At 44.2% G+C, this 288,358-nt stretch overlaps 4 protein-coding genes across 12 annotated transcripts in view; 3 read left to right on the forward strand and 1 right to left on the reverse strand.

Moving 5' to 3' along the window:
- The first annotated feature begins 36,602 nt into the window (after positions 1 to 36,602).
- LOC132380998 (G1/S-specific cyclin-D2-like) lies at positions 36,603 to 170,429 on the forward strand. 2 transcript variants are annotated; one of them, XM_059950055.1, is made up of 5 exons: positions 36,603 to 36,667; positions 126,893 to 127,108; positions 140,915 to 141,074; positions 144,055 to 144,197; positions 162,900 to 170,428. In XM_059950055.1, exons 1-5 carry the CDS (start codon positions 36,611 to 36,613, stop codon positions 163,050 to 163,052), a joined length of 729 nt encoding a protein of 242 aa, XP_059806038.1. In that variant the 5' UTR covers positions 36,603 to 36,610; the 3' UTR covers positions 163,053 to 170,428. The 2 variants fall into 2 exon arrangements, with proteins under 2 accessions (XP_059806038.1, XP_059806037.1); XM_059950054.1 differs by lacking the exon at positions 36,603 to 36,667 and adding an exon at positions 125,620 to 125,845 and having other exon boundaries at positions 162,900 to 170,429.
- Positions 170,430 to 188,028: 17,599 nt separating this feature from the next.
- bysl (bystin-like) lies at positions 188,029 to 200,935 on the reverse strand. The gene is made up of 7 exons (XM_059950056.1): positions 200,590 to 200,935; positions 197,952 to 198,117; positions 197,074 to 197,212; positions 196,356 to 196,489; positions 195,915 to 196,075; positions 191,505 to 191,607; positions 188,029 to 188,444 (listed from the first exon to the last, which is right to left on the reverse strand). The coding sequence occupies exons 1-7, from the start codon at positions 200,864 to 200,866 to the stop codon at positions 188,102 to 188,104; spliced, it is 1,323 nt and encodes a 440-aa protein (XP_059806039.1). The 5' UTR covers positions 200,867 to 200,935; the 3' UTR covers positions 188,029 to 188,101.
- A 3,877-nt stretch (positions 200,936 to 204,812) lies between these two features.
- med20 (mediator complex subunit 20) lies at positions 204,813 to 229,710 on the forward strand. Its single transcript, XM_059950057.1, has 6 exons — positions 204,813 to 204,948; positions 207,959 to 208,110; positions 213,959 to 214,212; positions 216,728 to 225,360; positions 227,744 to 227,833; positions 228,489 to 229,710. Exons 1-4 carry the CDS (start codon positions 204,935 to 204,937, stop codon positions 216,941 to 216,943), a joined length of 636 nt encoding a protein of 211 aa, XP_059806040.1. The 5' UTR covers positions 204,813 to 204,934; the 3' UTR covers positions 216,944 to 225,360; positions 227,744 to 227,833; positions 228,489 to 229,710.
- Positions 229,711 to 230,714: 1,004 nt separating this feature from the next.
- Positions 230,715 to 288,358, forward strand: part of LOC132381001 (ubiquitin carboxyl-terminal hydrolase 49-like) — a 105,815-nt gene continuing 48,171 nt past the window's right edge. For 4 of the 8 annotated variants that reach the window (XM_059950058.1, XM_059950064.1, XM_059950065.1 and 1 more), the window contains exons 1-2: positions 230,715 to 230,849; positions 286,095 to 286,244. The gene's annotated coding sequence lies outside the window, so the exon portion shown is untranslated. Of the gene's footprint in view, positions 230,850 to 231,728; positions 232,131 to 233,500; positions 233,614 to 286,094; positions 286,245 to 288,358 lie in introns of those variants that run through there. The other 4 variants (XM_059950060.1, XM_059950061.1, XM_059950063.1 and 1 more) reach the window with 4 other exon arrangements.

Raw genomic sequence — 288,358 nt, forward strand, 5'->3', positions numbered from 1 at the left:
GCTTAATAGTTAGTACGTCGCTATTACAGTTTGGGGGATCAGAGTTCAGAGTTCAATTCCAACGTCATCTGCAAGGAGTCTGTAGAATGCATGTGTTTCCTCTGGGTGCACCGGTTTCCTCCCAGAGTCCAAAAACCTACCAGTTGGTAGGTTAATTGGTCATTGTAAATTGTCCCATGAGTAAGCTAGGGTTAAGTCAGGAGCTGCTGAGTGGTATGGCTCAAAGAGCCAGACAGGCCTATCCCACGCTGTATCTCAATAAAATAAAAAATCTGCAGTATCATCTGAGTGAATCACTTCTGCTCTTCTATACTCGCAGTGAAGCCTTCACAAATATTCCAAAGTGTGGTCCCCAGATCTAGGTACAATCTCACTGATGTTCTCACTAATGTTCCGTAAAGTCTCATCAGAACTTCATCCATCTGTCTCAACTTACCAAGGATCAACAATTAATTTTATTCACCATATACATTTACATATATCAGGAATTTGCTGTGGTGCGCTGGTGCAACATGCAACAAAAAACAATGAGTTCAAAGTAAACTTAATATCAAAGTATGTATATGTCACCATGTACATTCCCGAGACTTGTTTGCATGCAGGCATTCACAGTAGATTCAAAGAAATACAATGGTATCGATGAAAGATCCCACAAAACAAAATTTTAAAATTGTGTACAAAAGGCAGCAAGCTGTACAAATACAGGAAAAGTTAATAATTATAATAATAAATAAATAGATGAATGAATAAATAAATAAGCAAGCAAGCAATAAATATTGAAAGCACGAGGGGAAGAGTCCTTGAAAGTGTGTCCATAGGTTGTTGGAATAGTTCGCTGATGGAGCAAGTGGAGTAGATGAAGTAGTGAAGTTATCCACTCTAGTTCAAGATCCTAATGGTTGTAGGGTAATAACTTTTACCGAACTTGGCAGTGTGAGTCCCGAGGCTCCTGTACCTTCTGCCTGATGGCAACAGTGAGAAGAGAGCATGGCCTGGATGCTGGGTGCCCTTGAGGATGCTTGTCCTTGATGACAAGCAGCCATTGTCATAGGTGCTGCTTTCCTATGACACCACTCGGTTGTAGATGTGCTCCATGCTGGGATGGGCTTTACCTATAGTGGACTGCACTGTATCCATTACTGTTTGTAGGATTTTCCATTCAATGGCTTTGGTGTTTCCATACCAGGCTGTGATGTAGCCAGTAAATATACTCTCCACTGCATATCTATAGAAGTTTGTCAAAGTTTTAGAAACGTTTCAAACTTCTCAGGAAGTAGAGGCACTGCCATGCTTTCTTCATAATTGCACTCGCATGCTGGTCCCTGGACAGGTCCTCTGAAATAGTAACACAGAGGAATTTAATGTTGCTGACACTCTCCACCTCCACCTGATGAGGACTGGTTCGTGAACCTCTATGCTCCTCCTCCTGAAGTCAATAATCAGCTCCTTGGTCTCGCTGTCATTGAGTGAGAGGTTGTTGTTATGGGACCACTCAGCCAGATTTTCAGTCTCCCTGCTTTGTGCTGACAGTCACACCACTAATTCAGCCAATAACAGTGGTGTTATCTGCAAATGCAAATATGGCATTGGACCTGTGCTTGAGGCTATGTCCACACTACGCCAGATAAATCCGTAACTGAAGCTTTTTCTCTTCGTTTTTACCCTCTGTCTACACTAACACGGCGTTTTCGTCCCCCGAAACCGGAGCTTTTCAGAAACGCTTTCCAGGGTAGGTATTTTTGAAAACTCTGCTCGGGCAGATCAATGTGGACTGGGTAACCAGAGACTTTTGAAAACGCTGTCAGACGGCAGCACGCTATTTCATTGTTTTCTTGAACACAACCTAACAATTTTAGAACAGACGGCAATGAGACTGAAGCCAGAAACGTATTCACCAAATACTTTGACCCATAACTTACTGAATAAATAAGTATACTGTACTCACTTTGCCCTGTTTTCTGTCCTTGCTCGTATGAAGGTGGTTTACCTATTTATGCAAGTACTTCTCTGACAATAGATGTGTAACAGCCTAATGTAGCATTGTATGGAAATACAAGATAATACTGATGCAGACATGTTTTACACATTTAACAAGGTGCTTTATTAATGCAACAGAGTTAGTCAGTTTTTCAATGTGCGTCATCAACAGGGCCATAATGTCCGTGGACTCCCTGTCAGTTGCCTCCATACGCTTCAGTATTTGTTATTTTTACTTTTAAATCTTCCTGCGCGAGTGTCAACAGCTGCCCTTCGTTTAAGTTTTTCTAGTCTGTAACGGAACAAGTGCTCACCGTCTCTCTCTGCAAGATTCAACACCAAACATGTCACTTGTTTTTGGTAGATGTGTCCTGCGCACGTGCAGTAGGAGGAGATTCGACGAGATCTCTGTTTCAATGTGGACAGAGATATTTTTAAAAACGCATAGTGTGAACGCCTATCGTTTTTACGTGAAACCGGCATTTTCAAAATTATCCGGTCTAGTGTGGATGTAGCCTTAGCCTCACAGTCAGATGTGTAAAGTGAGTACAGCGGGGGCTAAGCACATAGCCTTGTGGTGCACCTGTGCTGATGGAGATTGTGAGGTACCAGTGCCAATCCGAACTGACTTGGGTCTACAAGTGAGGAAGCTCGGAATCCAATTGCACAAGGGGGTATTGAGGCCAAGGTCTTGTGCTTATTGATTAGTTTTGAGGGGATGATAATATTGAATGCAGAGTTGTAGTCAATGAAGAGCATCCTGATATATTTTCAGTGTCCAGATGTTCCACGGTTGAGTGAGGAGCCAATAGAATGGCATTTGCTGTGGTCCTGTTGCACCAGTATGCCAAATGGAACAGATCCAAGTCCCTCCTCAGGCAGGAGTTGATATGTTTCATCACCAACCTCTCAAAGAACCTCATCACAGTGGACATAAGTGCTACTGGATGATAGTCATTCAACAGAAATAACATTGTAAGTACAAAAATGTTGTAACATTCAACAAGTATAAGAATAAAGAGTTTTATAAAGAAGTATGGATAAAGCCCCAGGACTCAGGATTGAGAGTCAGAGATTCATTGAGTTATGCAGAGAGACAAACCCTTCAGACTTCCAAATGCACACCAATCATCAAACACTCATTTGCACTAACCCTATATATTCTCTTCAACCTGAAAAACTGCCTTTCATCAGCTCCATCCTCTCCTTTCAGATCCCATCTTCTTCTGTTCTTTGTCACCTCCTCCTGTCACCACCCAGCTTCGTGCATCATTCCCACTCTCCTCCCCTCCCCCTACCTGCCTATCATCACCCCTCCCCATACCTGGATCCACCTATTACCTGCAAGCTCTTACTCCACTTCTTTATCGTGGCTATCTTCCCTCTTCGAGCAGTGTCTTTGCAAGACGGGTGACCTCAGACATTATCAGCACTCTTCAGAGGTTGCCCGTCTGGCATCAGTGGTCACTTCACCAGGACTCATCACGTGCCCCAACTGCTCATATGACCGTCCACCACCTGCTCAGACACTGGCCAGAAGAAGGCAATGGCAAGCCACTCCTGAAGAGAAATTTGCCAGGAACAGTCATGGTCATGGAAAGGCCACAATCACTTACGTCATATGACACAAACGATCATCCCTCTTGCTTCCCAGTCCTGATGAAGGTTCTTGAACCATTAGATTCATCTTGCAGAAGTTTAAAGGGTCAGCAGGACATCATTGTGCGGTACTGCCTATAAAACGCTGACTTACCCTTTGAAACCCCCCCCAGATTTTTTTTGTGATCAGCTCCAGCTTTTCACCATCTGCAATCTCCTGTATCTCTCATCACTAGTCTCTGCTTTCCATCACTTGGCCAATTTTCTATCAATAGTAACACATGCTGAAGGAAATTGCTCTTATCCTGGCTTCTTCCCCCTTCGTTTCCTCTCCTGATAAAAGGTCTCAGCCTGAAATGTCAACTGTTTATTCCTCTCCACAGTTGCTGCCTGGCCTGCTAAGTTCCTCCAGCGTTTTGTGTGTGTGCTCTGGATTTCCAGCATCTGCAGAACCTCTTGTGTTACTATCAATAGTGCTATATCTCCTATCATTCCATCAAATTCAATCTTGACATACTTTATAAAAGCCTTTTATGTCAGATAGGCTATATCAACCACACTTCCCTCACTGACCATCTCCAATGCCAAAAACACACCCTCAACTTCATTAAGCATTTGTCTTTGATAAATTTGTGTTGTTAAACCAGCCCTACAGGGATTACTCATCTCTGAGCTGAACTGAGGATGTGGCACACAACTAGCAGGCTCCTGAATCAGCTGCAGTGATGCCTGAATTCATATCTGTGGACTCAATTTCGTGAGCTGCAGTTTTGAATGCTATTTGCTTACTTTTATTGTTTGCACGATTTGTTATTTTTTCTGCACAATGGGTTCTATTGGGTTTCATTGCTTTGTGGCTGCCTGTAAGGAGACGAATCTCAAGATTGTATAAAGTATACAGTCTTTGATAATAAATGTGCTTTCTACTTTCTTTTCTTTTTCTCTAATTAATCTGACAGACTGCTAATTCTGTCCCTGAGTATCTTTATAAATATTTCCCTACTACCAGGATTAAACTGGCTGATCAATGGTTGCTGAATTTATCCTTGTACCCCTTTCGGAATTCAGCTGTAGCTTTTTAGATTTGTCACTCCCCAGATACTGTGCTTGTACCAATAGACGCTCTTGGAATTTTACAGTAAATTCGCTGCATTTTCCACCCTTACATCCATCATCAACCTTGAACATATCATGTTTAAAAACATATGTACACATAGACACACACTCACACACTTGCAGTTATAAACACACTCACGTATGCAGTCACACGAACATGCATGAACACATTTATACCAACACACATAAACTTGCACACACACTCACAAAAATACACCCCCCAAAGAAACACACATGGAGGCAATTGCACAAACACACACTTACACACACAAATACAACAGCATGCATGTACACGCACACAGAGGCATTCACAAAGGTTTACATCTGCACCACCAAGCAGGCATACAGTATTTTGTCAAAGTCTTAGGCACTTTCATATATCTAGGGTGCCTAGACTTTGCACAGTACTGTATTTGTCGACATGGAGCAGAAGTGAGTTTGTAAATCCGGTGGGAGCAAAGGATGTTGAGAATGGCAAGGGTCGTGCGCTGTGAGAGGGTGTGGGACAGGTGGCAGAGAAGGAGTGCCAGGGGCAGGGGATTGTGCTGGTGCAGACACACACAGCCCTGAGACACCAGGCAAGATCAATTGATTCCGAACAATTGATGTACTGATAATTACAGAATCTCCCTCTGGTGCTTTCGGCTCTTTCCCTGTCTATTCCCCTCTCCTTTCCCCTTTTCCAAACCATGATTCCCCTCTCCCTGCCCCCTTCCCACTCTCCGTCCACAATAGGGACCCATATCAGAATCAGGTTTATCATCATGAAATTTGTTTATTTTTGTGGCAGCAGTACAGTGCAATACCTAAAATTACTACGGTACTGTGCAAAAGTCCTAGGCTCCTTAACTATATATGTGCCTAAGACCTTTGCACAGTACTGTACATAAACATATAGTCGTACCTGTGGTGAACTACATATACCTGTCTGGACACGCCCCCCCCTCCCCCCCCACCCACCGCTGACTGCTCCTGTGGCTCCTCCCACAGACCCCGGTATAAAGATGATTGAGGCCTGCGCCCTGCTCTCAGTCTCCAGGATATAGTATGGTGGTCAATTGCTGATATCTGACCTCATGTCTCAGAGAGTTATCAGTACCAAGATCTATACACATGCACACAAACACAACAGCATGCATGTACACACATACAGGTGCATTCACAGAGGGTCACATCTGCACCAGCATGCAGACATGCATGTACTCACACCGATATCTACAGTATACATACACACACACACACACAGACTCACATACACACACTCTCTCACACACACACACACACACACACACTCACGCACACACTTTCACACACACTCACATGTGTGCACTCACTCACACACATACATACATACATTCAGAGACACACACACACGTGCACACCACACACACGTGCACACCACACACACGCACACCCACACAGTCTCTCACACACACACAGGAACACACACACATGCACACACTCACACACCCACTCACACACTCACTCACACACACACTTTCACACATTCAAACACACCACACACACGCACACCCACACAGTCTCTCACACACACATGCATGCACACACTCACACACCTACTCACACTCACACACCCACTCACACAAACGCTCACTCACACACAGACATACACAGAGGCACGTGCACACTCTCATGCATGCACAATCGGAGACATGTTAGATTTTCGCTTCTTCCTCTCAGTTCTCTGTATTCGGAGCATCAGCTTGCCAGGAGAGCTGACAACGTCAGTGCATAATATCTCAGCACATGAAGAGAGACCAACCACGAATCCAGTTCTCCTAGGCTACAGCGCATCAAACTCAGACGCCGCTGGCCTCCTGAATCTATTCATAGTTTACAAGAGGCCATGCGCAAAAATTGATTTCATTCACAAGAACACAAAGGGAACCCTTTTGCTCACTTCCCTCCCGCGCAACAGTGATCTGTAGCAAAACTAAAATTGGGCTATCACCCTTCACAAAAATTACTTCATTTAAATGAGATTAATAATACCTCTTTTTAAAGAAATTTGCCACTTGAAGATATATTGAGTCATAGAATTGAAACAACCAAAAACTATTATAAATAGCTGACAATATTATGTGACATCTACTGCTGTCTTCCAGTTTAGCAGAATGCATGCTGTACAGTTTAATACAGGATAATCAACTGGGGAATGTGAAAAAGAGCCTTTTAGTAGAGACATGAGAGACTGCAGATGCTGGATTCTGCAGGAACACACAAGATGCTGGAGGAACTCAGGAGATCAGGGAGAAATGGACAGTTGAAATTTTGGGTTGAGACCCTTCATCTGGTCTGAAGGAGAGGAGATAGCTGGCATAAAGAGGTGAGGAGAAGGTGTGGAGCAGGAGCTGGCTGGTAATTGGTGGATCCAGGTGACGAGGGGCAATAGTCGGGTGGAGGAGGGGAGGCTGGGAATGGTGACAGGCTGAGAGATGAGAGGAGGAGGTAGCAAAGGGCTGCAGAACATTGGGTCTAATAATACAGCAAGGAACCAAATAGAAAGGTGGGGAGGGCAGAAGGGAAAACTGGGGGGAGGGGACCCAGTGGGAGCAGTGTGTGGGTGATGGACAGATGGGAACAGTGGGGGGAGGGGACCCAGTGGGAGCAGTGTGTGGGTGATGGACAGGTGGGAACAGTGGGAGGAGTGTGTGGGTGATGGACAGATGGGAACAGTGGGGGGGGGGGAAGGGGACCTTGTAGGAGGGCTGTGTGGGTGACGGACAGATGGGAACAGTGGGGGAGGGGACCCTGTAGGAGGGGTGTGTGGGTGACGGACAGATGGGAACAGTGGGGGAGGGGACCCAGTGGGAGGAGTGTGTGGGTGATGGACAGATGGGAACAGTGGGGGGAGGGGACCCAGTGGGAGGAGTGTGTGGGTGATGGACAGATGGGAACAGTGGGGGGGAGGGGACCCAGTGGGAGGAGTGTGTGGGTGATGGACAGATGGGAACAGTGGGGGAGGGGACCCAGTGGGAGGAGTGTGTGGGTGATGGACAGATGGAAACAGTGGGGTGGAGGGGACCTTGTGGGAGGAGTGTGTGGGTGATGGACAGATGGGAACACTGGGGGGGGAGGGGACCCAGTGGGAGGAGTGTGTGGGTGATGGACAGATGGGAACACTGGGGGGGAGGGGACCCAGTGGGAGGAGTGTGTGGGTGATGGACAGATGGGAACAGTGGGGGGGACCCAGTGGGAGGAGTGTGTGGGTGATGGACAGATGGGAACAGTGGGGGAGGAGACCCAGTGGGAGGAGTGTGTGGGTGATGGACAGATGGGAACAGTGGGGGGGGGGACCCAGTGGGAGGAGTGTGTGGGTGATGGACAGATGGGAACAGTGGGGGGAGGGGACCCAGTGGGAGGAGTGTGTGGGTGATGGACAGATGGGAACAGTGGGAGGAGGGGACCCAGTGGGAGGAGTGTGTGGGTGATGGACAGATGGGAACAGTGGGGGGAGGTGACCCAGTGGGAGGAGTGTGTGGGTGATGGACAGATGGGAACAGTGGGGGGGACCCAGTGGGAGGAGTGTGTGGGTGATGGACAGATGGGAACAGTGGGGGAGGGGACCCAGTGGGAGGAGTGTGTGGGTGATGGACAGATGGGAACAGTGGGAGGGGGGGACCCAGTGGGAGGAGTGTGTGGGTGATGGACAGATGGGAACAGTGGGGGGAGGGGACCCAGTGGGAGGAGTGTGTGGGTGATGGACAGATGGGAACAGTGGGAGGAGGGGACCCAGTGGGAGGAGTGTGTGGGTGATGGACAGATGGGAACAGTGGGGGGAGGTGACCCAGTGGGAGGAGTGTGTGGGTGATGGACAGATGGGAACTGTGGGGGGAGGGGACCCAGTGGGAGGAGTGTGTGGGTGATGGACAGACGGGAACAGTGGGGGGAGGGGACCCAGTGGGAGGAGTGAGTGGGTGATGGACAGACGGGAACAGTGGGGGGAGGGGTCCCAGTGGGAGGAGTGTGTGAGTGATCGACAGATGGGAACAGTGGGGCGGAGGAGACCCAGTGGGAGGAGAGTGTGGGTGATGGACAGATGGGAACAGTGGGGGGAGGGGACCCAGTGGGAGGAGTGTGTGGGTGATGGACAGATGGGAACAGTGGGGGGAGGGGACCCAGTGGGAGGAGTGTGTGGGTGATGGACAGATGGGAACAGTGGGGGGAGGGGACCCAGTGGGAGGAGTGTGTGGGTGATGGACAGATGGAAACAGTGGGGGGAGGGGACCCATTGGGAGGAGTGTGTGGGTGATGGACAGATGGGAACAGTGGGGGAGGGGACCCAGTGGGAGGAGTGTGTGGGTGATGGACAGATGGGAACAGTGGGGTGGAGGGGACCCAGTGGGAGGAGTGTGTGGGTGATGGACAGATGGGAACAGTGGTGGGGGGCCCAGTGGGAGGAGTGTGTGGGTGATGGACAGATGGGAACAGTGGGGGAGGGGACCCAGTGGGAGGAGTGTGTGGGTGATGGACAGATGGGAACAGTGGGGGGAGGGGACCCAGTGGGAGGAGTGTGTGGGTGATGGAAGTGGTGGAAGTGGTATGATGGCTCAGATATAGGAGGAACTGGATGATCTGGAGGAGACAGAAAAGGGACAGGAGATGGAGAACTCAATGTTCATGCAATCGGGCTGTACATAACCCAGGGGGAATCAGCGGTGCTGTTATCCCAGTAACCTATCCTGCACTAACAGTCCCAAGAAAAAACTTAGGCTATTGGGGAAGGTCAGATTTGACCCAAAAATAAATAATTTAATCAGAATTAAAATGAGAATTGATTTTGTTGATACATTGCACGATGTTTCAGTTGAAGAAAAGGATTTGTATTTATTTGATAATTACCATCCAATTACATCAATGTTTTGTCCTGCTAAACCTTGGGTCAGTTCTGCCTCTGGTTTCCTTATCTAACATAATTTCCATAGGAAAGTTCATGGAATTTCATATTCTGCACTGATTGACAGAATCTAAGTCGAGTTTTTTATCTGACAGACTGGGGCTGAGAGGGAAATGGATCGGCCATGATGAAACAGCGGAGCAGACTCAATGGGCCAAATGGCCCAAGTTTGCTCTGTTATCTTCTGGTCTTGTGGTCATCTGAACAGGTACAGAGCAGCTCAGGCACAAAGGATTCGGCAGCTGCTGGAAATCCAGAGCAATGCACGCAAGGAAATCAGCAGATCTGGCAGCATCTGTGGCGAGGAGTAAACTGTCGACATCCTGATGAAGGGTCTCAGCCCGAAACGCCAACTGTTTATCCCTCTCCATACATGCTTAGTTACTCCAGCACTTCGTGTGTGTTACTCTTGCATCAGATCAGCAGCATTCACACCAAAAAAAACTTAAATTACCTATAAATGTTACAAGAAAGAACATAATTAAGACAAATTCCGTTTTAGTGAAAGGTGATCACAGTGTTGCTAAATTGTAGAGATTGGGGTTTTGTCAGAGGGTTCAGGACCTGAGTGGCCGAAGGGAAGTAACTGTTCTTGAATGTGGTGGTGTGGGGCTTCAGGCTTCTGTACCTCCTGCTAGAAGGTTGTCTCAGTTAGATGGAAAAGATTCCAGTGAGCTCTTTTTCATTCTATACAACTCTATAAAACCCTAGTTAAATCACGCCTAGAATGTTGTGTTCATTCCCAGTCTCCTCATTATAGGAGGATGTGGAAGTTATAGAGAGGGCACAGAGGAGATTCGCCAAGATGTTGCCTGGATTAGAGAGCATGTCTTATGAAGATAGTCTGAGTGAGCTATAGTGCTTTTCTCTTTGGAGCGAAGGAAGGTGAGAGGTGACTTGATAGAGAAGTACAAGATGAAAAGAGGCATAGATAGAGTGGACAGCTTTTCCCAGGGTGGAAATGGATAATACAAGGGGTTGTAATTTTAAGGTGACTGGATGTCAGAAGTAAGTCACAGATCTTCCTGCAAAGGGTGGTGGCAAAGGCAGATACATTAGGAGCATTTAAGGCAGGCATGTTGATAATTGAAAACTGTAGGGCTATACAGGAGGGAAGGGTTAGATTAATCTTAGAGTAGGTTAAAAGTCCAGCAGAACATCATGAGCCAAAGAGCCTGAACTGTGCTGGATTGTTCTATGGTCTGTGTTAATTTGGATGGGAACAATTTAGTTCTTGTCTCCTGGACAATATGAATCCTTCAGGTAACATCTCTGACTGTTATTGTGTCGCTGTTTGAGTTCAGTGTTTGCTTTCTAAAAGCTCCATAGTACTCTGGGATGTGCTGAAATCCGTGATCTTCTTCCATGTAATTAATTAATACTTGGTAGCATCCGTTAGCCTCGTGAGACCATGGGTCTGTGCCTGGAGTGTCCTCTCCAGGACGCAGGCCTGAGCAAGATTGTATGGAAGACCGGCAGTTGCCATGCTGCAAGTTTCCCCTCTCAACGACACCGATGTTGTCCAAGGGAAGGGCAGGGGCTGATACAGCTTGGCACCGGTGATGTCGCAGGAGTTACCAGAGCGAGGTTGAAGGAAACGTCAGACTGCCTTAGGGATTCCAGCTCCGGATTTGTCCTCAGGGTTTACTCCCGAAGCCTTTCCCATGAGTGGGTATGGCCGCGAGGCAGCGGAGGTTTGAAATCAGAGTTTTCCCTCTCTTAGATGGACTGCCTTCCCAGGCTGACGAGCTCCATCTACCCGATTAATGCTGGTGTTTCATTGAATGCCCCTCCTTCACAGGAGAAGAGGTGGGCTCCTGTCAGCAGAGAACAATGAATCAAGGAATCAGGATGCACAGCTGGTTTTAAATGTTCTGTCTCTGAACATGTGGCATTTGAGTGAGATCTCTGTTACCACAAGTTTGACTGTTAAAATTGAACTGGGTGGAGACAGGAAGGGAGTTTCCTCTTGACCAGAAATTCATCTGGACCAGCCCCATGCATAACATGGGTATGAGAGAAAATCAGAGGTTGCGTTTCTTGTAGAGAAACCTCCAGACACCTCATAGGATTTCCCCTGCTGATAAGTCACAAACCCAGCTCATGGGACAAGCTCAGACAGGCAACTCGGTCACCATCGACAAATTTGGAGAAGGGCCTGTTTTCCCGCTGGATCGTTCCATCGCTCCGTGTCAGAAAATGATGCACTTGGATGAGGACAATCTGGGTGCTCAGATTTCCACAGGCATCTAGGAGCTGGAAGTAATGGGTTAAGGATGAAAGGTGAAAGTGGAATGAGAGCTTGTTTCACCCTTTGTCATTCAGAGAGTGAAACAAGCTGCCAGTGGATTACAACATTTAAGAGAAGTTTGGATAGGTGCATGAATGAGAGGGCTATGGAGGTCCAGCTGCAGGTCAATGGGATGAGGTTGAATAATAGTTTGGCCTGGACTAGATGGGCCAGAAGGCTTTGTTCTATATTATACTGCTCTGTGATTCTATCCCAAAAGATATGTGAATTGGTAAGTTAGTTGACCATTGTAAGTTGCCCCTGCCGTGTGTTGGAGAGGTAGGATCTGTGGGGGCTGAGGGGATTCATGAGAAAACACAGTACATAGAGCAAGCCCTTCGACCCACAATATTATGCACCTACATAAACATACTCCACTATTACGTTTTGTAACTCCCAAGCATTAAACTAGTTCAAAGGAAAGCAAGAGAGCTGGGAGATAAGTGGTGTACTTCATTTTTACTTCAAGCGAGGCACGTGCATATCACATGGTAAAGTCATGACGTATGCAATTCACTTATTTTTCAAATAACCCGTAATTAATTATTTAAATGAACAAGAATGCTTAATCAAACAATATATTTACAATATTACTCAAATATTACTGAAATATTAAATACTCAACACTTCAACCTGCTTGGCTATAAACTGCAACTCAATATAAAATGGATCTCAACTACAGTATATACACAGTACACTATATAGTAGAGTGCTATGCAGACAGCCACAGCATAGTAAATTTTAAATTGTCCCATCCAGGCCTAAAGATTTAATCACTGTGGAGGATTACTTACTCTTGTGGGATAATGTCAGGTGAGATTTGTGACTGTGAAACAATCTTGGGTTCTGGGCCTTGTCTGTGCAGGTGTCAGAGTTGTCTCTGAGACTGCTAGAAGTGGTTCTGACAGCTCTGGACCCCCTTCTTCTCCTTTTCTCGGACTTTCTCTCTGGATCTACTTCCATCCTCCTCTTTCTTTTGTCTTCTAGTTTGTGCAACTTGATCTTGGAAAGGTGGGTTTAGTTCACAGGAGTATTCTCTTATTAATCCCTTTATGATCTGATCTCTCCTTTTGATTTCTTCATCAACAACATCATCTGACAAATCCTCTGTTTTTGTATCTCCATTGACTCCTTTCTTTTTGGCCTTCCATTCATCCAGCTGGCCTGGGGTCTATGCATCTACTTTCACAAGCAGTTTTTTGCCTCCCTCTTGAAGTTCATGGAATAACCTTAATGTACGTAGAGTGGATTCCGGTCCTTTATAATCACAAAAGCCAAATGCTTGCAATTTTCTTAAAGCTCCTTGAACTCAGTTCCAGCTTAACACCCACATTTTGCAAATAGCTGCCGTACTAACAGATCAGAAGCTTTCTCAGATATGTCACCTACAAAAACTGCTGTAATCAGACCACTCGTTTCATCACTTTCACAGTTCCTCTGAACAGCATGGTCCTTCCTTGGTCTGATACGCTTCCCAGCCAGAGGCACCAACACCCCTCTGTTCATGGAATACAGCGTAGATACAGTTGTGGCATCATCCAGTGCCTTTTATAATTTGCTTTCAGGAGGCTTCATTTCAGGGAGTGCAACATGCAAATGGAGACTAGATCTCGTATCAAGTTGTAGTTGTCTCAGCTATTCATGCCCTCACATATATGTTTTTACCACATATAATCCCAAAGTGGCTTGTTACTTGTTGTCTTTCACTGTTACAAATGTTAATCCTACAGGAGTTATCTTTTCTCCTGTATAAATTCTTAGCTGGATATCTGCAGGCTTCAGTTCAGTATCTTTGAAATGCCATTCAAACTCATTTTGAGGAATCACTGAACTAGCCAAGCCAGTGTCCAATTCCATTGTAGTTAATTGGCTGTTCGCTTCCGGCCTGAGCCATATTGCTTGTTTATTGTCCTGTGTCACTTGCACCATTATCAGATTTTTCATTAACAGCATACAGATTAGTGCTCTTTTTGAAACCGTAACTTGACTTTTTATCTTTTTCTCTTCCCTGTGCAGTCCATTTATTTTTGTCTGCCCGACATGTTCTTTGAACGTGTCCCACATTGATGCATTATCTGCATGTTTTGCCTTTCAATCTGCATTGATCTGGTGTATGTGAGCCCCTGCCACAACAGTAACACAATTTGTTCAGCCAGGATGGTTTCTGTTTAGACATTGCAATTTTGTTCACACTTATTTTAATTTCTGACTGTAACACAACTGTGTCTCCGTCTACGGTTTCCATTTAAAAAACAATTTCAACTGCTCTTATAAATGTAAGCCGTGCTTCAGTTAGGAGCTATTTTTGAATGATTTCTCATAAGAATCTACAAACTAAATGATTTTTCAGTGCATCATTAAGCCCATTACTGAATTGACAATGCTCAGACATCTTCTTCAATTCAGCCACATGCACTGAAGTATACTCCCTTTTTGATTCCACTTATGAAACCTAAAGTGTTCTGCAATCAACGATGGTTTGGTTCTAAATATCCCTGCATTATTTTCGTGATCCAGCTGAGCTCATTCCGGCTGGTTTAGTTGGAGCAGTCAAACTTTGAAGCAAACCAATGCACTCAGCAAACTTGGTATTCGATTATCATTGGCTGTTTCATTTGCTTTAAAATATTGTTCAATTTGTTCCATATACATGAGCCAGTTATCTGTTGTGTAATCATACGGGTCTGTCTTTCCAAAGTAGCCGGCCATTTCTGCTTTAATTTTTTTATGAAACCAAGAATTTGCCCATTTTCTGCCTTTTTTAAAACTTAGCCTTTTCTCTCATGTGAAGAACATGTGCTGCGCTGTTTTTTCATTGAATCATTTCTTGCTGCACTTCAACAAGCTGATAGTCGTCTCAGGTTCATTTTAAAAATGCCTCGTCACAACTCTTATGTTTTGTATTTTCAAATCACAAAAATTAATTGAAAGGAAAACAAGAGAATCAGGAGATAAGTTGGGTACTTCATTTTTACTTTAAATGAGGCGCGCACCTATCATGCAGTAGCGTGATGATGTATGCAATTCACTTATTTTTACTTGTAACCCATAATGAATTATTTAAATGAACAAGAATACTTAATCAAACAATATATTTACAATAATACTGAAATATTCAATACACAAAATCCACAAACAATCTAACCCTTCCCTCCTACATTACCCATAATATGGGGGAGAATAAAAATGGGATCAATGTAGAATTGGTGTAAACTGTCAGCATGGAACAGAAGGGCTGAATGGCCTGTTTCTCTCTGTTAATTTAATCTTAAAGCCAATATTTAAATGTGTAGTGTTCTTACTTGTTGGGTTAGTAAAGAAGTATTACTCGATCACAAATTGCATTTATTAATATTTTGATAACTGTATTTCAATATAATTGGTTTCTTTTGTAATCCTTGGTATTTTATTTTACACGTTTAAATACATTATTCTGAAAAGGGGCCCAAAGGACTGACAAAGGGGGCCTATAGTTTTCACCAGACTGACAAAGGGGCCCATAGGCTTCACTGGACTGACAAAGGGGGCCATAGCATAAGAAGATTAGGAACCCCTGTTGTAGCTCAATGCACTGTGTCATGATTCGATCTGTATAAACAGATTGCAAGAGAAGCTTTTCTCTGTAACTCGGTACTTGGGACAATAATAAGCCAATTCCAATCCCAAACTACAGTAAAGGATCGGGAAAGATTCCATTGCGTGAAGAATCAGTAACTTGGTGTGGGCAGCTGTCCCAATGAAGGGCCTTGACCCAAAATATCAACTGTCAATTTCATTTTTTAAAATTTATTTGGTGATACAGCGCTGAACATGGCCCAGCAACCCACCTATTTAATCCTAGCCTAATCACAGGACAATTAACCTACTAGCTGATAAGTCTTTGGATTGTGAGCGGAAGCCGGAGCATCTGGACAAAACCCATGTAGGCACAGGAAGAGCATACAAGCTTCCTTGCGGAGCACGCCGGAATTGAACTCTGAGCTCCGATGACCCAAGCTATAACGACGTTGTGCTAACCACATCACTACCATGGCATCCCACGTGGAGGTGCCAGGATTGAACCCTGGACCTCTCACATGCAAAGCATGCACGACCTTGAGGTTCATCTGGTTACAGGCAACTACAAGGCAAGAAACCCAAAAGAACCCAATTTTCAAAAAAAAAGAACAACACCCAATGCGCGGAGAGAGAAAAAAAAGACGCAAACCGTGCGCACAATAAAACCAGGCGCCAGCATTCCGACCCAGATTCAGTCCATAGACTCAGAGCCGGGGAAGCCGGAGTAGGCCCAGAGCCTGGGTCTCAGTTCATCACACAGTGGGGCAAATCGCCACGGTCTGGAGCAGCCGGAGCACAGTCTCAGCCTCAACGCCATGGAGAGTGAGCGGAACCAGCCTGATCCTTGCCTCTAGTCCCAACGCTCGGCCTCTCCGGTCGATCTGAGGCAGCGTTTAAATTGGCCAAACTCCAGGTCGTGCCCCACCCTCCAGTAGGACACGGGCCCCACTGCAGCGATACACTCTGGGCCAGGAGCCCCTCCACAGATGCTGCCTGACTTGCTGAATTCCTCCAGTGTTTTGTGTGTATGTGTCACCCGTGATTCAAATGCTCTTTATTTTCATTCTAATACTCCACTTATCGGTGAGGTAAGTCCCCAATACCACAAAGCAGACTGAACACAGTGCTGGGAAATGAATGAGCAGACATTGTGGGTGTTTATCGTCATTTGATATCACCAAGCACAACTGAAATAGCTCCATCCACGTGAGTTCACCCACTGATAAAAACACCCACATATCCCGTTCACCAGTGCTTTCTAATGACAACCCGGAGATGGAAGCACCAGAAAACCACAGTCTAAAAGGATTAGAATTGGCTGACGTCTCTGCTGAAAGCAAAAGTAAAAATCTTGGGGCTGTGAAAACAATAGAACGTGCAGAAAATAGCCAAATAGCCAGCAGGTCAGGCAGCATACTGAGAGAGGGTGGCAGAGAGAGAGGGGAAGTGAGGGAGAGAGGGGAGTTGAGGAAGAGGGAGAGAGAGAGAAAGGGTGGGGGAGACAGAGAGGAGGTTAGGGGGGAGAAAGAGAAAGAGATAGAGGGGGGAGAAAGAGAGAGAAGAAGAGAGGGGGGAGGGAAAGTGAGAGAGTTTGGGAAGAAAGAGCGAGGAAGAGGGGGAAGGGAGAGAGAGAGCGAGAGAGAAAGAGAGAAGGAGAAATGTTGTGAAAGGAAGGGGGAGAGAATAAGAGTCAGAGGGAGGGAAAAAAGGAGAAACTAAGAGCGTAAAAGAGGGAGAGCGGGTGGGGGAGAGAGAGACAAATGTTGAGTGGGGAGAAAGGGGGCAGAAAGACAGATGGTGAGAGAGAGAAAGACAAAGATGCAGTGAAAGGGAGAAGGGGAGAAATAATGAGAGAGAAAGGGCAAGAAGGAGGGATAGGAAGGAAGAGAGAGAGAGAGAAAGGGAGAGAGAGTGGCAAGAGAGTTAGGGAGATGCAGTGAATGGAAGAAGGAGAGAGTAAGTGAGTCAGAGAGAGAGGGAGATTTTGACAGTAAGAGGGAGAGAGTAGGTCAGAGGAAAAAGTGGGGGAAGAGAGAGAAAGGGGGAGGGAGAGTGATGAAGGGAGAGAGATAAAGAGAGAACAGGCGAGAGAGAGTGAGGGTGAGACAGAGAGGGTGGGAGAGAGAATTGGGATGAGATAGAGAAAAAGAGAGATGTGGAGAGCGAGAATAGGCAGGGCAAAGAGTGCTGGGAGAGAGAGGGGAAAAGAAAGGAAGAGAGGGGGAGAATGAGAGAGAGATGGGGAGGGAGAAGGGAAAGAGAGAGAGTGGAAAAGGGTTTGAGAGAGAGGGGAAGAGCAAGAGAGAGAGAGAGAGAGAGAGAGAGCAAGCTGGAGAGAGAGAGATAAGGAGAGTGAGAAAGGGCTAGAGAAAGTGTGTGGGGAAAGAGGGAATGGGAAAGAAAGGAGAGTGGGGGAGAAAGAAAAAGAGAGAGGATGGGGAGCTGGAGGGTGAGGGAGCGAGACAGAGGGATATGGAGAGCAAGAATGGGTAGGAGAAAGTGCGGGGAGAGAGAGAGAATGAAAGAAGGATTGAGACAGGAGTGAGAGAAAGAGAGATGGAGGAGAGAGATGGAGAGAGAGAGGGGAGAGAGAAAGAGCAACAGAAAGGGCAGGAGATTCAGTGAAGGTGGGGAAGAGAGGGTGAGAGAGGGAAAGAGGGAGAAAGGAGAGAGAAAGAGGAGAGAAAGTGCAGGAGTGAAAGAAAGAGAGGGGTAGAATGAGTAAGAGGGAGCGAGGGAGAGAGAAAGGGTGAGAGAGAGTGAGGGTGAGACAGAGAGGGAGGGAGTGAGAGTTTGGGAAGAGCCAGAGAGAGATGGAGAGTGTGAATAAGCAGGAGAAAGAGTGTTGGGAGAGGGGGAAGAAGTTATTGAGAGGGGAGTGAGAGATGGAGAGAAAGAGAAGGGAGAGCGAAGGTGTCAGAAAGCTTGAGAGAGAGAGAAAGAGATGGGGAGAGTGAGAGGGAGAGGGGAAGAGAGGCAGAGAAGGAGAGGGGGTGGGAGAGAAAGTTGAGGAAAAGAGAGAGACGGGAGGAGAAGGAGAGAGGTAGGGGATTGAAGAGAGGGAGTGAGATAGAGAGTCGGGGAGAGAGAGAGAAAGGGTGTGAGAGGAAAAGAGGGAGGGAAGAGAGAGGGAGATGGAGAGAGAGTGAGAAAGGGCAGGAGAAAAAGTGAGGGAAGGGAGGGAGAAAAAAAGGAAGCAAGAAATTGTGAGAGAGAGAGAGAGAGAGACGGACAGACAGAAAGAGCAAGGTAGAGTGAGATGAAGAGGGGGAGGGAAGAGAGGGAGACATGGAGAGCGAGAAGGGGTGGGAGAGAAAGTTGGGGAGGGGGAGGGAGAGGAAGGGAGAGCGAGTGAGAGGGGGGACTGAGAGAGAGGGAAGGTGGGAGAGAGAGGAAGGGGAGATAGAGAGAGAAGGGAGGGAGAGAAAGAAAGGGAGAGAATGAAAGGAGAGGGGGAGTGAGAGAGATGCAGAGGGCGGAGGGAAAGAGGGGGATAGAGAGAGAGAAAGTGGTTGAAAGAGGGTGAGAGAAAGAGAGAGGGAGACTGCCAGTGAAAGGAAGAGAGTGAGAGGGATATAGTAAGAGAGATAGAGGGAGAGAGAGAAAATGTTACAGAGGAAGAGAGAGAGAGATGGAGAGGGAGTTAGGGAAGGGGGAGATAGATATGGAGAGTGAGAAAGGGCAGGAGAAAGAGTGGGGGAGAGAGAGAAGGGGAGGGAGAGAAAGAGAAAGGGGGAGAGAGAAAGTGAGCGAGAGGGGGAGGGGGAAGGGAGGGAGAGAGTAAGAGAGTCGAGTGAGAGAGGGAGAGTGGTAGTGAGTGGGAAAGAGAGAAAATGTTAGAGAGGAAGAGAGAGAAAGATAGAGAGATGGAGAGGGAGTTAGGGAAGAGGGAGATAGATGTGGAGAGTGAGAAAAGGCAGGAGAAAGAGTTGGGGAGAGAGAAGGGGAGGGAGAGTGGCAGTGAGGGGGAGAGAGAGCAATATTTCAGACTGATGACCTTTCATAGGACATACAGCACAGGATCACTCCCTTTGGCCCACAAGGTCTGTGCTGATCCTGTTGGTAATTAGTTTGGTAAAGGTTAGGGTCTGATTGGGTAAAGTGGTTCACCCGATGTGTCTCCCTGGTATAGGTGAGACTACACTGTGAACGGGGAACATACAAGAGTGGCTGTATCATCTGAGAAAAAGGAGGGAAGTGAAGCGTGATAGACCAACTTCAGTGCTTACCTTGAAAGGTGTCATAAAAATGAATAAATGAATTGTTAAATTTGTCTATTTTTGTCACAGGTATCAGGATACAATGAAAAACTCTTATTCTGCATGCCATCCTTATGGATCATTCCATTCATGGGCATGCCAAGGTCGTACGGAAGGACAATAACTAGAACACGGAATGAAAATGCAGATTTGCAGGTGCTGAACTCCAGAGTGACCCTGCCATGGGGAAGCAGGTCGACGGGTTTGGTAAGTGAGACTAAAACACTGACTACGAATAAACACATTAACCATTTATTTACAAACAGCCTTCTTTCCCGACGGTTCCTCAGCACTGGTCATGACCTCGGTGTGGTGATGAGCCCCTGGAGACAAAGGAAAGACAGCCAGTCCCTAGCATGTGCAATTCTTATACCCCAGAGGTGCCATAGCACACAAGACAACTAGTGGGAAAAGGCTGCCGCATCCTTCGAATGGCACGCAGGAGCACCTTTTGACTGGATAAGCAAACTAATCCCTTCACATTACATGCTGGAGGAACTCAACAGGCCAGGCTTAATGCAGAATATAGTGTTACAAAGAAAGTGCAGTGCAGGTAGACAATAAGGTGCAAGGGTCATGACAAAATAGATTGAGAAATCAAGAGTTCATCTTTATCGTATAAGAGGTCCATGCCAAATTGAACCAAATGGATCTGCCAGTGTGTGACCCTTCTCCCTCCCTTTCCTGTGTAGTAATCTGCTTCAGCTAAATATTTCTTGCATGTTGACTTGCACCATCACTCTCTTGGTAAAACCTTACCCCATACATCTCCTTTAAGCTTTCCTATCTCACCCTGACCCCCACCCGTGTCGCTTATGTAATAGAGGCCCTAGCGTTGATCTCCGATGAACAGTGGCCATGAACAGGATTCATGTTCATGTTGATTCATGTTGAACAGAACCCATTCCTCTGCTATGCTCTTGAGAGAACAGTGGAATTCAGTAATGATTAAATATCAAAATGTGGTGTAAAATCTGAGCATGTGTACACCTACGTCCACAACATAGAACCAGAGTATAAAACAGTACAGCATAGTATAGGTCCTTAGGCCACGATGTAGTTCAAAACTAATTAACTTTGTAATCAAATGGCCAACTAAACTAATCCTTTCTGTCCACACAATGTCCATATCCTTCCACTTCCTACATATTCATGTGTCTATCTAAGTCCCTTGAACCCCTTTATCCTTTGGCCCAGGATCCATATAAACCCACAGAACTCTCCAAAACCTTTAGGCACATATACTTTATATACGGTCACTAGTGTGTCCAGGACTTTTGCACAGTACTGTAGTATCTTTATGTCTTGTACTGTACTGCTGACACAAAGCAAAAGCAAATTACGTGACATACATGATTGATGTTAAACCTGATTCTGATAGGGGTCTCTATTGTGGACTGAGAATGGGAAGGGGGCAGGGAGATGGGAATCATGATTGGGAGAAGGTGAAGGGAGAGGGGAGGGAGCAGGAAAAACCAAGGTTACATTCTGTTTGGAATAAAATTACCTTGTCTGGTGTCTCAGGGCTGGGTGTATCTGTACCCACGCCATTCCCCCAGCCATTCCCCCTCCCCACCCCGGCACCCCTTCTCTATCACCTGTCTCACATGCCTCCCGCGGCATTCACAACATCCTTTGCTCCTGCCAGATTTACAAAATTGCTCTCTGCTCCATGTTGACAAATATAGTACAAGTACAGTACTGTGCAAACCCTAACTATATATACTGTGTGTGCCTAAGACATTTACACAGTACTGTACTCCACAATGTTTATACTGTGTTGCTTCAGATATATATTGTGATATAACAACTGCTTCAAGTTGAGCTGTCTTCTCCAGGTCAGAGTCGTTCACATGTCTTTTTTATCAGCCATCTCCATCATGGGCACTAGCCTCCCCCTCATCAGGGACATCTTCCAAAGAAGGCATTGTCCATCATGAAGGACCCTCACCATCCAGGACATGCCCTCTTCTCATTTATACCACCATGGAGGAGGCACAGGAGCCTGAAGACCCACATTTTAGAAACAGCTTCTTCCCCTCCACCATCAGATTTCTGAACGGCCCATGAAGCCATAAACAACGAGATCAGAGTTCAATTCTGGCATCTTGTACAAGGAGATTTTCTCTCTGTGAGCACATAGGGTTTCCTCCGGGTGCTTCAGTTTCCACCCACAGACCAAAGATGTACCGGTTAGTAGCTTAACTGGTCATTGTAAATATCCTGTGATTAATCTAGAGTTAAATCAGGGGTTTCTGAGTGGCACGACTCATTGGGCTAGAAGGGCCTGTTCCATGTTGTAAAACTAAATACACAAATAAATAAATTCCTGGACTCTCCATGAACACTAGTTTGTGCTTTTGCACTAATTATTTTATATATATCTCAGTTTAACTTAGTGTAATTTATAATATAGTAAATTAACTTATAGTATATGGTACAAGCTGAGTACCCATTATTCAAAATTCTTTAGGCTGTAAGTATTTTGGATTTCGGAATATTTTGCATTTTGGAATATATAATAAGATAGCTTGGAATTGCCGTCATCTCTGACTCTGAATTTATGTGCTACCAGTAAGCAGTCTTTGTCTTACACTTGTTCTTTACATGTATGTACTTAACAGTAAAACCATCGGGAGGATACCTGAATCAGCTGTTGAACAACAACAAACAACAGCAGGCTTTAAGTCCCCACCGACAATGCTGCGTTTTGATTACAAGGTTACTGGACATTATTTATATTTTATTTCTCTGAGGTTTTATGTAAGGAATAAAAAACAATCAGCATTGTAGACTCGCTCTGGTGGTAGATTTTCATCAGAGACAATCTTGACAAACTTATGAAGGAATTTCTCTGCTGCTTTGTGATCAGCAGACACTTTGTCACCACAAATATTTTAAAAATTAATACCATACCTTTTTCTTACAAATTCTGCAACCAACCTATTGAATATTCACAATTACATTCAATCTTAAGTTCACCGTGATAGATCTTTGCTTGTTTCACGATGAGGATTCCGTCAAGCAGCATATGTTCACTCCGACGCTTACAAATCCACTCTTTCAATACATGCTTGAGATCTTCATTTTCCACTTTATGCAGTGTCTTTTCTCTTTTTCGTTAACTGCTGTTCATTACCTATGTGGGGTCACTTCTCCGAACTGCCTGTGCTGCACAGAAACCTGTGCATCAGCTGGGAACCTTCCCAGTGCCTTCTGGAACATTCTAGTTGCAACATCATTTCAGCACTCAAAAATTTTGGATTTTGGTGATATTCGGATTTTGGATTTTCTGATAAGGGGTACTCAACCTGTACTATAACTTAAAGTATAGTAACTTATAGCACAATAATTAACTTCATTTCTCGTGCCCTCTTGGTTAGGGTCGGCCATCGATGCTGAGTCCTAGTTGTCTTTGTGATACGCAAGCCTGAGCAGCACAATATGGAGAGCAATCTCTTGCTCATGTAGCAAGCACCCCTCCCCCCCCCCCCCACTTCACGGGGCTGATGAATCCAAAGGAACGGCAGAGACTGATACAGTTTGGCACCAGCGGCATCTCAGGAGTTGCCGGTCAGTGTTGAACTCAATGTAGGATTGCCTTAAGGACTCCAGCTCTGGATTTTGTTTCTTGGGATTTACCCCCAAAGCCTTCCCCATGAGTGGGTATAGCCACAAGGCAGCAGAGGCCTGAGATCAAAGTTTTCTCCTTCTCCTAGATGAGCTGCCAACCACGGCTGACGAGCCCCATCTGCCCAAAGTGAAGGTGCCGCGAACACACCCTTTCCCTTGTCAGTAGAAACAGTTCTTTCAGGCTTGGTAGCTGAGTCATACATGTAGATCAATTCCAAGAACATGGCTGGCAGAGGCTATTTGAGATGCACACTTTTGGGTGCATTTAATAGGTAGTGGGAGCTTATCCCCACTACCACCATCAGTTGTGATACTAAGGAACCATTACATTAATTTAACTTACATGCAGTATGTCAATGATAATGAACTTGGTTCTGTGTCTATTTGTTTCTTGTAACTGCTGGCAAGGACAAGCCTTTGCTCTGCAGTCCCCTATTTCTCTTCTGACATTAACGATGACTCATCTTCCTGAGCCACCACAGTCCTTCTAGTGAAGAGTCAGTCTTCTCTGTATACCAGTTATTGCTTCCTGTGGCCTTCAGTGTTGACCAATAGCAGTGACAGTAGATCAGAGCAAAGATTGCATCCTGCCCCTCTGCAAATGTCATTAGGTCGGGTTAGGTCAGGCTGAGAGATTATTAACACAAGAGATTCTGTGGATGCTAGAAGTCCAGAGAAACACACACAAGGAGGAACTGAGCAGGTCAGGCAGCATTTAATGAGGGGGAAGAAACAGTTGATGTTTCAGACTGAGATCCTTTATAGGTACTTTGTCAGGAGACCTGATGAAGGTTCTTGGCTCAAAACATCGACTGTTTATTCCCCTCCATAGATGCTCCTCAACATCGTTATCATTATGTGCCATGTTGTAGGACCTGGGCGATCATGGTCTTTGACCGGGAGAGTTCTTGGCAAATTTTTCTACAGAAGTGGTTTGCCATTGCCTTCTTCTGGGCAGTGGCTTTACAAGACGGGTGACCCCAGCCATTATCAGTACTCGTCAGAGATTGTCTGCCTGGTGTCAATGGTTGCACAACCAGGACTATAACCAGGACTTGTGATGTGCACCAGCTGCTCAAGCGACCATCCACCACCTACTCCCGTGGTTTCACACGACCCTGATCTGGGTGCTAAGCAAGTGATGCACCTTGCCCAAGGGTGACTTGCAGGCTAGCAGAATCAAGGAGTGCCTTACACTATATAACAATTACAGCGCGGAAACAGACCATCTCGACCCTTCTAGTCCATTCCGAACGCTTACCCTCACCTAGTCCCACCGACCTGTACTCAGCTCATAATCCTCCGTTCCTTTCCTGTCCATATACCTATCCAATTTTTTTTAAATAACAATATCAAACCTGCCTCTACCACTTCTACTGGAAGCTCGTTCCACACAGCTACCACTCTCTGAGTAAAGAAGTTCCCTCTCGTGTTACCTTTAAACTTTTGCCAATTAACTCTCAACTCATGTCCTCTTGTTTGAATCTCCCCTACTCTCAATGGAAAAAGCCTATCCATGTCAACTCTATCTATCCCCCTCATAATTTTAAATACCTCTATCAAGTCCCCCCTCAACCTTCTACGCTCCAAAGAATAAAGACCTAACTTGTTCAACCTTTCTCTGTAACTTAGGTACTGAAACCCAGGTAACATTCTAGTAAATCTACTCTGTACTCTCTCTATTTTGTTGACACACAGAAAAAGCTGGAGAAACTCAGCAGGTCAGGCAACATCTATGAAGGGAAGTAGAAAATTGATATTTCAGGCCAAGACCCTTCAGACTGTTTCAGACTGGAGCTGTTGCTGGTCCTGCATTTTGCGTTGTTTTTCTCACAGAAGAGTCTTAGACTCTTTATTCATTTCCACAGAGGCTGCCTGACTCGCTGAGTTCCTCCATCATTTTCTGTGTGCACGATCGATAACGGTCAATTACTTTTTGTCAGAAAAGAGGGATGGTTCAGAATCGTAATGGGACTGATAGAGAAGCAAAAATCGATCTGTAAGTGGAAGTAACGGATTTTCATATCTGCAGGCCCCAAACTCAGCATTGAGCCTGGAAGCCTCTCACGAACTAGTTAGAAGATGAAGCAACAAACACAAAATGCTGGAGGGACTCAGCGAGCCAGGCAGTGTCAATGGAGTGGAATAAATGGTCAATATTTTGGGCCGAGCCTCGGCGCCAGACTGTGTTGGTCACTGACACAAACGATGCGGTTCACCGTATGCTTCAATGTACACATGATAAACAAATCAAAAATATCTTCCACCGTGGTTCTAGGCCATCAGTGTTCTTGTGGTTCACTGTAACCATTTATCAGACATGTGAGCCAAGTGTCCTGGTATGACCCACCAGAGAACACTACAGCACAGAAACAGGTCCTTCGGCCCGTGATGTTCGGCCAAACAAAGTTAAGTAATGATACCTGATTATTTCTGACTGCCCAAGGTCCCTATCCCTCTACTCTCTACATATTCATGTGCCTGCCCAGGAGCCTCTGAGTCCATAAGACACAGAAGCAAAGTTAGGCCACTCAGTCCATCGAGTCTGCTCTGCCATTCCACCATGGCTGATTTATTATCTCACTCAACCCCATCCTCCTACCTTCTCCCCATAAGCTTTGACACCCTGACTAATCGGTAACCCCTCAACTCCACTCTAAATATACCAATGACTTGGCCTCCAAAGCCATCTATGGCAATGAATTCCACTGATTAACCACCCTCTGACTAAAGAAATTCCTCCTCACCTCCATCCTAAATGGACGACCTTCTATTCTGAGGCTGTACCGCATGGTCCAAGATAGTTCTACTATAGGAAACGTCCCCTCCACATCCACTCTATCTAAGCTTTTCAATATTCAGAATCAGAATCAAATTTAATATCACTGGCATATTGTCATGAAATATGTTGTTTCGATAGGTACATTTAATGTCAGAGAAATGTATACAATATACATCCTGAATCAACACGTACAGACAAGCTAGAGGAACTCAGCAGGTTGGGCAGCATCCGTGGAAACGAGCAGTTAACATTTCGGGCCGGGGCCCTTCAAGACAAAGGGTCTTAGCCCAAAACGTTGACTGCTCATTTCAACGGATGCTGCTCGACCTGCTGAGTTCCTCCAGCTTGTTTGTACGTGTTGATTTGACAACAGCATCTGCAGTGTACTTTGTGTTTACATCCTGAAATTCTTTTTCTTCACCACTGTTTTGAGGCAGCAGCGCTGTGCAATAGGTAACAAGACTATAAATCACAATATGAAATATACATAAAATATTAAATTAAATAGCAATGCAAAAAGAGAGCAATATTCAAAAGATTTCAATGAGATCCTCCCTCATTCTTCCAAATTCCAGAGAGTACAGAGCCAGAGCCATCAAATAGTCCCCATTCATTAACCCTTTCATTCCCGGGGTCATTCTTGTGAACCTCCTCTGGACCCTCCCAAACTCCAGCACATCCTTTCTAAGATAAGGAGCCCAAAATCTGCTAGCAATACTCCAAGTGCAGTTTGACCAATGCCTTATAAAGTCTCTGCATTCTTAAGTGCGTCAAGTCCACAGCTCCCTGAAAGTGACCAAGCAAATCAATAGGGTGGTAAAGATTGACTTCAAGGCATTGAATTCAAGTGTCAGGAGGTTATGGTGCAACTTTATAAATCTCTAGTTAGGCCTAGATAGAATCACTTTCTAGGCCTCTACAACCCATGATCTCAGTATTCATTTACCTAGTTATTTACTATTATAACATGCTTCTGTTTGTATTTGCACAATTTGTCAGTCTTTGTTTATGTGTAGTTTTTCACTGATTCTATTGTATTTGCTTGTGATATAATAGAACACAGAACAGTACAACACAGGAACAGGCCATTCAGTCCACAATGCTGTGCCAAACCAAATGAAAAACTCCCAAACACAAAACGGCATCAAAAAATGTTGCGTAGTTTATATTTATCTTTTTTCTTGTGAATGCTGCTTATCTGATGTTATGCAATGGTGATGCCAGTAAGTTTCTCATTGCATCTTGCACACATGTATCTAGAACCTAGAACAGTACAGCAAAGAACAGGCCCTTTGGCCCACAATGTGCCAAAACAGCTAAAAAGCAAATTTTATAAAACCTGCACTATGTCCACATCCCTGCATCTCCCTTACATCCATGCGCCTATCCAGATGTCTTTTAAAAGCCGCTAATGTATTTGTCTCGACCACCATACCAGACAGTGCATTCCAGGCATCCACTGCCCTCTGAGTAAAAAAACTTACCCCTCACATCCCCCTTGAACCTACCCCCTCTCATCTTCAATGCATCCCCTCTGATATTAGATATTTCAACTCTGAGAAAAAGATACTGTCTGTCTACTGCAAGTATGCCTCTCATAATCTTGTAAACCCCTATCAGATCTTGCCTCAGCATCCGGTGCTCCAGAGAAAACAGCCCAAGTTTATCCAGCCTCTCATAACTGCACGTGCCCTCTAAACCAGGCAGCATCCTGACAAATCTCTTCTGCACTCTCTCCACAGCCTCAACATCCTCCCTATAGTGGGGCAACCAGAACTGTATGCAACACTCCAGATGTGGCCTACCCAGAGTTTTATAAAGTTGCAAGTTGTAAATGCCTGCAGGAAAATGAATCTCAGTGTAGTATCGGGTGATGTATTCATACTCAATAATAACTCTACCTGGATAAATATACTTTAACTTTGAAGTTATGCCGCATCTGAAGAAATGCATTCAGTTCTGGTCACCTCAATTATAGGAACAAATTGGAGACTATGGAGAGGGTTCAGGAGAGGTTTATCAGATTGATCAGAAGGCATGAGATCAGGAGAGGTTGGACAAACTGGGATTGCTTTTTCTGGAGCGGCAGAGGCTGAGGAGAGAGCTAAGAGAATGAGAATCAGAATCAAGTTTAATATCACCAGCATATGTTGTGAAATATGTTTACTTTCTGGCAGCAGTACAATATGAATTACAGTAAGTTTATATATAAATAGTTAAATAAGTTGTGCAACAAGTAGGAAATTTAAAAAAGTAGTGAAGTAGTTCAATATCCTTTCAGAGATCGGATGGCAGTGGGGAAGAAGTTGCTTCTGAATCGCTGATGTGTGCCTTCAGGCTTCTGTACCTCCTCCCTGGTGGTAGCAATAAAAAAGGTGGGGGTCCTTAACGAGGGGCGCCGCTTCTTTCAGGCACCGCTCCTCAAAGGTGTCCTAGGTACTGCAGAGGCTGGTGCCCATGATGGAGCTAAGTTTACAACTCTCTGCAATTTACTTTGACCCTGTACGATAGGCTCCCCTTCATACCAGACAGTGATGCTCTCCACTGTACATCTGTAGAAATCTGTGAGTGTTTTTTGGTGACATTCCAAATCTCCCTAAACTCCTAAGGAAATATAGCCATGCCGTGCCTTCTTTACAGCTGCAACAGTATGTTGGGTCCAAGTTAGGTCCTCTGAGATATTGACACCCAGGAACCTGAAGTTGCCCATGCTCTCTATTTCTGATTATGAGAGGCAGAGATAGTGTAGACAGTCTTTTTCCCAGGATGGAAAGGTTAAATGTGAGAGGGCATATTTTTAAGGAAAGAAGGTGAAAGTTCAAAAATATGCAGGGCATGTAGGTTTATGCAGAGAGTTGAGGATGCCAAGACAACACCACTTCCATCATATCATCCCTCTCAATCTCAGACCTTTACACACCTCTTCCTCCTCTTCTTTTCCAGCTTCCCTTTCACTGAATGAGAAGATAATTATAAATGCTTCTTGTTTTGGTGAAAGGTCACTGACTTGAAATATTGACTCAGTTTCTCCCTCCCAGGATGCTGCCCAAACTGCTGAGGGTTCCCATCAATTTTTTCACCCGAGTTCTGTAGTTTAGCTTTTGTTTAATTCCAGTGCAAATTGTTTTAAATTTTACTGAGCCAGCTTCTGTGGCTAGAACCACATAAACTTTGTGCTTTTGTCTCTGAGCTTACTTCCTGAAAGCCAATAACTACCTTGAATGCAACCATTTGTGACATTTACTAACATCTCTGCTGCTCACTGACCTTCAGCTGGATTTTTGTATGATATCTGTAAATGCGTGTGCTCAATAATTTCCTTTCTCGCGTACCAGCTGTGACTCTGCAGGTCTTTGACTCAGAGATCTGTGAGTTCAAGTCCCAGCTCAGAGACCTGAGTGCAGAACTCTTAAGCTGATACTCACCACGATACTTGAGAAGGGTGCACTGCACTATCAGAGATATCCCCTTTTGCGTGGGACCTCAAATGGAAACACTGTCACCTGTCCCTGTACCTCATTAGAGAAGAATAGGAGGGTTGACCCTGCTTGCCCAGATTTCCTGCTTTACTATCATGACAACAATTCAAATGTGTTCATAGAATCATAGAGCACAACGATACTGAAACGGGCCCTTTGGCCCATCTAATATGTAGACCTGGCCCTCAGCCTAGTTCTGCCTGCCTGCACTCCACACCCCTCCCATCCATGTGCCTATCCAAACTTTTCTTAAGTGCTGCAATTGAATCCTCATCCACCACTTCCGCTGGCAGCTCGTTCCACACTCTCACCACCGTCTGAGTGAAGAAGCTTCCCCCTCAGATTCCCCTTAAATATTTTACCTTTCACCCTAAACCTATAACTTCTAGCTCTCTCTATGGGGAAAAAAGTCTTCATGCACTCATCCTATCATTTGTTCATTCTGTGCCGTGTCGTATGACGTGGGCGATCACAGTCTTTCTGTGACCATGGTTGTTCCTGGCTAATTTTTCTGCAGAAGTGGTTTGCCATTGCCTTCTCCTGGGCAGTGTCTTTACAAGACGGGTGACCCCAGCCATTATCAATACTCTTCAGAGATTGCCTGCCTGGTGTCAGTGGTCACCTAACCAGGACTTGTGATATGAACCAGTTGCTCATACGATCGTCCACCACTTGCATCCATGGTTTCACATGACCCTGATCGGGGGCTGAGCAGGGGCTACACCCTGCCCAAGGGCGACCTTCAGACTAGAAGAGGGAAGAAGTGTCCTACAATCCCTTTGGTAGAGACGTATCTCCACCCTACCACCCTAACCCTATCTACACCCCTCATAATTTTGTACACCTCTATAAGATTTCCCCTCATTTTCCTGCACTCCAGGGAATGACGTCCTAACTTATTCAACATTTTCCTATAATTCTAGTACAATATTCCTATATCCCATGTTCCCCTAAATAAATTTCGTACCACCCCACCCCACCCCCCGCAGAAATTAACCGACCTTAATCTAAAATCATATTAATTTGAAGGATCTTATGAGAATATTTACAATGCAATGCATAATAAAGTAAAGTTAAAAGGGCATTTCAGTAAAATCTGCTTTAGTTTAACCTTATTGTTTGCTCACTGAGTTATACAATCAAAGTTCAAAGTACATTTATTATCAAGTATGTATAGTACATACAGTACTGTGCAAAAGTCTTAGGCAAACTAAATCTTTTATATGGTTTTAGATGGTTTGGCCTCCACTGATCTCAACATCATTGAGGCTCTCTGAGAGACAGAAGCAAGGCAGACAGCCAAAATCTTTCAGAAGAACTGTGGCAAGTTCTCCAAGATGCATGGAACAATCTACTCGCCAATTTTCTTATAAAACTGCATGACTGTGTATCTAAGAGAACTGATGCAGTTTTAAAGACAAAAGTTAGTCACCCCAAATATTGATTACAGTAATTATTTTGATCTTAAGAAACTTTTCATTTCATTCATTTTGAAAGCATCTTCGCTTTACAGAAGCTTTTTACTTGTGCACAGTGCTGTACAAGCTTGAGATTCATCTCCTTACAGGCAGCCACAAAACAAAGAAACCCCTAACAAAGAGGACCATCAAACACCCAATGAGCAGTGAAAACAAAACAAACAAATCAAAACCAAACTTGGTGGCCACTTCATTAGATATACCTGCTTGCCTGCTCGTTAATGCAAATGTCTAATCAGACAATCATGAGGCAGCAACTCAATATGCATAAAAGCATGCAGACATGGCCAAGAAGTTCAGTTGCTGTTCAGTGGAAACTTCAGAATGGGGAAGAAATGAGATCTAAGTGGAAACAACAATGGAATGATCGGTTTTGCCAGACAGAGTGGTTTGAGTATCTCAGAAACCGCTGATCTCCCGGGATTCAGTCCCTAATTTTACAGAGAATGGTGTGAAAAACTAAAAGCATCCAGTGAGCAGCAGTTCTGTGGGTGAAAATGCCTCGTTAATGAGAGAGGTCGGAGGAGAATGGCCAGACTGGTTCAAGCTGACAGGAAGGTGACAGTAATTCAGATAACCAGGTGTTACAACAGTGATGTGCAGAGGAGCATCTTTGAATATACAACATGTCAAACTTTGAAGTGAATGAACCACTTCAGCAGAAGATCATGAAAATACACTCAGTGGCCACTTTATTAGGTACACTCATTAATGTAAATATCTAATCAGCCAATCATGTGGCAGCAACTCAATGCATAAAAGCATGCAGACATGGTCAAGAGGTTCAGTTGTTCAGACCAAACATCAGAACAGGGAAGAACTGTGATCAATGTGACTTTGACCGTAGAATGATTGTTGGTGTCAGATGGGGTGGTATGAGTATCTTAAAAACTGCTGTTTTCCTGGCATTCAGTCTCTCGTAAGGTATGAAAAATAAAAGGCAGCCAGTGAGTGGTGTTTCTGTGGGCAAAAACACCTTGTTGATGAGAGAGGTCAGAGGAGAATGGCTTGACAAGAAGGCGACAGTAACTCAAATGACCACGCGTTACAACAGTGGTGTGCAGAAGAGCATCTCTGAACGCACAATATGTTGAACCTTGAAGTGGATGGACTGCAGCAGCAGAAGACCACAAACATACACTCAGTGGCCACTTTACGAGCTGCAAGAGGTACCTAATAAAGTGGCCTCTGAGTGTGCCTTTCTTTTATTGCTTGCTAACCAAGTTACATTGCTGCTCGAAGTACCAAGAACAATAAATTAACGGTGGTAATAAATGATCAATCTCCACTTTCAGTTTTCTTGCAAGTTTTTGATCTTATCATTTTCTTCTGCAGATGTTAACAGGGTTCGGGCAGAGGAAGATTAGTTCAAGTTCGTTCTGCATTGACAAACCTTTCCTATTGAACAGTAAACAAAATGTTGATTGAACCGCATTTATTTCTGAATACTCTGCCCTGCCGGTGGAACGGCAGAGATTTCCTGGCGTTACACACGAACCAGATCTCTGCTTCCTCCCACCCACACACCCAAGCATTTCACCCCACCCACACAGACAAACACACCTCCACGCTATAAGCATTCAACCCACCTATGTGGTTTGAGAATATGCCTGAACAGTAGAAGCACTAACGACCCCGTTCAGTTGCTCCAGCAGATCAAGGCTGGCCGCCAAACTGCAATCCACGCGAGGGTCAGGCTTTGTGGACTCTCCAAGGGAGCACCCGTTCCAAACGTGTGACTTGGTGCAACGGGCGAAGGCGTTCGCTGCAAACGAGCATGGGGAAAGCTTGAGAGTGATTCTAACGAGTCAGAGTTGCACTTACAGTGATGAAGTTTGGTCCAGTTTGTTCTTGTGTGCACAAACACGGGGGAGTACAGCTACAATGAAAATGCCTGAAAGAGGCAGCAATGCATCATACAGGACTTTGCTACCCTTGGAGAGGAGAGACGGGAGCCTAAAGATATACACTCTACAGTTTAGGAACAGCTTCTTCCCTCTCTGCCACCAGATTTCTGAACGGACAATGAATCCATGAACAGTGCCTCAGTATTTTTGCCCTCTTCACGTCCATACCTAAAGCTGTTGCACTGGGTCAGTTCCACCCTCTCGACCCCAGTGATACAAACAAGCTGGAATTCTTCCTTGGTTGCAGAGGATGACTTCTGCGCCTTGGCGTCCCCTTCGCTCTCCGCGGAGCGTTGCAGAACCGCCGTCCTGGCCGGCAGATCCCACTGTAGATCTTGTCTGCCCAGTCTGCTGCAGCAAACTTCGCATGCCAGGACAGGTATGTCTCTATTTTACCGGGGTATGAGGCCACTGGCTGCCCTCACTGGGTTTAGCCCATCTGTTGAGGAAGTGCTGCGTGCTACTCATCTCTGAACACCCCATACTCTTCTATATATATCATTATAAGCTATTTTATATATAAATACATATATATTTGTACATAGGTACAGACAACACCAAGAATATAAATTATGTATTAAATTGGACCATGCAGTGAAAAATTTTAAAATAAATACAGTGCAAACACAATATTTTCATGCAACTGAAAACAAAAGAACACAAAGACAATCAAAGGTGAGACCTTGGCAATGCAGGAGGTGGTTCCATTGCTCAGGTAGGGTTTGGGTTGTGCAGATTGGCTCAAGAAACCAGCTTTTGTGTCCAGAAGAAGGGCCTTGGCCCAAAACGTCGACGGTTTACTCATGTCCGTAGATGCTGCCTGGCCTGCTCAGTCCCTCCAGCATTTTGTGTGCGTTACTCAAGAGTGGTTGTAGGGAAGTCATAAACGCAAGAGATTCCGCAGATGCTGGTAATCTGGAGGCTCGCGCACAAAAATGCACGAGAAATTCAGCGGGTCGGGCAGCATTTGTGGAGAGAAATAAACAGAATCTGAATCAGGTTTGAGATCACTGGCATATGCCATGAAATCTGGCTTTTTTGTGGCAGCAGGGCTGTACAATACATAAAAATACAGTATACTATAAATTATAATAAATACACATATATATAAATTAAATTAGCAGTGAAAAAATTGTGAGGTAATGTTCATAGATTCAATGTCCAATCAGCAGTCTAATGGCAGAAGAGAAGAAGCTGTTCCTAAACTGTTGATATTTTTGGCCCAAACGATGACTGTTTATTCCCCTCCATGGACGCTGCCTGACCTGCTGAGTTCCTCCAGCATTTTGTGTGTGTTGTGGGAAAGTAGCTGTTCCTGCATATACAGACGTGTAAAACTAAAAAAAAAGAATCAGCAAGCATTGGTCCTTTGCAGATTGCTTCAAGAGAGATTATATTCAGCAAAAAGGAAATGGCTGAGAAGTGAAACAAAGTTTACAGTGATAGAAACATAAAGGAGAGAGTGTGGCCCTTCGGCACTTCATGCATATACTGACTCTCTATACAATCCCATTTACAAGCCCTTTGACCTGCAGCATGGCATGGGAGTTCAAGCAGAGCTTCAGAGATTTCTTAAATATTGTGAGAATATCTGGTAAGATGGTAAATTGGTTTATTATTGTTTTATTTTATTTAGAGATCCAGCACAGTAACAGGTCCTTTCACTCTAGCACTGCCCAATTATACTCATGTGACCAATAAGCTACTGGCCCTTACATGTTTGGAATGTGGAAGGAAACTAGAGCACCAGGAGGAAACCTACAGAGTCATGAGGAGAAGGTACAAGCTCCTTGCAGAGAGCTGCAGAATTGAACCCGGGTTGCTGGGACTCTAATTGCATTATGCTAACCACGGCACAACCATCACAGCCAACCCCCTTCCCAACTATTATTTTGTCACATCAGTATATCGAGGTAGTACAAGAGAAAACAGCAACAGAATGCAGAATAAAGTGTTACAGTTGCAGAGAAAGTGCAGTGTAGGCAAACAACAACTTGCAAGACAGTAACAAGGTAGATTTTACCGTACAAGTTGACCGTTCAATTGTGTTTTAACAGGGGAGTAGACGCTGTCCTTGAGCCTGGTGGGATGTGCCTTCAGGTTTTTGTGTCCTCTTCTCAAGGGGAGGTGGGAGAAGAGAGAATGCCCAGGGTGCTCATACGAGCATCCACCACCTGCTCCCGTGGCTTCACATTACCCTGATCGGGGGGCGAAGCAGGTGCTAAACCTTGCCCAAGGGTGACCTGCAGGCTAGCAGAGGGAAGAAGTACCTGACACCTCCTTTGCTGGTGACGTATCTCCACCTCGTCACCTGAAAATAATAACTAAGTTTGTGCAAAAAATGAGGTAATGTTCATGGGTTTATGGATCGTTCAGAAATCTGATGACAGAGGGGAAGAAGCTGTTCCTGAATTGTTGAATGTGCATCTTCAAGCTCCTGTACATCCTCTTTTTTTTTATGAAGTGCAATTGTGAACAATAGGTAGATGAGAAATGCTGATCAAATCAACTAGTTCCTAAAGAGAACTCTGATAGGCCAGTCAGATGGTTCACTGCTGCTCAGCGATAGAACACAAAAAAATCATTTGTACAATTAAGAAACATCAAAAAATAGTAGAAATACTGGAGTTATGATGATTGTAATAATGGAAAGAGGGCATATGCATTGTGAAATTTGTTGTTTTGTGGCTTCAGTATATTGAAAACATAAAAAATTACTGTAAGTTACAGCAACAAGTATAAAAAAAGTCATCATCATTACGTGTTGTGTCACATGACATCATCATTATGGGCCATGTCATAAGACATGGGCGATCATGGTCTATCCATGACTATGTTCTTGGCATTTTTTCTACAGAAGTGGTTTGCCATTGCCTTCTTCTGGGCAGCGTCTTTACAAGACTAATAACCCAAGATATTATCAATATTCTTCAGAGATTGTCTGCCTTCAGAGAGTGGTCACATCACCAGGAATTGTGATTTGCACCAGCTGCTGATTCGACCATCCACCACCTGCTCCCATGACTTCACATATCCATGATCAGGGTGCTAAGCAGGTGCTACCTCTTGCCCAAGGGTGACCTGCAGGCTAGCAGAGGGAAGGAGTGCCTTACACCTCCTTTGGTAGAGACGCATCTCCACCCCGACACCCAGAAATAAATAAATTAATAGTGGAAAAAATTAGCTGTATTCGTGGGTTTATGGATTGTTCAGAAATCTGATGGTAGAGGGAAAGAAGCTGTTCCTGAATCATTGAACGTGGGTCTTCAAGCTGCTGTGCCTCCTCGATTGTAATAATGAGAAGAGGACATGTCATGGACGGTGAGGGTTGAACTGTTGACTTGGAATCAGAATCAGGTTTATCAACACTGACATACGTCATGAAATCTGTTGTTACGCAGCAGCGGTACGGTGCAGAAGTCTATTTTTAAAATTTCTTGAAGTTACAGAAAAGGTTATGTGTAAAATCAAATAAGGAGAGACGCACAGACAGAGTCCATGAATGTTGGGCAGGGTGTCTACGATGGACCGATCTGTGTCCACAACGCTGCAGTTGCTTGAGATCATGGGCAGAGCAGTTGCCATACCAAACTGAGATGCGTACCGAGAATAGGATGGGGAAAGGAGAACAACTAGAAATAATATTTCTGCCAATGTCTGCAATGTCCAAGGTGAGTGAATCTGTACATCTGCGGGGCGCTGGAGGCCAAAGGCATCCTCTCCTGGGATGTGAGTACGTATGGTGCTCTGGGAGGGAGGGAGGGACAGGGTTTGTTTCGCTGTGGTTGCTTTGTCGCTCGGTATATTCTGTCTTGCTGTGCTCTGTGTTGGAGGCCTGCTGTGTCGACACTGCAGTATTTGTGATACTTGCCTCCAGCACAATCTTAGGTTGTGTTAGTTTTAATGTAGCTGGTGCCTTTCACTGTACGAGATAAATTAATCTGAATCTGAACAGAGGGCAACAAAACCTGTGTGGATGAAAAACTGATAGAAAGTAGCATTATTTATTGAGGAATACAGTGCAGAACAGGCCCCTCCAGCCCAACGAGCTGCCCTTCCCAGCAACCCATCAATTTAATCCTGGCCTAATCATGGGACAATTTACAATGTCAAATTAGCCTACCAACCAGTATGACTTTGGACCATGGGAGGAAACCAAAGCACCTGGAGGAAACCCACGCGGTCACAGGGAAAATGTACAAGCTCCTTACGGACTCCGAATTGAACTCCGACCTCCAATGCCCTGAGCTGTAATCGTGTCGCACTACCCACTGCACTACCATGGTGCCCAAAGTGAAGGGAAAGGATTGGAGGAAATAATGGACTGGGAGCTGGTAGTAATGGACCTGGCTCGGGGCACCACAGTAGCCATAGCGATTAAAGCAACACTATTACAGCTCAGGGCATCAGAGTTCAAAGTTCATTTCTGGTGTCCTCTGTAAAGAGAATGCCGCACCAAACCAGACAGTAATGGCTGATATGAGGATGCTCTCTATGATGGCAGTGTAGAATTTCATCTGTATGTTCTGGGGGAAGATGGAATTTTACCAGTCGCCACGAGAAGTGTATCTCTTTCTCCCCTGGTCCACTCTCCTCTCCTGTCAGATTCCTTCCTCTCCAGCCATTTATCTTTCCTACCCACCTGGCTTCATTTATCACCTTCTAGCTATCCTCCTTCTCCTCCCCCCTCCTTTCCAGTCCTGAAGAAGGGTCTTGGCCTGAAATGTTGACTGTTTATTCCTGCCATAGATGCTATCTGCCCTGCCGAGCTCCTCCAGCATTTTATGTGTGTTGCTCTGGATTTCCAGCCTCTGCAGGATTTTCTCAGATTTGCTCTGCCGAGCCTTTTTGTTAATGACAGCTGCCTATGTCCAAGATTTAGATGATAGGTTTGGGTTTAATTACGACACTAAGCTAGGTGGCAGTGGTGTTTTAAGAGAATAGAGACAGGTGGGGGGTATAGTAGATGGAATACAATTGAAGAGATGTGAGAGCTTCACAATCCGAGTCATATTTATTGTCATACGGACAAGTGCATGTATGCACAGGTGGAATGAAAAACTTGCAGCAGAATTGGAGTGACAGGGCAGAATTCACAAGAGCCAGAATCAGGTTCATTATCACTGACGCTCACTACTGTGCATATACGGTAGTGTACAAAACTCTGAGGGACATGCAAAAGAAAATGTAGAGCAAAGATGCTTTCAGAAATAATGAAATGAACTGTTTCTAAATATCAAAAAAATTACTATAAATAGCAATTACCAGTAAAAAACTGAATCAAGTCAATATTGGGTGTGATCCCCTTTGCCTTGAAAGCTGCATCAATTCTTTCAGATACAGTGCCGTGCGGTTTTATAAAGACATCAGCTGGTAGGTTGTCCCAAGCATCCTGGAGAACTTGCCACAGTTATTTGGTTGTCATGCTTGCTTCTGTCTCCCCAGGTAATCCCAGACATCCTCGATGATGTTGAGATCAGGGCTCTGTGGAGGCCGTACCGTTGGAAACCGTATAAAATATGTTGTGTGCTTAAGACTTGTGCACAGTACTGTATGTGGTGAAATTTGTTGTTTTGTGCTTCAGTACATTGCAAACAAAAAAATTACTGTAAGTTACAGTAGCAAGTATAAAAATTAACTCATTACATAGCATGTCATATGACATCATCATTATGTGCTGTGTTGTATGACATCATTGTGAACCATGTCATGTGACATGGGCAACCATGGTCTATCCATGACCATGACTGTTCTTCGCAGCTTTTTCTACAGAAGTGATTTGCCATTGCCTTTTTCAGGGCAGGGTCTTTGCAAGACTGATGAACCCAGATATTTTCAATACTCTTCAGAGGTTGTTTGCCCGGTGTCAGTGGTCGCATAACCAGGACCTGTGATTTGCACCAGGTGCTTGTATGACCATCCACCACCTGCTCCCATGGCTTCATATGACCCTGATTCAGGGGGGCTAAGCAGGTGCTACACCTTGCCCGAGGGTGATCCACGGGCTACCAGAGGGAAGGAGAGCCTCGCACCTCCTTTGGTAGAGACGCATTTCCACCCCACCACCCAGAAATAAATAAATTAGTGGGAAAAATGAACTGTGTTCATGGGTTTATGGATCGTTCAGAAATCTGATGGTAGAGGGAAAGAAGCTGTTCTTGAATCATTGAACATGGGTCTTCAAGCTCCTGTGCCTCCTCCTCGATTGTAATAATGAGAAGAGGACATGTCATGGACGGTGAGGGTCCGTAATGTGATGGATGCTGGCCTCTTGAACTGTTGACTTGGAATCAGAATCAGGTTTATCAACACTGACATATGTCATGAAATATATTGCAGTATGTCTAAAATATACTTTTTAAATTCCTATAAGTTAAAAAATGATGTATTTATATAATTAAATAAGTAATGCAAAAAGAGAGCAAAATAGTGAGGTAGTGTTCATGGATTCGTACACCGTTCAGGTATCTGATGGCAGAGGGGTGGAAGTTGTTCCTGAATCATTGAGTGTGGGTCTTCAGGCTCCTGTACCTCCTCTTTCATTGTAATAATGAGAAGAGGGCATGTCATGGATGATCAGGATCCTTAAAAATAAATGAAACACAATTTTTACAAAACAAAAACACAATTGAAGGAAAGGCTAAGAGAGCCCATTTGGTGTGTTGAACAAAAATGTTGAGTATTTTCTCAGAGAGCTCGAGGAAATGATGTGGTCAGTAAAGGAGGTTGACAGTGCACCTACACAGAGCTATCAGAGGCACAGAGGCCATTTCAGTAGGCAACTGGAGTGTTGATCTTCGTGAACAGGGTTAAGGTGCCTTACTAACATGATAGGCAACTGCTTGGGTCCATATCTGGAGTATTGTGCACAGTTTTGATCAGATACAGAGCAGGGATTCCCAACCTGTAGTCCTCGGATCCCTCAGATTTCCGGCATCTACAGAACGTCTTCTGGGGCAGTGCCTCCAATAGATGTTCTCAGTGGTGGGCAGTGCTGTGCTCTGTCAACTATACTCTGCAGCCTCTTGTTGATTGTCAGAATTCTTGTAACCAGGCAGTGATGCAACCTGACAGGATACCTTTAACAGTCCATCTCTAGAAATTTTTAAGACTATTTGCTGACATTCAAATCTTCTTAAGCTGCTAAGTAACACCTTGGTATGTCTTCCTTGTGCTGGGCCTGGGACAAGCCTTTCAAGATGTTAACGTCTAATACAATATCACATTTCCCAGAAGTATCTTTAAAAACTTCAACGTCACCCTTGAAATTTCCAGATTCCTAGAAATACCCACCTAGCATATGTTTAATTTTTGTTCAAAGGTCCAATGTTCATTTATTATCAAAGTATACAACTCTGAAATTCTTCAGTTCTGTGCTTTAATCCAAGGCCCTTCCGGCCCATGGGTGAATCAACCCCGTTTTTCGCTAATTTTCTAGCTACCTGTTCCTTTATATTTTTAGGCTTGAGTAATAAATCTGTACCCAAATACTTGAAAATTCAAGTTTATTGAATGGAAACACTCCATTTTAGCCTACAGCACAGAGGGATCTGCATAACCTACTGAACTCAATCAAATGAAACTGTACTACGGTGTTCTACATAGCTCAGATGGACTGAGAGAAAGAATGATGACGCTGGTGAAATACAGTGACAGCTTACTGGCAGCAAACAGAACTACAAAATACTATATTAATCACACATTTTCAGGAAAACAGTCACTGCAATCAATAGCCTGCAACTTCCCTTTTGGAGATGAGTTTTTGAACCGCCTGTATGATCTGGCATTTTTGTGGTGAACTGAAGTCTCAAAGGTACAGGACGGTTGCAGCCTGGCATGTAGGATGAATTGAGTTGTCGGGGCCTGGGCACCAGAGCAAGGAACCAGCCAATGTACAGCCATTGCTGGAGCAGAGTTGCAGCCAATCAAAGCGATGGATCCAAACTGAGGCAGGGCCTGTGCCCTAGAGGAACAAGCCAGTGATTGACAAATTTAACCATGGTCAGACTGTCAAGGCCGTAGGTAAGGGATGGGCTGGTGTTCAGCTGGCTGCTTGGCAAGATTTACTCGGCTCTGTGCTGAAATGAGACCATGGCCTGCAACTAATGGGCTCCTCGATCGGCTGTGACTGGCTTCCTGGCTGTGAGCTCACTTTCATGAACTTCAGTTCTCAATGTTTTTTGCTACTTTTATTTTTTGCGCAATTTTTTTTCTTTTTCTCTTGCACATTGGGTGTTTGCGGGTCTTAATGGGTTCTACTGGGTTTCTTTGTCTTGTGTCTGCACAAAAACAAATCTCAAGGTTGTATATAGTATACATACTTCAATAATAAATGTACTTGGAGCTTTGAACTTTGGATGTACTGTGTAAGTTTTTTGCACAGAGAGTGGTGGGTGCATGGAACACCCTACCAGAGGTGGTAGTGCAATAAAAACTCTTAAGAAACTCCTAAATAGGCATATAGATGGCAGAAAAAATCTCCTATGTGGGAAGGAAGGGTTAGATTGATCTTAGAGTAGGTTAAAAAAGTTGGCACACCATTATGAGCCAAATGGCCTGTACTGTGCTGTACTGTTCTACGTTCTATGTTCTAAGTGATGTACTTGTTCAGCCAGTTGAAGAAACAGCTGGTTAAATTGGTGGTGTCTGCGGCCAAATCAGGATTATTGTGATTGTGCAGGCAGCGATGTGCCTAATAGGAGCTGCGGTTCACAATGGTTTCTTATGTTTAATCCCACTCTCACTCCTGCTGCGGACTGGCTAAGCTTTGAAAGTGGCTGCTTTGGCAGGCTGGAGCGATTTGATCCCGTTCAACCACAGTTTGAACACCATATCCCCAAAGGAACATATGCCACAAGAACAGATGTGATAGGTAGGCATACATCACTTCAGCCAAACAGAAGCCCAGATGGGCTGGGGCAGACAACTATTTCAAAAACAGATCTAAACTTAAAAATAAAAATAGTCAGGTGGATAAGCATACACTAATCTGTTTTTTATTTACTTTTAAACCAGTTTTGCATTCATCTGTGAAAGCAAATGATTTAAAATAACCTCTTCTTAAAAATACACTCTAAAAACTAACATATATATAAAAAGACTTTAAAATGTAGGACACTGTATCACAGTACAAGCCCTTTAAGCCTTAGAACAATAACATTAAAGATCCTTACGAAAGATTGAGGTGCAGCTGGAAGGACAGACAGACTAACGCCAGCATCCTGGAGGAGGTCGACACGGTCAGCGTCTCCACCTCGATAAAGCAGCACCAACTCCATGTCATTCAGATGCCTAACTCACGTCTCCCCAAACTGATCCTTCGCTCCCAGGTCAGCGAGCTCCTGGCGGGCAGAAGAAACATTCCAAAAATAACATCAAAATCGGCCTGAAGAAATTCAACATGACATCTAAAAGAACTGGTCAAGAGATACCCTGGTAAGGAGATCTGTTCAAGAGGGAGACGCACCTCCGCCATGCCACAGAGAATGAGCAGTGGCTGCAAAAGGAGAGGCTGAACAGCCAAAAGACCCAACCGCCAACCACAGCCGCTGCTTACTCTTGTCCACACTGTACCGGAGTATGTGGGTCCCAGATCGGCCTGTCCAGCCACCTGAGGACCCACCAATAGACAACCCCTTAGGAGATCTTCATACTTGACTCAAGTGATTGTACTGCTACTACAGGGCTTTGTCCCACAGTGTTGTGGCACCTTTTAAAGTACTCTGAGATCAATCTAGCTTTTCCCTCCTACGCAACCTTCTATTTTTCTATCATCCATCTGTCTACCTAGGAGTTTCTTAAATGTTCCTAATGTATCTGCCCCTACCACCACCCCTGGCAGGGTGTTCCACATACCCACCACTCTCTGTGTAAAATACTTACCTCTGACATCCTTCCTATACTTTGCTCCAGTCACCTTAAAATTACAACCCCTCATATTAACTATTTCTGCCCCAGGAAAAAGTTTCTGGCTATCCATTTGATTTATGCCTCTTACCATCTTATACGCTGCTATCAAATCACCTGTCGCCCTCCTTCACTCCAAAGAGTACAGTCCTAGCTCGCTCAACCTATCCTCATAAGATATCTCTCCAATCCAAACATCATCCTGATAAATCTCCTCTGCACCCTCTTCCATATCCTTCCTATAATTAGGGGTGACCAGGACTGGAGGCAATATTTGAAATTATCTCCTCTTAAAAATATGCTTTGAAAACAAAAATATTTTTATCTTTCCAACCGGGCTTTGTATACTGAGCTTTAATGGGAAAAGAGTGGTTGAGAGGGTCTGTGAATATGATTTTTTATTTTTAATTTGAGATACAGTGTGGAATAGGCCCTTCTGTCCCTTTGAGCCATGCCGCCCAACAATCCCTGATTTAATCTTAGCCTAATCACAGAGCAATTAACCTACCAACCAGGAGGACTCTGGACTGTGGGAGGAAACTGGAGCACCCAGAGGAAACCCATGCGTTCACCGGAAGAACGTACATGCTCTTACAGGCAGCGGCAGGAATCGAACACAGGTCTCTGGTACTGTAAAGCACTATGCTAACCTGATGTTGCAAAGGAGCAGGCACAAAGATTCATAGCTCTTCCAGAGACGGGGACAGAGATGGGTTGATCACAGTGAGCTGGGAAAGGACAAGAGATGGAGGAATTCAAACATGGTGAACCTCATGTGGCAGTGAGTCAGTGAGTGGGGTGGAAGGACATTGGTGATAGTGCTGCTCCACTTGAGGAACTGAGATACAGTGACAGCTCAGCCTTTACTCCTTGGAGACCGAGGGGTGATCTCACAGAGGTGTGTAAAATCATGAGGGCCAGAGCTAGGCTGAGCGATCATTTTTCTAGGATTGTTGAATCAAAAACTAGAGGACAACGTTTTAAGGTTAGAGGTGAAGGTCATTAAGAACTGGAGGGCAACTTATTTATCCTTGGAACCAGATGCCAGAGGAAGTGGGTGAGGCAGGTACATTCAATATGGTATACTGTATGTGACAGACATTTAGAGGGATATGGGCCAAGTGCTGGGAAATGGAATTAGCTTGAAAATCCATCCTGGTCAACATGGATACGTATGGGCCGAAGGATGTTTTTCCATGCTCTATGACTATCTGTGCTTCAGATCAGAATTGGGTTTATTATCACTGATATGTGACATAAAATTTATCATTTTGTGCAACAGTACAGTGCAAGACGTAAAAATAACTACTATAAATACAGTGCAATAGTGACCATATAACCTTATGGCCTATGAACATATTAGCAAATAAACAAATATTTTATTTAGTTCTCTGGCCTCTTTTCACTGAGATACTGTAATGATTGCTCCAAAGAAACAATTAATTGATGTGAAGAGAAACTGCAAATACAAGACAGACAGATACTGTAGATTATAATGAGAACATGAGTTGTAGAGTCAAAGAGATAGTCTCACGAACACACCTTGTGTTTTTTTTCCCATCTGTTTTCTATTTTGTCTGTTAATTGATGTATTTGGTTGGTTTTTAACTCTTCTGGCCGACTGCACACTGGAACAATATCTCATGCCCCACTACACCGGACTGTTGGAGGTAGCCTTGCGTTAAGCTTCATCGCTTTCTAGGGCAAAACATACCTTCACAGGATAAACAACTTCATTTGGGAAGCAAGGGCCATAGAAAATCTAGACTGTTGCTTGCATTGGTAAGTCCATATCAAGCTTGTGTTACTTAATTAGTTATTGATAAGTTGCTTTCTAGCACTCTCTCAGAGAGTGATCGAAGTACGCCATAGGGGCAGCGCGGTAGGTAGTGGCTCCTGTCACTGTCAGAAAGTAGCTTGTTCATTCTCACCATTAGTTTGTGGGTCCACCATTCCAAAGATGAACAGATTAGGGTTAGCAAGTTTTGGGCATGGCATATTGATGCTGGAAGCATGGTAACACTTGCGGGCTGCCCCCAGCACATCCTCAGACAGCATAGGTTGTTAACGCAAATGACGCATTTCATTGTATGTTTCGAGGTGCACGTAATAAGTGGTGAAAACGAAAATCCAGTCACGATCATTCCAAATGCAAGCAATGATGAAAACCGTACAGAGTATAGAATGTATTTGCCGCACAAGTTGATAGGCTGGTTAAGAAAGCGTGTTGGCCTTCATCAGTCGAGGATTGAGTTCAAGAGCCATGAGGTACTGTTGTGGTGGTGATTGTTCATCATGTCCGACGATCTCAGGAAACTTGCGCAAGAGAGCTTTTAAGGTTCCACTTTCTCAACCACATAAGTTTGGGTCCAGCAGTATGAACAAATGTCACAAATTGAGTTCTTCCTTGGTCACAGTGGCTTTATAAAACCCTGGTTAGACCACACTTGGAATATTCTGTTCAGTTCTGGTCACTGCTTTATAGGAAGGAGGTGTAAGTTTTAGGGAGGATGCAGAGGAGATTTACCAGGATACTACCTGGTAGAGCGAGCATGTCTTATGAGTGAGTAGAGCTTTTCTCTTTGGAGAGTAAAAAAGGATGAGAGGTGGCTTGACAGAGGTGTACAAGATGAGGAAAGGCATAGATTGAGTGGTTATGTCTGGCTTGGTATAGAAACACTGATACCCAGGAATGGAAAATTCTACAGAAAGTAGTAAATACAGCCCGATCCATCACAGGCAAAGACCTCCTCACTGTCGAGTGCATTTTCATGGAGCACTGCCATGAGAAAGCAGCATCCATTATCAAAGACCTCCATCATCCTGGACTTGCTCTGTTCCGCTGCTGCCATTGGGAAGGAGGTACAGGAACCTTAGGTACCAGACCACCAGATGCTATTACCTTACAACCATCAGGTTCCTGAACCAGTGTGGATAACTTTATTTATTGAGATACAATGCACAGTAGGCCCTTCTCGCCCTATTCACAGGACAATTTACATTGACCAATTAACCTCCTACACTTATGTCAGCTCTGAACATGCACAATTTGCCTTCTTTTGCACATTGGCTGTTTATCAGTCTTTGCTTACGTATAGGTTTCACAAGTTCCATTGCATCTCATGTAAATGCCCGCAAGATTATGAAGCTCAAGGTAGTGTATTTTGACATAATGTTAAATTTACTTTCAATTTGGCTTTGACTTTTCCCCATTGTGAAAATAGCTAATGCAAGGGGCCATTGGTTTAAGGTGATTGAAGGAAGGTATGGGGGGGAGAAAAGAAGAGTCTGAGGTTGTTTTTTTTTTAAACATATAAACACAGAAAGTGGAGGGTGCATTCATCGCACTGCCAGGGGCTGAGTTAGATATGAGGAACATTTAAGAAACTCTTATATAAGCATATGTATAATTGAAAAATGGAATATTATGTGGGAAGGAAGTGTTAGATTGACCTTAGAATAGGCCAAAAGGTCAACATGACATTGTGGGCCAAAGGGCCTGTACTGTGCTGTAATGTTCTATGTTTTATGTAATATTGCATTTACAGACAAAGCGCACTGCAGGTAGATAACTAACTTTCAAGGGCCCTCATGAGGTGGAGTGAGAGATCAAGAAATCAAAGTCAAAGTCAAAATAGTTATTGCCATGTGCACAGGCACATGGTAGCCATGACACTATTACAGTCTGGGGCATTGTAGTTTGGAGACCAATTCCAGTGTCATCTGTGACAAGGTTTGTATGTTATTCCCGTGACCACAAGGGTTTCCTCCAGGTGCTCCAGTTTCCCCCCAAAGTCTGAAGACATACTGGTTAAGAGGTTAATTGGTCATTGTAAATTTTCCCGTGATTAGGCTAGGGCTAAATAGGGGAGTTGTTGGGTGGTGTGGCTTGGTGATCCAGAAGGGCCTGTCCTGAGCTGTATCACTAAATAAAATAAAATAGAGACCTCTGCTGTTTGTGATATACATAAATGACCTGGATAAAAACATAGATGAGTGGGTTAGTAAGTTTGCAGATGATGCAAAGATTGGTGGAGTTGTGGATGGTGTAGAAGGCTGACAAAGCATACAGCACAATGTAGACCAGTTGCAGATATGGGCAAAGAAATGGCAGATGGATTTTAACCCAGAAAGATGCGAGGTGTCGGACCTTAGTAGGGCAAATTCAAGGAGACAGTACAGTGTTAAAGGCAAGGTCTTTAACAGTGTTGCTGAGCAGTGAGATTTTGGGATTCAAATAGGGTAGTTAAGAAGGCTTGCTTTTGTTAGTCAAATTGTTGAGTTTAAAGTCAAGAGGTTATGTTGCAACTTTAAAAAAAACTCTGGTCAGGCCACATCTAGAGTGTTGCAAATGTTCTGGTTATCCCACTATAGGGAGGATGTTGAGGCTTTGGAGGGGGAGCAGAAGAGGTTTACCAGGATGCTGCCTGGTTTAGAGGGCGTGTGCTGTCACGAGAGGCTGGACAAATTTGTGCTGTTTTCTCTGGAGCGCCAGAGGCTGAGGGGAGACTGATAGAGGTTTACAGGATTATGAGAGACAGGGAGCATCTGTTTCCCAGGTTAGAGATGTCTAATACCAGTGGGCATGCATTGAAGGTGAGGGGGTTAGGTTCAAGGGGATATGAGAGGCAAGTTTTTTTTACTCAGATGCCTGGTACAGTAAAGAAGAAGAAAGCCTTTAACTCCGAGTGGGGTCATCGGGATGCCGGCATGACGGCATTTTGTTTTTTTTAGCAAGCTTTCTTATTTTTACGAGGTGGAGTTGCTAGCTCGACACCCAACCCAGCACAGATGGAAAGCATGCAAGGGAGCCGGCTGGATTCGAACTTGTGAGCCTTGCGCTGACGCCACTACACCACCAGCCAGCTACCTGGTATTGTGATAGAGACAAATACATTAGAGGCTTTTGAGACATTTAGATTGGCACATGAATGTGAGGAAGATGGAGGGATGTGGACATTGTGTTGTTAGGAGGGATTAGTGTTTTTTTTTAATTTACTTTTTAGCTGAGGTGGCATAACGTTGTGGGCCAAAGGGCCTGGTCCTTTGATGTACTATGTCCTAAATAAAATACACATGTGCAAGATGCAATGAGAAACTTACTGGCAGCATCATTGCATAACATCAGATAGGCAGCATTCACAAGAAAAAAGATAAGCATAAATTACGCAAGTATTTTTGCACTTTATCCTACAAGAGGTCCATTCAAGAGAATTACAACACTGGGATGGAAACTGTCCAGGCCCTGGTGATGTGTGTTCTCACACGTTATCTCCTGATGGGATGGAAGAGAGAATGTCCAGTTGGTTCAATGGTTCCTTTTAATATCAGAGAATGTATGCAATATGGAACCTGCTATTCTTACTCTGCAGACATCCTCAAAAGAGGGAAAAACCCAAAGAAAGAACAGCAGAAAAAAAATGCAAGAACCCCAAACCCCTGACCGCTCCCACGTACAAGCAGCAGCAAAGCATCGACCCTCCCCTCCCCCACTTAATCTAGCATAATAGAAACATAGAAAACCTACAGCATAATACAAGGCCCTTCGGCCCACAAAGCTGTGCCGAACATGTCCCTATCTAGGGTTACCCATAGCCCTCTATTTTTCTGAGCTCCATGTACCTATCCAGGAATCTCTTAAGACCCTATCATGTGTCTCCACCACCATCACTGGCAGCCCATTCCACACACTCACCACTCTCTGCATAAAAACTTTCCCTGACATCTCCTCTGTACCTACTTCCAAGCACCTTAAAACTGTGCCCTCCCATGCTAGTCTTTTCAGCCCTGGGAAAAAGCCTCTGACTATCCACACAATCAATGCCTCTCATCTTATACACTTCTATCAGGGCACCTCTCATCCTCCGTTACTCCAAGGAAAAAAAGGCTGAGTTCACTCAACCTATTCTCTTAAGGCATGCTCCCCAATCCAGGCAACATCCTTGTAAATCTCCTCTGCACCCTTTCTATGGCTTCCACATCCTTCCTGTAGTGAGCTGACCGGAACTGAGCACAGTAATCCAAGTGGTCTCTGACCAGGTACTATACAGCTGCAACAATACCTCTTGGCTCCTAAACTCAATCCCACGATTGATGAAGGCCTATGCACCATATGCTTTCTTAACCACAAAGTCAACCTGCACAGCAGCTTTCAGTGCCCTATGGACTTGGATCCCAAGATCCCTCTGATCCTCCACACTGCCAAGAGTCTTACCATTAATACTATATTCTTCCATCATATTTGACCTACCAGAATGAACCACCTCACACTTATCTGGGTTGAACTCTATCTGCCACTTCTCAGCCCAGGTTTGCATCTTATCAATGTCCCACTGTAACCTCTGACAGCCCTCCACACTATCCACAACACACCCAACATTGTGTCATCAGCAAATTTACTAACCCATCCCTCCACTTCATCCAGGTCATTTATAAAATCACAAAGAGTAAGGGTCCCAGAACAGATCCCTGAGGCACACCACTGGTCACCGGCCTCCATGCAGAATATGACCCGTCTACAACCACTCTTTGCCTTCTGTGGGCAAGCCATTTCTCGATCTTGGATCTCATGCCTCCTTACTTTCTCAATAAGCCTTGCATGGGGTACCTTATCAAATGCCTTGCTGAAATCCATATACACTACATCTACTGCTCTACCATCATCAATGTGTAGAGTCACATCCTCAAAATTTAGTCAGGCTCATTATACACGACCTGCTCTACTGCTCTACCATCATCAATGTGTTTAGTCACATCCTCAAAATTTAGTCAGGCTCATTATGCACGACCTGCCTTTGACAAAGCTATGCTGACTATTCCTAATCATATTATGCCTCTCCAAAGGTTCATAAGTCCTGCCTCTCAGGATCTTCTCCATCAACTTACCAACCATGCATCAACATTTCCACCACCCACCATGCAAGCCACAGCAAAGCCCCCAAAGAGGCCCTGGTATACAGTACATCAAAAACAATTATAAATACTAAATTAAATATAACTGAATATAACAAAAACACTGACAATTCAACATTCAAAAAGAGACACATATCACTCCTTCCACAGCAAGAAGGGAGGCAGTCGCTGCTTCGATATTACAGTCACAGTCTGAAGAGTCGCTTTTTATTTCGAATTCCACGACTCGAGAACCAACAACAAACTCTCACTCACCATCGAGGAAGAGAGGGCGATCACCCGAGTACAGAGGCCTCCGACAGCCTCCCTCGCTGTCCCGAAGTACGGGCTCCCGGCGACGCTTCAGTTTGCGACGCCGACAAGAATTCATGCCCACAGCACCTCACCCCGAGGACACCTGGCTTCGGGCCATGCCTGGACATTATTGAAATCATGGCGAGCTCCAAGAGCGGGAATGTGCCACTGTACAGAACTGTGGTTTGAATATTATGTTGGTTGCTCCCCTGAGGTAGCAGGAAGTGGGAATTGGAGATCTTCCCTTCTCAAGGCTTGTGATCCTTTACCTGCTGAGAGTGCAGATAGGTCTCAATGTAATCTCTCATTGAAGAGATCATTTCCACGAGTGTGACACTTCCTCAAGGCCATGTAGACTTTAGAATACAAACCTTGGGGTTGTGACTTGAACCACTACCACATCTCAAAACCCAACAACACAAGGGATTCTGCAGACGCTGGAAATCCCGAGCAACACACAGAATTCTAGAGGAACTCAACAGGAGGGGAATAAGCAGTCAACATTTCCGTCTGAGACCCACCATCAGAACTGGAAAGAAAGGCAGCAGAGGCCAGAATAAGAAGGTGAGAGGGGGGGATGGAGTCTAAGCTGGAAGGTGATGGGTGAAGCCGGGTGAGGAGGATGGAAGGTGGGTGGTGGAGGGAGGGGGGATGAAGTAAGAAGCTGGGAGCTGATAGTACTGGAGAGTGGACCATGGGAGAAATGGAAGGAGGAGGGGACTCAGAAGGATGTGATGAGAAAAATAAAGAAAAGGGGTAAGGAAGGACCAGAATGGGGAATGGATAAAGAGGGGAGAGGGAGAAATTACTGGAAGTTAGAGAAATCAATGTTCATGCTATCATGTTGGAGGCTACCCAGATGGAATACGAGGTGTTTGTCCTCCATCCTGAGAGTGGCCTCATCATGGCAGTAGGGGAAGCCTTAGACTGACATGGCAGATTAGGAATGTGGAGGAGAATTAAAATAATTGGCCACTGGGAAATCTTGTGTTGTGGACAGAACACAGCTGCACAAAACCACTGCAATTTTGCCATTGATAATTTAATGATAATTTATCTCACGTGTCAAAGTAATTAGACATTGTGAGGAGCTGTCAAAATAACCTTACATGAACTACGATCAACCAGGTGCCTGGTCATTTTGAGAACTTCACACTGATAGCAATTGCTTCTCATTTTTTGAGGAAGAGTAGATATTAGAAAGATGTTAATTTGGGTTCTGCTCGAGTTGGTCTAGAGTTTCCGAAGGCTGAACAAAGCCCAGATAATTAACGCAAGTCAAGGTTGGGTAGTTCTGAAAAAACAATATAACAGCAGCAAATATATTAGTTTAATAAAAAGTTTTTATTTGTAAGTATATCCTAATTAAAAGGCTAAAAGCATGTACCACCAGCAACGACAGCTTCTATCCCTCTGTAATAGTCAAGATCAAAGTAAATTCATTATCAAAGTATCTATACCTTACCATATACTACCTTAAGATTCATTTTCTTGCAGGCATTTAAAGAAAAACAATAGAATTAGTGAAAAACTATGCATAAACTGCATGGTAGCATAGTGGTTAGCACAGCACTTTACAATTTGGTTTCAATTCCAACCGCTGTCTGAAAGGAGTTTGTACTTCCTCGTTGTGACTGCGTGGATCTCCTCCGGGTGCTCCGGTTTCCTCCCACAGTCCAGAGACGTACTGGCTGGTAGGTCAATTGGTCATTGTAAATTGTCCCAGGGTTAGGCCAGGATCAAGTTGGGGGATTGCTGGGTGGTCTGGCTCAAAGGGCCAGAAGGGCCTATTCTGCATTATAAATAAACAAATATTGACAAGCGACCAATGTGTAAAAGACGACAAACCGTGCAAATAAAAAATCATAAATACTGAAAACATGAGTTGTAAAGTCCTTGAAAGCGAGTCTGTAGGTTGTGGAATCAGTTTAGTGTTGAGATGAGAACCTTTCCACACAGGTTCAGAAACCTGTTTGAGGAGTAAATGTTATTTATTTATTGACTGAGACAATAGGACAACTTACAATGACCAATTGATCTACCAACCGATACGTCTTTGGACTGTGGGAGGAAACCCACGCGTCACAATGAGAAAGTACAAACGTCTTACAGACAGCGATGGGAATAGGCCCTTCTGGCACTTCAAGCCTCGCCACCCAGCAATCCCCCGACTTAATCCTAGCCCAATCACAGGATAACCTACAATGAACAATTAACCTACCAACCAGTATGTCTTTGGACCGTGGGAGGAAACTGGAGCACACAGAGGAAACCCACACGGTCACAGGGACAATGTACAAACTCTTTACAAACAGCAGCAGGAATTGAACCTGGGTTGCCTGTACTGTATGGCAATATGCTAACAAATTCAATAATGAATGTCATGGAGTTAGACTAATACAGGACAAAAACAACACCTTTAGTCCAATTTGCCTGTGTTGACCAAACTAACCTAGCTTATCCCATTTGCCTGCATTTGGGTCATATACCTCTAAACCTTTCCTATCAAATCTTTTTAAATTGTCTTTCTAATTATTGTGAATTAAATGAATGGTCACTCAATGTAAAATATGGGATAACTCAAACTTTTAGCAATTACTGTCATTATTGGAATGGAACATGACAAAAAGATGCCCTAGACTTTGATCAGGGGAGGTTAAGTCAAAAGCAATTGCTGCAATTTATATGGCAGATGTTCAAGGCCTGGACAGTGCAGGTGTCTGCCATCTGAAAAGCTACTCTCAGTTGTAATTCAATGTACAATCACCCTTCTCTCAATAAACCACCAAAGTGTTGTCAAGCGTGCCATTAGCTGGTGCTATGGGGCAAGAACAGTCAGAGAATGGCAAGGATAGAAAAGACAAAATCCAGTATCCCAGATTCTAACACCTTTCTTTCCAAAATCCTCGAATTCTGGAAACATTGGAGGACTGTGGGTGGCAAATGGCTCAATCCAGATAAGTGTGAGGTTGCATTTTGGGAAGAAAAATGAGGATAGGACTTTCACAGTGAACGGTCAGTCCTTGCGTAGTGTTATAGAATAAAGAGATCTCAGAGTACAAGCACACGTGGTTCCCTGGAAGTGGTGTCACAGGCGGACAGCAGAAGATGTTTGGGACCCAGGTCCTCATCAATCAGGGTAATGAGAACAAAAGTCAGAATGGATAGTTTTCCTTGTACAATACATAGATCAAAGTTCAAAGTAAAATTTATTATCAGGGCACATACTGTATGTGTCACCACATACAAGGGGTGATTGATATGTTTGTGGCCCAAGTTAGGAGTCATTTTTAGAAAACCTAGCACATTTATTTTTCAACATAGTCCCCTCCTACATTTACACACTTAGTCCAGCGACCGTGGAGCATACGGATCTTGGACCTCCAGAAAGTGTCCACAGCATGAGTGATTGATAAGTTTGTGGCCTAAGATAGGAGATGAGTTATATAGCCCTTGTTACATGCAAATGCAGTTCAACTCTTTGAATGATTATGCAGAAAGTTCAAATTTGATAACTCATCGGGGTGATTAATAAGTTCGTGGTTTAAGGTAGGAGATGAGTTATTAACTTCAAACTTTCTGCGTAACCACTCAAAGAGTTGAACTGCATGTATATGTAACAAGGGCTGTATAACTCATCTCCTATTTTATGCGACGAACTTATCAATCACTCATGCTGTGGACACTTTCTGGAGGTCCCAAGATCAGTGTGCTCCACGACCGCTGGACTAAGTGTGTAAATGAAGGAGGGGACTATGCTCTAAAATAAATCTGCTAGACTTCCTAAAATTGGCTCCTTCTACCTTAGGCCACAAACTTATCAATCGCCCCTCGTACAAACCACATTCATTTTCCTGTGGGCATACTCTTCAAATCTATAGAATAGTAACTGTAAACAGGATCAATGGATGAGCAAGTAGAGCATAGAAAACAAACTGTGCAAGTGCAATAAATAATGAGAACATGAAATACTGTAACAAGATAAAGAGTCCTTAAAATGAGATCATTGGTTGTGGGAACATCTCAATGGATGAGTGTAGTTATCCCCTTTTGTTCAACTGCCTGATGGTTGAGGGGTAGTAACTGTTCTTGGCCTTCTACCTCATGGCAGCAGCAAGAAAAGAGAATGGTCTGAGTGGGTGGTATTCCAGTGTTTCATGTAGATGTGCCTAATGGTTGGAAAGGTTTTACCCATGATGTATGGGACCAAATCCACTACTTTTTGTAAGGCTTTCCATTCAAAGGCACTGGTGTACCCATACCAGGCTGTAATGCAGCAAGTCAACACACTTCCCACCACACATCTATAGAAGTTTGTCATGCTTTTTGATGACATGCCAAATCTTCGCAGCTGTGTACATACATCTACTGATGCCTCTGGACACATCTTCAGTGATGTTTCTGGAATCATCAGGTGTTTCGGGTCTTTCAACATCATATACCCTCCTCTAGGTGACCCAGCTGGGGCTGCTCAGATCCCAGCTTGTGTCCAGATGGCTAGCTACTTATGACTCTGTGGCTCCCCTCTTTTGAGCCACAGCCATCTTGAGGCCCTCTGTGCCACATCAGTGGTACTGCAGATGGCTCTCCTCTTCCTCTCTCCCTCAATGCCCAAATTGCTGAAAGCTCTGGCTAAAGAATGGGCTGCGAATCCCCTACAACCAACTTCCACTGGGAGACACCTCACTCCCCATCCAGCCTGTTGACAGTTGCTGACCAGTCCTGCGTACTTAGAGAGCTTCCTTTCAAAGGCCTCTTCCAAGCAATCTTCCCATGGGACCGTCTGCTCCAGCATCACCACTTGCTTGGTAGATTCAGACACAAGGACAATGTCTGGTCGCAGGGTGGTGGCTACGATGTGGTTGGGGAACTTCAGCTGCCGTTTGAGGTCCACCAACAGCTGCCAGTTCCTTGCAGAGGTCAGGATGCCTGCAGTTGTTCTTTTGGCAGGTATTGGCTGCTCCCCAGCTCTGACAAAGGCAATGGCCAGCTTGTAGGGTCGGGACCACTTCGCCCACTCAACTCCTGCGCTGATGACTTCAGCGATGGTCTTCAGGATGGTCACAAACGCCAAAGGAACTAGAGGCGCCGTAGATGCTGCAATGCCCGGAGTACAGTGTACAGTCTTGGTTAACCTGTTACAGGAAATCATTAAGTTGGAAGGATTTACATGAACCTGAGGGCCCCGAGTTAATGGGGAGAAGTTGGACAGGTTAGGTCTTTAATATTTGGAGCGTAGGAGGCCGAGGGTGTGCATACACTGCATTGGTGTACAAGATCATGAGGGATGTTGGTAGGAGCAGTCGTTTTATTGCAAAATGGTTTTATTTCACATTTTTATTCCTTCCAGCAAAAAGGAAGGAAAAACTAGAGGGCATAGATTTAATGTGAGAGGGAAAAGACTTAACAGGGACCTAAGGGGCAACTTCCTCACACAAAGGGTGGTGATGGTTTGTCTATGGACCAAGCTGCCAGAGGTGGTGACTGAGGTGGGTAAATTAACAACACTTAGCAGACACTTGGACAAGAAAGATATTGGTTTGTTATGTATGTATTCACCTGTACCATGATTCAGTGAAAAGCTTGCCTTGCATATTGCTTATACAGTGAGATAGTACAAGGCAACAGTAACAATGCAGAGTAAAGTGTAACAGCTACAGAGGAAGTGCAGGGCAGGTAGACAGTACAGTGCAAGATCATAATGAGGGAGATTGTGAGGCCAAGAGTCTATCTTGTTATACAAAAGGTTTGTTCAAGTGTCTGATAACAGTGACTTTGAGACTGGCAGTACATGCTTTCAGGGTTTTTTATTTTCTTCCTAATGGGAAGAGAATGTCCAGGGCGGGTAGGATTTATAATTATGCTGGCTGCTTTACTGAGGCAGTGAGAAGTGTAGACATGGTCCATGGAGGGGAGGCCAGCTCCTGTGATGTGCTGAGCTGTGTACAGTGGCCAGACCCAGCCATGATGTATTCATAGAAACATAGAAAATAGGTGCAGGAGTAGGCCTTTCTGCCCTTCGAGCCTGCACCGCCATTCAGTATGATCATGGCTGATCATCCAACTCAGAACCCTGTACCTGCTTTCTCTCCATACCCCCTGATCCCTTTAGCCACAAGGGCCATATTCTAACTTCCTCTTAAATATAGCCAATGAACCGGCCTCAACTGTTTCCTGTGGCAGAGAATTCCACAGATTCACCACTGTGTGAAGTTTTTCTTCATCTCAGTCCTAAAAGGCACCCCTCTGTCTCTCTGCACTTGTTCCCATCCCCCTGCCACATTAGTTTAAAGCCTCCTGAACAGCAGTAGCAAACGCTCCCCCTAGAACATTGGTTCCAGTCTAGCCCAGCTGCAGACCGTCCTGTTTATACCAGTAACACCTCCCCCAGAACTGGTTCCAATGCCCCAGGAATTTGAATCCCTACCCCTTGCACCATTTTTCAAGCCACATATTCATCTGAAGTATCCTCCTATTTCTACTCTGACTAGCACATGGTACTGGTAGTAATCCAGAGATTATTACCTTTGTGGTCCTACTTTTTAGTTCATCTCCTAACTCCCTAAATTCAACTTGTAGGACCTCATCCCATTTTTAACCTAAATCATTAGTACCTATGTGCAGCACAACCACTGGCTGTTCACCCTCCCATTTCAGAATGTCCTGCAGCCACTCAGAGACGTCCTTGACCCTTGCACCAGGGAGGCAACATACCATCCTGGAGTCTTGTTTGCAGCCACAGAAACGCCCATCTATTCCCCTTACAATTGAATCCCCTATCACTATAGAACTCCCACTCCTTTTCCTTCCCTCCTGTGCCAGAGCCACCCATGGTGCAATGATCTCAGCTGCTGCTGCCCCCCCCCAATGAGACATCTCCCCCAACAGTATATCTGTTTAGGAGGGAGATGACCTTAGGGGACTCCTGCACTACCTGCCTACTGCTACACTGTCTAGTGGCCACCCCTTCCCTTTCTGCCTGTGTAGCCTTTACCTGCAGTGTGGCCAACTCACTGAACATGCTATTCACAACTTTCTCAGCATCACAGATGCTCTAGTATGAATCCAATCACAGCTCCAGATGCTCAATACGGTCTGCCAGAAGCTGCAGCTGGACACACTTACTGCACACATAGTCATCAGGGACACTGGAAGTATCCCTGATTTCCCACATGTTGCAAGATGAACAAACCACAGGGCCAATCTCAGCTGCCATGACCTACCCAATACTTGCCTCAACTTTTGAAACTTTCTCCTTTGAAAGGAACTTACCCAGCCTTACCTCACTTAGAGTGAAGCTCATCCTCAGCCTCTCAAGTCAAAGCCTCACATCTCCACTCCTTCACTGGCTGCTTTCCATATGCCACTCTGCTTGAGGTAACCCTCTATTTATTTGTTTGAGCTTTTCAAACTGCTTGGTCACCTGACCTCAATTGCCCAATCAGCTGCTTTCTGCTGAATCTGAGCTATTCAAATCTTGATTGACTTGATTGCACAGTCCAACTGCCAAAACTGCCAGAATCTCTCGAGTCAAAGCCTCACATCTCCACTCTTTCAGTATTGGGACTGCTACTTTTTACATTGTCAATGATTTGGATGATGGAATTGATGGATTTGTGGCAAAGTTTGTGGATGATACGAAGATAGGTGGAGGGGTAGGTGGTGCTGAGGAAGCAATGCGATTGCAGCAGGACTTAGACAAATTGGAACAATGGGCAAAAAGCGGCAGATGGAATATAGTGTTGGGAAGTGTGTGATAATGTGGACTATTATCTAAATGGGGAGAATATTTAAACTTCAGAGGTGCAGAGCAACTTAGGAGTCATCGTGCAAGACTCCCAGAAGATTAATTTACAGGTTGAGTCTGTGGTAAAGGAGGCAAATACAATGTTGGCATTTAGTTCAAGGGGAATAGAATATCAAAGCCAGGAGATAATGCTGAGGCTTTATAAGACACTAGTCAGGCCGCACTTGGAGTATTGTCAACAGTTCTGGGCCCCATATCTCAGAAAAGATAGAAAGATAGAAACATAGAAAATAGGTGCAGGAGTAGGCCATTCGGCCCTTCAAGCCTGCACCACCATTCAGTATGGCTGATCATCCAACTCAAAACCCTGTACCTGCTTTTTCTCCATACCCCCTGATCCTTTTAGCCACAAGGGCCATATCTAACTTCCTCTTAAATATAGCCAATGAACCGGCCTTAACTGTTTCCTGTGGCAGAGAATTCCACAGATTCACCACACTTTGTGTGAAGAAGCTTTTCCTCATCTTGGTCCTAAACGGCTTCCCCTTTATCCTTAAAGTGTGACCCCTCATTCTGGACTTCCCCAACAATGGAAACAATCTTCCTGCATCTAGCCTGTCCAATCCCTTTAGAATTTTATACATTTCAATAAGATCCCCCCTCAATCTTCTAAATTCCAGTGAGTATAAGCTTAGACGATCCAGTCTTTCTTCATATGAAAGTCCTGCCATCCCAGGAATGGATCCCAGGATGTGTTGTCATTGGAGAGAATCCAGAGAAGGTTCATGAGGATAATTCCAGAAATTAAGGGGTTAACATATAAGGACCATTTGACAGCTTTGGGCCTGTGCTCACTGGAATTTAGAAGAATGCGGGGAGATCTCATTGAAAACTACCAAATGTTGAAAGGACTAGATAGGGTGGATGTGGAGAGGATGTTTCCTATGGTGGGGTATCCAGAACTAGAGGACACAGCCTCAAAACTGAGGGGGTGACCCATTAGAACAGAGGTAAGGAGGAACTTTTATAAGTAGAGAGTAGTGAATTTGTGGAATGATCTGCCACAGACTGCGTTGGAGGCCAAGTCCAAGCATATCACTAAGGCTGAAGTTGATCGTTTCCTGATCGGTCAGGGCATCAAAGGAAATGGCAAGAGGGCAGATGTATGGAGTTGAGTGGGATCCGGGATCAGCCATGATAGAATGGCAGAGGAGACTCGATGGGCTGAATGGCCTAATTCTGCTTCTATCCCTTATGGTCTAATAGAAACCCATATCAGAATCAGGTTTATCATCACACACATATGTCATGAAATTTGTTTTTTTTTGTGGCAGCAGTACAGTGCAATACATAAAATTACTACAGTACTGTGCAAAAGTCTTAGGCACCCTAACTATATATATGTGCCTAAGACCTTTGCACAGTACTGTACATGGAAACGTACAGTGAAATGCATCATTTGCATTAACAAATGTAATAGTTAACAAATGGGGGTGTATGCTGGGGGCAACCCGCACGTGTTGCCATGCATTCTGGCACCAACCTAGCATGCCCACCATGCTTGGCAGAACAACCTCTCAATCCCCTGCTTTATGCTGCAGTAGTTCAGGGGGCATTTATCGTTCTCCGCCTTCTCAAGGGCAAAGAGGGATCAGCAACAAAAGCTGGCATGTGAAGGGTGCCATATAAATGAAGAAAAAGATCTAGGGGAAATTTCCACAACTTTACCTTAAATTTCCACTGCCATTTCTGTGAAAAAGTCCTTCCTCATTTTCCTCTGAAAGGCATCTTTCTAATTTTAAGAATGTGGATTCCCCTTTCAGATGAAATAATTTTTCACACACTACTGTTTCCAAATACTTTATCACTTTACTCAATTGAATTGTCCCCGTCTAAACCGGAGGAGATAGAAAAATTGTGAAACCTTTCATACATACTTGGAGAGGGTTCAAGGGAGGTTCACAAAAATGATTCCAGGATTGAGCAGCTTGTCATATGAAGAGCATTTGATGGATCTGCACCTGTTTTCACTAGAATTCGAAGAGTGAGGGGTGACCTAATTGAAAGCTATCGAATGGTAAAAGGCCTTGATAGAGTGGATGTGGGGAGGATATGTCCTTTGGTGGGGTTGTCTAGCACCAGATGGCACAGCCTCAGAACACAGGGGCGTCCTTTTAGAACGGAGAAGAGAAGGAATTTCTTTAGCCAGAGAGTAGTGAATCTGTGGAATTCATTGCCACAGGCGGCTGTGGAGGCCAAGTCATTGGGTATATTTAAGGCAAGGTTAATAGATTCTTGATTGGACAGGGCATGAAGGGGCATGGGAAGAACACAGAAGATTGGGGCTGAGAGGGAAATGGATCGGCCATGATGAAATGGTGGAGCAGACTTGATGGGCCAAATGGCCTAATTCTACTCCTCTTTCTTCTGGTCGAACTATGGTCTTTCTCTCATGTCTTCTCCAAGAAAACCACTTTTTTGTCAGGGTGACAAAAACTGAATTTTTTTCTCCAATTACACACACACACACTGCTTCATGTTATGTTTCTTCAAGAACTTAGGACATGGCAGACAAATCCAAAAAAAATAGTAGTTTATTTGCAAGACAGCACCTAGCAATTATATACATGTGACATCCACATTACTGTAGTTGGTTTGTCGAACCTTTCTCTTACAGAATTTGGATGGATAAAGAAAATAAGTTAACGATAAATATTCAATTTTCAACACGTTTTGTGACATAGGCACAGGTGATGCAGATTCATATTACGGAAAAGAGCAATACAATACTATTCCTAGAAGCAGAACCACCCTGAATGCAGGGATGCATTCAGGTTCAGACTCTCAACACCCAGAGTTCAATGTAAATTTATTATCAGGGTACATATATGCCACCATATACTATTGTGAGATTCATTTTCTTGTGTGCATTCGAGGTAGATACCACGAAGCACAAGAGAACCAATGAAAAACATACAGTGGAACATGTCATTTCCATAAACATTCCCTGGATGTGCTGCACGTTAAGTCTTCAATCAGCTGATGCAGACTGAATGTTCCTTGCTCCCTGTAGCGTTCTAACCTTGCTACAGAGCAGACAAATATCGTGACTCTCTTATCTAATAGGATTGGAACATGGGCATCCACGTAGACGTAGAGAGAATGTCAACAAGAAAATTACTGCAGATGTAGAAATCTAAAATGGGAGAAACAGACACTGCCGGAAATACACACCAGGTCAGGCAGCATATGTGGGATGAGAAGCAGAGTTAATACTCCAGGTCGTAGACCCACCATCAGAACTGGGAAGGAAACAGACATATCCACAGGAAAGGGGGGGATTTCTCTGATAGTCTAAAAAAAAAGTAGAATAATACGTCCATGATTAAAAATAGATTGCATCCCACTCAAATCCATTAAGGCAAATTGCAAAGATTTTCCATGAAAGGGTAATTCCTTTAAGTTAAATTGCAAAGATTTTCCATGTAAGACATTTTCTAGCCATTAATATTAAGAACTGTGTTTACCAAATGTTCTCTCACAAACTGAGAGCCCAGCCAGCACCAATATGAAAACATTTGTGGACTTATCCAAGTACCACCTCCATGCTTTATTTAACAGCAACATTTCTTCTAGTAGCAATTAACAAATTAACAAAAAAAAAACAAACCACAATCATCTTAACCCATCATTAGTTATTACGATATTAACGTATTGAAAATAAATCTGTAAAAAACATGTTTGACCCAGAAAATCTGATACTGTGCTTTCATTTTAATTGTCAGTAATGGTCTCTTGTTTGCTAGTCTGAATGGGAAAGAACTTGTCAGATTTTCTTGAACTAATGTTGGTCTCTTCAGTAACCCTTAAAGATGCTGTCTTTGCATTCCATTTAACAAGAAATTCAGCTTTGATCTTGCACCTAGGCGTTTGACTAGCTATGCAACTAACACAATTTTTCTGCAAAGCTTTCAATTTTTTTGATCACTTCGATCAATCTGCACTCATATTGGAGATTCCAAAATCTCCTTCTCAGAGTGTATACAGATGGCTGATAAGTGCCATTCTTAGATTATAGAGTTGTGGAGAACTGCAGTTTATCTTTGTTATGCCTCTGCCTGTATTTTTTGTAATCTTCCCCAAGCTACTTGTGCATCATTTCTCTAGAAAAGGGAGTGAATGATAAAGTGGTCATCAAGCACTATAGCACAGATATGGGCCCTTCTGTCCAGTCTCTCTTCATCATTCTCCCATCGGGCAGAAGATACAAAAGCCTGAAAGCACATACCACCAGGCTGAAAGGCAGCTTCTACCCCACTGTTATCAGACTCTTGGACGGACCTCTTGTACAATAAGATAGACTCTCGACCTTACAAATCCTACAAAAAGTAATGGATGCAGCCCAGTCTATCAGGGGTAAAGCCCTCCCAACGACTGAGCACATCCACAAGAGATGCTGTTGCAGGCCCTCCCACCACCACCCAGGTCACGCTCTATTCTCACTGCCACCATCAGGATGAAGATACAGGAGCGTCAGGACTCACACCACCACATTCAGGAACAGTTACAACCTTGCAACCATCTGGTTCTTGAACCAGAGGGGATAACTCCACTTGCGCCATCACTAAGCTGATTCCACAACCAATGGACTCACTTTAAAGGGCTCTCCATCTCATGTTCTCAATACTTAGTGCTTATTTATTTATTATTATTATTTCTCCTTTTTGTATTGACACAGTTTGATGACTTCTGAACTCTGGTTGAATGCCCAAGTTGGACATCTTCCTTTGATCCTGTTATGGTTATTATCTATAGATTAATTGAGCATGCTTGCATGAAAACAAATCTCAGGGTTGTATATGTGCTTTGATAATAAATTTACTTTGAACTTTGCCTCATTATGATCTTGGTCTTTATTGTTTGCCTGTAGTACGCTCTCTCTGTTCTGCCTTGTTCTACCTCAGTGCACTGGGTAATGACCTGACCTGGATTAACAGTATGCAAGACAAGGTTTTCTCTGTATCTCAGTCCATGTGACAATAATAACCAATACCAATGCCAACCAGTCCATGCTAACTATGGAGCACATCCAGTCAATCTCAATTTCCCCCTCTCCATGTACTGATCCAGGTGTTCCTTAAATGGCACTATCATCCCTATCTCAACCACTTCCTCTTTTATATGCCACCCACCCTCTGCATGTAACAGTTGCCCATCAGGTCCCTGTTAAATCTTTCCCCTTTCACACTAAGCCCATGCCACATCGTTGTGGACTGCCCTACCCTGGTGAAAAGACTGGTACTGCCCCCCTTATCCACACCCCATACACGCTATCTGTAAGGAGTTTATACGTTCCTCCAGTGGCCATGTGGGTTTCCTCCGGGTGCTCTGGTTTCCCCCACACAGTCGGTTGTTTAACTGGTCATTGTAAATTGTCTCGTGGTTAGGCCAAGGGTAAATCAGGGGTTGCTGGGAGGCTTGGCTCAAAGTGCATGAAGGCCCTCTTCCATGCTATATCTTAATAAGTAAATACTTCTATAAGGTTTCCCCACATTCTCCTACATCCAAGGAATACGGACCTAGCCTGGCCAACCTCACCTGGTCAACCTCACCTCACCCTGTCACTCTCAATGACTAACACAATCTGAGGAATGTGCAGGAGCACTAAGTAGTATTTTGGGAGCTTGCTCGCTCCTGTGTAGGGAGTGGCAGTGAGCTGGGCATTCATAATGTGGAGACAACCTGTAGACATCATTCCTCCGAAACATCCTGTCTCAGGAACCAAACAAGTGCGTAAAATCGCAGACATGTAGAAGCAAGTTGGCCTTCAGCACACGGAGTTGTCTTTGCACCTTTCCCAGGTAAGGAGGGGGATTGAAAATCTGGTTGAATGGTGCTTCAACAATGACTGCTCACTCAATGTCAGCAAAGCCACAGAGCTGCTTATTGACTAGTGAAGGAGAAAACCAGATGTCCATGGACCAGTGCTGATTAGGGGATTGGAGGTGGAATGGGTTAGTGATTTTAAATTCCTTTGCATTACCATTGCATCCCAGGATCTGTCCTGGGATCAGCATATAAATGCCATTACAAAGAAAGTTTAACAGCACCTCGGCTTTTTTAGAAGCTTGTGCAGTTTCAGCATGTCATCAGAAACGTTGACCAGCTTCTATAGATGCACAGTGGAGGGTATCCTGACTGGTTTCATCACAGCCTCATAGGGAAAAACCAATGCCCAGGAGCATAAAGGCCTGCAAAAAGTAGTGGATACAGCATAGTCATTCACAAGAAAAGCCCTCCCTACCATTAAGCACACCTACAAGGGGTTCTGCCACAAGAAAGCAGCATCCCAAGGACCACCACCATCCAGGCCATGTTCTCTTCTCATTGCTGCCATTGGATAGGAGGTACAGGAGCATCCCACGCCACCAGGTTCAGGAATGGTTATTACCATTCAACAATTAGGCACCTAAACTAGCATGGATAACATTATTTTTATTAGTTATTTAGAGACAGTGCAGATTAGGCCTTTGTAGCCCTTCGAGCCACACCACCCAGCAGCATTCGACATCCCAATTCAGCCCTAACCTAATCGTGGGACAATTTACAACGACCGATCAGTCTACTTGGTACATCTTTGGACTGTGGGAGGAAACCGAAGCATCCAGGGAAAACCCAGGCATTCCACTCCATCAGGAGTGTGGAGGATGCTGGTACTGAACTCCGAACTCGGAACTCCGATGCCCTTAAGCTGCAATAACTTCACTCACCTCAACACGAAACTGATTTCACAATCTGTGGACTCACTTTCAACCATTATAGAACTCAACTTCTCAGAATTATTTATTTACTATTTATTATTATTACTATTATATTTTTTATATTTGCACAATTTGTTTCCTTCTGCACATCGTTTGTCCATCTTTGTGGGTAGTTTTTCATTGATTCTAATGTATTTCTTTATTCTACTGTGAATGCCTGCAAGAAAATGAATCTCAGGGTAGCATTTGAAGACATATGCATACTTTGATGATAAATTTACTTTGAACCCTGAACCTTGAGATAGGCAAAGGATATTGTGCAGGAGGCAACTTTACCTCTGCCTTGTAGATTGGGTCAGGTATCATTGGGAGAACCTGCGGCTTTAGTTAGAGATGCCCAACATCCCACACCACCTAGTTACCCACGTAACCAGTTAACCTACTAACATGCGCATCTTTGATATATCGGAGGAAACCAGAGCACCTGGAGGAAACCCACATGGTCACGGGGAAAACGTGCAAAGTCCTTACAGGCAGCGGTTGATTTGAACCATTTGCAGACACTGTGATAGTGTTACACTAGCCACTACGCTACGGTGCTGCCACTGCCCTGAAGAAGATAAATCTTCCCTCTGATGGGTGTTCAGTGAAACCCTCTCTCACTGCTCCCTCTCTGTGACCTCTGAGTTTTCAAACATGACCTCACCCAGATGAGCTACTGCAGCCACGTATCCTTTCTGGGAACTTGTCAAATTCTTTCTTCTCCAGCCTTTTATCTTAACAACCCCCCCGGCATCACCTATCGCCTTCTAGCTATCCTCCTTCCCCTATCCACCCCCAACTTTTTATTCTGGTGTCCACCCCCTTCTTTTCCAATCCTGAAGAAGGGTCTTAACCCGAAACAACAACTGTTTAATCCCTCTCCAAAAATTTTTAAAATTTTTTTATTGAGGAACAGCACAGAATAGGCTCTTCGGCCCTTCAAGCCGTACTGCCCAGCAACCCCCAATTTAACCCTAGTCTAATCACGGGACAATTTACAAATCCAATTAACCTACCAACCAGTAGATCTTTGGACTGTGGGAGGAAACCGGAACACTCAGAGGAAACCACACGGTCACAGGGAGAACATACAAATTCCTTACAGGCAGCAGCGGAGATTGAACCCAAGTCTCCTGATACTATCCCGCTTGGTGGCACAATAAAATCAGCGCCGGACTCCGGAGCGAAGATTCCCGAGTTCGAATCCAAGTCGGGTTGAGCATCGAGCTTGCAACTCGGCCTGGTAAAAATAACAATAGCTTGCTATGGAAACACTGTCATGACGGTGCCCCGATAACTCCACTGCCGAGTTAAGGGCTATTCCTCTTCTTCTCCTGATACTGCCTGACCTGCTGATTTCCTCCAGCACTTTGTGTATGTCACTAGGTGCTTGGCCTTCAAGGCCACTCCTGGAACTGAATGAGTTTCTTGGGACCTTTGAGAAACATAATTCAAAAGCCAGAAGAAAATATATTTGTTCTGTTTCATGAAGAATGCAACTTCTCCAATTAATACTCATTGTAATACTCATTGTAAGACTCATTTAGGGAGTACCCACAGGCAGTATTTAGATATTGTGATTGAAAATGGTTATTTTTACCAAGTAACTAATGTTCAGCTGGTCTTAATCAATCTGCACCTGGTTAACCAAGACTAAATAAAGAAGGGAATATTTTCAAGTCATCATTTTATCCAGCTAGCCTCCTTCCCCTTCTTTTTTATTCTGGTGTCTTCCCCCTTCCTTCTCAGTCCTGATGAAGTGTCTCAACTTAAAACGTCATTTCCATAGATACTGCCCGACCTGTTGGGTTCCTCTAGAATTTTGTCTGTGTTGCCTTGGATTTCCAACATCTGCAGACTTACTCCTGTTATATTTTAAAAACAGCTGGATCATGACTGACTTTATACTCAATATATATGCAAATAAGACTAACAAGAAAAAAGTTTCAGGTTACTAATACGAGAAAGTCTGCAGATGCTGGAAATCCAAAATACAACACACAAAATGCTGGAGGAACTCAGCAGGTCAGGCAGCGTCTATGGAGATGAAACATAGTTGAGGTTTTGGGCCGAGACCCTTCTTCAGGACTGGAAAGGAAGGGGGAAGATGCCAGAATAAAAAGGTGGGGCGGGGAGGAAAAAGAAGTTGGCTGGAAGCCAGGTGGGTGGGAAAGGTCAAGGGCTGGAGTAAAAAGCATCTGAGAGGTGGAAGAGTGGACCATAGGAGAAAGGGAAGGAGAAGGTGACCCAGAGGGAAGTGATAAGCAGGTGAGAAGAAGTAAACGGTCAGAGTGGGAAATGGGGGTGGGATTTGTTTACCAGAAAAAGAAATTGATATTGATGCTATCAGGTTGGAAGAGGAGGGTGGGGTGGAGAGGGATTGGTTGGTTCTTTTGTCTAGAAAGAAGCGGAGAGCTTTGATGGGGGATAGAAGTGTACAGGGACTGGACGTGCATGGTGAAGGTGAGGCAATCAGGGACAGGGAATTGAAAGCTACTGAGGAGATTGAGGGCATGAGAAGTTTCCCAGATGTAGGTGGGGAGGGACTGAACCAATTTTCTAGTAGCGCCCAGTCAGAAGAGTTTCCTGCAGATCTAAAGAAAAGACAAGGCAAAATACAGCAGCTGCCGGAATTCCCAAACAAAATCAGGATGCTCAGCAGATCACAGAGCAGCGAAAGGACAAGGTCAAGCTCCATAGTCATTTATTCAAAGTCAAAGTTTGGCCATCTGCACAAGTACATGTATGGACAGGTGCAATGAAAAACTTACTGCAGCAGCATCACAGACACAGAGAATCAGATGCTGGTGACTCCACCCACCTTATTCACCAAATTGCCACCAGAGACACTACTGATCCACCACCACCAGGACTACATGTCATCTCCAAAGCTGCTTTCCTGTGACTATCCAGCTTCTCAACAAAACTCACTCAGGTGTAATACCCCAACTGTCCCTGCGCAACAGCCATTACATGGTCTTCCCTGCTCTCCTCATTCTGTTGACAATGATTGAGTCTCTTCATACGTTCAAAGATTTTAAAGTCTGATTGTCGACGTTTGCGCGTGTGACCATTCTGCTCATTGTTGATTGCTCGTGGCTGTTTGCATTGTTGTCTTGCAAATAGTTGGTTGTTATTGTGTTGTCTGTTATGGTATTGTCCTGTGCTTTTATGGTTGGCACTGAACCACAGTCAGTTCTGGTATGTTACACATACTGGCAACAAAACGATTCTGATTCTGATAAGCAGAAAGAGATAAAATTATGTTGGTGCAGAGAGAGAGGGAAATCTGTCAAAGTCAAAGTAAAAATCATTATCAAAGTACATCTTTGTCACCATATACTACCTGGAGATTCATTTCCTTGCAGGCATTTACAAGAAGATAATAGAAATACAAGAGAATTTATGAAAAACTATAAGCTACAAAGACTGACAAAACTCAAATGTGCAAAAGAAGACAAATCATGCAAATAATAGAAACAAGTAAATAAATAATACCGAGAACATGGGTTGTAGTCTTTGAAAGTGATTCTGTAGGTTGTGGGATCAGTTCAGCGTTGAGCTCAGCCAAGTTATCCAGGCTGGTTTTACTTTGAATAATCAAAGTCAAAGTCGAGTTGTGAGATGCACAGGTGCAATGCAAAACTTACTTGCAGCTACATCACAGGCACAGAGCATCAGAGACACAGCGCTCACAAGAAAGGCACAAATTAACCATAAATTATACAAGAAAGAGCACAATTAGAACTAGATACTCCACTTTTGCACAAAGTGGTCAGAGTGGTCAGACGACAGCTTGTCTTCTTTTGCACAAAGGTTGTTTTTGTCATTCATTTTGTGCAGATTTTCATTGACTCTACTGTATTCCTTTGATCTGCTGTGAATGCCTGCAAAAAGATGAATCTCAGTATATGGTGACTTACTGTACACATACTTTGATCATAAATTTAAGTTGACATTTGTTTGTGTTGCTAAACTGTGAAGATTGGGCTGGTTCAAGAGCTGGATGGTTGAAGGGAAGTAGTTGTTCTTAACCTGGTGGTGTGGGACTTCAGGCTTCTACACCTCCTGTCCAATGGTAGCAGGGAGAAGATGCCATGGCACAGATGGTGGGGACTTTGATGATGGACATTGACTTCTTGAGGCATATTATGTAAGTGCCATCAAAATGTCAAGGTCTTCCCACTGAGCAAAAGAGGATGGATCTTGGGGGAATGTTTCCCCTGGCTGAGAAATCTAAAATGATGGGAAATGGTTTCAGCACAAAGACTCACCTATTTAAGACTGCGAGCGAGAAGGGATGATTGTAAATCTTTGGTTGCTCTCTCATTGAAGGCTGGAATGGATAGTTTTTTGTACAAGGAAAATCAAAGGGAACAGGCAAAAAGTGGAACTAAGGCCAATACCCAGATTACAGGTGATATTGAATGAGTGTAAGTGGCTATCTGGCATAGTTACTTATGTACAAGGTCAATTACGAACAAGTCTTTTCATGGAGAAAGGTCACTTGCCATTCATGCCCACACTGGGGCTAAGCCGTCATTCCGAGTCTCCCAGGATTCCTGCAGTTCTGAGCGGGTATGATGGCTTCCGTAAGGATGGGGACAAAATTGGGTACTTGTATCAGCTGTCCAGCGCCACAGGTGAGGGAAGTGGCTGAGTCTTATGGCGATCTGAAGCAGAGAAATTGTTGCTGTTGATGCAAAAGGATGCACTTCCCTCTATGCTTCAATGTATGCGTGATAAATAAAGCTAATCTTTATTTTTAAAATCTTTATATTTAGAAATTGAGACATCACTTGACAGGCTCCATGTGCAGTGGGCCACTTATGATGAAGTGAATGGTTAGAACTGACAAGGTGCGCTGAAGGGCCTGTTTTGTGCTGTCTTTCTCCATGACCCAAAAATCTATCTAACTGTGTCTTAAATAAATTTAATGAGGAAGCCTCTACTGATTCTCTGGAATCTACTGATCCTCTACTGATTCTTTAGAATTCCTAAAGACAACTACTCTTTGGAAAAAGCATTTCCTCCTCAAGTCAAGTAACACATACAATACAAATTACTGGAGGAACCCATCAGGTCAGGCAGCATCTAGGGGAAACAATAAACAGTCAACATTTCGGACGGAGACCCTTCATCAGAACCCTTTCTCATATCTCCTCCTCATCTTCATCCTAAATCAACTCCCCCAGATTTTAAGGGTATGTCTCCTAGTTTCAGTCAACATGAAACACTGTCATAGGAAAGCAGCATCCATAATCAGAGATCCCCATCACACAGGCCATGCTCTTTTCTCGCTGCTGCCATCAGGTAGAAGATATAAGAGCTTCAGGACTCGCACCACCAGGTTCAAGAACAGTTACTACCCCACAACCATCAGGAGATAACTACACTCACTTGCCCATCCATTGAGATGCTCTCACAACCAATGATCTCACTTTAAGGACTCTTTATCTCATTATCTCATGTTCTTGTTATTTATTGCCATTTATTTATATTTGTACTTGCACGGTTTGTCATCTTCTGCACTCTAGTTGATCTTTCATTGATCCTGTTATAGTTATTATTCTATAGATTTGCTGAGTATACCCACAGGAAAATGAATCTCAGGGTTGTATATGGTGACATATAATTACTTCGAGAATAAAATTTACTTTGAACTTTGAACTCACCAAATATAGAATAGAGAAATTTGTTTCCACTGGAAATAAGAAGAATGAGAGGGAATCATATCCAGACCAATAAAATTATGAAATCTGTCCATTTTATGTAGGTTTTTACACCTTTTTCTGCAGTTATTGTTTTATCTTTTTCTACCTCAATGCACTGTGTAATGATCTGATCTATTTGAACAGTGTACAATACTAGCTTTTCACTGTATCTCCGTATGTGTAACAATAATAGATAAATGCCAATGCTATCTCATAATTTTACATGTTTCTATGAGATTCCTTCTTCGTTTTCAAAATTACCAATCCAGTGTCCAAACCACTGTGCAACTCCACCCTAGCAGTTCGGTGACAGAGAACTTGAGCTATCTCTCTGCTCCCCTTCACCACAGCACTGCCATTATCCCTGTTTTCTCTGTTACTGCTCTTCACTTGCCTGTCACAGCCCCAAGAGTGGAAGGCCAATTCAGTTCCATTATTAAACAGCAGACGACACGAGGCTGGAAACTGGAGCGACAAACAATCTGCTGGAAGAACTCAGCAGGTTTGGCAGCATTGGGATGGGGGGTGGGGGAGGAATCGTCAGCTTTTTGGGTCAAAACCCTACATCAGTCCATCTGAAGGCGGTTAATCAAATCTCCTTCCAGAAGATGTGCACAAAGCTTACCTCTGTTGGGTCCTAAGCAATACACACAAACTACTGGAGGAACTCAGCAGGTCAGGCAGCATCTATGGAATAACAGTCGACGATTTGATCCAAGACACTTCTTCAGAAAGGAAGGGGGAAGACGCTTTTCTTTCCAATCCTTGTTTACTTCATGAAAATTTCGAGGTCCACAAAAATGATTTCAAGGTTGAAAGGCTTATCATATGAGTGCTGGCGTCCTGGCGTACTCACCTCAATAAGAAACAAATGCTCTGAGAGGTTGGACAAGGACTACGTTTGCAGCATGCTACCACCCACACTGGACCCCCTAGAATTCGCCTACCGACACAACCGATCGACAGATGACGCAATAGCCACAGCTCTTCACACCGTCCTTACACATCTGGAGAAGAAGAATGCTTATGTGAAAATGCTGTTCTTGGACTACAGTTCAGCAGTCATCACCATAATTCTCTCCAGGCTCGACGAGAAGCTCAGAGACCTCGGCATTGACCCTGCCGTTGCGTGGCTGGATCCTGGACTTCCTGTCCGATCACCGGCAGGTGGTAAGATTGGACTCCCTCACCTCTGCCCCTCTGACTCTCAACACAGGGCTGTGTACTAAACCCCTCCTCTACTCTCTGTATACCTATGACTGTGTCACCACCCGCAGCTCCAATCTGCTAATTAAATTTGATGTCAACACTACACTGATCGGCCTTATCTCAAATAATAATGAGGTGGCCTATGGAGAGGAAGTCATCACCCTGACACAGTGGTGTCGAAAAAACAACCTCTCCCTCAAAGTCGCAAAAACTAAGGAGCTGGTTGTGGACTACTGGAGGAATGGAGACAGACTAGCCCCTATTGACATCAATGGATCTGGAGTTGAGAGGGTGAACAAGTTGCTCGGCATAAACATCACTGACAATCTCACGTGGTCTGTACATACCAGCTGTGTAGTGAAAAAGGCACAACAGCACCTCTTTCACCTCAGACAGTTGAAGACTTTTGGTATGGGCCCCTAAATTCTAAGAACTTTCTACAGGAGCACAATTGAGAGCATCCTGACTGGCTGCATTACTGCCTGGTATGGGAACTGTACTTCCCTCAATCGCAGGACTCTGCAGAGAGTGGTGCAGACAGCCCAGCGCTGTAGATGTGACCTTCCCACTATTCAGGACTTTTACAGAGACGTGTGTTTAAAAAGGGTCTGAAGAATAATTGGGAACCGAGTCACTCCAGTCATGAACTGTTCCAGCTGCTACCATCCAGGAAATGGTACCACAGCATAAAGCCAGGATCAGCAGGCTACAGGACAGCTTTTTCCACCAGGCCATCAGACTGATTAAATCATGCTGACATAACTGGATTTCTATGTTATATTGACTGCCTTGTTGTACATACTATTCATTATAAATTACTATAATTTGCACATTGAACATTTAGACAGAGACGTAACATAAAGATTTTTACTCCTCGCATATGTGAAGGATGTAAGATATAAAGTCAATTCTATTCGATTCAAATCAATTCAAATGGCTCTGGGCCTGTACTCACTGGAATTCAGAAGCATGGGGGGGGGGGATCTCATTGAAACCTATCAAGTGCTGAAAGGCCTAGATAGAGTAGATGTGGAGAGGACGTTTCCTATGGTGAGGGAGTCTAAGACCAGAAGACACAGCTTCAGGATAGAGAGAGACAATCATTTAGAACGGCGATGAGGGAGAACTTCTCCCTTAGCCAGAGAGTGGAGAATCTGTGGAATTCATTGCCATAGGCAGCTGTGGAGGCCAAGTCACTGGGTATATTTAAGGCAGAGGTTGATAGATTCATAATTGGTCAGAGCATGAAGGGATACAGGGAGAAGGCAGGAGATTGGGGCTGAGAGGGAAATGGATCAGCCATGATGAAATGGCAGAGCAGACTCGATGGGCCAAATGGCCTAATTCTACTCCTATAGCTTATGGTCTTAAGGCTTTCTGCCTTCCTTTCCATTCCAGAAGGATCTCAGCTGAAACGTCGACTGTTTATTCATTTCCATAGCTACTGCCTGACCTGCTGAGTTCCTCCAGCATTTTGTGTGTGTTGCTCTGGATTTCCAGCAACTGCAGAATCTGTTGTTTTGTGCTTTGTTGGATCCTGATATTTTTGCCATCCAGAGGTTCTGCAGGAACTAAGACTGAGGCATCAAACTTGTTGTTTACAGCTGTTTCTTGAATGTTACAAGGGCAATGAGTGAACAAATGAAAGCAAGAGAACCAAGAAGTCATGGTCATCTTAGACAAAAACTAGGTCAGGCTAAAAGTACAACAGTATTCCAGTAATAATAATTAACCTATAACGTAGCCAGGTTCAGGAGATATGACACACATTGCAGAAAAACTAAGAAGCTTCTATAAAAATACAAATGAAGCTATACTACAATTACTGGAAAATTCACTGGATAATTACATGTATATTCTGTAAGTGATTGTATGTAAACAGAAGCAAGCATAGGAAAGTTCAACTGCAAAAAAAATAACAATTCTACACCCTAATCTAGCACCTCAGTAATCAACAGCATTACTATTTGCCATGTTGTATGATGTGGGCGTTCGTGGTCTTTCCATGACCGTGATTGTTACTTGGCTGATTTTTCTACAAAACTAGTTCACCATTGCCTTCTCCTGGGCAGTGTCTTTACAAGATGGGTGACCCCAGCCATTATCAATGCTCTTCAGAGATTGTCTGCCTGGTGTCAGTGGTTGCATAACCAGGACTTGTGATCTGCACCGGCTACTCGTACAACTATCTACCACCTGCTCCCATGGCTTCATGTGACCCTGATCGGGGTGGGGATGGGGGGGCACTAAGTAGGTGCTACACTTTGCCCAAGGTGAACTGCAGGCTAACGGAGGGAAGGAGCACCTCACACCTCCTTTGGTAGAGCCGTATCTCCACCCCTCCACCCAGTCCTCAATAAACAAGCTTTAATAAAACATCCTCAATCCACTAGCAGGATGAACAGCACACCAAAAATTTATTCTCCTCCATCACGTACAAACAAGCTGGAGGAACTCAGCAGGTCGGGCAGCATCCGTGGAAATGAACAGTCAACGTTTTTGGGCCGAGACCCATCCTCGGGACCCTTTGTCTCGGCCTGAAACGTTGACTGTTCGTTTCCACGGATGCTGCCCGACCTGCTGAGTTCCTCCAGCTTGTTTGTACATGTTGCTTTGACCCCAGCATCTGCAGTATACTTTGTGTTTACTTTTGAGTTCCACCATCTCTTTGCGTGCGTTAATCAAAAGTAAACCCCCATGTAGTTGTTGCTGAAGTAGAGAGCTTATAGATGGACAGTAGAAAAACTCTGACGGATGTTCAACAAACTTAGCACTCCCACACAGCAATTTCATCAAGTCTATCTACATGCTTTTCCTACTTCAGTGTTCTGAGCTGGTCACTAACCAGGAGGGATTGAGGGATAGGTGTAGAACTCTCTAATCTTCCAATGAAGGTCAACCCAAGGACACCACCTTGAAATTCCGTAAGGCCATAAGATATGGGAGCAGAATCAGGCCATTTTGGCCCATCAAGTCTGCTCTGCCATTTCGTCATGGCTGATCCATTTCCCTCTCAGTCCCAATCTCCTGACCTCTCCCCGTATCCCTTTATGTCCTGGCTGATCAAGAATCTATCAATTCACAGAGCTGCATCCCAAATTAAATGCATGCAACTTTTCATTAATGAAGTTCAACGTGAATGAGTTTTTAATTCTTCCTTTGGGATATGGCTGTGGCCAGCCTTCATTCTACATTAATAAAAACACAAAATGCTGGCAGAACTCAACAGGCCAGACAGCATCTATGGCAGGAGGTAGTGACGATGTTTCAGGCCTAAACCCTTCATCAGGAGTGATGAAGGGTTTCAGCCCGAAACGTCATCACTACCTCCTCCCATAGATGCTGTCTGGCCTGCTGAGTTCTGCCAGCATTTTGTGTTTTTATTTGTTTCCAGCATCTGCAGATTCACTCGTGTTGCTTCTTCATTCTACATTCCTTACTGCCCCTGGAGAAGGTGGTCATGACCTGCCTTCTTGAACCACTGCAGTCCATCTAGAGAAAGTGCTTCCACGCTGCTGTCGGGGAGCGAGCTTGTTATTTTAATGAAGGAGCAGCTGTCAGAATGAGGAGGGGAGTAAACTTTGAGGTAGTGGTGTTCCACCGAGCCCATTGCCCTGCCACAGACGACCAAGTCACTGGGTACATATAAAGTAGAGGTTGATAAGTCCCTGATGTATGACTCATTGCCCCTTGTGAGAAATTGTCATCTCTACCCTGAAAAGTATGTCCAAAGACATATATTCACCCATCCATTCTTCTTGAGCAGAAGTTGATTTGTTCTTGATTCATCAAAGGTTACAGGGAGAAGGCAGGAGAATGGAGTTGAGAGAGATAATAAATCAGCCATAATTGAAGGGCAGAGCAGACTTGATGGGCTGAATAGCCTAACTTTGCCACTTTGTCTGCTGGTCTCATTGTCTTGTTCTCGGTGCTAAGGAATTGTGTATTTGGGAGATGCTATCAGAGTCGACTGAGCTAATACCATGGAGCATTTGGTACACATTGCCATTACTGTGAATCCACGGTGATGCCAAATATGCTTCTGGCTGTCATTCAAGGAGATGGCACTGATGGTTGAAAAGATTTGGCGACAGCTTAATCAAATGCCAAACAACACATGCAAAATGCTGATGGAACTCAACAGGTCAGGCAGCATCTATGGAGAGAAAGAAACAATCAAAGTTTCAGGCCATGAGAGATTCCATAGATCTGGAAATCTTGAGCAACCCACTCAAAATGATAGATCTATGGAAAGGAATAAAGTCCAGTCAACATTTTGCGCCGAGATCCTTCATCAGCACTGGAAAAGAAGGGGACAGAAGTCAGAATAAAAAGGTGGGGGAGGAGATGGTGTACAAACTAGACAAGTTTGAGAATCATTTCACATTGTTGGGTAGATGCCAATATTTAAAGGTACGGTACTGTACGTCTGCAACTAAAGCACAGATTTTCAGTACAGCAGCAGAGTTGTTGCTTGATCCCATACCTTTCACTCTAACCAGTACAGTCAGCTGTTCAGTAAGAATGCATGGCAGGAACTGGGAGTGAGGGAATAATATTAGCTTCTGCGGGGATAACAGGAGGGGGAGTAAAGTGGGTCACTGACTCAGAAACCTGCCTCAGATCGTGGTTGTGAGTACTCGGTTCCACCTTGCCTCCAAGTCCCACACCACTGAGGATGGGGATGATCTCAGAGTCTCCTCCTCACACCACAGCCCACCACAATCCATGTCTCGGCGCTAAAGGAATGCAGAGATTCAATCAGATCTGATGGGGAGACTCTGAAGCCTCATTCAAGCCAGGCTTTGCATTTTGAGCACTGCAAATTTGCATAATTTATCTACAAATGGCAGTCAAGTCTATTTGAGATATACTTTGCGTTAGGGGGTTTCCAAGGGTTGGTTTGTAAGCGTCCAATAGCTGGCTTCTGTATCATTGATAAATTAAGAAAGATACTACTATCTACATTGAATATCTGAAACAGAACGAGAATTTACCACATTCTATATTATATTAAAATTAATAAAATATATGTTTAATAAGAAATCAAACTGAAATGCACTGTAGGTCAGACAGCATCTGTGGAGATTGATCTGGATATTTCAGATCAATAAGTTTTCACAGGAGCAGACAAAAGTTAGAAAAGTTAGTTGCAGAGGGACAGAGAGAAAATGTGTTAGATTGGAAGAGAGGCCAGATGATACAAGTGTAGAGATTCCAACCAATAAAAAAAATGGAAAATGATGAAGGTGGGGAATTGTAATCAGGAGGAGGTGAATGAAATCTAAAGTTACCTAAAGAGGGGCAGAGAAAAACTGAATGTGGGAAATGTGGGGCACCGGACAGAAAGAGCTGACGCCTCGTAATTGTTCGACTTCTTTCCGTATATTTCTTTATAACTCTAGTTAGGACTCTCCTAGAGTTTTGTGCATGGTTTTGGTTGCCTCCATTATAGGAAGAGTGTCGAGGCTTTGGTGAGGATGCAGGAGCGGTTCACCAGGTTGCTGTCTGGATTAGAGAGCATGGATTAGATTATAGCTGTCTGCTGTCTGGATTAGAGAAATAACAAGAGGCTGAACAAAGCTGGGATATTTTCTCTCTAGAGCAGTGGAGGTTGAGGGCAAAGTTGGTAGAGGTTTATAAGTTTATGAGCGGCAAACGATAAATAGAGTCAACAGATATTATCTTGTTTGCATGGTTGAAAAGTCTAATACCAGATGTCTAATAGTCAGATAGAAGCAGTCCCTTCAGCCCACCAAGTCCATGCAAGGCATCAAATACTGATGTGGACTATCCCAAACACTAATATCATGAGCTCTGAAATGGAAATGTTTCACTAATAACAAGAGTTTGGAGGGGCTGGGTTTGTCTTCCTTAGGACCGCAGTGATCTGATAGAGATTGTGAGAGGCATAGATACTTTTTATTTAGGACAGAATGGTACTTTGGTGGCTAGCATGATGCTACTACAGTCCCTGTGACCTAGGTTCAACTCCCGCCACTGTCTTTTAAGTGGCTGTACGTTCTCCCCATGCCCGTATGGGTTTCCTCCCATATTCCAAAGATGTATCAGTTAGGAAGTTAACTGGTTACGTAGGTGTAATTAGGAGGCACAGGCTTGTTGGGCTGGAAGAGCCTGTTACTATGCTGTATCTCTAAATAAGTAAATATAACTAATAGATCTTGTATTTCTGAGCCAGTTGGAGGAGGTTTCAATGTAGATTGAGGAAAAGGTTATGGAAATACAGACTATCAGATGAAACTCCTGCATTCCACCCTTTATCCAGTGTAAACCCTGCTTCTTCATGAAAGAAACCAGGAGTGAATACATTGGCATCCTGAGGACAATCTGAAACCAAGGAACCAACACTCTGTGACATCAGCAACCACACAAATGTCATGCATATACAGAATGCTGGAGGAACTCAGCAGATCAGGCAACTTCGATGGAAAGGAATAAATAGTTGACGTTTTGGGCTGAGTCCCTTCATCTGGTCTTGATGAATTTGACGTTTCAGGCCAAAGCCCTTTATGAGATCCCGATGAAAGGTCTTGGCCCAAGACGTTGACTGTTTATTCCTTTCCACAGATGCTGCCTGACCAGCTGAGTTCCTCCAGCATTTAGTCAGTGTTTTGCTCTGGATTTCCAGCATCTGCATTCTTGTGCAAATGGCATGGAGTACTTTGGCCTTAAGGTCTGTGTGGACACAGAGCAATCAGATCATGACTCACAGGTTGGTTGTCAAGGTGCCAGACATCTCGTTTCAACTTGCTGGTAAGCGCTTTACAGTTAATACCAGCAAGCAGCCGTGAATGAAGAGGTTATCAAGTCCTTCTGCATCCCAAATGGTAAATGAAGATATCAGCTTGATTCATTGTCAAATGAAGATCTAAACAACCTCCTCTTCAATACTCAGAGAGTACTCAGAAGCCCTACGTATGTTCTGAAATGGTTATGGTTAGATGACAGGACTCTACATCCTTTTGATTCCCAGACAATGCACATTTTCCATTTTGTATCCACATTACTTGTACTTAAAGATTAAATCAACACACGCAAAGTGCTGGAGGAACTCAGCAGACCAGGCAGCATCTACGGGAAAGAGTAAACAGTCAACGTTTCACTCCCGATGAAGGGTCCCGGCCCGAAAGGTCAACTCTTTACTCATTTCCATAGACGCTGCCTGGCCTGCTGAGTTCCTCCAGCATTTTGTGTGTGTTGCTTGGACTTTTATTTGTCACATGAACATTGAAACACATAGTGAAATGCATAGTTTGTGTCAATGAACAATGCAGTCCACACTGGTTCAGGGTCCTGATGGTTGAAGGGTAATAACTGTTCCTGAACCTGGTGGTTTGAGACCCAAGGCTCCTGTACCTCCTGCCCGATAGTAGTAGCAAGAGGAGAGCATGGACTGGATGAGGGGGGTCATCAATGATGGACGCTGCTTTCTTGCGGCAGCACTCCTTGTAAATGTGGTCAATGGTGGGAAGGGCTTTCCCTCTGATGGACTGGAATATATCCTCCCTTTCCCCCCCCCCCCGAGATGTGTTAGGGGCAGCACGCAAGTGATGCCATGCTCCCAATGCCAACATAACATGCCCACAACTTACCAGCCCATGCGCCCTTTTGGAACGTGAGTGGAAACTGGAGCACCCGGAAGAAACCCAAGCGGTTAATGGGGAGAAAGTACAAACTCCTAACTGACAGCGGTGGGAATTGAACCCGGAAAAGTGATCACCGGTACTGTATAGCGTTGCGCTAATTGCCACATTACATGCCGCCCATGGTAAGGAAGTCCCACTCTACTTGCTTGTCCAGGTGCAGATAACTTGTTCTCCTCTCAAAAAGATAATAATCAGATGAAAGCAACAGATCTGCCTCTGCCTCCCATTGTCTCCTCCTCGCTAAGGAATGTGCAACAATGCTTGGTTGAATGGTAATCACGCAGAAACATGCAGTGCTCAGACACTGATTTCAATCCTGATGAAGGGTCTCCACCCAGAACGTCGACTGTTTACTCTTTTCCATAGATGCTGCCTGGCCTGCTGTGTTCCTCCGGCATTTTGTGTGTGTTGCTCCGATTTCAATATTTAGATCTGAATGAGGTTTATTGAAAAGTGACCTTGAAGAGGGATCTTGAGGTCAAAGTCGATTGGTCACTGAACGTGTCCTCACAAGTCAACAGGGTGCTAAAGAACAATATGGCAAGACTTATATTCCATCTGGATAGCCTCCAGCTTGATGGCATGAACATTGATTTCTCCTACTACCCCCACCTCCTTCTCCCTTTTCTCATTCCTCATCTTGGCTCCCTCCTCATCCCTCTCTTCCTCTCACCTGCCCATCACCACCCTCTGATGCCCCTCTTCCTTCCCATGATCCACTGCCCTCCCCTATCAGATTCCTTCTTCTTCAGCCCTTAACCTTTTCTACCTATCACCTCCCATCTCACTTCACCACCTTCCTCCAAACCTTGGCTTCACCAATCACCTGACAGCTTGTACTCCTTCCCCTCCCTCTCCCACCACCTTCTGATTCTGCCCCCCCCCAAACCCCTTCCTTTCTAGTCTTGATCAAGGGTCTCGGTCCAAATCGTCAACTGCTTACTCCCGCCCGTCATAGATGCTGCCTGACCTGCTGAGTTCCTCCAGCATTTTGTGTGTGTTGCTCAAGGTTTTCAGCATCTGCAGATTCCCTTGTGGTCAAACATTCTGGAGTTTTCTTTTGTGAATTTGTTTATGGGATAAATATTGGCTGGATACTGCTTCTTGCGAAATGCTGTATGTTTTTTGATGTGGAGGTATAAGGATGCCCTTTAAGTGGGCGCTTCTGTAGTGTAGTGTTGAGAATGACACCATTACAATTTGGGGCTTTGGAGTTCAGAGTTTAAATTTAGTGTCCTTTTTAAGAAAGTTTGTACATGTCTCCTGTGTGTGCGAGGGTTTCCTCCGAGTGCTCCAGTCTCCTCCCACAGTCCAAAGACACATAGGTTAGTAGGTTAATTGTAAATTGTAAATTGTAAATTGTAAATTGTCCTGTGATTAGGCTGGGGGCTAAATCAGTGGGTTGCTGGGCAGTGCGGGTCGTTGGGCCGGAAGGGCCTGTTCCACTCTGTATCTCTGAATAAAAATAAAATAAAATTAGCATCTGATCAGAGAGAAAGCCCTCTTGTGCTCTTGCATCCAGTCACTGTATTTGTCTTTTCCGTCCAGTATTTGTTTTTTCTTTACTTTTTAAGTTCTCCTTCACAAGACCCAACAGCTGCCCGTCGTTTTAAGTTTTTCTAGTCTGTACCTACACAAACGCGCACTTTCACGGCGAGATTTGACACCAAACATGTCGCTTGTTTTCGGTAGATGTGTCCTGCGCACGTGCAGTAGGATGAGATTCACCGAAATCTCTGTTTCAATGTGGACAGGGATATTTTTTAAAACGTATAGTATGGACGCATACCGTTTTTACGCAAAACCGGCGTTTTCAAAATTATCCGGTCTAGTGTGGATGTAGCCTCAATCTGTTCGAGAACTGTGAAGCAATGGCTGGAGACAAAAAGGCTCATTAGTTCACAGACAAAACCGTTGCCCTGAGCAAATCTGGCTGTTTATATGGAAACCACACCTTTCAAAAGGAAAAAATGATTAAGACAAGGAGTTGTATTTTCATTGAAACTAACAGTGCAGTCCCTTGTTTTACATAACGTGTCTAATCATTACCGTACATAAATTATGACTATGTTATGTTCATGTTTTTGAAGATCTGAGCCTCAGTGGTGAACTGCCCCTCCAGAGCTTACTACCATTCTGAAGACCGGAGGGGGGAGCCCCCTTCACGATGCACTGTTGTCCCTCTGCTGAAGGTTCACCCACAGCGTTGTTGGGGAGACTTTGATTCAAGAGCAATGATGGACCTTAAGATCATAGGGTAGAGGACCAGGAGCAGGCCATTCAGCCCGCTGAGTCTGCTCCAGCACTCAATCTCGGCTGATTTACTTTCCTTCGTTAGGTCCTCTGCAGCTCCAGAGAGGACAGTCCAGGTTTGTCCAACCTCTCCTCATAGCGCACACACTCTAATCCAGGCAGCATATGGGTGAACCTCTTCAGACTGGCACAGGTAACAGGCAAAATCCAGACATTACGACCCTGGAGGTCCTGCTTTTCAACTTTCTACCTAACTCACTATATTCTCTCTTCAGGACTTCCTCCCTTTTCCTCCCTATGTCATTGGTACCAATATGTACCACGACTTCCAGCAGTTCACCCTCCCCTTTGGAACAGAGTGGACCCGATCTAAGACATCGCTGACCCTGGCAGGTGGTATGCAACATACTATCCAGGTCTTTATCGCATCCAAAGAACCTGCTGTCTGATATGGAATCCCCTATCACTACTGCACTCCTCTTCTCCCCTTTCCCTTCTGAGCCACAGAGCCAGGCTCAGTGCCAAAGATCGGGTTGTTGTGGCTTCCCTCTAGTAAGTCGTCTCCCCCCCACCCACCCTGCCACAAGAGTATCCAAAGCGGTACAATTATTGCTGGGGAGAATGGCCACAGGGGTACTCTGCACTGGCTGCCTATTCCCTTTTCATCTCCTGACTGTCGCCCATTTACCAGCTTCCTGCAACTTAGGGGTGACTGCTTCCCTGTGGCTCCTATCTGTCACCTTCTCATTTTCCTGTATGAGCTGAGGGTCAGCCAGCTGCAGCTCCCGTTCCTTAACATGGTCGCTAAGGGTTTGGAGTTTGATGCACTTCATGCAGATGTCATTATCAGGGAGACCAGAGGTCTCCCAAAGTTCCCACAACTCAAACAAAGAAACTGCCATTAATTCTGGAAATGTTCTCAGCACACTAGCTATGAAGCACTTGCCAGAAACTTACTTAGAACATCCGCCTGTGCTCACCCAAGCCTTTTAAGCCTGACCACTCTAACACTGTCCACTCATACAACAACTGCTCCCACAATATCTACTCCACGTACACCTCCCTTCTCTTTATTGGCCCCTGCCGAGTGCCTCGTAGATCATTATAATTGCAGCCTGCCAAAAAGTCCCGAAAGCACCTGGCAGAACAGCAATGGCTGGAGTCTGTAAAAGAAATTTGGAAGGCGCAAGAAAGCTACTTCATGAAAGAAGAAGTATTCTTAAGGGAAGATGAAGTAACTGTGGCTGACAAAGGAAGTCAAAGAAACCATAAAAGCAAAAGAGAAGGCATACAATGGAGGAAAAATTACTGGGAAGGTAGAGGATTAGGAAGCTCTTAAAAACCAGCAGAAGGCGACTAAAAACCATAAGGAGAGAAAAGATGAAGTATCAAAATCAAAGTTCAAAGTTCAAAGTATAATTCATAATCAGAGTACATAGATGTCGCCACATATAACCCTGAGATTCTTCTTCTGTAGGCATACTTAGCAAATCAATAGAATAGTAACTGTAAGCTGAAAATATCAGGAACTATAAACTGTAAGCAAACTATGCAAATGCAGATATAGATAAATAGCAAAAAAAAAGAGCATAAACTAACAATATAACAGAGTCCTTAAATGAGTGTAATTATGCTCTTTTGCTCAAAAGCCTGATGGTTGGGGGGTAGTAACTGTTCCTGAACCTGGTGGTGCAAGTCCTGAACACTTGTACCTTCTACCTGATGGTAGCAGCGAGAAATGAGCATGGCCTGAGTAGTGAGGATCTTTGCTGATGGATGCTACTTTTCTACAACAACTTTTCATGTAGGTGTGCTGAATGCTTGGGAGGGTTTTACCCACAATGTACTGGGCTGAATCTACTACCTTTTGTAGGATTTTCCGCTCAAAGGCATCGGTTTTCCCACACCAGACCGTAATGCAGCCAGTCAGCACACTTTCAACCACACATCTATACAAGTTTGCCAATGTTTTCGGTGACATGCCAAACTTCAGCAGACTCCTGAGGAAGTAGAGTAAAGTTTTCTGACACTCTCCACTTCTGAAATATGAAGGTAAGCTAGCCAATAATATTAAAGAAAATAGAAAAAGGTTTTCAGATATGTAAAAAGTAAAAGGGAGATGACAGTAGATATTGGGTGACTAAGAAATGGCAGATGAACTTATTAAGTATTTTGTGTGGAAGACACTAGCAGAATGCCAGATATGCGAGAGTGTCAGGGGGCAGATATGAGTGTTGTTGCTATTTGGAAAGTGCATGGGAAGCTGAAAAGTCTATAGGTAGGTAGATGGACCATACACCAGGGTTCTGAAAGAGGGAGCTGAAGAAAATGTGGAGGCATTAGGAGAGATTTTTCAAGAATCACTGGATTCTGGCATGGTTCTGGAGGATTGGAAAATTGCAAATGTCAGTCCACTTTTTAATAAGGGAAGGAGGCAGGAGAAAGGAAGTTATTGGCCAGTTACCCTGACTTCATTGGTTGGAAAGATGTTGGAATGTATTACTAAGAATAAGGTTTCAGGGTTCTTGGAGGGACATGACAAAATAGGCCTAATTCAAAATGGTTTCCTCAAGGGGAAATCTTGCCATACAAATCTGTTGGAATTCTTTGTGGAAATAACAGGCTGGGTAGACAAAGGAGAGTCAGTGGATGTTACTTGTTTGGGTCTTTGACAAGGTCCTGCACATGAGGATGCTTAACAAGATAAGACAGGAAAGATACTGGCATGGACAGAGTATTTGCTGATTGGCAGGAGGCAAAGAGTGGGAATAAAGGAATCCTTTTCTGATTGGCTGCTGGTGATTAGTGATGTGCCTCAGGGGCTGATGTTGGGTGTGATTCATTTTACGTTATGCAATATGTCAATGATTTGGTTGACGGAATTGATGGCTTTGTGGCCAAGTTTGCAAACGATATGGGTAGCTGTTGGGGTAGGTAGTTTCGAAGAAGCAGGGGGTCCGCAGAAGTACTTAGGCAGATTGGAAGAATGGGCAAAGAAGTGGCAGATGGAATTATAGTGTAGGGGAAGTGCATGGTCATGCACTTGGGTAGAAGGATTAAAGGCATGAACTATTTTTGAAATGAGGAGAAAATTCAAAAATCAGATGAGCAAGGGGACTAGGGAGTCCTCGTGCAGGATTCCCTGAAGGTTAACTTGAATGTTGAGACAGGGTAAGGAAGGCAAATGCATTTTTAGCATTCATTTTGAGAAGACTAGAATACAAAAGGAAGAATGCAATGCTAAGGCCTTATAAAAAAAATTGGTCTGACCACACTTGGAGTATTATGAGCAGTTCTGGGCCCCTTATCTAAGAAAAGTTGGGCTGATATTGGAGAGGGAACAGCAGAGGTTCAGAGGAATGATCCCAGGCATGAAAGGGTTAAGATATGAGGAGTGTTTAGTGACTCTGAATCTGTACTCACTGGAGTTCGGCAGAATGAAGGGGGATCTTGTTGAAATCTATCTAATATTGAAAGGCCTAAGATAGAGTGGATGTGTAGAGGATGTTTCCTATAGTGGGGAGTCTAGGACTAGAGAATACAGTCTCAGAATAGAGGGACATCCATTGAGAACAGAGATGAGGAAAGATTTCTTTAGCTAGGGGGTGGTGAATCTATGGAATTCATTGCCACAGGTGGCTGTGCAGGCCAAGTCATTGCTTATATTTAAGACAGAGCTTGAAAGGTTCTCAATTAGTCAGAACGTCAAACGTTATAGGGAGAAGGCAGGAGAATCAACCGTGACTGAAAGGCAGCAGACTTAGTGAGCACAATGGCCTAATTCTGCTCCTATGTCTTAGGGTCTTAAAGCCTTATGGTCTTCTTCACCCACTCCAATGCCTCAACATCCTTCTTATAATGGAAGCACTGAAGCCGAACCCAACACAAGTCTCCAGCCTCATTCGCCCAATGGCGTTACCCTGCTCAGACTCCCTGCATCCAGCAAACTTGAAATATCTGAATTCCACACCCACTGTCCCCTGGCATGGGTCTCAAAGCTGGGCCTGCAAAGACAGTATCAGGCAATGCCAACACACAAGAGCAGGAGGAGCTCTATGGAGGGAAGAAACAGTCAGTGTTTCGGGCTGACAACCACAACACCAAAAGCTTGTTCCCCTCCATAGATGCTGCCCGATCTCCTAAGTTCCTCCAGCATTTTGTGTGTGTTGCTCTGGATTTACAGTATCTGTAGAATCTCTTGTGTTTATCGGGCGAGACCAAGTCGCTTTGTAAAGTGTCAGTGTAGTGGCCCGGGGACTGCTCACCTTCCTGTTCTGTCAGACTGGGTGCAACACAGTCAGGAGGAATACAGAAAGGGGAAGCAGTGAACTTGTAAAATTGCAACAGTCTCAGATATGTATCAGCTTGGCATGACTTATCTTTTATTCTTCAGTCATTTTGCAAATCAATTGAATTTAGTAATTTATTTCATGTGTGGCAGGGTGGAGATACGTCTCTACAAAAGGAGGTGGAAGGGGCTCCTTCCCTCCGCTAGCCTGCAGGTCACCCTTGGGCGAGGTGTAGCACCTGCTCAGCCCCCTGATCAGGGTCACGTGAAACCATGGGAGTAACTGATGAATGATCACATGAGCAGCTGGTGCAGATCACAAGTCCTGGTTATGCGATCACTGACGCCAGGCAGACAATCTCTGAAGAGTATCGATAATGTCTGGAGTCACCCATCTTGTTAAGACACTGTCCAGAAGAAGGCAATGGCAAACCACTCCTGTAGAAAAATTTACCAAGAACAATTGTTGTCATGGAAGACCATGCTGGCCCACGTCATATGACATGGCACATAAAGATGATGATGAATTTATTTTAAATTTTATTAATTTGAATTTTCTGGATTGAACAGCAATCAATTTGTCAATGAAACAATCCCTACGAGCATGCAGCAAGAACCTGGACAACTGTATTTCGTAGGATGAAAAACAACTATTAATATACCAGTAGCAACATTAGAGTCATACGGTATGGAAACAGGCCCTTCAGCCCAACTCATCCCTGCTGACCAAGGTGCCCATCTAAATTAGTCCCATTCACACATAGGCTCATATCCATTTGATGGCTCTGGGCCTGTACTTGCTGGAGTTTAGAAGAATGGGGAGGGATCTCATTGAAACCTGTCGAATATTGAAAGGCCGAGATAGAATGGATGTGGAGAGGATGTTTCCTATAGTGGGTGAGTCAAGGCTCAGCCTCAGAATAGAAGGGCGTCTCTTTGGAACAGGGATGAGGAGGAATTTCTTAAGCCAGAGGGAGGTGAATCTGTGGAAATCTTTGTCACAGATGCTGCAGGGGCGAAGTCATTGGGTATATTTAAAGTGGAGGTTGATAGTTCTTGATTGGTAAGGCTGTTAAAGGTTTCAGAGAAAAGGCAGAAGAATGGGGTTGAGAGGGAAACTGAATCAGCCATGATGGAATGGGAGACTGGACTCAATGGGCCAAGTAGCCTAATTCTGATCTTATGTCTTATGGTCTTCATGTTCAAGGTCAAGTACAACCAAACGAAACAGTGTTCCTCCATACAGTGCACCCAGAAAACATATATCACTCACAGTACATAAAACTAAATATTACTACAAGTAAGTTAAAAATATACCTCAAAATGCATTTAGTGCACAGCAGAGATAAACAGTAAACAGCTCATTGTCCTAGTGATGGGACCTTGGTGGTGGCAGGGTATTCATTAGACTCACAGCCTGAAGGAAGAAGCTGTTACCCAGTCTGGCAATCCTGTCCTGATGCTTCTGTACCTCCTTCTGTTGGTACAGGGTCAAAGAGATTGTGGGATGGATGGTAGGGATCCTCAACAATGCCTTGGGACTTTCATCTGCAATGCTCCTAGTAAACATGACAAATAGGAGGGAGCGAAACTCTAGTGATGGTCTTATGTCCACTCACAGAATATACTGCAATGACTTACTGAGACAACACTTCCCAAACACATCGTCTTTATCACCACCTCCAAAACAAATGCTCTTTACCACCAAATGTCACTACCACCAATAGGTTCCCCTCCAAATCAGACATCAACCCCCCCCACATGAAAATCTGTCACCATTCCTTCATTGTCTGTGAGTTTAATTCCTTCAATTCCCTCCCCAACATCATCTTTACCAGATGGACCAGAGTAATTCAAGAAGACAGCTCACCACCAAGAGGCAATTCGAGATAATCAATAAATGCTGGTTTTACCCGTAATGCCCTCAATCCAAAAATGTATTTAAAAGAGAAACTGCTAAAACCACCATTAAACTCACCTTTCTAAATGTAATGACCTGGGAAAGGTTTCCCTGCTAATGTAAAGGTTTCTCTGCAGCACAGTGTTTGGGTTATGATTACAGATATCTGGGGCTTTGGAATGTGTGCTGGCCAATGAGGGGAGATGTTTGGGCCCAAGCAAAGTTTTCGCATTTTGTTTGTTCGGCGGAAGATGGAGAGAGAAGATGCCAGAAGGGGGAAGTCGTAGACTGTAAGACGGAGTGGACTTGGAATGGGATCGGGAGTAGACACCCGGGGGGGGGGAGGCAGGGGGAGGAGAATCGATGGAGAATGAACTGACAGGAAAACAGTGAGCTCCAACATTGTGCATTAGTCTGTTTCATGAGAATAGGCCCTTTTTCCTTTTTGTTTTCTTTACTAACCCCATAGTCAAATTAAGAATTACAAAGCTCAATTGTTTAATTCTATATTGTGTACTGTTTGTTATTTCGTGGTACTGATTTGTAACAGGGAACACATCACACAGCATCCACACAAACAAGATTTCTTAAGTCTGGGCAGGCCAGGGGCTGCCTTCCCTAGATTAAGCTGCTAGCTGAACCTAGGGTTACATCTGTGTAAATCAAAAATAAGACCTAAAGATGAACTTTTTTTTATCACATGTGCATCAAAACATCAACATATAGAGTGAAATGCTTTGTCTGTAACAATGACCAACACAGCCCACCAGCATTGTCATGCTTCCAGCACCCACACAGGATAGACACAACTCACCAACCCTTGTGCCTTTGGAACATGGGAGGAAACCAGGAAAGTGTGAATATTTCATTAAGTTTTATCAGGGGTTATGAATGAGAAAGAGAAATTGAATGAGCACATTTCACCTCCACAGGTATTCTGCTCTGTATTAAAGGGGTTATTAATAGACATGCGGGGGGCAGGGTGGAGATATGTGTCTGCCAAAGGATGTGCAAGGCTCTCCTTCCCTCCGCTGGCCTATAGGTCCCCTTTGGGAAAGGTGTAGGACCTGCTTAGTCCCCGATCATAGACATGTGAAGCTACGGGAGCAGATGGTGGATGGTTGTGTGAGCAGGTCCTGGTTACATGACCAGTTGGAACATATCACAACTCCTCGTTATGCGACCACTGACTCCAGGCAGGCAATCTCTGAAGAGTGTTGATAATGGCTGGGGTCACTCATCTTGTAAAGACACTGCCCAGGAGAAGGCAATCGCAAACCACTTCCATAGTAAAATTTACCAAGAACAATCACAGTCAAAGACAGACTATGATTGCCCACATCATATGACAGGACACATAATGGTTATGTTGATGATTAATGGACAGGTTATTAATGAATTCCCATTATTAATGATGGAAACACTACAGTTAACCCATGAGTGTGTAGCATAGTGGTTAGCACAATATCTTACAGTACAGACAACCCAGGTTCAACTCCCGCTGCTGCCTGTAAGGAGTTTGCGCATTCTCCCCATGACCGCATGGTTTCCTCCGGGTGCTCTGGCTTCCTCCCACAGTCCAAAACCGTTAATTGGTAGGTCATTGCAAATTGTTCCTTGATTAGGCTCAATTAAATCAGGGGATTATTGGGTCGCATGGCCTACTCAGCACTGTAACTCAATAAAAATAAATGAATAAATAGATAAATATTTTTAAAACATTTCGCAAAACAATACATGTCCTCCAAGCCTATAATTATATTGCACATATTAGAGCTTCGGAAAATTATACCCCTGCTTCCCAGCTTCTCCCAAACGAAATCCATGACTCTAAAGATGCTCAGAAGAGCTCTAATTACCGTCAACAGATAAGAAATACGTGCTCAGGTTACCCTGTTAGTATGAAAACAACAGATGATCGCACTTGGGCAAGAGCCTAGTCTCCTGCCCTTCTGCTTTTGTTTCCTATATTGACTGCCGGCTCACATACCACTCAGTTCTCTGCCCTCCTGACCCCAGAATGAAAGGTCTTAAAATCCAGTGTCCCATAACTTCCTTGCACCCCATCTCCTCCATCACAACCATCGGCGACCCTAACGACGCAGCACAGAAACAGGCCCCTCGGACCATGACGCTTGCGGCCAAACACAATGCCAGATTTGGTACATCCCTGAGGTGCGCCTGTGTTGATAGCCAGCGAGAAGGAGAGATTATTGCCCACACATGCTGACTGTGGTTTCCCAATGAAGAAGTCAAGAATCCAGTGGTAGAGGGAAGTACAGCAGCAGAGGTTTAGAAGCTTTTGGCCCAGCAAGCTCAATTATACCCATGTGACAATTAACTTACTCAGCCAAATGTCTTTGGAATGTGTGAGGAAACACATGCGGTAATGAGTAGAACGTGCAAACAGTTAGAGACAGCGGCAGAAATTGAACCGGGGTCACAGGCACTGCAGAAGCATCTCACTAATTACTATAAAACCAATCCGCCCGGATCAGTCCTGGGGATGATGGCATTCACTATAGCTGAGCGTTAATAATCAGCAGCCTGACGTAGGTGTTACTGTTGTCCAAGTGATGCAAGTCCGAGTGGAGAGCCAGTGCGATTACATCCACTGTAGACCTATTGTTGGCAGTAGGGAAATTGCAGTGGTCCAGGTCCTTGTTCAGGCAGGGGTTAATTCTACTCATGACCAGCCTCTCAAAGTACTTCCTCACGGTAAATGTGAATGCTACTGGGCGGGAGTTGTTCAGGCAGCTCACCACTCTCTATGTGAAAAAAAGGTTCCTTTAAACTTAGCTCTCGCCCTTTAGTATTCATATTTCTATCCTGGGAAGAAGATTCTGCCTACCCTGTCTATGCCTCATAACTTTATAAGCTTCTACCAAGTCTCCCCACAGCCTCCAATGCTCTGGAGGAAACAGTCTAAGTTGTTCCATCCTCCCATCGCCCAAGCCCTCTGATCCTGGCAGCATCCCAGTAGACCTCTCCACCATGTCCTTCCTGCAATGGGTCAACCAGAGCAACACGCATTACTCGAAGTGCAGCCCAAACCTAAGTCTTATGCCTGCAAGACCCTCTGTCATTAACTTATCTGAGGTGTGGGCCTGTAGACGCTGGCATTCAGAAGAATGAGGGGAGGATCTCACTGAAGCCTATTGAATATTGAAAGGCCAAGATAGACTGGACATTGAGAGGATGATTCCTAAAGTGGGAGTGTCACGATGTGCACTGGCAATATCAGGAACCAAGTGCAGAGGAACAACAGACTCTGATGTAGAGATGGTGTTGAGAGTTTATTCATAATAATTCCAAAAGAACATTGGCGGCTCGGCCAAGTGACACCACAAGAAGTACCATTCTCAGGCTACATCCACACTAGACCGGATAATTTTGAAAACGCCAGTTTCGTGTAAAAACGATAGGCATCCACACTATGCGTTTTTGAAAATATCTCTATCCACATTGAAACGGAGATTTCGGCGAATCTCCTACTGGGATGAGCAGGACACGTCTACCGAAAACAAGCAACACGTTTGGTGTCTAATCTCGTTACAGACTAGAAAAACTTAAAACAATGGACAGCTGTTGGCTTTCACGCAGGAGAACTTAAAAGTAAAAAAAACAAATACTGGAGCGTATGGAGGCAACCGACAGGGAGTTCACGGACAGATTGACCCGGCTGACGACGAACATTGAAAAGCTGACTAACTCTGTTGCATTAATAAAGCACCTTGTTAAATGTATAAAACATGTCTGCATCAGTGTTATCTTGTATTTCCATACAATGTTACGTTAGGCTGTTACACATCTATTGTCAGAGAAGTACTTGCATAAATAGATAAACCACCTTCATACAAGCAAGGACACAAAACAGGGCAAGGTGAGTATACTTATTTATTCAGTAAGTTATGGGTCAAAGTATTTGCTGAGTACATTTCTAACTCTTCTAGCTTCAGTTGCGTTGCCGTCTGTTCTGATATTGTTAGGTTGCGTTCAAGAAAATAATGAAATAGTGCGCTGCCGTCTGACAGCGTTTTCAGATTTCTCCGGTTACCCCATCCACACTGACCTGCCCGAGCAGCGTTTTCAAAAATACCCACCCTGGAAAGTGTTTCTGAAAAGTTCCGGTTTCGGGGGACGGAAATGCCATTTTGGTGTGGATGGAGGGTAAAAACGAAGAGAAAAAACTTTGGTTACAGATTTATCTGGTGTTGTGTGGATGTAGCCTCAAATGAGGACCTTGCGATTAGTACTAATCAGGTGTTCACTTAAATAATTCAAGTAATTCAGAATTCCCTGAGCCTATCAAAATAAACTTAACAAGCTTAAACAGAAAACCACATTACAAAGAGTGAGTCGCTTAAGAAAAACCACAAGGAACTGTAAACAAATAACAACTTTCGTTAAACAACAATTAACTAATTCAGATGCTCTTAAAAACCTTACAGCCCAATGCTCTCCAGCTCCCCACACAAGCCCAAAAAAGTCATTGCAAGGGGACTCTTGGACCAGAGGGCATAGTCTCAGAATATGAGGAAGTCCCTTTGGAACAGAGATGAGGAAGAATTCCTTTAGCCAGAGGGTGGTGAATCTGTGGAATTCATTGACACAGATGGGTGGGGAAGCTAAATCAATGGGTATACTTAAGGAGGAGTTTGATAGGTTCTTGATTTGTAATGGTGTCAAAGGTTATGAGGAGAAGGCAGGAGGATGGCATTGAGAAGGATAATAAATCAGTCATGATGGAGTGGGGAGCAGACTCGATGGGCTGAATGGCCTAATTCTGCTCCTATGTCTTAAGGTCTTATCTCAATATATTGTTCAATCTGCCCTTGTTTCCTTCTTTCACATTGATTAAACAAGACTAATAGGATTAGTTTTATTTGTCCAATGTGCATTGAAACATACAGTAAAACATGCCGTTTGCATCAATGACCAACACAGTCCAACTATGTGTTGGAGACAGTCTGTGTCACCATGCTTCCAGTGCCAGTATAGCATGCCCACGATTACTAACCCTTACCAAACCATAGGGCAGAGGGATAGAGGTACATCTCTATCAAAGGAGGTGTAAGGCCCTCCTTCCCTCTGCTAGTCTACAGGTCACCCTTGGGCGAGGTGTAGCATCTGCTTAGCCCCCCCAAAACAGGGTCATGTGAAGCCATGGGGGCAGGTGGTGGATGGTCGTATGAGCAGCTGGTACAGATCACAAGTCCTGGTTATGCGACCACTGACACCAGGCAGACAATCTCTGAAGAGTATTGATAATAGCTGGGGTCACCCATCTTGTAAAGACACTGTCCAGAAGAAGGCAAGGTGACCCACTTCTGTAGAAAAATTTGCCAAAAATGATCATGGAAAGACCATGAACCCCCACGTCATTCGACATGGCACGTAAGGAATGAAAACTAGCCCATGTGTCTTTGGATTGTGGGAGGAAACCGGAGCAACTGGAGGAATCACCGCCTGCTTCGGGCCAAACGTACAAGCTCCTTACTGGCAACAGTGGGAATTGAACCCCGATCTTACAGCTGGCACTGTAAAACATTACGCGAAGCTCTTATGCTATGTGCCTCCCTTTATGATGCTAACATATAAGTCCCTACAATCCCAGAAAAATGGGTTTTGATGCAAACTCAACCAATAGAATTATAAAGTCACAGGTCCCCTGACCCCAATTGTAAGCATTGTTACCATTCAATTAAATCCGTTTCATATTTTGATATTCCTTTGCTTTGCTGATTTCAGTTCCGTCTTTTATAGAAACTCACCCTTCCTTGCTGTGCAGTAATCAGGAATCATTCTCTTCCTCATTGTCAGACATAAAATCAAGACCACAAAACCATAAGAGATAAGAGCAGAGTTAGGCCATTCAGCCCATCGAATCTGCTCTGGCATTCCATCATGGCTGGTTTATTTATTTATTTGTTTGTTTGTTTATACTGAGATACAGCGCAGAATAGGTCCTCTGGCCCTTTGAGCCCCGTCGCCCAGCAAACTACCTGTTTAATCCTTGCCTAATCACAGGAGAATTTACAATGACCAATTAACCTACTAACTGGTACATCGTTGGACTGTGGGAGGAAACTCGAGCAGCCGGAGGAAATCCATGCAGTCACGGGGAGAATACTCAAACCCCTTACAGACAGTGATGGGAATTGAACCCTGGTCGCTGGGACTGTAAAGCGTTGTGCTAACCGTCCCTGTTATCCCCCTCTGCCCCATTCTCCTGCCTTCTCCTTGTAATCTTACTAATCGACAGCCTAAGAACCTCCACTTCAAATATACCCAACGACTTGCTCCCACAGCTATCTGCGACAATGAATTCCACAGATTCACCATCCTCTGGCTAAAGAAATTGTTCCCATCTCTGTTCTAAAGGGATGTCCCTCTGTTTAAGTAGGATTACCTCTGCTTTGAAACTTTGCTTTATTTTTGTTAGAGTCACTTCCCTGTCTTTTCCCAGAGCCCTTCAATTATCCTCCTTCTGGCCCTGACCCAAGTCTCCATTGACGGTCCCTGTTGAATCTGCTTCCATTTCCAGAGAGCCTGCGGTCCAGATGCATCACAGTTCAGCATTGCAGCTGCTTCGCCCAAGAAACTGCAGGGTTGTGGACACATCTCAGCATAGCACAGAATCCAGCTTCCTTTAAATGGACACTTCTCGCTGCCTCAGCCAACACAATCAAAGTCCCCAGCCTCCATGGACATTCTTTTTTCTACCGTCTCCCTTCAGCTAAAAGATACAAAAGCCAGAACGCATGAACCACCAAACTCACAGACAGCTTCTGTCCCCTGTTATAACACTATGGAATGGTCATCTTATTCAGTAAAATGGATTTTTGACTGCACAATCTCCCACATTATGACTTTGCACCTTACTGTGTACTTGCACTGCACTTTCTCTGTAACTGTAACACTTTATTCTGTATTGTTATTGTTTCCCATTGTTCTATCTCAATGCACTGATGTGATGAAATGATGGCTATGGCATAGTAGCAGAGTGGTTTTGCGCAACGCCATTACACCGCTAGCGACTCAGTTCAATTCCGCCCTAACGAGCTCTTCGGGCCTGTGCAGTCAGCTGGAGAGCTTTGGGCGCCAAGTTTTTTAGACACTTGAATTGATTATTTGTTTTTGAATGAGAGTTGTTAATCGTTTAGAGTTCCTTGTGCTTGTTCTCGAGGAACTCGCTCTTCGTAATGTGGCCCCTAGTGCTTTCCATTTAAACTTGTTAAGTTTATTTTGATGGGCTCTGGGATTCCATGTTACTTGTATTATTTAAGTGGATGCTTGACTAACATTAATTGTGGAATCCCAGTTTTGAGAATGCTCTGCAGAGGAACCGATGTCCTGTCGAACAAGCTCTGGTCACCGTCTCTAGATTGGAGTCTGTCTTTCCTCCACACTTGGGTTCCGACGCTGCCAGCGCACGTTGTGACATCCGCTACCTCAGTAAAGCAGCCATTATAATCAAAGCCGCCACTCTCCATTCCTTCTCTCTTCAGCACATGAACGGAACAGGCCCTTCCATCACAATGAGTCGCAACACCCAACAACTCACCGACTTATCCCCAGCCTAATCACAGGACAATTTACAGTAGCTAATTAACCTACTAACCGGTATTTCTTTGGACTGTGGGAGGAATCCAGAACACCTTGAGGAAGCCCACACAGTCACGGGAAGGACATACAAGTTCCTTGCAGATGGCATCGGAAATGAACTCCGAACACCAACGTGCCGAGCTGTAATAAGAGTCGCGCTAACCGCTACGTACAGAATCCTACCAATGGATTCCCTTCGTCATCCTTCAGTTCTGCACAGTTTCACTTCGGCTAATAGCTCTGATAAGTCGCAAACACGAGGAAATCTGCAGATGCTGGAAATTCAAGCAACGCACACAAAATGCTGGTGGAATGCAGCAGGCCAGGCAGCATCTGTAGGAAGAAGCGCAGTCGACATTTCGGGCCAAGACTTTTTGTTAGGACTAACTGAAAGAAAAGATAGTAAGAGACTTGAAAGTGGAAGGGAGAGGGGGAAATCCGAAATGATAGGAAAAGACAGGAGAGGGAGGGATGAAGCTAAGAGCTGGAAAGTTGATTGGTAAAAGGGATACAGAGCTGGAGAAGGGGGAGGATCATGGAATGGGAGGCCTAGGGAGAAAGAAAGGGGGAAGGGAGCACCAGAGGAAGATGGAGAGCAGGCAAGGAGGGGCAGAGAGAGAAAGAAGAGAGAAAAAAAAGGGGGAATAATAAATAAATAAGGGATGGGGTAAGAAGGGGAGGAGGGGCATTAACGGAAGTTAGAGAAATCAATGTTCATGCCATCAGGTTGGAGGCTACCCAGACGGAATATAAGGTGTTCCTGCTCCAAGCTGAGTGTGGCTTCATCTTGACAGTAGAGGAAGGAGGTCATGGATTGACATATTAAAATGGGAATGGGATGTGAAATTAAAATGTGTGGCCACTGGGAGATCCTGCTTCCTCTGGAAGACAGTGTGTAGGTGTTCAGGTGCTCTGTTGAGTACTCAGTGGGACTCGAAACATCCTCAGCAGTGATTCTGAATCTCATGGAATCTCCCTCAGGTTATAACTTGAGTAAGGTAACCTCCTCCTGATGGATACTTAATACCCTCCCTCCGAGGAACTGGTGCTCCTCCTGGGTGAGGGTTACTCAGAAGTACTGACAGTAGGTGGGAGCACAGGATGAAGACTGGCTGGTGGGGAGGTAGGGAGGTGCCTTCCTGCTTCACTTAGGCTGGCAGAGTCCTATAGGACATAACGGTGGTGAAAAAAACAGGTAAACGTAGCTATTGTGAACCCTGTCATCACACCCACATGAGATGTATCTATCCACGATAACACTACAGACTCACCTAACACCACGTCCATTGAGTTGTGTAATACTGACTACAAACCAAATAGACCCTTAAAATTACATAGCATCAAAACTGGCTCAGCCCAACTGGTTCATGCTGACCATGGTTCCAACTAATCTAGTCCCAGTTGTCCTCTCCAAACCTTCCCTATCTAGGAACCTGTCCATGTAGCGTTAAAATGTTGTTAATGTACCGTCCTCCAAGAGGACCACCTTGTAGGGTTTGGACCTCAATGGCCCAGAGAGTTACGTTGGTTGGAGTCAGGGCTTTATACTTTGGCTCCAGGCCAGACTAAGAGTTGTCCACTGGTCCTCCAGGTTCGTGGGGGTTCAGCTCTGGGCGAACAACCCATACTGGTCGAACAAAACTGTTACAGAAACAGCAATGAAGAATCCTACATCTGAGTGTGACGGTATTCCTGAGTCTCCACCTGGGACTTACATGACGGACAGTGGTGAAAACCAAGAGGAAGCTATAGACATGATGAAGGAAGCCCTGAACATCGCTGGAGAAGGGGAACCTTCATTGCTGCCCTAAACACCAACGGTGTGATGGGCAGAAATAATAACAATAATGTTCTGTACCTGCCAGAATCACTTCCTCTGGCAGTTCATTCATTATACAGACCACTCTCTGTGTGAAAAAGTTGACCCTCAAGTTTCTATTAAGCATCTCCCCTCTCATCTTAAACCTTTGCCCTCTCACTCTTGACTCCCCAACCTGAGTCCATTCACCCTGCCTAAGACCCTCGTGATTTTATACTTCTCAGGAAGATTATCCCTCATTCTTCTAAGCTCCAGTGGGAAAGTCCCAGCCTGTCCAACCTCACTCTCCATACTCACTCCCTCAAGTCCTGGCTATGCCTGTATAACTTTTCTCCAGCGTAACGCCATTATCAGGTGGCCAAAGCTGAACACGATATTCCAAATGCAGCCAAATCGATGTCTTGTAAAACTGCATGTTAACACCAAATCTTCTACACTCGATGTCCTATCTGATGAAGACCAGCAGAGACAATCCATCGATTACCATCCTCTGCCATCTGTGGGCAAACCAATTCTGAATCTACACAGACAAGTACCTCGCTGCACCTCTGTGCATGTGACAATAATAAACCACTTAACCAATTTACAAAAGGAATTCCTCTCTATGCTTTCAATTGACTCACCTCTGAGCAACGAAAAGCGATCTTCCTCAACAGCATCCTGCTTGATGAAGGGATCCCAGCTCAGTGAAGCCAAGAGCTCAGTAGACTTGTGATGTGCCTCCCCAGATGCCTGATCCCACAGTGCACATTTTGTCAGTTGGTATGTTTCCAAACCACGTGATGCTGACTTCTGTGAAGTGGCTCTTCACAGAATAACGGGGTTGATAAGAGTCGAGGTGGAACATTGAGTCACTTGTTGTAAGGTAGGCTGTAGGTGGGGGCAGAATGTTTCTGTTTAAAAGGACACTGTGGTCCAACCCCATAACCACAAGAAAGATGACTACATTTGCTATCAGTGCAGATAATGAGTCATGGCGCTGGAAAGTCCAGAGACTTGAGATCACTGGTTGACTTAGTGTTTCTTGGCCAAAGATTCACTAGACCTCTCAACACAAACAGAGAATGGTGATTCAGGGACTCATTCAGAGAAAGCACAACAGTATTTCTGAAATATTTTACCCATAATATTTTCCATCGAGTAGTTTTGCAAACACTCTTTACTTCAAACAGCATCAAGGTTAATCTTTCTTTGATTCTCCCTCTACTCAGTATGTTTTGGCTCTAGAGTGGGTTTTTAATTTTTTCTTCAGAATCAGGTTTATTATCACTGACTTGTTTGACCGGAAATTTGTCGTTTTGTGACTGCAGTAGAGTGCAAAAGCATAAAATTACTATAAATTACAAAATAGTTGAAATGTGTGGAAAAAGAAGTAGTCTTGAGTTCATGGATCAGTAATCAAATGGCAGAGGGGATTTAGTTGTTTCTGAATCACTGAGTGTGGGTCTTCAGGCTCCTGTACCTCATCTCTGCTGGTAGCAATGAGAAGTAGGCATGTCCTGGGTGACGGGGGTCCTCTGTGGTGGATCTCACCTTCTTGAGGCACTGCCTCATGATGTCCTCAGTGATAGGCAGGGTTGTGATGGGATAGACCTGGCTGTCTACAACCCTCTGCAGCCTCTTGCGATCTTGTATGTTAGAGCCTTCATGCCAGGCTGTGATGCAACCTATCAGAATATTCTCCACTGTAGATGTATAGAAATTTGCAAGAGTATGTGGTGATCTCCTCAAACTCCTAATGAAGTAGAGTCACAGGTGTGCCTTCTTCATAATTGCATCATTATGTTGGGCCCGGGATATGCCTCCGAGGCATGGACACCCACTGTAAATTCTGTGCCAACTTCAGTTCCTTCTTCCCACCTTCACACTTTTTTTCAGAAATAAACTTTCTTCATAATGAAATAAGATATCTCAATGTCATTTGGTCAATATATTTAATGGGGTTAACACTTTCTTTAACCACCATTACCACTCAATGTGACCGTCCCCAGGGGTGATGGACCCTTTCAACGTTTGAGAAGCTTCCCCACCCTACTCATCACCACGGAAGGAGGCTGCACTGAGCTTCAACACATCGTCCGGACTGCGCCATTCAGCACCATTCCCTAACGGGAATCTTGTTGCACTGGAACACCAACCTTCGCACATCTTCCTTTCCAAAGGAGAACGAGGTGAAACACCAAGGTTTTTTTTTAATATGTGCACTGAAGTTGATGGTTGTAATGAAAGAGATGCTAAAAAGGTATTTCAGTTCAAGCTTGAGTTTAATTGTCATTCAGCCATACACACGTGTAGACCAAGACAAAGTAGTGTTCCCTTGAGGCCAACGTGCCTAACACTGTCCGAACGGTCACACATAGCGCAGAGGACAAATAGTTACAAGAGCACTTACAGTCACAAAATAACATTTCCTTGAGTGGCATGGCCTGAAAGTTGATGGTGTCTTGGAGACTCATCTCTCAAGTTCAAGTTCATTGCTTTTCAAAGGTACACAAAACAACGTTTCTCCAAGCCGCGGCATGCAGCACAGCACATATAACTCACACATACAACATATAAAATAATATTACCACAAATAAATTAACACACGTAATAAAATATATTCCAGAAGATTAGAAAGGACCAGTAACATCATGAAGGATCCCACCCACCCTGCTCATGGACTGTTTGTCCCACTCCCATCGGAGAGGAGGCTACGTAGCATTCTCACCAGCACCACCAGACTCAAAAACAGTTACTTTTCCCAAGCAGTAAGGCTGATCAACACCTCCACCCACTAACCCACCACTCCACACCCCGAACCACCGCCACTTTATCATTTCCTGTGAGTCACTCCTGGGCCTAGTGTCTCTTCATGGACATTCTATGTATAGAAGCTTTCTTATAAACATGAGAAAGTCTGCAGGGGCTGGAAATCCAGAGCAACACACACAAAATGCTGGAGGAACTCAGCACGACAGGCAGCATCTACGGAAAAGAATAAATCGCCAATATTTTGGGCCAAGACCCTTCATGGGGACTATACCGTGGTTTTTAAATGATTATTGTGTTCTTTATCTTTTGTGGGGGGTTTTTTGTGCTGCATCAGGTCTTGAGCAATAATTATTTCGTTCTCCTTTACATTTGTGTGCAGGAAATGGCATTAAATAATTTTGAATCTTGAGTTTAGCTCAGGGTGCATTTATGACATACTTTAGAAAGTAAGCAGTGTAACGTTATTGGTGCTTCATTACTGATGAGAACTGGGTGATGGCAGGGAGTTCAGGAGCCTCATGCTACCAGTATTTGCTCAGATACTCGTATAGGTCAGTAGCAACAGGATATGGCCCCAATGCAGACAAATAGGAGTGGTTTAATTAGGTATAATGTGTGGCATGGTCAAGCCAAGTTGAAGGGATCAACTCTGTGCTACGAACTTCCAAAACAACAAATTAACAAATAAAGGAGAAATTAATTTATGGAGAAAGGTTGAATAGGTTTGGACTTTATTCCCTGGACTGTAAGAGAATGAGGGGAGATTTGATAGAGGTATACAAAATTATGAGGAGTATACAGAGGGTAAATGCAAGCAAGCTTTTTCCAGTGACGTTGGCTGAGACCAGGAATCAGGTTTACTATCATGGACAGATGCCACAAAACTTGTTGTTAGGAGTGCAGGTTAAGAGTGAAGCTGACCTATTTAAGCAGAACATGAGGAGGAACATCTTCACTCAGAGGGTGCTCCAAGTGTGGAATGAGCTGCCAGTGGAAATGGTGGATGCGGATTTGATTTCAACATTCAAGAGAAAATTGAATGTGTACGTGGAAGGGAGGTGCTTGAGGACTTTGGTGTAGGTGCGGCTGATGGGACTAGGCTGAGTAATAGTTCAGCATGGACTAGATAGGCCAAAGAGCTGTAGTATTCTATGACTCTGTAACCCTATGATTTCAAAATGGGAAAACATAAGACCATAGGATATAGGAGCAGAATTAGGCCATTTGGCATTTCATCATGGCTGATCCAATTTTCTCTCAGCCCAGTTTCCTGCCTTCTCCCTATATCCCTTCATGCCCTGACCAATCAAGTATCAACCTCTGCCTTAAATATATCCAATGACTTATCCTCCACAGCCTCCCGTTGCAACGAATTCCACAGATCCAGCGCTCTTTGCCTAAAGAAACTCCTCCTCATCTCCGTTCTAAATGGATGCCCCTCTATTCTGAGGCTGTGTCCTCTGGTCTTAGACTCCCCCACCATGGGAAGTATCCTCTCCACATCTACTCTATCAAGGCCTTTCAACATTCGATAGGTTTTAACAATCAACAGATTTGTCAGGCAAGATTTTCCCTTAAGAAAACCATGCTGACTTCAGCCTATTTTATCATGTGTCTCCAAGTTCCCCGAAACCACATCCACGTTAAATTTAAGATGTAATGGTTTCAGGAGCTTTTGACCGTTGAAATTGTCTACAGAGCAATGTAGGTGTTAGAAAGTGCCAAAAACTATTAACTGGAATAAAGATACTGACAGAATTGTCACTTTGTGTGGTAGCTAATAGCAAGACAAGTTAAGACAAATAGTGCAGCTAATGCACCTTTCTCGCAAACTTCTGGGCTCTGCCTGAAGGCAGAATATCCCAGATCAGCTTGGCTGGGAGTAAGTGCGACTCAAAGCGTAATAAAACATGTCAACCCATTTCAGCCACAATGAAAATTCTAATCTAAAACCTCAAAAATGCAAGGCAGCGCAAGAATGTTATTCAGGAGAGCAACTTCAATACCAAACAAACATGATGGGCAAAAAAATAATTGGAAATTTAATTAGATATTGCCAACACTTCAGGGTTGAGTTACATTTAACTTAATTGATCCACGTTATTTGCAGCTTAAAAAAAAAATGATTATAAGACCAAAAAACCTGGGAGCTGAATTAGGTCATTTGGCCCATCGAATCTGCTCCTCTATTTGATCATACTTACTTATTGCCCGTTACGCCACTGGTGTTTATTGTGGCAATGATGGTCTTCCATATCCAGTGGTGTTCAGAGCTTCCTTCATCGTGTCAGTAGCTTCTCCTTGGTTTTCACTACTATCAGTTATGCAAGTCCTGGGTGGGAACTTAGGAATACTGTCACACTCATTTTTGTTTCTATAAAAAAACTTTTGACTAGTCAGGATTGTTAACCCTGAGCTGAACTCCTGAACCTGGAGGATTGGTGGACCACTCTTAGTCTGCCTCTACCCTTTGACCTGTTTGGCATGGGTGACCCTACCAAGAGCCAAAGCATAAAACCCGAATTCCAGCCAGCATAGCTCTCTGGGTCATTGAGGCATGCATGCCTCCAAACCATGACAAGACTGTGGTCCTCATCGAAGTTCATTCACTCATGGCTGACTTATTTTCTCTCTCAGTCCCATTCTCCTGCCTTGTCCCCATAACCTTTGACACCCCGACTAATCATGAATCTTCATAAAGTTGAGTAGAGGAATTGGGATGTTGTGTTGAAGCTGTATAAGATGTGGGTGAGGCCAAATTTGGATTGTCATGTGCAGATCTGGTCACCTATCTACAGGAAACGTATCAATAAAATTGAAAAAGTGCAGAGAAAATTTATAAGGACGCTGCAGGGACTTGAGGGCCTGAGTTTCTGAGTATGCACCTTCAGGCTCCTGTTTCTCCTCCCTACTGGTAGCAATGAGAAGAGGGCATGTCCTGGGTAATGGGGATCCTTAATGATGGATGCCACCTTTTAGAAGCATCATTACTTGAAGATGTCCTGGATACTACGAAGACTAGTGACCATGAAGGAACTAACTGAGTTTACAACTCTGCAGCTTATTTCAATCCCGTACAGTACCCACCACCCCCCCACACCCCAACGCCAGACAGTGACGCAGCAAGTTAGAATGCTCTCCGTGGTGCATCTGTAGAAACTTGTGAGTGTCTTCAGTGACAAACCAAATCTCCTCAAACTCCTAATGAAATATAGCCACTGCCGTGCCTTCTTTGTGGCTGCATCGATATGTTAGGGCCAGGATAGATCCTCAGAGATGTTGTCACCCAGGAATTTGAAATTGCTCACTCTTTCTCCATGGACACCCCAGCCGACTGATCAGTTGATTAGCACAGGTTCAGCAGATCAGACAGCATGTGTGTCATAGCATCATAAAATCAATATTTCAAACTTCAAAGTAAATTTATTATATACAAACCTGAGATTCATTTTTTCAGGCATTTACAAGAAAAAAGAAATACTGTAGAATTTTACCAAAAACTATAGATAAACAGATAAAAACTGGCAAACACAAATGTGCCTAAGAAGACAAACTGTGCCATTGAAAACACAGTCTGTAGGTTATGCATTATAGTGAGTGAAGATATCTACACTGGTTTAGGTACCTGATGCTTGTGGCATAATAAACAATCCTGAACGTGGAGTGTGGCTCCTAAGGCTCTTGTACCTCCCTCCTGATGGTAGTAATGAGTGAAGACCATAGCTTGGATGGTGTGGATCCTTGATTATGGATGCTGATTTCTTGCGACTGTGCTCCTTGAGACGTGCTCAATGGTGGGGAGGGCTTTGCCTGTCATGGATGGCGCAGTATCCACAACTTTCTGTAGACTTTTCTGTTTCTGGGCATTGGCATTTCCATACCAGTGCAACTGTGATGCAACTAGTCAAGACTCTCTCCACTGTACATCTACAGAAGTTTGTCAAACTTTTAGATGACATATCGAACCTACTGAAACTTATAAGAAGTAGAGGTACTGTTGTGCCTTCTTTGTGATAGTTACGTGCTGATCTCATACCCTCTGATATGGTAATGTCAAGGAATCTTAAAGTTACTAACCATCTCCACCTCCACAGAAGGATTACAAGAATCTTTACTTAAAGAATGAATGTGAAGTGTGAAAGAGAAAGTACTCACTGCAAGACCCATTCCAAGGACTATGGTGCTCATGAACTTGGTCTATTTCAGGTGATTCATACTGTTCTTGTAGCCAGTGCAGTGATTTCAGATTTCACTTGTTTATCAAAGTCTTTTTAAACTCCAACAAATCAACTTATTAATCAAAAACAAATCTGCTTTCATATCACAAAAAAAGAAAAAAGTTTTTAGAATCTCCATCTTTTGTGATGTTTCCTGGTGAATGTTATCTCCTGTTTCAACATTGGACACACCAGATCTGTGAAGACCAGATAACAGAGCTTGGATGTAAAAATATTTTTCATAGAATAGTTGGCTGGCAATGTTGTTTTCCGTATAACAAACAAGGGCATTCTCTAATTAACTACCAAGTTCACCTATCAAAACAATCCTCTCCCCGTCCTATAGAGTCATACAGTAGGATACAGACCTTCAGCCCAACCACTCCATGCCAAACTCAGTGCCCACCCAGCTAGTCCTAATTTCCTTTGTACCACCCATATCCCTCTCAAATTCGGCCTCCACATGCCTTCGCAATGTGACTATTGTACCTGCCTCAACCACTTCTTCTGGCAGCTCATTCCATAAACTCACCACTCCTGCATGAAAAGTCACCCCTTTTAAATCTTTCCCTTCTCAAGCTAAACCTGTGCCCCCTAGTTTTTGACTTCCCTACCCTGGTGAAGAGACTTACCATCCACCTTACCTGCTCCTCTCATCACTTTTAACATTTCTATAAGGTCTCCTCTCATTCTCCTACAGTCCAAGGTTTAAAGACCTCTCCTGACTAGCCTCTCCCTTTATCCCAGGCCCTCTAGTCCTGGAATAGCCTCGTAAATCTACTATGCAGTCTTTCCACTTTAACCCACTTCTTTCCTATAACTTATTTACTTTCTGTACGTTGACATACAGATCCGTCCCATGTTACAGCAGGGGTCCCTTCCTGAGAACTACTCTCAGACCAAAGAGCTTGCACATTGGAAGTACAGCCATCCAGTTATATGCTCAAATTAATCCTAGCCTAAATGAGGTCATTGCATAGTAAAACCAAGGCATTTAACTCAACCATTCAAACATTGCCTCGTAATGAGTTCCCACTCTGCAGAAAATTCCTGCAGCTCCACAGCTGCCAACAAACCCACCTCAGTTCATTTATGTACAGAGTGCACAGAAGATGAGTGCTTGTAACCAGGAGAGACCCTGTATCACCATGACTCTGAACTGATTCTACCACCAAAAGACTCACTTTGAAGGACCCTTCACAACTCAAGTATTACGTTTTATCTACACAGTTTGTCTTTGTTTGTTTATTTATAGTTTTTTATAAATTATGTTGTATTTCAGCGCACAAAAAATGTTGGAGGAGCTCAGCAGGTCAGGCAACATCTATTGAGAGTTCAAAGCTCAAAGTAAATTTATTATCGAAGTACATATATGTCACACATACTACCCTGAAATTCATTTTCATGCAAGCATACTCAATAAATCCATAATAGAATCAATGAAAAACTGCAAACAACCAATATGCAAAAGGCAACAAATTATACCAATACAAACAAACAAACAAATATATATATATTTTTTAAATATACACAGAGAGAGAGAGAGAGAGAGAGAGAGAGAGAGAGAGAGTGAACATGAATTGTAGAGTGCTTGACAGAGACTCCATAGATTGTGGAATCAGTTCGGTTATGGGGTACATGAGTTGAGTGAAGTTATCCCCTTTGCTTCAAGAGCCTGCTGGTGTAGGGGTAATAACTATTCCTGAATCTATTGGTGTAAGTCCTGAGTCTCCTGTACCTTCTTCCTGATAGCAGCAACAAGAAGACAGCATGGCCTGGATGGTGGGGGTCCTTGATGATGGATGACAGTGCTCCTCGTAGATATGTTCAGAGGTGGAAAGGGCTTTACCTGTGATGGTCTGGGCTGAATCCACTGCTTTTTGTAGACTTTTTTTCTTCATTGGTGTTTCCCTACCAGAGGAATAAACAACATTCCAGGCTGAGGCCCTTCATTAGACCTCTTGATGTATTTCAGCCTGAAATGTTGACTATTTATTCTCCTCTGTAGATGCTGAGTTCCTCTAGCATTTTGTGTGTGTTGCTCTGGATTTCCAGATTCTGCAGAATCTCTTGTGTTTATTCAATTGTATTTGGGGGGGGGGGGGGGTTTAACCCAAAAATGCCTGGAAAAAAATGAATTTCAATGTAGTATATGATAACATATGTGTTGTGTCTGTGCACAACTACGTATCAATTAAGTAAAAGCACGCACACAGGAGATGGCTTTAATGGGTGTATCCACACTGCAACGAGAAAGAGAGAGAGAGAACAATGCACATATGTAGACAACAGTGCATGCACAGACAACAAATCACTACATAGTGCTAAGGGGGGAGTCATTGCTCTAAAAGAAATAGATCCATACATTATACTTCCTCCCCATTTAGATTAAGGCAACATAAAACTCTACATGTACAAAACATTCAATTACCCCTTCATAAACCCATATTCCAAATAAACATGCTTTCACAATAACAGTCCATAGCTAATTTTACAGTTCTAGAGGTTCAGTCTTTTAGGTGTTTCTTTCAGGATAGCATCTCTGGACCTATGGAGTGGCATCAGGTTTGGTAGTGTCTTGTTTAAGACAATGTTCTCAGTCTCCTGTGTCATATTGGTGTCAGTGACATGATCATCACTGAGAGGTAAGTCTGGTGACTGTAATGTGTCTGTCTCATTCGATGCAATCAACTCAAGTGTGTTCTTCGGTTGAGCATTCAGTACCTGATCCACATGATGTCTCCATGTCTGATCTCCAATACCCGCTGTATATATCAGTGGTCCAGTTCTTGTAGCTATCCTACTGGGTGTCCGCTTGCCTTCTTGGTAATTACGCATTAGGATTTCCTGTCCAATCTCAAAGCTTCTTGCTGCTTTATTTGGCAACTGGCTGAACTGCTTGTTCTGTACTTTCCTGCGTAGGTCTAGTTTCAGAAGGTCAATGCGGGATCTCAGATTCCTGTTCATGAATGGCATTGCAGATGTTTCATTTGTCATCACATGAACAGAGTTCTGATACACAAAAAGGAAGTTGTCCACCTTGTGCTGTGGAGAAATGTCTTCCTTGTCCTTAGCTTTAAAGGGTTTCTTGAAGGTTTGGATAAACCTTTCAGCTAACACATTCACTGCTGGGTGGCAAGGAGCTAACTTTAAATGTCTGATGCCATTTTACTTTGTGAACAGTTGGAATTCTTCTCACATGTATTGTGGTCCGTTGTCACTCACAATTTGTTCTAGTAAGCCATTTCTGGTGAAGATAGTCCTCAGGGTGGAGACATTCTTTGCTGATGTGGTTGACTTCATTGCTATAACCCCTAGTCACTTCAAATGAGCATTCACAGCAATCAGAAACATGGAGCCCAACAAAGTCAAAATGTACTCTTTGCCATGGTGATGACGATGGCCATTCCCACGGGTGTAATGGTGCCTGTAGGGTTGTATTTTGAGCTTTTCGGCATTCCAAACAGCTTTTGGCCAAGTCTTCAATCTGTTTGTCTATTCCCAGCCACCACACATAGCTCTGGGTGAAACTCTTCATCTTGACTTACCCAAGTGTCCTTCATGCACATTCTCTAACACTTTGGTGCACAGTTTAGAGGGAACCACACCATGAGATCCAACATCAGCGTTCTTTGATATACCGACAGTGGTCTTGTCTCTCTGAGAACTTTGAAAAGATAGGGTCACCATAAGCTGGCCATCCTTGCATGGTGATTCCACAGACTTTTGACAATGTCGGGTCATCCCTTATTTCCCTTTATATTTCCGAATTTGTTACTGGGAACTGATCTACCAACATTACTGCTCGATCAGGTATGAAGACTTCTCTTCTTCAGTTGCCAATAGTGGAAGATGTGATAAGCCATCAGCATTGCTGTGTTGTTTGGTACCCTTGAACTCTATGCCATAAAATTTGCCTTCTAAGAATAGTAACTAATGTTGTAACCAGATAGCAGTCATCACTGGAATTCCCTTTCTGGGATTGAAAATGGACACATGGGGCTGGTGATTTGTCACTTCCACAAACTTTTGTCCATACGGATAGTGGTGGAACTTCTTTATTTTCCATACTAGACTAAGGGCCTCTCAATTGATCTGTGTGTCGATGTTTTCTGCGCTCATCAGTGATATTGAAGCAAATGCAATCGGACATTCAGATCCATCTTTCACAAAAATGTGTCAAAATGGCTCCAATGCCATAAGAGGATGCATCACACACAAGTCTGACGGGCAGGGTCGGGTCATAATGGGTCAGCAGTTCATCGAATGTTATTCGTCTCTTTGTTTCCTTCAATGCTTTTCCACACCTTTCTGACCATTCCTACTTTGCTTCTGTCTGTAACAGTGTGTTCAATGGGTGCAGCACTGTAGCAATGTTTGGGAGAAACCGGCAGTAGTAGTTTACAAGGCACAAGTATGACCTGAGTTGTGACACATTTTCTGGCTTAGGTGCCTGTAGCACTGCTTCAGTCTTCTCTTGTGGCTTACGTTAGCCCTTCTTGTCAATGACACGTCCACAATAGGAGACTTCATCCTTGAAAAACTCTCGTTTCTCTCACTTTGTGCGTAGACCAAACTCACTCAGACTGGTAAGCGCTTTACCAAGGTTCTGAAGATGCTCTTCATCATTTTTGCCAGTCACGATGATGCCATCAAGATAATACTATGTTCCTGGGTTACCTTGGAGCACTTGGAGTTCTTTGCGATATTCCTGGAGCTGATGCATTCGCAAAGACAAGGCAATTATACTGGAACAGACCCTTGCGAGTGTTGATTGTGAGGAACTTCCTACTTGACTCCTCAATCTCCATTTGCAGATAGGTTTGTGACAAGTACGCGGAATGGGCTGCCGGCGATGGTGGTGGAGGCGGATACGATAGGGTCTTTGAAGAGACTCCTGGACAGGTATGTGGAGCTCAGAAAAATAGAAGGCTATGGGTAACTCTAGGTAATTTCTCAGGTAAGGACATGTACGGCACGTTTGTAGGTTTTCTACTTTTCTATGTTTCTAAGTCAGTCTTTGAAAACCTTTCCCCAGCCTGCCAAAGATGCAAAAATGTCTTCTATTCATAGCAGGGGATACTGCATAGTGCGGGGCACTGGGTTGATGCTCACCTTGAAATCTCCACATATGCAAACAGCTCCGGCCGTCCCCTCCTTGATCACTGGGACAATGGGCGTGGCCCAATGACTCCACTTGACCTTGTAGAGAATTCCAGACGCCTCCAAGCAGCTCTGCAGTTCAGCATCCAATTTAGGACGTTGTGTGTAAGGAACTGGACATGCTTTATGGAATCCTGGTGTTGCTGTTTCATCCAGTTCAATTCTGGCCTTCATGCCTTTGAGTTTACCAATCCCCTTCTCAAACACCTTCTCATTAGCATTAAGCAGTTGTACCAGCCTCTGGTTGGTGCTACCACTTGGACTGCTGTTTCCTGTTAATGGAAGGGGGTCACTCATCTTGTAAAGACCCCACCCAGAAGAAAGGAATGGCAAACCACTTCTGAAGAAAAACTTGCAAAGAAACAACCACGGTCATGGAAAGACCAGGATCGCCCACGTCATAAAACATGACAAATAATGATGGTGATTATTACTGAGGTGCTAGATTAGGGTGTAGAATTGTTATTTTTCTTGCAGTTGAACTTACCTATGCTTGCTTTTATTTTCCTACAATCACCTACAGTATATTGGTAATGGCTGGGGTCACCTGTCTTGTAAAGACACTGCCCAGAAGAAGGCGATGGTGAACCACTTCTGTAGAAACACTTGCCAAGAACAATCATGGTCATGAGACCTTGAGAACATGATTGCCATGTCATATGATGCAGTACATAACGAACAAACAAACGTAGAGGTATTGGTCAGTATGGGCAACTTGGGCTGAAGGAAGCATTATGTGCTACACATCGCCATGACACTCAATAGTTGTAAAAATGTTTACACAGTTGGAATAGAGCTGAAATTTATCTTGCAAAGTTTTGTATGGTGGTTACATCTGGTGTTTAGATTGGAAAGGAGACTGATGGTTATTTTTGAAGGGTAAACCTTTTGTCCATGCAGTACTCAGTTATCTCCTGATTATTCTTTCACCGTGTACCTGTTTCATTGAGATTCATCATCATCATAATCATCATTATGTGCGATGTCCTATGACAACATCATTATGTGCTATGTAATATTACATAGGTGATCACGGTCTCACCATGATTGTTCTTGGCAAATCTTTCTAGAGAAGTGGTTTGCCTTTGCCTTCTTCTGGGCAGTGGCTTTATAGGACGGGTGACGCCAGCCATTTTCAATACTCTTCAGAGATTGTCTGCCTGGCGTCAGTAGTCACATAACCAGGACTTGGGATCTGCACCGGCTGCTCATACGACCATCCACCACCTGCTCCCACGACCATCCACCACCTGCTCCCATGGCTTCACATGACCCTGATAAGGGGCTAAGCAGGTGCTACATCTTGCCAAGGGTGACCTGCAGGCTAGCGGAGGGAAGGAGGACCTCACACCTCCTTTGGTAGGGATGTATCTCCACCCTGTCATCCAGATTAACCCACCTGATGAACGGTCATGACCCCACACGTCAAATGCTTATTCCTCTCCATAGATGCTGCCTGACCTACTGAGTTCCTCCAGTTATTTGTGTATTGCTCTAGATTTCCAGCATCTGCAGAACCTCTTGTGCTTAATCCATCAGGATGGAATTGTAGTTTATTCTTGAACTTTTTCAATCTAGTTTACTCTCTGATGCTATATCTAATGATCATTGTCTGAGAATCTATCTGATGTTTATTCCCTGAAGGTTGTTTCTGGTGCTTACTCTTGAAGCATGTACCTCATGCTTACTCTCTGTCAGCACAACCAGCATTTTATTTCCTAACAAACATATCTGATGCTCATTCTCCCAACTTTACTCAGTGTTTACTCCATAAGTTTGTGCCTAATGTCAATTTCTGAGAATGTATATAAAGTTTATTCTTCAAAAGTGGTTCAGCTTTTCACCCAGAATGAATATCTTGGGTATTTATAGGGTTATTTTTTTGTTCATTCTCTGAGGGTGTACCTGATGCTTTTTTCTCTGAGGTATCGGGTACCTATTCACAACACTCTCTCTGTTGTTTATCATCCCAGGAAGTAGCTGATATTTATTCCTTGAAGATAAATCCTTGGAGAATAGCCAGCAGATATGCCCTCCATTTATTGTTGAAGGATGTATCTAGTGGGCATTGTCCATGGATATTTCTGATGCCTTCTCTTTGAGATGAATCTGCTTTTTATTCTCTGTCGATCCATTAGTTATAGATTCCTTGACAACATATCTTGGCAGATATATTTTGGGATTACTCCTGGAGTTTTTGTCAAATGGCTATTATTCAAGGATTCAAGGCTTATTTATTCATTGATAACATATTTAGAGTTTATTCTTTAAAATATTAACTAATGTTTAGTATTTGACGGAGTGTTTGATGTTTACAGATTATAAGATGTAAGAGCAGAATAGACCACTTGGCCCATCGAGTCAGCTCCGCCATTTCATTGTGGCTGATCCATTATCCCTCTCAGCCCCAATCCCCTGCCTTCTCCCCATGCCCCTTCATGCCCTGTCCAATCAAGAATCCATCAATGTCTACCTTAAACATACCCAGTGACTTGGCTCTCACAGCTGCCTGTGGCAACGAATTTCGCAAGATTCACCACCCTCTAGCTGAATCATCCACGGATAATGGACGGATTCTGGTTTTATAAATGTCTGTATGTTCATTTCATCCGTAATTCTTAAAACACACAAAAATTAAGATGAAAGATTAGCTTTATTTGTCACACGTACATCAAAACATGCAGTGAATTGTGTCATTTGCATCAAGGTCCAACACAGTCCGAGGATTGTGCTAGGGGCAGCCCACAACTTTTACCTCACTTCTGGTGCCAACAGAGCTTGCCCATAACTTACTAATGCTGGCCCATAACTTACTAACCCTGGCCCATAACTTACTAACCCTGGCCCATAACTTACTAACGCTGGCCCACAACTTACTAACCCTGGCCCATAACTTACTAACCCTGGCCCATAACTTACTAACGCTGGCCCATAACTTACTAACCCTGGCCCATAACTTACTAACGCTGGCCCACAACTTACTAACCCTGGCCCATAACTTACTAACCCTGGCCCATAACTTACTAACCCTGCCCCACATTCTTTGGAATGTGGGAGGAAACCCAAGAAGTAATCATACTTCCACAGTATTATAATGAACGACTATGAAATCACTTAACACTGACAAGAAAGGAGAATTACTGAGAGAGAAGAGAGAAAATAAACTAGTTTTATCATTTGTAGGAACAAATGTATGTACTTAAAGTTTAAAGTTCAAATTAAATTTATTATATCACCATATACAACCCTGAGATCCTGTGTCTTGCGGACATACTCAATATATAACCATAACAGAATTAATGAAAGACGGCACCAACTGGAGCATTCAACCAGTGTGCAGAAGACAACGGACTGTGCAAATACAAAAAGAAAGAAGTAATAATAAATAAATATCAAGAACGTGAAATGAAAAGTCCTTGAAGGTGAGTCCATTGGTTATGGAAACATTTCAGTGATGGGGCAAATGAAGTTATCCCCTCTGGTACAAGAGCCTGATGGTTGCAGGGTAATAACTGATCCTGAACCTGGTGGTTGAGTCCTGAGGCTCCTGGACCTTCTTCCTGATGGCAGCATGACTAGGGTGGTGGGAGACCCTGAGTCTTATGAATTTACTAATATTTTGGGAGTTCATATGTATATAAGTAATGTCCATTGGTTGGGTGTTTGTATAACAGGAATGGCTTGTATCGTTTTCAGGATGCTTGTTTTTATCCTCTGACAATGATGTGTTAACTCTCTGAGACTTTGTACCCTGTTAATTCTCTGAGATGGAATCTGGTATTTACTCTCTGAAAGATATATCTGATCTTTTATTCTTGAGGATATATCAGTTATTTATTATTTAATGTTTATTCTCTGAATATGTATAGTACTGTGCAGAAGTCTTAGGCACATACCTGTATGTGTAGCTTAGGTTCTCAAGACTTTTGCACAGGATTGTATTTATCAATGTGAAGTGGAGAGTGGGTTTGTAAATCTGGCAGAAGCAAAGGATATTGCGGATGGTGAGGGTGGAGCGATGTGAGAAGGGTGTGGGACAGGTGACAAAGAAGGGGTGCACAGGGATGGTGGGGTTGGTCTGGGTGCAGACATGACCAGCCCTGAGACACCAGGCAAGGTAATTTGATTCCAAACAACTGGTTTATTGATCATTACAGAATTTGCCTCTGTTGCTTCCCACTCCCTCACCTCTCCCTTCCCCTTTTCCCAACCATGATTCCCCTCTCCCTGATCCCTTCCCACTCTCAGTCCACAATAGAGACCCATATCAGAATCAGGTTTATCAACACTCAGATACGTCATGATTTTTCTTTGCGGCAGTAGTACGGTGCAATACATAAGATTACTGCAGTACTGTGCAAAAGTCTTAGGCATGCTAGCTATATATATGTACCTAAGTCTTTTGCACAGTACTTGTATACCATGATTATTCTTTAAGGATGTACGTGGTGTTTATTTCCTGAAGATGTATAAACACAAGAGTTTCTGCAGATGCTGGCAATCCAGAGCAACACATACAAAATGCTGGAGAACTTAGCAGCTCGTGTAGCATCTATGGAAAGGAATAAAGAGTTAATGTTTTGGACCAGAACGCTTCGTCAGGACTGATGAAGGACCTTAGCCCAAAACCTCGATGGTTTATTCCTTTCCTTGAATGCTGCCTGACCTCCAGCATTTTGTGCATGTTGCTGTGTGATGTTTGGTGAGGGTTTGCCTCGTTCTTATTCAATAATGTTTCATTTTGCATTTAATCATTGACAACGTGACTGTGGTATGCACATGGTATTTAATCTGGAGCATTCATTTTGTGTGCATTCTCTCCAGATATACCAGATACTGTATTTCTTCACTGACTATTTGCCTCAAATTATATTTTCACGGAGGATTTTTCACAGTTTCTTTACCAATTTTGTTGCTGCCATTTATGCTCTTGGCTTTGACCTAATTTTTTTATCCCGTGACGCTCTAACTCTGTTAAATATAGAACATCGAACAGTACAGTACAGGCCCTTCAGCCCACGATGTTGTGCCAACCTTTTAACCTACCCTAAGATCAATCTAACCCTTTCCTCCTACATAGCACTCCAGTTTTCTATCATCCATGTCTCTTAAATGTCCCTAATATTTCTGCTTCTACCACCACCCCGGCAGAACTTTTCACACACCCACTACTCTCTGTGTAAAGAACTTACCTCTGACAACACCTCCTATACTTTCCTCCAATCGCCTTAAAATTATGAACCCTCAATTAGCTAGTGCCACTCTGGGAAAAAGTCGCCAACTATCCATTCGACCTGTGTCTCATATGATCTTGTACACCCAGCCCAGCATTCTTCCCTCATCCCAGCTGTGGAGGGACTCTGACATCTCGTAATTGTCCAGGAAGATCCCAGATCAGCTAGGTGTTATGCCGATACAAGTTTGTCAATAGGTCAGAAAATGCATCCAAAAAAATCACTCAGGATAGTACCCATACCATCACTGTGCTGTAACAAGCTGCATTCTATCACGTAAGACTGAGCAATTACTAAAAGTGGAGAAAGAGGGGAAACTAATTTAAAAACTAAGTCCTTAAATATTTCTAATGTATCTGCCTCTACTATCACCTTTGGCAGAGCATTCCACAAATCCACCACTCTCTGTGTAGAAACCCTACCTCTGACATCCCCCTGTACTTTCCTCCAATCACCTTAGAAATAAGCCCTCTTGTATTCTTTGAAGACACATTTGGTTTGTCATTGAGGAGGAGGTAACCATGGGGACAGAACTAGATTTTATTTTCTGAGAAGTTATCTGCTTCTTCCTCACTTTTATTGAGCCTGCTGTTTATTTTCTTTTATTTAGTCAAACCTTTATTCTCAGAGAGTCTACGTTCTTGTGTAGTTTCTCCCTGAGATTTGGCATGACATCAAAAACTTTGACAGGCTTCTGTCATTGAGTAGTGGAGAGCGTATTGACTGACTGCATTGTGAATTCAGCCCAGTACATCATGCCTAAAGCCCTCCCAACCATTGAACACATCTACATGAAACGCTGTCATAGGAAAGCAGCATCCATCACCAAGGATCCTCACCACCCAGACCATGCTCTTTTCTCGCTGCTGCCATCAGGTAGAAGGTACAGGAGCATCAGGACTCACACCACCGCCTTCCAGAGCAGTTACTATACCTCAACCATCAGGCTCTTGGACAAAAGGGGGATAACTACACTCACTTGCCCACCTATTGAGATCTTTCCACAATCAATGATCTCACTTTAATGACTCTTTATCTCATTATCTCATGTTCTCATTATTTATTGCTATTTATTTTATATTTGCATTTGCAGCGTTTGTTGTCTTCTGCACTCTGGCTGATCTTTCATTAATCCTGTTATAGTTACTATTTTATAGATTTGCTGTGTATGACCACAAGAAAAAAAACCTCAAGGTTGTATGTGGTGACATATATGTACTCTGCTAATAAAATTTACTGTCAACTTTTTAACTGGTGTTTATTTTCTTGGGGTTCATCCAGTGTTTATTCTGTGAGGAAATATCTGCAGGTTATTTCCAAGAAAACATACCTAATGACTATTTTCCAGGGGTTTATCTGGTGTTATTCTCTGCAGTTGGATCCTGTGTTCACTGACAGGATGTATCTGCTGGTGATTGTATTCATATGCACCTGGTACTCTTTTCCTCTGGGAATCTCTCATCTACTGAGGTTTGAGGTTGTATCTGGTGTTTATTCTCTGAGGACATACCTGTTTCTTTGTTCCTGAAGGATGTCATCATAATCTTCATCATTATGTGCCGTGTCATATGACATGGGTGATCATGGTCTCATGACCAATGCTTGTTATCAGCAATTGTTTCTACAGAAGTGGTTTTCCATTGCCTTCTTCTGGGCAGTGTCTTTACAAGATGGGTGACCCCAGCCATTATCAATACCCTTCAGAGATTGTCTGCTTGGTGTCAGTTGTCACATAACCAGGACTTGTGATCTGCATCAGCTGCTCATACGACCAACCACCGCCTGCTCCCATGGCTTCACGTGACCCTGATTGGGGGCTAAGCAGGTGCTACACCTTGCCCAAGGGTGACCTGCAGGCTAGCGCAGGGAAGGAGTGCCTTACTCCTTCACCTTTATTCACCTTTGGTAAAGACATATCTGCACCCCTCCACCCACATCATGAATAATGGACCCTCTAGTCCTTTGAGCCATGTAGTCCCCAATTTAATCCTTGCCTAATCACGGGGCAATTTACAGTGACCAGTTAACCTACCGACTGGTACATCTTCAGACTGTCAGAGGAAACCAGAGCGCCTTGAGGAAACACACATGGTCACAGGGAGAATTCCTTTAGGGCAGCAGCAGGAATTGAACCAGAGTCTCCTGTACTGTAAATTGCTGTGCTAACCACTACGCTACTGTGCTGCCCCATGGTATTAACCATGAGGTCAGTATGATTATGATCATCCGTAGTCTCCTGTGTTCACCTGTTCTCTTATCGGAATGGAGACAGGAGAGGATGCAATCGTTGGAACCTGGAGCAACAATCGGGTGGAAGAAACCAGCAGTTCAAGCAACATGAGTGGGGTGGGGGTGGGGGGGTTGAAAATAATTTTCATCAACTCCTCTCTCCCACCCAACAAATGCTGCTCTATCCACTGAGATTCTCCCCCATCAGATTGTCTGTTGTTTACTCTGTAATATTTCAAAGAACCACATGAGCCTGGTGCTCCCTCACTGAAATTTTGTCATGCTGTGTTTAGAGCAGGGGTTCTGAACCTGGGGTCTGTAGATAGATCCCAGGGGAGTTCGTCAACTTGAATGGGGAAATATTTACGTCTTTATTTTCACTGACCTCTAGCTAAAATTAGGCATTTCCTTCAATTATGAAATTAGGTAACAACATATCTTTGCGAATCAGGATTTTCAATACTTGTAACCATTAAAATTAAAATTGAAATCGATTGGTTGTCCAACGTGATGTGTGTGTTGCTTTGTCAAAGATCACCCCACAGTCTTATGTTCTTATTCAAGCTTCACGCTGATGTGTCTTTAAAAATAAAATTTAATTTGAACATGCCTATTCTTTAAATATATATATATATATATATATATAGTCTTGTTATTTAATGCATTATCAAAGAAGCACATACATTACTATATCACAAATTTGTTGTTTTTAAGCATTTTGATAACTGTATTTCAATATAATTGTTTTTTTTTGGTAATCCTAGGTTTTTTTAATATATTTAAATTCATTATTCTGAGAAGGGGTCCACAGGCTTCACCAGACTGACAAAGGGGTCCATAGGCTTCGCCAGACTGACAAAGGGGCCCATAGACTTCGCCAGACTGACAAAAGGGCCCATAGACTTCGCCAGACTGACAAAGGGGTCCATAGGCTTCACCAGACTGACAAAGGGGCCCATAGGCTTCACCAGACTGACAAAGGGGTCTATAGGCTTCACCAGACTGACAAAGGGGCCCATAGACTTCACCAGACTGACAAAGGGGTCTATAGGCTTCGCCAGACTGACAAAGGGGCCCATAGACTTCACCAGACTGACAAAGGGGTCTATAGGCTTCGCCAGACTGACAAAGGGGCCCATAGACTTCACCAGACTGACAAAGGGGTCCATAGACTTCGCCAGACTGACAAAGGGGTCTATAGACTTCACCAGACTGACAAAGGGGTCTATAGGCTTCACCAGACTGACAAAGGGACCCATAGGCTTCGCCAGACTGACAAAGCGGCCCATAGGCTTCGCCAGACTGACAAAGGGATCTATAGGCTTCACCAGACTGACAAAGTGGCCCATAGGCTTCGCCAGACTGACAAAGGGGTCCATAGGCTTCACCAGACTGACAAAGGGACCCATAGGCTTCGCCAGACTGACAAAGCGGCCCATAGGCTTCGCCAGACTGACAAAGGGATCTATAGGCTTCACCAGACTGACAAAGCGGCCCATAGGCTTCGCCAGACTGACAAAACGGCCCATAGGCTTCGCCAGACTGACAAAGGAGCCCATAGGCTTCACCAGACTGACAAAGGGGTCCATAGGCTTCACCAGACTGACAAAAGGGTCTATAGGCTTCACCAGACTGACAAAGCGGCCCATAGGCTTCGCCAGACTGACAAAGGGGTCCATAGGCTTCGCCGGACTGACAAAGAGGTCCATGCCATAAAAAACAGTTAAGAATCCCTGGTTTAGAGGGTGTATTAGCTACTTATTTACCAAAATATTGAAATACTCTTCAAAAGCAACAGTTGTTTGTTCTTTGAGAACTCACCTAATTGTTATAATATTCAGGGATATCTGTTGATGTTTCCCTGACCTGTGATTGTGTGGCAGTTTTATGGAATCTGAGAATGCCTTTGGATTTGGACTGTTGTCTGCTTGTGTGTTTCAGAGTTGGAATCAGAGTCAGGTTTAATGTCACTGGCAAAAGTCGTGAAATTTGCTGTTTTGCGGCAGCAGGACATTGCAATACAGAATAAAAATCACTATAAATTTCAATAAAATATAAACTGTACTGTAATGTGCAAAAGTCTTTGGTACATATATATAGCTAGGGTGCCTGAGACTTTTGCACAGTACTGTATTTGTTGAAGTGGAGTGGAGAGCGAGTTTGTACATCGAAAAGGAGCAAAAGATGTTGGGAATGGCGAGGGTGGGGCAGCATGGGAGGGATGTGGGACAGGGGGCAGAGGAGGAGTGCCAGGGAGGTTGGCGCAGGTGCAGACACCCAGCCCTGAGACACCAGTCAAGGTGATTTGATTCCAAACAATTAGTTTATTGATCATTACAGAATGTCTCTCTGGTGCTTCCTTCTCCCTCCCCTCTCCCTGCCCCTTTTCCCAGCCATGATTCCCCTCTCCCTGCCCTGTTCCTATTCTCCATCCACCATACAGCCCCATATCAGAATCAGATTTATCATCACTAGCATTTTATGAAATATGTTTTTATTTTTGCGGCAGCAGCAGCAGTGCAGCGCAATACATAAAATTAGTATAGTACTGTGCAAAAGTCTTAAGCAGATATATATAGCTGGGGTACATGAGATTCCTGCACAGTACTGTAGTAATTATATTTATCTAAATTAAATAAGTGCAAAAGTTGAGGGAAAACGTAGTGAGGCAGTGTACATGGGTTCAGTGTCCATTCAGAAATCTGATGGCAGAAGCAAGAAGCTGTTCCTAAAGTGCTGAGTGTGTGTCTTCATTCTCCTGTACCGCCCCCTTGATGGTGTTTCCTAGCAGAGGCACTGGTATACAGATTGGGAGGGATGCATCTTAAGTTCAGATAGAACAGGGGTTCCCAACCTTTTTTATGCCATGGACCAATACCATTAAGCAATGGTTCTGTGGACCCCAGATTGGGAACACCTGAGACAGAAGAAAATATATTTCATTTGCAAGTTGGAAACATGCTAGATGATTCAAGTTGTCCGTTGTGATTTCAAATATCCATGAATGAAATTATTCCAACGGTACTTCCTTCCAGTGTTTCTTGTAAGTTTATCAGTAGCCAACCACCTCAGCCATCTGTCCAAACTTGAATGTTGAGATTAGTTGCTTTCCCGCATGCTGAATTGATGATTTCCTGAAATCTGGGTGAATCTAGATAAAATGCACAGAATTCTGTGCCAGCAGGAACCTTTTCTTGACCAGCAGCCAGATGACTGACCCTTTCCATCTCCAAGCCTTTCCCCCTCTATCAGTTAACATGTTTTTTCAGACTTTCCTGAGCATTCCTTTGTGAGGTGAATCAATCAGCGTGGGGAAAGGCCATTCAGCCCTTACGTCCATCCTGACCAAGATGAATACTCTGAGGTATGCACCCCCGTGCCTAATAGAGTGGCCTCTGACTGCATGTTCGTGGACTTCTGCTGCGGTGGCCCAACTTCTTCAAAGTTTGATGTGTTGTGTGTCCAGAGATGCTCTTCTGCACACCACTGTTGTAACACCGGCTTATTTGAATTCCTGTCAGCTCGAACCAGTCTGGCCAATCTCCTCTGACTTCTCTCATTAGTAAGGCATTTTCACCCACAGAATAACCCTCACTAGATTTTTTTTTGTTTATCACACCATTCTCTGTAAACTCTAGAGAATGTTTTGGGTGAAAATCCCTGGAAGTCAGCAGTTTGTAAGATACTCAAACCACCCTGTCTGGCACCAACAATCACTCCATGGTCAAAGTCACCCTGATCACATTTCTTCCCCATTCTGATGTTTGACCTGAACAACAACTGAACCTCTTGACCATGTCTGCATGTTTTTATGCACTGAGTTGCTGCCACATGATTGGCTGATTAGATAATTGTATTAACAAGTAAGTGTGTGGGTGTACCTAATAAAGTGGCCACTAGGTGTATTCAAGCCAATCCCATTTCCCAGCACCTGTCACGTATCTCTCTAAAGCAGGGATTCCCAACCTTTTTTCATGCCATGGACCAGTACTATAAAGCAAGTGGCCCACTGACCCAAGGCTGGAAACCTCTGTTCTAAACTCCTCCCACTCACAGATTTCTTAAATGTAGCAAACACACCTGCCTCTACCTCTTCCTTCGGCAACTGGATCCAAATATCTACCATCTACTGCGTAAAGCATTGTCCCTCCGGTTGTAATTGTAATTGGATTTGGATTGTTATTTTCTGATGTACTGAGATACAGTGAAAAGCTTGTTGTGCACAATGTTCATACAGATCAAATCACTACACAGTGCATTCAGCTAGAACAGGGAAAACAATAACATATTCAGAATCAGAATCAGGTTTAGTATCACCAGCATGTCATGAAATTTGGTGTATTTGAAGCAGCAGTATAGTGCAATACATTAGTAACAGAAAAAATGTGAATTATAGGAACTATATATATATTAAACAGTTAAATTAAGTTGTACAAAATAGAAATAAAGCCGTGAGGTTGTGTTCATGGGTTCAATGCCCATTCAGAGATCTGATGGAAGAGACGAAGAAGCTATTACTGAATAGTTGAGTGTCCCAGGCGCTTGAACCTCCTTCCTGATGGTAACAATGAGAAGAGGGCACATCCTAGGGTCCTTAATAATGGACGCTGCCTTTTTGAATCATCACTCCTTGAAGATGTCCAGGATACTATGGAAGCTAGTGCCCGTGGTGGAGCTGACTAAGTTCACAACTCTTTCACCTTATTTTAATCCTGTGCAGTAGCCCCAGCCCGCTCAGCCCCCATACCAGATGGTGATGCAGCCAGTTCGAATGTTCTCCACAGTACACCTGTAGATATTTCCAAGTGTCTTTGTTAGCGCACCAAATCTCCCCGGATTCCTAACGAAACAGAGTTGAGGTCATACCTTCTCTGTAGCTATATTGATATGTTGGGTTAAGGTTAGATCCTGGACCCAACATGCAGAATAAAGTGTACAACCACAGAGAAAGTGCAGTACAGGTAGACCGTAAGGTCAAGGGTACATCTTCTCATACTAGGAATCAGTAGAAGCTGTCCTTGAGGCTGCTGGTAAGTGCTTTCGGGCTTTCATGTCTTCTGCTTGATGGTAGAGGAGTGAAGAGAAGATGACCTGGGTGGGTGGGGTCTTTGAAGATACTGATTGCTTTACTGCGCAGGTCAGAAGGACAGACATGAGTACATGACGGGAAAGTTGGCTTCCGTGATGCGCTGAGCTGTGTCAACAACTCTGCAGTTTCTTGTGGTCATGGGCAGAGGGGTTGCCATTGAAAGCCGTGATGCCTCCACATACAATGCTTTTCACAGTGCATCTGTCTTTACACAGCAGGTGACCCCAGCCATTATCAATACTCTTCAGAGATTGTCTGCCTGGCGTCAGTGGTCGCATAACCAGGACTTGTGATATGAACCAGCTGCTCATACGACCATCCACCAACTGTTCTCATGGCTTCACGTGACCCTGATCATGGGGGGCTAAGCAGGTGCTACACCTTGCCCAAGGGTGACCTGCAGGGTAGCAGAGGAAAGGAGCACCTTACACTTCCTTTGATAGAGATGCATCTCCACCCTGCCACCCAAGTTTCAAAGTACATGTAACAAATAAAGCTAATCTTTATTACAACTGAAGAAATAACTGACCAAATAGTTTTGCCGTTCACTCCCTAGTCTGTTTCACAAACTTGCTCTCTACTTTTGAAGTTGGAGGTACAAAGAGGTTGTTTTTCCAGGATTTGTTGTCACACATGGACTAATCTATCCTGTAGTTTCTGTTGAGTAGATACAAGAATTAGATCTGATGGAAAAGAGAGCTGAAGTGCCTGCTTGACAGCATATTATTGGGGACTGCCCTAAACTATTAAAACTTTAAGCTTAATTAACTTTTTAATTATAATAAGATTGCCTGGGATGGTAGCTTTTGTTGGCAAAATGTTGTTTTATTATTATTAATGTTTTTTTTCCTATAGATTTGAGGAAATATTTGACTGAATTCAATATGAAGGATTAAGAATCAACTTCATGTGCCATATACATGTATTAGGAATTTACTGTGGTGTGTTGGTCGGGGCTCAGCATTCAACAAAAATAAGCAACATTGAGTAATTATGAAGAATTATGTAAAAGATAAAGTTAAAATTTAAAAGATGGATATGGAATTAAATGTGCATAAATAAATACCAGCATGTATTTACAATGTAAGCAGCATTATAAAAAGTGTTTTAAAATGTTTACAGTGCATGCAGTGATAGGAGTAATAGACAGAAGGGAGAGAGGAGTTGATCAGATTAACTGCCTGAGGGAAGATACTTTTAAGATGGCGTGAAGATTTTGTTTTTATATAGCACTAACCAGAAAGGAGGTTTTGGAAAAGCCAGTTTGCAGGGTGGGTACGTCTGCAATGATTTTACCCACCTGCGTATTCGTCCTGGACACATGCAAATATATTATAATTGAATATTGTTATATTCTAATCAAATACTATTATATCAAAATCAAATATGTTGTCGATGGAGTTTATGCAGCAAAAGAAAACTTAAAATTTAATAAATGCCATTCAAAGGGAAAAGGGAAAATTAAATTTGTTTTTGAGGGAATATGCTTTTGTTAAGAGGACTGCTGCTATTTTCAAGTTGAAAACTGTATTTTTAAAACATAGATTATCTGCATCATTTTTTTTTCCAAAATCTCAGCTGATTAAGCCTATTGAAAGTACTCTTCAAGACAGTTTGGTTGTGCTCAATTTGTTAGGTTAGCTAAAGTAGTTCAGTTAGGTTAGCTGAAAATTTCTGTTAGGTTACCTAAAAACCTGTTTAATCAGCCTCACTGCTGCACCGATAAATTTACACAAATAAATTAACATATGTTTAACATAACTTCAAAATCAATGTTACATCACACCATCTCCACTAAAGAAGCCAATCTCATCTTTGATTAAGGATCCTATTTGCTCAAACTAAATATTTAGGATTTGGATAAAATAAAACCAATCTTCATTCCCGTTTGTTGGTTTTTACTATTTTCCTTTGAATTATTTTCTGAGCAGGGAAGTAGAGGAACTCTCTAAGATCTATCACTACATTCACATTATTAGGAATATCAAACTTACCCAATTTATGTTCCAAACTAGTGCCTTCAATAGTTTATTTAAACATTGTATACAAAGAATAATTTTGGTACTTGCCACAACTGTAATAATCACTTGACTTTCTGAGGTGAATGCTGAAGAATCAATTCCATTCTTTGGAAAGCTCTAGTGAAAGCAAATTGTGTAAATTTTTAGCTACATTATAAATCTGGTTATTCAGCTTCTTGGCAAATAAGGAACATTCTATTTTATCATCCTCTCTGGGACAATTTTAGACCTAAAGTGGATCATCCAAAATTAATCAATTTTTCTTCATTTGTTCTCCTAAAATTCAAACTTAGTATAAGTCCCAAAGTGGGAAAAGATTAATTTTATTAATGTCATAATTTATTTCAAAAACAAGAACATGACATGATCGAATTGAGTTTGCAATTAGTTCCAATGTCTTGACTGAGAAAGATTTTAAAGTTTGTTAGCTTTCTATTTAAATGTACAAATACCACAATTTTAAAAATACTTTGCAGAATATATATTTGTTAGCCAAGTTGTTCGATTTAAGTTTCTAATTTACTAAGTATGAATTAATTATAATTTCACTGTTTGTATGTGTTAAATGTGATTCTTTGATCGCTTGGGGAAAATAGAAACATCCTTTACAATAAAACTTATTTTAAGCAAAAATCAACATGTTTACGTTATTGTAATTCTTACAATTAACTTTGAAGAATTGGTTCAAATTTTAACAAAATCTGTAAGACTGTGCTTTTTTCTTATAATTGGACAGGAGAAAATTCTTCCAGCTTTTGCTACCAGTACAAATATTCCAATATATCATTAGACTGTAAGAAGTTATTAACACTCTACATATTAACATTCAGCTGTGGAAAGAAAAACTGAAGCTGATTTTGAACAACTTTCAACATGAAAATTATGCAATAATTTGAACTTTGTTAAATATATATTTTCTTACAAATCTTTCTAGTTGATTTAGTTGTATTCGAACCTAACGTGTAAAGCAAAACACGGAAGATAGTAAGTCTTCACGGTAGTAGTAAAAGTTATTTAACATTTTAGTAACTGTACTTTCAATACCGACTGCAGACACATCTTATGCAACTTTTCCTTGTTAATGTGCATAAGCCTGATTTGAATACCAGCTTCTGACCCTATGAATCCGACATTCAAATTTGCTCTTTAAGTTCAAACTATTTCTCTACTTTCAGAAACAATTAACATTTTGCCAGTGAAACCTTGTCTTTATGTAAGTGGTAGAGAAATTAGTTTGAGAAATGTGCCTATGTATTTGAAGTAAATGTTGACTCAATAATAGATTTGCAAACAGTGAGAGTAAAGTTGACGGGGAAATTCCTGACTCAAATATGTACTTGCAAGGAAGAGGAATGTTGCAGCCGGTACAATTGCTGACTCAATGGCATGTGTGCAAAAATAAAAGAAAACAGAAGGAATATGAGCGTTCGGCCCCAGGGGCGTGCCCGCAGATAGATGCCAAGGTGCGCACATTAACACCATGCCCCGATCACCATTCGTGCGGCAGCCCAGGGCTGCACGTGCTCCGGAGCGCGGCCTGGCGCTGACGTCAGGCGCACGCCGATTGGTTGGCGGCTCCCGGAGCGCCGGTATCCAATTGCAGCGTCCCGCGGTTGGCCGGGAGGAGGGAGCGAGGGTGGGGAGGAGTGGTGGACGTCAGGGTTGCTGGGTGACGGCTGCGCGAGGGCGTTGCGCCGCCCACCCTCTCTTTCCCCGGGCTCCTGTCAATCAAGCGAGAGGACAGGCTTGCGGGCGGTCTGCGTGCAGAGGGAGCTCCCAGCGAACTTAAACGCACATACATACATATACCCAACTCTCACAGGCATGGAACTACTCTGCATGGAGACTACCCCTAAAATCCAGCGAGCCTATCCCGACCAAACCCTCCTCAACGACCAACGAGTCCTCCAAAACCTCCTGTTCACCGAGGACAGATACATCCCCAGGATTTCTTATTTCGAATGTGTCCAGAAAGAAATCAAACCATACATGAGAAAAATGGTGTCATTTTGGATGCTGGAGGTAAAGAGGAATGTTATGCTGCATCAGTGTCCTGTATGCATCAATATTAACATGTGATTATCTTAAGAGCGTTGCAAAAGTACTTGCGGAGGGCTGCAAGGGGGTGCATATCGGTGTCATGCATTTAATTTTATTTTTTCCGAAGTTATTTTTAAAAATTTGCTTCTGAACGCATGTTGGGAATGACTCCGCTTTTCAGTAATGACTGCGTGCATGTTTAGGAAGCGTTTGCAAGTGCAAATAATTTCTTAGGATCGAATGCGAAATTATGCTGAATTTTTAAAGTATTTTTTCCAAAATTTATAGGAACTTATGATGGCTGATAAACAACATGCTGTCGCCATGTTGACTCGACTTCAAAAACTTTTTTGCTTTTCTCGATTGCGTCTATCAAGCGTCGCTTCGCTTTATTATTACGAAAAGCTTGCGATTACTGTGTTATTAATGTATATTAAAAGTTTGTTGGACTTTTACTGTCTCTAAAACTGTCCTTTGGATTGTGTCTGCCGTATCTTAACCCCTGGGCTCTTCATGGTTGGTGCAGAGAGCGAGTTAGACCACCCAAAATTCTGACATTATACCTTAAATTTTCTCTGTTTAGCAAAGGAATTAATTGTCACTCTCTGACCCCAGTCAAACTTCAGGATTTCTTGTTTATTTACATGTGAAAATGATCGCTGTCGGTGCAATTATGTAATTTTCACGATTTTTTGAAACTTTATTTCGAACAAAAGGTAACTGCTGGCAGCCACGCGTTATTTTTTTATTTAATTTAATTTTAATATTTTAAAAAATACGCAATCGCCCGGAGTCGAAGGAGACTACTGTGCATGAATGTTAAATCGTGAAAAAAATGTGAATTTAATGTAGATTGTTGCATGAGCAGAAGATCGGGGGGGGGGGGAGTGATGATTTTTTTTGACCGGGTTTACAAATTGTTGGGGTGAGTTACATTTGCAATAGTTAACTGTGTGCATATAACATCGTGAGAAGGTCGTTTTAAGTGATGACCCCACTTTTATCGTCGTTTTGTTTTGCATATTTTAGGTTTGTGAAGAGCAGAAATGTGAAGAGGAAGTCTTTCTGTTGGCCGTGAATTATCTGGATAGATTTCTATCTTCGGTTCCCACTCGAAAATGTCATCTCCAGCTGCTAGGGGCAGTCTGCATGTTTTTAGCGTCAAAACTGAAAGAGACGATCCCACTGACAGCTGAGAAACTCTGTATTTACACAGACAATTCAGTCACCCCCGAAGACCTCCTGGTAAATTCACCAATATTTCAGCCTTTTGACGCGTCGTTTTTTTTTCCCCTTTGCACTTTCAAGAGACGAAATTCTATTGCATTGCCGTGTTTGGGGGCTAGACCGGGTCACAGAGATCTCTCTTCTCTAAACATTTTGTTCTTTCAAACTTTTTTTTTCCGCGTTCAGATGCACGGGAACTGCGAGTGTTTAACTCGGATGTCAGAGGTGGAAAGTCCTCCAAGAGGAAAGAAAAGGAGACTCACATAGGTTGAGTAATTAGAGCTGGGATGATTGCGGTTATCGATCACAACCGTGCAAGGCTCACACCCGTGACTAGGCGTTTGGTGCCATCTAGTGCAAAGTTGCAAAGCTAGAGTCCCGATAAGTGCTCTCACTTGCGCATTGCGCTTCAGACCTTGCAATTAATAATTAGTTTTATCTTTATTCCTTAACAGTGAAATCTAATCCATTCAGCGTGCAAAATGCATTGAATATTGAATCAAATATTCGCCTTTTATAATACAATTATTTTAGTGCACGAGATGACCAAATTGTTACAGATTAAGTGTTTGAGGCTTATTTTAATGCATATTTTAATGTAAGGAATGGTTAAAAAAAAATTACGTGGTGTATTCCAATTTGAGGCAGTCACTCCGAGTATGATTTGAGTTTTTGTAGAGGATTCGGAGAATATAATAGGATTTTTTTTTTGTTTGTTTGTTTGTTTAATCTGTCTGGGGATTGCATTCTTAAGAGTTAACCAAGCAACTCTGTGCATGGTTGCATAGGATTTGATTGTCGACAGTGGCCATTCTGAACTCCCACTGGCAAACCATTTCAGCAGCCCCCGCCTCTCCCTCATTCCCCCACGAACCTGTCTGTCCTCTGCCAGGGTGAGACTAGAGGAATTGCCCCTTGCACTCCATTTGGGTAGTTTCCAGCTGTGAATGCTGGGCTGTAGATTACTCAGGTGGAAGATGGGGAGCCGTTCTGCCAGTCTATATCTGGCCTCAAACTGGCCAAAGACGGACAGGTCCGTGTGGGAGTGAAGGGAGGGGAAGGAGGGGTGCTAGAATGGTCTGCAAGTGGGAACTTAAGATGACCATTGTGAACTAGCAGACCCTGCTGCCATGCAGAGATGTTTATTAATGTAATCCTCAAACATTAAACTAAAAAACTTCTTTGAATCCAGTGGACTGTACAAACTTTAATTGCTAAAAGCCAAATTATACTCAATCACCTCAAATTGAAATAAATTTCGGGTAATCAGTTCCCCTCAAGGTGATCAACCGAGACCCTATTGAATACTCCCTTCCCCCCCCCCCAAACCACCCATCTCCTGCCCCCCCTACCCTATTAGTCAGGTCCTTCCCCACCCCCCCCCCCCCAACCTGAGCCCACGTACCCATCACCCACACACTCAATTCTCTGGCTCCTCTCTCCCCTTCCTGTTCACAGCTGCCCACCATCTTTCCCTGGCCTGATTCCTCTCACCACCTTCCTGTCCAATCAACTCCCACAATCTGCAGTCAAGCATCACCTCCACCTACCACCTCCCAGCCTCCGTCACTCTCTCCGCCCCTTCCTTCCTCCCTCCCAGCTGACTCCACCTGCCAATCAGCCCCTCCTGACCTGGATCCACCAATCGTTTGCCAGTTCCTGACTAACCCTGCCCCTCCCCAACTTGTTGACTCCTCCCCTTACACTCTTGGCCCTGGGATGGATGGGGACCCAAACCGTTAAGAGCCTCTGCCTCTGCAGATGCTGCCTGACCTTTTGAGTTGTTCCAGCTAATTACTATTTACTGTCTGGTTCAGCATCCAGCATACTGTTGTGGTTTCTGGGTTAGAAGCACTATGCAGATCTTTTCATCATCCAGTTTCCTTCAGAGCATAACATTCTTGCTGCCTTCCATCTTTTTAAAATGCTTGTTTTTTTTTTTGGGGGGGGGTGGTTTGTTATTATGGTTGCACCTTTAACATAGAACTGTACAACAACTCCCCTTTAACAAACAAGATGCCACATTGAACTAAATCCCTTCTGCCTGCCCCTGGTCCAATTCCCTCCATGTTCATGTGCCTGTCTGAAATGCTGGAGGAACTCAGCGGGTCAGGCAGCATTCAGAGGTTGGTGAAGCCCTACCATAGATGCAGCCTGACCTGCTGAATTCCTCCGACATTTTGTGAGCGTTTCAAGGGGCTTTTAGATCAGCACATGAATTCAACAGGTCAGGCAGCATCTTTGGCAGGGGTCCCCAACCTTTTGTTTTATATATACCATTAAGCAAAGGGTCTATGGACCCCAGGTTGGGATCCCTTGATTGATGTTTTGGGCCGAGACCCTTCATCAGTAACATCAGGGTTTCGACCTGAAATGCTGACTGTTAATTCCCCTCCATTGATACTGCCTGAGTTTCTCTGGCATTTTGTGTGTATTGCTCTGGATTTCCAGCATCTCCTGTTTATCCAATCTGTTTTGAGGACCACCGGCAGTGTGTTCCAGATTCTCATCACTCTGTCAAAAAAAAGCCTTGACCCACATATCTCTTAAACTACCCTGCGCTCACATTTAAACTTAACCCTTCGATTCACAGGTTCTGCTCTGGGGAGGAAACATTCTGACTGTGTGCTTGACATAATTTCGTAAACTTCTCTTGGGTTTCCCCTCAGCCTTCACTCCAGAGAATATCTTGTCTAAGTTCTGACACAGTCAAGCAGTTTTTGGAGCAACAACCAATCTGCTGGAGGAGCACACCAGGTCGTGCAGCATCTGTGGGAGGGAAGGGTTTGCTGACACTTCTGGTTGAAGCCCTGCCTGGTGGCGGACGAAACGCTGACAAGTTGGTGGGTGTGAATTTGATTGCAGTATTTGAGAAAAGTGCATGGATGGGATGGAGAGAGGGGGGGTGTGATGCTTCTGATGTTGAGTTTCGACCTGAATTGTCAGCAGTTCCTCTTCTACCACAGATGCTGCCCGACCTGCTGAGTTTCTCAAGCGTATCATTTGCAGTCCAGATTCCAGCATCAGCAGTCTCTTGTGTCTCTGCAAGAAACTTTGGAGCAGTTTTAAAATTCTGATACAACTGAGGATGCTGGAACTCCAGAGCAACACACACAAAGTGGTGTTGTGGTTACAGTACAGGCGACCCGTGTTCAATTCCCGCCGCTGCCTGTAAGGAGCTTGTACGTTCTCCCCACAACTGCTTGGGTATCCTCCAGATGATCTGGTTTCCTCCCACAGTCCAAAGATGTACTGGTTGGCAGGTTAATTGGTCGTTGTAAGTTGTCCTATGATCAGGCCAGGGTTACATTGAGGGTTTGCTGCGTGGCATGGCTCAAAGGGCCAAACGAGCCTGGAATAAAGAGTCGATGTTTTAGGCCGCGGCTGGACAGGAAGGTAAGAAGGAGCCAGAATACGAAGATAGGGCGAGGGAAAGGAGTTCAAGCTGGCAGGTGAGTGGTGAGAGGGGAGGAAAATGAAGTAAGAAACTGGGAGGTGAGAGCTGGATAAGGTAAAGGGCTGAAGAAAAGAGGATCTGATAGGAGAGGTGCATGGACCATGGAAGGAGGGAGGTGCGGAGAAGAGGGGGAATGGAAAAGGAGATGAGGAGTGGGGGTGGGAACTATAATGTGTGACATATTGACACTTGAAGCCAGGTATTGAGACGATGGGTGTGTTCCTCGGAGCAGAAATGTGTGAAGCTGTTACGCAGGCACAAGGCTTGGCTCTTGGGTCTGCTCAACATCTGATCTTAATCTCTCTCCAAGATTCCCTTAATCCGCAACTCCCGTAAAATAAATTTCATTATAAATTTATTTCTAATGAAATAAATAAATAAATCCGAATTTCAAAAATTCACAACACTTTAAGCGAAGTTCCTCCTCATCAGTTTTGCACGTAATACCTTCTTGCAAGTCTGCCACATGCCCCCGCCACCCCGATCTTTGTAATCCTGATTCCTGACCCTCCAAGTCTTGGAGCAGCTAGTAGAGTGGACCCATGATAGTCCATGGCTCCACAAGGACGCGGGCTCGCATCTGCCTGAGCTTACTGGTGCCGCAGCATGCACTGGATGCTGTGTAGCAGTAAGTGTGCGGTTGTGATGCGGCATTCCCTGCATCCTGATTAGTCCTGCGTGTTTCCAACTTTGGATAAAATTCTAAATCTGTGCAGTTGTTCCATCGATACATGTTTTCTCGATATGCTAGGGAGTAAAAACAAAAAATGTAGGGTTCTGCATCGCTGGTAAGTAATGACTAAAACAAAAGTCTGCTCCGATAATTCTGACTTCTGCAAGATTTCTTGAGATGTCCTACACAAAATCAGCCGTAGATTTCATAGACTTGTAGAGTTAAAGAGAACTACTGCACAGAAACAGGCCCTTCAGCCCATCTAGACCTGGCTGTACTTGTTCTTCTGGTCCCAATGACCTGCACCTACATACCACTCCCATCCAAGTACTTTGGCAAAGCTCTCTTAAATGTTGAAAAATGAAACCCACATCCACCATTTCTGCTTATTCCACACCAGCAGTATCCTCTGAGTGAGAAATTTCGCCCTCATGTTCCCCTTAAACATTTCACCTTTCACCTTTAACCCATGACCTCTGCTAGTCTTACCCGACCCCAGTGGGGAAAGCATGTTTGCATTTACCCCTATCTATTCCCCTCATAAGTTAACACAATGACTTGTGGCCTTCTCAGGAGAGGCTGTAGAATGTTCTGTGGTATTTAGAAGAATGAAGGTGAACTAATTCAAATATAGATCAAAAGGGGGCTTGGAGGCGTAGTGTAAGAGAATGCAGAATCGGGTTTATTTTCACTGATGTGACGTGAAAACTTACTGTGCAAAAATAGAAAAATTACTATAAAGTACAATAACTAGTAACTAGTCCCAGGGTAAATGATGAATAAACTCTTTTCAAGCTTCTAGCCAGGTTACAATCGATACTTGCACCCGGTTGGAAGCCCGAGAAGAGTTTATTTGTGGTACAAGAGTGTTCATGAACTGTTCAGAAATTTGATAGCCAGGGGGAAGAAGTTGTTCCTTAAACATTCACAGGTTCCCGTACCTCCTCCCTGATGTTAATATTGAGAGGTGGGCATGTCCCAGATGTTCGTGACAAAAGTGGTCGGAGGGAGAACTTGCAAACTGCACACCTATACTCAGTGCCCACTTTATCAGGTACACCTGTACACCTGCTTGTTAAAGCAAATATATAATCAGCCAATCATCTGGCAGCAGCTCGGTGCATAAAAGCATGCAGACATGGTCAAGAGGTTCAGACCAAACATCAGAATGGGGAAGAAATGTGATCTGAGTGACTATGGTCGCTGGTGCCAGATGGGCTGGTTTGAGTATTTCCCAAACTGCTGATGATCTGGGATTTTCTCACGTAAGTCTCTAGAGCTTACAAAGAATGATGTGCAAAGCAAAAAGCATCCCATGAGCACAGTTCAAGAAACTTGTGCCTAGGCTGCCCGCAAGTGTCACTGTGCTTACAGCGCAAACAGCTTCTTTGGGCGGCTTTCATCTAAATCATATTGAAATGTTAAATATTTATGATGAAATGTTTTTTTTTTAATATTCTGAGTGGCTTGGGGCTGCCTTGGAATTGGTAGGATATAAGTTGAGGCCCTGAATTTGACTGCTCCAGATCCTGTATCAAGTGAAGAAAGTTAATGGCATGTTGGCCTTCATAACAAGGGGAATTGAGTGTAGGAGCAAAGAGGTCCTTCTGCAGTTGTACAGGGCCCTGGTGAGACCACACCTGGAGTACTGTGTTCAGTTTTGGTCTCCAAGTTTGAGGAAGGACATACTTGCTATTGAGGGAGTGCAGCGTAGGTTCACGAGGTTAATTCCCGGAATGGCAGGACTGTCATATGTTGAAAGATTGGAGCAACTGGGCTTGTATACACTGGAATTTAGAAGGACGAGAGAGGATCTGATTGAAACATATAAGATTATTAAGGGATTGGACATACTAGAGGCAGGAAACATGTTCCCGATGTTGGGGGAGTCCAGAACCAGAGGCCACAGTTTAAGAATAAGGGGTAGGCCATTTAAAACAGAGTTCAGGAAAAACTTTTCACCCAGAGTTGTGGATCTATGGAATGCTGTGCCTCAGAAGGCAGTGGAGGCCAATTCTCTGGATGCTTTCAAGAAAGAGTTAGATAGAGCTCTTAAAGATAGCAGAGTCAAGGGATATGGGGAGAGGGCAGGAATGTGGTACTGATTGTGGATGATCAGCCATGATCACATTGAATGGCGGTGCTGGCTCGAAGGACCGAATGGCCTACTCCTGCACCTATTGTCTATTGAATCTCAACCTTTGTCCAATACTTGTGAAGTATGATAAAGGACTGCGCTGTGAAGCTGCACGTCTTTATGGATCAGGTCGTGATCTGAAAGTTTAAAACATCGCATGACACAGTTGTGAGCAACACAACCTCTCTTTTTTTCACAGCTGCAGGAACCAACCATCACTCTGTGAGCAGGAAAATTTACGCAGCCTGAAAACTGTGTGGCAGTTTAATAAAATATATAAAAAAGAAAATTCCAGCTGTACAGGAGCATTTCAGTTGCTTGGAGTAGGGGTTCTTAACTTTTTTATGCCATGGACCAATAAACTTAAGAAAAAAGGTCCACGGACCCCAGGTTAGGAACCCCTGACTTCGAGGCAACGGTGGTTGAGGGAGCAGCTGGGATTCTCTTGAACACAAGAGATTCTGATGAAAGGTCCAAAACGTTGATGGCTTTCTCCCCTCCAGAGACGCTGAGTTCCTCCAACATTCAGTGTGGTACTCTCCTGATCCAGCTACCATTCATCCCTCAGCTGAAGTGGTTCACCTTGAGGTGAGCCGAGTGTGGAGTCATTGTTCTCTTAAAGAGTTAGCGTAGAAGAGATTAGGGTTGAATTTCTTGCAATTTTAAGGTAAATGATTTTTAATTAAAGCTTTCAAGATATTAAGGGGAGCTAATGGTGGTCATTGAAAGGCCTAGATAGGGTATATGTGGAGAGGATGTTTCCTATTTCGGGTGAGCAGCACCAGAGGGCACAGACTCAGAACAGAAGGACATCCCTTTAGAACAGAGATGAGGAAGAATTCCTTTACCCAGAGGAAGGTGAATCTGGAATTCATTGCTTCAGATGGCCGAGGAGGCCGTCCCTGGGTATATTTAAGGCAGAGGTTGATAGATTCTTGATGAGTCAGGGCATGAAGGGATACAGGGAGAAGGCAGGAGATCGGAGCTGAGAGGGAAATGGATCAGCCATGATGAAATGGCAGAGCAGACTCGATGGGCCAAATGGCCTAATTCGACTCCTGTGTCTTAGGGTCTAAATGCCCCATTTGCATCAGTGGCCAACGCAATTCGAGAATAGTGCTGAGGGCAGCCCGCAAGTGTCACCCCCCCCCCCCAAAACACACAGTCAAGGGGAGAAGGTGCAAACTCCTTGCAGGTAGCAGCAGGAATTGGTACTGTAACGCATTCCGCTACTGTACCACTCCTTCATCTGCCTAATGTGTAATATTGCGTATTAGAACTAAAATTGGGAAATACTGTTAACAGCTTGCAAATAGTGAGACACTGTAAATTCCACAAAATTGGTTTATTATATCTTGTATCACCAAGTCCCTCTCTGCCATGTACCTGTCCAAGGATGCTATTGTACTTGACCACTATTGAGAAATAAGTATCTGTGTCAACTCTGGCAACTCAACTCGTACGTGGAAGAATTTGCCCCTCGGGTCCCTTTCCAAGTCTTCCTCCTCTACTAAACTTTTGCTCCCTAGTTTTGGGCTTCCTTACTCTGTGGAAAAGACCTGATTGTCCCTCAGTGGTTCATCTCGCACTGTTTCGAGCAAGTTGATGTGAGGTAAAAGCGAACGAAGGGAAGTTTGGGGAAGGTTTGGTCAGAACAACAGTTAGAAGGGTGCAGATTGCAATGCTACGACCAGTGAGAGCTACAAGGACAGGCGGATCTTGCTAACAGACCACAATGGGTGGGAGCAGTAGATGAAAAACAGTTGAAGACGAGGTGAGAGTCTTAAAGGGGACTAGCATATCGACAAACCCAATCCTAACAAACCATGCAGGATCTTAGCATTTATTCTGTGTTTACGTACTGCCCGTTACACCGCTGGCATTGAGGGCGGCAATGAAGGTCCTCCATCTCTGGTGGTGATCAGGGTTTCTTTCCTTGTGTCGGTTGCTTCCCCTCTTTTCGCTACTGTCAGTCATGCAAGTCCCAGGTGGAGACCATCACACGCAGATGTGGAAGGATTCCTCATTGCTGTTTCTGTAACAATTTTGCTTTACCAGTCAGGGTTGTTCGCCCTGAGCTGAACCCACGAACCTGGAGGACCGGTGGACCACCCTTAGTCTGGCCTCTACCCTTTGACCTGTCCGGCATGGGTGACCCCACCAAGAGCCAAAGCATAAAGCCCTGACTTCAGCCATCGTAGTTCTCTGGGTCATTCAGGCACACAAGCCTCCAAACCCAACGACAAGGTTGTGGTCCTCTTGGAGGGCAGCCGTGTTTGAAGAGTACATAACATTTAAAGATATTAGTTTTATTTGTCACATGCATCAAAGCATAAAATGTATTGTGTCAACGGCCAACACAGTCCGAGGATGTGCTGGGGGCAGCCCGTGCATGTCACTACACTAACGATGCTGACATAGCACACCCACAACTCACTAAGCCTAACCCTAACCCATACGTCTTGGGGGTTTTGGAAGCAGAACACCCAGACGCTGGGAGAACGGGCATACCTCCTTACAGACAAAGGTTAGAATCAAGCCCGATCATACCGCTGGCACTGCAGAATGTTGCGGAGACCGTTAACGCAGTGGTGCTGTGCGTCAGACCTCAAGCTTTGCTCTGTGAGTGGCTTGTGGATTTGTGAAGCAATGCCCCATATATCTGTGTGACGATCGTTCTCAGAACTTGCCATGCTAACGTGTCAGTTTGGTTTTGCTCAGTAAAGCTCCTGGGAGTCTTGGCAAAGCAGAAATATAAGTGAGTTTCTCAGTATGCAGAAGTGCATCAGCCTCGCCACGACTCCTGACCATTGAACTTTGCAGCTCTTCAGTTGGTGGACTAGCTTGGATGTCAGTGGCTTTGAGTTCTCTATCTGTGGCTCTTGAAATGTGTAAGAGGTAATCTGTATAGCCTTTATCCTTTCATAAATCTGCAACCTGTTCTTGGTATTTTTAGTCATTTTAAAAGTTGGTTTTGCAAGCCAGTGTATGGCAGGATTTCCCACGTTCGGTCTGAATGAGACTTGGTATGACTGCTCCTGTTGTTGTACATCACCAGATGCTTCTGAACCTGGCATCACGTTCAGATTCATGCCGAATGTAAATTTAACCTTGACTGAAAAGTACTTCTTGTTACATTCTGTCCTCCCTCCCTCATAGAGCACTGTATTCATTACAACCTTTCATCCCGTCTACACCACCTTTCCCCCCAGTTCGTCCTAGTTCCACGCTTGCCCCTCATTCAGGACACTCATCCCATGTCACAACACATATTGTCCTTGAGGTGTTGGTGGTCTTTAGTCCCCCTTGTCCCTCAGGGGAAACCCTGGAACCCTTCCTTCCCACCATGTCCTGAGGCTGACTAAGCTCCTTTCTCAACAGGACAGGTTCCCTGTGTCCAGTGTAGTTGGACAGCAAGGCTCACCGTGAGTCAGTGCTGTGATACAAAGGAGTCCACAACACAAAAGTAAGCACGGTGTCTGGGTGGTTTAGTAGCGGAGTGCTTAGCCTAATGCTTAGTTCCCCAGACTGGACTAATGATCGGGGTTGTAAGTTTGATTCCCTGTGGGCAAAGGGAATGTATATTCAGTAGATTAAACATAGAATATTTTTTTACCATCTTCTTTGTGACAGTAAGGTGTTTGAGTCTGAACTGTCCTCCACGTTATCTTTCCTTTGTTCTGAAGGAACCCTGTAAAGGGGCAGCTCAGTGCCTCCTATAGGTAGTACTGGCAGTGATGGTAAATCGATTTATTCTTGCCACACATACCCAGGTACAGTGCAAGAACTTGTCTTGCATACCATCAGAGTCATGTTTATCATCAGTTGACACGTGAAATTTGTTTTGTGGCAGTGGTGCAGTGGAATACACAAAAAAGTTACGATATGAATAAGCAGTGTGGCATGGTAACCTAGTGGTTAGCACGATGCTTAACAGTACAGGCAACCTGGGTTCAGTTCCCATCACTGCCTGTAAGGAAGCTTGTACATTCTCCTGGTGACCGCATGGGTTTCCTCTGGGTGCTCCAGTTTCCTCCCACATCCAAAGATGTGCCGGTTGGTAGGTTAATTGTTCATTGTAAATTATCCTGTGATCAGGTTAGGATTAAAATTGGGCAATTGCTGGGAAGGGCCTGATCTGTGGTGTATCTCAAAAATAATTTTTTTAACGGGTAGCGTTCATGGGTTTGGGGTCTGTTCAGAAACCTATGGTGAAAGGGAAGAAGCAGTTCCTCAAACTTGGTGAACACGCATCTTGGGGCTCCTGTACCTCCTCTCTGATAGTAGTAATGAGAAGAGGGCCTTAATAATGGATGCCACCTTTTTGAGGCATTGCTCATTGAAGATGTCCTCACTGCTGAGGTGGCTAGTGCCCATGATGGAGCCAGCTGTATTTCCAGCCCTCTGCACATAGAACATTTGGTTGAATCGGTTTATTGGTGTCTCACGTACTGAGGTTCAGTGAAAAGCTCGCCTTGAATACTGTCCGTACGGATCAATTTGTTGCATCAGTGCGTTGAGGTGGTACAAGGTGAAACAGTAACAGAGTGCAGAATGAAGTGTTGCAAAGTGGAGTGCAGGTAGACAGCGAGGGGTGAGGGCCACGGCAGGGCAGAGGTGAGAAGACTATTTTATCACATGAAGGATCTCTTCTAAAACTGATGCTCATCTTGGCCAGTCACCTCTGTAGTTCCCAGGACATCTTCAAGGAGCAATGCCTCAAAAAGGTGATATCTTATCAGTAAGGGCCCCCATCACCCAGGGCATGCCCTTTTCTCATTGCTACCATCGGAAAGGAGGCACAGGAGCCTGAATCAACAATTCAGAAGCAGCGTTATCCCTCTGCCATCTGATTTCTGAATGGACATTGAACCCATGAACACTACCTCCCTACTTTTTATTTCTGCTTTTGCACTAAGTATTTGATTTAACTAGTATGCATCTTTACTATAATTAAGTTCTTTCTATTATTTTGTATTGTACTGCTGCTGGAAAGTCAATAAATTTCACGACATACGCTGGTGATATTAAATCTGATTCTGACAGGGGTTAGAAGTTACCCTTGAGCCTTGAGGTAGGTGCTTCCCAGCTTTTGTATCTTCGGCCTGATTGGTGGGAGTGGTCCTGCTTCTTTACTGCTGCAGCAAGAACTAAAGGCAGACTTGATAGAGAGAAGTCAGTCCTGATGAAGAGTCTTGGCCTGAAATCGTTCACTCTTTTCCATCGTTGCTGCCTGGCCTGCTGAGTTCCTCCAGCCTTTTGCGTGTTGTTGCTTTAATTTCCAGCATCTGCAGATTTTCTCTTGCTGGCCGCTGGAGGGGAGACTGGGGTCCATGCCGTAGGCGCAGTTCAGCACAAACCTCTGCAGTTTCTTCATGTCTCGGGCAGAGAGATTACCGTACCAAGCTATGTTGTATCTGTGTGGAATATTCCCTCTTGTGCATTACACACAACTTCCCGGGGGGGGGGGGGGGAGGAATTATTAACACTAATCTTCATTATGGAAATCTAAAGGTAGCTGGCAAAACTTTTGAATGAGCATCAACATATATTTGGAAGTGTGAAACAGTGCCTTATTTTGTTGGTTTAACCAGGCTTAGAAGGCTTTGTCAATGGCAGAGATGTTACATTGGGAATTCCTTGTTGGAAGGCTTAGCAGAATTGGAAACACAAAGTACACTGCAGATGCTGTGGTCAAATTAACACATACAAGCAAGCTGGAGGAGCTCAGCAGGTTGGGCAGCATCCATTGAAACGAGCAGTCAACATTTTGGTCCGAGACCCTTGGCAGAATTAGGGCTGGTTTACAAAGCAGGTGGCTTAGGGGTCAGAACTATAATGGAGTATTCTGTGTGGTCACATTAGGTTGGAGTCAAGGGTGTAGGACCATGTCGATGAAAATTAAAAAACACTAGATCAGGGGTTCCCAATCTTTTTTTATGCCATGGACCAATACATTAAGCGAGGGGTCCATGGACTCCTGGTTGGGAACCTCTGTATAGATGCTACAGATCTAAAGTAAAAAATGCTGGAAATACTCAGCAGGTTGGGCAGCATCTGTGGGATGAACAATAGAAAGCTTAGTCAATATTTCAGGTCAAAGGCTCTTGAGTGGAGAAAATAAGTTGGCCATGGTGGAGCAGATTCAGTGGGCCGAATGGCCTAATTTAGCTCCTGTATTTCAGGACAAAGGCTCTGAGTGGGGGCGAAAAATAAATCGATCGAATGGCGGAGTAGACACAGATGGCTGGATGGCCCTAATTTTGCTCTATGTTTTGTGGTCAGAACTAGGAAGGGGTTCAATAGAAAATGAAGGCAAGGTTGGAGATGGTGGGGGGGGGTGTTGATGCCTCTTGAAAGGGTAGCATCAGGAAAAGGCTGTAAACAAGGTTAGAGTGAGAACATAGACAAAAGAATGCAGGAGTTGTGAAATGCAGAGCAGGGAGATTTGCCTGGCGAGTCAGGCTGAGAACCCCCTCCACTCCCAGAGAGGAAAAAATAGTGCTGTGTAATGGGAGGGGTAAATGAAACAGGAAACAAGACTGAACCACTATCACCGATGAATGACTGGTACAGACAGAAATCCTGTTGGCTGAAGTTTGGACTTCACTGTTAAATCCGAAAAGCTATGACGTGCCCAGATGGAAGATGAGAGGCTCTTCCTCAAGTTTGCCATGAAGACGACAGAGAGAGTGGGTGAGGGACGGGGGATTAAAGTGGCAGCAACAAGGTGTGGGAGGACCCTGTAGCACATGGGCAGAACGTGCAAACTCCACACAGGAAGCACCCAAGCTTGGGATCAAACCTAGGCCCCTGAATATTTGAGCCCCACTGTGGCAGGTGAGCATTGCACAGTATCAGTTATAGCAGATTAGCCATTAAAGTTCAAAGTAAAATTCATTATCAGACTACATGCATGTCACCACATACAACCCTGAGATTCTTTTTCTGCAGGCATACTTAGCAAATCTATAGAACAGTAACTACAAACATTGGGAACTGCTAACTGTGCAAATACAGATATAAATAAATAGCAATAAAAATGAGCATGAAGTAACAATGTAAGAGTGCTTAAATGAGTAGCTATCCCCTTGTGCGAGTCCTGAGGATCCTGTACCTTCTGCGTGATGGCAGCAGTGATAAAGAGCGTGGCCTGGGTGGTGAGGATTTTTGATGGATGCTGATTTTCTATGCCAACATTTCATGTAGATGTGCTCAGTTGCTGGGAGGACTTTACCCGTAATGTCCTGGGACTTCCTACTCAAAGGCACTGGTGTTCCATACCAGGCTGCGGGCAGTCAGTCAGCACACTTTCCACCACACGGCTGTAGAAGTTTGCCAAGGTTTTCAGTATCGTGCCAAACCTCCGCTGACTCCTGAGGAAGTAGAGATGCTGTCGTGCTTTCTTCACAATTATATTTATAGGAAGACATTAGCTGAGGAAGAAGACCAAATCGTGTGCTGATGCGATTATTTGCAAGAAGCTATGAGACTTTGTTAAAGTAATAGCGGCCGGTAACAATTTTTTTTTGTGTGTGTTTGTTTTGCCTTCCTCAGGACTGGGAGATAGTTGTCCTTGGGAAACTGAAATGGGACCTGTCTGTGACAACTCCAAATGACTTCATTGAACACATCCTCGGGAAGCTGGCGTTTCTAACGGACAACCTGGAACTTATCAAGAAACACACTCAAACGTTCATCGCCATGTGTGCCACAGGTATGGAGTGGTTGACCACCTGCCTTTGCAGGAAAAGAGGAAGCTAATTATGAATGCCAGTTCTTTTAGCGTCAAGCCCAATTATAACCAAGTGTGCTGAGAGCAAGTAACCTGGTGATGAAAACCTTGACTGCAGTGTTAATTATTTACTGAGATACAACACAGAATAGGCCCTTATTCGATACGGTGTGGAATAAGCCCTTCGAGCCATGCCACCCAGCAAACCCCCAATTTAATCCTAGCCTAATCACGGGCTAATTTACACTAACCAATTAACCGACCATCCGATATGTCTTTAGACTGTGGGAGCACCCAGAGGAAACCCACACGTTCACAGTTATAACGTACAAATTCCTTAGAGGCAGCGGCAGGAATTGAACTGGGGTCACTGGTACAGTAAGGCGCCATGCTAACCGCCGCGCTACAGTGCTGCCACGCGGGCAGGTAGATAGAGACAATGTGCAGGATACAGTTGTACATAAAATTGTTGCAAGACAGTGAAGGAAAAAAGTGAAAGAGCGAACTAGAATCAGAGACACATCCATGGTACACAAGCAGAGGGCAAAAGGAAATCCTTACTTACTGCAACACCACAGGGACAGGGAAGTAGAATTCACAAGAAAGACAACGTAAGCATAAACCATACATAATCCTTGCAAGAAAATCAATTAGCAGAAGAAAGAAAAGTCAATTTTAGTGCATAGTGTTGCTAAAGTACAGTTTTAGGCTTGTGCTGGTGGGTTCAAGAACTGAATGGTTGAAGGGAAGTAGGTTTTCCTGAACCTTTTGGTCTGGTCCCTAAGGTTTTTTTTTACTTCTTGCCCTATCATAGTAATTAGAAGATAGCACCTCCTGTGTGGTGAGGGTTCTTAGTGATTGATGCCAGTATTTCTTTGAAATTGTGATTTTGATCACTTCTTTAAAAGTTTATTGAATAGGTGAATCAACTGCTGATCGCTCTAAGATAAATCGCCATCATCAGCGTTATCAGGCGCTACGCCTCGCCCAAGGGTGACCTGAGGCCTAGCAGAGGGAGGGAGTGCCTTGCACCTCCTCTGCTGGCGATGTATCTCCATCCTGCTCTGAGGCACAGCTCACCCGAAGTTGGGACTGATACAGTCACAAAAAAATATGCTACTGTGGACCCATTCACTCCACTGCCCAGCATCTACCACGGGTAACCAGGATTGGCTAGTTCCAAGGTTCCCAACCTTTCATATGCCATGGACCCTATCATTAACTGGGAGCTTTGGGTGAGTTATTCACGTGCAGTCCTTAGGGCTGTTTCAACAAAATCGGACAAAATGTAAGCACAAAAGATTCTGCTTGTCTTGGCCCAAAGCATCCATAGTTTACTTCCCTTCATGGACACTGCCTGACGTGTTGAGTTCCTCCAGTATTTTGTGCCTGTCAGTTAACACACATGGGCAATGGAGGAACTCCTACAGGTCAGAGGATGGAAGATGTGGAGATGCGTCTCTACCAAAAGAGGTGTAAGGCACTCCTTCCCTCCGCTAGCCTGCACGTCACCCTTGGGCAAGATGTGGCACCTGCTTAGCCCCCACCCCCCAATCAGTATCACGTGAAGCTAAGGGAGCAGGTGGCGGGCGGTCGTATGAGCAGCCGGTGCATATCACAAGTCCTGGTTATGCGACCACTGACGCCAGGCAGACAATCTCCGAAGTGTATTGATAATGGCTGGGGTCGCCTGTCTCATAAAGACTGCCCAGAAGGTAATAGCAAACAACTCATGTAGGCAGATTTGCCAAGGATAATCATGGTCATGGAAAGACCATGGTCGCCCACGACATGCAACACGGAACATAACAAACAAAGATCAGGTCAGGCAGCATCTGTGCAGGTGACAGGCAGTCGATGGTTCATCAGGGCTGGAAAAAGAGATGGGAGATAGCCAGTATAAAGAGATGGATGGAAGGGGTGGAGTGAGAACTGGTGGGTGATGTGTGGATCCAAGTTGAGGGGTGGAGTGGTGATAATCACAAACAGTTTAATATCACTGAGACGTGTGAAGTTTATAGCTCGACAATAACAGTACATATTTTTTAAAAAACCACAAGTTACAATGAGAAATATGTATTAAAATTTTAAATTAATTAAATGTGCATTGTCCATTTAGAGATCTGATGGCAGAGCAAGAAAACACAGCAGTGTCTCCACTTCCCAAGGAGATTGAGGAAAGTGAGGGCCCCCCCCCCCCCCATCTTAACTGTATTTTCTAGGAGTACCATTGAGAGTGTCCTGACAAGTAACATCTCCATCTGGTGTGGAAGTGGCTGAGCATCAGACCGGAAGTCTCTACAAAGGGCTGAGAGGATCATGGGGGTCTCCCTGCCATCGCGTACGCAGGGCCCTTAGTATTATCGAGGATCCCACCCATCCATCCAGCATCCTCTTCGATGTTCTACCATCAGACAGGAGACTCGGATGCATAAAAACAAAGAAGCGGTTTCCAGACAGTATGAGTTTTTCTGTGATCTGGTGGAACATCGGCTGCTGAGGGTGCAATTAGTTTATCCAGGGATTACTTCAGGCTTTGGGGCGCCAAAATAATGCAACTGCATCACAGCGCTTACGACCCTCGATTGGGTCCGATTCCCTCCGCTGTTCTGTAAGGGGAGAACGTACAAGCTCCTTAACTGTCTAACTTTCCTCCGGGTGCTCTGGTTTCCTCCCACATTCCAAAGATGTAGCGTTTAGTGCTGGGGTTTGCAACCTTTTTTATGCCACGGACCAATTCCATTATGCAAGGGTTCCGCGGATCCCAGGTTGGGAACCTCCAAGAGTTGAGTTGTGAGCTGTCTCCGCACCCCTTCGCTGATTTGATTCGACACAGACTACTCCTTTCGCTGTACGTTTTGATATGCATGTAACGAATCAAGCTGATCATCACTATTGGAAAAACTCTTTATGGTTCTCGGGGGCAGGATGTACAGTGACCCTCTGTGTGGCCCTCTTTCAGATTTCAACTTTGCCATGTATCCGCCATCAATGATCGCGACCGGGAGCATTGCTGCAGCTATCCGTGGCCTCGACATCAAGTGCAGTAACCTCTCGGGTGAATCTGTGACAGAGCTGCTAGCCAAGATTACCTGCACAGAGCTGGTGAGTTCGCACGAAGGAGGCTGAGGGGCAACTTGAGAGGTGTGTGAGATGAGGGGCACGGATAGAGTGGACAAGCCGGCTCCTTTTTTTTTTCTCCCCCCCCCCCCCCCCATGCTGCCAGTGGCTTAATACCAGAGGATAGTTGCTGACAACTTTTAAGCAGAGCGGAAGGAAGTGTAGAAGGGATGTCGGAGTTAAGTATTTTACACCACGAGTGCTAAATGCGAGGAAAACACTGCTGAGGGTGGTGGTAGGGGCAGACATATTTGGGACATTTACGAGACCCATGGAGGGCACGTGGATGAAAGAAAAACGGAGGGTTAGGAGGTGTATATGAGAAAAGGACTAGATTGATTGTGGAGTAGGTGATATATCATGGGCTGAAGGGTCTGCACTGTGTGGTTTTATGTTTTGCTAAATTCACCTCAAATTCACTCCCCTCCACCGTGTCTGCAGAGTTATCCACCTACCAGGCTCATTGCACTTAATAAACTGGGCACGTCCCAAATCTCGGGAGACGCAAGGGGCTGCAGTTGCTGGAATCTGGAGCCTTCTGGGGGAGCTCAGTGGGTTGGGTGGCATTTATTTGTTTATTTCTTCCATCCAAGGGAGTAAAAATCTTTTATGTTGCGTCTCGGTCGCAGTGTACATGGAATAAGGAATACAGGGAATGTGGGAGGTGTTTTGTATACATTTACGTACAGTCAGATCAATGTGTATTGGTAAATCTGATGGCCTGGTGGAAGGAGCTGTCCCGGAGCCTGTTGGTCCTGGCCTTAATGCTGCGGTACTGTTTGCCAGATGGAAGCAGCTGAAACAGTTTGTGGTTGGGGTGGCTGGACTCCCTGATGATCCTCCGGGCCGTTTTTACACACCTGCTGCTGTAGACATCCTGAACAGAGGAAAGTTCACATCTGCAGCTGTCCGCACCACTCTCTGCAGTGCCCTGCGATCAAAGTTCCCGTGCCAGGCAGTGATACAGCCGGTCAGGATGCTCTCAATGGTGCCCCTGTAGGAAGTCCTGAGGATCTGGGGACTCACACCAAACATCTTCAGCCATGTGAAGTGAAAGGGGTGCTGTTGTGTTTTTTCGCCACAGTGCAGGTGTGATCCTTGGTGATGTGTATACCAAGGAGTTTGAAACTACTCACCCTCCCAACTATAGTCCCATTGATGTTAATAGGGACTATCCTGTAATCTACGATCAACTCCTTTATGTGCGCGCTGGTCTACGCGAGTCAAGAGGAAATGATGTTTCCAAGTCAAACCTTGGCTTTGGGACTTGTCAAACCAAAACCAAGAGGATCAGGGGCTTCAGGTGAATGGGGCTGCCACTTCCAGTTCAGTGTTCCCTCTAAAGTGTGCGCGGGCACACATCTTTCGCTGCTAGCACACACAGGAATTTAAACTGTGCGTAGAAGGTTGCCACCCTCTCCCCCGTTGGCATGACAAGTATATTTAAGTATGGTACACAATCGCATTTCCTTTTCCAGTTTGACAATGTGGAATTTGTGATAATGTGTCTGGTTGTTTATACTGGTTTTATTGAAGAAATTATTCAGTGCGCACACGTTGTCATCACTGGGCAGAGAAAAAAATTGCACGGCACAAGATTTATGGGCGCCCGTTGGAGGAACATTGTTCCAGTTTTTCTCTCGAGTTGCAAACCACTTGGGCTCATTGCTGCTGCTTTGCCCTTGCTGGGTCCAATTCCTGGAGAGACTTCCCAGGCAGCACTGAGGGAGTCCCTTCACCGGCAGGCCGTTCGCCTCCACCTCTGAAGGGCATTTTGCGGGGGGGGGGGGGGGGCATTAAATGCTAAGCTTCTGGTCCCTCTCAAACCTGTAATCTCGCGGAGAGTGGGGTACCAATAAGGTGCTGCAAAACAGCATTGTCTGCTGTTTGGAAGGTCATAGGTCAGAGCAAATTAGGCCATTTGGCCCATCGAGCTTGTCCACCCTTCCATCATGGCTGATTTATTATTCCCCCTCAACCCTATAATCCTGACTTCTCTCCATAACCTTTGACACCCTAACTAAGCAAGAATCTATCAACCTCTGCCTTAAATACATCTGTAAATACATCTGGTAACTTGGCCTCCACAGCCGTCTCCGGCTAAAGAAGTTCCTCCTCGTGTATATGATTGAAACATATAAGATTATTAAGTGATTGGACACACTGGAGGCAGGAAGCATGTTCCCGCTGATGGGTGAGTCCAGAACTAGAGGCCACAGTTTAAGAATAAGGGGTAGGCCATTTAGAACAGAGATGCGGAAAAACTTTTTCACCCAGAGAGTGGTGGATATGTGGAATGCTCTGCCCCAGAAGGCAGTGGAGGCCAAGTCTCTGGATGCATTCAAGAGAGAGTTAGATAGAGCTGATAGATAGCGGGGTCAAGGGATACGGGGAGAGGGCAGGAACGGGGTACTGATTGTTTATGATCAGCCATGATAACAGTGAATGGCAGTGCTGGCTAGAAGGGCCGAATGGCCTGCTCCTGCAGCTATTGTCTGTTCTAAAGAAACGTATTCTGAAGCTGTGCCCTTTGGGCCTAGACTTCCTCCGTTACAGGAAAATTCCTCTTCACGTCCACTCTGTCCAGGTCTTCCAATATTAATAGATTTCAATGAGATCCCTCCTCATTCTTCTAAACTCCACAGGCCAAGAACCATCAAGCACACCTCATACATTAACCCTTTCATTCTCAGGATAATTTTCGTGAGCCTCCTCCAGACCCCCTCCAATGTCAACACATCCTTTTTTTTAAGATAAGGGGCCCAAACCTGCTCTCAATACTCCACAAGTGCAGTCTGACCAGTGCCTTATAAAGAACCGGTGATGCTGAAAGCAGGCTCTCAAACTCTCTGTGGCCGCCCCAGTAGAACTGCAAGCAGCTATCCGAGCTCACTCTGCAGTGAGGCGGTTGTACAGGTATTTTGGACCGGGTCGGTTAATGGGCCTGAGTGCTGTTCTGACATCAGTGCTGTGAACTGCACAGCACACAGTGATTATGACTCATCTCAGGAGCTTCAGCCTGGCCGCGGTATCCCTGACACTAACCACTGAGCGGTTCTTTGGATTGCTGTGTCAAAGAAGCTCGTGCCAGTCAGCACTCTCGAATGTACAACCGCTGCTGCTCCCGCTGACAATAATTATTTTGCCGGTTGCTAAGCGGGATTGGGAAATGCCTAATGTTACAGTAATCAGAAAAGGTGTACAGCTTTTATCGCGCCTGTTACCGAGATCCAAGATTGATACATACAATGCCAGGGGAGCTCAGCAGGTCAGGCAGCATCTCTGGAAAAGAGTGAGCGGTCAACATTTCAGGCTGAGACCCTTCTTCGGGACTGAGAGGGAAGGGTGGGAGATGCCGGAGTTAAAAGTTGGGGGGTGGGAAAGAGGCTAGCTGGAAGGTGACAGGTGAAGTCAGGTGGGTGGGAAAGGTTAAAGGGCTGGACAGGAGAGGAGAGTGGACAACAGAAAGGGAAGGAGGAGGTAAGTAGGCAGGTGTGAAGAAGTAAAAGGTCAGGGGGGGGGGGGGGTGATTTTTGTTCACCAGAAGCAGAAATCAATAGTCGTACCATCAGGTTGGAGGCTACCCAGAGGGAATATGAGGTGTTGATCCTTTGTCCTGAGGATGGCCTTGACACAAGGAGGCCATGGATCGACCTGCCGGAAAGGGAATGGGAAAGATTCAAGACTGGACATTCTTCAGTACACGAGTGTGAAGGAGAACAAAACGATTGTTACTCCAGATCCGATACGGCAAGCACGAAGAACACAATTTAAAAACACTCACTTGTATAGAAAAGCAATTCTATAAAACACATGCAATTAACTGATGTATGTGGACTGATGGTACCATATGAACATGCGACACCAGGGAGTGTGCAGATGCTAGAAATAGAAGCATAGAAAACCTACAGCACAATACAGGCCCTTCGGCCCACAGAGCTGTGCTGTACATCCAGAGTAACACATATCAGGGTCCTGATGAAAGGTCTCGGCCTGAAAAGTTGACTGTTATCATTTCTATAGATGCTGCCTGACCCTACTTCCTCCAGTAGTTTGTGTGTTTTACATAAAATGACTCTAGGTGGTGTGTATGTTGTGGTGGGTGGGATAATGGGTGGAGGTGTTGATCAGCCTGATGACCTGCTGGAAAGTAACTGTTCTTGAGTCTAGTGGTCCTGTTGTGGATGGTACGAAGCCTCTTCCCCGATGGGAGTGGGACAAACAGTCTGAGTTGGGGCTGGGGTGTGGTCCTTCATGATAATTGCCGGCCTTCCTCCAGCACTTTTCTGTATATACGTCCTTGATGGCGGGGTGGGCTGATGCGGGTGATGTGTTCGGCTGTTTGTAGATCAAAGCGTGCAGTGAAATGTGTCGTTTGCATTCACAGCCAACAGGCCGGAGGACGTGCTGGGGGCAGCCTGCAAGTGTCATCACACGTTCCAACACTCGGCAGAACAACGCAAGCCCGTTCCTCCCGCACACGCACACCGTCCTCTGACCCCCAGACTAGGCTGTGTTCTTCAGACTCTGATTCAGACACGCAGACTTTGGGCCTTTGACTGCCAGGGAGGTCTGCAGACCCAGTGGTCTGGCCGAGGGGCCTCGACTGCCCACCTTCCAGTTCCATAGCACAAGAGCCGGCCTCCCCTCCATAGACGCTGTCTACACTTACCACTGCCTCAGCAAAGCAGTCAATGTAGACTGCACCCACCCTGGTCATTCTCACTTCTCTCCCACCCCAGCCATAAGATAAGATAAACGCAATCAGAAATAAAAGCAAAGCTTATTTTAGTATATAGTTTTATCAAAGTTACCATCGTGTTGCTAAACCCCGGTGATTAAGGCTTCACCATTTGGTTCAAGAACTGAGCAGTTGGCAAGGAAGTAGCTGTTGAACCTGATTCTGCGGGACTTCAAGCTGCTGTACCTCCACCCTGGTTTAATTGTTTACTTTGCGATACAGTACAGAATAGGCCCATCTGGCCCTTTGAGCCCAACCTCCCCAATGTAACTCTTAACCTAATCAGCAGACAATGTACAATGATTAATTAACCTACCAACCAGTGCATCTTTGGACTGTGGGAGGAAACCGCAGCACCCATAGGAAACCCACGCATTACAAGAGAAGGGCATACAGACTCCTTACAGGGGACACTGGGATCGAACTGCGAGCTCCACCCCAAGATGTAATAACGTCACGCTAGCTGCTGCAGTACCGAGGCACCTGATTAAAGCTGTGAAAAGGTGTGTGGCCTGGATGGTGAGGATCATTGGAACACGGCACCTCCAGTGGAGGCGGAGAGATGTGCCCTGCCACGTTGAAGAAATAATATACCAGACCACAATGTCAGTGCCATTGGCGATTGTCTTATCAGTGTTACATTCAGAGTGTTGTCAGACTGTTCTGGCTTGGTGGATAGGTGTGAAGCTGCCACCCGAACCAGAAATGGAGGGAGGCATCAGTCCCCATGGTAACCACCCGGAAGGAGTTCAAAGCACTTGGGCCTAGCTTCTGTCTTAGTCACACAGTACAGGAATGAGTCCTTTAGCCCGGCGTCCATACTGACCCAACGGGTCTACATGAGCCAGTCCAATTGGCCTGCATTTTGCCCCTTTCCTTTTCTATCAAAGTACCTTCCAAATGTTTTAAAGTGATTGAACCTACCCATGGCAGCTCGTTCTATATACCCATCACCATCTTTCCTTAAACCTGTACACCCTCTATTTTAGACTTCCCCCATCCTGGGAAAATGATGGTGACTGTCCAGCTTACCTGCACCCTTGGTGAATTTGTACGTTCTTCATTTAAATGCTCTGCCCCTAACCCCACTGAGACTGAACCTGACACCATTATCATTTCTGGGATCTTGCTTAACCAGAGACACCTGCCAACTGGAAGTTTGAACGTCCCAGCACTAGTGGTCCCTTCCAGTGCCCAGGCTCGGTAGTGCTAGCCCTGTTCACCCCTGTTGCTGGACCAGGACACACCATGTCCAATTTCCTTACCCATTACCATAACAACTGCTCCCTGCTTTAAAGTCATTTTGAATTTAAAGTCTGTGTGTGTACAAATGCTATGAGAAATTTAACTTGCAGCAGCATCGCAGGCAAAGAGCATCAAAAACAATATTCGCAAGAAAATCATAAATTTGTCAGAATCAGGTTTAATATCACCAGCATATATCATGAAATTTGTTGTAATGCAGCAGCAGTACATTGCAAAACTGAGTAATAAAACTTAGTTGGCATGGCTGTTAGCGTAGCTATTAGTTTAACAGTATAACAGTGCCAGCAACCTGGGTTCAGTTCCCACCACTGCCTGTAAGTAGTTTGTATATTCTCTCCTTGACTGCGTGGGTTTCCTCCGGGTGCTCTGGTTTCCTCCCACAATCCAAAGCAGTACAGGTTAGTAGGTTAATTGGTCACGCAGGTGTAATTGGCGCGGGCTCATTGGGCCGCAAGGACGTGTTACTGTGCTGTATCTCTTAAATAAAGAGAGAATTCAAAGCTGTTGACCCTCTGCACCACTGATTTCCCAACATAGACTGGTGCACTTCTGCCCTCCTCTTCCTGAAATCAGTAATCAGCTCTTCAGTTTTGCTTGTGTTGAGGTGGAATTTAAGTGAGGGCTCATGCGAGTTGGGGGCCAAGTGTCAGATGTCCTATAGGAGACTTGTGCCTGATTATTTCTCAGTGCTGTGAGGGTTTACCATCAGTGCACATCTGCAATTATTTACGCTCTGCAGCCACTTGGTTAGGTACACCTGCCCATTATGGCAAATATCTAATCAACCGATCATGTGGCAGCATCTCAATGCTTAAAAGCATGCTGACATGGTCAAGAGGTTCCAGATGTTGTTCAAAGCAAACAGAATGGGAAAGAAAGTGACTTTTGACTGTGGGGTGATTGTCGGCACCAGATGAGGTGATTTGAATATCTCAAACTGCTGATCTCCTGGGATGTTCACGCACGGGAGAATGGTACGAAAAGGAGAAAAAAATATCCAGTGAGTGGCAGTTCTGTGGGTGAAGACATCTTGTTAATGAGAGGTCAGAGAACGGCCTGACTGGTTCAAGCTGACGGTAACTCAAATAACCATGTGTCACAACAGCAGTATGCAGAGGATCCTCTGTGAGCACACCACACATCGAACCTCACCGATGGGCTACATGAACGTACAGTCATGAGGCACAGGAGATACCAAATAAAGTGATCACTGAGGGTATATTCTGTAAACCTCTGAAGATAGTTTATTTCTTCTGTCTCTATTCTTTATTTGAATTTTTAAAAAGCAGCAGTGGACATTGGGAGGGGGTGGAATTGGAAAGCAGGCTATTTGAGAGTATAGTTTCCTGCTTCTCCTTTGATCGTGGTAATTGGAACCAATTATAATGCAACAACCCCCCGAAGGCTCTTGTTCTGCTATTCATCCTGAAGGAGAAAGATCGGGATGAGTTTACCTCGAGAGTATTGTTCTTGTTCTTTCATCTCTCTCTCCGTCAAGCACTCAATACCTCTCAAACCGTGCTGTTACCTGCGCTGCGGCGAGCTGGAAGTTTCTGTTTCTCCCCCCCCTCCCCTTCGGAAAGTTGTTCTCTTTTGGCTTCTCAGCTGCTTCCCTCCTGGACAGCTGTTGAAGATTAGGAGAAAAAGCCTTCTCTCTTTGAGGGATGTGCCCGGGCATTGTGAAGCCAAGAACCTGAAGCAAATGGTACACAATAGATGGCAGTGGGTGAATGAAATCTGGCTGCGTCTAAAGTTACGGGACGCGGACAAAACCAGCCACTTACATGTTTGTGAGTGCTGGCTTGTGGGGCAGTCTGCTTGAAAAGGGAACAGATGGAAGGTTGCGTTCTTAGTGATATCTGGCGGTAAAGATCAGCTTTTTTTTAAACTGTTTTCACATTCTTTCTCTTCCCCCTTCAACACGAAAGTCACAGATTTTTCTAAAAACATGACTATTAGGATGTCAGTACCGAACACGGACCTCGAGGGTGTGAATATGTTCTCAGTTGAGAGTTCCTTTCTTCACTCCCCCTGCCCCCCTCCCCCCGCAACACCATTTCAGTTATTAAGTTTTTTTTCACACTAAGGTAAGTTTCCTGTGGTGGATCTTAACTGCATTTTATAGGAGCATCACCGAGACTGTCCTGACAAGTTATGCAACTCCATCTGGAATGAAAGGAGTCAAGCATTGGACCGGTAGTCCCTATACAGGACTGTGAGAGTGGCTGAGAGGATCATAGGGGTCTCGGGGACATTTGTCAGGAGCATGGCATATGCAGGCCCCTTGATATTATCAAGGATCCATCCATTCAGCATCGTCTGACCTTCCACCATCAGGCAGGAGACTCTGATGCTTAAAAGCAAGAACAGTCAGGATGGGGGGGCAGTTGCTTCCCTCAGGCCGTTAGGCTTCTGAACTCCCTCTCACTTTGTATTCGAAGTGTCACTGGTTAATCTATTCCATATCTTATATTTAATTTATGCACTTTATCTGTAATCCATCTGTAGATTTCATCCTTACTTTCATAAGCTGCGTGTGTTTTGTGTGCTACAGTGCTTTATACTCTGGTTTGGAGAAACGTCTTATTTGACAGTATACATGTGTATAGTTAAATAACAATAGACTTGAACAGTGCTGACTGTAACGCTACCCTCTGTGTCACTGCCCCAATTGATAAATGGGGCAGATTCAGTGAAGATACGAAGTGTGCTCTCATAAAGTAGCAAGGGGCTTGGTGGAGCTGACCCATTAATGCCGGTAGCAAGGAGTTTCAGTTTAGGTTTAAGGTTAGGTGAATTGGCTCGATTGTATAACATTTCAGCTGTCAGTTGTATTTCCACCGTGCAGGAGGTGAGAATTCTTAATAATGATGTAGTGGAGGTTCTATTTTTAATTTACCACTTCCTTTACCGTGCAGTGTGAACCTCGAATTCCTGGTAAGAATAGATAGCCTGCTCTTTTAAGTTGTCATATCAATGAGGTAAAGTCTCTTGATTGTCGCATTATGTGATAGTGTAGTACTCAAGCCTAAAAATATACTGGCAATGTTGTTTAATTTTGCTTTCACTTCTTTCCCCTCGCATGCCATGTCCCTAATCTACCAAATAAGACCTTAAGACATAGGAGCAGAATTAGGCTGTTTGGCCCATCGAGTCTGCTCTGCTATTTCATCACGGCTGGTCCAGTTTTCCTCTCAGCCCCAATCTCCTCCCAGAGCGGCTTTCCACGAAAGGCTTCAGCATCACAATTGTATTGTGATACTACTGCATTGCAAAAAGACTGGGGGTCCACAGTCGTGTTGTCTTCCCGAGATTTACTGTGCGGGTCCACAAGGAAGGAAGTCTCAGTGTTGTATAGGGTGACGTATACGTACTTAAAAGGCGAGTAGTCCCAGGTTTGAAACGTTCAAGAGAACGTTCGATAAGAACATAGGTGGTAGGAGTACGGTAGGCTATGGTCCCTGTGCAGGTCAGTGGGAGTAGGTAGTTTAAATGGTCTGGTACGGACTAGATGGGTGGAAGGGCCTGTTTCTGTGCTCTACTTTTCTATGACTATAGGTCAGGAAATTTGTGGTTTAGCAACTCACCCACTCGCCTTCCTTCCCCCTCACCTGATCTCACCTATCACCTGCCAAGCTTCCAGCACCCCCCACCTCCACACACACACTCCCATCACCTTATTCTGGCTGCTTTTCTCTTCCTTTCCAGGCCTGAAAGGTCAGCTCTTTATTCCTTTCGGTAGCCGCTGCCTGACTGGCTGATCTCTTACAGCATTCTGCGTGAGTGTGTTGTTCTGCATTTCCAGCATCAGCAGAACCTCTTGCTGTTGGATGTACCAGCAACTGCTGGGAGTGCGATTTGATTCCCATCCCAGGGTAGTACGATTTGTCCCATAAGACAAAGGAGCAAAAGTCAGCCATTCGGCCCATCAAGTCTGTGCCACCATTTCATCGTGAGCTGATCCAATCTCCCCTTTAGTCCCATTCCCCCACCTTCTCACCATAACCTTTGATACCCTGACTACTCAGATACCTATCAATCTCTGCTTTAAATACACCCAATGACTTGGCCTCCATTGCTGCCCGTGGCAACAAATTCCATAGATTCACCACCCTCTGGCTAAAAAAATGTTTTCGCATCTCTGTTCTGAATGGGCGCCCTACAATCCTCAAGTCATGCCCTCTCATACTAGACTCCCCCGTCATGGGTAACAACTTTGCCACATCCACTCTGTCCATGCCTTTCAACATTCGAAATGTTTCTATGAGGTCCCCCCTCATTCTTCTAAACTCCCAAGGACTACAGTCCAAGAGCGGTCAAACGTTCCTCATATGTTAACCCTCTCATTCCTGGAATGAGAGGTCCCTGCCTCCACCACAGAGCTGGAGGCTGAGGCTTAGTCCGAGAACTTCTGGCAAACCAGTTGGAAAGTTCAGATCAGTGGCATCATCAGGAAATGAACATTTCCAGATATGACCTCCTGTGCACAGTAAATCAGAATAAGGAGGTTGTTTGGCTGTGACAAAAGAATAATAATGATAATAACAATAAGAAGGTTGTTTTTGCTTTTTTCTAGCTTCTTCACCCTTCACTTTAAGTCCTGATAAAGTGTCTCGGCCTGAAAAGTAGACTGTTTATTCCCCTCCCTAGATGCAGCCTGGCCTGCTGAGTTCCTCCTGTAATTTGTGTATGCTACTTTGGACTTACAACATCTGCAGAACCTATTGTGTTTATAAAGCTGCTAAACTACATTTCCAGCCCCCCGACCCCCAAGACATGGATGTTGCTGGTCCCTAGATGAAGAGATCTTGATCCAATATGTCTGTCCATTTCTCACCACAGATGCTGCCTGACCCACTGGGTAGTTTGTTGCTCCAGGTTCAAGCGTCTCCCATCTCTTGTATCTCCAACATTAATGGCTCTGAGCAACAGTGGGTATCAGGAGTTAACCCTAATGATGTTTCTTGCACTGCATGTACAGTGACATGCAAAAGTTTGGGCAGCCCTGGTCAAAATTTCTGTTGCTGTGAATAGCTAAGTGAGTAAAAGATGACTTAATTTCCAAAAGGCATAAAGTTAAAGATGACACATTTCTTTAATATTTTAAGCAAGATTACTTTTTTATTTCCATCTTTTACAGTTTCAAAATAACAAAAAAAGGAAAAGGGCCCAAAGGTGGGCCCCCTGCATGGTTGTACTTAGTAACACCCCTTTGGCAAGTATCACAGCTTGTAAGCACTTGCTGTAGCCAGCTAAGATTCTTTCAGTTCTTGTTTGGGGGATTTTCGCCCATTCTTCCTTGCAAAAGGCTTCTAGTTCTGTGAGATTCTTGGGCCGTCTTGCATGCACTGCTCTTTTGAGGTCTATCCACAGATTTAGATGATGTATAGGTCGGGGGACTGTGAGGGCCATGGCAAAACCTTCAACTTGCACCTCTTGAGGTAGTCCATTGTGGGTTTTGAGGTGTGTTTAGGATTGCTATCCTGTTGTAGAAGCCATCCTCTTTTCATCTTCAGTTTTTTTTTTACAGATGGTGTGATATTTGCTTCCAGAATTTGCTGGTATTTAATTGAATTCATTCTTCCCTCTACCAGTGAAATGTTCCCCGTGCCACTGGCTGCAACACAAGCCCAAAGCATGATCGATCCACCCCCATGCTTAACAGTTGGAGAGGTGTTCTTTTCATGAAATTCTGCACCCTTTTTTCTCCAAACATACCTTTGCTCATTGCAGCCAAAAAGTTTTATTTTAACTTCATTAGTCCACAGGACTTGTTTCCAAAATGCATCAGGCTTGTTTAGATGTTCCTTTGCAAGCTTCTGATGCTGAATTTTGTGGTGAGGACGCAGGAAAGGTTTTCTTCTGATGACTCTTCCATGAAGGTCATATTTGTGCAGGTGTTGCTGCACAGTAGAACAGTGCACCACCACTCCAGTCTGCTAAATCTTCCTGAAGGTCTATTGCAGTCAAATGGGGGCTTCTAGCAATCCTACAAGCAGTTCTCTCGGAAAGTTTTCTTGGTCTTCCAGACCTCAACTTGACCTCCACCGTTCCTGTTAACTGCCATTTCTTAATTACATTACGAACTGAGGAAATGGCTACCTGAAAACACTTAGTTATCTTCTTATAGCCTTCTGCTTTGTGGGCATCATTTATTTTAATTTTCGAGTGCTAGGCAGCTGTTGATTGTTGGGACAAGGTTTGAGGAATCAGGGTATTTATAAAGCTTTGAAATTTGCATCACCTGGCCTTTTCTAGCCATGACTGTGAACAAGCCATAGCCCTAACAAGCTAATTAAGGTCTGAGACCTTGGTAAAAGTGATCTGAGAGCTCAAATCTCTTGGAGTGCCCAAACTTTTGCATGGTGCTCCTTTTTTTTCCCCACTCTAAAATTGTACAGAACAAAAATAATACACTGATCTTGCTTAAAATGTTGAAAAGAATGTTTCATCTTTAACTTTGACTTGTGGAGATCAGTTCATCTTCTGCTTAACTATTCACAGTAACAGAAATTTTGACCAGGGGTGCCAAAACTTTGAGATGCCACTGTAGACCAGTCCAGACCAAATATAGCAGGCTTCCTTCACTGACGGTCATTCATTCACCAGTTCTGAGCAAGGGTCCCCGACCTGAAACTTCAGCTGGTTTCTCTTTCCACAGCTGCTGCTTGTCTGGCTAAGTTCTTGAGTGTTTTCTGTTTCTGTATTTGTAAACTAGATGAATTTGTGCCTCATTTCAGTAGTTTCTGTATTATGGTTGCTGTCTTTTTTTAAAATCCCATACTTATTTAATGGTTTGAATTTAAATTCCCCAGGATTTGAACTCGATTCTGGCCACCATGCTCTTACAGCGGCCTGGTCTAGTGTTCCTGTCACTGCACTTGAACAAAGTCACAGGAAATTCTCCAAGGGAGATTGAAGTTGTAGGAGCACTCATTATGCCATTCAGAAGTTCCTTGTCAAGTCAAAGAACACTACAGCTCTGAAACAGGCCCTGCTCCCTCCATACCCTTCCCATCCATGTACCTAGCCCATCGAGTCCAGGCTGGCTGGCTGGCTGGCAGGGCAACCCATTTCCCAATGATTGTTCTACGCAACCCAATCCTTCCCCCCCCCCCCCCCACATTCCCATGAGCTCGATACCCTGATGAGGTTGCCGGAGGCCTGTGTGAGGGCAACCACTCCCCTACAGTTCCAAATTAAAGATCGCTGGGTTAAGGTGCGAAGGGAAGGATTTAAGAGTCCTGAGGGGCAACTTCTTCCATACAGTGGTTGGCGGGTATCTGGAACGAGCTGTCAGCAGTAGGGGCAGGGGCAGGTACGATTAGGCAATTGGACAGCTACGTGGATGGGAGGGGTTGGGCACAGTTCCACACAGGCCCCCGGCAACCTCATCAGGGTATCGAGGACGGGCTTGTAGCGCTGCAGGGGCATCTGAGACCAACTGACCAGCAGTCAGTCATACACTGGGACTCCAGAGCAGTGCACACCAAGTGTTGGAGGAGCTAAGCAGGTCAGCCAGCGTCAGGGGAGAAAAATAAACAGTTGATGTTTTGGGCCAAGACCCTTCATCAGGACTGGAAATGAGAAGGGAAGAAAGTGTGGGGGTACAATCTGGCAGGAGGTAGAGATACAGGGCTGAAGAATGAGGAATCTGATAGGAGAGGAAGGTGGACCATTGCAGAAAGGGAAGTGGGGGGGCAGGGTGGGTAACCAGAGGGAGCTGAGGAGAAGAGAATTGAGACCTCCGGTGAGAAGAGCTCAGGGTGTAGTGAAATTGTAGCTTTTCTGCAAGCTTTGATTGTCAGGATGTGAGAAAGCTGGTACATTTCAGTTCCATGAGGTGAATTGCATGTACAAAAAAGGTGAGTTAACCCGAAAGATTGACATGGTTCACTGACCATTTCAGCCGCCCACTCACTTGTAATGCTCTTTGCGGTGATGTACAAATGCAGTGATTCGAAGGGAGAGCTGTACACTGACACTGGGGAAATTCGGTTAGCTTAGTCATCTTTTCTGGGAATGTGTTCGTTGGTAAACGGTGAGAAATTTTTTTTAAAACATCAAGAGGTTTCCTTCAAGAGGCGTGCAGCTGACAAGTATAACTGAGCACCTTCACTCTCGTTAGGAAGGGAAAGGAGTTTTGGCTCTCAGTTGAGGACCATCTTCACGTGGGGTCATTGGGGTTGAGACTAACGCCACCTTTGTGCAGTTAAAGAGAGACCTGTATTTGTGTAACACCCTTGCATCCCCTGTCACTGCAGAACTTGATGTGTCCAAGACAAAGAAGTGGGCAAGAAAAATCTTCACAGACACCACCCACCCTGCAAACTGTCTCTTCCAAGAGCTCCCTTCTAGAAAGCACTATATAGGGTTAATAAAACAAAAACCACGCCATCTTAAAAGTTTCTCCTTTTCTTCCTCCCCAAAATCCTGGGGCAGTTAATCTGATCAACCATTCTAGTTAGTTTCTCACCCCACCCCCATTACCCCTGTCACTAGACTGTAAACACTTTATAGAAAAAAATGGTTTAAAGCATCACACACACACAGTGCTGGAGGAACTCTGCAGGTCAGACAGCGTCTGTGGAAATGCATAAACTGTCAATGTTTGGAGCCGAGACCCTTCTTCAGTACACTGTATAATACAGTTTACATCGTAAATATGCTCTGGTATATATGCACATTTTATTCCAAATGGGTATTTTGACCTCCAACTTTATTTTTTTTGTATAGTTCATCATTCTTTATAATTGTTAGATTTTTTTTGTTGCATGTTACACCGGGACCAACACACCACAGCAGATTCCTAAAATGTCAACGTATATGGCAAATAAAATTAATCATTGATCGACGAGAGACAGCAGGGGTCATAGAGCACTTCGGCACAGAAAATGGGCCTTTGGCCTGTCTAGTCCCTGAGTAGGAAGGAAAAGAAGCTTTCGCTTGTTCAGTGTCTCAGTGGAGCGCCGCTCCCATGTGGGGTTGTGCCAGGAGGGACTAGCAGTACCTTCGCAGTAAAAGAGGGATTGTGCATTTGTTTAGCGTCCTGTACGTCCCCCGTCAAGGTATTACAACACAGCTCTCAGCTGATAAAACGTTTCCTCTTGTGAAGCGGGGACCGCAGCAGTTGATTGCTGCACACTGAGGTAATGTAGTTGACTATCGAAGGGGGTCCTGCCCGCACTGCACTTCCCTTCCTCCTCTCGTCCACTCTTCTCTCCTGTCAGATTACTTCCTCTCTGGCCTTTTATCTTTCCCGCCCACTTGTCCTCCCCTGTCACTTTCCAGTTAACCTTCTTCCCCTCTTCCCACCATCCCCACATTTTTATTGTGACATCTTCCCCCTTCTTTTCCAGACCCAAAGAGGGGTCTCAGCCTGCAACATCGACTGTTTATTCCTCTGCATAGAAGCTGCCTCGCATAGAATAGTACAGCACAGTACAGGCCCTTCAGCCCACAATGTTGTGCCAACCCTTATACGCTGCCTCCCATATACCCCCCCCCCCACCTTAAATTCCTCCATATACCTGTCTAGTAGTCTTTTAAACTTCACTAGTGTATCTGCCTCCATCACTGACTCGGGCAGTGCATTCCACACACCAAATGAGTAAAAAACCTTCCTCTAATATCCCCTTTGAACTTCCCTCCCCTTACCTTAAAGCCATGTCCTCTTGTATTGAGCAGTGGTGCCCTGGGAAAGAGGCGCTGGCTGTCCACTCTGTCTATTCCTCTTATAATCTTGTATACCTCTATCATGTCTCCCCTCATCCTCCTTCTCTCCAAAGAGTAAGGCCCTAGCTCGCCTGCTGAGCTCCTCCCACATTTTGAGTGTGTGTGTTGCTCTGGATTTCCAGCATCTGCAGAACTTCTTGTGTCTTAAATTTAAAAAAAAAAGAACTTTAATTGTCACACCTACTTTGGAACAGACAATGAAATGCGTGGTTTGTATTAATGACCAGCACAGTGCGAGGATTGTACTGGGGTAGCCCGCAAGTGTCGCAGTACTTCTGGCACCAACGTAGTGTGCCCACAGCTTACAGACCTGCGCGTCTTTGGAACGTGGGATGAAATTGCAGCCCGTGTGGCCACGGGGAGAACATGCAAGCTCCTCACGGATAGCGGTGGGGATCGAACCCTGATCGCTGGTGCTGTGAAGCGTTGCGCTAACTGCTGCGCTACCATGCTGAGCTGCAGGGGAAGGAGGGAGGGTATCTGAAACAGGTATCCTGCAAATAGTTCAGGCAGCATCTGTGGAGAGAGTAAAACATTCACTGTTTGTGGGGAGGTGGGGGGGGGGGGGGTGGTCAGTGACTCTGGTCAGTCCTGGGAGAGATAGAGAGAGGTACAAGTTAAAACCAGAGAGATGGAGAGGGATGTGTCAATATTTCCCCACTATTAACCATCCAGTTCCCCTCTGAATGGGGGAGGAATGGATTGCGGGGAAATCTGGTAGGATTGCCAGCACAGATTCGATGGGTAGAAATGGCCATGCCCCCAGCTCATTGTCAAATGCCTGGCAGCGCACTCAATGGGCCGAGTGGCCTCATTCTTTTCCTCTGTCTTTTGGCCTTCTGGTTATCACCACTCAGAAAATCCATCTCAGGTTTATTATCACTGACACATGGAGTGAATATTGTTACTTTGCAGCAGCGATACAGTGCAAGGCATTAAAAATTAAGCTACAACATAAAGTAAAAGGAACAGCAAGATAGGGTTTATAGATTGTTCTGAAATCTGATAGCAGAGGAGACAAAGCTGTTCTTAAAAATGTTGAGTGGGTGTCTTCAGGCTCCTGTATCTCCTCCCTGACAGTAGCAGAAGGGGGAATGCCTTGAATGGTGAAGGCTCTTAGTGATTGATGCCACCTTCTTGAGGAATCTCCTTCCACCTTCAGTCCGTGACCAGACCGTTGTAACATATATGGTCAGTCCTTGACAATTTGACCAACATGCAAAACGCTAGAGCAGGGGTTCCCAATCTGTCTTGTGCCATTGACCAAACCATTAACCAATGGGTCGGTGAACTTCAGCTTGGGAACCCCTGCGCTAGAGGAATTCAGGAGGCCATACAGCATCCACGTAGGGAAATAGACACTCAACGTTTAGGGTCGAGTCTCTTCATTGGGACAGAAAAGACAGAAGGGAGATAACTGGCATAAAATGGTGAAGGGAAAGGATGAAGTAAAAGCAGGCGGTTAATTGGTGTATCCATATGTGGAAATGATGTAATAAGCTTGCAGGTGATAGGTGGAAGTGACAAAGGACTGAAGAAGATGGAATCTGATAGGAGAGGACAGTAGACCATGGAATACAGGAGGTGGGGAAAGGAACCAGATTTGTGGGTGCTGGGTAAATGGGAGTTCTTTCTCCTTCAACCTTTTGTCACTTCCACCTATCACCTGTTAGCGTCTGACATAATTCCCACTTCTCTTCTCTCCCCCCCCCCTTTACCTGGATCCACATAACCTGCTGTTCCCCCACCTTTTTCCAGTCCAAAATGGCAAGTGTTGATTTCCCTCTGTTGATGCTGCCTGACAGGCTGAGTTATTTAAGCATTTTGTGTGAGTTTTACTTTTCTCTGTCACCTCCATTGCATTTATTTATAAGCAACCTTGTCCATTTCCATTGCTTTGTCTCCGTCACGCCTGTCCCCACAATGAGGTTTTCCTTTCCAGAACATCAGACGTGTCTTGCTCCTTCACAGAATGGGGTTTCCCTTCCTCCACCACTGGTGCTGCCCTCGCCCCTCATCACGAACAGCCGTGTGCACCCCATCTTCCCGCCACCCTAACAGAAGCAGAGTTCCTCTTGTCCTCGCCTACCACCCCACGAGCCTCCATCGTTCTCTGCAACATCCAACCGCCTGCGAAGGGGTCCTACCACCAATCATATCTATCTCTTCCCCCACCCCCCCACCATCTCTCTACTCTCTGTAGTGATTGCATCATCCATGATTCCCTTATCCATCCGTCCCTCCCGGCACCTACCCCCGCAAACGGCCTAAGTGTGACACCTGCCCACTCACCTCCTCCCTAAATCGTCCTTCCAGGTGAGGTGGGGTTGTCTGTTGTGTCCGGCGCTCCGGATGAAGCCTCCTCTACGTCAATGAGACCCGTTGTAAATCGGGAGACCACTTCATCGAGCACCTCCACTTCACCCGCCACAAGTGGAACCTTCTGGCGTTCAAAAGTTTGAATTCCCATTCCCATTCTGCCATGTCAGTCCATGGCCACCTCTTGTGCAACGATGAGGCCACTCTAAGGGTGGAGGAGCATCACCTTTAGGTAGCCCCCGTCCTGATGGCATGAAGATCGATTTCTCCTTCCCCTTTCCTATTCCCCCCCCGGCCTCGCTTGCCTATCACCTCTCCCTGGGTGCCTCCCTCCCCTTTCTCCTCCGGTTCACTCTCCTGTCCTGTCAGATTCCTTTCTCACCCTCGTGGCTTCACCTCTCACCTTCTAGCTGTCTTCCTTCCCCCTTCCCCCAACCTTTTTATTCTGGTGTCTTTCCCCCAAGTCCTGAAGAAGGGTCTCAAGCTAAAATGTTTGTTCATTTTCGTCGACGCTGTCTGACCTGCAGAGTTCCTCCAGTGTTTTGAGTGTGTTGGTCTGGATTTCCAGCATCTTCAGACTTCCTCGCGTTTATTACTTCTATTAACGTTGTTGTTGTTTCTACCAGGACTGCCTCAAGGCTTGTCAGGAACAGATTGAAGCTGCCCTCACGGAGAGCCTAAAACAGTCTCAACAGCAACAGGGCAGAACCATGTCAAAGACTGTGTACAAGCCAGATCTCACCAGCACTCCGACAGACGTAAGAGATGTCAACCTGTGAACGCCTCGGGCAGCTTTGATTTCAATGAAGAAGTGCGGCTTAGCTTTTATAGTACGTCAATATATCCAACCAAGATTCTCTCTTTCTTTGATTCAATTGGGGCGGAAACACCGATGAAGACTCAAGACTTGAAGGAAGATTGTGGAAACAGAAATGTAGCATTGATAATCATCTTACGAACTCTTGCATCTTATGACTGTGACGTTTATATAGAAGGGAACTGGAATGTGATTAGTAGCAAATCTAGTACTGAATCCAACCACCCACTTTGTGTGATGGGTGTGTTGGAATATCGTGTTTTTCCCCCCCACCCCCCTCAACACCTTCCTAAGAGTGATGTGGCCGATTCATCTTCATTGTAACCTTCCTGTTAACTACCTGCACCATCTCGCTTTCAGCTAATGTCCAAGAGCTACTGAAAGATTATCTCCTCAAACCTTTGCAGAAGTTTGCTTTACAATTTAAAAAAATAAGGATGTAAGCCTTGCAAAAAAAAAAAATTATAAGTACAATTAATAGGGATGTTCATTTAACAAGCACATGACTGCCTTTGATCTGATCCCCTGCGTGCTTAAATCAGTATTCGTAGCTTGCTTAATGGAGGTGTTCTGGTAAGTGGGCGATTCTAATGTTAAGATGTCCCAGTTAGCAGACCTCAGCTGTTTTGCACAGTGGCATATGAGGATATAACTCTGTAATATATAGATTAGTTTTGCTACTTGGTTTGATGGAGGGATGGTAAGAAACCTCTTAAATACGGCATGTTGTGATGTACCAATTTGTAGACATCAATGTTGTTTTGCACAATGATATACAAGGTTCTAATTGTATATAATATTTAAGAAGGCAGTAACAAATAGTGGGAAACCAGAAAGAAAAGAATTGTAGGGGTAACCTGGAATATAAATTACTAGATTTTCAGACTGCTATGGCCCCAATTTTAAAAATATATATACACAGGTGTAACGGAATACTGTTATTCCCCAATATTAGAATGTGTGCCTTGTGCTTTGTGCTCATGTGGTATATTTAATGGTTTTCCCCAAGTTCCTGTCTATAAGTAAGGAAGCCTTGTATTGGAGTGCATTGGAGAAAGTCCAGTGTAGTCTTTATAATATTTGACATTCTTTCTGTACTTGAAAGGAAGCACAGTTATTGTAATGACTACAATGGATTCTGTCTTGTTGGGGGTGGGGTGGCGTCCACACTGGTTTCGTTAGACTCACGCCTGTCCTGGTTGCTTCCGGGCTGTTTCTGTGCGGAGGTGAGCGGCCCTCACTGCGCCAGGTCTGAGTGGAAGTGACCCGTTACTTGTGCACGGTGACGTTGCAGAGAATCCTTTGGTTGGGACAAGGCCTTGTATACCCAGTGGCTTCCTGCTGGAAAGAGAGTGGGAAAGGATGAGCGTAAGGCATTGTAGGATGTAGCAGGGTGTGGGTGCACGTAGAGACCAGAACTCAAGCCAGGGTAGTTTTCAAAGCAGAAGCCGCAGCCACTTTAGAACAGAGGACAGCACCAGCTCACCACATCTGTGCTGACCACAGTGCCAATCTGTTACACCTGCCTGTACATAGTCCGTGTCCCTCTGTTTCTTGCCTGTCCATGTGGCTGGCTTAAAAGCCTCCAAATAAAAAAACATTCCTGATGTTTCTATTCCTACTGTATTCCCTGGCAGTGTGTTCCAGACACCCGCCACTCCCTGTTTAAATCAAACTTTCACCACTGACCTCCCTCTCGCCTTAAACCAGTGCCTTCTAGCATTGGACAACTACACCCAGGGGGTGGACAGTGATCCCGTCTATCATCTCATAAACTTCCGTTGGGTCCCCCCTTGGCCACTGGCACTCCCAACCTCCACATGGATAATACTCACCAAACCAGTCGGTGGCAGAGAGGGAGCTTTTGAAGAGATTGAACCAGCTGCCTTTAAACAGCATGGACATTAGGATGGGGGGCAGTGCAATGCCCAAAGATTGTTTAGCTGGAACAACTAACTAAGGTGCTTGTCATTTTTAGCTTTCTTGTGCTGAAAAGTATTGGTCAGGTCCTCCCCAAATAAGACTCGCCCTTACCCCCACCCCCAACTTTTGAGTTTTGCATTGAGGGGATTCCTTCTCCAGGGATTTATCGCTTTTCATCATAATTGTTAATTTATAGGCTGGAGCTCCTGAGTATTAATTTCCAGCTTATCAGAAAAGCTTTGCTTTGTGTCTGCATCACAAAGCCTAATCTTGGCTACTTAGAAATAAGAGGTAATTTTTTTTCTCAAAGTTTTTTTTTCAGAAGTCCTAGAAAAAAAGAACCAGTGGTGAAATCACTGGCAGAGTAGAGATCAGGACTTCAGTTCTATGGCATGGATCGCTGACAGGAGAAAATCTGCAGATGCTGGAAATCCAGAGCAACACACACAAAATGCTGGAGGAACTCAGCAGCTCAGGCAGCAGTCCTCCTGTTTTCAAGATCAAACAGTAAACATCGACTATTTACTCTTTTCCATAGATGCTGCCTGGCCTGCTGGGTTCCTCCAGCATTTTATTTTGTGTGTGTGACGTGGACCCCTCTACCTAGTATTTAACAGAACAAAGATACCTCCTGAGGTCCTGCAAGGCCTGAGAATTGGACCTGTTTGTAGGTGCTGATCCAAGCATGGCTGTTCCCCACAACCTGCTTCCCTTTGATTTTTAACAAAACCATTGACTCTTTCCACAACTGTCCTGAGAATTCCTTACAGCTTTGTTTTATGAAAGGTCTTCTTGTGATCTACTGTTTCTTCTCTACTGATGATTCAGAACAAGTAATGCCCATCTGCTAAGGGAACATAAGGGGAAAGGAACAGAACCATTAGGTTACGGGTTCCATTAAAACAAAAATCAAGACTCTAAACAATATTAGAGCAAAATCCCTGGTGAGTCTCATCAGCACCTTTGTCATGGACAGGAGTCCATTTTGAAGCAAATCCGTAATACCTGACCTCTGATCAGAAATTGGGTGCTGTTTTAGTTTTTAATCCTCTAGACTAGGGGGTCCCAATGTTCTGTACGCCATGAACCTCTACCAGTGACTAAGGGGTCTCTGGTCACCAGATTGGGAACCCCTGCTCTATTCAGTGATTGGTACTTTAAACTACACTTGTTCTTGGCTGGATTTAGTTCAGAGTAACACACACACACACACACACAATGGTGGAGAGACTCAGCAGATCAGGCAGCATCTATGGAGAGGAATAAACAGTTCGCATTTCATGCTGAGGCCCTACTCAAACATTGACTGTTCGTTCCTCTCCAAGGATGCTGCCTGACCTGCTGTGTTCCTCCAGCATTTTGTGTGTGTTGCTCTGGATTTCCAGCATCTGCAGAATCTCCTGTGATTTGGATTTTAACTGAGGCCTTCTTCAGCATCTATTTTTATTTAAGATGCCTCTATTGATAAAGTTTGAGTGCTTTTTACTATCTTCAGAAGAAGTTTATAGGTTGCACTGAACACTGGTGTGAATGTTGGCCCCAGGACTTATTAACTTTCACTTGCAGTTCCATTGAATTTTGCATTGACTGATTTTTCCTTGTTCCATTCCCCACCCGTTTTCCAGAAATAGTTCCTGCACTGAGCATGGAACGTCAGGTTTCTTTGTCAGTGAATGAAAGCAATCAATAATGTGTGTATTACTTTTACTCTCCTAGTACTACTTTAATCATTATTACTCTTACCTAGTAGCAGAGACTTGTTTAACTGTTCCAAAGTACTGCAGGAATTTCCGAACAAGGCATATGTAGGGATTAGTTTTCGAGGAGGAAGGGTGTTGAGATTTTGCAATGCAAATTGCAGCTCATGAGTTTGTATGAAACTTGGTTTGTGACAAGAAATAATACTTAGCAATATAGACCGGATGGGGAACGTGACAGTAGACATTTCATTTATTGTAAAAGAATTAATAATTCTAAACTTAATCTGATAAATCACCTTGTCACTCAGTGCAGAGTGGTGTGACATGGTGTCCCTTCAGAGTTGTACCACAGTGCTTTGAGTAACTTGCTTTTTTTTGCTCCCGCACTCTACGCAGGGAGTTAGTTTTTGCCCTTGAGTAGTTTTTGACTTGCATTGTACTACGGCTGCCATTAAGGGATTAATTTTATTTTAAAGTGCACAGTGTTTCTCCCGCTGGTGAAACCTTTGAAGGGACATTTGATTCTTCAGTAGAGCACAGTACTAGCAGGGATAACGAGCCTGTTCTTTCCAATGTGATGCATTGCAAGCAGTGCCGTAGATTCCCGTTACATGGCTGTACACGATTACTTTATACTTTAACCCACAGCGCTGAATTAGCAGACACTTCAGCTGAAAATACTTCATGGTTGGGAGCTACATGTTGAAAATATTGCAGATTTAATTCTTGGTTCAGTTGAGGCACTCGGCTCTTTCCATTCATTAAGTGTTACAGCGTCAACACAGCAGCAGGCAGGGGATTCATCTCCTGAAGACATCCTATTGAGAGTGGACCTTTGCGCAAGCCAGCGGGCTTGCCCCACTGACGGGGATTGATGTAGCAAATCAGCCCGACGAACATTCCCGCGTAGTAGCACAGAACTGTACCACAGACAGCAAGAAGTATGTTCTCCCTGTTACCAAAGTTCTCTTAAATGCTGGAGTCTAATCCACAAGCACTACTTCCACTGGCAGCTCGTTCCACACGCTCACCATCGTCTTGGGTCAAGATGTTTCCCCTTAAGTATTTCACCTTTCACCCTTAACCTAACACCTCCAGGTCTAATCTCACCCAACCTTAGTGGAACAAGCCTGCTTGCATTTATCCTGTCTATATCCCTGCGTATTGTCCTGTGTGGCGTGTACATATTAAGTTTTTAAATCCTTAAGAGAGAAGTTCAAGTAAATGATGGAAGACCTCCATATCTTCTCTGGTGAGGCTCTCTTAATCTCTAAGCCAAAGGTACAGAACCTTCAGAAGGAAGCAGTTAATATATTAGTTGCATCACATGGTGTAAATGAACAATTCTCTATATTTCATGGGGACAACCCAGTGGCTCCACAAGTCAAAGAATGAAAAACCTTTTCCATTTCTCCTTACCACAGTGCTTTTAGTAAATTTTATCTGCTAATGGTGCTCATAGCGGTGTCATTTCTCATAAAAGGTTGTGCTGCCTTCAAGAAAAGTGGAGTCAAATTTTTTTAGAAAAATGGTACATAAATTAGTCAGCCGGTGTGAACTGGTCGACAAGGTTGATGCCTGTATCGAACTTTGTTGCTATTAATGCGTATGGCAAAGAAAGGAATAGTTTTTTGTTGTGTTTTTTTTCTGCTGCTAAAAGGGGCCAATGTTTTACATTCTATTTTCCTTGAATTGTTTATTGGAAGTTGCTGCTATTTTTATTTTCATAGGTAGGTTTGCGCATGAAACGCATCTGTTAATAAGGGCAAGGCTTTCAACTTGACTTGGTCATGGTAGTGGGCAGTCTTTCATCTAACTCCACGGGTTCCCATCCTGGGCTTCGTGGACTCCTTTGTGACTGGTGGGGGTCCACAGCATAAAATAAAGTTTTGGGGACCCCCGGTCTAAACTGTTGAAAAACCCTCAGATATTTAATATTTCAGTGGACATCCACTGAGAGGGGAGGGTAAACAATTTTGGCCCGAAATAATCCCGGGTAAAAACTATTAAAAGCACTCATATTTACATTTGATAATGAGTACCGAGTACTGAACACAGCATGGACCCTCACATCCAGACACCACTCTGGAACATGTTCAGTGAGTTTTGACTCAATATTAGTTTTGATAAGAAGAAATATAATGTTTTTGCTGCTTACGTTTGTTATAAATAAAATGGGCCTTAGAATTTATGATAACGTTGATGTACTCCAATTCCTATGTAAATTTAACTTTGCTCTGCTTTATTTCTGAGTGTAGATATTTCACGTACAAGTCTCAGGTAATTACACACTTACACGCCATTTCTGCTTTGGGTTTTATGATCACATTTAGTGCCTAGTTTGTAGTTCTTCTTGAGGTAAAGTTTGATGTGAGTGCTGTTGATGAGCAATGAATCACCTGACTTTGCCCCAGGTGCAAGTTGATTGTCTTCAGTGTCCGTCTGTTTTGTCGTTTGGTGTGTTATTAAGCATTAAACGTTTTGGAGTTCAGACTATGAGGTATCCTGAACCTTCATGCAGAATTTGTTGTCTATGCCTTTTCTTGAAACTTTACAAATCTTTGCAGACACACAGGTAACTGGAGTAACTCATTGGGTCGGGCAGCACCCTGGGAAGAAGGGGAGATCAGTTCTTGTCCAGTCCAGATTGAGGATCTTGGCCCAAAACGTTGATTGTTCGTTTCCCTCCACGGGTGCCGCCCAACCCATGAGTTCCTCCAGCGTCTTGCGTGTGTTGGTCCAGATTCCCAGCATCTGCAGTCTGTCTAATGTCAGAATTTCTGCAGAAATTTAATAGGTGTGACTCTAGGTTGTGTAAAAGTTAGGGCAGGGTATGATGAGTAGCTTAAAAGTGGGCCTGACGTGACACACTCCAGCAGTCCTCAGATTGTTCTTAACACACCAATTACATGTTTAACATCATCCAGTCTTTTCACTGTTGTGTCCATAAGCCAAGAGATTTAGTTCATTGGTTGTGTGGTCAGACTTAATTTCCGAACTTTGATTTTCAAGCTGAGCTTTTTTTTTAAAAACTCCACTATGTAATGCTATGTGAAAAGTGCAGCATATGCTGGTGACCTGGGTGTGCGTTACACAGATAAAGCTGTAGTTTGCATACCCTTGACAGAAACACGCCACCCATTTCAGAGCTTAGCCATGTAGACCTGGATCTTCAAAGACCCATGATCAGTTATTCAGAGGTGGGGGAAAGGGCTGGAAGAAATCTTGATAATATAGTGAGTGTCCCTGCCCAGTTGCTGCTCTCCGGTGTGTTATTTTATATGGTGAGATCTCTCCCAACATTAAACACATGCTGCCGACGCTCGTTGCTGAAACTTAGTCGGGCAGATTGCAAATGATAGACTAAGGAATGGCTGGCAACAGAGAAACCAGTTCTCAGATTAGCTCCACCAAGACTAACTGAAGCAAAGTAGGATGTGTTGTAAGGTTGGTGTTACCAGTCTGAGCTAACGTACAAAAGCAATTAAAGTGACATATATTCTGGTTGTTTTATGAAGTACTAAGTTGAATTATTGCAATGAATTTTAAATAAACATCTACTTTATTTCATTTTCTTGAAGAGGGCTTCTTTACCTGCAATTTGTACCTGGTTTTATTGTGTAATAATAATACTGTCAGTCAGCCCGGTGTGGAGGCGTCTGACTACAAATAACTGCCCAGCCAAGGCAACTGTTACTGCAGCCTCTTCTCCCAGCAAAAGCAGGATTATTTCTTTTTGGAAAAGTGGGATATTTTATGCACAGGGTTATGAGGAAGTCTTTGGTTCATGGGAGTTTGGCCACCTAATAGACTGATAACCCTCTCTGTTGCATGCAAAAAACTACCACGTTCTGATATCAACACACTTCTAAGCCGTCCATTAAGGGTGTAACAGGAAGTTTTGAGCCTTGACAATGATTCTGAATCTTTGTCAAAAGACTGCTGCCAACAATAAGAAAGTAACTTTCATTTTCCACTTAAAGTAAAACATCATCTTTTTCATGAAATCACGTGTTCCTGTTGCAGCAGTAAAGAAACACAGGGTCTTAAGGTGCATTTGGAGGTAACTGCTTGCAGGTTTTATGCTTTGTAAATCCGTAGGTAGAATTCCATTCCTTTAACCGTGCGAGGAGGTGGTTGCCTCACCTGTGCTTCAGTTCCACCCACGGAGTTCTCAGGCTGCGGAGTTCCCAAGAGGCATTGTGCATCCTGCAGAGTATGGGGCCCAGGGTTGTATCAGTGCCCTCTCATCCACTGCTCTCAATCATTCCTCTGCCCACTGTTTCTGGTACTGAGTCATTGAAATGTCAACTTAACCAATTACTAGCTCTTGACTGGAGACTACCCATCAGCAGGAAAGGTGCCAAGAGTGTTTCCAGTTATATAGCAGAATTAACTAGAATAAAGAACTTCATGCTGGAAATGCTCAGCAGGTCAGGCAGTGTGTGAAGAGAGAAAACTAATTTCAGATTTGTTAACACATGAAATTTTAACTGACATGACGATCTCCAGTTGTCTAAATTTTTTTAATTTGTATTTCCTCTATTCAGTTTTGCTTTTCAGCTAATAGGATCATCTTAGAATGAGGGGAAAAAAGTTGTTAGTATGTTAGCAGACCTTGCTGAAAATAAAGGAAAGAATTTTGGTACAGAGGAACTGTGGGGGGGGGGGGGAAATAACTTCGGAGGGCTCGTATCACTGCATTGCTTTTATTAAAGGCCGTTTTAATCCAAGTACCAATAAAATTGCCACAGCATCTCAAACGCTTGTTATGATGTGGAAGTCCTGGGGCATGATAGTGTTGTGGTTAGCTCAACGAATTACAGTACAAGCAACCCGGGCTTAATTCTCACCACTACCTGTAAGGAATTTGTATGTTCTCCCCGTGACTCTGGGTTTCCTCCGGGTGCTCTGGTTTCCTCCCACAGTCCAAAGACATACCAGTTGGTTAATTGGTCATTGTAAATTGTCCCGTGATTAGGCTAGGGTTAAATCGGGATTACTGGGCGGCGGGGCTCAAAGGACTGGAAGGGCTTACTCTGCTCTACATCCCAATAAATAAAGTGAGAGGCTTAATTGAATTTGAATAAGTGGCCCTATTATAATCTAAGTTTGCAGTAGTGGCCACTGGGCGAGACTAGGGAAAGGGAGAATGTGTTGGGTAGTCGTATCTCACCACAGCAGCTCTGTTGAGCTTTGCTCAGTGGGTTTTAATATCTTATCTGTCACTCCATTCAATCCCCTCTCAACCTGCCACAAAAGAATCCTGTTAGCTGATTATAAAGAGAGCAATTTTGGTGCTGATGATAAAGAATTTTAAGATGGACTGCAGTGTTTGCCTTTTCGTCTGAGGAGCTAGTTCACGACAAGGGTTGCCATGGTTTGCACAACGCTGTTGCAGCTCGGGGCTTTCTGGAGTTCAATCCCAGCAACGTTGGTATGTTCCCGCCGTGTGACAGCGTGGGTTTCCTCCGGGTGCTCTGGTTCACTCCCCCCCCCCCCCAACTGTCCAAAAATGTACCATCAGTAGGTCATTGTAAATTATCCTGCGAATAGGCTGGTGTTAAATCGGTGGATTGCTGGGCCCAGAAGGGCCTTTCTGCACTGTATCTGTAGATAAATTACTAAATAAATAAACACATCAGGGTAAGCCAAGGGACTTGACTGTTCCAGAGGTTATTAATTAGAAAATGTCTTGTGATTGTTAGTAGGGCGGAAGGCTTAACAATCCATTGACAGTCTTGACAAGATTGTGGACCTGAGGACCCAGGCTTCCTCCTACATAGAAATCTACAGCACGGTCAAGTCACTTTTTATTGTCATTTCAACCATAACTGCTGGTACAGTACACAGTTAAAATCGAGACAACGTTTTTCAGGACCATGGTGCTACATGAAACAGTTCAAAAACTACACTGAACTACGTAAATCAACACAAAAAAAAAACAACACTAGACTACAGACCTACCCAGGACTGCATAAAGTGCACAAAACAGTGCAGGTATTACAATAAACAGGACAAAAAGCACAGTAGAGGGCAGTAAGTTGTTGTCAGGCCAGGCTCTGGGTATTGAGGAGTCTGATGGCTTGGGGAAAGAAACTGTTACATAGTCTGGTCATGAGAGCCCGAATGCCTCGGTGCCTTTTCCCAGATGGCAGGAGGGAGAAGAGTTTGTATGAGGGGTGTGTGGGGTCCTTCATAATGCTGTTTGTTTTATGGATGCAGTGTGTAGTGTTACAGGCCCTTCAGCCTACAATGTTGTGCCGACTGTGTAACCTACTGTGGAAACTGCCTAGAATTTCCCTACCACATAGCCCTTTATTTGCTAAGCTCCATGAACCTGCCTAAGAGTCTCTTAAATGACCCTATTGTAGCCACCTCACCACCGTCGCTGGCAGTACATTCCACACACCCATCCTCTCTACCCTTAGCTAACGGTGCCTCCGCTACTACAGACACACACTCCACACCCTTCATCACTCTGGACTGTAGGCCGTTGTGTACCTGTGATAGGGGCACAAAAACTTAAAAGATTTACAAGTAGCAACCGCCCCAGAACGCGATCAGGATCTGTGTGCCTGATGAGTGAATCTGCTCCATAATACACACAAAATGCTGGAGGAACCCAGCAGATCAGGCAGCATCTGTGGAGAGGAATGAAGAGTCGAAGTTTCCAGCGGTTCCATCAGGACCCCAGCCCTTGCCACAGATGCTGCCTGACCTACTGAGTTCCTCCAGCGTTTTGTGTGTGCTACACTGGATTTCCAGTGTTTGCAGAATCTCCTGATTAAGCTGTTTAAAGAGAGAAGTACAGACTACAGACTCTGTATTACACAGGCAGCTGATGGTCGTTAAAACTGATGAGCCTCCAAGCAGTGAAAGGACACATTTCCCTGTACTATCAGCTCGTTTTCAGCATGAATAGGGAATTCCTCAAAGCATTTGTTACCAGGACGCTGCAGTCAGATTCCAATCGGAACAGCTGGATCCGGATCCTCATTAGATTAACGTTGATTTTTAAACCACCTGTACAGTTAGTTGCTGTGAAAGTGTTATTACACATCACCTTTTGTCTTAAAGAACAGAAATTACATTAGTATTTGTTTAATAAGTACTACTCTTCTAATGGAGATTTTAAACTTTATTCTGCGCTGCAGCTTTCCTTTGCAACTTTACACTTTTTTTTGCCCAAAAGCTGAAAAGGCTGGTGTCATCAAACAGGGACTTCAGGTGCTGATTTGTCTCCCTCCTTCCCTCCCTCTTAACTAGTGGATATTACTGAAGTGCCAAGCACGAGGTGAGGTTCCTTCCCCACTTTCTCCCTGTCCCCTCTCGCCTCTCCAACGATGCGTTAACCCAAAGCAGTAGGAAGTCGGGATACAGTGCTAGCCGTGCCGTTACATGCAGTGGGATAAAGAGAACGTTGGTGCAGAGGCTCGAGAGTTGAGACTTGTCTCACCCAGGCAGAGAGATGTCATGCACCACTTCAATGTTGTTCTTAAGCGTCTTAGTTTTGACGTGATTAATATTTGTAGTTTATCACCAGTACCTATTGAAGAAGTGTATTTTTTTGTCCATTGTGCTTGGAATTAATCATAAGCATCAAATTCTAACCAGGTAAGGCAGGTAAAACAAGAGGAAAGTCAAGTTGTTAAATGGTTGTGTAAGTTCAAATTTAAGTTCATTGTCATCCAACTATAGTCATGTACAGCTAAAGAAACAATGTTTCTCCAGAGGCAAGGTACAGAACACAGCAGTTATAGTTATGATCACCATTTGTTGGACTTGGAAAGGATGCCATCTTACTGAAGCCTCTTTTATAAAAAAATTAAATAAGGCCTGGTCGTTGGCTAACCTAGGCCAACTGCAAACACTTCAGGAGCTGATTCTGAATTTTGCGCGTGACTTTTCCCTGCACCTGGACAAGTCGTCCCCAGATGCTCTGGTCTTCCTGCCGCACGCTGCAGGTGTGCCGGTTGGGAGGTGACTGTGATTTGCCTCGGGTCTAGGAAAATCAAGGAGAGTTATCACAACGTCAAAAGTTTATCGTCGTTCAACTGTCACATGTATCCGGCCAAACAAGACCTCTGGGACCAAGGTGCAAATCGCAATCTTGTTTCACATACAGTATATAAAATAATATTAACATAAGATATTCTGTAGATGTACAAGTTGACATAAAGTGCATACATGACATATAGTTAAATATACAACAGTATAAGTGAATTGAATGATCTTCATTGTCATTATATATAGGCACAATGAAACTGTTTGGCTTCCTCTCAGGCAATTAAATAAAGCAGTAGATAAAAACAAGACAGTAATAGAAAAACAGTATTAAATAGATAAGTAGCAGAAAATAAGTTGCAGCAGCACTAGAATGTCAGTGATGCACAAAGTGCCGTTAGTGCAAGTATTTGAGTCCTTGTGTGTGCTCACAGTTTCAGTCATTGTTCTGTGGGAGTGGTGTGATGGAGGCCACAGCTCTGGGGTAGAAGCTGTTCCTCAGTCTATTTGTTCTGGCTTTTAGTGTCCTGAACCTTTTGCTGGATGGCAGCGGGTCCGTAAATAACATGTACAGGGTGGTCAGAAATCTCACAGCCTGGGGGAAGAAGCTGTTACCCAGTCTTATAGGGGTATGAATCTCGTGTTGGGGGGTGGGGGGGAAGGATGACAAGCCTATAGACTTGATGGGACAAATTGTAAAGTATAAAAAGCTTTGCCCCTTACAGGTCATGGGTGTTGAAGTGCGCCGTTTCACAGGCTTGGTATTTTGGAAGACATGGCTTTCGCACACAAACTCTTAATGTTATACCTTTGCTCAATGTTCTCCCAGCCAACAACCATACAAGTCTGAGAGCAAACGAGATCTTTCCTCAGCAGATAATAAAATCACTCTCCACCGCTCCGCTCAAAGGGAATTGCAGACAAACAGTATATAGTAACGTTGGTTTAAAGAGTTCACTGTTTTAGGATTAATCTGGTCATCAGAAGCATTAGATGAACTTTGACAGATTTTTCCATGGCTCTGAGCTCTAAACCAGATCTAAGTTGAAGGAAGTGGTGGTAATATTTCTAGTAGACCAGCTTGATCTCACAGTTCCAATTGAATGAGGTTTGTTCGATGTAATGATATTGCATTGAAATCCATGACCAATAAATGCAGCTTTTCAAAACTCTGTGATTGTATTTTATGTGTGCATACACACAGGTGAATTTCAAAGATTACATTTGTGGGAGAAATCCAGTTTCCTCCCACTTTCTGAAGATGTACGGGTTGAAAGGCCTCGATAGAGTGTAGGTGGAGAGGATGTTTCCTAACGTGGTGGAGTCAAGGACCAGAAGACACAGCTTCAGAGTAGAGGGACGTCCATTTAGAACACAGATGAGGAAAAACTTCTTTAGCCAAAGGGTGATGAATCTGTTGAATTTATTGTTACAGGAGACCAGGTCACGGGGTATACTTAAGGCAGAGGTTGATAGATTCTTGATTGATCAGGGCGTGATGGGGTTTGGGAAGAAGGTAGGAGATCGGGGCTGAGAGGGAAATGGATGAAATGGCGGAAAAGACCCGATGGACCAAATGGCCTAATTCTTACGGTTTTATGGGTTTAGGATGATGAGCTGTGGACACGCTATGTTGGCACTGGAAATGTAGCAACACTCGTGGGCTGCCACCAACACACAGATGTGATTTGATGCAAACAACGAGTCTCAGTGTACATTTTGATGTGTATGCAATGACTAAAGCTAATCTTTAATCGTTATTCGTCACGTCTACTTTGAAACATACAGTGAAATGCGTCAACAGCCAACACAGCCCGAAGATATGCTTGGAGGCAGCCTGTAAGCATTGCCATACTTCATGCCCACAACTTACCTACTCTAACAAGCATTCCACAGGGAGGATGTACAGAGACTCCTGACAGAACTGCACCAGAATTGATCTCTAAAATGTCCCAAGCTGTAATAGCATCACACTGACTGCTGTGCCATCATTGCTCTGAGTTTATTCTGGGATGAACGGAGAAGAGAATGGTGGAGGCCTTTTAGAACGGGATCGAAGGATCAAACAATTACTGCATCAGCAAAGGATATGTAGCAGTTCCATTCAAATACAATCCAGGTAGTCCCACTTCCCTTTCAGATATTTACCCAGCTCTCCTCTGAATGGTGCTAGAATATATAAGATGATAAGAGGCATTGATACAGTGGACAGCCAGTGACCTTTCCCCAGGGCAGAAATGGCTAATAAGAGGGTATCATTGTGGATAGATTGCCGGCAACTATACCATCAACTTGCGTGATATGTCGCTCAGCATCTTGGAGTGTGTGTGTGTGTGTGTGTGTGTGTGTGAGTGTGTGTGTGTGTGTGTGTGTGTGTATGTGTGTGTGTGTGTGTGAGTGTGTGTGTGTGTGTGTGTGTGTGTGTGTGAGTGTGTGTGTGTGAGTGTGTGTGTGTGTGTGTGTGTGTGTGTGAGTGTGTGTGTGTGTGTGTGTGTGTGTGTGTGTGTGTGTGTCTGTGTGTGTGTGTGTGTGTGTGTGTGTGTGAGTGAGTGAGTGTGTGTGTGTGTGTGTGTGTGTGTGTGTGTGAGTGTGTGTGTGTGTGTGTGTGTGTGTGTGAGTGTGTGTGTGTGTGTGTGTGTGAGTGTGTGTGTGTGTGTGTGTGTGTGTGAGTGAGTGAGTGAGTGTGTGTGTGTGTGTGAGTGTGTGTGTGTGTGTGTGTGTGTGTGTGTGTGAGTGAGTGAGTGTGTGTGTGTGTGTGTGTGTGTGTGTGTGTGTGTGTGTGTGTGTGGTGGGTGGGTGCACGGAACCATAAATGGTGGTAGAGGCAGAAACATTAGGGACATTTAAGAAGCCCTTAGATAGGCATGCTACGTTGGCGCCGGGATGTGTGGCAACTCGTGCCAGCTGTCCCATCTCATTGTTAGCATGTGATCCTCCAGCAGAGCTCCATCTCCCTACAGTGTATCTATCCTAAATTCCCACCCATCTCTGAAAGTAATAACGTCGTGACATTAAAATAAAATATAGTAAGATGTTATTTAATAATCCACAGAACAGAAGTTGCTTTATTTCAATAAGGTGATGGAATCTCAATTTAAAGAAAACTAGCGGGTACTTTCATTGTTTATCTCGGCCTCAGAAGCTCCAAGCTCTTTCGTCAGCACCCTGTAGATTAAAAGGACGAAAATCAATTGATCCCTACTGCAAGTAATGAAAAGTAGCCTGGCAACCATAGCCTGACTGTCAAGAGGACTACAACCTTGTCACTGGTATTGGAGGCTTGCGTGCCTCAATGACCCAGAGAGCTGTGTTGGCTGGAGTCCAGGCCTTGTGCTTTGGCTCCTGCTAGGGTCACCCATGCCAGACAGGTCAAAGGGTAGAGGCCAGACTAAGGGTGGTCCACTGCTCCGCCAGGTTCAGGGGTTCAGCTCAGGGCTAACAACCCTGTCTGGTCAAACTAAATTGTTATGGAGACAGCAATGAAGAATCTATATCTCAGTGCGATGGTATGGACAGAGATGGAAGACCTTCACTGCTGCCCAAAATGGCACTGAGTGAGCAAAATCCACCTACGTTTGGGTGCAACATTATTCCTGAGTCTCCACCCGGGACCTGCACGGCTGACAGCAGTGAAATCTGGGAAGCTACTGGCATGACAAAGGAAAACCTGAGCACTGCCAGAGATGGAGGACCTTCACGGCTGCTGTAAGTGCCAGTGGCATAATGGACAGCTAAGAACCATAATGTGAGTGACACGACGCACTGGTAATTACGGGCTTTCAGATCATCTGTTAAATGTTCACTGTAATCAAAATGAGCCTCTATTGAAGAGAGTAAAACTCGTTGGCATTGCAATCAGCCGTAATGTTTGCTCCTCCACCTTGATAACTTGTCCCACAATGTTGGAGAGCTTTTGGTCCCTTGCTAGCTCATACAGCAATCCCATCAATACTACGTCCCATTTGAATGGATCACTTATACCCAAAACACAAACTTTTCGTCTCTCAATTTATCCTTCCGAGGGTTCTGAGAGACACTATATCAGCCATTATATCAACTACTATATCAGACACTACACCTCCTCTCTTACCACCATTCAGGGCCCTGAACAGTCCTTCCAGGTGAGGCAACACTTCACTTCTATTGGAGTCATCTATTGCATTCGTGCTCCCGGTACAGCTTCCTCTACATCGGCGAGACCCGACGCAGATTGGGGGACCGCTTCGTCAAGCACCTCCGCTCCGTCCGCCACAACAGACGGGATCTCCCGGTTGCCACCCACTTCAACTCTGCTTCACATTCCCATTCGGATATGTTCATACATGGCCTCCTCTACTGCCATGATGAGGCCAAACTCAGGTTGGAGGAGCAACACCTCACATACCGTCTAGGAGTCTCCAGCCCCTTGGCATGAACAATGAATTCTCCAACTTCCAGTAATTCCCTCCCTCTCCCTTACCCCATCCCACCTTCACTCTGCCTCCTCTTCCAGCTGCCTATCACCTCTCTCATGATTCTGTCTTCTTCTACTACCCATAGTGCTTTCCCCTTACATTCCTTCTTCAAATCTCCGGCCTTCCACTCCCTGCTTCCCCTCCCCCAAACCCTTGATCTTTCCTCTGATTGGTTTTCCACCTGGCACATTCCACCCTCCCCCCACCTTCTTTATAGGGCCCCTGCCCCCTCCTTCTTTAGTCCTGACGAATGGTCTCGGCCCGAAACATTGACTGCTCATTTCAACGGATGCTGCCCGACCTGCTGAGTTCATCCAGCTTGTTTGTACATGTTGATATATCAGCCATGACTGAACGGCGGAGCAGAATCGATGGGTCCAGTAGCCTGTTTCTGCCCCTCTGTCTTGTGTCTGTGGATGGGCTAAACAGTCGACATTTTGGGACAAGACCCTTCCTCGGCCCAAAATGTCATCTGTTTATTCCCATGCATACTTGCTGCCTGACCTGCTGAGTTCCTCCAGCACACTGTGGGTATTGTCTTCAAGGTCTTATCACCTACTCAACTTTAAATTTTGAATTATAGTCAGGGAAATTTACAGAATGACATCTACAACAGTTGTACATCCCAACTAGCAGAAACCATTTGTCTGTTGAATGCTGGTGTATGAATATTCACCAGAAATATATACCCCTTTTGTTGGTGAATACACAATGAAGCAGAACGTCAACAGACAACACAGATCTGTCCTGAACTGTTCACTTAGTAGTCAGGATATACATTGAACAACGTGCTAATAGCATCTATTGTCTTCCTCTATGTAGTTTCAATGGGACAAAATCAGAATTGATTGGTTTCACTAACCACAAAGTATCAGTTGGAAATTAAATTGTTGTACAGGTTTTGTTTCCTGAAGACTGGTTCTCATTTTTGTTATCCATAATGTCATAACTGCAGAATTGTTCTTAACAATCGAAAGCATTGACCACCCTCGGTCTCCAGATGCTGCTCGACATGCTGTGCTCCTCCGGCAGTCTCACAAACGCAAGAAGATCTGCAGACGCTGGAAATCCAAAGCAGTGCACACAAAATGCAGGAGGAACTCAGCAGTCCAGGCAGCACCCATGGAAATGAGTAAACAGTCAATGTTACGGGTCGGAAACCTTCGTCAGGACTGCTGTCGACCCTCTGTTCATTGTCACTATCCAGAAAGAGATACAGAAGCCTGAAGAATGCACTCCACAATTCAGGAATAGCTTCTTACCCTCCGGCATCAATTTCTGAATGGATACTAAACCCGTGAACACAGCCTCACTGCTTTTTCCCCTCTTTCTACTATTTAATTTAACTTTATATATATATATATATATATACACACACATAATTCCCGTTTAGATTAAGGGTGCATCCCTCCCTTTTTTCCTTTTGCATTTAAATCCCTTACTTCCAGCTTCTTATCATTAAGATTAATGGGGTTTTTTTTATGTGTGTGTAAACATATTATAGATCAGGTAGTAGGCAATACACCTTTTTATAAATACAGCTCTGTGGTGATAAAGTTCTGGTTAACTTTTTTATATATTGTAAGGTTGGTTTGGAGTTGGGTAGTGGGAGGGTGGGGTGGTAACTAACTTTATATGATTCCACTACGGGCGTTTTTCTTAATTTTTTGAATTATATGAATTGTACTTTTATATGTTTGTTTTGCGCTGTATAAACCTCTTTTTTACTGTTTTTTTTTGTTTTATCATAAAAATAAAAAAAATTTAAAAAATAAAATAAATGTATATAAAGTTCTTACTGTAATTTACTGTAGTTGTATTGCTTTGTACTGCTGCCACGTAACAACAAGTGTCACGACAGATGCCAGTGATAGATAACCTAATTCCGATGAGGGAGTGGTGATTAGGTCCACTTGCAGGAAAGCTGTAGATCAACCTGTGAAGATTAAAGATTAGATTTATTTGTCACGTACAGTTTACATTGAAACACACAGTGAAATGAGGCCTTGGTGTCAATGACCAACACAGTCTGATGCGCTGGGGGGGAGAGGGGCAGCCTCTTCCGATGCCAATGTATCAATCTCGTGGTAGCGTGGCTCCGCTTTATAGTACAGGTGACCCGGGTTCATTTCCCTCCACTGTCTGTACGGAGTTTGTACGTTCTTCCCGTGACCACGTGCTCCGGTTTCCTCCCACAGTCCAAAGACGTACTGGTTGCTAGGTTAATTGGTCATTGTAAATTGCCCCATGATTAGTCTTGCATTAAATCAGGGGTCTCTGACCAGCGTGACTTCTTGAAGGGCCGGAAGGGCCTATTCTGCACTATATCTCAAAAAATGAATCAATAAAGAAACAAATAGATATGCCCACAGCTTATTAACCATAACCCGTACGTCTCTGGAATGTGGGAAGAAGCCAGAGCACCCAGAGGAAACCCGCACGGTTGCACAGAGAACATACAAGCTCCTTACAGGTGGTGGTAGAAATTGAACACTGATCACCAGCGATGTAGAAGGTCACGCTGACCACTACGGTACTGTGCCACCCTGTAACCTGCATAAGTGGAAGCCGTTAACTTCACATTCAGTTTATTGTCATTTATAAACCACAAGTACAATGCAGTTAAAAAATGAGACAACATTCTCCGGAATGATATCACGAAAAAGCACAAAACAGACCACACAAGAAAAACCACAAAACATTTGGTAATCCCCAATCCAGAGTCCGGAGAGGCTGCTGCGTATTAATATTGCGCTACCGTCTTAGCACATTCCCTGAAAAGGAGCTCCAAACCCATCAGACAAACCTAAAGCTACAAGACCTACACAAAACCACATAGTTACATATAGTTATAGTTAACATATAGTTTCAACAGTGCAGACAAAACCATAATTGATAAAAGACTAACTGACAAAGACCACATAATTATAACACATAGTTTCAACAGACTTGATCACCAAGGTGAGATGTGTCTGGAGTAAGAATTTGGACTAATTTCGGGATCAGAGGCGAAGAAGGTCGGTAACCTCAGATTCCTCAGCATTATCAGAGGATTGGTCCTGAAACTAGCATGTAAAAGCCATTACAAGGAAGTCACGGCAGCACCTGTACTTTCTTAGTAATTTGGACAGATTGACCGTGTCATCTGAAATTTTGACAAACTTCTATAAGTACACAGTAGAGATTATCCGGACTGCTGCATCACAGCCTGGTACGGAAACACCAATGCAAAAGCCTGCAAAAGGTAGTGGATGCAGCCCAGTCCATCACTGGAAAAACACTCCCCGCCGTTGAGCACATACACATGGAGCACTCCCACCAAAGGCAGCATCCATCATCAAATGCCCCCACCATTCAGTCCACGCTCTCTTGTCAGTGCCCCATCGGGCAGGAGCTTTAGGTCCCACATCACTCAGTTCAGAAATAGTTATTACCCTTCAACCGTCAGGCTCCTGAACTAGCGTGGATAACCTCACTCACATCAGCACCGAACACAACCTATGGACTCGCTATCAAGAATTCTGCACTCTTGTTCTCAGTATTATTTATTTGTTTATTTATTATTAATGTATCTTTATTTTTCTCAGCTCAAGCTGGTAAAATCTGAGGGACGGGAGTAGCCAAGCACATTCACTTCTCAATTGCGAGGAACTTTCGGACTATTCTAGTGGTGTTGAGTACTGTGGCTTTCTGGAGATTGACGTAGATATTGCCGTGTAACCTGAATCATTTAATGCTATTGAGTAGTGACTTTGAGATGACACCAGTTGTAGATATTACTATTGGGACAATGTATACCCTGTTCATGTTCCATAGTCTTTCAATTTCCTCTTTTCAAGTCAAGTCAAATCAAGTCACTTTTATTGCCATTTCGACCATAACTGCTGGTACAGTACATAGTAAAAATGAGACAATGTTTTTCAGGACCATGGCTTACATGACACAGTACAAAAAACTAGACTGATCTATGTAAAAAAACAACACAGAGAAAGCTACACTAGACTACAGACCTACACTAGACTACATAAAGTGCACAAAAAAAGTGCAGGCATTTACAATAAATAATAAACAGGACAGTAGGGCAAGGTGTCAGTCCAGGCTTCGGGTATTGAGGAGTCTGATAGCTTGGGGGAAGAAACTGTTACATAGTCTGGTCATGAGAGATCGAATGCTTCGGAGCCTTTTCCCAGATAACAGGAGGGAGAAGAGATTGTATGAGGGGTGCATGGGGTCCTTCATAATGCAGCGTGTAGTGTAAATGTCCGTGATGGCGAGAAGAGAGACCCGATGATCTTCTCGGCTGACCTCACTATCCGCTGCAGGGTCTTGCAATCAGCATATTTGTGGTGTTTCCCACTTACTGAGTCTGTATGTTACGTGTGTTTGGAATGGCTACGTTCTTGTTTGTTTATCGTGTAATATTATATCTGGACAGTTATTATTACTAGTTTTTTGTTATTTGCATAGTTTGTCTCTTTTCACACTGGTTGCTTCTCAGTCTTTGTGAGTTTTTCATTGATTCTATGATTTTTTAAAATTCTACAGTGAATGCCTGCAAGAAAACGAATCTCAGGGTCGTATATGGTGACATATACATATGTACTTTGATGATAAAATTATTTTGAACTTTGAACTAATTACAGGAGAATTGAAGTTATCCTCAGCATTAAGAGTTAAAAGCCATGAATGGCTGTTAGCTAACAGAGGCTCTGGTGATGTATGGCACTTTATTGTAGGTGATATCACTTCTTATCAAAGAATCCTACACCATATAATGCCTTTGTAATTTCTTGTATTATATTATTTTCAATTCTTTGCATTTTATCGGGAATATTATTTTGCCTTATTAAGCTCTGGGCTGTGTCTCTCTGTGAGCTTGCTGAGATAAACCCCACCCCGATGCATCCAGTGTTGGACATTGATAATCGTATCAGGGAGGCGAGTTATGCAGATGTCGGTGATCAGCGGCCAGAGAGCAGATAGCTCATAATGGCATAAGATGCTGATAATGGAAATTGGTCAAAGCATGAAGGAATACAGGGAGAAGGCAAGAGATCAGGGCTGAGAGGAAAATTGGATCAGCCATGATGAACTGGTGGAGCAGGACTAGACGGTCCAAGTGGCCTCATTCTGCTCCTAAATCTTAGGGTCTTATGGAAATCTGAAATAAATAAGTTAATGGACCATTCAGAAATCTGATGGCAGAGGGGAAGAAGCATAGAACATCACAGCACAGAAACAGGCCTTTTGGCCCTTCTTGGCTGGGCCGAACCATTTTTCTGCCTAGTCCCACTGACCTGCACCTGTACCGTATCCCTCCATACACCTCTCATCCATGTACCTGTCCAAGTTTTTCTTAAATGTTACAAGTGAGCCTGCATTCACCACTTCAACTGGCAGCTCATTCTACACTCCCACCACTCTCTGTGTGAAGAAGCCCCCCCCATGTTCCCTTTTAACTTCTCCCCCTTCACCCTTAACCCATGTCCTCTGGGTTTTTTTTCTCTGCTAGCCTCAGTGGAAAAAGCCTGCTTGCATTCACTCTATCTATACCCATCATAATTTTATACACCTCTATCAAAGCAGTTCCTAGAATGTTGAGAGTGTGGCTTTACACTCTGGGCTCCTCCCTGGTAGTGAGAAGATGGCTCGTCCTGAAAGCTGAGTGCAGATGGTCATGGGTCGTCCTTGATGTTGGGTTAGTCGTACAGGTGATGAGGCTGGCTGAGCACACAACCCTTTGCGGGCTTTTACGATCCCGTTCAATGGCGCCTCCCAGACCAGGCAGAGAAGTCATTTCTTGCGGTCATGGGGAAGGGAAGTCGCTTTACCAAATGTTGATGCATCTAGGTAGGACACTTTTCATGGAACACCTGTAAAAATTGGTGAGCATCAGAAGAGGTATGCTTCGTTGGCTGAGGCGCCCAAGTGGCTAGACCCGTTAACTCTAACATCTCTGGATAACAGTTTATCTCGAGTTTTCGGTTTGGATTTCCTGTCTTTTGAGTTTTGCACCTTGTGCCCATTCGAGTGCACTGCTTATTACTCACCGAGATCAGCGGTGGAAAGGGTGAGCAATTTCAAGTTCCTGGGTGTCAACATCTCTAAAGTTCTATCCTGGGCCCAACAGCTACAAAAAAGGCACAACTGTGGCTGAAGTTCATTAGGAGTTTGAGGAGACTTGGCATGTCACCAAAGACTCTCACAGATTTCTGCAGATGTACTGTGGAGAGCATTCTAACCGGTTGCATCACCGTCTGGTACGGGGGGGGGGGGGGGGGGGGGCACTGCACAAGATCGGAAGAATTTGCAGAAAATTGCAAACTCAAGTCAGCTGAGTCACAGGCTGTAGCCTCCCCAGCAACAAGGGCATCTTCAACAGGCGATGCCTCAAAAAGGCAGCATCTGTCATCCAGGGCCCCCACCACCCCGGACATGCCCTCTTCCCAATGATACGGAGCCTGGAGGCACACACTTTCCTACTTACCTCCCCTCAGCCATCAGATTTCTGAATGGACACTAAATCCACGAAGACTACCTTTATTGAACTACTAAATTTGTAATTCATGGTTTAATATCATGTATTGCAATGTACCGCTCCCGCAAAACATTTCACGGCATAAACCTAACTCTGATTGTTTTTACTGCAAATTAATTTTACTAACAGCTACGATATAAGCTTGCATCTGTGTTGGGGGTAGAGTTGAGGGGACGAGGAGCACCCACCGTCCTTGCCCAGCACCCCAGCCGGAGTGGGGAGGGGGTCCGCCCGGGTGGGTGGTGCGCATGCGCCAGCCCGGCTGGGTCACCGTCAGGACACAAGTCTGCCCGGCAACAGCGGCCGCACCTGCGCAGTGGCGAGCGAAGCTGCAGAGCGAGTGTCAATCACACTCTGAGCAAAAGTTGCTCGGGTTTGCAGAATTAGTGAACGAACAGTGCCTTAATACTATTTGTATACCGGCCCCTTCCTTCCAACTTGCGGCACACTCGCCAGAAACCATTGCGCTGCGGCGTTGCTTAAGATTATATTTAAGTAAAACTGGGGCTGGAAAATTCGTGTTCACGGTGTTACAGCGAAGACTTCAGCTATGTGTCCAACTCCTCAGCCCCCTTATCTGGTGACACCCTTTTCTTGATGAAATAAAGATAACTATGTTCATTTTTATTAATTGTTGCAAGCTGGAAATGATATTTAGTTCAAAGTCACATCGCGAGCTATTGTACGCTTTGAAGGTTTTGTAAGAAAAGTTATTGAATTCCTTTAACACAAATACGAGCTACCATTGACTCAAAACTTTTCCATAATCATACCTTCTAACTTAGCAGTGTCTTGCCCGGGAACCTGACGTTATTAAAGCAGGGTAAAGATGCCATCTGCTGCTCTGCTTTATAACTACACATGAACGTCATTCACTCAGTGCTCAATGGAAAATATTAAAGGGAAAGACTAACTTGTCCCAAGATAAGTATAACTTATGTGGTGCTGAAGAAATGCAAAATATAAACGCGCTCAAGGGAATCTTAATTTAATATCTGTGCAAGTTCCATGACAAGAATTACACAGCATTTTGCAACCTCCAGATATTTGACATTGGCTCTCACGAGTTTCTGCAGATGTACCGGAGAACATACCATATACCCTGGTATGGTGGTGGGGGGGGGGGGGGGGGGTGGAGAAGAGACACTGCACAGGATTGAAAGAAGCTGCAGTAAGTTGTAAACTCAGTCAACTCCATCATGGGCACCAGCCTTCACAGCATCTGGGACATCTTCAAGGAGTGATGCCTCAAAAAGGGGCATCCATCATTCAGGACCCCCCCCCCCCCCACCACCACCACCGTCATACCGTCATATGCTCTCTTCTCATCGCTATCATCATGATGGAGGTACAGGAGCCTGAAGGCACACACTCAACAATTCAGCTTCTTCCCCTCTGCCATCAGATTTCTGAACAGACATTGAACCTGTGAACACTAGCTCACTTTCCCCCCCACCTTTTTGTAATACTTACCTATTTTAACATAACTGTATATACTTTGTGGTTCTTGGGCACTGTACCGCTGCCACAAAACAACACATCTACATGAAATGCTGTCGCAGGGAATCAGCATTCATCCTCGGGGACATGCAGCACTCAGTGCTGTCTGTACGGGGTCAGGAGCACCTCAACCAACAGGCTCTTCAGCAAAAGAGGATAACTTCACTTGCCCCATCACTGAAATGCTCTCACAACTAATGGACTCACTCTTCATCTCATATTTTTGATATTTATTGCTTGTTTATTTATTATTATTCTTTTCTTTTTGCATTTGCACAGTGTTGTCTTTTGCAATCTGGTTGAATGCCCAAGTTGGAAGGTCTTTCATTGATTCTGTTATGGTTATTATTCTGTACATTTATTGAATAAGCCCACAAGAAAACAAAACTCAGGGTTGTATATGGTGACATATATGTACTTGGATAATAAATTTACTTTGACCTTTAAAGTATTTTTAAGCTTGGTCTACCTCTGTAATGATGTGACACATTGTGACTGACTAAACGGGAGCCACACAGAATCTGTAACTGGGGAAATACAAGTCATTGTTCAGACAGCAAATCTCCAGGTGACTCAGTTAAACGGGTCTTTTTTTATAAATACCTTAACTATTTCCATGAACCTTTGGCTAAATGGGCTTAATTGGGCTAAAATGTACAGATCCCAATGTGCCAAGTAAGCAGAATTCAATTAATATGTTAACGTATATGGTGAACAAAGTTGGTTCTTGAGTTTCACAAGGATTAAGTCAATATAAAAACTTGTTAATTAATAACAAGACAATCTCCACATCAAGTAGAAATCCAGGCTAGTTGGCTAGATTAAAATCACTTCAAATCCATGTGTTTAATCACCCAAGAAAACAAAGCCAGAAGGAAGTGAAAGGAGATCAGTCCAAGGCCATTCCCACTTCCACATCCCTCGACTTGGAGTTGACCAGTTCACGCCTGATCTCCGGAGAGATGCTTGGATGATGGTGAATCCTCAGCAGCTCCACTAAGGAGTCCTTCTGCTCAGAGGACAAGTCCTCCTTGTAACGCTGGGCAAAGGTGAGCAGACACTGGTGCCACAGCACGGGCAGGGTCCTCTTATCTGCCTGGAACCGCAGGAAGTGGAAAACCAGCGCGTCAATCACTCGGAAAGGAAGGGCGTACTTTTTGTCAATCATCAATCGCAGGAAGATGCTGTTCGCTCCGTTGTATTCCATCTCCGCAATCTTCAGCATCGCAGCGCTGGCAAAGCAAGAAAGATGATAAAGGTCAATAAACATCCGAACAGCAGATCAGAAAATGTACATGCCCGCGTCACTAAGAACGCTCGGCCCACCTCTATCAATGTCTAGTTTCCTGCCACCTCCTCTCTCTCCATGTCCAGGTTGCGGCAAGTGGCCCAGTCAGTGGAGATCACTGGCTGTCAGCTACTGAAGTTCATTGCCAGAGCTGGAATAATTACTGCTGACTCCACCCTCCTGAGCAGTCACCTATTCACTAAATGACCATCAGGAAAACGCTACTGCTCCATCACCCACCGGGGTTACACGTCATCTCCGAAGCTTCTTTCCTGTAACTATCCAGCTTCTCAACAAAGCTCACAAAACTTGCCGAATAGGTTCCAACTAGTGTCAGTCACGTTCACTTGAGCTGCCGATAGACACTACACTGTGTGCTTCGTGCAAACAGTTTTAAATAGTATCAGTTGCATGTGCTTCTGTTCAAAAAGCAGTGATTTTTGTCACTGAAAGTTGGCGAGAAATAAGCAGTAATACCCTGTCTCTGCACAACATCCATTACATGGCCTTTCCTACCCTCCTTGTTCTGTTGACAATTATCGAGTCTGTTCATATGTTCACATATATTTAAGTTTGATTATTGACATTTGAGAATCTAACTGTTCTGCTAATTGTTGATTGCTCATGGCTGTTTGTACTATTGTCTTGTGAATTATTGGCTGCTGTTGGGCTGTCTGTTACAGTATTGTCTTCTGTTTTATGTTTGGCCCTGAACCACAATCAATTCTGGTATAGTTCACATACTGCCAATAAAGTGATTCTGAAGAGATCATATCAATTACTGAAATTAGTACGATTGTCCACGAGACTAAACATGGTATTTTTAGTGTTATGCATACATTACGCATTTAATTATACATTTTTAGTATTATGCATATATTGCCTTTTTTAGTTGTTTCTCTTGAATGATATTTTTAAAGACCCAAGTGTACAGCTAAAGACAAACACAGAACAGTACATTACAGCCCCTTCGACCCATGATCTTCTGCCAACCTTCTAATCCACCCCAAGATCAATTTAACGCCTCACTCATGGTTTTCACCCATATCTCTGGGCTTTGGTGACAGTGGCAATTGGAGACACAAAAGATGCTACAGATGCTGGAAATTTTGAGCAACGCACATGCACAAAATGCTGGAGGAATCATGTTGCATCATGATGAAGGGTTTTGGCCTGAAATGTCAACAATTTATTCCCCCCCCCCCCCCCCCACCCTTTAGACACCACCAGACCTGCAGAGATCCTCCAGCATGTTGTCCTCAGGAGCAATTTTACTCATTCACCTCAAGGTGGCAGCAATGAGCTCTTTTGGAACTGAACATTTATAATGTTCTCAGCCAGAGAACCCATCTGGCACCTGGCAATCAAAATCATGGAGCACAACAGGCCTTTCAGCTCCTCAAGTCCACGCTGACCATGGTGCCCACCCAATTTCCTGTGTTCAACCCATATCCCAATAAGCCCTGCCTCTCCCTGTACCCATCCAAGTGCTATTAGCACTACCTGTCAGTCCCTTTCACTCGTGCCATCCCTGTAACCCCACAGGGTATGAGCCAGAAGGACAGGCTGGAGTCGCTTTTTTTCAACTTGAGTTGTCTTCCCTTGAGGCAAGAGGCTGAGGGAAGACCTGATATTGATTTTTAAGATTATGAGAAGCAAATGCAATCGATACCAGTTAATAACAAAAATTAATTGTGAAAATTGCCAGGGTTCTCTCCATTTAGTTTGGGACACTATGCCACTTCATTGGGGCAGATTGTTTAAATAGCATCAGTTGCATGTACTTCTGTTCAAAAAGCTGTGATTTTTGTCACTGAAAGTTGGTGAGAAATAAGCAGGAAGACAATTCCGAACTACTTTGCTCTCTACAGTTTCGAGCATCAGGCTTGGAGATGCCAGAAACGGGCGGGAGTGAAAATGAAACCATTTCACTATTTCAATGTTAGGAACTACAAAGAAGTTGAAGGTATCAGCAATCATCTTGAATGAGACAATGAAAATGAAGATTCCGAGGATGCAACTGTTGATAACATTGTAGGAGGGCAGTCCATTACCCGCACTAGGTGTTTACACTGATTTTGTTCATTGTGTACACAGGGTGAATTCCTCCGTCAATAACTATTAGGAACGAATACAGTGTTATAGCCTGTAGTACTGTTGGTAGTGTTCCAACTTTTATGTATTTCAATTAAATACATAATTTGTTACTCATTTTGGCTTTTTATACTCTTTCAACTATAGCTAACGGGAAGCTGCTTAATTGGGCTAAAGTTAACTGGATCCACTGTATCGGGTAGATGGTCAGAATCTTTTCCATAGGATGGAAATGTCACGCTTTTAAGGTTATAGGGGTGGTGGGGGTGGTTTAAAGCAGAAGTGACAGGGATTTTATTTTAAACTGGAGAGCAGTAGGTGCCTGGATTGAGTTACATGGAGGCTGAGACTGTTAGACGCATGAATATGAACGGAATAGACGGATACTGATGATACACCGAAGGATATTTAATATAAACAGGAATCAAGATCACTCCAACATTGTGGGGTGAATGGCCTGTCCCAATTCCATGTTCTACATTCACTGTCAGAGAATGTAGAAATGTACTCACATTTGTATTGCGCCCTAAAAATAAAACAGCTATTATTGAAACCAAGATGATGACAAAGGAGAAGGCAGTCAAAGGGTAGAACGAAAGTACACACAGTACGAGACAATTGTTGCTTATTTCTCATTCTCCTCAAGGTGAGAGCAGCGAGCTCCTTTTCGAACAGGGTGCCACGACACAAGTACGACAGAATGCAGCGGGAGATATCAACTAACGTCCTTAGGGCAGGCAAACATCACCAAGGTCTCCCACCCTACAAGCAGGGGTTTCCAACATTCTTGTTATGCCATGGACCAATGCCATTAAGCAAGGGGTCTATGACCCCAGTTTGGGAACTCCTGCCCTGGAGATATGCTCCCCTTCCGCTGCCTGCCCTGTACCCCAGAACGAATAGCCGTTACCTGGTATGAAGGACTGGGATAGAGCACTTGGTCAGAATACTTCCAATAATAATAGCTTCTCTTAATGTGCATGTACCAGATTCACACAGAGGAAGTAGAATACCTTTGGAGAGAAGGGAAAATTAATGTTAGTTGGCATTGAACGTTGCCTTTTCATTGCAAATCAAATTTTTACTTACACAATTAAATTCAGAAATTAAGGATGGAATTAACCATTGACCCACCCATGACGGACACAGGGAGAGCAACTCTGCTTCCTAGAATCATTTTATGAAAGTTCAAAGTAAACTTATTATCGAAGTAACCATATGTCACCATATACGACCAAAATCCAGTTGCAAGTTCGTTATTGGTACAGTGAAAAACTTTGTTTTACATGCCACCCACACTGATCATTAGTGCATCGAAGTTGTACAAAGGGAGAAAGGAATATTGACCGTGGTGGGCAAGCGATATTGACATCAGAATGCATGGCAGCAGCAAATCTTTGGTGTGTGTTGGTTGGTAACACAAATTACACGTTTCACTGTATATTTTTGATATACATGTAATAATTAAATCTGGATCACTGCAGAATAAAGTTATACATTTACAAAGAAGCTTCTCAATACACATGGGGAAGAACATTTTCAACGTCACATTCTTGTTTCATGTACTGCCACGAAGCAGAGTTCGGATCTGCTTCTTGTCCCATTTAACCAGTCTGGTGACTGAACTTACAAAAAGTAGTGGATACGGCCCGGTCCATCATGGTAAAGTCCCTCCCAACCCCACCCCACCTCACCATTGTGTGCATTGACATGAAACTCTGTCGCAGGAAAGCAGCATCCATCATCACGGACCCCCACCACGGAGGATGCACTTTCTTCTCACTGCTGCCATCAGGAAGGTGGTACAGGAGCCTCAGGGCTTGCATCACCAGGTTCAGGAACAGTTATTACCCCATAACCATCAGGAAGGTGGTACAGGAGCCTCAGGGCTTGCATCACCAGGTTCAGGAACAGTTATTACCCCATAACCATCAGGAAGGTGGTACAGGAGCCTCAGGGCTTGCATCACCAGGTTCAGGAACAGTTATTACCCCATAACCATCAGGAAGGTGGTACAGGAGCCTCAGGGCTTGCATCACCAGGTTCAGGAACAGTTATTACCCCATAACCATCAGGAAGGTGGTACAGGAGTCTCAGGGCTTGCATCACCAGGTTCAGGAACAGTTATTACCCCATAACCATCAGGAAAGTGGTACAGGAGCCTCAGGGCTTGCATCACCAGGTGCAGAAACAGTTATTACCCCTCAACCATCAGGAAAGTGGTACAGGAGCCTCAGGGCTTGCATCAACAGGTTCAGGAACAGTTATTACCCCATAACCATCAGGAAGGTGGTACAGGAGCCTCAGGGCTTGCATCACCAGGTTCAGGAACAGTTATTACCCCATAACCATCAGGAAGGTGGTACAGGAGTCTCAGGGCTTGCATCACCAGGTTCAGGAACAGTTATTACCCCATAACCATCAGGAAAGTGGTACAGGAGCCTCAGGGCTTGCATCACCAGGTGCAGAAACAGTTATTACCCCTCAACCATCAGGAAAGTGGTACAGGAGCCTCAGGGCTTGCATCAACAGGTTCAGGAACAGTTATTACCCCATAACCATCAGGCTCTTCACCTGAGGGGATAACTTCACTTGCCCCATCACTGACTGATTCCACAACCAATGGACTCACATTCAATGACTCTTCATCTCATGTTCTGAACATTTATTGTTATTTATCATTTCTTTTTGTATTTGCAGTTTCCATCTTGCACGGTAGTAAAGCGCCCTAGTACGATCTTTCTTTGATTCTATTATGGTTATTACTATATTATGGATTTATTATGTCCACAAGAAAATTAATCTCAGGGTTGTACGTGGCGATACATGCATATTTTGAACTTTAGCTTGCAAATCCGCCATTGAAGAGGAGCGATTTCTGGGCACACAAGCAACTAGGGGCTTTGGGGAGAGTGTGGGAGTATTTAAAGATTAGCTTTAGTGTTGCACGTAATATCAAAACACACAGTGAAATGCATCGCTTGTGTCTCTGACCAACACATTTCAAGGATGTGCTGGCGATGATCTAAAAATGTCGCTACACTTCCAACGCCAACGTAGCTTGGCATAATAACACTAATCGTGCGTCTTTGGAATGTGGGAGGAAACCTAAGCATGCGGTGGAAACCCGCACAGTAACGGGGAGCAGGTACAAACTTCTGACAGTGGTGGGGATTGAAACCCGATCGCTGGTGCTGACCACTACACTATTGAGCTGCCCGTTCTGGGATTGATATTGACAGAGATACTAATATACGAACAATATTGAAATGGATTGCTGCGATTCCAAGGAATGGCCAAGTTTACAGGGCCTAACGGAGGCAGCACGGCAGCGTAGTGGTTAGTCGAACACTTCACAGTACAGACGACCCGGGTTTAAATCCTGCCACTATCCATTAGGAGTTTGTATGTTCTCCCCATGACCGCCTGTGTCTCCTCCAAACAATTCCCTGATTGGTAGGGTTACCGTGACATGTTTTTTGTAAATTCTTTTATCTATTAAGATACAGGACGTAGAAGGCCCTTCAAGCCCTGCCAACCAACAAGCCCTGATTTAATCCCAGCCTACTCACGGGACAATTTACAATGATCAATTAACCTACCAGCTGGTACATCTTTGCACTGTAGCAGGAAACCGGGGAGCTCCTGGAGAAAACTCACTGAACAATCAGATGATTAGAGTAGGGAGTGTTGGATTGGGCTATATAATTAATATTTTTCTTGTAGTTTTAACATTGTCATTTTGGGTGACAGGGTGGAGATACGTCTCTACCAAAGGAGGTGTGAGGCGCTCCTTCCCTCCGCTAGCCTGCAGGCAAGGTGTAGCACCTGCTTAGCCCCCTGGTGGGTCATGGGAGCAGATGGTGGATGGTCGTATGAGCAGCCGGCGCATATCACCAGTCCTGGTTATGCGACCACTGACACCAGGCAGACAGCCTCTGAAGGATGCTGATAATGGCTAGAGTCACCTGTCTCGTAAAGACACTGCCCAGAAGGTGGCAATGGCTTCTGTAGAAGAATTTCCCAAGAATGATCACAGTCACGAGACCATGATCACCCATGTCATATGACATGGCACATAATGATGATGGTAATTGATTTTATTTTTATGTCATCACCTGTGATCATTCGGAGTGTCTTCCAGCAGTTTCAGTGGTCTGGTATAAGACCAGACCACCTTTGTTCTCTTATCTCTTTCCCCTTAAGTTTCTCTTTCTCTGATCCCCCACCTCCTTCGTCTCTCACCACCAATCTCCCCTCGCTTCCTTTGTTCTTGTAACACTCAATAAAACAGTCATTAGCAACAAGTTCGATGCCTTATTCTTAACTTCCTCAGAACCTTTAGACTGCAAAAGCATCAGGATCCAACAAGGGCATAGGTCGGAGGTGAGAGGGCAGGGACTGAATAGAAATCTGAGAGGCTACTTTTACCATGCCGAGGGCAGTTCGGTCAGTACATGAAGCAGAGGAAATGCTTGAAGCAGGACATTTATGCTTAGAAGGTACTGGGACAGGTACATGGATAGGAAAGGATTAGAGAAGAGGTTCCCAATCTTTCTTAATGCCATAGACCTATATCATTAAGGTTGGCAACCCCTAGATTAGGTGGATGTGGTCCAAACATGGGCAAGTGAGATAAATATAGACAGGAATCTTGGTTAGCATGGAAAAGGTGGCCCGAAAGGCCTGTTTCCACGCTAGTCCTCAAAGAGCCTCATTACATGCTGAGAATTTCTAGGATGGTGTGTAATAACTTGGCAAAGGTTTCAGAGCTCTTTTTTTTATTACCAAAGGCCAGCTAACTCAGTTGGTAAAGCATGGGAGTCTTAACGCCAGGCTTGTGGGTTTGAGCTCCACGACGGGCGCTGGCGTTCTGGAACATCACAGTAGCATAGCGGTTAGTGTAGCAATATTACAATGCCAGCAGCCAGGGTTCAGTTCCCGCCACTGTCTGTAAGGAGTTTGTATGTTTCCTCTGGGTGCTCTCGTTTCCTCCCCACGTTCTAAAGACATACAGGTCAGTAGGTTAATTGGTCACATGGGTGTAATTGGCTTGTTGGGCCTAGAGCTCCTGTTATCGTTCTGTATCTCTAAACAATGTTGCTTTGCCACTGTGTTCTGCCAAACATTGTGGGCATGCCACTTTGGCACCAGAATGTGTAAAGACAGTTGTGGGCAGCTCCAGCACATCCTTGGGTGTATTGGCTGTCAACACAATCGTCACATTTCACCAACTGTACATGTGATAAATAAATCTCAATCTAAATCTACGAATAAAGGACGATAGTCTCCACATGCCTTCACCACAGAGGAAGCTTACCCTTAAACCAGGCTCCGGGTTTGAACAGCGCTTTCTTCAAGGACATGTAAAGGTGGAAGTTAAGGCGTTTGTATTCGACAATGTCGTCTCTCACACGAGGCAAAAGCACCAGGTTGTAGAACCTCTGGGCCATCTTGGCCTTCAGGTTGGCAGCAAAGATCCTGCAAGTTGCAAGAGACAGAAGTGGGTCAGGGAGAGTAAACAGCAGAGTTACTATTTGCAGTACTGCCACAACAAAACAACAAACAAGTGAGTGATAATAAACCTGATTCTGATCCACTAGAGGGAGTAGGGGGGGGGCTAGGAAAATAGCATGGGAATAATGGGTCAGTTAGCCTCTTGCATCATTTAATCCAGCAACAGCACAGGAGCCCAGGAAGAGCAGAAACACAGGGAAGGGCAGTCTGGCCCTCCGACGTTACAGGAACGCCGGCCTCTCACCTGGTGGCCTGGTACATGGCGGCCGCCGTCCAGCTCTCTGGCTCCGTGATGTACAGAATCTGCTCCCAGTTTGACAACGCTGGCACAATCTTGAAGGCTTTTGGAAGTTTCCCACTTCGATACTTGCACAGTACCTTTCCGGAGGCAAAATGTAAAGATTTACCATGTCTGATTACAGTTATCACCTTTGAATTCTTACGTGCTTTGAAGCATACGTCGTGATAAACAAACTCAATCTTCCTTTACGGTCAGTGAACGTAACCAACTGATGAGATTATCACAGTCGTTTATCAGGAAGTTTTGTACGTACCCTGCTGAACGTCGCCGTGGTTCACTGGCACCACCGGTGGGGGTTTCAAGGTATTTTACAGGAGCAGCACTTCTAACGAAAATTGCAGAGATCTGCAAGTCACCCAAAGAGAAATGACTTCCTCTTCCTAATGCGTCCTGACAGGGGCTGCACAATTGTGTAGCGGTTAAGGTAGTGCTTCTACAGTGCCAGCTGCAAGATCTGGGTTCAATTCCTGCTGCCATCTGTGAGGAGTATATATGGTCTCCCCAAAACCGCGTGGGGTTCCTCTGGGGGTTCTGGTAACCTCCCACATCCCAACAACACGAGGGTTACGGTCAATTGTAGGCAAGTTGTAGCGAGCTGCCTCGGGCCGGCCATCGACACGAATGACTCATTACAAACGTGACAAATTAAGCTAATCCTTACCTCGCGGACACCCTTGTACACCTCCAGGACTCTGGGGTCGAGCTGCGGCATCGGTCGGCCGGAGACCTCCGACATGACCGTCTCCACTTCCGTCTGCTTCTCCGTGATCTTCTCCATGATGATGTCAGCGAGAGTGCGCCTTTGGTGCAAACCGAGAGAGTTACGTAAGCAGAGCTCCAACTGCCCCGCAAGACAAGAGTGTACACCGTCTTTACCCGGGCCTGGCCCAGTACACAACTCCATGCTACTCAACAGGGACGAGCTCTTAAACACCAGCCAGAGCCCTCAACTCGAAGGCGGTAAACACCGACTTCTCCACCACCACCAAATCCTTTAAAACAAACAAACTAAACGACCTTGTGGCCGGCATGTTGCTGTGAACGTACAGGCCCTTTGGCCCACAATTTCATGCTGAGCAATATAAACCTACTTCATGATCGAGCTAACCCTAGCCTCAGGCACAGCCCGTAACAACAACCCCTCCCCACTTCCCTTTCAGCCATCTGCCTGCGCTGTTGCGAGAAACTTTGTACGTTCTCCCCGTGATTACTCATGTTCCCCCCCTCCCCCAGTGCTGCGGTTTCCTCCCACATTCCACAGAGGCGTAAATAGGGTTAACATGCGCGTGCTACGTTCGCACAACACTTGCGGGCTGTCCCCAGTGCAACCTTGGACTGTGCTGGTCGATACGCTTCAGCGCATATTTTGATGCACTTGTGACAATAAAGCTGATCTCTCTTTAAAATACGCCACCACCCTGTGCTTGGGAAATCACTGCCTGCTCTTTTCAACAGGGGACTATCAAATGGCAAAGCAGAAGTAAAGGCTTATTGAAAGCCTGTTTGCATCAACCCTCCTCAGGAACTACTTGACTCTACCTCAGCGGAGGGTTCTTGTTCATGAACGTATCTATCGCCTTTTCATCCTCCGGGTTCACGACCACTTCCTCGCCGTAGCCCTCCTTCGCAATGGCAGCCGCACTCTCCAGCGTCGGCCACTCATCGTCCGATTCGGAGTCCGAATCTTTACCCCTCGAACCTGAGCCTGTGTGAAGAAAAAAATAAACAAATACACAGTTAGCAACCTCTGAGTTCCACCCTGTTGTCCCAACACCTTTCATATGCTCTGCCCTCAGCTAAACATGTCCCACTTTTATCAGGATCAGCTTGTGACCTCCAGTGTAAATCTGAAAGAAACTACTGGAACTGCTGGAGGATTCCTTCCTTCTGCAGTTATAGATGAATGAGAGGGGTATGCAGGGCTTTGGCCCAGGAGCAGGTAGTTTACAATAACATATTTATAGGACTATAAAATTATAGGAGCGGAATTAGGCCTTTTGGGCCATCAAGTCTGCTCCACCATTTCATCATGGCTGATCCATTTTTCCCTTCAGCCCCAATCTTATGCCCTCTCCTCCTACAAAAGGGTGAACAGCTTTAAGTTCCTCGGCATCCACATCACCGAGGACCTCACATGGTCTGTACACACCGGCTGTGTAGTGAAAAAGGCACAACAGTACCTCTTTCACCTCAGACAGTTGAGGAAGTTTGGTATGGGCCTCCAAAACCTAAGAACTTTCTACAGGGGCACAGTTGAGAGCATCCTGACTGGCTGCATCACTGCCTGGTATGGGAACTGAACTCCCCTCAATCGCAGGACTCTGCAGAGAGTGGTGCGGACAGCCCAGCGCATCTGTAGTTGTGAACTTCCCACTACTCAGGACATTTACAGAGACAGGTGTGTAAAAAGAGCCCGAAGGATCACTGGGGACCCAGGTCACCCCAACCACAAACTGTTCCAGCTGCTACCATTCGGGACATGGTACCGCAGCATAAAAGGCTCTGGGACAGCTTCTCCCACCAGGCCATCAGACTGAATGAACTCAGGCTGATTTGAGTGTATTTCCATGTTACATTGACTGTTCTATTGATTATAATTATAAATTACTGTGATTACATATGGCATATTTAGATGGAGGCGTAACGTAAAGATTTTTACTCCTCATGTATGTGAAGTATGCAAGAAATAAAGTCAATTCAGTTCAAAATACAAAAACTTACAAAGCACTTTCATAAAGATGATGCTGCTCAAAGCACTTTACAATGCAAACACAAAGATAAAAGACAAAATTAGGTTAGTTAAAAGCAAAGTTAAATAAATGGTTTTGAGCTAGCCTTTAAGTCGGCATTCCTTATAGGCTTTGAGTTCCACAGTTTAGTAGCGTAGTTCAAAAAAGAAAGCCAACCTGACAATTAGTTGGGACCTGGCAGCAAATATATAGGATTAGATGGGCTGAAGAGCCTTTTTCTGGGCTCTATGACACTCTGGAATGGAGATGGGAACGCTGTCACCGACTAAGCTGCCAGCTTGCCAAAATGGAACCTTCTTCCTGAGAGAGCCCTCTGGGATCACGGATGAGTTTCTGCTGGTGGGGCTGACAAGCGGCCTGTGCGGATTTTGCCTGAGGTTGGGATCAAGTGCGAAGTTGGTGAGGCAGTCAGACCCTTTCCATTATTAGTGTTGGGCTTCCTGCGCTGCCAACCCTTGGACTCGAGCCCACAGTCAAGCTGGGATGTGCCAACTCGATACAGACCCTAGATACAGGCCCTTCGGCCCAACTCATTCAAGGTAACCAAGAAGCCTGTCTAAAATGATTCTATTTGGCCCACATAACTCTAAACCAAGGGTTCCCAAACCTTTATATGCCACAGACCAATACCATTAAGCAAGGTTGGTAAGCCTGCTCTAAATCTTCCTCACTGATATAGCTGTCTTAATGTACCTGCCTCAAACACTTCTTCAGGCAGCTCATTCAATATACCGTACGCCTCGCCCCATTTTCCTCAGGACCCTTTTCTCCCCAAATTTAAGCTTATCCCATCCAGATGTTGCAAACAAGAGAAAATCTGTAGATGCTGGAAATCCGAGCAAAACACACAAAATGCTGGAGGAACTCAGCAGGCCAGGCTGCATCCATGGCAAAAAGTGCATTGACGTTTTCGGGTCAAGTGGGGGGGAGGGGTCCCTTTAACATTGCCGAGTTCCTCCAGCATTGTGTGTGTGTGTGTGTGTGTGTATGTGTGTGTGTTCCGTCCAGATGTTAACTCCCAATCTTCCGAAAATATCCATTCCCTTCATCTACGCCCCTCACGAATTTACAGATCTCTGTGAGGTCACCCCTCAGCCTCCCACACTCCAGCCAAACAGTCCCAGTCCCTCCTTATATCTCAATCTCTTCAGTCCTGATAACTTCCTTATAAATCGGTTTTAACGCCCTCTTCGTTTTAATACATCCTTCCTATAGTGACACAGATGCTGGAAATCTTAAACACACACACACAAGGTGCTGGAGGAACTCGGTAGGTCAGGCAGCATCTACAGAAGTAAATAAATGGTTGACGTTTCATCTAGCTGGTTTATTATCTCCATAGATGCTGGCTGACCTGCTGAGTTCCTCCAGCATTTTGTGTGTGCTACTCCTCTTTTTCGCCCCCTCCCCGGACTCAGGACACTCACCCAGCACGGTAGTTTTTGTGGCACGGCCCAGGTCATCGCCTCCGCCGTGCTCGGCCTCCAACTCCTCCTGTTGCGCTCGGGCCTGCTCCAGGATCCTGCGGCTCAGCCGGGCGTCCACATACTCCTCCTCGTCCCGGTCCCGGGCCCGGGCCTCCTGCCTGCGGTGCCGCTCCTTCTGGCGGCCGAGCGGCTTCACCGCGTCTCCCTGCAGAATCTGCTCGGCCAGGCCCAGGCTCCGGGGAGCCTTGCCGCCCCTGGCCAGCTTGGCTTTCGGCATCGCTGTGATACTAGCCCGGGGACCCGACCGGCAGATCAGCAGCCCACGTGGGACCGCCGCAGTGCGCCTGCGCCGAATGTATCGGCTCGGTGATGCCGCAGCTACGAGCCAATCACGTGAATCCTGAATCCGCGCATGCGCCAAATGTATCCGCTGCCAGTTGCAACACCTGATACAACCTCCCACTTTCAATGTATTCCTTGTCTCCGCGGATGCTATCCCAATTGCTAAAGCCTTTACATCGCTTTCGCTTTCTGTTCTGTATCTTCACCGCACTGAGATGAAGAACAATCAGAGGATCGAAGTTCGCAATAAATTTATTATCTAAGTACGTATATGTCACCGCGTACTAGCCATTGTCTTACGGGCATTCGCAGTAGATATAAACAAACACAATACAATCAGTGGAACCTACACACCTCACCAGCAAAGACAGCCGAATAAGACGAACTGTGCAAATAAAAAAAGGATAAGGAAATTCATAAATAAGTAATAAACATTTTGAATATTGTAGGGTTGTAGAGTCCTTGAAAGTGAGTCCACAGGTGTGAAGCAGTTCAGTGTTAGTTCAGGAGGCTGATGCTCGAGGGGTTAATACCTGATAGTGTGGGACCAAAGCCTCCTGCCCGATGGCAGCAACGAGAAGAGAGCACATCTTTAGGATTCCATTCCCACCACAAACGCTGTTCCTCCAGCAGTGTGCTTGTTGTTCCAGGTTCCAGCATCAGCTGTCTCTTGTGTCTCTAACTTGTTTTTCTTCTTTCGCAAAAGGTCCAGAACCCAAAATGTTAAAAGTTAACTTCCACAAATTCTGCCTAACCTGCTGAGTGCTCATTCCATTTCAGTCCCTTCCATGTTCATGTTCCAATTCCATGTTCAGTCCCTTCCCATCTACATCCATGCTCTCGATTTCTTCAATCACTTTCAGTTCCTGGTCACCTTATTTTCGTAATTGATGTTCCGTCCCTGTACACTTGTACCCCCATCAGGAAGATCTTAAAATCTCACCACTTTTGAACCAGTTCCCTTCCACCACCACCATCCTCCATCTGGATGGAACTCTTCCTCACCCATTTCTCTTTTAGATCCACCCATTTTCTCCAGCCTAATGGGCACTCACATAGGCCCTAGCTGTGCCTGCCGTTTCATTGGCTATGTGGAACAGCCTATGTTCTCAGCCTACATTGATAACACTTCCCAAATTTTCCTCTGCTATATTGGCAACTGCATTAATGCTGCTTCATGTAGCATTTGTTATTTTCATCAACTTTGCCTCAATCTTCCACTCTGCCCTCAAATTTACTCGGTCCTTCCCAGGCACTTCTCTCCTCATTCCATGGTGAAAAAGGCACATCAACACCTCTTTCACCTCAGACAGTTGAGGAAGTTTGGTGTGGGCCCCCCAAATCTAAGAACTTTCTACAGGGGCACAATTGAGAGCATCCTGACTGGCTGCATCACTGCCTGGTATGGGAATTGTACTTCCCTCAATCGCAGGACTCCGCAAAGAGTGGTGTGGACAGCCCAGTGCATCTGTAGATGTGAACTTCCCGCTATTCAGGACATTTACAGAGACAGGTGTGTAAAAAAGGGCCCGAAGGATCAGTGGAGACCTGAACCACCCCAACCACAAACTGTTCCAGCTGCTACCATCTGGGAAACGCTACTGCCGCATAAAGAACGGGACCAACAGGCTCCAGGACAGCTTCTTCCACCAGGCCATCAGATTGATTAACTCATACAGACAGAACTGTATTTCTATGTTATATTGACTGTCCTATTGTACATACAGCACTATTTATTACAAATGACCATAAATTGCACATTGCACATTCGTAACGTAAAGATTTTTACTCCTCATGTATATGAAAGATGTAAGTAATAAAATCAATTCAATTTGAGAAAGACTATCTCCTGAAATCTTTTATGAATCCACTGACTTTCTCAGCTATCTTAATGATCCCTCTCCCTACCCAGCCACCCGTAAAAAATGCTATTCCCTTTTCTCATCCCCTTCATCTTTGCCACATCTGTTCGCAGGATGAAGCTTCCCATTCCAAACATCTGACATGTCATTTTTTTTTCAAAGAATGGGGTTTTCCCTTCCTCTGCCATTGATGCTGCCCTCGTCCACTTCTCCTCCATTTCCCAGACATCTGCCCTCAGCCCACCTTTCCGACGCTGTAACAAAGTTTGAAGTAAATTTATTATCAAAGCACGTATGTAATGGGCAACAGATGTCACATATTTTTCATAATAGAAAATTATCTATATATTTCACCAACATCATTATTGAGTTGTTGTGTTCACTTTAAGAGACGTTGCCTGACGTAATGACATCAGTGTGTTATGAATGAGGAGCAACTCTGATGGGCAGAAAGGTACAGAATCGCCAATACCCCCACCTTTGGAGAATCGCAAATCACTACTATTCTGATGCTGTTATCAAGGGAGATGAGAGAGACAACGCAGGGATACACACAGGTTGGAATGTCTCCTATTGACAAAGAGAGAGATTACTGCTATTGTCTCTTGAAGAAGGAATTGTGTATTGAGTACTGTTCTATTCATTGAAACCCCTCAGGGGGCAACCAGAGTGGTCTGGTTGAGGGATTGCATCATCCCAACCTGATTGACATCTGAGACCCCATGAATGGGGATAAAAAGTCGGTTCTGGGGAACACCCCTCAGACACACCAGGAGAGATGCTACGAGACCGGTGGGGGCTTGTGTGTGTGTGTCCACCCTTGCCTGGGTGACAAGTCCTCCACGGAACGGTCTAGCTAAAGGACAGAGACGGCTCAAGGTCGTAAAAGGAAAGTCGGCAAGTTACTCTCTCTCTCTCTCTCTCCCTCTCTCTATCCAACAATTGCAACACAGTGAACAACAACTACTGCAGCCTTTATGAACTGAACTGAACTTTATATTTCCATCGGACAAATCATTATCCCCTAGACAACAATAGAGCTTATTTCTTATTGATGATTATTATACCCGCACTTTTAGGTTTAGTATTGATGACGTATATTATCTGTATATTTGCATTGATACTATTTTTGTGTATTTTTACTAATAAATACTGTTAAAAATAGTATCACCAGACTTCAAACGGATACTCCTATCTTTGCTGGTAAGACACCCAGTTACGGGGTTCATAAGAAGTGTAAAACGACTGCTTTTGTCTTGTTTGTAATGGAAGAAGAGGGCTGTGGCTTTTGTTAGTTACAAAAAATGGCCTTTGCATCTTTTATTCACAAAATCCTACACATACGAGACCATATACTACCCTGAGATTCATTTTCTTGCAGGCATTCACAGTAGAACTAAGAAATACAATAGAATGAAAAACTAGTCAGAAAGGTTGACAAACAATCAATGTGCAAAACAAGACAAACTGTGCAAATATAAAAATAGGTAAATATTTGGGAGAATGTGAGTTGCAGAGTCCTTGAAAATGAGTTCATAGATTGTGGAATCAGTTCAGTGTTGAGGCAAGCAAGGTTATCCATGCCAGTTCTGGAATCAGGAGTCAGATGGTTGAAGGGTCCTGAAGCTGGTGGTGTGGGACCCACGGCTCCTGTACCTCCTGCCCAATGGTAGCAGCGAGAAGAGAGCATGACCTGGATGGCAGGATAGTTTCCTTTGTCATTGATGTTAAGGACTAACTTGAAAATGTTTAATGTTATATTTCAAGTCAACAATTTATCCTTGTATCTCTATTTATGGGCAATTGTACCTCTATTTGCCGGGCGACTAACTTGAATGAAGAAGCGCGTGGTGCTCCGAGCCCGTAGGGGCAGTGCAGCTGGAGGCTGTGGCAGTTGGTTGGCGAAGTGATTGGTCCTCCTGGCCTGTGGCGGCGCTGTGACCGATACAGTTTGGTCTAGCGGCCTCACGGCGGAGGATTTGGCTGGAGAAGCAATTGGTCCTCCCAGTCGGAGGGGGCGCTGTGACCGAGACGGACACGGCCTCACCTCACGGCGGCGGGTTTGGCGGCCTCGGACGGAAGGAGGGCGCCCAGTCCGGGTGTGAGGTAGTCCGGTTCTGAGAGGAGGTCGGCGGCGCAGGATGGGGGTCACCTGGTGAGGAGGCGCTCGATTGACAATAAGGGACAGTCACTGGCAGGACTCAGGCTGAGTCGTGGGATGGGAGGAAAATGATTTCATTTAAAAATACAGCATGGTAACAGGCCCGCGCCTCCCTACTAACCTGAACGTGGGAGGAAACCTGAGGCCATTCCCACATCGAGGCAGATAAACTGGGGACAATTAAGAGAACGATATTAGGCACATGATACAAAATGGAGGGCTATGTTGCAGGGAAGAGTTAGATATGATTGATTTCAGTTGGATCCACCATCCAGACCACGCTGTCTTCTTGCTGCAGCCATCAGTAAGGAGGTGCCGGATACTCAGGTCCCACACCATCAGGCTCCTGGACCGGACAGTATAACTTCATTCACCCAGCACTGAACTGAACACGTCCTATGACCACTCATTTTGAAGGCTTCTAGATCTCATGTACTCAGTATTATTTATTATTATTCTTTTGTGTTTGCACGTTGGTTGCTTGTCAGTCTTTGTGAGTAGTTTTTCATTGATTCTATTGTATTGTGCTGTGAATGCCTGCAAGAAAATTAATCTCAGCAAAGTATATGGTGGTATATATGTACTTTGATAATAAATATACTTTGAACTAATTACAGCAGAATTGAAGTTATGCAAAAGTATTAGGCACACACATATATAACTAGGGTGCCTAAGATTTGCTCATTATGTATATTATGCCTTTAAAATTACCAAAGAACACCTAATATTATAGAGTAATACAAATATAATTCCTCTTATTTCTGATGAAGGGTCTTGGCCTGAAATGTCGACAGTGCTTCTCCCTATAGATGCTGCTTGGCCTGCTGCGTTCTAGCAGCATTTTCTGTGTGTTCCTCTTGTTTCTGTTTCCCAACCACCCTCCTATTTTAAACAATATATAGTACTGTGCAAAAGACTTAGACGCACTAGCTGTAGATTGGTGCTGAAGACCTTCACAAGTTACTGTAGTTAGAGCTAAGAGTTAAAAACCATGAAGGATTGTTAGTTGCAAAGATGTAAAGTACTTTATTGTCGCTGATACTGCTTGTTATCAAAGAATCCCACAATGAGGCAGATAAATTGGGACATTTAAGAAACTCTTAGATAGGTACATGAGTAATAGAAAATTGGAGGGCTGTGTGGGAGGATTGTGGTTAGATTGATCTTAGTTGGACCTGCCTTCCAGGCCATGCTCCCTTTACGCTGCTGCCATCGGGCTGGAGCTACAGGAGCCTTTAAGGTACAGTTATTACCCTACAGTCATCAGGCAAATAACTTCTCTCACCTCAACTCTGAAAACAACCTTTGGACTCACTTTCAAGATCTCTACATCTCGTGTTCTTGGTATCATTTATTTATGTTTGTATTGGAAGTTTATCTTTTGTACAATGGTCACTTCTCAGTCTGTGTGTGCCTGTAAAATTCAAATATCTAACTTCTGAAGCTGTAAACCGAAGTTAGAGTTTATAATTGACGATGATAGATTAATGACTTTGGATACCGGATTCACATTTTGTATTGACATACACTGTGGAACAGGCCCTTGTGGCCCTTTGAGCTGCACCAACCAGCAATCCCCCAATTTAATCCAAACCTAATCAAGGGGCAATTTACAGTGACCAATTATCTTACCAACCAGTACATCTTTGGAATGTGGGAGGAAGTGCAAGCTGTCATGAGGAGAACTTACAAGCAGCAGTGGGAATTGAACCTGGGTCACTGGTACTGTAAACTGCTGTGCTAACTACTATGTTACCGTCCCACCCTTTAAGCTTATAAAGAATGAGGAGGTAAAATGTAAGGGTGAGTTTAGGTGAAGACATATGGTATGGTAAGGTAGACAAGAGGGGTTGAATGGTATTTATGACACAAGACCAGGTAATAATCAATGAACTAGCCCCTTTCAGAAGCCAGCCACGAATCACCCATATCAGTAATCTCAAATCACATATTGGCCTGAAACCCGTGAAGAGACTCTTGGCTTATCTGAGAAGGATTGACTGGTTTGATGAGGGTGACTAGGACATCCAGGGGCTAATTGACCACAAACTCAAAACATTCCAACTTGTCTCAAGGAAGAGGAGGAATAACAGCCTTCTTTGTGAAGTCGAGGGTCTGGCAGAGAACCCATGAGCTGAAGAGGAGGTGGTAGGTAGAATGAGTACAACTTGCTGACTGTCACATTGTGCGAGGGTTCTTCAGCACTCAGTGTCACCTACAAACATCCAAAGCCCATCCCACCCAGAACCAACATTGGCATCAGATTTATCATCACTGTCTTACAGGACCTGTAATTTGTTTATATACAGAAGCAACACAGTGCAAAGACATTAAATTACTGTAAATCACAAAAATAGATGCTGCATAACAAAGGAATAATGGGGTAGTGTTCATGGACTGTTTAGAAATCTGATGGCGGAAGGGAAGAAGCTATTCCTGAAACATTGAGTGTAGGTCTTCATTCTCCCATACCACCTCCCTGTTGGTAGGAATGATAAGAGGGCATGTCCTGGGTCCTGAGATGACATCTCTTAAAAGTGGCATCGATGGCAGGGACGTTGTGCTCATGATGTGTCACCTCAACCTGTGCATAAGATGATGAGCGGCATCGATCGTGTGGATAGTCAGAGGCTTTTTCCCAGGACTGAAATGGCTAACATGAGAGGGCACAGTTTTAAGGTGCTCGGAAGTAGGTACAGAATTGATGTCTTGGGGTAAGTTTTTTACGTGGAGAGTGGTGAGTGCATGGAATGGGCTGCCAGTGACGGTGGTGGAGGTGGGTAAATAGAGGGTAACCTTAGGTAATTTCTAAGTACATGTTCGGCACAGCATTGTGGGCAGAAGGACCTGTATTGTGCTGTAGGTTTTCTATGTTTCTTTTGTGTCCCTCTGCAGCTTCTTACATTGGAGGTGAACCTTTGAAGGGTCAGGGCGGTTCCCTTCAGGAGGTTGACCTCCACATCGATGACTCTAGTTTTGCTAATTTGCTGATTCTCTTTCTCAGTGTTTCTCAGATCCCAGCAGTTGAGGGGAAGAGTGTCCAGCAAGCCGTGGAGATGCTCACGAAGAAGTTGGAAATGCTGGGTGCTGTGAAGCAGGGCACATTTTGTGTGGACTGTGAAACTTATCATGCAGCACCGACTGTGACCATTCCAGGTAACTATCGAGGAACAGCAGTGGGTAGAATAAAAAAAGATGCTCGAAGTTATCATTGGGACAGGCTGTATCTATGGGAAGAGCATTAGAGCTAGCGTTTTAAGTGAAAAGTAAATGACGGTAAGATGTAGGAGCATTATTAGGCCATTCAGCCCATTGAGTCTATTCTGTCATTTTGCTGAGGCTGAAATTGTTTCAACCCTATTTGTCTGGAGGAGAAGAGAATATCCAGGGTGAGTGTGGACTTTGATTGTATTGGCTGCATTACCGAAGAAGTGAGGTGAAGATAGAGTCCACATGGGGGGGTGGTGCTAGATTCTCTGATGTGCTGAGCTGTGCCCACAACCCTGGGCTGAGAGGTTGCTGTACCAAGCTGTGAGACTTCCAGACAGGATGCTTTCTATGCTGTATCGATAAAAGTTCATAAGGATCAACGGAGTCATTTCAAGTTTCTTTAGTCTCTTGTTAATGTGCGATGTTTAGAGAGGTGAAGCATGAAACAAAAGAATAATTTTGACCTTGCCGCCCTGATCTCAAGCAAACTAGAGGTGACCAGGAGCTGGGCCAGGGTTTGGTTATGTTTTCTGTTCCACCCTATTCTGCAAATGATGATGTAAATGGCAGCGGTTCAGCAATACCAAATTGGGAGTATTTATAAAGTCAGTGAAGTTTCAGTCACTTAGATTATAAAACATCCAACTTGGCACACTGGCTCAATCAGCTGAGTGACCACGTAGCGGCAGTACGGCACAAGGCATACAGAATTACTGTCAGTTGCAACAACAAATAGTGCAAAAGGGGAATAGTGAGATAGTGTTCATGGGCTGTTCAGAAATCCGATGGCAGTGAGGAAGAAGCTGCTCCTTGAGTGTGGGCCCTCAGGCCTCTGTACCTCCTCCTACTGATAGTTGGAATCACTTTTGACTGTGGACGCACTTTTCAGGACTGCAACTTGTGTTCTCGATATTTATTGCTCGCCTATTATTATTTATTTCTTTTTATATTTGCACAATTTTTGCACACTGGTTGTTCGTCTATCTCTGTCGTGTGGTTTTTCATTGATCCTATTGTGTTTCTTTTTATTTACTGTGAATGCCCACAAGAAAGTGAATCTCAGGGGAGTATAAAATGACATTCAAGCACCTTGATAGTAAACTTACTCTGAAGTTCTGATGTTAGTGATGAGAATCATGTTACAGATCCTGGAACTTTATTTGAGTTTATATATCAAGGTTCAAAGTAAATTATTAAACTACAAATGTATTACCAAATGAGATTCATCTTCTTGCAAACATTTACAGGAAAATAAAGACAATTATTGTGAAAACTGTACATAAAGGCTGACAAACATCCAATGTGCAAAAAAGACACATTGTGTAAATGAATAATAAATAATACTGAGAATAGAAGTAAAGTCCTTGAAAGTGAGTCTGTAGGTTGTGAAATCAGTTCAGAGTTGAGGAGAGTGAAGGTGTGAAACCTAAGACCTCCTGCCTAATGGTAGTAACCGGAAGAGAACATGGCTTGGATGTTGGGGGTCCTTGATGATGGATTCTGCTTTCTTGTGACAGTGCTCCATGTAAATGTGCTCAGGGGTGGAGAGCTTGTGATGGGCTGTATCCACAGTCTTTTCTATTCCTGGGCTTTGGCGTTTCAAACTGTGATGCAGACAATTGGAATACTCAAAATTCATATTATTGTGTAAATTTAACACACTTTTGTACTGCGATTCTAATTGCTTTTTGCAATATTAAGAGTTATTTAAAAAACTAATGGACTGTTTATTTCAGGGGGTTAAATACAATATGATAACAGTTGTGTAACAGGATTACAAAGCTTTCATTAGCCTTTACATACAGCGTTGAGAATGGTGTTCATTTGAGGGGTATTGTATCTTGTAATGGTTATTTTACTGTCAGAATGGGTGCATTACAGATTCTAACACTTTAAGGGTTAAATTATGAGCACGTTGCATAGACAGGCCTGAATTCTCTTTACTATACATAAGATTAAGAGATGACCTAATTTAAGTGCTTAAGATGATTAAAAGATCTAATAGGTGAGATAGAGAGGAGCTGTTCCCTCTGATAAGAGGATTGTCGAATGTGGTGCCCAAACAGTAAAATTAGAACCAGGCATTTATAGTTAGCTTAAAAATGCAAACACAAGGAAACCTGCAGATGCTGGAAATTCAAGCAAAACACACATACAGATGCTGCCTGGCCTGCTGCGTTCCACCAGCATTTTGTGGGTGTTGCATTTATAGTTAGTTTCAGGAAGTAATTCTTCATGCATAAAATCTGGTACTTTCTTTCTCAATAAGTGGAGATAAGAAGGTAGCGTAGTGGTTAGCACAGTACTTTATAGTACCAACAGCCTGGGTTCAATCCCCACCGCTGACTGTTAGGAGCTAGTACGTTCTCCCCATGACTGCGTGGGTTCCCCCCGGGTACTCTGGTTTCCTCCCACAGTCCAAAGAAGTACCAGTTGGTAGGTTAATTGGTCATTGTAAATTGTCCCGTGATTGGGCTACGGTAATCAGGGGATTGCTGGACAGCACAGCTCGTAAGACAGGAAGGGCCTGTTCTGTACTGTGTCAGAATAAAATAAAACTGTGATTTTTATGCATATCCAAGATGGGTAGATAATTATCATAAACAAATCAGCTGCAACTTCATTGCATCCAGCTGAATGGCGGAAAGGCTTGTGTAACTCCTGTTTCAGTGTTCCAAATAGGGTCACTGAGATTGCCTCAAATATCCCCATTCTGGAGAGGGAGAATATGCCTGTTCCTGTCCTGAAATAGTATACATGTGTGTGCCATATGTGAAGCTCACTATTGCATGTCCTAGGAGGTGACTTGCTAAAGCAAGGCTTTGATTTTCCCTCTAGGTGGTAGAATTCTCTTCCTGTTTGGACATTTTGCTCTTTGTCCTTTGAAGTCTGATTCACCAATACTTAGTCACATCTTAAATATATGTTTACTGAAGTACTCTGTAGAAGAATTCCTGTTGTGTATTTTTGTCTTATATAAGTTTCCAGTTCACTGAATCCTCTCACCCTTCAATACAAGTGAAATTCAGCCAGAAATCATAGTAGGGAGAAATGTCAGCATTTGGCCAGAGTTCCTGAGCAGAATGGGGGAATTATCCTGATGTTTTTGACTTACTCAATGGGAAGTGTGCAGTGGGGGCACTGCATCACTTGGTGTGACATAAATGGAGATCTGATAGAACGTTGAAATGCGCATATAAAGAATGACCATCTGGTCAAGGTAACAGGGGGTGATAATTTCTAATGGAACCTGAAGCCAGCTTGAACATATGCCTTCAAAGGAGACTAAGTGGGTCAATAAATATCTGATGACAGTGCCCCGCTATGTGAAGACTCAGATTCTGTGTGTGCAACGGTGGGCAATTTACTGCGTCTTTATTAGAAGCGGTGGCTGGATTGAATGTGACCTCTATGGGGTTGAAAGTACAAAGAGGGTTCAACCCTTCATGCATCCTGTGACTGTTCCTTCTAATGAGATCCATCTTCAGCCCCTCAGCACCCTTATCACCCCGACACCCCAAGCACTGCCACTTTACATTTATAATCCACATCTCACACCTACACTGACTTAAGTCACTAACCTACTATTTCTTCAATTCAATTCAAGTTTTAATTGTCATTCAGCTATACATGAATACTCATGTAGTCAAACAAAGCATCATTACTCTGGGGCCAAGATACAAACTAACAGTTACACACAGAACAAAGCACACATAGCAAGTACAAACTAGCCAGCATATTAAGGTAAGACACAGCCACGCGATGGATAAGTCCATCGATGCCACAGAAATCTGCAGTTGACCACAACAGAGCTTTTCTTCTGCCAAACAAACGAACACTGGCGATGCAGCATCAATTCCACTCTGGATGTGGCGCCACATTGCCCCGTTGGAGCACATTGGCTCTGCTGTCTCTCTCCTCTAGCAGCATTATAAACCTAACTTTACATACATACATCCAGTCTATATAAGCTAATCTATGTATATATGGCCACATTCAAACAGTTACTGTATGTTATGTTTTATAGGATTGCTTTTATATTTATATTTTTTTATTTTTACTGTGTTTTTCTTTTTATGCTGTATCAGATCTGGAATAACAATCTCTGTTTCTCATCTGAAAGATTAAGGTGCATGGGATCGATGGTGAATTGGCTGTTTGGATTCAGAACTGGCTTACCCATAGAAGACAGAGTGGTTTTCAAAGGGACTTGTTCTAGCTGGAGGTCTGTGAATAGTGGTGTTCCGTAGGGATCTGTACTGGGATTTCTTCCTGTTTATGGTATATGTAAATAACCTGGATGAAAATGTAGCTGGTGTGTAAAGTTTGCAGATGATACAAAGATTGGCGGTGTGGATAGTGTAGAAGACTGGCAAAGAATACAGCAGAGTATAGATCAGTTGCAGATATGGGGGTAGAAATGGCAGATGGAGTTTAACTCAAGCAAATATGAAGTGTTGCACCTGGGTAGGTAAAATGTATATTGTTATGGGCAAGATGTTGGATGTTGGAGTCCAAGTTCATAACTCGCTGAAAGTGGCCACAGAGGTTGATACGGTGGTTAAGAGGGAAATAAGGCATGCTTGTCTTTATTAGTTGCGACACTGAGTTTGAAAGTCAAAGTTGCAGCTTTTTAAAGCTCTAGTTAAATCACATCTGGAGTATTGTATAAGGTTCTGGTCGCCTATTATAGGAAGGATGTTGAGGCCTTGGAGAGGGTGCAGCAGGGGTTTACCAGGATGCTGCCTGGATTAGAGGGCATGAGAAGTTGGACAGACTTGGGCTTGTTTCCCTTTGGATCGGCGAAGGCTGAAGGGAGATCTGATAGAGGCTTAAATGTCTAGTACCAGAAGGCATGCATTTAAGGTAAAAGGGGGCAATTTTAAAGCAGATGTGAGGTTTTTTGCACAGGAAGTGGGGGCTGCCTGGGAAGGTGGTAGAGGCGGATACATTCAGGAGACAATTAAGTAGGCACATGAATGTGGGGAAGTGGAGGTATATGGATATTGTTTAGTCATAAAAGATTTGTTTAGTTGGCCATCTTATTACTAATTTAATTGGCTTGGCAGGTCATCATTGATAATAAAAGAAAATAACTGTTCAGAGTGTCTCTCACACACACACACACACACACACACACACACACACACACACACACACCCCACCCCACCCCACCCCACCCCTCAAACGTACTTTTATTGTACCTATGCACAAGAACAATTGCATGGCCCCTGTCACCACACTGTTGTGAAGCCAGGATAGACAACTGATATTTTTATACAGAATTGTCTTTATCAGTTATGGATATTGATCATTTGGTAAATTATATATATTTGAATTCTTTACTTGCAAGATCAATTGCTATTCACAATAAAGGTGTTAAAAGTCAATTAAAGCCTCAAGCTGACAACCAGTGATATTTTGAAGTTAGTAAAGCAATTGTACTTTAGTTGTTGGGTGTGTTTCACATCCTTCTGTTGTCCTTATCTCATCTGCCTCTCACTGTGTAAAGGGAAGCAGTGTTCTTCTAGGTTCATTACACAGTGCCACAGTCATTCCAGCTGTCTGTCTGCAATGAGCAAGGTTGGCTCTGGCAGTTTCACTTCAAAGATCTTCCTTGTCTGGGTTTGACTACACACCGCTGCGCGTCATTGTTGCCTGGATGTTTAACCCTTGTCTAACGGCAACTTCCACAGGCAAAACATGGGCTGAAGGGCCTGTTCCTCAGTTGCACTGTTGTATACACTCGTACTGAAGAATGACAGTAAACAATGTTGAATCTATTTTTCATCAGGGCAGCCTGCGAAGTTCATGTACGTTATGCACAACACTGAGTATCCTCTTAGCTGCTTTGCACTTTTTGAAAACGGGCCCTACCTGGTTGCCGACACAAACTTCGACACGCTCATGGTCAAGCTGAAGGGGTTTTTCCAGAATGCCAAGAGTAACAAGATTGAAAGCCGAGGGCCTCGCTATCAGTATGGTGACTTTCTGATAAAGGTTGGGACAGTTACCATGGGACCCAGTGTCCGTGGCATAACTGTTGAGGTAAATCCATGAAATCATCTCTATTTAGGTTACTGCTGATTAGGCTGTATTCCTTTTTAGATATTTATGATGCTATTTCTAATTAAAATCAGAATCAGGTTTAAACAGAAATCAGTATTTCTGTTTTTTGTACTTTTTTAAAATCTATTCAATATAGGTATACTTTAATTGATTTACTTATTGTTATTTTATTTCATTTTTTTTTCTATATCATGTATTGCATCGAACTGCTGCTTCTAAGTTAGCAAATTTCAGGTCACATGCTGATGATAATAAACCTGATTCTGAAGTGGATAATACTATTTTATTGGCTGAAATTTCATGAACTATTTGCATACATCTTAAACAATGGCAGTGGACAATGACAACGCCATTGACTGCTTAAGAGACAAATGCTGACCGTGTAAATCTACTTGCTTGCAGATATAATCAGTACTACCTTTGTGTCTCACAATAACATGAATCCGTCACATTTAGATTTAAACTGCCTGAGTTTGAAATAATTTGCTGGGAATGGGTCAAAAGTAGTTAATAAACTGAAATGTACAAATGTACAAACTTAGTATTACCAGCCTATGTTAAAAAATTACATAATAGAGGGGGAAAAACTGTAAATTACAGTAATTATTTATAAAATAGTTAAATAAGTAGTAAAAAAAATAGAAATTTAAAAAATAGTGAAGTAGTGTTCATGGGTTCAATGCCCATTCAGGATGCTAAAGGGGAGGAAGTTGTTCCTGACTAGTTGAGTATGTGTCTTCAGCCTCCTGTACCTTCTTCCTGATAGGGGCAATGAGAACAGGGCATGTCCTGGGTAATGGGGGTCCTTAATGAAGGATATTGCCTTTTTAAGGCATTGCTCCTTGAAGAAGTCCTGGATGCTGGGTAGGCTAGTGCCCGTGATGGAGCTGACTGAGTTTACCACTCACTGTAGTTTATTTTGATCCTGTGTGGTACCCCCCCCCCCCAAACTAGACAGTGATGTCGTTAGTCAGAATGCTTTCTGTGGTTTATCTATAGAAATCTATGAGTGACTTTGGTGACATACCAAACCTCCTTAAACTCCCAATAAAATATAGTCTTACTTCAGTGGTTGGTAAGTTGATGGAGAAGGTCCTGAGAGGCAGAATTTATGAACATTTGGAGAGGCATAATATGATTAGGAATAGTCAGCATGGCTTTGTCAAAGGCAGGTCTCGCCTTACAAACCTGATTGAATTTTTTGAGGTTGTGACTAAACACATTCATGAAGGTAGAGCAGTAGATGTAGTGTGTATGGATTTCAGCAAGGCATTTGATAAGGTACCCCAAGTAAGGCTTACTGAGAAAGTAAGGAGGCATGATCCAAGGAGACATTGCTTTGTGGATCCAGAATTGGCTTGCCCACAGAAGGCAAAGAGTGGTTGTAGATGGGTCATATTCTGCATGGAGGTTGATGATAAGTGGCATCTGTTCTGGGACCCCTTCTCTTTGTGATTTTTATAAATGACCTGAATGAGGAAGTGGAGAGATGGGTTAGTAAATTTGCTGATGCCACAAAGGTTGGGGGTGTTGTGTCTTCCATGGACTAGAGGCTTTCATCCCACGATTTTGTACATCTTCTAGGTGAAGATCTTTCCTTTCCCAGGGATGAGATCTTTGGAGTTTTGTTGGTGTTTCTACAGCACCAAGTTTTTACAGGCGGTAGCTAGCCTCATATCCAACCCTCCTCCATTCACAGCCGATGTTGGGATCATCCATGGCAGAGTTGAGTCTGTCCAGTTATTTGCAAACCAGTGTACTAACACACTCTGCTAAAGAAATAGTTTCTCTCTTTCTACTCTCATTCTGTCAATTGTCTTGGGACTTTTAAATAATACACACTAATTACAAACAGATTTTATTCTATTAAAAGTTGGAGAAAAACTGTACCAATGATGTGTAATTAATTTTAAAAACATGTGAAAGGAGGAAAGAATCGTAAAAAGATTAGGTCAAATGCTTGAATCAAGATTATAGAGCACCACACCACAATACAGGCTCTCCAGCCTGCAATATTGTGCCAACCTTTTAAACTACTCTGAGATCAAACTAAAGAATGTGTAATTAATCTCTTCCCTTCTACATAGCCCTACATTTTTCTAACATCCACCTGTCTGTGTTCCTTAAATGCCCCAACATACTTTCCTCTACCACCACCCTTGACAGAGTGTTCCACACACTCACCTCTCTGTGTATAAAAAGATATGAACAAACCTACCTCTTGACATCCCCCTATACTTTCCTCCAATAACCTTAAAATTATGCCCCCTTGTATCAGCCATTTCTTCCCTGGGGGAGAAAAGCCTCTGGCTATATACACCTGTCCATACACGTACTTGTGTGTATGATTTTGACTTAGTGAAATTCTTTGAGATATCAAGAAGGATGCTGATAAATCTACCAGATATCTTTTAGGAATGATCAAGAACCTGTACTGTAAGTATAATCTGCATTTAAATACAGTTAAGTAAATGATTTTTTTTTATCATTTCAGGTAGAGTACTGTCCCTGCATAGTGTCAAATGACTGCTGGAATCTCATGATGGAATTCATGCAGAGTTTCATGGGAAACCATACCCCTGGAATCCCGTCTGTATTCTCGACAAAGCACGATGGCATTTATACGCCCACAGACACAGCCGTTCAGTACATGGAGCTGTTCAATAAAATCCGGAAACAGCAGCAGGCTCCTGTATCAGGAATGAGATAGGCTGCTTTGTACTGACAAATCTAAACCACTTCTTCATTGAATCTGGCAACTTAATCCTTTCAATGAAGAGCATTTGGTATCACTCAAGATACAACAATTTTGCAATGCGTTTTCTTCTTGCGAGAAGAATGAGGCAAAATAGTTTATTTCTTTCCACCTCTGCTGGTAGGTAGCCTTGAATCTGGTTTCCAATGGCCAGAAGTTTTCTGCAATGTTGACCTTTATTTCTTCTTAATTCTCCTCTACTCACAGTGACTAGCCTGCCTGTGAAATAACTAGAGCAGCATTGCTGGATTAAAAATAGCCATGGCGTGACATGAAGAAGCCAGTGACCAGTGAGACGAGCTTACACCATACTTCCTCCAATTCAGCTGTACCAGGAAGGCTGGATGGAGTCACTTGCTCACAGGGTTACAGACAAGAAGTGGGCTTGATTCAATTTCATAATTAATTAAATCCAGGGATGGTTTTTAGATTGGCTAATTCAGAAATCTTGTCCAGTTGTGGACGGTATGTGAAATGGTGATGCTAAATAGCAGAGAAGGCTGAAAATAGTGGGGAAAGCCTCTTAACTGAATAATTCTGAGAATAAATATGTTGGAGATGCTGGAATAAAAACAAAGTGTTGGAACTCCTGAGTGACAGGAGAGCATTTAGGTGGTTTGATGCATCATTGAAGAGAGTTCTTTGAAACATACTGAGCTTAAATGCTAACGCTCTGTTGATGCTATCTCATCTGACAATTTTCTGTTTTTATAACAACATAATTTTTTGCCTTCTGTGCAAATACGTAGTTATTTGTAGTAAATTATCTATAAAGCAGGATTGAGTGGCCATTACTAGGGAGTTTTTTTTTTACGTCAGTGCACTGATTGACTCTTACTGACTAGGAGGATTTACTTTTTAAGATTTGCATGAAAGTACTACCTGGTTCAATAATGCAGCCACCCTATGTGTGTCAGGACTTGATATTTTAGAAAACACTCAAACATAGCCTGTGCTCCCATTGCTCATCTCAGTCAAGTGACTCCTGATTAGATTACGGATATCAGTGGACAACAGAGTTAGTGGAATTTCTGTATCAGAGGTACAGTGACCCAAGCTCAATCCCGACTACTGTTGTCTCTGTGGAGTTTCCATGTTCTCCCTGTGGCTGGTTCCCTTCAAAGTCCCAAAGAAGTGCAGGTTAATTACGAAATTACCCTTAGTGTGTGAGTAGCCGAATCTGGGGCATGGTGAGGCAGCCTGATAGGAATGTGGGGAGAACAAGTTACAGAGATAACTAGCAGGGTGATGGGATTGCTCTGAGCTACTATGGACTCATCGGGCCATATGGTTGCCTTCTACCTCGTAAGGAAATAATCTAACATGTTGCCTCTTGTGACCAAACACCTTGCTGAGGCATGTTCAGCAGCATTGTATGGAAATGTCACCTGTATTAGATAGTAAGTGGAGCCAAAGCTGTGACTTTATTTTACATATATTTTGGATTTTTTTTTGTTGGATCTGGTCATTTAGATTTTTTTTTAATTAAAGAATTTGATGGTTTGACATTTTACTAGAGTGGCTGAAAATTGAAAATTTTCTGACGGGAATATTGATGAAGTTGAATCTATGTGCTTTAAATTCAGTACAACTTTTTCTGTTACATGATTTAAAGCCTGATGGACTTGTGTAGCATTAATAGTTGTGAGCTTTTGAAAAAGAGTAAAGATTTAAGATTAGTTTTATTTATTAAGGTACATCGAAACATACGGTGAAATGCGTCATTTGTATCAATGGCCAACTCAATACAAGGATGTGCTGGGGATAGACCACAAGTAGCGCTATTCTTCTAGCACCAACTTAGTATGTATGCCTCAACTCACTAACCCTAAAGGTGTGCCTAGAATGTGGGAGGAAGCTGGAGCACCTAGAGGAAACCCATGCAGTCATGGGGAGAACATAGAAACTCCCTACGGGTAGCAGCAGGAATTGAGCCCTGATCCGTGATTGCTGGCTCTGTAAAGTGATGCACTAACCACTACGCTGTTGTGCTGCCTGTAGAATATTGTGTCGGAGGGTAAGGTAATTATAATGTATAGAAAGAGCTTGTTGCCATTCTGACATCTCAAATTTAAATGATTTAAGTATCTTGTAAGACTTGAGCATAAAGTTTACTAACCCAGAGATTTCTTGCTAGTTTTGTGCTGAGGTAGAATTAGAACATAGAATGTAAAACACTGCAGCATAATATAGGCCCTTTGGTCCACAATGTTGTACCAACCTTTTAATCTACTCGAGGATCAAGCTAACCCTTCCCTCCCACGTAGTCACCATTTTACAGTAGAAAATAGACAGTATAGTACAGGCCCTTCAGTCCATGATGCTGTGCTGACTTTGTAAACTGTTCCAAGATCAATCTTACCTTTCCCTCCCCTCTAACCCTCCATTTTTCTATCATCCATGTGCCTCCCTGAGAGCCTCTTCAGTGCTGCCAATGTACCTGTCTCATTGTGGAATGTGGGAAAATGCTCCAATTTCATCCCATATTCGAAAGGTGTATGGGTTAGTAGCTTAATTGGTTATATGGTAATTGGTAGGCACAGGCTAAGTCCCTTAAATATCCCCAATACATCTGCCTCTATCATCACCCCTGACAATACATTCCACACACCTATCTCTGACATTCCTTCCTGTACCTTTCTCCGATCACCTTAAAATTGGGCTCCCTTGTATTAGCCATTTCCACCCTGGGAAAACAATTACTTACTGCCCTTTACACTGCTGGTGTTTAGGGCAGCAATGAAGATTCTCCATCTCTCTCTGTCCTTGGCCACCATCTCTGTTCTGGCTCAGGGTCTTTATTTCTACCTCTGTGGTACGACACTAAGTTGTCTTTGGTCTCCCACGTTTCCTCCACCCTTTAGACGGTCCAATGAGGTGGTGTCTTAATTCTCATCACATGTCCAATCCATCTCCAGTGTTTCCTCATGATGATTGTGGCTATGTCCTCTTGATGACACTGAAGGAGCCTGGGAAAACTGCGTGAGCTATACACTCTTATCAAGGACTTTTAGCGTCTTGCTGTTAGATTTATTAATGCTGGGTTTCACGTCATTTATTTGAGTTGTAATGGTGAGATTGATTTACCTAATCAAACGAATGGGTAACACAGCTGGTCTGCCAAACTCTCTCAGCATGCTGGAGATCTGAAATAAAGACCAAATGCTAAATCCTTCTGGTTACATGGAGAAAGCAGCTCTGCTGAAAGGTGCATATTTGAAACTTCAGTAACTTTATCTTCTTTTATTATCACTTTCACGATGATGTTCTTTAATCAAGGGACTTGGTGAAATGTGACTCGGTTACCAAAGTCAAAGTAAATTTATTGTCAAAAGTGCATACAACTGTATTTCACCATCTAAGAACTTGAGATTCATTTGCACTTATATACAGGTGATGCAGATTTAATCGCCACCATTGTCTGTAAGGAGTTTGTTCGGTCTCCTCGTGACCTAGTGGATCTTCTCTGGATACTCCTTTCACAGTCCAAAGACGTACTGGTGGGTAGGTTAATTGGCCATTGTAAATTGTCCTGTAATAAATCATTGGGGATTTAATCCTAAATGTGTTGCCACAGGTGGCTGTGGAGGCCAAGTCATTAAGGCAGAGACTCTTGATTAGTCAGGGCATGAAGGGATATGGGGAGAAGGTAGGTGATTGGGGCTGAGAGGGAAAATGGATCAGCCATGATGAAATGGTGGAGTAGACTTGATGGGCCAAATGGCCTAATTTGGACCCTTATGGTCTTGGAGATTACTTAGTGCAATTGCTCGAAGGGCCCATTCTGCGCTATACCTCGATAAATAAAATACAATAGAACTTATGAAAAATTATACATAAGGTCTGACAAAAACCAATGTGCAAAAGTCAAATTGTGCAAATAAGAAATAATAATCCTGTTGTAAAATTAGCTGTATTGATGTAGTAATAAGTTAAAATATCATGAATTGTAGAGTTCCTGAAAATGAGTCTGTAGGTTGTGGAATCATATCAGAGTTGAGGCCAGTGAAGTTATCCACACCAGGGGGATAACGATTCATAGGAACTTAGAAATACAGAACACCTACAGCACAATACAGGCCCTTGGGCCCACAAAGTTGTGCCAAACATGTCCCTATCTTAGAAATTAAGGGACTTCCCCTCTATTTTACTAAGCTCCATGTACCTATTTAAAAGTCTCTTAAAAGACCCTACCGTATCCGCCTCCACCACCATTGACGGCAGCCCATTCCATGCACTCACTACTCTCTGAGTAAAAAACTTACCCCTGACATCTCCTCTGTACCTACTCCCCAGCACCTTAAACCTGTGTCCTCTTGTGGCAACCATTTCAGCCCTGGGAAAAAGCCTGGTAGAAGCAAGAGAGCAGGATGGGTGACCGAAAGCTTTGATCGAAGATGAGCATTAAGAATGGCTTTGCAGCTGAAAGAACTCGGGATTCAATGAAGTAGTTAGCACTGAGAGCACAATTGCCAACAGTGTATTGGGAGAAATGAGTGAGAGCAGAGGGCTTGTCCAGGAGCACGAAATAAACCTGTTCCTCCATCTGGTTCACTCCCCTCAACTGAATTAATTCCACAATCTACAGACTCATTTTCAAGCATTCTAAGATGTATCTCGGTATTATTTTTTTTAATTTGCACACTTTAGGCAGGAAGAGGGGAGGGAGCTGAAGCACATTCTGTAATGATAAGTAAACCAATTGTTTGGAATCAAATGACCTTGCCTCGTGTCTCAGGGATGGGTGAGTCTGCACCTGTGCCACTCCCCGCCCCTGGCATTCCTCCTCTGCCACCTGTCCCGTAGTGCTCCATCCTCACCAATCCGAACATCCTCCGCTCCACGTTGACCAACACAGTACTGTGCAAATGTCTTAGTCACCCAAACTAGAAAATGTATGTGTGTGTGTTTTAGAGTTTTGCACAGTACTGATGTACCTGTTTCTGATACTGAAGGTTTACGAGTGTATTTTAGAGAGAATTGGGGCAATTTAAAAGGGACCTGTGACAAGTGGTAGGTATAAGGAATAAATTGCCGGAAAAAGTAGCCCAGGTAGTTGCAATAACGAATTCAAGGTTCACGTTTTTTAAAAATATATATCGTGTACATCGGAACATACAGTGAAATGCGTTGTTTCTGTTAACAAAGGATGTGCTGGGGGGCAGCCTGTAAGCGTGCCCGTCGCCGTCAGTAAAACAAAACAGTGCAACGAGCAACGGAACAATAGCAAAACGAGCTCCATTCCTCCCTCCCACTCAGCAGTCTCCAGCGGCATCGAGCTTCAACTCCCCCAGAGGACTGGTGGAGATTTGCAGACTAGGCTCCCACCAACGGGCCTCGGTTTCACGACTTCCGATTCAACCCCACCCCGACTCAATATTCGGCGTCGACATTTGGATGTATGGGAAAGGTTTAGAGCAGGAGTTCCCAAACTGGGTCCGTAGCTTTAAAACATTTCTTTAAAAGGACATGGGCCCCATGATTGGCATGGACTTGATGGGCAGAAGGGCTGCGTGACTTTTAAGACAAGTTACGAACATGTTCTTTGTCTTTATCTTCAGAGTGACAAGAGTTAGGGCATAGGACAGTTCGGAAACGGCATACAGTTCATGCGCCATTGCCAGGAAGTACAGGTTGAATAATGCTTACTACAAGCGTAAAAGAGAACAGGATCAAAACTACCTCATTAATTGTTGGCAAGTGACTAACTGTTGTTTTCTGTATCACATGCTTTGTACAAGTGGCCAGGCTGCCTGTGATTTACAAACTGGGGAGCATTTAATCTTTTAGCAAGTCCTTGAGACACGCCTCGTTCAGCTCTCAGAAATGATGAACCGAGCAAATTAGTTTTCGCTCGTTCTTCACCGGCAATGTAATATATGCCAAGGTCAATAGATTCTCCTTAACTAGGTGTCATTTCTGACATGTGGTATATTTTAAAGGCACATTACTTAAACTTTTACCTGGTCTCATTTAATTATTACCAATTGTCGCATTAAAATGATCTGTCAACATCAGGGAGCTATTAAGAGCAAGGTTGAACATATGGAACTGTTTATTTTTACAAGTGACATATATCAAAGTGCATTGCGAGTTACAGATGAGGCTTGCATTATGCGTTTGTATTTGCCTTGTTGCACCTGGGTCAAGTTTATTGTGTAATTTTTGTTCTGAAGAAAAAAAGGTCTTAAGAGTACTGTTGTCTTTATAGAAAAGATTTACCCTATAATCCGTTTTTTTGCTTCAAAAAGATGTTCCTTGCACGAGAGATTCTGCAGATGCTGGACATCCAGAGCAACACACACACAATGCTGGAAGAACTCAGCAAGTTAGGCAGCGTCCATGGAGAGGATTAGAGAGTTGACGAGTCTACATCAGGACATTGCATTGGGTCAGCTGGTAAATGTGCTAAAAATCGATTATTTATTTAGATTTGGAGATAAAAATGCCAAAACCAAAGTTTAACCTCTGTGTCCTGGACCAGGGGAAAGAATAGTATCGAGGGACATTTCTTGTTCTTAGCTCGGTAGTGGTGAAGAGGGGGGAGGGGTTCGGCAGCATCTGCGGGAGAGGAGAGGATAGCCGAAGATTTGCATCATCGACGATTCATTTCCCTCCAGAGATGCTGCCTGATCCCCTGAGTTGCTCAAGCAGTTTGTCTCGTTCCAGATTCCAGCTTCAGAATCAGGTTTATTAGCACTGACTTATGTGTCCTGTAATGTAGTGCCGCAGCACTACAAATGCAAAGACATAAAATTATTACGTTACAAAATAAACTGCAAAGAAAGAGAGCAACAAGGTAGTGTTCATGACACGTTCATAAATCTGATGGTGGCGGGGTGGAAGCTGTTATTGGATCGTTGCGTGTGGGTCTTCCAGGTACGGGAGGTAACATCCTCTTGATGGTGGTAACGTGAAGCGGCAGCCTCGTTACAAGCATTAGGTAGGTGGTAAAGCAGATTTATTTTATTTATTGCGATATGACGCGGAATAGGCCCTTCCGGCATTTGAGCTGCGCCGCACAGTAACTCCAGCCTGTTCATCTCTTAACCTTTCACCGGCCTTTGGACTGTGGTAGAGAACCGGGACACCCGGAGGAAACATGCAGTCACGGGGCATCAGCGGCGGGAATTGAATCTGGGTCACTGGCACTGTAAAGCGTTGTGCTAACCACTATGCTACCGTGCTGCCCGAAGGTATCAACAATAAGAGGGCAGTCTGATTGTGAGCATCTGTTCTCTCCGTATCTCTCGTTGCTATTCTGTTGGTAAATCTGAATGCAAGAGCAGGATCAGGTTTGATTGTAGTGTATTTATGGTCAAGGAGTGAAGAATAGGAGAACCGACCCAATGGAATGTCTCGTTTGTAATGTAGTACCTGAAAGTGAGATGAAAAGATCTTTCAAAAGGAATTATTTCTTCAGTTCTGGTCACCTCATTCTCGGAAGAAAGTAGACAGTTTAGAGAGAGGATTCACCAGGATACTGCCTGGATTAACGAGCATGTCTTACGGGGATAGGCAAGAGAGCTAGGGCTTTTCCCTTCAGAGCGAAAGAGGATGAGAGGTGATTTAATAGATTCAACATGATAAGAGGCGTAGGTAGAGTGGACAGCTAGAGGTTTTTTTTCCCCCCCAGAGCGGAAATGGCTAACACAAGGGGGCATAATTTTAAGGTGATTGGAGGAAAGTATAGGAGAGGGGATGTCAGAAGTAAATTTTCACAGAGAGTGGTGGGTGTGTGGAATGCACTGCCAGAGAAGGTGGTAGAGGCAGATTATTAGGGACATTTAAGAGTTGGTAGAAAAATGGCGGGCTATGTGGAAGGGAGTTAGATTGATCTCAGAGTAGGTTAAAAGGTCAGCACAATATTGTGGGCTGGAAAACCTGTACTGCGTGTTGTGTTCTGTGTAAATTGGGCAAGAAAATCTTCACAGGCCACAAGTAAAGAAGAGTGGAGTCAATTAGCACGCTCTTCCGGCACGGTGGCATAGCGGCTAGTGGAATTTTTACAGCTCCAGTAATTCCTGCTGCTGTCTGTAAGAAGAGTCTACATTCCCCCGTGACTCTGGCGAATTTCCTCCCACATTCCAAAGACGTATGAGTTAGGGTCAGTAAGACGTGGGCACGTTATGTTGGTGCCGGAGGCATGGCGGTACTCGCGGCCTGCCTCCCAGCGCATCCTCGGACTGCGTTGGTCGATGGCACAGACGACACATTTCTCCCCGTGTTCTGCTGCTAACCGAATGTAACACTTCAAGGGCCTGACTTAAGGATGGTGGCCACATTTCTGGAGTCTGCTGCTTGGACAATCTGTATTCAATTAATTAGCCCGAAAGTCACTCAAGACACACGAGAACTGAACACTACCAGTGGTAAGAGTTTTATATCAGCAACTTAGTGTGAGAGAACTTTAAAGAAAGTGGTGGTGGTGGAGGGGAGAAATTGGGAAACATCAGGACCAGCACAGTCTGGCCCAAATAAGCAGCTGTCCCAAGTAGCCGAAGTTCCATGGAAATAGTTAAAAAGGTATTAATAAAACAACTAAGTAACAAATTGTGTATTTAAATGAAATATGGAACAAATTAGAACACTACCAATCCTACTGGTTGTTGTCCATCGTATCTGACGTTGATCCGACGGAAACTTATGCAAGAGAGTGGAAAGGTAATTGCACTCGAAAATTCGGTTCAGTGGGACGAGTAGACGTCACAGCTGGTGTCTTCACTTACAAAAGCTGGATGAACTCAGCAGGTCAGCCGGCATCCGTTGAAATGAGCAGTCAACGTTTCCGGCCGAGACCCTTCGTCAGGACGTGTTTTCTACGTGTTGATTTGACCACAGCATCTGCAGTGTACTTTGTGTTTACAACTGATGTCTTCCTTGGATGCAGCGATGACCGGGACTCCTCTGTCACGCCATGCCCTTGGCTCTCCACCGAGCGTTGCAGATCCTCTTTCCTGGCCGTTGGATCACACTGTTCCTCTCGTCCGCAGAGCTGACTTCGCATTCTGAGAGAAGAACGTCCCTATGTCACCGGGGTATGAGGCCGCCGGCTACCCTCACCTGGTTTAACAGCCTGTCGAAGCGGTGTGCCGGTGTGTGGCTGCCGTCCCATTGCAAACAGATAAATCCCGTTCGCGGCATTTCCAAGACTGAATGCTTGAAACCGCAGTGAACAAGAGTTCCGAATAGCTCTACTGCTCACTTCTCGCAAAAATCACTGCTTTTTGAACACAAACACATGCTTCTGATGCTATTTAACAACTCTTCGTTCTAACCAATAGTGTCCCAATTAGAGGAAGCGAAGCCCAGCTATTTTATCAATTAGATTTTGTTCTTTAAGAGTTAGCCCAAATAACCAGCTGTCCCAATTAATCGATGGCCCAGTTAACCGGAATCCACTGTAATTTTTGACTGATGTCTGGGAAGCCAGTTAAATCGCTCAATTTGAAACACAAATGTCAAACACATTTAATGTCAATTAAAGAGTTTTGTTTAAAGGCGAACGGGACTTTAAGGTCCGATTAATTTTAAATCCTGTAACAATTACAAGAGTATAGATCGCTTAAAAATAGGAAATATTGGCCTTTAATAAAAATCATGTTTTAATCTATTCTTGTAATTTAGAATTTAAAAATTGTAAATAATGAGGAAATCTGGTCTCAGAAACTAACATGATTCAATGTGCCGATGTGGGCCTGTGACCCAAAGTGTGTATTATACAATGGTTGTTAAAGGAACAGGTCTGGTTCACAAAATGTTACCGTAGTAATGAATCTAGACCTTAAATCCTTCTGACGCCAGTGAATGACAGGAGAACTGCTAAAGGGTTCAGTGACATTCAGTTTAACCACTTTAGATAAGTAACAAATTCAGTCTTTTAACCTCCCATTCCCTGACTATATGTTCTTTTCCCTCCTATCTCTTCTCCTTCCTTTCTCTCCCCTCCCACTCTTCCCACACACTCCCCCTCCCACACACTCCCCTCCCACTCTCTTTCCTGTCCCCCTTTCTCCCTGCTCCCCCTCACACTCCCCTTCCCTCTCTCTCCCCTACCCTTCTCTCTCTCCCCTGCCCCTCTGTTTAGAAACATAGAAAATAGGTGCAGGAATAGGTCATTTGGCCCTTCGAGCCTGCACCGCCATTCAGTATGATCATGGCTGATCATCCAACTCAGAACCCTGTACCTGCTTTCTCTCTGTACCCCCTGATCCCTTTAGCCACAAGGGCCATATCTAACTTCCTCTTAAATATAGCCATTGAACCGACCTCAACTGTTCCCTGTGGTAGAGAATTCCACAGATTCACTACTCTCTGTGTGAAGAAGTTTTTCCTCATCTTGATCCTAAAAGGCTTCCCCTTTATCCTTAAGCTGTGACCCTAACTGTTTCTCCCCTATCCTCTCTCCCATTCCCCCTCATTCTCCCCTTCCCCCTCCCACCCATCACTCATACCCTTCACCTCTCTCCCAATCTCTTCCCCCCTCTCTTTCCTTCCCACTCTCTCTTTCCCTTCCTCCCCTTCCCTCTCCCTCTCTCACACTCCCCCTCTCACCCACCCCATTTTGTAACCTCCCCCTCTTTTTCTCCCCTTGCTATCTCTCACACCCGTCACTTTCTCTCCCTCTCCCCTTCGGTCTCTCTTCCTCCGCCCTACTCTCTCCCCCCTCGCTCTCCCCTCCCTCCCACCACCACACTGTCTGTCGGCAGTGTTTGCTCTTGCTCCTGGTGTCTAATGCTTTCATTTCTGTTGCAGGTTTCTGTGTTGAGGCCCCATGCGACAGGCTTCGGCATGTTGTTGCTTTCGTGCTGCCCCGGAGTGTCAGAGCCGTCCCTTCGGGATCAGGTATTAAACTGACAATCTGCTCACTGTTCTGGAGTGATGGATGTCATGGGATTGTGCAAAGAGTTTCAGTTGAGTCCTCCACAAAAAATTATATCTTAGTCAATATCACTAACAGAGGAAGCATTCTGTCTGGATGCATTATGGCTTGGAATGGCAACTGCTCTGCACATAACTGTGAGAAATTGCAGAGAGTTGTGGATGCAGCTCAGCACATCACACAAGCTGGCCTCCCCTCTATGGACACTGTCTACACTTACCGTTACCTCGTGAAAACAGTCAGCATGACACTGGACAACAAAGATTTTGCTTCCTGAATTCTTTGGGGTGCCTCTTATTGATTTTGGGCTGCTGATCATGAAAATCACTAAGAAATGTTCCTATTATGCACCATTTAAACAAAAACCTATATTTGTTGTTTCAATTAAACTCAAGTCAGAATAGCTGATGCCAAGATTAAGGAAGGCATTTCTGTTGATCCACAAATCAAATAGGTCATCAATGATAGGCCACTTGTAGTGGGACTGGAGAAAATCTCATGGAAGGCATGCAAGGATGTTATTGGAAATTTTACAGAGCACTATACTATGCGCAGCTGATTGACAACATGTTTCATGTAATATATCACTAAAGGTTCATTTTCTGCATTCCCATTTAGACTTCTCTGCAAATCTTGATGCTGTTAGTGATGAGCATGGTGAGAGGTTTCACCAGGACATTGCAGTCATGGAGAAAAGATACCAGGGCAACTGGAATCCATCAATGCTGGCTGATTATCGTTGCACACTTAAGCGAGAGGCCTCAGACACTGAGTACAAGTGAAAAATCATCAACAAAACATTTTTAGCTCAATTGAACTATTGCAAAGCATCAGCACTGTTATGCAATTAAACACATTATATTCAATAAAACTTAGTTTCCTCTTTCTCCCACTTCCTGTGGGATACAAGTGGTCTGAAAATATATTTGTGTTCAGCTTCAAGTGGTCTATCAGAAACAAAATAAAAATTCCTAGGAAGCAACACTTCCAAAAGAATTTGTTGCTTAGTGTAATCAAAGATGCCACCCACCCGGGACATTCTCTCGTCTCCCTTCTCCTGCTGGGTGGAAGATGCAAAAACCTGAAAGATGTACCACTACACTCAACAACAGCTTCTACTCTGCTGTTATATGACCCTAGTATAATAGATCCCTAGTATAATAAATTGGACTCTTGACCTCACCATCTACCCTGTTATGATCTTGCACTTTATTGTCTGTCTGCACTGCACTTTCTCTGTAGCTGTTACACTTCATTCAGAATCAAATCAGGTTTAATATCATCAGCATATGTCATAAAATTTTTTGTCTTTGCAGCAGCAGTACAATGCAATGCAACAGTACAGTGCAAAAATAGAAATAATAGAAATAAAAAAGTAGTGAGGTAGTGTTCATAATTTCAATGTCCATTCAGAAATTGGATGGCAGAGGGGAAGGAGCTGTTCCTGAATAATTGGATGTGTGCCTTCAGGCTTCTATACCTCCTACCTGATGGTAGCAGTGAGAAGAGGGCATGTCCTGGATGGTGGGGGTCCTGAATGATGGATGCAGCAATGATGACATTGCTTCTGGAAGATATCCCGGATACTCTGGAGGCTAGTGCCCATGATGGAGCAGGCTAATTTTACAACTCTCTGTAGCTTACCTTGATCCAGTGCAGTAGCCAAGCCACACCGCCAACCCATACCAGACGGAGATTTTGTTTATTTCTTCAAGGTTATTCTTCTACATTGTTCCTGCTCAATGCACCGTGTGAAGATTTAGTTGTATGGACAGTATGTAAGACAAGCTACTGACTGTATCTCAGTACATGTGACAACAATAAACTAGTTTCAATCAGATGGACTGTTCACTTATCTCTTTAAATTTGTGAGGCTCTGCCAGTGATGGTGACTGGTACAGAGATGCTATTTCTTATTTTACTGCATCTCAACTTGTGTACCTCAAGTTAAAAATGTGTCAACCTGGAACTTTGAAGCAATAATCAAAATCAGGTTAATTATCACTGACATGCGTCATGAAATTTGTTGTTTTGCAGCAGCAGTACAGCGCAGTAGGACGGCACGGGAGTGTAGTGTTTGGCACAATGCCTTGCAGGACAGACAACATGGGTTCGATTCCCGCCATTGCTTCGGTTGCCCTCCACAATCCAAAACCTACTCGATGGTAGTTTAATTGGTCACTGTAAATTGTCCCATGATTAGGTTAAATTGGGGGATTGCTGGGGGCGTGGTTCGAAGGGCTGGGAGTGCCTGTTCTGCTCCGTACCTCACTCAACAAATACATAAATAAATAAAATGACTATATGTTGCAATAATACACACATGTGTTTGTGCGTATGAGTATGTGTGTGTGTGTGTATATATATAGGAAAAATAAATCTCCCACTTGAATAATTTGGCCTATGGAATATGAATCAAGTTTGTTATTGACAAACATCTTTTGAAAAAAAAAATCCTTAGGGAGCTACTTGGTGATGTGTCCAACCATTAAATCTGTTAAGATGGATGAAAACTTCTCAAGAGCTCTCTTTAGAAGTTACTGTACCAGTCAGTGTTCCCTTCAAGATGTGTGGCCGTGCTCCAGCGAACATAGCCTTGGTGGCCACGCAGTTGGCATTTTCTTTTATATCATACTTTATTAAAGTGCCGTGCAGTTTTCAGCCCGCGTGAAAACTTGCTGCTCAGAGCAACGGTGTGGCTGTAAAAGAGATAGGGGGAACGTTGTCCGCAGTGTGTTCGTGTGCCGAGAGAACGTCCGCACAGCGAGTCAATGGTGTGGGTCCGATCCCCTGGTCACATGGTTGCCCGCTGAACCCTGACCGCTGACGTCACGGCAGCAATGGCGCCGCCCCGCCACTTCCTGCGGCGGCCCATTGTTCTGGGGGTGGATGGAGGCGGCGGGGCCCGGCCGGGCCTGGAGCGCCCGAGGCCGGTCAGTGGCGGCAGGGCGGCCCGCTGTGGCAGCGGCTGGCTGGTGGGTGAGTGACTGAGTGGGGCCGGGGCACCGCTCAGTGCTTCGTTAAGGGAGGGAGGCAGGGACCTGTGCGACCCAGGGAAGGTACTTACCCCTTAAACCCAACCCTCAACCCCTTTCACTCTTCAGTCCCCAACACTCAGCACCCACTCATTCTGAAATCCTCACTCCTCTCATTCCACCCTGTCCACTTTCGCACCCTCTCCATCTCCTCTCTCCCTGGTCACCCTCCTCTACTGATTCCCTTCTCCCTGGTCCCTCTGATTCCTATCACTGATCCCTCCTGATTACACCCCCTTCAGATCCCTCCAGATTCCCCCACTCTGACACCCCCAGAACCCCCACTCTGACCCCCCCAGATCACCCCACTCGGACCTCCCAGTTTCCCCCACTGAAACCCCTAGTTTCCCATACTCTGAAACCCCCAGATCCCCCACTCTGACACCCCCAGAGCCCCCACTCTGACACCCACAGAGCTCCCACTGACACCCCCAGAACTCCCCCGCTCTGACACCCCCAGAACCCCCCGCTCTGACCCCCCAGATCTCCCCACTCTGACCCCCCGATCTCCCCACTCTGATCCCCCCGATCTCCCCACTCTGACCCTCCCAGTTTCCCCCACTCTGACCCCCCAGATTCCTCCACTCTGAAGCCCCCAGATTCCTTCACTCTGATTCCCCCAGATCCCCTACTCTGATTCCCCCAGATTCCTCCACTCTGATCCCCCAGATTCCCCCCTCCGATTGCCCCTCCCTGATTCCCCCACCCACCCTACTCCCTCTCTCTGATTTCCCCGCCCCTCTCTGACCCCCCCCCCCCGCTCTGACCCCCCCCCTCCCTCCCTCCCCCTGCCCCGGGGTGTGACATGGCGATTATGATGCCGCCGCCGTCCGTCAGTAATCCCGCTCCCATCAATGAGTATAGATTTATCTCTAATACTTCAACTTTTAGTCCGGTGGAAAATCCAGATTTGCGCCTCGACGAGCCCCCCTTCCCCCTGGGCGAGGAACGTAAGGCAAAGCTCCCTTTCTTCACTCTCCCTCCCTCCGTCCCTCCTCCCTCCCTTGGGTGTCGTTGCGTCGATCCCATCTCGGCGGATTGGATGAAGTGTAGCCTGTCTGTCGTGTTGCTCTCATGATGGCTCCTGCGCCCGCGTCGCATGGTCTTTTTGTTGTTGTTGTTGCCGCTTTTCAAACGGTGAACGTGTTTAAATCGCAACGCGCGTGTAAATCGTAGCTGCTTTCGCTCGTGTCAGATCCTCCGCGGGCAAAACCAGGATGGAGAGGTCAGAAGCGAATGTTTTTTTTTGTAAACTTTGTGTGTGTGTGTGTGTGTGGTAGTGAAGCATGGGATTTTAGTGGCTTCATCGCTACAAAAGGGTTCCCCATGTGTGTACAACGTGTGAACTGTCCCACGCTACCTTCTCGGCATTGTTTCTGGACGATGGAAGTTGTGATTTATGACGCCAGTGTACCATCCTTTGAATTTTCTGCCGTAATCGTTGACAGATGTAGATATTTTTTCCCCTTTGCGTCCTGCTTTTCGTGGACTTGGCGGAATGGCTGCGCCCTCTGATCTGGTTCAAAAAAAAAGCAGGTGGCTGTAACTAGCCACCTTTGAGGGTGAAATGTGCCTTGGAGGGTACTTTATATTTTTAGCATTCAATGGTGTTATTTTGCAATTTGCCAGCATATTCCACATCGAGGTCTGTGGTTATACGAGAGGTGCAAGTTTTTAAAGTGCAGAATGGGCAGGGAGAAATTCTGCATACTGATCACCTTGCTGTGGAATTTTTGAATGCGCTGAGCTTTTTTTTGCAAAATATTCAAGATTATTTAATGTCATTTCCAGTACACAAGTGTATAGGAGAACTAAATAATTGTTACAGCACAAAAAGAAACCCGATAATATAAAGAACACAATGATTTAAATACATAAGATAGCTTATATGCATTGACTGTATGTCCATGAAGTGAAGCTATGCACAGAAGTGGCTGTACATAAGGTGACTGACAGGAAATGATAAAGTAGAGGTGGTTGGGGATGTGGTGGAGTGGGTTTGTGGGTGGAGGTGTTTTCCTTACTGCTTGGGGAAAGAAACTGTTTTTTGAGTCCGGTGGTCCTGGCGTGGATGTTATGTAGTCTCTTCCCTGATGGTAGTGGGACTGACAGTCCATGAGCAGTGTGGGTGGGAGCATTTAACTGGCTCTTTTCTGGCACCTCTCTGTATATAAGTCCTTTGGTAACGGGTAGGAATAATGAGGGTGTGTTTTTCCAGTCTTGGGAAACAGACCTGAGAAACGTAACCACAAGTGAAAATGCTGTAGGAACTCAGCGCGTCAGGCAGCATCTGTGGAGAAAAATGGACGGTGGACAATTTGGGTAGACGTAGAGATGATAAGTATGGGGAGAAGGGGTCAGGCTGGATCTAGGATCCAGATGGGGAGGGGGTAATGATAGACAGATGGAGGAGGGGCCTGTCCATTTCCCTCCACAGATGGTGCCTTACTCACTGAGTGCTTCCAGTTTTTTTGTTTAGAAGCAGGTATTGGTTTTGCTGCATGGACGAGTGAAGAAGCTTGTCTTGTGTAATGTTTATACAAATCAGGTTGAGCATCTTCATCAGGACCCAGGTCTGTTTATTCCACTCCATAGATGCTGCCTGACCTGCTGAGCTCCTCCAGAATCCTGTGTGTGTTGCTCTGGATTCCAAGCATCTGCAAAATCTTGCATCCTTTCCAGCTTGACAACGTCTCTCCTGTAATAAGGTGACCAAGTTACAATAAATCTGGCCACAAATGGAATTTAGAGTCCGGTTTTTGGCCCTTTGTCGCAAGAGAGGTGTAAAAACTTTGGAGGGGGCACTAAAGGACATGTGCATGTGGGTTTAAGGAATGTAGATCTGCTGGAAATATTGGGTGGGTTGATTCCTTGGGATGGATGAGACTGTGATAAACTTTGATTAAAGTAGTTAATATCATGGAGAGATGCACAAAGGTTGAAGGAAAACTTCCATTTGGCATGGGAGGTGGTGTGAAGAACATGCAGACCTTGAATGTGATTGGCAAAGAAACCAAATGCAAAAACCAAAGACAAACAGAGTTGATTGTCTGAAGGCAGATTTTAATTGTAACAAAGAACATACTGTGGAATGGTAGAGCAGAGTACAGGCCCTTCATCCCAAGATGTTGTGCCGATATTTTAATCCACCCCAAGATCAATCTAATGCTTCACTCCCACATATCCCTCTGTTTTCTTTCAGTGAGATTCAGATTCATTTATTTATTACACATACAGTACATCGAAACACGCAGTGAAACGTGGAAAGTGTGGGGTTTCCCTGGGTGCTCTGGTTTCCTCCCACAGTCCAAAGACGTACTAGGTAGATTAATTGGTCATTGTAAGTTGTCCCATGGTCACATTAGGGTTAATTGGCACTGTGGAGTTGCTGGGACAGCATGACTCGATGTACTAGCAGGGCCAACTCTGCGCTGTATGGTTAAATAAATAAAGACACCAGTGGGTCAGGCAGTATCTGTGAGAAAAGAAATAGTTATATTTAACATCAAAAACCCATCAGACTGCCACTTCCCACAGTTTCCATAAGACAGTAAGATTTAGGAGCAGATTTAGGCCTTTTGACCCCTCTGTTCACACTGGCTCCTCTGAATCAATGCCTCCATATTACAATCCTTTCTACAGGACCTTCAGTTCTTGCCCTTGTGCTTCTTCACACCTCCTCAATACCGTTCTGGCATTGCTGTCCCCCAACTTTGGTCACCGTAATCATCCTGAACGTACTGGTTCACTCTTAATAATAATAACAACTTATTGATAGATCACTTTTCATGCAGACATTGTCATTCAAATTGCTTTACAGCAGGCTAAAGTGCAAACATGAAGATAAAAGACAAGATATAAAATGAAAATAAAAGACAAAATATAAATAACTTGAAAATAAAAGGCAAAAAGCAAGGTTAAATAAATAGGTTTTAAGCTGGTGTTTAAAAGTGTCAACTGAATCTGCATCCCTTATAGTTTTAGATATTGAAATTCCACAGTTTAGGAGTGCAGTTCAAAAAAAGCTGTCCTTACCAGTATCTTTTGAGGGAGATAGTTTAAATTTGAGATTTGACTGAAGAATACCCGAGAGCTGGAGCGGGATTGTGAAACAAAAGCAGTTCTGTGATGTACTCCGGTTCCTGAACATTCAGAGCTTTAAAATCAAGCAAGAAACTTTAAGATCGATTCTAAAAAGTACAGAATCTGTCTTCAGCTGATAGGCCTCAGGGTCTGGTCTTTTGCATGCTCCTTAAGGCTAAACGAAGCCTTTGACAGTACAGTACAGGTTCACTCTCGGATTTTCCTGGGTTCTGTTCTGGTTAACTTCCTGTAACCTGAACTGTTCCCGTCAGAAATCAAGCCTGTCTGAGTACCCACATGGTAGATTCATCCCACCGGTACATGTGTGGGCTGTTTGTAAGTCAGAGTTATACAGCCATACAAACAGGCCTCTTGGTTCAACCAATCTATGTGGACCAATCCACACTTGTCCCATTTGCCCATGTTTGGCCCATAACCTTCAAAACTTTCCGTGTACCTGCCTCAGTCTTTTAGAAGTTGTTATTGTACCCAACTCAACCACTTCCTCCGGCAGCTGATTCCACAGAGATACCACCCTTTGTATTTAAAAAAAAGTTACCCCTCAAGTTCCTATTTAATCTTTCCCCTCTGCTTTAAACCTGTGCTATCTAGTTGTTGATAACCCATCTAGATTAAAATATTATGTGTTCACCCTGTCTATGCCACTCATAATGTTATACACCTCTATAAAGTCATCTCTCAGTCTCCTACATGATAAGGAATAAAGTCCTCACCTGTCTGACCCTCTCGGTAATTCAGTCCCTCATGTTCTGGCAACATCCTTGTAAATCATTTCTTCAGTTAGTAACGTCTTATTAGCAGAGAGACAAAACGGAGCACAATACCTCTCCAGTGTCTTGTACTCCAGGCTTTTCTATCTAATGTCTTGACTTGAATTGTGAAGCACATGGAGTGCTTCTTTCGCATTAAAGTTATTACACGAATGAACGAGCTTGTTACTGTCTAAATGCAAAAAGGTACAAAACTATTCTAATAAGCCTGTGATACATCATTGGGACACATCGGGACCAGGACATTTTGGTCCGATTAAGCAGTTTCCTCAATTAGCCAATGTTTCCTGGAAATAGTTAAAAAGGTATAAAAAGATAAACTGCCGTTTAACTGAGTAATAAATTATGTATTTAAATTAAATACAGAACAAATTAGAATACTATCAGTATCACTACAGTACTATAAAACTGTGTTTTAGTTCCTAATGGTTATCGATAGGGCAATTCATCCAGTGTATGCCACTGTGTTCTTATGATTGACTGGAAATGAACAAAATCAGGGACGATACCTAAGGCAGTTTCATCCTCTAAATCTTCATTTTCATTGTAACTTTCAAGATGATTGTCAATAGCTTCAAATTCTGTGTAGTTTCTAACTCTTTGAAGTAGTGAAATCGTTTAATTTTCACTCCTAGCCATTTCTGGCATCTCCAAATCTGAATGCTTGAAACTGCAGTGAGCAAAATAGTCCTGAATTATCTTACTGCTTATCTCTGGACAACTACCAGTGACAAAAATCATTGCTTTTTGAAGACAAGCACATGCAGCTGACACTATTTGAAAACTGTTTGCTCGAAGCACAGTGTAGTGTCTAACGTGCACATGTGGACTCATCTGACACTAGTTAGAAACTGACAGCATTCTCCTACCCCAAATAAACAACATTATATTCCAAACAAATGAATGGAGTCCTGGCTATATTCTCAATTCGTTTTTGTTCTTTAAGAATTGTCCCATTATTGGCTGCCCTGATTAACCGGTGACCCAATTAACCGGATTCACTGTATTCTTAAATAGTCCCTTTCATTTCAAAATTCTTTCCCCACAATGCGATTACATAACATAGTTTCTTTTATTTGTTATCGTCCTTGCAGACGATACAAAAAAAAATCACCTGCACATTTCACTCAGTTGCTCTTCTTAAAGCAGCACCAACTTTGATGACTGACTATTTTACAAACACCCACACAACTGGCTTTTAAAAATTCTATTCAGTTGCAGATGAATTCCTTTTTTTTAGTTTTTGCCATTTAGTGTCTGAGAACATCAGCTTGTACGCCAGCAGTGGCCATTTTATGCTTGTTAATACACATATCTAATCAGCCAACCATGCAGCAGTCCCATGCATTAAAGCATGGTCAAGAGGTTCATTTGTCATTCAGATCAATCATCAGAATGAGGAAGAGATGTGAGCTCAGTGACTGACTGTGGAATGGTTTTTGGTGCCAGATGGGGTGGTTTGAGTATCTCAGAAACAGTTGTCTTCCTGGGATTTTCATATACAGCAGTCGCTATACAATCTACAGAGAATTGCGCAAAGGGAAAAAAATCAAGTGACTGGCATTTCTGTGGGCGAAAGGACCTTGGCAATTAGATTGGTCAGAGGGAAGTTGCCAGATTGGTTCAAGGTGACAGTAACTTAAATAATCACGCGTTACAACAGTGCTGTGCAGAAGAGCATCTCTGAATGTCCAACATGTTGAACCTTGAAGTGGAAGGGCTACAGCAGCAGAAGACCACGAATGTACACTCAGTGGCCACTTCATTAGGTACAGGCGGTACTTAATAAAGTGCCCACCGAGTAGATGGTAGTAACTTTTCACTGGGATTCTACGTTAACAGAGTAGAACTGGAGTTGTGGCTCAGCTCTGGCTTCCACTCAGAAGGTCAACAGTTTGAAATTATCTTCAGAGACTTGGGACTTCAATGTATTAGAATTTGAGGGTGGCATGGTAACCAGGCAGTTTGCGCAACATGAACTGATCAGGGTTCAATACCCGCCACTGTCTGTAAGGAGCTTGTACGTTTTTACCATGACTGTGTAGGTTTCCTCTGGGTGCTCTGGTTTCCTCCCACCTTCCAAAGATGTACGGGTCAGTGTTAGTGAGTCGTGGGCATCCTGTGTTGGCACCGGACATCCTCAGACTGTGTTAGTCATTGGTACAAATGATGCACTTCACTGTATATTTTGATTGGAAATAAGGAGAGTCTGTAATCTTTTCACCAGATTATTGCTCAGATTGGAGAGTAATAGCTATAAGCTGATGTTGGGTGAAGTTAAGTTGTTTTCTCTACAGTGTCCATGGCTGAAGGGGGGAGCTGGTTGAGGTGTATAAAGATATGGGAGACTTGGTTAAGGTAGATGATCCTTTGCCCGGGGTGGTGATGTCAAATACTAGAAGGCATGTTTAAGGTGAGAGGGGAGAGTTTAAAGAAGATTTGAGGCAAGTTTTCTTTCCCCCACATGGTTCCTGGAACACACTACCTTATCAGATGAGGTGTTAAACTTATCTACTGTCTTGAATACAGACAGAAGAACCCAGGAATTTCTTTTGCAAATGATCAGGAACTATTCTAAAGATTAAATATTAGATTAATTTGTCATGTACAGGGAAATGTGACGTTTTTTGTCAGTGACCAATACAGTCTGAGGAAGTGCTGGGGATGGCCCACAAGTGTCACCATGCTTCCAGTGCCAATGTAGCTTGCCCACAACTTATTAATCCTAACCGCTACGTATTTAGAATGTGGGAGGAAACTCCAGCACCCGGAGGAAACAAACACGGTCACGGGGAGAATGCACGAACTGTCCTTACTGATGGTGGCGGGAATTCTCAAATTCCTCACAGTTCCTAATTTTCACTCGGCAACACTAAGAAACAATTCTCAGACCACTGTGCCATTGTGTGTAGGACCTTGCTGCGTATGAAAATGCTGTCACATTCCGCAAAGAAAAGGCACCCCCGGAGATTCTGAATGACTTTACACTGAATTTCATTGATTCTGTTATGATTATTATTCTAATATTGTATTTAGTATGCCTGAAGAACATGAATCTCAGGGTAGTATATCATGACATTTATGTACTCTGATAATAAATTTACTCTGACTCTGTCGCTAGCGCATCTTCCTTTCTGTTAAATGCACACAATATTTTTAATTAGTCCTGAGTAATTTATTTATTTATTGAGCTACAGCGTCAAACAGGCCCTTCTGGCCCTTTAAGCCACACCAACCAGCAGTCCCGCGATTTAATTCAAGCCTCATCCTGCGACTATTTACAATGACCAATTAACCTACTAACCAGTACGTCTTTGGACTGCGGTAGGAAACCGGAGCACCCGGAGGAAACCCATGCGCTCACGGGGAGAACTTTGGGGCAGCGGCGGGAATTGAACCCGGGTCACTGGTGCCGTAAAGCGTCGTGCTGACCACCGGGCTGCCATGCCATCCCCATTGTTCACAGTGACCCAGGAAAGTCCCAGGGTAGTGGGTTAGGAGAAGTTAGTGGCCATTGCAGCAATAAGGCTCCTGGTCGCTTCTTTCTCCTTGGAGCAACTACTCCAACTACTTACACGTAGGTGTTAGGTGGGATTGGATTCAACTGGACTCCAATAGCCTTCCTTTTCACGTCACTTCCTTCACTCCACTTCCTTGAGTTCACTTTTTTCTAAAGATTTAGTGATCTTTTAAAGATTAGCTTTATTTGACACGTGTGTCAGGGCCATAGGTAACACCCAGTTTACCCAGGTTACTGAGCATTGAAAGGAATGGGGGTAGAGGGTTTGAATCTGAGGCCCTTTGTATGATTTCATACCTTGTTAGTCCATGGATTGTTGTGGTGTATCTCAAGTTTCTAGTTTGAATGATGGTGCCTCTCGTTTTCTGATCTTGAAATTGCATCAAGATGTTGTTTCTCAAATACATTTCTGTAATGTGTTAGGAGTGCTGGCCAGCTTTTCAGCAGCACGTTGTGCTTTTTGTTTTGATGTTAGAACTTAGCAGCCTCTGGCGAATTCTAGTGCAGCAGTGGGTGAATAGCTGGAGTGTTTTGATGGTTTAGAATTACCAATAAATTGCACCACTCTACTGTGAGAAACTGTGCAGTATTAAAAAGACAGTTCACTGGATGGCATCAAGTACTACACTGCGGAATAAAGACTGGAGGAGATTGAACGGGCATTTCGAGAAGGGTAACAGAGGATGCAGATGGACAGGGAAACTCTGGCCAGAGAGTTAAGTTTCACATTGGAGCACGAGATCAGAAAGGTAACATTGGAATACTAGAAGTTATTGAATCTGTTGGGAAGGGCAGAGAATAATAAGTAGTGCTGAATTTTGAACAAACTATAGAGCATAGTGCACTGCATCCTCTACAGTTTTAGCAATTTTGACTGATAGTCTATATCGATGGCTTTCATATTTTATAAAGTAATATTGGGTCTCCCCTCACTCTCCACCGTTCCAGAGAAAACAATCAGAGTTTGTCCAACAATTCTCCACTATAAGGGCATAGGATGCCATTTAAGGGTCGCCGACTGTACATTTCCCTCCTCAGATGCTGCCTGACCCACTGAGTTCCTCCGGAAGCTCGTTTTTATCTCCAGATTCTAACATCTGCAGTGAGGAGAGAAAACACTAGAGATTCTCCAGATGCTGGAAGTCCAGAGCAACACACGCAGAATGCTGGAGGAACTCAACCAGTCAGGCAGCATCTGTGGAGAGAGGAATAAACAGTCGGCGTTTTGGGCTGAGACCCTTCCGCAGGACCAGATGAAGGTCTTGGCCTGAAATGTCTGCTGTTTATTCCCCTCCATCGATGCTGCCTGAGTTTCTGTGTGATGAGAGAGAAGATATGGAATGAAATATGATGTGTTTGAATAACTATTTCAAGAGAAAATGAAGATCCTGCCTTTACAAGGGGCCTTCATAAACCAGAATGATGTCCAGAAATGCCGCTGCTCGATGGGAGTGGGGTGGAATGTGAGTCATTTTCTCTCTCAGAGCACTGGAGGTATTCTTTATTGTTCTAGGTTCCAGCACGTACAGTCTCCTGTGTCTCCTCAGTCATTTTCACATTTAATGCTTCAGCATTAAAGGTGGTTATTTAAGACTGTAAGATATAGGAACAGAATTAGGCCATTGGCCCGTTGGGTCTGCTCTGCCACTTCGTCATGGCTGATCCAGTTTTCCTCTCCGCCCCTTTAGTGTATGATATGAATTAGATGTCAACGATTTAGATGAGGGCATTGAAAACTATATCAGCAAGTTTGCTGACGATACTAAAATGGGTGGCAGTGTGACATGCGAAGAGGACGTTAGGAGAATACAGGGAGACTTGGATAGGCTGGGGGAGTGGGCAGATACTTGGCAGATGTCATTCAATGTGAATAAATGTGAAGTTATCCACTTTGGAAGCAGGAACAAGAGGGCAGAGTATTGTCTGAACGGTGTAGAGTTAGGTAAGGGAGAAATGCAAAGAGACCTAGGAGTCCTAGTTCATCAGTCAATGAAGGTGAATGAGCAAGTGCAACAGGCAGTGAAGAGGGCAAATGGAATGTTGGCCTTTATTACAAGGGGAATTGAGTACAAGAGCAAGGATATCCTTTTGCATTTGTACAGGGCCCTGGTGAGACCACACCTGGAATATTGTGTACAGTTTTGGTCTCCAGGTTTAAGGAAGGACATTCTGGCAATTGAAGTGCAGCGTAGATTCACTGGGTTGATTCCTGGGATGGCAGGGCTGTCTTACGCAGAGAGATTGGAGAGATTGGGCTTGTACACACTAGAATTGAGGAGATTGAGAGGGGATCTGATTGAAACGTTTAAGATAATTAAAGGATTTGATAGGATTGAGGCAGGAAATATGTTCCAGATGTTGGGAGAGTCCAGTACCAGAGGGCATGGATTGAGAATAAGAGGTCAGTTATTTAAAACAGAGTTGAGGAAGAACTTCTTCTCCCAGAGAGTTGTGGAGGTGTGGAATGCACTGCCTCGGAAGACGGTGGAGGCCAATTCTCTGGATGCTTTCAAGAAGGAGCTGGATAGATATCTGATGGATAGGGGAATCAAGGGATATGGGGACAAGGCAGGGACTGGGTATTGATAGTGAATGATCAGCCATGATCTCAGAATGGCGGTGCAGACTCGAGGGGCCGAATGGTCTACTTCTGCACCTATTGTCTACTGTAATCTTAACCACACCAGGAGCTGTATATCCATTTGAGCAGGAAGATAGTACATCAGTTCAACCCATTCTGTGTTGAATTGCTAATCTGTGTAAGAATTGAGCTAATGGCCTTACTTTTGGATGACGAGGGGCTAAAGATTGCCTCTGATTTCCAGGGAATGGAACTTTCTAAAGTCAATAAGGCTTATTTGGTAAACTTGGTTAAACCACTGGATTGGTATCAGATTTAATATCACTGAAGGAGCAGAATTTTGAAAATGAAAGGGAAGTCTTTGTGATGACTTCTTTTTCCGCAGGTAGTTTAAGCAGTCAGCAACAACTTAATTAATGTAGACACAGGAGATTCTGCCGATGCTGGAAATCCAGAGCATCTCACACAAAATGCTGGAGGAACTCAGCAGGCCTGGTGGCATCTGTGGAAATGAATAAACTGTTGACGTTTTGGGCCAAGGACTGGAAAGGAAGAGGGAAGATGCCAGAATAAGAAGGCGGGGGAAGGGAGGAAGTACAAGCTAGGTGGGTGGGGGAGGGGGATGAAGTAAGAAGCTTGGGGGTAATAGGTAAAGGGATGGAGAAGGAATCTTTCCCGTTTCTTCTCTCTGGCATGAGTAGAGTGTTTACTTTTTGGTTGGCACACTTTGTAGTAGAATTGCAAAGCGTTTTTTACTAGAGGGATTGTCACTGATTACAAATAGGAAGTTCACTCACTTCAATACTGAACTGATTCTGTTTTCAAGGGCAGTACTACTCATTTCTCAGTAGTATTTCAGAATCAGGTTTAATATCACTGGCATATGTTGTGAAATTTGTTGTTTTGTGGCAGCAGTACATTGCAACAAACTATAAATTACAGTAAGAAGTGTGTGTATATGTTAAATTATTGAATAGATCATGCAAAAGCAGAAATAAAAAAGTTCTGAGGTAGTGTTCACGGGTTCAGTGTCCATTCAGAAATCTGATGGCAGAAGGGAAGAAGCTTTTCCTGAATCATTGAGTTTGCGACTTTGTAACTCTTTCCTGATGGTAATTAGAAGAGGGCATGTCCTGGGTGGTGGGGGTCCTTTATGATGGATGCAGCCTTTTTGAGGCTCTGCTCCTTGAAGGTGTCCTGGGTACTGGATTATTTATTGTTTAGTTTGTATTTGCACAATTAGTTGTCTTTTACACATTGGTTATTTGTCTATCTATGTCACGTGCGGTTTTTCATTGATTCTGTAATGTTTCGTTGTATCTACTATGAATGCCTGCAAGAAAATGAATCTCAGGATTGTGTACAGTATATACTTTGTCAATAAATTTACTTTGGTTTGATATGACTTCTCCAAGCAGATTTGAAGGGATGGTGGGTAGCACAAAGTATTTTTTCCTTTGGTAAAAAGAAAGCAAACTGAAGCTATAAATGCACCCTGCTTGCCCCACCAACAGAGTCAGCCTCCGCTATAGTTCTGAGACATGACTAAACTGCAAGACCTCACTCGATTAGCTTTGACTGTTCACGCCCCTCCTTTCACCCCTGCTGTTTCCTGCTTCAGTAAAGAAACAGGACAAAGTGGTTGAGAGATGAAGGGAAGAACTTGTGGAGATTGGGGGGGGGGGTGCTTTCTTTTTAAGGAAAATTCCTGCAGATAAACTACTGAACATTTGTTTCTCCTTTAAAACAAAAAGCTGATCAGAGGAACCACACTGTTCTTTGACAATTGATTTTTTAAAAAAATGGAATGTTTTCTTTTGAGATGTAAGCTAAAGAAAGGGTCCCATCTGAAATTAATATTTATTCTGCCTGTCAGCATCTCTCCCCTCCATACCTCCCCCCCCCCCCAGCCTTTTATGCTTTTGATTTCCCCCTAGGCCTCTTTCTTTTAACCATTGCTGATGGTTGCTGAAGTTGACCACTCGCCTCTTCTAGTGATGGGCTTTTCTTTTCAAAATAACAACGCTGGCGCATTTCTTTCTATGTGTGGCCCTGTTCATCCCACAGTCAGCAGCCGCTTTTTTGAATTTTCCTGTGGTGCAGAGCACAAACTGATCGACGCAGCAATAAAGCAGGAGCAGTAATGTTCGCTGAAAATGGCAGCAGCGCTCAAAAGCGTGCATGGATGGAAAGAAAATCAGGGAAGCAGTGATTTGCATTGGGAAGACGTGTATGCAGCTGCCTCTCAGCTCAGGGTGGAGAATCGAGCTTCAGTGGGATCAGTTTTTGTGCTGCCTTCGCTCCGAGGTTGGCTTAAGCAAGGATTTGTGCTAGAATCCTGAACGACTACAGCAGGACATCATCTCCGAAGTAAAATAAATAGCAGAAAAGGCTGGATTCACAGCAGGTTAGGCAGCATTCCTGGTGTAAATATGGGCTACTCTGCAGCCATCAACATTAACTCAATTATAACTTCAGAGGGAATTTAGGGTTTTTTTCCTGAGGTGTTCATTTGCTGTTTAAAATGTTGATGCCCATGTCTCCTTTTTATTAAAACAATGCACTAAAATATTCTTTTGAAGATAATGATCTTAGTTCTCTTGATTATGCCTCTGATGTGTGCATTTTCAATGTATCTGTGCTGGCGTTTTGTAAGGCGAAGAGTGGTGAATGCTGAGGTACGGCCCATCTGATCCCCACATGAAGGTTCCATATTTCTCTACTCCCTTTTGTTTCCTTGAAGCCAGCATGTCCTTCTATTCTAAATTTGTTTTCAAGTTTGCATATCTAACTCCACTTGTTCAGCGTCAAAATCAATGTGGCAGTGTACAAGAAATTGTTATTAATATTTTTCTAGCCTGTGTTAAGAGAAATTTGGGGCCTCTGTATTTGTAGCTGGGGTTGAAGTGTTGTGTATTCTGACAGTCTCCTTTGCTGCAGAATGAAATATTTCATTTTCTCGAAAACCAACTTTGACAAACTTGAAATGTCACTTTGGTAGATTTCCCCCACTATTTAGCTAAAAGTTTGACAACCATTAGTGTTTTCTGGGCACTCTCTTCACTTGAAAGAACTGATAAGGCTTTGTTATTGATCAAAAGTAAATAGTCATGAATAAAGCAATTGTACCACACCTTTTTAAAAGTTTCTTCTCGAAGGCAGCTAATCTGATCACCGCTTTTAGTTAGTCACCCTTTATCTGCAACCCGTCACTACTCTGCACTGTAAACACTTTAAACCACTTTTTATAATGTGTACATTGTCCTGCACATTGTCAGACACAACGGTCAGTCACCAACATTTGGTAGTATATATTACCAAGTGCTACCCTAAGGTTCAATTTTCTTGCAGGCATTCACAGTAAAACAAAGAAATAGAAACAGAACAGTTGGGCTCAACGGACATTATTGCAGCTCAGGGCAGTTCAATTCCAATGGCATCTGTAAGGAGTCTGTATGTGCTCCCTGTGGAATGCTTAGATTTTCTCCAGGTGCTCTGGTTTCCTCCCACAGTCCATAGACTTACTGGTTAGTAGGTTAATTGGTGGTTGTAAATTGTCCTGTGTTTGGGCTAGGATTAAATCATGGGCAGCACGAGGGCCGGAGAGGCCTATTCTGCACAATATCTCATATAGAATCAATGAAAAACTACACATAAAAAAGACTGACAAGCAACCAATGTGAAACTGTGCAGATACAAAAATCAATTAATAAATGAATAACTAAATAATACTGAGAATATGAGTTGTAGAATCCTTGACAGTTGCGTTCAGTGACCAGTTCAGAGTTGTGGTGAGGGAAGTTATCCCCTCTGGTTCAGGAGCCTGATGGTTGTTCCTGAACTGGTGGTGTGGGACCTGAGGCTCTTGTACCTCTTTTCCAATGGCAGCAGTGAGAAGAGAGCATGGCGTGGATAGTGGGGGTCCTTGATGGAGGATGCTGCTTTCCTGTGGCAGTATTTTAACTTCAGTGTTATTTTCTTTTATTTAATTCTGTATTCTGAGGCTGTGGGCCTGCTCCAGCTGCTCTGGGCTTCGTGTCAATGGGCTCACTTCCGTTTTGAATACTGTTGCTTATTTTTATTGTTTGTGCAATTTGTGTTTTTTTTCTCTCCTCATTGAGTGTTTGTTAATCTTTTTTTAAATGGGTTCTTTCGGGTTTTGTGGCTGTCTGTAATGAAATGAATCTCAAGGTTGTATAATTTATACTTAGAGCTTCTTTACAATTGTATATTGTTTCACCCTTACCAAAATACCACAGCAAACTTCTGATCCATGTAAGTATATATGGTGAGTAAAGTTGACCCTTCATCCTTGATCGACACTTGAAATGTCTGGGTTTGAGGTCCTGGATGTGGAGTTGCCATTTTGAACAGAATCAGATGTGGAGTGAGTGCTGTGATCAGCTTGTTATCGTTCCAGAGATTGAAAAGAGCCAGCAGACACTTGCAGGATTAAGGGTGTGCTAAACCTACCTTTCGAAATAGTTTCAAATGGTGGGTTCCCTTAAGGGATTGTTGCAGTCAGACATTCATAGAAGAAAGAGCTGCCTTAAATTGACTAGGGTGTAAAATCCAATGCACTAATTATTATTTTTGAACTGTTTGGGTAGCTGACAGATGACACATTAAGAAAATCCTGCAGCCATAACCATATGTGCTATTGAAATAAGATGGTACGTCAGCTTATTCTCACCTTTCATGAATGGACTATTAACACATTCTGAGGCCTTTGTTGTGTGACTATCCGTCGTTAAATGGCTGATTAATGGGGCAGTCCACCGGACAAAGGGTGCAAGGTCACTTCAGATCACTGGGGGGTATGTGCTGCAGCTGGGTAGCAGGGAGAAAAAACAACCGCACTTGTGTATAACCAGAACAGCTTTTTCTTATCAGGAGATTTAGTGCTTGAGGAATGAGTGAAGGCAAATCCTGCACATGAGCTGAACTCTCTGTGGTATTGGTCTTCCCAGGCTAGTAGATCATGACGTGAAACATACTAGTTAGAACTAAACGCTTTTTAAAAAAACTGGTGTCGCTTATTTTGCATTAGATCTGGTTCACATTTTTCCACCTATATGCAACTCGAAAAGAAGATTTAAATGAGATCCACGTTTTTTTGTGTGTGTTTCGTTGAGCGCACAATAGACTCATTATCTTTGCTGTCTGACCCAGAGACGAGATTTTGTGAGCCGCGAACCTGTGAATTGCGGAGAATGTAAAAGCAACTGTTAAAGTGACATTTGGCGCTCTTGGCAGCTATTTAATTCTGCGCGATGCTTGAAGGCTGACCAAGAAAACACGGTTAAACTTGTCGCATTGCATGCACAAGGCAGGTGACATTGACAAGTTATCCAGAACTGTTTCAACTCTCACTGGGGATATTCAAGGCTGACGCTGGCTATGTTTACTTCCCACACTTTTCTATGTTCGTTTTGTTGAAACTACTTTGCTATATTAATGGAATGGAGCCTGATGCTGAGTGTAAGTAGTTGCCTTATCGTTCAAAGATCAAAGTACCTTTTGGTCGCCAAATCCTACCCTGAGATTCGTTTTCTTGCAGGCATTCACAGTAGAACAAAAAAATACAGTAGAATCAATGAAACAGGGACTGACAAACAACCAATGTGCAAATTGAGCAATTACAAAAAAAAATAAAGTAACACTGAGAACATGACTTGTAGAGTCCTTGAAATGAGTCCACAGGTTGTGTTCAGTGATCAGTAGCTCAGTGTTGTGGTGGGTGAAGTTGTCCCCTCTGGTTCAGGAGCCTGATGATTGAGGGATAATAATTTTTCAGGTCAGGGTGTTGGGGCAGGAGGAGAGGGGCAGGCACCCGGTGTGTTCCATCTCGCTGCTCTGTGAGGTTTACTCATCTTTGTGGTGAACTGAGGCTGTGGCCTGAAACTACCCGGCTCCTGAAAAGGCTGCAGTGATGACTGGCTTTGTGTCTGTGGGCTCACTTCTATCAACTTCCGTTCTGTATATTTGCTTACTTTTATTGGTTGCACGATTTGGCTTTTTTTCTGCACAGTGGATGTTTGATGTTTTTCTTCCTGTTGGATTTCTTTGTCCTGTGGCAACCTGTAAGGAGACGAATCCCAAGGTTGCATATAGTATGCGTATCTTTAACTTAGAACTTTGAATTGTTTCTGAACCTGGTGCTGGGGGAGCTAAGACTCTTGTACCTCCTTCCTGAGGGCAACAGCATGTAGCACTCATTGTATAAGTGCTCTGTGGTGAGGAAAGCTTTGCCTCTGATGGACTGGGCTGTATCCACCATTGGAGGAGTCACTGAGAATGGAACATGAGGAAATGTCTTACCATGCATGGTTGAAATTCCTGCTCTTTTATACAGACTGCATTATTCAAAGCCTATGGACCAAGTAAAGGAGATGAGTATAGTTGGGTTCTTAATGATCAACATGAACAGGATGGTCTGAAGGAGTCTTATTCTGTGTTGTGTTGACACAAAAGAAAAACGTAAAGCCATTTCACCCATGGTCCACTGTCCTCTCCTGTCAGATTCCTCTTTCTTCAGTCCTTAAAAAAACAGAAGAGATTCTGCAGATGCTGGAAATCCAGAGCCGGGCACAAAAGGCTGGCCGAAATCAGAAGGTCAGGCAGCATCTATGCAGCCTCACTGAAGCCCTTCATCAGACTTGGTCCTGAAAGGTCTTGGTCTGAAAGGTGGAATTCATTGTCACAGGTGGTTGTGCAGGCCAAGTCATTGGTTATGTTTAAGGCAGAGGTTGATAGATTCTTGATTAGCCAGGGCATGAAGGGACATGGGGAGAAAAGAAGGTGGGCAATTGGGGCTGAGAGGGAAATGGACCAACCATGGTGGAATGGTGGAGCAGATTTGTTGGGCCAACTGACCTAATTCTGCTCCTATATCTTATGGTCTCATCCTGAATGGTTGACTGTTTACTCACCTCCATAGATGCTGCTTAACCTGCTGAGTTCTTCAGCCCTCTAACTCTTCCACCTATCCCCTCCTAACTTATTTCATCCCCCCCCCCACCCCCCTTACCAATCCACCTCCTTCACCTGGCTTCACATCATTTCTAAGCTTGTACTTCTTTCTCTCTCCTTCTTATTCTGGCTTCTGTCCCCTTCCTTTCCAGTCCCAGTGAAGGGTTTAGCCCTTTTTATTCCCCTCCATAGATGCTGCCTGAATTGCCCAGTTCTTCTAGCACTTTGTGTGTGTTCAAGATTTCCAGCATCTGCAGAATCTCTCGTTTATGGGTTTGGTAGATGAAGGGTGGGGAGAAGGCAGGGTTAACAAATTAATTTTGGCAGAACTCCCGCTAGCCTCTTTGTCAACAGTTGTGTACAAATCACTTGCACATGGTTGCAAAGAAAATCCACTCTGTTCAAAAATTATGTATTAGAATTCTTTTTGACAGTTTAACTGTTGCAGAATTTCTTGGCATTTAATTGTAAATTGCTTCTTGATGAGCTCTAGTACAAAGGTCACAATCCTAATGAGTCCGGGCCAGTTACGATAATACCGTGCCCACCACGGGGCACAGAACAAACACTGCTCTTAAAAGAAACAAATTTATACGCATACCTGAACTTCAACTGAAAGTTTCAGATTTGCCGTTCAAATGTTGTAAACATGGAGTTCAGATTCTTGTTCATTGGATTGCTGCCAACTTACTGCCAAATTTTCAAAGTTCAAAGTAAATTGATTATCAAACTACATATATGTCATCATATACAATCCTGAGATTCATTTCCTTGTGGGCAATCACAGTAAATCTAAGAAACATAATGGAATCAATGAAAGACTGCGCCCAACAGGATGGACGAATAACTAGAGTGCAGAAGACAACAACATGTGCAAATACAAAAGACAAGAAATAATTATAAATAAATAAGCAATAAATATTGAGAACATGAGATGAAGAATCCACAGATTAGTGATGAAGCAAGTGATGTTTAGTGACATAGTCCCCACTGGTTCAAGAGCCTGATGGTTGAGGGGTAGCAGCTGTTCCTGAACCTGGTGGTGTGAGTCCAGAGGCTCCTGTACCTTCTTCCTGATGGTGATAGCGAGAAGAGAGCATGTCTTGAATGGTGGGGGTGGGGGGTCCTTGATGATGGATGCTGCTTTCTTGCAACAGCGCTCCATGTAGATGTGCTCAATGGTATGGAGGCCTTTACCCATGATGGACGGGGCCTTATCTACTACTTTTTGTAGGATTTTCCATGTAAGGGCATAGGTGTTTCCATACCGGGCCCTGATGCAATCAGTCAATCCATGTGCAAGAAAGAAATAAGGTTTTAAACTTTTGCAGTTTGCTTTCCCTTTTGGTCTCAAATCCCTGGATACATCACTATTTTTGCTGTCTTTTAGTGCTACTTATTTAACTTTTAATAGATAATTATAATAATTTATCATTTTATTATTATTGCAGTGTACTGCTGCTGCAAAGCAACAAATTTCATGACTGAAGCCAGCGATATTAAACTTGATTCTGATTCAATTTTGGAAGTGATTGCAATTTTAAAATCTAATCTAAGGGGCACACGTGACTTCACTTAATCTTTGGCCTTGAGAATTTGGATATCAAGTAAATAAGTGCTGTAAATTCCTTGCAAAAAGATTTGTTCCCAAACAATAATTTAATTTATTCATTGGACGTGGGTGCACTTGACAAGCCGGGCATTTAGCATTTGAAAAGGCAAAGGGGAGCCACCCTCCTGACACTCTACAGTCTTTTTTAAGAAAAAGATTAGTTACATATCTTTCATTGAAAATATTTGTGTAATTCTTAAATTAGTACATGAGCAGCCTTGTTCCAGTTGTACTCCAGCCCTGACATGACCTTGCAGAGGAAATGCTCCCTCAATATCTACAGGTTAGTCCCAAAGAGTTCCCAGCCTTGTCTCCGACCAGTTGCTAATACTTATCTTTACTTTTGTTTGCATCTTGTGTGTTGCTCTGCCTTGCCACTGTATACGGTAGAAATATTCCTGCCTCAAGTTAATCCCCATCTGGGGAAGAGGAGAAAATAGACGGTATCTTTTTTTAATATTCTTGTTGTGAAGCTGTCATTAAAACCTTTTGAACGTTGAAAGGCCTAGTTAAAGTGGACTTGGAGAGGATGTTTCCTATCGTGGGAGAGTCCATGAATAAATGGCACAGAATTGTATAGAAGAATATAAGAATAGAGTGACGTCCATTTAGAATGGAGATGAAGAGCCAATGGGTGAAGAATCTGTGGAATTCATTACCACTGACAGTGTGGAGGCCAGGTCTTTGGGTATATTTAAAGCAGAGGTCCTTGATCAGTAAGGGTGTTAAAGGTTACAGGGAGAAGGCAAGAGAATGGGGTTAAGAGAAATTAAAAAAATCAGTCATGATCAAATGGCAGAGTAGACTTGATGGGCTGAATGGCCTGATTCTACTCCCATGTCTTATGGAAATGCATAAGGTTTGCCATTCTATATTTCACTTATTGTATGTGATGCAAGGATTCTTCATTAGTTTGGAAAACTTCATACAGTAATTATAACAGTTGATAGATTGGAGTGAATCTAGGACATATCTATTCAAAAAGGGAAGTCATACTAGTTGGGTCGAATGGTTTAATTCTGCTGCAGTGTCTTGTGGTCTTACTATCACCTGCACAGGTGCAGCATAAGAGACACAAAGTTCACAAGGAAAACATAAACACAGCTTTTAAAGCCAATTAGAACAAAACCGAGTCCATTTTAGTGCAAAGCAATCAACACCATAGTGTTGCTAGACTGTAGTTTCCGGGTTGCACTAGATGGTTGAAAGGAATATATTTGCAAATGTTCAAAAAAGACATATTCCTGTTTGAAGTGCTCTGTAGTTGAGGTAGCATCTGGGGGGTGGGGGGGAGAGGAAGAGAAACAAAATTTCATGTCAATTACCTTTTACTAGAAACATTAGCCAATGTCCCTTTCCTAGGGGCTGCCTGTTCTTAATACAGTAGATTCTGGTCAGTTGGGACACTATGGGGTCAGTATATTTTGGTCCAATTAAGCCACTGCCCCAATTAGCCAAAGTTTCATGAAAATAGTTAAAAAAGTATTTAAAAAGACAAACTACTATTTAACTGAGTAACAAATTATGTATTTAAATGAAGTACAGAAAAATACCACCTGACTACTATAACACTGTGTATTAGTTCCTAATAGATATCAGCTGAGGAATTAATCCAGTGTACACTGCCATATTCTTTTGACTGACTGTAAATGAACAAAATTAGCGTGCTGTGGCGACCCATTTCCTAGCGTATCCGAACCGACTCACAATTAGATAGCCTACGGGGGTTTGCGAGCACAGAGCTTTGGAGCCTCTGCGCCATGGGGGGCCGGTTGACAGAGGCTTAAAAGTGAGGCTGAAGTTTTCGAATAAAGTTTTTTCCTTCGACTGCAGTTACCGACTCCGTGTCGTAATTTTAGCGCTGCGTGTAGCACACCGCTACAATTGGTGACCCCGACGGTCCAAACGATTTTTGGACCAGAAATGACCGACGCCGCCTCTGTTCATGCAGTTTCGTTGAAACTGCCAGGTTTCTGGACACAGCGCCCGGACCTATGGTTCCAGCAAGCCGAAGCCCAATTCCACGTTCGCCAGATCACCTCAGACGACACCCGCTACTACTACGTGGTGAGCTCCCTCGACCAGGACACAGCGGCCCAGGTCGCGGAGTTCGTACAGTCGCCCCCCCGGCAGACGGCAAGTACACGGAATTCAAAGCCCTGCTCCTCAGGACTTTCGGACTCTCACGGCGCGAGCGGGCTGCCCGTTTACTGCACCTGGATGGCTTGAGCGACAGACCTCCATCGGCTTTAATGAATGAGATGTTGTCTCTGGCCGACGGACACCCTGCCTCCTGTTTGAGCAGGCATTCCTGGAGCAGCTGCCCGAGGACATACGCCTGCTGCTGTCCGATGTGGATTTCAGTGACCCCCGGAAGGTGGCAGCCCGGGCGGACTTGCTGTGGAACGCCATCGCACAGATCACCCAGCCACGCTCTCGGCAGCAAACCAGTCCAGGCCCGGCCGCAGAGCCTGCTAACCCCCGGCCCAATGAACACTGGTGCTTCTACCACCAGCGGTGGGGCGCAGAAGCCCGCCGTTGTCGCCCACCCTGCAAGTTCCCGGGAAACGCCAGGGCCAGCCGCCGCTGATGGCTACGGCGGCTGGCCATCGGGATAGCCTCCTGTATGTGTGGGATAGAAGGTCGGGACGCCGGTTTTTGGTCGATACTGGGGCTGAGATCAGCGTTTTACCTCCAACGAGTTACGACACCTGCAGCAGGTCACCGGGTCCCCCCCTGAGGGCCGTGAATGGCAGCACCGTAAGGACCTATGGTACCCGCCAGGTGCAGCTACAGTTCGGCTCCAGCCAGTTCACGTGGGACTTCACACTGGCCGCCGTAGCCCAACCGCTTCTGGGTGCGGATTTTTTGCGGGCTCACAGCCTGCTGGTCGACCTGCCCAGGAAGAGACTGGTACACGCCGAGACCTTTCAGACGTTCTCCCTGGGTGCAGCCCAGTTGCCAGCCCCTCACCTCGGCTCCATCACGCTGTCCGACAACGACTTCACCAGGGTCCTGGCGGAGTTCCCATCGGTTCTGGCACCGCAGTTCACAGCGGCCATGCCCAGGCACGGCGTACAGCACCACATCCCGACCCAGGGACCACCCCTCCATGCCCGTGCTCGGCGGCTTCCCCCGGACAAGCTCCGACTGGCGAAGGAGGAGTTCCAGAGGATGGAGGAATTGGGGATCATCTGGCGGTCCGACAGCCCATGGGCCTCCCCCCTGCACATGGTGCCCAAAGCGACGGGGGGCTGGAGACCGTGCGGCGACTACCGCAGGCTGAACGAGGCTACCACACCGGACCGCTACCCTGTGCCGCACATTCAGGACTTTGCGGCAAACCTGCACGGCGCACGGATCTTCTCCAAGGTAGATCTCGTCCGGGGATACCATCAAATCCCGATGCATCCTGACGACGTCCCCAAAACGGCTCTCATCACCCCTTTCGGCCTTTTTGAGTTCCTCCGCATGCCGTTCGGCCTGAAGAATGCCGCACAGACGTTCCAGCGGTTAATGGACGCGGTGGGATGGGACCTGGACTTCGCGTTCATCTATTTGGATGACATCCTCATAGCCAGCGGCAGTCGTCAGGAGCATCTGTCCCACCTCCGTCAACTCTGCGCCCGACTGAGTGAGTACGGTCTTACAATCAACCCCGCCAAATGCCAGTTCGGACTCGATACCATTGACTTCCTGGGCCACAGGATTACTAAAGACGGGGCAACCCCTCTGCCCGCTAAGGTAGATGCGGTCCGCCACTTCCCCCGACCCACCACGATCAAAGGCCTTCAGGAATTCGTAGGTATGGTCAATTTCTACCACCGCTTCCTCCCTTCAGCTACCCGGATCATGTGCCCCCTGTTCGCCCTGATGTCGGGTCCGAGCAAGGACATTACCTGGGATGAGGAGTCCGCCGCCGCTTTCGTTCAAACGAAGGAAGCTTTGGCGAACGCCGCAATGCTAGTACATCCCAGAATGGACACCCCTACCGCCCTCACAGTGGACGCATCCAACACGGCAGTCGGTGGGGTGCTGGAGCAGCTCATCGCAGGTCGCTGGCAACCCCTGGCGTTTTTCAGCAAACACCTGCGGCCACCCGAGCTCAAGTACAGTGCTTTCGACCGGGAACTGTTGGCGCTCTACCTGGCAATCCGGCATTTCAGGTACTTCTTAGAAGGTCGGCCCTTCACCGCGTTCACGGACCACAAACCGCTTACCTTTGCGTTTACGAAAGCATCCGACCCCTGGTCGTCCTGCCAGCAACGCCACCTGTCCTACATCTCTGAATACACGACGGATGTCCGGCACGTCTCGGGTAAGGACAATGTCGTGGCGGATGCGCTCTCTCGCCCTACCGTTCATGCCCTTTCCCAAGGGGTAGACTTTGAGGCACTGGCAGAGGCGCAGCAGGCGGATGAGGAGATTCCGAGTTACAGAACCGCAGTCTCCGGTCTGCAGCTCCAGGACCTCCCCGTAGGTCCGAATGAGAGGACCCTACTCTGTGACGTCGCCACCGGCCAGCCCCGTCCAGTCGTCCCGACAGCATGGCGGCGCCGAGTTTTCGACTCCATTCATAACTTGGCGCATCCCTCCATCAGGACAACTGTCCGGATGGTTTCCAGCAGGTTCTGGCCCAGACTGTGGACATTGGGGGGTGTATCGCCGGTTCTGGGGGGGGGGGGTTATGTGGCGACCCATTTCCTAGCGTATCCGAACCGACTCACAATTAGATAGCCTACGGGGGTTTGCGAGCACAGAGCTTTGGAGCCTCTGCGCCATGGGGGGCCGGTTGACAGAGGCTTAAAAGTGAGGCTGAAGTTTTCGAATGAAGTTTTTTCCTTCGACTGCAGTTACCGTGTCGTAATTTTAGCGCTGCGTGTAGCACACCGCTACAGTGCCTAGTGCAGATCGTGGACTGCTTTCATACAATGCTTTCAACTGTTGCATCCTCCAAATCTTAATTTTCTTTGGAACAGTCAAGATGAGCTTCAGATTCCTTGTAATTCATAACTTGTTGAAGTAGTGAAATCGTTTTCATTTTCACTCCCGGCTGTTTCTTGCATCTCCAAGCCTGAACGCTTGAAACCACATTGAGCAAAAACGGTTCTGAATTTTCTTACTGCTTATTTCTCGACAGCTATCAGCTGCTTTTTCAACACGGACACACGCGAGTGGTGCTATTTAAAAACTTCACTGTAAGAACAGTGTAATGTCTAACAGCCACACGGCGTGGCATATGACTGGCACTAGTTAGAAACTGGCAATTGAGCAGCATCATGTCCCAAATAAACAAAGGGAATCCTGGCCATTTCTCGGTTGGCTTTTTGTTCTTTAAGAGTTGTCCCCAATAAACCAATGTCCTAAATAACCAGAACCTACTGATTTTGCACAATTTTCCGTTTCTATTGTATATCTCTTAGCATCTGCAGTTTTTGTTTTTATTCTTGACAACATCTTTCTGTTTGACAGCAATAAATTGTATTATGGGTTCAGGCAGAGTGTAAGAAAATTTGGCATTTAGCTAACTAAAGTTCAAAGCAGGAAGAATGTATTTCTCTTGTTATTTTAAAGGCCCAAGTCATTTGCGGTATGCAATAGACAATAAACAATAGTAGGTGCAGGAGTATGCCATTTGCCCCTTCTAGCCAGCACAGCCATTCGCTGTGATCATGGCTGATCATACGCAATCAGTACCCCGTTCCTGCCCTCCCCCCATATCCCTTGACCCCGCTATCTATAAGAGCTCTATCTAACTCTCTCCTGAAAGCATCCAGAGACTTGGCCTCTACTGCCTTCTGGGGCAGAGCATTCCACATATCCACCACCCTCTGGGTGAAAAAGCTTTTCCGCATCTCTGTTCTAAATGGCCTACCCCTTATTCTTAAACTGTGGCCTCTAGTTCTGGACTCACCCATCAGCGGGAACATGCTTCCTGCCTCCAGCGTGTCCAATCCCTTAATAATCTTATATGTTTCAATCAGATCCCCTCTCATCCTTCTAAATTCCAGTGTATACAAGCCTAGTCGCTCCAATCTTTCAACATATGACAGTCCCGCCATTCTGGGAATTAACCTTGTGAACCTACGCTGCACTCCCTCAATAGCAAGAATGTCCTTCCTCGAATTTGGAGACCAAAACTGCACACAATACTCCAGCTGGGGTCTCACCAGGGCCCTGTACAGCTGCAGAAGGACCTCTTTACTCCTACACTCAATTCCTCTTGTTATAAAGGCCAGCATGCCATTAGCTTTCTTCACTGCCTGCTGTACCTGCATGCTTGCTTTCATTGACTGATGTTTCATGTGTACTAACAATGCTCTGTATTCTTAAACAAGCACCTAATCCTCTTGTGTGTTCCAGTACTGATGGACTGGAGTTGATACGGAGGCAGCACATGCACTCTGCTCAAGCGTGACGCTTCTGGGAAATACCTCACTCCTATGAGGGCTGTAACTCAAAACTACTGTATTAAAGTCCTCCTAATCATCAGCCCCTGTGTAAAAGTATTTCCCCTGGATGAAAGTAGTAAGTGTTTTCCCTGGATGAAAGTAGTAGCGTGAGCTAGTTATGGAACGCGGTACATGGTAGCGTAATACAGTTATAGCACTGGCAACTTGGGTTCAGTTCCCGCTGCTGTTTATAGGAAGTTTGTATGTTTTCACTGGGAATGTATGGGTTTCCTCCAGGTGCTCCGGTTTCCTTCCATATTCCAAAGATGTAGGTTAATCATTCGTGTGGTTGTAATTGAGCGGCACATGCTGGTTGGATCAAAAGGACCTGTTAACCTTTTGCATTTCTTGACCAGGGCGGCGTGGTAGCGTTGTGGTTAGCACAACAGTTTACAGTACCAGCGACCCGGGTTCACCTTGCTGCTGCCTTTCAGGAGTTTGTACTTTCTCCCTGTTTCTGTGTGGGTTTCCTCCGGGTTCCTCGGTTTCTGCCCACGATCCAAAGAACATACTGGTTGGTAGGTTAACTGGTCATTGCACAGTAAGTTTCCCCATGATTTGGCTAGAATTAAATTGGGGGTGTGCTGGGTGGTGTTGCTCAAAGGGCTGAAAGGGCCTACCTATTCTGTGTTGCACCTCAATGATAAATACATAATCTGAGAACGGTACAGCGTAATGAAGGCCATTCGGCCCACAATGTTGTGCTAACTTTAATCTGCTCCAAGTTCAATGTAGCCCTTCCCTCCCATGCAGCCCTCCATTTTTCTATCACCTGCATGCCTATCTATGAGATTCTTAAATGTTCCTAATGTTCCTCTACCATGACCCACTGGTATCGAAATTCAGTATTTCTGTCGTGTTTCTAAAATATTTCACCAAAGAGATTGTGCATTTGCCTGGACTTAACTCTCTATGAAATGTGTAGCCCAATATCATGTTTCCAAAAAAAGACTCAAAATGGTGTGTGCCACTGTGCTACTGGGCCTCTCTGTGCTCTGGTTTCTCTCACCTCTATATTTTTAGTTGCTTGACCATTAGGAAGTTCATGACCTGCTTTTGACCCTACTCTGAGAGTATAGTAGATTACTATGAAGGAACAGACTGCGCAGTGTTTATCTGGTTTTGCAGTTTTATCTGTAATGGCGGATCGACAAAGGTTGCTCTGTTGTAAATCCTTGTTATCTGTAACTGGGAATTCATCTTTTGATCAGTGGTCTTTAGGTTGCATTGAGTTGTAATATACATAAACTCAACCTCAGCGAGAACTAGAACGTGTACGCAGTGGCCGCTTTATTAGTTACAAGAGTGGAAGCCGGTCTTCCGCTGAACCCATCCACTTCAAGGTTCGACGTGTTGTTCATTCAGCGATGCTCTTCTGCACATCGCGTGGCTATTTGAGTTACTGTCGCCTTCCTGTCAGGTTGAACCAGTCTGGCCATTCTCCTCTGACCTCTCGTTAACACATCGCTTTCACCAACAGAACTGCTCTTTACTGGATTATTTTTTGTTCTTCACACCATTCTTTGTAAACTCTAGAGCAGGGGTTCCCAAACTGGGGCACACGGACCCCTTGGTTGAGGGTAGAAGTCCATGGCATTAAAAAGGTTGGGAACCCCTGGTTTAGAGATTGTTGTGTAAAAATCCCAGAAGCACACAGAAAATGCTGTAGGAACACAGCAGGCCAGACAGCAACTATGGAAAAGAGTAAACAGTTGATGTTTCGGGCCGAAACATCAACAGTTTACTCTTTTTCATAGATGCAGTCTGACCTGCTGAGTTTCTCTAGTGGTTTCCATGTGTTGCTTTAGATTTCCAGCATCAGCAGATTTTCTTGTGTTTGTGATAAAATCATAGGACATCAACAGTTTCTGAGATACTCTAACCACCCCGTCTGGCACCAACGATCATTCCGTGCTCAAAGTCACTTAGATCACATTTCTTCCCCATTCTGATACTTTGTGTGAACAGCAACTGAACCTCTTCATCATGTCTGCATGCTTTTATGCACTGAGTCGCTGCCACATAATGGCTGATTGGATATTTGCATTAATGAGCAGGTGTATTGGTGTACCTAATAAAGTTGCCACAGAGTAATCGCGAGTTTCAGCCCTTTGTTCAGTGGTCCCTGGTTGTTGTTATCGCTGTTCCTTTTTGTGCCTTGTGGTGCGTTAGGTGGCAGTTTTGTGGTTTCCTTAGCATTTAAATTTTTTTTTACGAGGCTGGGTTGCTAGCTCAATGCTCAACCCAGCCTGGGTGGGAAGCATGCAAGGGGGCCGGCTGGATTCGAACCCAGGACCACTTACCTCGAAGTCTGGTGCTGATGCCACTACATCACCAGCCGGCATGGGTTGTGATATTGAGGTGTTATATACCGAGCAGTATAAATATTTTAGAGTATGTACTCAACCCCAGCTACGAAAAGAATTAAAATCCATATTTATGTTTTTAACTAGCTGGCTATGCTTGCATTTCTGCTGTGATATTCCAACATGAGGTCGGTCTAGCCTGATAAAATACTGCCTCTTAATTTTGATTAGCAAAGAGATTTAGTGGATTATCCATCTGCCATGCAAGCTCTGCCGTTGATCAGTATTCAGATCTATCTCCCAGCTGCATTGTGTGCCGAATGTCATAAGTGGCTTTACACAGGAACTGTATTTTTTTTAGATTGGCTGTTAACTGCACCTGTAAGTGTTTGCTTTGAATCCTTTGATCAAAGTTCATCTACATGAAACAGTGCATTGAAGATTTTGGAGGCATAAAATTAAAAAAAAATGCCACAATGCGATTTTTCAGCTCTATCTGTCTTTGACATTTCATTATTTATTTTCAAGGTGATGATTTATTTCAAGAGCACGTATCTCAGTGCTGTGATCTCGAGACTGCCGCGCCCTTGGGTTTGCCGAGTACATTAATTTGTCTATAGATAGCAAGTTCTAGAAAACGGTGCATGAGTAATACATTAAGTAGGAAGTCTGAGGATGATAACTTTGGCTCATAGTTTCAGTTCACTGAGGAACGCACATGATCTTAACTGAATGCTCTTCCCTTACTTAGCAGCTGCACAGTCTTAACCATTGATCCAAGTAGGAATGTTTTACACTGCCTGAAAACTGCGCGGCAGATCATTCTAGCTGGGCGGCAGCAAGGGCTATGTGCGTGGGGACATTTCAGTTACTGTGCGGCTGCACAGTTCAGAGGGAACAGTGGTCCTTAGTGTTAAATTACTTGATTAGCCCATCTGCCAACTTCCTTGGTCCGCTTAAGCTGAAAGTCCGTTGATGGTTCCCATCTGCTTAGAGTAACTGTTGGGTAGTGCAGTCTGTTTAAAATGGCACTTCAAATCACGTGTGAAACGTTTGATGGCTCTGGGCTGTACTCGCTGTAGTTTAGAAGAATGGTGGGGGGGGATGAAATCTCATTGAAACCCAGAGTATTGAAAGCCCTAGATAGATTGGTGGGAGAGTCTAGGACCAGAGGGCCCAGTCTTAGAATAGAAAGACATCCCTTTAGAACAGAAATGAGGAAGAATTTCTTAGCCAGAGGGTGATGAATCTGTGAAATTCATTGCCACAGATGACTGTGGAGGCCAAGCCATTGGGTATATTTAAAGCAGCGGTTAATAGGTCTTTGAATAGTATTCATCATCATCATATGACGTTTCATATGATGTGGGCAATCATTGTCTTGACCATGATTGTTCTTGGCAAATTTTTGTTCAGAAGTGGTTTGCCATTGCCATCTTCTGGGCTACGTCCTTACAAGACCCCCTTCATTATCAATACCCTTTAGAGATTGCCTACCTGGTGTCAGTGGTCACCTAATCAAGACTTATGATATGCTGATACCACTTGCTGCCGTGGTTTCACGTGACCCTGATCTGGGGAAGGGGGGTGCTAAGCAGGTGCTACACCTTGCCCAAGGGTTAACTGCGGGCTAGCAGAGGGAAGGAGCACTTTATGCTTTCTTTGATAGAGACGTACTCCACCCTGCAACTCTAATTGATTAGTAAGGGCATCAAGAGTTATAGGGAGAAGGCAAGACAATGGAGTTGCGGGAAAATAAATCAGCCATGATAGGATGGACCAAATGGCCTAATTCTGCTCCTGTGTCTCATGGTCTTATGCTCATTTTTAATGCTTTTTACAAATTTGGACTGTTAAATTGAGCGAATGTTTCTACCTGCACTTCAAGCAAGAACCACAAGCAAGATTGGTGAGAATTTATGACTGTAATGTAAAGAGCATTTCTGGTATAAATGCTACTAGGTAAAAATTTACATTTCTCCTTGTAAAATCCTCACAGAATTCCCTAGCATCCTTTACAATGTGTCTAAGTATTTCACAAAGAGTCTTTTCTTGCTCCTTCCCCAATGGTTCAGAAGGTGCTAAACTTTTAGTGGAGTTGTTCCCAGAGGCTGGCAGCTATTCAGTCACTCTGGTGGGCTTACAGTTTACCTGTGAGCCTTCCTGCTGCTAGTTCAGATGGGAAGTTGTGTGCTCGTTCAGATTTAGAATTATTTATTTATCACATGTACGCTACTTTGCAGATTTTGCTCTTTCTCTGCGATGGTCACTCCTCTCTCCTTGGCGCTCAGGCTAAGAAGACTGCCTCGCCTACTGCACTCTGTGCTGCTAATATGATGAACTGGTAGTGAGGCTTTGGGCCTACTCCGGGGTTCAGATCTGAGGACTCAGTTTTGGTTCAGAATGCCGTTGTTTGCATGATTTGCATTGTTTTCCTCTTGTGCATCTAGGGTTGGTCTTTTATTCTCTTTTTTCTTTAATTGGCTTCTTTTGGGTTTCTTGCTGTGAGATTATCTGTAAGCAAGCAAATCTATAGGTTGTATAATTTATACATTCTTTGATAATAAATGGATCTTAGGCACAAATCTATAGCTAGGGTGCACAGTACTGCAGTAATTTTAAGTATTACACTTTACTGCTGCTGCAAAAAACAAATTTCATGACATAGGTGCGTAATGCTAAACCTGATTCTGATATGGGTCTCTTGTAGACTGAGAGGGGAATTATGGTTTGGAAAAGGGGAAGGGGGAGGAATGTGGGAAGCACCAGAGAGACATTCTGTAACGATCAATAAACCAATTGTTTGGAATCAAATGACCTTCCCTGGTGTCTCAGGGCTGGGTGTATCTGCACCTGTACCACTCCCATCCCCACCCTAGGCACTCCTCTCGGCCACTTGTCCCACACCCTTCCTCTGGCGCTCTACCCTTTCTACTCCCAATATCCTTTGTTCCTGCCAGGTTTACAAACTTGTTCTCTGCTCCAAGTTAACAAATACAGTACTGTGCAAAAGTCTTAGACACATATACCTAAGACTTCTACACAGTAGTACTGGATATACACCAAAGCATACAGTGAATGTGTCATTTGCATGAACAACCAATGCACCCAAGGATGAGCTGGGGGCAGCCCACACATTCTGGGACCAACATAACATGCGAACGTTTTTCAGCTGAATAATGCAAGCAGCTACAACTGAACAAAACAAGACAATCACAGCAAAACAAGCCCCTTTTCCACGAGATTGTTGCAACTACCCTCCCTCTGAAGTGCCCAGAGCTAAGTATTGGGTAGTTCTGATGTGCTTAACAAAGAAGTTCCTTTACCCAGAGCGTGGTGAGAACGTCAAACCTGCCACCACAAGCAACAGTTGAGGAACACAGGATGAAGCGTGGTTAGTGGTGTGTTAACACCTGACTTACAGTCCCACTGCACAAACCTGAGCATATTATGTGTGCTGATGCTCTGCTTCAGCTGTTAAGAGATCCTTGTTGTTGGAGCTGTTCCCTCTTGGGGAGAAAATGAGCAAAGTGTTTGATCCCTCTGACTGCCTTACCTTAAAGTCTAAACTGGCCTTCCTTGTGGGTGACTCGGATCCACTTTGAGGGCGGACAGGATAAACAAGTGGGAAGTAACAATATTGATGGAGGGGATGTCAGAGGTAAGTTTTTTTTACACAGAGCATGGTGAGTGTGTTGACAGGGTGGCAATATGTCTCAGCGGAGGTGTAAGGTGCTTCTTCCCTCCGCTAGCCTGCAGGTCATCCTTGGGCAAGGTGTAGCACCTGCTTAGAACCCCGCCTCTGATCATGGTGGTGGTGACGCCAGGCAGGCAATCTCTGAAGAGTATTGATAATGGCTGTAGTCACCTGTCTTGTAAAGACATTGCCCAGAGGAAGGCAATAACAAACCGCTTCTGTAGTAAAAAATTGCCAAGAACAATCATGGTCATGGATAAGATGATGATTGCCAATGTCAAACAGTTTGACACGGTACATGATAGTGATGATGATGAGTGGTGAGCGTATGGAACGCGTTGACAGCGATGGTGGTCGAGACAGATACATCAGAAACATTTAAAGTAGTCTTGGATTTAAAAAAATGTAGGGGTGTGTGGGAGGGAATGGTTCGATGATCATTGAATAGGTTAAAAAGGTCAGCACAACATTGGGGTCTAGAAGCCCTGTACAGTGCTGTACTCTTCTATGTTCTGTGACATAACAGTGCCTATAAAAAGTATTCACCCCCCCTTTGAACTGTTCATGTTATATTGTTTTACCACATTGAATCACAGTGGATTTAATTTGGATTTTTTTTGACACTGTTCAAGATAAAAAGACCCGTTTGTATCAAAGTGATAGCAGATCCCTACCAAGCGATCTAAATTAATTACAAATATAAAACACAAAATAATTGATAGCGCAAGTATTCACCCCTTCGGGTCAGTATTTAGTAGATGTACCTTTGGCAGCAATTATAGCCTTGAGTCTGTGTGGACGGGTCTCTATCAGCTTTGCACATCTCAACACTGCAATTTTCCCCCATTCTTTGCAAAACTGCTCAAGCCCTGTCAGATTGCATGGGGATTGTGAGTGAACAGCCCTTTTCAAGTCCAGCCACGAATTCTCAATTGGATTGAGGTCTGGATTCTTACTTGGTCACTCCAGGACATTAAATTTGTTGTTTTTAAGCCATTCCCGTGAAGCTTTGGCTTTATGCTTAGGGTCATTGTCTTGCTGAAAACGAAGTCTTCTCCGAAGTTGCAGTTCTCTTGCAGACTGCATTGGGTTTTCCTCCGGGTTTTCCCTGTATTTTGCTGCATTCATTTTACCCTCCACCTTCACAAGCATTCCAGGGCCTGCTGCAGTGAAACATCCCCACAGCATGATACAGCCACCACCATGCTTCAAGGCAGGGGTGGTGTTGTGTGTGGTGTTTGGCTTACACCAAACATAGCGTTTAGTCTGATAGCTAAGAAGCTTAATTTCAGTTTCATCAGACCATAGAACCTTCTTCCAACTGATTTCAGTCTCCCGCATACCTCTGGCAAACTCTAGCCAAGATTTCATATGAGTTTTTTTTCAACAGCGGCTTTCTCTTTGCCACTCTCCCATAAAGCTGCGACTGGTGAAGCTCCCGGGCAACAGTTGTTGTACACAGTCTCTTCCATCTCAGACACTGAAGCTTGTAACTCCTCCAGAGTTGTCATAGGTCTCTTAGTGGGCTCTGTAACTTGTCCCCTTCTTGCATGGTCACTTAGTTTTTGAGGAGGGCCTCCTCAAGGCAGATTTACAGCTGCACCATATTCTTTCCATTTCTTGATGATTGACTTAACTGTACTCCAAGAGATCGTGACTTGGAAATTTTTTATATCCATCTACTGACTTGTGCTTTTAAATAACCTTTTTGCGGAGTTGCTTGGCGTGTTCTTTTGTCTTCATGGTGTAGTTTTTGCCATGATACTGACTCACCAGCAATTGGACCTTGGAAGGAGGGTGAATACTTATACAATCAATTATCTTGTGTTTTATTTTTGTAATTAATTTAGATCTCTTTGGACAGATCTGTTTTCACTTTGACACTAAAAATTCTTTTTCTGTTGATCACTTTCAAAAAAAGCCACTGTGATTCAATGTTGTAAAACAATAAAACATGAAAACTTCTAAGGGGGTTGAATATTTTTTCTTGGCATTGTATAAGAGAGTAGGAGGAAGCTTGTAGAACAATAATATAGGCATGAATCTGTTGGGTCACATGGCCAGTTCTGTGCGATGTGTTTTATTGAAATATGTTATGTACACCGTCTAACATTACTCACCTGATCGAGATCAAAAGACCTGGAAAATGTCTTTCCTTCATACTCTGGTGGCAAAAAGGAAATTCTAATGTGCCATTTTATGAGGGGTATAGATAGAGTAAATGAAAGTTGTCCTTTTCCACTGAAGTTAGGTGAGACTAGAACCGGAGGCTGTGGTTTGAGAGTGAAAGTTGAAATGTTTAAGGGGAACATGAGGGGGAATTTCTTCACTCAGAGGGTGGTGAGAGTGTGGAATGAGCAGCCACCAGAAGTGGTGGATGCAGGTTCGATTTTGACATTTAAGAGAAATGTGGGTAAGTGCCTAGTTGGGAAGGGTATGGAGGGCTATTGTCCAGGTGCATGTTGGTGGGACTAGGCAGAATAATAGTTCAGCACAGATCAGATGGGCCAAAAGGTCTGTTTCTGTGCTGCAGTGTTCTATGACTCTGTGACTATTTTCTTGGTTCAAGTGAGTTAAGTCAGCCCTGGGGAGATTTAATTGTTATTTCAGAAAGCAGAGTGCTTGCTAGATAGGTCAGGTTTATTCTAGGCCATTGATATCCCCCAGCTTCTGTACGGCCTGCGATTTAAGAACCGGGGACATAAGAAGCTGCAACAAGAAACCACAAACTATCTGCTGGAGGAACTCAGCAGGTCAGGCAGCAAAAATAGAGGAAAAAAAGCAGTGAGGTAGTGTCCCTGGGTTCGACGTCCATTCAGAAATCAGATGGCAGAGGGGAAGAAGCAGTTCCTGAATCATTGAGTGTGTACTGTCAGGCTCCTGTACCACCTCCTTGATGCTAGCAATGAGAAGAGGGCATGCCCTGGATGCTGGGGAGGCTAGTGCCCATAATGGAGCTGGCTGAGTTTGCAACTTTCTGCAGCTTATTTCGAAGCTGTGCAGATGACTTTACAGAAAGCAGAATGCTGCCTTCATCTGGCTGAGCATTATAAAAATATCCTCATTGAAGGTACAGACTTAAATGTGAGTGTTTATTTCTTTTCGGGCGAATGTACCAGCGCCAGAGTTTGCAAGCGCTTGCTATTATTTCAACAGTTATCAGAATCAGGTTGATTATCACTGCCTTACAATGTGATATTTGTTGTTTTGTAGCAACAGTACTATACAAAGATGTACAATTTCTATAAATTACAAAATCATGCAAAAATAAAGGCAGTGTCCAAGCGTACATGAACTGTTCGGAAATCTGTTGGTGGAGAGGAAGAAGCTGAACCATTAAGTGTGTGTTTGCAGGTTCCTGTATCTCCTCCCTGACAGTAGTAATGTCAGGTTGCTTGCTGGGTATAAAACTTCTTAAGATGTTATCACTCCAGCATTCTCTAGAGAGATTAATGTGTATGGAGCTTTTTTTTTGCTGAATAAGCACAGATTGTAGGAAACAGACTGCGGTATTAACTTTGTGAATGGATGACGTCAATGCTTTATTTTCCATTGAGAGGCAGTGAAAGCCAAATATTACAACATGGATGCAAAATGCATCTCTCACCAGATTCTGAATAATGTGGAGAGCTCTGTTTGTACCATATTTATGCTTGTATTCAAATAATTTCTGCTCGTGTTTTTCTGTAACACCATACAAGTGCATTCTGATTGGTTGCATCACCGTGTGGTATGGGGGTGGGCTGGGCCCTATTGCGTGGGATCGAAAGAAGCTTCAGAGAGTTGTAAAGTTAGGCAGTTCCATCAACGGCACAAGCTTCCATTGTATCCAAGACACTTCAAGGAGTGGTGCCTCCGAAAGGCGGCATCCATCATTAAGGAACTACCATCAGGAAGGAGGTACAGAAGCCTGAAGACACACACTCAGCAATTCAGGAACAGTTTCTTCCTCTTCTGTCATCCGATTCCTAAATGGCCAATGAACCCTTGAATACTATCTCACTACCTTTTTTTAATTTGTTTTTCTGCAGTATTTAATTTAATTTTGCTATTTCATATTGTTACGTACCCCGTAACTGGGTGTTTTACCAGCAAAGATAGAAGTGTCCATTGGAGTCTGGTGGTACTATTTTCAACAGTGTTTATTAGTAAAAATATACAAATCAATATCAATGCAAATATACAGATAATACACGTTAGCAATACTAAGCCTAAAAGTGAGGGTATATTAATAATCAATAATAAAACAAGCTCTATCGTTGTCCAGGGGATAATGAATTGTCAGATGGAAATATAAAGTTCAGTTCAGTTTATGCAGGCTGAGGTAGTTGTTGGTCGATGTGTTGCAATTGTTGGAGAGAGAGAGAGAGACTAGAGAAAGAGAGCTTGCAAACAGTTACAGCTATGGTTTTTGCCAACCTTCCTTTACGATTTCGATCCGTCGATGTGTCGTTGTTGTGGCCATTCAAGTGTGACCCGTCCATCCTTTGGCTAGACCTTTCTTCCGTGGTGGACTCGTCACCCAGGCAAGGGCGGACACACACACAAGCCCCCACTGGCCTCGCTATAAACACTGTGAGTTAAAATTTACCGACCCTTCGTTCGGTCTCCGATGTCTCACACTGACTCGTGGGTTTCTGCTGCTCACTAGCGTTTCTCCTGGTGTGCCTGAGGGGTGTTACCCCAGACCTCACTTTTATCCCCACTCACGGGGTCTCAGGTGTCAATCAGGTTGGGATGATGCAACCCATCAAACCAGCCCACTCTGGTTGCCCCCTGAGGGGTTTCAATGAATAGAACAGTACCAAGTAAACAATCCTTCTCCAAAAGACAATAGCAGTAATCAATGGTTCCGCTCCTCTTTTGTTAGTAGGAGCCATTCCACCATGGGGTACCTTTCAGCTGTGTCTGTCTCTCTCATTCTCTTTCATGAGCTGTTATCAATAACAACTGCCCTGGCAGATTTCCTTTTGTCTCTCTTACTTCCTTGTTAGCAGCATCGTAGAGATATACACATAGTAGAGATTTGTGATTCTCCAAATAAAGGGGGGGGGGGGGACATGGGCCACTCTGCCCATCAGAGTTGTTCATCCTTCGTAACAATATACATATATACTTACTGTTATTCATTTTTTCTATATTTATCATGTATTGCATTGTCCTGCTGCTGCAAAGTTAACAAATTTCACGACATATGCAATTGATATTAAACCTGATCGTGATTCTGAGATTTTTATCTCAACACTGGCGGCTCTGCATATGGAAATCTTGAGCAACGCTCACAAAACGCTGCACATCAATGGAGGGGAGTGAACATTCGACATTTTGCGCTGAGTGCCTTCATCAGGACTGGAAAGGGAGGGGGAAAACGCCAGAATAAGGTGGGGGAAGGGGAAGGAGGACAAGCTGGCAGGTGATTGGGGAAGATGGGTGGATGGGCAAAGGAGTGTGATGTAAGAAGCTGGAAAGGGATAGGTGGAAATGCTAAAGGGCTGAAGAAGGAGGAATGTGATAGAGGACATTTGACCATGGGGGAAAGGGGAAGAGGGAGCACCAGATGGGGCTGATGGGCAGGTAAAGAGAAGGGATAAAAGTCAGAATGGGGAATGGAAAAAGAGAGATGAAAGATGTGGAGAAATTATGAGAAGTTGATGTTCATGCCATCGAGTCGGAAGCACTCTAGACAGAATATGTCCTGGTGAAGGGTCTCGGCCTAAATCGTCGACAGTTTATTTTTCAATGATGCGGCCTTATCTGCTGAGTTCCTCCAGCATTTTGTGCATGTTTACTCATATTTCAGACTAGATTTTCTCACTGCCATTGATCACATGTTATCCTCAGTTAGAATGCCAATATTTTTAAAGTTAAAAGGACGTTAATTTTAGGGTAGTTAACCAGAATTTCCATTTGGGAGGTGGGTAGGTACAAGCAGAAACCTTAGTTTACAAGGCTGTTGATTAAGAAAAGAGCAGTGTATTTGATTAAATTACTAAGACCTGTTAAAGACCAGTTTTCCCAAGTGTTGTGTAAAAGTGTACATAGAACCATGTGTTCAGCAGTGATTCCATCATCGGACTTTTCTTGAAAACCTGAAGCAGGATTAGCATTGAATTTTAAAGACAGCCATTTTGTATTGTGTGCTGGACATGCTCTTAATGTCTCCCTCCTGGTTCTAATCCTCCCTTCCACCATTAGCGGCAACTGTAAACTTTAGTCTGCCATCAAAGAATAGCTAAAATTCTCTAGTCTTGCTCTGTTATTTCCCCTCCCTCCCCATCTTTTTATTCTGCCTTTCACTTCCAATGCTGATGAAGAGTCTCAGCCCAAAATGTCAACCCTTTACTCTCCTCAGTAGCTGCTGCCTGGCCTGCTGAGTTCCTCCACCATTTTGTGTCTGTTGCTCTGCATTTCCAGCTTCTGCAGAATCTCTTGAATTTTAGTCTAAACTATGTATAGTATTGTAGAAAAATATTAGCAGGGCATGACTAGACAACTGAAGATTGAGGAAGTGTTTGGAACTCACTTGTCCCTTGCCTGTTCTCCACACAGCGTGGATCAGTGGATTCTGTGCTCCTGCTCTGTTTGCACAGTAAGGGAAGGGCTAGGAGCCAGAACTGATGAATTATGGATTGAAAACGAACTCACAGGTGTAAGCTTATCATTTGATTGTTGCTAGCATGCAGATTATCATTCACCCCTCTGCACCATGGACTTCCCTTCTCAATTTCCATCATAGTAGAAGTAAGATGCAGTATTGTTTTGTAAAACATTCGAGGACGGTCTGAGATTGAAAGGCTCTGCATAAATGCAAGCCCTTTATTTTCAAATCCAACCTGCATGGTGTATTGGTAATTTACTAGGGAGGTACTTCCAACATTTATTTGATTTAGAGATACAGCATGGTAACAGGCCCTTCTGGCCTAAAGAGTATGCGCCACCCAGTCACACCCCTGTGACCAGTTAACCTACTGACTTGTAGAACTTTGGACTGTGGGAGGAAACAGGAGCACCTAGAGGAAACCCACACAGTCACAGGGAGATTGTACTTACACCTTACAGGGAACGATGGGAATTGAAATCTACACACATGGGATGCTGGGGGAGCCCAGCAGGCCAGGCAGTGTCTTTGGTAATGGGTAAACAGTTGACCCGTCATCGGAACTGGAGAGAAGGGGGATCAGAGTAAGAAGGTGGGGGGAAGGGAGGAAGAAGTACAAGGTGACAGGTGATAGGTGAAACCAGGAGAGGGGGAGGGGTGAAGTAAAGAGCTGGACAGTTGATTGGTGAAGAAGGGGGGAGTCTGATAGGAGAGGACGGAATACCATGGAAGAAAGGGAAGGGGGAGGAGCACCAGAGGGAGGTGTTGGGCAGGTAAGGAGATAAGGTCAGAGAGAGAAATGGGAATGGAGAAGGAAGGGGGGTGCATTTGCTGGAAGCTAAATCAATGTCAATGCCATCATGTTGGCATTGACCCAAAAGTGAACCCAGATTGTTGGTGCTGTAATAGTGTTATCCGAAGGGCTACATATTATCAGACAAATTTTGACCCTATTGGAGATGTTAGAGCAGATGATCAAAGGCCTGATCAACAAAGTCATTTTTCGAGGCATCTTAGATGAGGAGGGGGAGGATGAGTGGTAGGCAACTTTAAGGAAGGAGTTCCTGAGCATGGCTCTAACAACAGAGCAATTTAACGTAGGCGCTTAATAGCCTGTCCTAATACAAGCACATAGGTGCCACGACCAAGAAAGTTCACTGGCAACTCTATTTTCTCAGGAGGCTAAAGAAATTTAGCATGATCATCGGCAATTTTTATCAATGCGCCATGCAAGGCATCTTCTCTGGGTGCATAATTGGCTTGGTACGACACATGCTCTGCATGAGACAGCACGAATCTGCAGAGGGTTGTGGGCACAGTTCAGCATATCACAGAAACCGGCTTCCCCTTCATGGACCCTGTCTACTCTTTTTGTTGCTTCAGTAAAGCAGCCAGCGTAAAGTCCCGACCCAACCTGGACATTCTTTCTTATTCCCCCATGCCCTCCGTCAGGCAGAAGATTTCAAAAATACCATTAGACCCAAGGGCAGCTTCTGTCCCGCTTTAAAAGACTATTGAATGGTTTCTTAATATGATGAGATAGACTCTCAATCTCACAGTCTACATTCTTAAGATAAGAATTAGGCCATTTGGCTCACCAAGTCTGCCCTGCCATTTCATCATGGCTGATCTATTTCCCTGTCAGTGGCAATCTCCTGCCTTCCTCCCCTCATCCCTTCATGCCCAGACCAATTAAGGATCTTATCAACCTTTGCTTTAAATATACCCAAATGATTTGGCCTCCACAGCTGCCAGTGGCAACAAATTCCACAGATTCACCACTCTCTGGCTAAAGGAATCCCTCCTCATGTCCGTTCTAAAGGGGTAGCACGGTAGTGCAGAGGTTAACAGTGCCAGCAATCCAGGCTCAATTCCTGCTGCTGTCTGTAGTTTGTATGTTCTCCCTGTGACCTCCAGGGTTTCCTTTATGTGCTCTGGTTTCCTCCTACAGTCCAAAGACGTACTGGTTAGTAGTTCTTTGTAAATTTCCTGTGATAAGGCTAAGGTGAAATCAGGGGTTGCAGGGTGACACAGCTCAAAGAGCCAGAAGGGCCTGTTCTACACTGTACCTAAATAATAATAAATGGGGTTCCTCTATTCTGAGGCTGTGTTCTCTGGTCCTGGACTCCACCACCATAGGAAACAACCTCTCCACACCTACTCTATTGAGGCCTTGAAATATTTGGCAGGTTTCAATGATATTCTCCCTTCATTCTTCGGAATTCCAGTGAGTACAGGCCTAGAGCCATCAAACGCTCTTCATATAATAAGTCTTTCAATTCTGCGATCATTTTTGTGAACTTTCTTTGAACCCTCTTCAATGTTAGCATATCCTTTCTAAGAGAAGAGGCCCAAAACTACTCAATTCTCCAAAGTAACGCCTCACCAGTGCCTTACAAAGCCTCAATAATCTTCTACCTATTGCCTACCTACACTGCACTTTCCCTGTAGTTTTTACACTTTATTCTGCACTTTGCTCTGGTTTTACCTTGTTCTACCTCAACGCATTGTTGTGATGAACTGTTCTGTTCAAGACAAGATTTTCATTGTATCTCGGTACATGTGACAACCATAAACCAATTTACACTGCTGGAGGAGACTGCTCAGTTAGAGGTGGGTACGAACATGGAGGAATTTTAAACATGCATGAAGAATTAAATATTTTAAGTGTTGTGTGTACAGGAACCAATGTCAGTCTGAAACCGCAGAGTTATGCGTGAACAGGACTCTAATTTAGGATGTGGGCTATTATGCTTGTATCATATCTCAGGATGGACTATTCAGTTCAATATTTCAGAATCAGGGTCTTTTAAGAGACTTTTGGATAAGTACATGGAGCTTAGAAAAATAGAGGGCTATGGGTAAGCCTAGTAATTTCTAAGATAGAGACATGTTTGGCACAGCTTTGTGGGCCGAAGGGCCTGTACTGTGCTGTAGGTTTTCTATGTTCTATTAAAGACCTCTACCATCGAGGCCTTGCTCTATTCTCACTACAGCCTTCAGGTAGGATGTACCTTGGGTCCAATACGAGCAGGTTTAGGAACAGTTATTTTTCAAGGACTCTACAACTCTCGTTTTCAGTATTATTTTTATTTGCATAATTTTATGCATAATTTGCATAATTTTATTTGCAAATTAGTTGTTTGTCATTCTTTGTTGATGGATAGTTTTTTTGTAAATTCTATTATATTTCTTTATTTTCCTGTGAATACCTGGAAGAAAATTATGATAGCGTATATGTACTTTGATAGCAAATTTAGTTTGTCTTTGACTTTGAATGAGGACATTCAGCCCATCAATGGTACCTCATCTATGGTAGCACAGCAGGGATACTGGGTTAGTGGCCAAGATTATGTAATAACCTGAGAACATGGGTAAAAGAAAGTGGGAGCTGCAAAATACAGAGCTGGTAGGTGTACCCAGCAGGTCAGGCTGGGAATGTCCTCCACTCTCAGAAGGGGATAAAACAGCGAACAAGCTGAACTAATATTTGTGGATGAATGACTGATAGATGGAAATCAAGTCACGTTAATTAATTAAATTGGAGATACAGCACAGTAACAGGCCCTTCCAGCCAACGAGCCTGCGCCACCTAATTACACCCATGTGACCAATTAATCAACTAACCCATATATCTGTGGAATGTGGAAGGAAACTGGAGCACCCAAGGAAAACCCATGTGGACATGGGGAGAATGTACAAACCCCTTACAGGGAGTGTCGGAAGTTAAACCGGAGTCACTGGCACTGACAACAACTATGCCATTGTAGAACCCAGTATGAAGTCCAGAAAGCTACAATATGCCCAGACCAGAGATGAGGTGCTGTCCCTTAAGTCAGAGACTGGGTAAATGCAATCACAAGACACAACTGCACATGCTGGAGATCCAAGCAATGCACACACCCAAAATGTTGGAGGAACTCAGCAAGCCAGTCAGCATCTATGGAAAAGGGTACAGTCGACATTTTCGGCCGAGACCCTTCATCAGGACTGGAGAAAAAAAGATGAGGGGTCAGAGTTAGAAGGTGGGGGGAAGGGAGGGAGAAACGCATGGTGATAGGTAAAACTGGGGGTGGGGTGAAGGAAAGACCTGGGAAGATGATTGGTAAGGGGAAGTCTAATAGGAGAGTATCGATAGAAGGCCATGGATGAAAGAAAAAGGGGGAGGAGCACTGGAGGGGGGCGATGGGCAGGCTAGGAGATGAGATGAGAGAGGGAAAAGGGGATGAGGAATAGAGAGGGAGGTTTGAGGAATCGAGGTTCATGCCATCAGGTTGGAGGCTGCCCAGATGGAGTGTAAGGTGCTCCTCCAGCCTGAGTGTGATCTCATTGCGACAGTAAAGGAGGCCATAGATGGTCATGTAATGGGAATGGGAAGTGGAATTAAACTGGGGAATCCCAGTTTTAGTTTCACCTATCATCTTGTGACTTCCTCCCCTCCCCCACCTGACTCTGAATCCACATCTTTCTTTCTCCAGTCCTACTGAACTGTCTCAGCCCGAAATGAAAACTCTAATCTTTTTCATAGATGCAGCCTAGCCTGCTGAGTTCCTCCAGCATTTTGTGTGTGTTGCTTGGGTAAATGCAAGCAGGCTTTTTCCACTGAGGTTGATCAACCTCTGCCTTAAACATACATAAAGACTTGACCTCTGTGGCTGTCTGTGGGAAAGAATTTCACAGATTCACCACTGGCTAAAGAAATTCTTCCTCATCTCCGTTCTAAAAGGCCGCCCCTCCATGCTGATGCTGTGTCCTCTGCGACTCTCCCACCATATGAAACATCCACTCTCTCAAGGCCTTTCACCATTTTATAGGTTTTAAGGAGGACCCCCTCATTCTTCAGAATTCCAGCAAATACAGGCCCTGAGCCATCAAACGCTTTTCATATGACAAGCCATTCAATCCTGGAATAATTTTTCGTGAACCTCCTTTGAACCTTCTCCAGCATCAGTATATCCTTTCTAAGATAAGGGGCCCAAAACTGCTCACAATACTCCAAGTGAGACCTCACCAGTGCTTTATAAAGTCTCAACATTACATCCTTGCTTTTATATTCTAGTCCTCTTGAAATGAATGCTAACATTGCATTTGCATTTCTCACCACAGATTCAACCTGCAAATTAACCTTTAGGGAATCCTGCACAAGGTCTCCCAAGTCCATTTGCACCTCAATTTTTTTTTGTATTTTCTGTCCATTTAGAAAATATTCAACCCTTTCATTTCTTCATCCAAAGTGCATGTATAACACTTCCTGACTGTATTCCATCTGCCATTTCTTTGCCTATTTTCCTCATCTGTCCTTCTGTAGTCTCTCTACCTGCCCCTCCATCTACCTTCAATATCATCTGCAAGCTTTGCAACAAAGCCATTAAATTCCATCATTCTAATCACTGACATTTAATGTAAAAAGAATCGTTCCCAAATCAGACCCCTGTGGAACACCAGCAACCAGCTAGAAAAGGTTCCCTTTCTTCCGTCTCTTTGCCTCCTGCCAATCAGCCACTACTTTATCCATGCTAGAATCTTTCCTGTAATCCCAGGACTTGTCGCTTGTTGAACAGCCTCATGTGTGGTATCTTGTCAAAGGCTTTCTGAAAATCCAAGTACACGATGTTACGTACCCCGTAACTGGGTCACTTACCAGCAAAGATAGAGAGGTCCATTGAAGTCTGATGGTACTATTTTTAACAGTATTTATTCATAAAGATACACAAAAATAATATCTGCAAACATACAGACAATATATGTCGTCAATACTAAATCTAAAAGCGCGGGTATAATAATAATCAATAAGAAATAGCTCTATCGTTGTCGAGGGGATAATGTATTGTCCGATGGAAATATAAAAGTCACGTTAGTTCATTCAAGCTGCAGCTTTCTGGTTTGAGAGAAAGACGGGTTAAAACTTGCCCAGTCCTTTTATGATGTCAATCCTTCGAGAGTCGTTGGAAGTTGATTTCCCCGTGGTTAGCTAAAACCGTTCTTCCGTGGTCAAGGCCCACCGATTCTGGGGCAAATGGAAATGGACGCGCGTGGCCTTCCCATCAGCTTTTGCTATTACGGGGTCGCTAGCGTTTCTTCTGGTGCGTCTGAAGGGGCTATTCCCCAGACCCTCTTTTATCCTGACTCACAGGGTCTCAGATGTCAATCAGGTTGAGATGATGCAATCTCTCCACCAACCTCCCCCTCGGTTCATTGCCTGGGGCTTTGATGCATCGTCCAGGATGCAATGCACAATATGACAATAGCCATATCAGTGGGTCCGCCTTTCGGAGGTCAGGACACATTCCAATTCTTTGTGGATTATTCTGCACGTCTTTCTCTCATTTCCTGAGTCTCCTGAACTGTGATCTTGCGATTCTCACAAAGGAGGGGGCTACCCCGCACCCTTCGGCCCCTCAGAGCTGTGGTACATTCATAACAACGACATCAAGAGAAGTTTGGACAAGTACATAGATAGAAAGGGTGTGGAGGACTATGGTCGGGGTGTAGATCAGTGGAACAAAAGAGAATAATGGTTCGGCATGGGATAGAGGCTCAAGGACCTGTTTCTTTGCTGTAGTGTTCTATTACTGTGACTCTTCAGACTGCAGTCCTTTACCACTGGCTGAGTGGAGCCACAATAACAACCACTTACTCAATGTAAGCGAGACCAAGGAGCTGATTATTGACTTAAGGCAGAGGAAACTGGAGGTCCATGAGCCAGTCCTGAATTGGGGTATCAGAGGTGGAAACATTCAGCAATTTAAATGCCTCAGGTATTATCATTTCAGAGGATCTCTCTTGGGGCCAGCATGTTAGTGCAATTTTGAAGAAAGCACAGCAGTGCCATTATTTGTTTAGGAGCTTGCGAAGATTCAGCATGACACCCAAAACTTTGACAAACTTCTCTAGTTGTGTAGTGGAGACTGCTTTGACTGGTTGCATCACAGCCTGCTACGGAAACACCAATGCCCTTGAGTGGAAGAATCCTACAAAAAGTAGTGGATGAGGCCCAGTCTATCACGGGTAAAATCCCCCCCCCCCCTCTATTGAGTGTACGTAGACAAAACATCGCCATGGGAAAGCAGCATCCATCACGAGGGACCCCCACCACCCAGGTTCTCCCTGCTGTCATCGGGAAGAAGGTACAGGAGCCTCAGGACCCACATCACCTGGTTCAGGAACAGTTATTACCCCTCAACCATCAGGCTTTTGAATCAGAGGGGATAACTTCACTTGTCCCATCACTGAGCAGTTCCCACAACCTATGGACTCGCTTTCAAGGACTCTTCATTTCATGTTATCAATATTTATTGTTTGCTTGCTTGTTTGTTTGTTTCATTGGCTGTCTACCTGTCTATTCTTTTTATTCTCTTTTTTAATTTGCACAGTTTGTTGCCTTTTGCACACTGATTGTCCGCATTGAAGGTGCAGCCTTTCATTGATTATATTATGGTTATTGGATTTAAGTATGCCCACAAGAAAATGAATCTCAGGGTTGGATATGGTCACACACACACACACACACACACACACACACACACTATATGTGTGTGTGTGTGTGTGTGTGTGTGTGTGTGTATACTTTGATAATAAATTTACTTTGAACTTTTAAACTTTAAAATTTCAGTGCTTCTGCAATAGGTCTATAAAAATAATAATTCTAATTGTTACAGGGATTAGCAATTATATTTTGAACTTTGAACTTTTAAGACCAGCATTTATTACCCATCTTTAATACCTACTGAGAAGATGCTCGAAGTGCTGAAGTTTTGTTCAAAGGTGCATTTATTATAAAGAGCGAGCCATTCAGTACCTGAATGCGAGAGCCTTCAAATCGAAACACGACCTTCTCTTCAGCCAATACCTACGTGAACATTTCCAGTGAGTTGTAATCAGGCCAAGGCACTCAGATGGGATCTTCCATGGTGACTGATTGCTTAAAATCTTTCCTCATTCTCAGCAGCGTTCCAAGGTGCTTTGATTACGATGATTATTTTTTTTAAGGACCATTAAGCCTGAGTTGTAACAAGCGAGTAATTTTGTTGCTGAAATATATGTCCAATAGAATGTACATATCTGTGCAGAAGACTGGCTCATTTACTGCAGATACTGAATATGATCAGATCAGTTTGATCATGTTTATGCGACAAAGGCACTGACACTCCACACTGAGCGATGCTTAGAATCTGTGCAAGACCTGAAGCTTTAGTTGTAGCATCTACCTCTAAACCGTTCCTATCCGTGTAGCTCTCCAAAAAAAGGTTCAAAGATTCATTTATTATCAAAGTATGTCTGCAGTATACAGCTCTGAGATTTGTCTTCTCCAGATAGCCAAGAAACAAAGAAAAACTGTGGAAGTCGTTCAAAGAAGAGCATCAAACTCCCTCCCCCCGCACAGAAAAAATTAACAAATCCTAACAAATCATGCCAACTGGCAACAAGAAAGAAAGGCAACACCCCCCCCTCACGTGAAAAAGAATTGCTCAACGGCAGCACGATCATCAAACAAGTCGTGCAAACTGCAAGAACATCAAACCCCAAACCCTGTGCAAAAAAAATCTTGCCAATCAAATCAAATTAAATTGCTCAGATGGCTGCAAAATGAACAGGTGAATGCACAGGATGTAAAAGGTGCACAACCAAAGGGTCCAGTCCAATCCATCGATGACAAAACTTCGATAACCTCCTCGGACAGCCTCTAGGGAAAGCATGTGGAGACAGAGTAGCAAGGAAGACAGACCGTCAGATGCAGACGTCCTTCGCCTGCTCTGTGCCTATCTTTTCTACCACTCCGGATGTTGCTCCTTCTCCCCGATCTCTCCCAAGTATTTATTTTTTAACCTCTTTTGAATGTTGGTCCGTACCGGGGAATAGTATATTGGATTTTGGAAGCCTTGCTGCCCTTAAGTAATCGATTCTTTTGTGAGCATTATTGATCACGGGCATCTTGGTTGGCATGGACAGGTGGGATGAAGGGCCTGTTTCTGTAGTAACAGAGAAGGTGCTTGAAGAATTCAACAGGTTGTGCATATGTGAGGGGGGAGAGGGGACGGTGAGGAATTGTCGATATTTTGGGTCAAAACTCTGCGTCAGTCCTGACACATGGTTTTGATCCAAAATATCGACAATGCCTTTCCCCTCCATAGATTCTGCTCAATCTGCTGCGTTCCTCCAGCACTTCGTTTGCTGCTTCAAATTCCAGCATCTGCAGTGTCTTGTGCCTCTGGGCCTGTTTGTGCTGCAGTAGTCTCTGACCAGGGCAGCTGAGCCCAGTTCTGCTGAGAGTTGTCTACGTGTACTGATCCCTGCCTGAGCATGCTGCTCGACCCTCCGAATGTAATTGTTGAGCCTGTACGTCCTCTCCATTGCTGAATGCACTTCGGTGACACCTGCTCTGATACCAGACTGGGCTGGCTCCCGGGCACGCTTTTGTTGTGGGCTGAACTGTTCATAAGGCCTAGAAAGAAAGAAAGATTAGCTTTCTTTGTCACAATTTTGTCACGTATACATTGAAATGTCAGCGCATGCCGTGAATTGCATTGCTTGGATCAACAACCAACACGGTTCAAGGATGTGCTGGGTGCAGCTTGCAAGTGTCTTCCGGTGCTAACGTATCATCCCCACAATTTACTAACCCTAACCGCATGTCTTTGGAATGTGGGAGGAAACTGCAACACCTGGAGGAAGGCTACACACCACGGAGAGAATGTACAGACAGCAGCGGAATTGAACCTTGGTGGCTAGCGTTGTAATAGCGTTATGCTAACTGCTATTCTATAGTGCTGCCATTGTAGAAGTATTAGTTTCACCAAGCTGTTTCGTGCCCGTATGGAAGATGGGATGCTGTTCCTCGGGCTTACCTTGTGCCTCACAGTAATTGTAGAGGAGACCACAGACCAATAGGTCAGAGGGGAGAGAGATGGAGAATTAAATTGGCAACAATGGGAATTTCAAGGTTGCCCCTATGGACTAAACTGAGTTAGTTGCCAGGAGCTTTCTGCTTGTGGTTAAGAATCATTTGCATTGCTGTGGGTTTGGAGTAGTTGTATTAAAAGTTTTTACAGCATTGTTATAGTTTGATAGTTCTCATGACCAACTCTTTCATTTCAGAGTTCTAAATTTTACTTTTATTGTTTGGACTCTGCACATTGGGAGTCTGACAGTCTTTTTAGTTGGGTTATTTTGGGTTTCTTTGTTTCGTGGCTGCCTGTAAGGAGAGACGAATCTGAAGGTTGTATAATGTATACATACTTGAATAATAAATGTACTTTGTATGTCTTTGGAATGCGGAGCACCCACCCAGAGGAAGCCCACTCGGTCACGGGGGGAATGTACAAATTCCTTACGGACAACAGTGGGAATTGAGCCCCAATCTTACAGCTGACACTGTGTCAACATTACGCTAACTGCCACGCTGCTGCGCCACTCTCTTAAGTGTTTAAAACATTTCATTCAGCAAAGAAAAATAGTTTCTGTCCTAATGGTTTGGAGTTTACTTAATATCGTCAGGAATCTGCTCTACTTGGGAGAGTACGGTCACGCTTTGCAAGTCGTATTTAAATATAGATTCCAGGAATTTTACATCCAGGATCTGGATTCTGGTAACCAGGCTGTGTTATTCCTGCAATGAATTGTACCTCATGGGCTTTTGCTTAATTTGTGGTTTCGTGAGCGTTGCTGGATAAGGCAGCTGGATTTAATAAATGCCCCAAACTGTGTTACTGATGACACATGCTCAGCACTTTAGGTGCAGCTTCTTCCCCTCCGTCATCAGATTTCTGGAAGACAATGAACACTACCTCACTATTTTTGTTCTCTTTCATTTTAAAATATATTTCTTACTATAGTTTATAGTATATTTTACTGTATTGTACTGCACCGCTGCCGTAAAACAACAGATTTTGCGACGTATGCCGGTGGTATTAAGCCTAATTCTGACTCTGATGCAAGCTATTTGGAATTTGAAATAAAGCCCGACGGAGCAGCTGTGGAGAGCCACTGGTATTGGCCCTCAGTTTGAAATGCCGGCTGTCCAGGACTACATTGTGACAGCCTCAGCTCAGTGCAGCCTTCTCCCCTTAGGAGGGGTTTGCAGCCTCTATAAGTCCCCAGCACATTGTAACAAGTAACAGTTATTTTGATCTCCTTTACAGTCGTCAGTAAACAATTTTGAACCTTGTATAGGCTGACTTGTTAGTGCACAACAGCAGGAGCGTTGTACAGTGACTAAAGGCCTGTCTACTCCCTGTTCAAAGAGAATCAAGGGAGCCCTTGTGGGCAACGTTTATCCATCAACTTAATGTCGCTGATTATGTATTTTATGTCTGTGGATCCCGATGAAGGGTCCCGGCCCAAAATGACGACTGTCTGTTTCTCTCCATAACTGCCGCCTGGTTCCTTCAGCATTTTGTGTGTGCTGCTCATGTTTGTTGGACTTGGCGGTGTGCGAATTGCGAACACTGCTTTCCTACATTAGAGTGGCGATGATCCCCTGGAGGTGAAGTCCTTTGGGACATCTGTGGTTCCTGGAAAGCACAGAGAGGCTCTGAGTTCTTTCTTACAAAGCTCAGGACTGACAGATCTATTCTAAAATACGAGAAAGTCTGTAGACGCTGGAGACCCAAAGCAACACACACAAGCTGCTGTAGAAACTCAGCAGGCCAGGCAGCATCTATGGAAAAGCGTACACAGTCGACGTTTTGGGCCAAGGCCCTTGACCCGAACTCTGGTTTGTTCCAATTCTTGATGGTGGCACAGTATTGTAGTGATTAGCACAAAGCTTTACAGTGCCTGTGATCAGTGTTCAGGGTTCAATTCCTGCTGAATAGTTTATGCATCCCCCTGTGACTGTGGGCTTCCTCCAGTTGATCTGGTTTCTTCCCACATCCCATAGATGTACGGGTTTGGGTTACTGAGTCATGGGCATGCTATATTAGTGCTGTAAGAAGGGTGACACTTGCAGGCTGCCCCAGGCTGTATTGGTTGTTGGCGCAAAATGATGCATTTCACTGTCTTTTGATGTATGTGTGATAAATAAAGCTGATTTTTGACGTGCATCCTCTATGTGCCCAAGACTGACTGAACCATAAAGAGCAACAAAATTCCAACTCTATCCCCATTCATAGTTGTGTTCTGAGGCAAAGTTCCCACACTGGCTTCAAAGCTCTTGAATTCAGCTAGTTAAACACAGCAAGGTGTTTTTGCTGAAAACTGCTGTATCTATTGTGAATGTGTAGTTCCTGCCCATAGACACGATTCAGCAGTTTCACCTGCTATCGTCAATAAACCAGTAATCCTTTCGGTAAGAACATGGGCACAAGGTTCTGGAGAGTGCTTTGAGCTCACCTGGGAAGGAGATACTTTTGGAGAGAGGTGAACAAGAATGCTATATGATCTGTAGAGAACATGGAACATACACAGTGTTGTTTCTCCCTGAGCTGAACCCCCAAACTACTCAGTCCATTTGACCTGACGAAGGGTCTCAGCCCGAAACGTTGACTGCTCATTTCAACGGATGCTGCCCTACCTGCTGAGTTCCTCCAGCTTGTTTGTACATGTTGATTTGACCACAGCATCTGCAGTGTACATTGTGTTTACAGTCCATTTGACCTTTTTGGTGTGGGTGACCCTACCAAGAGCCAAAGCACAAGGCCCTGACTCCAGCCGGAATAGTTCTCCGATTGACCTTGGAGTAGGTTAAAGAGTTGGCATAACACTGTGGGCCAAAGGGCCTGTACTGTGTTGTACTGTTCTATGTCAAAGTAATCTGAGAATGGGCATGGGAGTATTGAATGCTATGCACATGATGTGTTACAGATTGGTGGCCTATTAGACGGTGCTCTAATTCAGGGTTGTCAGCTTTACTGAAGGACGTCGAGGGATCTCAGCATGGTGGTTAAGGAAATAGCGTAGACTGGCTCACCACAGGGTAACGAAGTTTGCATACTAAGAGAAAAATGCATGTGAGCAAATGGGGAAAGGTGGAGCAGTTGAAAATCTGTGGAAATTTTTGGTTTGGATCAGGGATGTTTTTAAAATTCCACTGACTTTGGCATTTGCATGTTGCAAGTTCAGTTCTGAATCCCTTTGAACCAGACCAGGCAGGGGACTGGTCATTTTAAAACGTAGTTCTAGGTTTGTATCACTATAAAGATGGAATTGAACAGTAATATGTTTACACTTTAATGATAGAATACCACTCTCCTAAAGGTTTTAAAACACACGCATTGATCTCGTATGATACTCTCTTCCTCAAATGTTTTTTTAAATGTTAATAGCCATTAGCATTTGAGAAGAGCACTGCCTCTGAGAGCATCGATGAATATGAAGTGCAGTTTCTGAGAGCAATTATTCGAGGGAGTTAGCATTAAGCTTTTCCATCGAGGGTGCTGTCATGATGCAAGTTTTTATTTCCCCCTTCCAAGAGCAATCGTTTAATTCTATCCCTGCTTTTCCCGAATGGTTCCTGTGCTGATTCGAGGAGTTGATTTTAAATTTAAGAGACTTAGACTGGGTGCTTATCATTGTGGTTTAAAAGCTCTGGGGTGGGAGGGGGGGGGGAGCCTGCAACAAATGACGTGACTGTGATCCATGTTAATTCTGTTAAAAGTCCCCCTCACACTTTCTCAATATGGCTCCTTTGTGTGTGTGTTGATCAAATCAGCCAATTGGAACCTCCATTCATCTCTCTCTTGTCAGTGATCAGCGGCGGAGGGCAAACTGTGAATGCTTGAATTGAACAGCATTCCATCCCGAGCCTCTGCAGTCTTTTGATGTATGTGGCATTGGGAAGGAGGTACAGGAGCCTTAGCCTCACATATTCAGTGTCAGGAATGGCTGTTACTCTGCAGCTATCAGGATCCTGAACCAGAATGGATAACTTCACTCACCTTAATTCTGAAGTGATTTCACAATCTATAGACTCACTTTCAAAACTCAACAATCATGTTCTCAATATTTATTATTGATATTTTGTTTTATTCCTTTTTTTTGTATATACACAATTTATTGTCTTTTGCACATTGGTTTTCTGTCCGTATTTGTGTGCAGTTTTTCATTGATTCCATTATGTTTCTTTGTATTTACTGTGAATGCCCGCAAGAAGATAAATCTCAGGGTGGTATAGGGAGATATATATGTACTTTGATAATAAATTTACTTTGACATTTGGTGAAGGTGGGGGACATGGGTGGTGGTGGGGGTTGATGTTTTCAATAGGTACATTTAATGTCAGAGAAATGTATGCAATATGCATCCTGAAATTCTTTTTCTCCATTGTTTTGGGATTTTTTTGCCTTCTCTGCTCCTCAATCTGGAAGATTCTCTGTATCTGCCCTCTTCTTGAAACTGCTCCTCACTCTTGTTCTTCTTAACTCATTCCCTGGCTAAAATGCTGCCATTGTTCTCCCTTGTTCCTCAAAAAGCCTCCCCTGGCCACTGCATCAATGTACACTCAGTGGTTACTTCGTTAGGTACCCCCCAGTGTACCCCATTAAATGGCTGTTGATTGCTGTAGCCCATTCACTTCAAGGTTTGACGTGTTGTACATTCAGAGATGCTCTCCTGCACACCAGTGTTGTAATGTGTGGTGATTTGAGTTACCGACGCCTTCCTGTCAGCTTGAACTGGTCTGGCCAATCTCTGACCTCTCTCATTAATAAGGTGTCTTCACCCATAGAGCTGGCACACACTAGGTAGTTTGTCTGTACACTAGAGACTGTTGTGTATGAAAATCCCAAGAGATTAGCAGTTTCTGAGATACTCAGACCACCCAGTCTGGCACCAAAGATCATTTCATGGTCAAATCACTTGGGTCACATTTTTCCCCATTCTGATATTTGTCTAAACAACAACTGAACAATATCTGCATGCTTTTATGCATTTTGAGTTGCTGCCACATGATTGGCTGATTAGATATTTGCATTAATGAGCAGGTGTACAGGTGTACCACATCAAGTGGCCCCTGAGGGATATTTAGAAATGTTTCTCTCCTGCTCCCACCGGGGATGATAGCGGACGTCGGTGCTCTGTGGCCCTCCCTGAGATGTACCGTTTGCTTTCGCTGCTCCCACGAGCCTCGTTTGGCTTGCGCATTACTCCGAGGGTTAACTTTGCACTTAACATGCTTGCAAGGCAGATGAGGCATTGTAGATGCAGTGTACATAACACAAGGTGGAGTGAACAAATAAATGAGGTGCTAACCCATGCATTAATAGAACATCCTGTTTAGGTCCCTTTTAAATTCTGTAATGCACATGAAGCAACATCAAAACCGGTGCCCTATAATTCCTGGCTGTGATCACTCGTACTGTAAATCACTGCATGTCACTGGGTTTTAGTGAAATATGCAGGTTTTTGTAACAGCTGACCACTTAAGCAATTAAAACATGGAGCTAGTATATAATTTTTAAAAAACTGAATGCCTTTTTTTCATTTAGCCACTTTGCAGTTGTGATGATGATTTGCATTCCAGAATTTTACACCAGAATTCACTCAAATGAATTTTGACAGCCATTTCGGAGGGCAGGGTATCTGCATATTGAATTGATCTTTTCCGGCTTGTACAGATGACTCTTGGGATAAAAAGAAAAATACCAAATAGAATGCCGATGATGCCAATTTGATAAAAACAGCAATGTCTATATATCAATATTCCACTTTAGAATTCAAGGGTCTACTCCCATAAGTATTCCATCTACAGGCAGGTTCATTCACTGAAGAAAATACAGTGGATTTTGGTTGCGGGACCAGTATATTTTAACCCAATTAAGTGGCTGTCCCAATTAGCTGAAATTTCTTGGGAAATTTTAAAAGTATTAAAAACAAAGACAAATTACCATCAAACTGAGTAAAAAGAATTCTGTATGTAAGTGAAATGCAGTACAAATTAGAACACTGCTAATAGTACTACAGTACTATAACACTGTGTATTAGTTCCTAATAGTTATCGATGGAGGAACTCATCCAGTGTACGCTGCTGTGTTCTTTTGATTTAACTGTAAATGAACAAAATCAGCATAGAGATCCAGTGCAGATAATAGATTGCCTTCATTGCTTTCAATGATTGCATCCTCCAGATCTTCATTTTCATTGTAACATTCAAGATGATTGTTGATACCTCTAAATTCTTTGTAGTTGCTAACATGTTCAAATAGTGAAATTGTTGCATTTGCACGCCTGGCCATTTCTGGTATCTCCAAACCTGAGTGAGCAAAACTGTTCTTGAATCGTCTTACTGCTTATTTCTGGCCACCTATCAGTGACAAAAAAAACGCTGCTTTTTGAACACAAATACACGCAAATGACGCTATTTTAAAAACTGTTTGCTCTAAGCATGTTGTAGTGTCAAACGGCCACATGACATGCACACAACTGACGCTTGTTAGAATCTGTTCGGCAACTGTCTCCTGTCCGAATTCAGCAGTATAGTTTCCCAAATAAATGAAGGGAATCCCAGCTATTTTATTAATTGATTTTTTGTTCCAAATAAGTGGCTGCCAGTGGCCCATTAACTGTATCTTGGACGATAAATATGAATTCAATTTCCATAGTTCTTTGTACTAAAAGATACCTTTTTTTCTTTCTCTTTCCAGAGTGTAAGATTGTCTGCCTATAACATGGTGTCCTGACGTGTTCTGAGCAACGTATTGTGGAGGTACAGTGCTATAACAATTGCTTGCTGAGATGGTATTTTCCCAGACATTTCCCAGACTGTTGTTGGAAAAAGACTTGAGAATGTCTAAGTAAGTATTGCTACTTTCTAGTTGACTTCTTTAGCCAGGAGCCTGAGCATTAAATCTTCCTTTATTCTGTTTTACCAATGTTGTTCAAAATAAGCCAAGATACCATTACTGGGATTATGAAGGTTTTACAGTTAATAACTAATAATTGTTCTTAAAAATGGTTTTCTTAATTGCAGTGTAGCTTCTGGGAAGATAGTTTTTCAGCCTTGGCTTTACTATGTTTTACTTTGCATAATACATAAAAACATTAAAGTGTGCATTCAGTCCCATATCCTGCTATTTGTAAGATTAAGGTTAAAGATTAGCTTTATTTGTCACATATACATCAAAGCATATGGTGAAATGTGTCATCGTTTTGCGATCTGCTGGGCCAGTCCACGACTCGCCACAGTTCCGGCTCCAACATAACGTGCCCTCAACTCAATAACCCTAACCCCTTATGTCTTTGGATGGAAACTGGAGCACCTGGAGGAAACCCACACTGTCACAGGAGGAGCATGCAAAACTCCTTGCAGGGTCAAACCCCCAACTGGTGATCGCTGGCGCTGTAAAGCGATTGCATTAACCGTTACGCTGCCCTGACACACTCAATAAGATCTTTTACGTCGGCATAACTTTTTGTACCCACCCCCTTATACCTTGACTCCCCTAAAAACCAAAGATCTATCCATCTGAATTGTGAACCTAACCAGAGAATCCCCTTTGCCTTTTGGCTGGAGAATTCTGATGATGCAGTTTTTGATCTTTCTAGTTATAAAAATTGCAGATGTTGGGAATTCTTGGCAGGTCGGCCTGTCGCAGTCTGACCTCCAAGATGTTGCAATACTTTGTTTTCATTTCAAATTTTCAACAGCTGCAGGATTTTATTTTTTCTTCCCTTTGGTTTAGGATCCCGAGCCTTGGTTTTAGACACTCAGTCAAGAGAAGCTTCATCCTCATTTGTTGTCCCAAAGTGAGATCAACCCTCCTAACAGCTTTTGTGATCAAAGTAAATTTATCAAGTACCATTTACAACACTGAGGTTAATCATCTTGTGGGCATATTCAATAAGTCTATAGAATAATAACCATAACAAAATCAATGGAAGTCTGCCCCACACACAGAAAATGCCTGAGGAACTCAGCAGGCCAGGCAGCATCGATGGAAATGCATACGGTCGGCGTTTCGGGCCAAGACCCTTCGGCAGGACTGCCTGGCCCGCTGAGTTCCTCCAGCATTTTGTGTGTGTTGCTCGGATTTCCAGCATCTGCAGATTTTTTCTTGTTCATTAAAGATTGCCCATCTAGGGTATTCAGCCAGTGTGCAGAAGTCAGGAAACTCTGCAAATACAAAAAGAGGAAATTATATAATAAATAAGCAGTACATATTGAGAACATGAAATGAATCCTTGAAAGTGAGTCCATTGGGTGTGGGTCAGTCACCCAGTCTGTTTAACTTGACATCTTAAGATAATTGTCCCATCTGAGAAACCTTTGCTCCACGCCTCCGCAGAGAGAGCAGATCATTCCCGGTATAGTCGCAGTGGAGACTTCTAGAGTTATCAGAATCGTAATCAGATTTATTATCACTGATGTGAAGTTTGTTTTGCAGTGCCAGTAAAGATTTAAAAGATTAGCTTTATTTGTCACATCTGTGTTGATAAATACAGTAAAGTGCATCACTTGTGTCAGGAGTGTGCTGACAACAGCACAGCTTTCTCGCCACTTACTAACGCTAACTCTATATCTTTGGAATGTTGGAGGAAACCAGAGCACGTGGGAGAAACCTATGCGGTCGTGGGGAGAATATACAAACTGCTCAGACAGGCGTTGGGAACTGAACCCTGATCAACAATCGCTGTAAAACTATTGCGCTAACCACTATGCCGCCAGTCCAGTGCAAGACATAAAAATTAATGCAAGCTTTCGGAAATATGACAGTACCGCAGAAAAGCTGTTCTTGAATCATTCGAAGTGGGTCTTGGGGCTCCTGTATCACCTCGTTGATGATGGTATGAAGAAGAGGGCATTCCACGATTGCGTGGCTCCTTAGCGATGGGCACTGTCTTCTTGAGGTGCCAGCTTTCAAAGATGGTGGGGTCCCCATGATGGAGCTGGCTGAGGCTTCCTCTTGCG

This window comes from Hypanus sabinus, chromosome 25 (genome assembly GCF_030144855.1).
Source record: "Hypanus sabinus isolate sHypSab1 chromosome 25, sHypSab1.hap1, whole genome shotgun sequence".
Taxonomy (NCBI): domain Eukaryota; kingdom Metazoa; phylum Chordata; class Chondrichthyes; order Myliobatiformes; family Dasyatidae; genus Hypanus; species Hypanus sabinus.

What these genes read in the sequence shown, in the direction of transcription:
- bysl (XM_059950056.1), bottom strand. Translation starts at nt 200,866, where the DNA reads ATGCCGAAAGCCAAGCTGGCCAGGGGCGGCAAGGCTCCCCGGAGCCTG. An exon ending in TGTACAAGGGTGTCCGCGAG is followed by an intron (nt 196,490 to 197,073) that starts GTAAGGATTAGC and finishes GCCTCCGGAAAG; the next exon opens with GTACTGTGCAAGTATCGAAG. An exon ending in GCCATGTACCAGGCCACCAG is followed by an intron (nt 196,076 to 196,355) that starts GTGAGAGGCCGG and finishes TGCAACTTGCAG; the next exon opens with GATCTTTGCTGCCAACCTGA.
- med20 (XM_059950057.1), top strand. An exon ending in ACCGACTGTGACCATTCCAG is followed by an intron (nt 208,111 to 213,958) that starts GTAACTATCGAG and finishes ATTTTTCATCAG; the next exon opens with GGCAGCCTGCGAAGTTCATG. An exon ending in TCCGTGGCATAACTGTTGAG is followed by an intron (nt 214,213 to 216,727) that starts GTAAATCCATGA and finishes TTATCATTTCAG; the next exon opens with GTAGAGTACTGTCCCTGCAT.
- LOC132380998 (XM_059950054.1), top strand. Translation starts at nt 125,648, where the DNA reads ATGGAACTACTCTGCATGGAGACTACCCCTAAAATCCAGCGAGCCTAT. An exon ending in CATCGCCATGTGTGCCACAG is followed by an intron (nt 141,075 to 144,054) that starts GTATGGAGTGGT and finishes GCCCTCTTTCAG; the next exon opens with ATTTCAACTTTGCCATGTAT. An exon ending in AGATTACCTGCACAGAGCTG is followed by an intron (nt 144,198 to 162,899) that starts GTGAGTTCGCAC and finishes TGTTTCTACCAG; the next exon opens with GACTGCCTCAAGGCTTGTCA.